Source organism: Zootoca vivipara, chromosome 12 (assembly GCF_963506605.1).
Source record: "Zootoca vivipara chromosome 12, rZooViv1.1, whole genome shotgun sequence".
Taxonomy (NCBI): domain Eukaryota; kingdom Metazoa; phylum Chordata; class Lepidosauria; order Squamata; family Lacertidae; genus Zootoca; species Zootoca vivipara.
This window is the reverse complement of record NC_083287.1, coordinates 15403325-15691682: the sequence shown is the minus strand read 5'-3', so window position 1 is coordinate 15691682 and position 288358 is coordinate 15403325. Positions and strand designations below refer to the sequence as shown.

Here is a 288358-nt window from a genome sequence, read left to right as displayed (position 1 = left end):
CCCCTGCTCCCATATGATGAGATGGGGATTCTAATCCATGTTTCTAGCTTCTAAGGCAGGCACCCCCAAACTCTGCCATCCAGATGCTTTTGAGACTACAACTCCCATCATCCCTAGCTAACAGGACCAGTGGTCAGGGATGATGGGAATTGTAGTCCCAAAACATCTGGAGGGCCACAGTGAGTAGATACTTCCGAACTCCCATAACAAAATCAGCATCATTGACAGTCTGAGAACATACCCTCAACATTTCTCCAATGCATTGCCCCAGCCACACTAGATGGCTTCCAACATACAGTGGTACCTCAGTTTTCAAACGTAATCCATTCCAGAAGACCGTTCCAATTCCGAAACATTCAAAAACAGAAAATTCAGTACGGAAGCTTCAAAATGGAAAACTCAATATGGAAAACCCAATACGGAAGCCGTGTTTCACATTCGACTTCTGAGGCGCGTTTGAAAACTGAAGTATTTACTTCCTGGTTTACGGTGTTCGAAAACCGAAATGTTCGTCAACAGAGACGTTCGAAAACCGAGGTACCACTGTATATAAAAACATAATAAAACATCAAACATTTTAAAGCTTCCCTATACAGGGCTGCCTTCGCATGTCTTCTAAAGGTTGTATAGTTACTTATCTCCTTGGCTCAGGGGTTGCAAAACTCCATACCCTCCAACATTTCTCAGATGAAAATAGGGATGTCCTAAGGAAAAGCAGGACATTCTGAGATCGAATCAGGAACTAGAATGGCTTGTGTAAGTTCTGGAACTGTCCCTGGAAAATACAGGGACTTGGAGGGGCTGTGAGAACCAGGATATCTTTTTGAAAGGTCTAACTGGGTACCAATCAGAATGGCCACTGAATAGTTAGAGGGGAAACTGTTCAAGCAAGGCGATGTGAGTTTATTTTCAGTAAGCCATTAGAATTCCAGTATGCCCGATGTAAAACACCTCTCCTAGGAAGAATAACATTCTTTTCTACCTACGTCAAACAACAAGGAAAAATAACAAGCGAGTTCCTGAACCTTGAATCTCAGGTCATAAAATCCAAAGGAGGAAAAAAGACTTTCACTGAAACCAAAGGAAACAACCCAATTCGACAGTGGAAGCTGTAGTGTGACTACACATGTTTGTGCAATATAGCCATATATGGGAACAGAACATGTAAAAAGCAGGCATTGAAAGTACGGTAATCAAAGGTTGTAAATGTTAGTAAGCCTACTAAATTGCCAAGAAGCAAAGAAGTTGCCTTGGCTTTTAAAGGGACCTTTGACGGTGTGCTGAATCCTTGGATGAGAAAAGGCACTGCTGATCATTCCAGCTTTTACCATTTCATATTTAAGAAGCAGGTCGTCAGAAGGACTGCATTTGCAAAAAGCAAAGTGGTGGTGCAGAACGAGACTTTCAAGCTAATATGTAATGAAACAGCCCCCTGTTCAGGATTCACAGAACTGCAGAGTTGGGAGGGATCCCAAGGGTCATCTAGTCTGCAATGCAGGAATCTCCACTAAAGAAGCCATGGCAGATGGCCACCCAACCTCTGCTTTAAAACCTCCAAGGAAGGAGAGTGAGTCTGGGTCGGTGTCCAACAGCTGTTATTGTCAGAAAGTTCTTCCTGATGTTTAGCCAGAATCACTCTTTTTCATAACTTGAATCCATGGGTTCAGGAGAAAACAAGCTTGCCCCCATCTTCCATGTGACAGCCCTTTAGATACTTGAAAACGGCTCTCAAATCTCCCAGTCTCCTCTTTTCCAAGCAAACCTAATTATAATAATATAATAATAATTTATTATTTATACCCCACCCATCTGGCTGGGTTTCCCCAACCACTCGGGGGGGGGGGGCTCCCAACAGACAGAATATTAAAAACACGATAAAACATCGAACACTGAAAACTTGCCTAAGCAGGGCTGCCTTCAGAGGTCTTCTAAAAGTCAGATAGTTGTTTATTTCCTTGACATCTGATGGGAGGGCGTTCCACCACTACTGAGAAGGCCTTCTGCCTGGTTCCCTGTAACCTCACTTCTCGCAGTGAGGGAACCGCCAGAAGGCCCTCAGAACTGGACCTCAGTGTCCAGGCTGAACATACCCAACTCCCTCAACTGTTCCTCATAGGGCTTGGTTTCCAGACCCTTGATCATCTTGCTCATTCTCTTCTGCACACCTTCCAGCTTCTCAATATCCTCCTTAAATTGTGGTGCCCAGAACTGGACATAGTACTCCAGGTGTGGTCTGACCAAAGCAGAATAGAGCGGGACTATTATTTCCCTTGATCTGGACGCTATACTTCTGTCGATGCAGCCTAGAATAGCATTTGCTTTTTTGCTGCCGCATCAGACTGTTGACTCGTGTTAAGCTTATGTTCAACTAAGACCTCTCCTGGCAATCCATAGCCCATTCTGCCTATGAAGAGTACCCACATTGGTAACACCAAAAATATGCATCACCACAGAAAAGGACAGATTTGCACAACACTTGTGTATGCTGATTGATATGTTGACCGAGGCCGGAGAGACCTCTTTGGAAGTAAACACAGCTGTGTGGAAGGTGTAATTGGGCAGCAATTTACCTTTATCTCAGCATCACAGGCAATGACAGATTGGCAGTGTGGGAGACACTAAGGAGCGGATTGGATCGTGGGGAAACGTTTTGAATGAACTTCGAGAAAGGAATTAATTGGTTGGAGAAGGAAGTGGGGAGCCTGACTTTGAAAGTTTTGCTTATTTGTGCCTGGGACCCTAAGGATGAGAAGAGTCCTGGACTTCTTTGTTAAGGGGGAAAGGGACTTACCAGATGTCCCCTAAATTAAAGGCAATAGACCTGAGGCTTCATAGGAACCATATAGAGCTGTTGCTTCTCTCTTACTACAAATACACAAACAAACAAACAAACATTTTGGGCTTGTTATTTCATCAGGACATATGCATATATGCACATTTAGAAATAATCCCCGTAGTTTAAACAGAAGCACAACTCATCTCACCATATTGGAGAAGACTGTGGTCTGCGGTGGGACCTGCATGCATGTAGGCACACTCCTCTACACTTTATTCCCCCATGCACGCGGGTCCCAACTCCTGCCAACCTAGCAGTTTGAAAGCACACCAGTGCAAGTAGGTAAATAGGTATGGCTGCGGCAGGAAAATAAACAGCATTTCCATGCGCTCTGGTTTCCGTGACTGTGTACCGTTGCGCCAGAAGCAGTTTAGTCCTGCTGGCCACATGACCCGGAAAGCTGTCTGTGGACAAATGCTGCTTCCCTTGGCCTGAAAGCAAGATGAGCGCCGCAACCCCATAGTCGCCTTTGACTGGACTTAACATCCAGGGGTCCTTTACCTTTACTTTTACCTTTACCTTGATTCCCTCATGGATATCTCAGTCGGTTAGAGCGTGGTGCTGATAATGCCAAGGTTGCATGTTTGATCCCTGTATGGGACAGCTGCGTATTTGGGTTGAGCTAGATGATGCTCAGGGTTCCCTTCCAACTCTATGAATCTATGTGTTCTTTGAATACCTGAGCAGGGCTTAGATTCCCCTCTGATTTTCCCCCCCCCCTTTGATACCACCCAATCAAAGATTGGGGGTGGGCTTAATTATCTTTAGCAGCTAAAGTTGCCTATTGCCTTATGTTTGCGCGCCATAGCTGTTCTTGACAGAGGAAGCAGCGCCCACGGGACGGGACCTGTGATTTTTCACATCAATAAAGTGTTCCACACACGCGCCAGCTCTTTGTTTTCACTAGGAGAGGCACACAGTCAGCAGCCTTTTCCGTTCTTTTGTAAGCAGTGCACTTTGTTAAATTGTCTTCTAATCAAATGGGCATTGTTCTTGACTCGTTTTCATTTTTAAAAAAAATTCTGCCAAAGTTTTCCCCAACGGTGCACGGGTCAACTTTAATGTTCCCTTTGTTCTATTCATTGTGGCATCCATATGTCACTCCCCACCCTTCGAGTTCAGCATTCATTTGCTACGGGCTTAGCGCTTAGTTAACTTTGTTCATAATATTCTGACTCTGACTGTGATCAATGCAATATGTTTAGCTCAGGCATTAATTAGTTCTTTTAGTATCTTTCCTGGCTTTTTGTTGTTTTTGCATGTTGTTTTTCTTGTCTTTGAACCTTTTTCGGAGAAGCTGTTGCTTTTGCCTGCAAACCCTTCTCTTCCCACACAGGGCACGGTTGATTACTTTGCTTCTCACAATAGCTTTCAAGGTGTCTTATAGCAGTTTTTCTTGAGTTCCCTTTGGTGTCATTCATTTGATAAACATTTTTAATCTCATCCACCAATGTCTCGCAAACCACCAGGGCTTTAAGTAGCTCATTATTAACTTCCTGGAGGTTCCGGAATATCCTTCCCTGGTGCAAAAAGCAAGGCTGTTAACTTCTGATCAGAAATAATAATAATAAAAAGAACTTACTTGTGGACTAAGATAACTTTTCCACATCATCTATCAAAGCACGCTCTGAAGCCCTATGGGAGATAGGCCTGCAATTCCCTGAACCAGCAGCAAGTGTGAGTTCCCATCTTTACACAATAAATTGAAGGAAGAGTGTGTGGCAAATATGGTGCATGGAGACTGTGAGGCCCAGAAGAACCAGGTTGGTATTATTTTCCTCTCATTTTAAAATATAGACTGGTTAGATTTCCACTCCAACACACTTGGGGAGCACAGAGCCTCTTAAAACTCTGGGGAGTCTAAACCACAAGCTATTTACAGCATCCCCACATGTAAAGGAAGCACAGCAGGGGGAATCAGAGTTCATGGTTAAAGAAAGCGCTACCTCACTTTTGGATTGCGTAAAAGAATACAACACGCAAAAGCCACTTCTCCAGATGTGTGTTCCCTCTTCTGAAGCGCTGGTGTGCTTCTTTTCCTTCTCTCCCTCTAATTATGTAGCGAAAAGTCCAACCCTTATTTAAGCTGTTGTGAATACATCGAGGGAGAGCCAAGATCTTGCCTAAGTTTCTGCCATCTGAAGAAAGAATATTTCAAATGTATGCTAACAAAAGAACAAAGCAGATCAAAAGTATTGGAAGAGAAGGAAGACAGTCAAGAGAGAATTCTGAAAGCATTTAAACCATAACAGGGAGGGGGGGAAATCCCTTTCTTATTCTGTGTCACATTTGAACTTGAAATTTAGTGAATTCAGGGAAGTTTGAGGAGGCAGGGGATGAAATGCCACCCTTTCAAAAAGAAAAAAGCTTTGTAAAGCAAAACGAGAACCTTGAAACTATTGTGGTGCTCTGATCACTTTAACCATGGGAAGGTAACAAGAATTCTTTTCACAGATGTTGGCAATACGAAACAGGCGATAAAACTAAATGTGGAAAATAAACCCCACACAGATGAGTAGGACCCAAATACCTCCTCCAAGAACATGATGTTTTCATTTTTGGTTCTACTCCATAGGAGTGAATTGAAAAGAGCGATGTGCCTTAACTTGTAAAGTGCTTTTACAAATGTGTTTTGCAGAATGCGGACATTTAATTCAAACGGAAAAGCTGGGAGCAGCATTTTGCTAACCACAGAAAGGAAAACAGGGATGCCACAGAAACAGCAAAGTAAAGGAACATATTGCCGACCACATATGTGGTTCCTCACACCCGTTCCTATATCTTCATTCAAAACTGTACACTTATCTTTAAACTCCTCTTTCTTCCTAGTGATTTCCTTCAGCTCATTGATGTTGCAAATGCCAGTGGGTTTTGGCAGAGGTTGCTTTACTGTTTTCCTTGCACTCGTGGCTACTTGGAAAAGTCTTTCCTCTTCTGAGGAGCAGTCTCTGAATCCCACTGCAATATAATGCCACCAAACTTTTCCAAGACACAGCCCAATTGTGTGCCCTTAGCAGCGACCTTTTATGCAAAGCAGTATGTGGCATCAACTCCACAGAACTCTTTCTTAAAAAAAGAAAAAGAAAATATTGAAAGGAAATAGTTAGGAACGCTGGAACCTGCCTCATAGTGAGTCAGAACATTGGCCCATCTAGCTGAGTATTGTCTTCACTGATTGGCAGAAGCTCCTCAGTGTTTCTCAGGGGAGCGGAAGTAGAATAGGAGGACCATAGGAATCTGTCTTGAGCCATGTCATTTAGTTTGGTATTGCCTAAACTACCTGGCAGCAACGCACCAGGGTTTTAGACTGGAGATGAGGGGATTTGAACTTGAAATCGGCATGCAAAAGAGATGCCCTGCCAGGAACTAACAGCCCACCCCCAGGTTGTCTTCTAACAATGAAATATTGTATTTTGAGCATTGCCTGTAAAATTATAATTCCAGTTTCCACCAAACATATTTAGTCTTTCAACAATGTAATGACACACCTACTGGCATGGGGGCGGGGCGGTGGTTCCTAATAAACAAGGAATGAAATCCGATACCTACTTACCTGGGAGCAAGGCCCATTGAAGTGAATGGGTATCCTGAGTAAGCATACTTAGGGTTCCAGACTTAACATGGACACTGGTACCTGAGGCTGCAATAAACCCAGATGCCAACTTTGCTGCCACATACACCCGGACAACACCATTACTGGCCCCAACAACATCAAACATACCATCTCAGGACTATTTAATTGCTCATCTTCTAACATTGTGTATGCCATCAAATGCCAACAGTGCCCTTCAGCTCTCTATATTGGACAAACAGGCCAAACCCTATGCCAAAGGATAAATGGACATAAATCTGACATCAGGAATCACAAGACAGAGAAACCAGTAGGAGAACACTTCAATCTCCCAGGACATTCTATACAAGATCTCAAAGTAGATGTCTTATTACAGAAAAATTTCAGAAACAGACTGGAAAGAGAAGTTGCTGAATTGCAACTCATTACCAAGCTTAAAACCATGGAGAGACCTGGTCTGAATAAAGACATTGGATTCTTATCTCATTATACATGATAAAGCTTTCTTTAGCCATCTCACGCCTTGCTTTTTCCTGCAAGACCAATTGCAGTCGTTAACAGTCGTCAACAGGTTTACCACTCCTATCAGCCAATCACCCACTCCCACCACCCTTCTGACTAATACCCCTCCCCACCCTCTGACTATACATAAGGGTCTGGTGACTTCTGTTTCAGTGTGTCTGAAGAAGTGTGCATGCACACGAAAGCTCATACCTATGACAAACTTAGTTGGTCTTTAAGGTGCTACTGGAAGGATTTTTGTTTTGTTTTGTTTCGACTACGTCAGACCAACACGGCTACCTACCTGTAACTAGGGTTCCACTGTAAGTTAACTGATTGGTTTGTTGTTGTTGTTTAGTCATGTCCGACTCTTCGTGACCCCATGGACCAGAGCATGCCAGGCACTCCTGTCTTCCACTGCCTCCCGCAGTTTGGTCAAACTCATGTTCGTAGCTTCAAGAACACTGTCCAACCATCTCATCCTCTGTCGTCCCCTTCTCCTTGTGCCCTCAATCTTTCCCAACATCAGGGTCTTTTCCAAGGATTCTTCTCTTCTCATGAGGTGGCCAAAGTATTGGAGCCTCAGCCTAAGCTTCAGGATCTGGAGAGATTGGTTATTTTATTTTATTCTCCAAGGGTTAAAATGAATTTTCAGTTTGTACCAATGTAGCCTTTTGCCAAGTTTGATATCAGTTCTTCGGCAACAGTTTCCCCCTGCATGAAAAAATAAAAAAATAGCCAAGGCAATTTTCATTTCTATGATTTCAGGACTTCTTTTAAACAATTCTTTCATAGCATAGGCTTAGTTATCACGTGACATGAGCAGACGGTATGAAGCAAATCCATGTGAAAGGAATGATCTCTTCAACAATTGTCTGTGACAGCTTAAATATATTTCTACCCATCCATCATTATTTCTATTTCTGACGTTCAGGCTTGAATGTTGTTGCAAATGTTTCCAAAGTGGCAGCGTCCGAACACAAGCAGGAGGTATCTTTCCCAGTTGGCAGAACTCCAAGATGTTGAGGAGGACATTTTTGTTTAGAAATAAAACGGGGGGAGGGAGGAAAAAAATAAACTCCATGGGGAACTGAGTGGAAGGAGCAAAACCAACCCAATGAGCAGGGCCGTCTTAAGTATATTTGTCGCCGTGGTGTGACGGATCCCTCCGGCGCCCCCCCACCCCGTTTCCCAGCGCGGCGGGCGGGTGCAGCGTGGCTGCTGCAGGCACAGCTGCGCGGTGCCCCCCTGGTGGCCCAGCGCCCTGCACCACCCAGCCTGGCCGTAGGGCCGGCCCTGCCAATGAGGCAGTGCCGGATTTACGTATAAGCTAAACAAGCTATAGCTTAGGGCCCCACTCTCTTGGGGGGCCCAAAAAAAATTAAAGGAAAAAAACTGGATGTACATTTCCAAAATATAAGATAAAAAAACAAATAAAATAAAACCATACAGCAACAGTGTTTTGTGTTGTGTAGGCTCCTATGTTGTAAGTAATGGGCCCCACCTGCTAGCCTTCTCCCTAAAATACTGTATCACTGGTTTGCTCATTTCTGCTTATAGGGTACCTACATTCTGCATGTGCAAATGGCTTTAGATACCTATTAGGTCCATAAATTACCACATAGCATATATTCAACACAAAAAACGGCGACAATTTGTTGTTGACAAAGGACAGCTGGACATATAAAGGGCCCCATTACCTTAGGGCCTCATCAAACCTAAATTTAGCCCTGCAATGAGGACTGAGCTTTGCTCAGTTTCCATGAAATGCTTAAGGGGGAGCGGTATGGCAGTCAAAACCACGAAGAAATTGAGCTGCATGTCACAGAGAAGCGATTCACGCTGCAACATTTTATTGTAGCTCCCACTTCTTTGAATATTTATAACATCCAGTTCTGGATATGAGATATGAGAGTGATTTCCCTTAAGATCACTACAGTACAAACCAATTGTTGCATATCTTAATGCTGCATCTTAAAACAATGTTCACATTTATGCATATCCTTACTTGTGGAGCTGAGGAAAACAAATGCATCCTTCTAATTATACTTCTTAATATTCCAAGACATCATTACACAAAATCCATGCTCGTAACTTATTGAAATGGAGGGCAGTATAGAGATTCAGCAAATACATTTTCTGTGTTTGAAAATCTAGGATTAAAAACAATAATACAGTCGTACTTTGGATCCCGAAAACTTTGGTACTCGGATGTTTTGGCTCCCGAACACCGCACACCCGGAAGTGACCGTTCCAGTTTGCCAACATTCTTTGGAAGCCGAATGTCCGACGGGGCTTCCATGGCTTCCGGTTGGCTGCAGCCAATCAGAAGCCGCGCTTTGGTTTCCGAACATTTTGGAAGTCAAATGGATTTGACTGGCCTAACCTACCTCACAGGATTGTTGTGAGGATTAAATGAGGAGGGAGAGGACTACATGTGCCATATTGGGTGCCTTGTAGAGAAAGGGTGGGTTACAAATGCAACAAATAAATAAATGGAGCTATTGGAGCGTTTCTGATTTTATTTTATTTTATTTGTATTTGTGGGTGGAGGAGAGGGGGGGGGCTTAAGGGTCTGGGTTTCTTGTTCTTGTTTCTCTCGTGATATTTTGTGTTTTCATGTTGTCTTTTTATGTTGTGAACTGCCCCGAGATCTCCCGATGAAGGGCAATATGCAAATTTAACAAATGAATAAAATAAAAATAATTTGGGCCTCACTTTGAGCGGTGCGGAAGCTTTCCTCGTCTGCATGGAGGGTGTGGGATTACCTTCACAGGCAGAAGACATGGATTTGTATCAGCATATAGGTGACTTCCTGAGGGAACAGAAGAGATCATTTTAGCTCTCTCATTCCCTGTTTGCCCGTGCTTCACTTCGTAGCCTTTGCCCGCCCTTGGATGTGGGCGATTAATTTAATACGGAATCAAGTTGGCTTCGATAAAGAGACCGTTGTTTTTAAGTTACCGCCACAGACAAAAGAAAGCGTCTACGAGGAGCATTTCTTTCAATTTCCAGTGAAGCAACGGTGCTTCAGGAACTGCCGGTGTCAACTTGTTGCAGCCTGATGGTGTCTGAAGCCATTCTTGGCAGGAACCCTTCTTTATATATATGTAAAAAAACCTGTCTAGCTTAGGTGAAAATGTGGCAGCGACGTCTCTGAAGAGGCACCGAAGGGAGCCAACGAGGAAAATGACATGTAAAACTTAAATAGGGGCTGTTCGGGCTTACACACAAAGGCCGCGGGACTGAAGCCGTGCTGGGAAGTGACAAAGGAGAAACCTGAGCTCCCGATATAAATAGAAGATACTGCTGTGGAGTCTGACTTGTTTATTACCTCAGGCCAGAAGAAAGAGCCTTGAAAGAACACACTGCTGTTGTGACAGTATAATTCGATTGAGGTACAGTCCTATAAAAATAACATTTGAAAGTCTGCCTGTCCATCACGCAGGGGGGGAGCTCATGAGGTCCAGCTGTCTCTAATTACTACGGACAGCCCCTGTTTTCTGTTACCTTTTCTGGGTAAAATCACTGCCCCTACTGTGTCGCTCTTTTTTTTTCCCCCTTTGCTTTTTGGCGATGCCTTGTTAACATTGTGTTGTCGTTCTCCAAGGTTCAGCTCCCTCTCCAGGGTCTCTAGAAGTTAAATTACTGTGGGAGGGGTGCTTGTGTGTGTGTGGGGGGGGGGAATGCATCTTGTCTGTAGCGCATCTGCGTGGGAATGCGCGCATGTGGCCACCGGGACACCATGCAGTGTGCAGGCTGCAATTTCACACACAGCGGCTGCCAAGGTTTATTCTGAAGTGCAATAGCCTGTCATTAGGCAATGATATTGTTCTAAGCCTATCTTTAAGCAAAAGAATAAGCACAGTCAGGGCTGGAGGATAGGCTCTTGCAAAGTAAATCAGGAAGCTGGCTTATACCAAGTGAAGCCATTGGCTCAGCTCGCTGAGTATTGTCTACACTGACTGGCAGCAGCTCCAGAGATTCAGACAAGGGACATTTAGCAAATCAATTTGTTCGTTCCGGGTTATTTCTGGGCTGGGTGTGGATGGCTCTTGTGAAAGTTTTCCTTTTGTTAGGTGGCCTTTCTTTCTTTTTTCATTCATTAGTACTTTCAACCAGAAGCTGCTTTTTGAATAATTGCATACATATACGCATGACTTTAACTCGGGAAGAAGTAAATGCAGAAGAGAGAATTGGGGAAATGGGCCAAAGTAACTCTGCATTTTGCTGAAACACCAAGAGATTACTTCCCCAGAGCTCAGATTCTCCACGAAGCCACATGCATGCATCCTTTTAATTAACTTGCAGCTTTCTCCGTTATTAGACGATAACGTAATTTGTTGTGGAGATAATTTTGCCTTCTCAGCAAGGCATGAAGAGGAGCTGCTCCGTCCTCAAAATGGATTCTGCCTCATTGATTGCTTACTGCTTGAATTCTTTCTCAAGGTTATGGACTTTCTATCTGACGCAGAACGTGGGCTCAGCAAACTGGCCCATCTGGGATTATATAGGTCTAGAGGAAAGAAAACCCTTTAATAATAATAATAATAATAATAATAATAATAATAATAATAATAATACCCTCTCCTCACCAATGTCTCAACAAATGAAACTGATTTGTAAAAATGCTAAGAGAGACATTGCACATATCTTTGTAAACCAAGAAAACCCTTTGTGTATATATATGTGTGTGTGTGTGCTCACCCACATGCAATTCTGACTAAGGATGCATTAGAGAAAAAGGGAAAATATGCTGTTTCCAATGTAGGGCTATGTTAAAGTCCTGAGATAACCAGCCTCATATAACTAACATTTGTTGTTGTTGTTGTTTAGTCGTTTCGTCATGTCCGACTCTTTGTGACCCCATGGACCAGAGCATGCCAGGCACTCCTGTCTTCCACTGCCTCCCGCAGTTTGGTCAGACTCATGTTGGTAGCTTTGCAAACCTTGTCCAACCATCTCATCCTTTGTCGTCCCCTTTTCCTTGTGCCCTCAATCTTTCCCAACATCAGGGTCTTTTCCAGGGAGTCTTCTCTTCTCCTGAGGTGGCCAAAGTATTGGAGCCTCAGCTTCAGGATCTGTCCTGATTTCCTTAAGAATGGATTGCTTTGATCTTCTTGCAGTCCATGTGACTCTCAAGAGTCTCCTCCAGCACCATAATTCAAAAGCATCAATTGTTCGGTGATCAGCCTTCTTCATGGTCCAGCTCTCACTTCCATACATCGCTACTGGGGAAAACCATAGCTTTAACTATACGGACCTTTGTCGGCAAGGTGATGTCTCTGCTTTTTAAGATGCTGTCTAGGTTTGTCATTGCTTTTCTCCCAAAAAGCAGGCGTCTTTTAATTTCGCCACTGCTGTCACCATCTGCAGTGATCATGGACAGGGATAACTAATATGCTTAAGTCTAATTAATGCATGAAGGGGTTAAAACCATAGAGTAAACTGTCCGGTCAGGCTTAGCTCACCTTGGGAGGGACTAGGTAATCAAGCCTTCATCTCCCCCCCCCCGCGCCGCCCCCCTGGTCTACCAGAGACGCTTGGGGGTGTTGCTTTCCTCTTCCACCCTTAATCAGGGTGGAATCAACATCTCATGAAATCTCAGGCTTAATCCCAGTTCTCACAAGACATCAGGCAATCAGAGCACAAAGCCTCACTAGTTGTGAGACTCAACAACTTGCTTCCTCTTCCCAATAGCCGAGCCTTCCAAGTGTCCCTATTTTTCAGATTTCCAGAAGCTATCCTAGTTTCTGATTTGATCGTGGAATGTCCCACTTTTCCTTGGAACATCGTTTTTTTCATCAGGGAAATGTTAGAGGTATGGAGTTATGTGACCCCTGAGCCAAGGATATAAGTAATTGTACAACTGTTAAAAGACATTAGATGGCAGCCCTGTATACGGAAGGTTTTTTAAAATATTTAATGTTTTGTTATGTTTTATATATGTTGGAAGTTGCCGTGTTGTTGTTTTTTATGATGATGATGATGATATAGGAAGTCCCTATATTCATCCGAGAAATGTTGGTCAGTATGACAGCTTTTCCTCTCTTACATGGGCTTTGTTATGATGGGCAAATGGGCTTCTTGTCAGGAATCTAACATATGAAGGCATGCCATGAATTGTACACAGACCACAACAGCCTTATCCTGCTCTGGAGGGGAGGACTCAAACCAAGTGATTCAAGTTACAAGAAGGGAGATTCTGACTAAACACCAGGAAAAACTTTCTGGCAGTAAGAGCTGTTGGACAGTGGGACAGACTCCCTCAGGAGGTGGTGGACTCCCCTTCCTTGGAGGTTTTTAAGCAGAGGTTGGCTGGTCATCTGTCATGTATGATCCAGCTGATATTCCTGTATTGGAAGGGACCTCAGGGTCCCTTGCAACTCTACAATTCCATGATTCTATCCTACCACAGAGGCCTTTGGGCAGTTCCCTCACTGCGAGAAGTGAAGCTACAGGGTACCAGGCAGAGGGCCTTCTCGGTAGTGGCAGCCGCTCTGTGGAATGTCCTCCCATCAGATGTCAAGGAGATAAAGAATTAAACAACTTTTAGAAGGTATGGAGGGTATGGAGTTTTGCAACCCCTGGGCCAAGTAACTATACAACCTTCAGAAGACACCTGAAGGCAGCTCTGTACTGACAAGTTTTAAAATGTTTGATGTTATATTATGTTTTTATGTGTTGGAAGCCACCCAGAGTGGCTGGGACAATCCAGCCAGATGGGTGGGGTATAATAATACAGTGGGCGCTGTGGTTAAACCACTGAGCCTAGGGCTTGCTGATCAGAAGGTCGGCGGTTCGAATCCCTGTGACGGGGTGAGCTCCCGTTGCTTGGTCCCAGCTCCTGCCAACCTAGCAGTTCGAAAGTACGTCAAAATGCAAGTAGATAAATAGGAACCGCTACAGCGGGAAGGTAAACGGCGTTTCCATGTGCTGCTCTGGTTTGCCAGAAGTGCCTTTGTCATGCTGGCCATGACCTGGAAGCTATACGCCGGCTCCCTCGGCCAATAATGCGAGATGAGCGTGCAACCCCAGAGTCGGTCACGACTGGACCTAATGGTCAGGGGTCTCTTTACCTCTTTACCTTTTTACCTCGGTTGCCGAACGTAATCTGTCCCGGAAGATCGTCCGACTTCCGAAACATTTGACAACTGAGGCGCAATAGGCGGTCGGCAAAATCCAATGAAAAATTGAGAAATGTGCCTCGGAAGCCGTTCAACTTCCGAGGCACATTTGAAAATGGAAACATTTACTTCTGGGTTGTCGGCATTCGAAAGCCGAAACATTCGACTTCTGAAGCGTTCGACAACTGAGGTACCACTGTAACAATATCAGCAACAACAGCAGCAGCAATAACAGCAGCAGCAGCAACAACAACAACCTCATGCTCTCTCTGGGAGCAGCACACGGAAACGCTGTTTACCTTCCTGCTGTAGCGGTACCTATTTATCTACTTGCACTCTGACGTGCTTTCAAACTGCTAGGTTGGCAGGAGCTGGGACCAAGCAACAGGAGCTCACCCCGTCACAGGGATTCGAACCGCCGACCTTCTGATTGGCAAGCCCTAGGCTCTGTGGTTTAACCCACAGCACCACCCGCGTTCATCCTCTCCTACCCTAGTTCTCTTAAAAAACAGCTAGGCTTGGGGGGGGGGGCTATTTATTTATTTTTCATAACATTTCTCCATCGGTTAGTACACAGCGAGGTTCGTGATGATGAACCCTTGAGTCACTCCCGACTGCGGAAGTTGCCAAGTTTTTTAAAAGCTTTTTACTGGGTCCACCTCATTGTGAGTCAGAGAGGCTCCAACAACAACGGCTGCTGCTCGCTCTATAGCTGTCAGAGATCCCTCACTCTTTGTTGCACTTCCCAGAAGTGCAAGGCTTTGATTTGTCTCTGTGAAAATGATCGCTTCCAATTGCATAATCCCTTAAGCTTTCGAGAATGATTAAGCTGAAACGTTATTGAATTCCTCGGAAAGCTTGCGGATGTTCGTGCTGTCTTGTGCAAGTTTTGTCTCACATCAGCCAATTGTAAGAGTTTTACAAATTTGTTTTGACCTTTCTGTGTAAACTTCCAGAAATTTCTTCTGGCAGAAGGCAGATAATGAAGATCCATTCTTGTGGCTTAATTTGAGGAAGGGCTCTGAAAGGTTGTGCAAGAGCTCTGCAACTCTTTTCAGACACTGGGCAGGGTGAGAGTGAAGCTTACTCACTCGCAGTTTATTGGATGTGTTAGTGTGCATTTCTGTCCTGTTATGGGAACAATACCCAATGTCGTGCTAGTGGACACAATAGAACCCCCTTTCCTCCCCTTCCTACAGCACCCTCCCTCATTCTGCTCCAGAAGGTCCTCCAACTCTTTAGAGCAGATTTCGGGGTGTGGGGTGAGGCTGAGTAAAGAGCAGAAAGGATAAATGCCTGGTGTGCAAGCAGGATGACCCCATTAGTCTCTAGTCTTGTGTAACCAGTAGAGTTGTGCAAACATGTATTTCTGTGTCTGTAGAGTTTTCTTCACTTTGCCCTCACTAAACTCTCGCATACCACTGAAAGTTTCACAGATCTGTTTGCTTTTCGAAACAGCTTCTGCACATGGAGATTTCTTGGTAGTCCTGTTTTTGTTTTCCGTCACAATAAATAAATAAATAAATAAATAAATAAATAAATAAATAAATAAATAAATAAATAGCAGATTATAGCACTGGGCCAGCAAATGTATTCCGTGCCAAGAGTAACAATTGCTGCATCAAGTCTCTAAAAATTGTTCGTAACGTTGACCCGTGTGATGTAATAACTGCGCCTTCTGTCATTGAAAGTCTACGCAGCATTGATCCAGAGTAGATTCCAATGTATAGTTAGCAGAGTAACAACTTAAACATGTAGCAGAATTCCCCCCCCCCAAAAAAATAGATCAGAGGCAATTGTATTTCATCCAGCAGAGCTACACTGCTACTGAAGGCAAATGTGCATAATGGTCACAAATCCAATACATTCAGAATTGGCGCTGTCCATAAGAAATCCAGTTGCAGCAGACATAACTTAAACTTACAATAACTTATAATAAGTCTAAAGCCTTAACACCAGTGCTTTTTTTTTTCTGGGGGGGACGCATACCCCTAAACATTTTGTGAATCTAAGTTTGGCCTCATTGAGGGGCAGTATTTCAATATGAGTAGGAAAATGAGAGTACCCCTAAACATTTTTTAAAGAAATAAATCACTGCTTAACACTAAGCACACTATGTACAGAACACCAGAACGAAAGATAGAATGAAACTCAGGCTCCTTCTGGTCTCTCATTATGGTCAGCATAACCTTGACAGAAAGAGATAACAGAACCAGTTCAAACCAGCTGTACTCAGCTTCCCTGAAGGAATAACCCAAGCATCATGAATCTTCTGCTTGCTTCTTGCACACAGAGAAGCCTTCCAGAACCCTCTTGAATTAAGTAGAATAGGAAAGATCTCTACACATCAGATCAATACTTTCTGTGCTAAGAAATGCAAACTGGCACCTTCTTCCCTTGGGCGCCCCCCCCCATCATTTCTCTGTGTCTAATCGGTCCGTGACACATATGCAGCATAATTGGGGGAGGGGGCAGAACAAGCCCCACACATTCCTACAGGCCCCTTTGTTTATTTGCCAGCCAACACCTGAAGGAGGGTTTCAGCCATGAAGCAAACAAAGGTGACCTTGGACTGGTTGCTATCTCTCAGCCTCACCTACCGGTACTTCACTAGATTACTACGATAATAAAAGGAGCAGTATGCCACCCTAAGTGTCCTGGTGTGATTACAAAACAATAACACCAAAACCTGCATTAAATAACGCCACAATAAATTTGTTACCTGTCTTGAAGAGTCCCTGAGATTCTTAGTTTTGTTTTGTTTTCCATTCTACAGTGCCAGCTACTCGTCCAGAAAGCTGCTGTGCTCAGATTACAAAGAGGATTGCTCCATCATTTTAGGTACTAGAGCAAATGTTTAGGATTGTGATACCAATAGGGTCAATGTGTCCGGATAGAATACTGGGACATGACCTTATATATAGTTCATTTGGACGTGACCTTATATAATCTATAACATATTCTACATTTTACAACACTGGAGAGACCGGCTGGAAAATGAGCTCCAGTCTTAAATGCTATTACGTTTAATTTGCTTAGGTTGAGCAAAAACCGATTCTGCAAACATCCCCTGGTAACTTTGACAAATTGTGCGCTATCTTCGCTGTATTTCGACTGATGACTCAATTTTCCTGCTTCCTCATTGTATTTCACAGCATGACAGGAATGATCATCGTGTTCTCCGGTAAAGGTGACAAGAGCAGAGGAGTTTTAGAAAGGCCCATAATTCTCCACAAATAAAATGTGTTTAATATATCAGTTAATTCCTCCACAGCTGCACATTTTACACCCTGCAAGAACAGTTAGGGTAGGTTATGATGGTCGTATTCTATTTAACAATCTATATCAGTGTCTGCTGCCACTGCTATTTGCCATCTCAATAATATCAGTTTCCTAAAAGAGATTGTGCTTGCAGTCCTGTGTCTACTTCCTTGGGAGCAAGCCAAATTGAACAACGGGGGTTATTTCTAGCTAACAGCATGGTCCTATATAAGATGAGAAGAGCCACCGCCAGACTCAAATTCAACTTCTCACTGTCGATGTTTAATTTTTATCCTAAGGAGAGAAAACAGTTCTGTAGCCAGAATGCATATAACTAGGGTAAACTATTCACCCCGGTATGGCTCCCCTTTATCACATACACAGCCCAACAAGACAAGGACAAAAATCCACCAACAGCATACAAATCAATATGGCTAACCTGACCCAAAACACCCGCCCACCCCACTCACACACGAAACAAAGAACACCACAGCCAACCACAAATGGACAACCATATCCTAGCCCAACCCCAACATCTCTCACCACAAACAAACAGCAGAGAACCTACACAAGCGACGCTGACAATAAACCCCACATATACTAAGCAAAATAGAAGCATCGCCACCCAACCCCCACCCACCTTCCCCCATCTACCTCTTTTTCCCTTTTCTTCCCAATGTCTCAACAAATGAAACTGATTTGTAAAAAAACGTTACGAGAGACATTGCACATATTTTTGTAAATCATGTTGGTGAAAGACGGAACTCCATAGCACCACCTGGTGTCGCAGTGTTATAATGCATATTAAACACTTTTACTTTAGTAATGTAGCTGAGTCCTGAAGCTCTGATCAAGTATACCCAACACCTTGCTCAGTGGCATAGCAAGGCCAGGTGGTACCCGGTGCAGAAAATTTCTTGTCAACCCCCCCCCCCCACACATTGGAATCTAGTTGGACTCCCAAGAGACTGCAATACTATACTCACAGTATAAAAGACTGGCTATGATCAACCCATTGTCAGTGCTAGGAGTTGTTCAGCTTTTTCAAGGGTAGGATTAACCAAAGTTGTTGAGTTTTTTCAGGGAAGGGTTGGGCAAAGTTTGAGCTTTTTTGGGGGGAGGGTTGGCCAAAGTTTGAGCTTTTGGTGGGAGGGTTGGGCAAAGTTGTTGAGCTTTTGGGGTGTTACAGGGTTTGGGTCCTGAGTTTAGGGAGCTTCTGCTCTCCTTCCCTACACCTTCCACTTGTTTGCCCGTCTACTTCCTTCCCATCCTCTGCCTGCCGGCTTGCCTACCTCCTCCAGTGGGGCTGTCAAAACGAAGGGGGAAGACTACCAGCCAAGCTGCGCAGCTCCCACTCTTCCCCTGATGGCTCAGGGTAGGCAGGAGTCACAGGTGGGCGGGCAGCGCGCTGAATGTCACCCCCCTTGGAGATGACACCTGGAGCAGCCCGTCCCCACCTTGCTACGCCCCGACCTAGCTTAGTTTCACTTGGGGTGGGGAGGTTGTCTGGATATCCTGTCCTGGACAGTTATGCGTTGAAAGATCAGTGCCAGCTCACTATAGCTTAATATCATTTAATTACATGCAGCTGCATCATACATTGTAGGAAGGATTATTGTGGCTTTAAAACAAAGACCTGCTCTCCCCAGGAAAATTGGATTCCTGTATTTTTGAGCTAGATTCTTGCTGCTGGGATCCATACTGATATTTCCTTCAAGTCCATCATTATTCAATTTGAAAGACTGATGCTCCTGAAGGGAGTCGAATTGTTAGTTTGAAGAGCAAGGAAGAAAAACACCCTTGCTACCACTATCTAATTATTTTCAAGTCAATGGCAGGGTTGTGCTACCCCAGCAGAGAATGGAAATGCAGTGTTAGAGAGACATGCCGTAACAAACAAGAACCCCTTAATTTTGGCAGAAAGCTAGACTGCTTGTTAAGGAATGTTTCTTTTCCAACAGTTTGAGGTAGATGCAAAACTTTTTGCAAGGCCTTCAGAATGGTAAGAGAAAAGGAAAAGGTTAGAATGAGGCAAACTTCTTCTTCTTTAAAAAAAAATATTTTATTGATTTTATAAAAGGTACAAAAAAGAGTTATACAAAAAGAATACAAAAAGCGAAGAAAAAATAAAGAACAAAAAACAAAGGACAAAGAAAAATATTTCTATAACAATATCATATATAATTCTTATTCTGTCGACTTCCTCCTTCCCCCCCTTCCACGTTTCTATTAATGACTAATATAGCGCTCTCTTCTTCTTAAACCATTTCTTCTTCTAAAATATGTATTATAAAAAATTATTTGGTACATTTTAAACACACATTCCCAATATTTCAAAATATCATTTGGATCTAAAAGTCTTAGTAATTCTGTTGCATTTAAACATAATCCCTTCTTGCTATATCTAGTTGCTTCTACAGCCTCTTTGTACTTCCACTTCCCTCATTGTCCATTTTCAATCTTATATTTCTTCTCCAGATAAATCTTAAATTTCTTCCAGTCTTCTTCCACCGTCTCCTCTCCCCGATCTTGGATTCTCCCAGTCAGTTCAGACAGTTCCATGAAAAAGGCAAACTTCACAGGGAGGGGGGGGGAGGTGCCCTTGTTTGTAGTGTGACACTGGATTTTTTTAAGCGAGGGAAACGCCCATTGAGTTAAAGAAGGAATTTTTCACTGTAGGATGTTCCTTATTCATTTGCGTCCATTTTCCAGAAGGATAAGATATTTGAAAAGGGAAACGGAATAAGCTGTCGTAACAAATAAAACAAGGACTTCCAAAAGCAACAACCTGTAAAACAGGGGTGCTTGAGGAATTTGAACTTTGTGAATCCGAAGAGAACAGAGACTGAGTTTGGATTTGATACCCCGCTTTATCACTACCCGAAGGAGTCTCAAAGCGGCTAACATTCTCCTTTCCCTTCCTCCCCCACAACAAACACTCTGTGAGGTGGGTGGGGCTGAGAGACTTCAGAGAAGTGTGACTAGCCCAAGGTCACCCAGCAGCTGCATGTGGAGGAGCGGAGACGCGAACCCAGTTCCCCAGATTACGAGTCTACCACGCTTAACCACTATACCACACTACACCACACTGGCTCAATCACTGAGGTTGTGATTTTCTATCCATCTAACCTAGGAGGAAGCCCCCTTTGAGTGAGAGATTTTTGATTTGGGGATTTGCTTTTGAGGAGGCAGCTATAGCATTGTGTTGTGTGTTTGATCGATGCATCTGCCTGCAACTGTGCCAAATCTGTAGCTTTTTTATTCTTAAAAAACAAAAGTAAATACTGAGAAATATGCAGAAGAAAACCCAGTAATGTGATTTGGGTGGGTCGGTGGGTAGAGGACAGAGAGAATGGGGAAAATGTAAAACAATATTCTCCCCTCCCACATATTCATTTTCAAACTGAGGGGAAGGACATTAATTTGTGAGCAAAATGTAATTCTTTGAGATAACTATGAAATTGAAATATATTTCCATTTTAATGCAACAAGACAGATTAATCCGTCACTGTAGAGATAAAGATACATTTTCCCTGTTTCATCTCACACATCGATTATTCATCTGTTACCCAAAAGACAATAGCTTTACCCACCAAATATCTTATCTTACTCTGTGGCTATTCAGAAATTCTTTTGGGTGCCTTTTAAATCAGACTAATTGAGGCACAGACCATCCAGCTGTGTCCATGCCAAATGTCTTAATTTGGTGTTATCAATGGGCATGGCATCTCTACCTGCAAAGTACTAAAGTGTTAGTCTAGAAACATACTGAAATACGTGCTTTTAATATGAACCAAGTGTCATTTCCAAGACGATAAGGGATTTATTTGGCTGCTTCCTGGAATTTTCAGACTAACAGAGCTTACATTTTGCTAGGGCTTAGACAAGAATTGGTTCCCAGTGCTAGCAGAGTTTGGCTTGGTCAATTCAAGGTCACAGGTAGCTAAGATGAAAGTGCCTTTGAACATATACACAGTGGGCAGATTCAGAAGTAACGCAAGACCATTTATGAAAATGATGTTAGGAGCCCGAGTTCTCAGGCTTGCAAGTTCCAAGAGGAAAAGATAGCAAACTTTGCCTTCCATTTTTGATTAGCTACAGCATGCTAGGTCATCTGAACTCCCAAAATTGTGGTTAACTTATCTTCAGAACATCTTCAGGACTAGCTAAAGAGGACCCAGTGTTATTAATTGCTGTAGTCTACCTCCCTAAGTAGTAACACTCCTTTTAATCAGTTTTCTTTTAAACAATTGTTAAAACCTATATTTATTGCCTATTTTTAGATTATTATTGTTTTTCTTTTATTGTTTTATGTATTGCATATTTATGTGTGCTGGTCAAGAACCGTAATCAATCAATCAATCAATCAATTGTGGTTAACTTAACAATGGTTTGTTGAAGCAAGCCATCTTGAAATTATGATTTAGGAACTGGCTCGTGTCAAGAAATCATACTTGAGATTAATCACAGTTTAGGGTTTGTATAATGATGAACTGTGGTTAATCTAGAACAACACTCTTTGTGGCAGTGGTGGGAGAGGAAAGGAAGAGGAAAGAGGAAGGAGTATTCAAGCCTGTCTGTGACTTATTTTTGTAATGATAAGCCATAGTTTAGTGTTATGGGCAAAACCTCCCAGAGTTCTTTCTCTTACTACTGGGAGATCATATACCTACCACCACTGACCCTCTTGTGTTTGCTGATCGGAAGGTCAGCAGTTCAAATCCCTGCCACGGGGTGAGCTCCCGTTGCTCTGTCCCAGCTCCTGCCAACCTAGCAGTTCGAAAGCATGCCAGCGCGAGTAGATAAATAGGTACTGCTGCAGTGGGAAGGTGAACAGTGTTTTCATGCCTCCCACAACCAAGCTATGGTCCTTTCCCCAAAGCATTGGTCTCTGCAAATCATTTCCGAGACCAGAGAATAATGACCTTGAGAAATCATCTGTCAGAACTCTGGATGTTGAAGCTAACATTTCAGTCCCACATTTTCAGCTTTCAGATTTTGCTTTCTTGCAACCAGAATGGCATAAATCATTTTGCTTATTAAATGTAATTCATATCTTAGAATGGCCCCATCCCTGCAAGCATAATATACCAAGGGCGGGAAGGATGTTCTGCTGAATAGAGTTTGATATTTCTGCAGACTATTTGCATATATTCACCAGTCCTCATTCCTGTTGTCTAAATTGGAAAGTTGTGCTTTTTGTGTGTGTGTTTCAGTGAGGATCACTGCATATAAGTGAGGATCACTGCATATTCTCCTATTATTGCAATGCAGAGTTTTCTCTTTGTCTTATTTGCATAAGTCAGCAGGGATTCCGTTTCCCATTTCCGAAGAATGATGTGTTTTGCTACCGAGATTGATATCAAAATTCATTCCACATCTCTTAGTTGTGTATTATCCAGAACTGCCAAAACATGAAGGATTAATATGGGCGTGACCCACATGCAACTGCAAGTAATTATTTGGTTACTCATAGCCATGTACAAACCTTTACACACATTTCCCCACATACTGATGACAACTCTGTAGTTATCTATTATGGCATTTGGCCTATGACCCCTTGGGCCTTGTTCAGCAAAACCCACCTGGCCTGGCCAGGCAGATCATTTTGAAGAAGCATGGTTTCCCATAGGAATGCATTGAAATTTAATTCGTGCATTCCTATTTGGGGGGGGGGGGAGTGCAAAAAAAGGTGCCAACTCACCCACCACGGCCGGAAGTTTTTCATATTTTAAGGGGAGGGGGAAGCAGGAGGAGGGCCAGGGAGAGGTTCCCTCCCTCCTTCCCCAGCAGCCGTTCGCACGCCCAACCAGACGGCCGCTCCGGAAGTTTTAAGGCTCTGGGGAAGCAGGAGGAGAGCCAGGGAGAGGCTCCCTCCCTCCCTCCTTCCCCAGCAGCCGGACCCTCACACCCAACCAGACCGACAGCCCGTTCGCGCGCAGGCAGGCAGGCTGTCTGGTTGGCCTCTCCCGTTCGCGTGCAGGCGGCTTAAGGTGAGAGTGAGGGGGGATCCGGCTGCTGCTCGGCCGTCGGCGGCCGTTTCGGTGCGGCGGCGCCAATCGCCATGTCCCTGCAGAAGCCGGGCAGCAGCGGCGGCGGCAGAAGTACGAGGCGGGCAGGCTCCCCGGAGGAGGCTCCTTGCGGCGCCCTGCTTCGTCTTGCAAAGTTTTCTATGGTACGAGTCTGCCAAAAAATGGCAAAACGTTTTCGTCTTGCGATTTTTTCGTGCCGCGAGGCGTTCGTTTGGCGAGGTGCCACTGTAGTTGCTTATCTCCTTGACATCTGAAGGGAGGGCATTCCACAGGGCGGGTGCCACTACCAAGAAGGCCCTCTGCCTGGTTCCCTGTAACCTCACTTCTCGCAGTGAGGGAACCGACAGAAGGCCCTTGGAGCTGGACCTCAGTGTCTGAGTTGGACAATGGGGGTGGAGACGCTCCTTCAGGTATACTGGGGTACATTTGGCATGTTGGGCAGTGGTGGTGGTGGTTTTTCTATTCACCCACCAGTGATTTCAGGGCATGAGCACACACATCCCTACACTGAGGCCTGCTGAGGAGTTGCAACCATGGCAACGGTCTCCCCAGAGGTAGGCCGAGAACCATGGACCTGTATGGTTTCACATAGACAAGGAGGTAGCCAGGAGTCTCAGAAAAAATAAATAAATTGGATAACAATTGCCCTCTTCATGATACCATGGAGGTTCAAGGTTCACAGCAACATGTAACCTGAGCAGGTGGCAATATGTATCTATTTCTAGCTGGTTGTTTAGGCTGGTTCCGAAAAGCAGTGTATCTGTTTACACATCATGCATCTTTTTAATTTGGTTGGCTCATTATTGAGAAAGATTTTAATCAGGGGAGTTAGCGAACTGAGTAATCTGTCATTATTGTGCTTCCCTTTACCCTCCGAGATCATTCCTATGCTGCGCCAGTATATTTAAACTAAATGAGGTTTTAGCATTCAAAAGCACCAGCTTGTAATGATTCATTATTTCTAATATATTCAATTCATACCAGATAATTTCAACGTAAATCCTGTTAACTAGTGTTTCCCCCTGCGGTCCTAATTTTTGCCATTATTCTCCAAAGAACACACAGAATTCCTGTACTGTACAGTATATGCTGCAGGAAATTAAGAACGGTGTCTGGTTTTTTCTTGTTTTTTTTTTTAAAAAGAATTTGTGTTGCCATTTCCTTCTCTTATTATAAATTCATTGATTTAGCCAGGCTAATACCAGGAAATGAGATTATAATGAAGCCCCTTATGTAGATGACACTTGCTAATCATTGATAAGGCAGTATGGATCCCGGACATCATTCACACACACACACACACACCACCGGTCTCTTCACCAAACATAACACAATCACATTTTTATTTTATTTTTTCAGAGTGCAATCAAGACAATGGATCATAGAAAAGGTATGGGGGGGGATGTCTGGGTTAACCAGGGATGAGGAACTTGTAATAATAATAATAATAATAATAATAATAATAATAATAATAATAATAATAATATTTATTTATTTATTTATACCCCGCTCTTCCTGGTTTAAAAACTGGGCTCAGGGCGGCTAACAGCAAATATAAAACATTGATTAAAATGCGACTTAAAAACAGCACAAAACAGCATAAAATACAACATAAAATGCAGCATCAATATAAAAAAAAATTCAGGGATCATTTTTTTAGGGGGGGGGAGATGTTGAAATACAACTCCCACCATCCCTGACTTTTGTGATGTCTGCTGGGGCCTAATGGTGCCCTGTGTGACACCATATTTTGGCGCCTCCCCATCTTCCATTCTACATTAATCTTTGCAGTGCCCCCGAGAAAATTAGTTATTTAGGGTTTTTTGTTTTTTTGCAGGGGGGGATTTTAATATCCTCCAAATTTTAAAGGTAAACTTGAGGTGTATTTTTATATTGCCCTTCTTCTACATATTATGGAATCATACATAAAATTACATAACCAAACATATATCTTGTACATCGTACTGCATTGGAAATACCTCCTTAAATTTATAATATTGCCAACCACACACACACACACACACACACACACACACACACACACACACACACACACAAATATATATGAATATGAGGTTTCTGAAGTGTTTTTGTTTTTTATCAAGTTGCAACCTAGGCTGCTTGGATGTGGGCACTGCAACTTTAGTTGAGGTGGGCAGACCTCTGATATCAGGCTGCAGTCTTATTCTCTTTCCAATGCAGAAATGTTTCAGACATTTTTTATTTTTCTTGTTTTTCTTTCTTCTTTCTTGCTTTCTTTTTTTCCCTCTTTTTCTTTTTAGATTTCAAAGTAATGATGGAAAATTAGCTGGGTGGATACCCGCCTTTACTTTTCCTTACCATCCTGGGGCCTCTGGTGGCAGGGGGGGCTCTGGGGGGGAGAAGTGGGGTGGGGAGAAACTCAGCTATATAATGGACTGCCTTCGACTGTACTCTGTTCACGAGACTCTCTTGTGGCAGCAGGGGGCTCGTGGAGGGGGGAGAGAAGAAGGTAGAATATGTTTTGTATGTCTTTCTTTACTGTATAAAATCAATAAAAATTATTATTATTATTTTAAAAAAGAAATGTTTCAGACAGACTTACAAATGAACACATGCAAAGCTGACACAAACCAGCAATAGAGAGATCTGTCCATCCCTAGCCTAAACACCTCCAGTCCAGATGGACCCACTTCCTGTTAGTTCTCTACTGGCAAAAAAATAAATAAAAAATATTCAAAGAAAAGTAGCACTTCTTTTTGAAATGTCATGACAATTAACCTGGAGTTCAAGACTAATGATATAACCAGGGGAGCTGCTAAATTTCAATAGACACAATCTTGACATTCAGAAACGGAATGGGGCATGACCCACCAAGCTGAACCTACCAAACCATCTCCAAGGCATTGGGCAAGCCTGTTTTTCAGTCCCAATCAGTCAGCAAAGCCAGATGGTCCCCTGGTTGCAGGCAGGCTGCAATACATAGCTGGTGGCCTGTGCCCAGCTGGTGAGGCACAGGTTGTTTTAGCATTTCTAAAATCATAGCAAGGATCATGTTTTTTGGGACACTTGGCATAATAGAGAGAAAGAATATTTATTGGAATATAAATGCAATTTAATATTTATTTATGTATTAAAATGCATTTCTATTCCACCTTTCCTCTGTGGAGCCCAGTATACCTGAAGGAGCATCTCCACCCCCATCGTTCTGCCCAAACACTGAGGTCCAGCGCCGAGGGTCTTCTGGTGGTTCCCTCCCTGTGAGAAGCAAAGCTACAGGGAACCAGGCAGATGGCCTTCTCGGTAGTGGCACCCACCCTGTGGAATGCCCTCCCATCAGATGTCAAAGAGATAAACAACTACCTGACATTTAGAAGACATCTGAAAGCAACCCTATTCAGGGAAGTTTTTAATGTGTAACATTTTGATGTATTTTTAATCTTTGTTGGAAGCCACCCAGAGTGGCTGGGAAAACCCAGCCAGATGGGCGGGGTACAAATAATTATTTGTTGTTGTTGTTGTTGTTGTTGTTGTTGTTGTTGTTATATGACCTGCCTAGGTTCCTCATTTTATCCTTGCAACAACCCTGGCTGGATCTACACTTGCCTGTTTAACATTATTAGAACGATATTAGATATATCGTTCTAAAACGTCACAGGGGAGACTTGTAGATTTCTTACTTTGTTTTGTCCATCAATATGCTGTTTCCCTACTGCTGGTTCCTGTGGTGTCACATTGTAATAACGCATTTGGAATGTTTAAAATGGGACGTAATATGTCCATCTACATTATGAAAACACTCCCTTAACCCTTCCTTAATGTTATAAACCATGGCTGTAGATCCATCGCCCATGAGGTAGGTTTGGCTGAAATATTGTGACTTGCCCAAAGTGAGCTTGAAAGGGATTTGAACCCTGATCTCCCAAGTCCCAACACTCTAACCACTACAGCACATTGGACTGGTTCTGAGGCTCAAACTAACATGCAAGTTGCAAGTCTCTTTCTCCAGTTTTACTTTAAAAAATAACAAATAAAAAAGAGGCTACAGCCAGGAGGAGGAAAAGGTGGAGGAGAGAAAAATGCTCGACACTCTCCTTCTGGCCATTTCTCCAAACAAAACCATCCTTCCCCAAGCTACTTCTCCATCTTTGAAGGAAAATGTAAATGGTCCCCCATAACATCATAGAAAGTCTCAGCAGTGCCTTCGCTACATGCCAACAGCCCCAATCCTTCCACTCCTACTTACAGTCTCCAAGGCTGCTGTTAATTAAAAAAAAGCAAATTGGGAGAAAGACGTCTGTGACAGTGTGTCACATCTAGTTTGTGTCTCCGAGACACAAATACTCTTTGTTAACACAGAGGGTGCCTTTTCTTAAAGAGCCAATCTCCCTCCATGTTTCTCTCTCTCTCTCTCTCTCTCTCTCTCTCTCTCTCTCTCTCTCCCTCCCTCCCTCCCTCCCTCCCTCCCTCCCTCCCTCCCTCTCCCTTACTCCAACATCTTTTGACACAGGTTACTGAAGCCGAGGAAGGAAATGCATGACATTTCCTTGGGCTTTATGTATTGTCTTGATGCTTTGGTACACATAATGAACTAAGAGATTTAACAATGAATGCAGCACTCATCCAAGTCTATCAACCCCATCTCTGATAAGGGTGCTCATTTTTCTTCCTTTGCGGTGTGGCAGTGTGAACGTATAGCTCTGGTAATTATTTGCTTGCTTTCCTTCCACTTCTTTCCAATCTACTTTAGAATCTACTCTAACGGGAGTCTGCTTTGGCTTCTCTGTTGTCTATGTTGTTAACTTCTTCCTCCTCTTCCTCCTGCGATAAAAGGGTCAACATCCTGTGTTTTGAGTTTCATACAATGGTGGCAATGATGTGTGTCCCCTCAGGCTTTTGTTGTAAAATTGTGCAGGAATTTTTTTCTGTACATTCCCATGCAAAAGTAGTGTGGTTATTTCTGCAAACAATAGCTTTTAAAAAAACCAAAAACACCAAGGTTTCAGAGGTTAAGTGGTGTTCAGTGCAGGTCACATCAAATTAGTCTAGGATGACTGTGGCAAATGGTGTCATTGTCTCTCTCTCTTGCTTCATAGTTTTGTCATGAGTTGCCTCTCCATCTTATGTTGGAATGAAGAATATTGTGTTGTTTTTATTATATTGTATTTGAACTCTTGTACCCAGCTCTGGAATCTGTTTGGATGAACGGTGGCTTAGAACTTTTTTAAAAAACAAAGGATTGAATTTAGCTGGGGTGTGTGGGTGTGAGAAAGGTAGATGTGAATCTTCTAAATCACTAGCTACAGAATTCTCACTGCTGACAGAAGACTCTTGACTCTTCCACTATTCAAGTGAAATATTCATGCAGTAGGGAGTCCTCCTTTTCAGTGTGCCTTCTCAAGAGACACTCACACAAGCGCAAACACATATTGAGACAAACACACATACAGTCATAGCAAGATTGCATTTTTGTTGTTGCTTCTTGCTGTTTCTTTTTTTTAAATCATTTTTATTTCATTTTACAAATGTAAATTGATTACAACACCAAATACATATCCATAAAATGAGATTTCTCTGAATCTTGAGACCCCCCCCCCCATCCCTCCCATGGGTCCTATTGTCATCATTTCCCACTGCATATTATTTCACTGTCATAGTTTCATAGTTTTGCCATTTCAGCATAGTCTTACAGCTCAGTTTGCCATTCCTCTCTGGTAGGAACTCTTTCCATCTCTGGGTTAGTAGCATACTTGCTGCTGTTGTCGCATACATAAAGAGTCTTTTCTGTTCCTTTGGAATATCTAATAGAAAGGCTTCTGGTTCTTGTTTTTTTTTTTACAAAAGTTATTTTAAACCAGGGGTCCCGGGGTTATTTTAAACTAAGGCCCGGGGGCCGATTGCGGCCCAATCACCTTCTAAATCCGGCTCGCAGACGGTCCGGGAATCAGCATGTTTTTACATGAGTAGACTGTGTCCTTTTAATTAAAATGCATCTCTGGGTTATTTGTGGGGCCTGCCTGATGTTTTTACAGGAGTAGAATGTGTGCTTTTATTTAAAATGCATCTCTGGGTTATTTGTGGGGCACAGGAATTCGTTCATATTTCTTTTCAAAATTTAGTCCGGCCCCCCACAAGGTCTGAGGGACAGTGGACCGGCTCCCTGCTGAAAAAGTTTGCTGATTCCTGTTTAAACATCTATTTCAGTTCATTATATATCATTTCCCAGAAAGCCTTTATTACCTTACATGACCACCACATAATGATAAAAGCTACCTTCTTTTCAGAGGTGGAGCTAGCTGCTCTGGCACCCGGAGCGGCACACATGCTGTGCACCCGGGGGCGGGGCCATGGGGGCGGGGCAAATATCCCAGGGGGTCGCCGCCCGCAGTGAGCATCCCAGGGGGCGAGGCGCCCAGGGGGGGGCAGAGCGAGCTACCCATGGGGGGGTGAAGTGAGCCACCCATGGCAGTCTACTTCCTGGGCGGTGGGGAGGGAGCTGCGCCGCTTTGCCAGCAGCCTTTCTCCCTTCCCTCTTCCTTTTGATAGCTTGGGGAAGGCTTCCCACCCCAGGAAGTAGCCCGGGAGCAGGGGGCAATGGCGTACCGCCCGCCCATGACTCCCAAGCCTCCCCCGAGCTGGCAAAATGAAGGGGGAAGGGTCACGGCTCAGGGTAGGCTTGGGAGTCATGGGTGGGTGGTGTGCCAAATGTCACCCCTCTCAGTGATGACACCCGGGGCGAACCGCCCCACCGCGCCCCTTCCTCCACCCCTGCTTCTTTTTCTTTACATTTCCAGCAGGTATTTGTATTTGTTTTTATACACTTTTGCAAATTTACTAAGAGTTAAATACATCATTTTTATATAATTTTCTTTCAGTGTACAACATGCCGTACATTTTCAAATCTGTTTTCCATAACCTTTCCCAATCTGAAATCTGAATATTAGGCCCCCAATCCCGGTTGCTTGCTGTTTTTAATCAATGTACATTGGTGTGTGGGGAGGGGGGAGGGATGCCAATGAACTACTGTAGGAAACTTAGCATAAAGTTCAGGGCATATCAAGCACCGTAAGTTAGTCTGGAATCTGTTAACTATAGCAAATATTCTCACAATTAGTAAATGGAGAGATAATGAAACATGTCAGTTGAAAATGTGGATAATTAAAGTCTGTAACATTGGAGGGATGGTTAAAATGGCCAAATATATTCATTTGAAATGTGGTAATTTTTTAAAAAAGATAGAAATTTCTACAAGCACCAGACATGTTTCTTTGATAAACAGGTATTAGAATTCATTTAATGTGGTGTTAAATAAGACAAACAACTATTTAGAATGAGTGTGTTTAAAGAGTGATGTGTAGAAATCTTATGCACTTGATGGCAGTTCAAAGATTAGCACTTTAGATCAGGCATCCCCAAACTTCGGCCCTCCAGATGTTTTAGACTACAATTCCCATCATCCCTGACCACTGGTCCTGTTAGTTGGGGTCATGGGAATTGTAGGCCAAAACAGCTGGAGGGCCGCAGTTTGGGGATGCTTGCTTTAGATCATACATACATAAATATATATTAATTGAGGATTTTAGAAATTGATTTGGTTATAAGGCAGTGCATTTTGTGTAATTGTTGAAAGTCCTTCCAAATGTTCCAGCATGTAAAATACATCAAATGGGTTAAAAAAAATCACTAAAAGTGCTCATATTCAACTGTGATACTGCAAAACAATTCCTGGAACAAGAAGCGCCAATTTTCTTCTTCTTTAATTAGAAGACTAGTTTCTCATGAGCATTCATGCTGACTTAAGAATACCTATTGTTTTTAATTTAAGAAGCTGTTTAATCTTGCACAATGAAAAGATACATACAACGTAGCCTCATATTTATAAAGCCTTGGTTTCTGTCTATTAAAATATCGCTGTTGATCATAGGGAGATAGGAAACAGCCTTACACTAAGCCAGACTCTTGGCCTTATACCAAATCAGACATCTAGCTTAATACTGTTGACTCTAAATGATGCTGATTCTCAGGCAGGAGTCGTTCCCAGGCCTCCTCCTCCTCCTCCTCCTCCTCCTCCTCCTCCTCCTCCTCCTCCTCCTCCTCCTCCTCCTCCTCCTCCTCCTCCAAATGTGTATACTGCCCTTCATCCCTAGAACTCAGGGCGGTTCACAACATAAAAATGCAAGATGAAAACACAAAATACATAATTAAAACAATAACAAAAATCCCGCACAAACCAGTACCCCCTCATAAACTTCTTCAAGTACTAAACACAGACAATGGAAAAATTAAGTATCCTTTCATTTCTCCATTGTCTGTGTTCAGTACTTGAAGAATCTGATTTCTCCTAGACTGACAAACTTGAAGAAAATACAGACCCTCCAAGTGTCCCCATTTTCCAGCGACAGTCCTGGAATTACAGAAGCTGTCTTGGTTTCTCATTTGATCATAGAATGTCCCACTTTTTCTTAGGATGTCCCTATTTTCACCAGAGAAATGTTGGAGGCCATGGAATTATGCAACCCCTGAGCCAAAGAGATAAGTAACTATACAACCTTTAGAAGACATCTGAAGGCAGCCCTGTATAGGGAAGCTTTTAAACATTTAATGTTTTATGATGTATTTATAAATATATTGTAAGCCGCCCAGAGTAGCTGGGGATATTATTTATCCCTGTTTTCACTGGATAAATGTTGCAGGGTGCACAAACATGCCTTGCAATCCATCCCCCCCCCTTGATTGTGTTTGCACATATACCATGCATATAGACCACAAAACATTAGTCCTATTCAGGCATTCATTAAATTGTACCCAGGTAGGGGCCCCAGTTAAATGCCTCCTAATAATAAGGAACTCTGAGTTCAGCTAAACATGGTTACAATCCACTTTCAGAGTTTGCTGCTTGGAGGTGGAGAGGGTAGCACAGACAGTTATGCTTGTATGTATACTTTGAGATCAGTGGGACTCAATCAGGAGTTGCTTTTGCTAGGTTGGAACCTTAGATATGTGGGTGCGAAACCTTTATGCAAGTCTTGGGTGCCTCTTGGTTCCTGAATGCAAGCAGTTGCGAAGGATGGCATGGACGGGGTGGATGGGATTGCTTGGTGTCAGGGGAGCTGCAGAGCGTTGGAGCCACTGTCTGCAGGCGCATAGCAAGGGAGGGGCGAAGGGGGTGGGCCGCCCCTATCTCCACTCTGGCGGGGCAGCGCCCCCAGCCCCTGGCCCGCCCCTGGCCTCCTCCGCCCAAGCAGGAAGAAGCAGAGTGCTCTACGGAGCGGGTTGCTGGGCAGTGGCGGCACCGGGAAACGCGAGCAAGTCTCTCTGGCTTGCTCACAATTTTCCGCCGCCGCTACCTGGCAACCCGCTCCATAGTGCGCTCTGCTTCAGAGGGCGCTGGCTGAGCAGAGCAGCAGCACCAACCCAGATGGACTGCACATGTGTGGACATACGTAGTCCATCCTGGCTCGTGCGTTGTGATGTCAGGACGCATGCGTCAGGACACCCCGCCCCCAGGGGGTGCCGCCCCGGGCAGCTAAGCGGCACCATTCACCACTGACTGTCCGTCCCTCAAAATGCCAGCCATTTTGGCTGATCTCCTAAAAACAACTTTGGTCTCTTAATAAAAGCTCCGCCCCAGGCGCCAGCAGGGGTTGCTATGCTGCTGAATGCATGGGAGTTGAGTGTCAATCAACCATTTTTCTTACCAAGGCAATCTCTCGGTGCACTGGAGACCCACTCAATAAGCCTTGTGAACCCTTAGTAAAGACTGTAAAAATCAATTGTGTTAAAACAAAAGCTTATAGTATTTCCATTAGCGCTGTTGTTTGAACTCGATTAAACACACTTTGCATTATTAGCTGTTTCTTAATCTATCCTGAAGCTGAAACCCACCCAAAGGGTTTAGGGAGGACAAACATGTCACTAGCAACTTCTTTCATGGGATGGGGGAAAGTAACAGTAGTCAAATTACCTTGTAAACAAGGGTGGATTAGAAAGAAGCCTTATCTACATGATAATAGAAATATCCTCTGATCCCCAGACCCCAGAACTCCTGTGGCATCAGCTGAGGCTGAAATTGAGAAATTAAACACAGGGTGCCCACCATGCATGCTAGCATATAAATGAATTACTTGGAAGCCAGTTCACTTGGCTGCCGTTGTAGTTCCACATCATGCCCTTAGGACTGGCTGTAAGTTTCCATTACTTTGCTTCCATTGGCACAATTGCTCTTGAGAGTCCATTTTCAACATATGTTTCTTTCATGCCGTCAAAATCCAGCCCTCGCTGAAGGTCTCTTTGTGGCCGTGGCGGAGATAATTTGTATTTTTTGGAAGGGCACAGCAGGCTGAGTATACAGTCGGAAACAAGTAATAAAAATAATGCTGGACAGAGCAAATAGCAGAGCAAATAAATATTAGGGGGAAGCATCTCGAAAACACAGCGTTTCATAACGTCTCTGGTGCTGCGTGCATTTTACACTGTTGGTGAAATCTCTTTGAATGGTATCATTCATACTCATTTACTGCGGCATGTGGCTGAGAAAGAAACAGTTCAGGTCTTGCTTCAGCCACAAACTCATTAGGTGGCTCTTAGGCAAGACACTATCTCTTGGCTGTAGCTGGTATACCGCAGGGCTGAGGAGCCTAGCATCCTCCAGATGTTCATAGAATCTTAGAGTTGGAAGAGACCTTGAGGATCATCTAGTCCAGCTTCCATCAGCCCCAGCCAGCATGACCCATGGTCAAGGATGATGGGAACTGGAGGACCTCAGTTTCCCTACTCCTGGTATAGTGGTCATCCTCTGCTTGTGATCATATTTGGAGCCTAACAGTCTGAGGCTGGAATAGGGATGTGGGGAAAATTCAACTCAGTTTGATTCTGCCCCCTTTCTCCATCTTCTTTAATTTTAACCGTCATAACAATGAGCATACTCCATAAAGACACGATCCCCTTTAATCAGTGGATTGATAATATGATAACACTCGCAACCTACAAACAGACTGCTACAGACAAAGACTCTGCTTGTTGAAATATGACAATATTTGGAACGAATTTATACAAAATGTAGTAGGCTACATTTGTATTAGGATAATAATATCCAATCTATAAAAGAATGTATGGGTTAGGGTATTTTTGTATATATTCCTATAATGTCCCCCCCCCTTTACACAGTTGTGTGTTTTGTTCCCCCCCCTTTTTGTATCACTTTATTGCTTTAAAACTGAAAACTTTTCTCATATATATAAAGAATGAGCATACTCCACTCAGTTAAACTCAGAATTGGCTCAGTAATTATGAGCTCTCTCAGCGAACATGGAGGGGGAAAGTGTCTGTTCTCTAAAAGTACCTTCATGGCTCAAAATTCTGGTGCATGCCACCATACATGGTACCACAAAATCTGCTTTATCATATTGCACTGTGGGAAATGTAGTTCTCACCCACTACCCATCACGGCAGAGAGATGCTCATATCTTCAGCACACACACACATCCAAACAGATGTTTTGTTTCGTTTCTATATTTAAAAAAATCTTCCTGGAGAACAGCCACTGCACAGAAATAGTATTGCCCCCAAATAGTTTGTTGGCTGATCTCATCATGTAGTTCACAGCAACCAGATTTTGAGAAGGGGCAAAGCAGGGAAGAATGGGGAAACTGTGGCTCTCCAGATGTTGTTGGACTCCAACACCCATCATCCATGACAACTGGTCCTATTGACTGAGGATGCTGGGGGCTGGAGTCAAACAACATCTGGAGGGCCACATGTTCCCAATCCCTGCGGGTGGAGGCTTAACTTTAAATAACTTCTGTGCATATGACTAATAGGGCTTGGGACTCCCGGATCTCTTTTCATCCTGATCTGGAGATTCACTCTTCCCTCTCCTGAGCATTTGCCTTTGAGAGGGAAGCAACATGAGTTGGGAAAAATTGTATTCCAAGCCAAGTAGTTATAAACTTCAGTGACGACATGAATGATTGGGACTTCAGGTGCACAATGGCAGAGGGAGGGAGAAGAGCTGGAGAAGGACAGGTGGATTAAGCTGCAGTACAATTTCCCAATTGAAAGGAAAGGGGAAATCTCTGTATTGCAATCTGGTGACTGTGGTGTGTGATAGAAGATCTAACAGTTCTGACCTTAGTTTTAATCTGTATTTGGTATCCAATTTCCAGAACTGCTGTGAAGATAATATTTTATGACCAATGTTCTCTTTCAGTGCAAATGAATTTTTAAAAACTTGGCAAGCCTTTCCATGGGACTGCACCTGCAAGTCATACAGTTAAGCTACAAAATGCACCATTTGCATCTGCACATCAGTGAAGACACAAAATTGCACCTGAATTATCTGCTTTGTGGGATAATGTACAGCACTTGCTCCTATGATTTGGAGCTGAGAAATTTGGTGGCAGAATCATTTCAAAACTCATTTCTGTATTTGACATAATACGTAGAACTCCAGGGAATTTTAGGGGGGTTGGCCAACATCCCCTTGAAAGAAATAGGACTCACATCATGTCCTAACCATATTTAATTAACTAATGGAGTAAATTCTCATGTGATCCTGGAAGTACTTGAGGTTTCATGCTGAATCGTCCAGTTGTCTACAAGTCGAATAAAAGTAATGCTTGCATTGTGGAACTGATGTTCTTTTAGACTATCTGAGAGTTTCCTTGAACATTTGCAGGCTTTTAGGCAGCGAATTGAACTCAAAGTAGATATTGTCATTTCCCTTCCAATTTTAAAGAAATAAATGCTTTCCACTCCCTTGTGGTTAGAGTCTAACATGGTTTTTATTAAAAACAAACAAACAAATAGCAGGGCATATCAGCCACACAAAAGTAATGTTGACATCATCGCTAAATAGTCCGTGGCCACAAATCCATTTGCCCTTGAACTATGCCGAACAATTAAACTGAATGGTTAGTTCGCTCTATATCATGTACTGTACTGCTTTTGTGCAGTGATTGCAAAACAAAAGAGGAAATGGAACACTTTTTCACTCCAGAGAAATAACCAGTGGGTCATTTTGGAGTCTGCTGAAGCCACTGAGTGTCCACAGATGCTTGGGTGTAAGTGAAGGATATATCACGGACTTAAGTGGGGAAATATTTCTTTGCCAAATGGTTTTGCCAAACGGGGAGGTGCTCACAATAGCACTGGCTTCCCCCTTTTTTGCCAGTGGAAAATAATGTGTCATTTTTTGCTGCATGAAGCAGCTGACCCATGATTCATGATTGTCCTGCTGACTCCCATGGCTCTACACAAATAACCAAGAAAATTCCAACAAGTACCAAAAGTGTTTGCTCCCAGTGCAATACAGACTACAAGGGAGGGAGGGGGGAACACGAGCAGTAGCTTACAAGCTTTCTAAATGTATGGTGAAAATTCAAAGTGTTGGCTAACTGAATGCATTCCAAGGTAGCCAAACCTTAAATTGAAAATTTCTGCTGTTCTCAGCTATCCTGTGCTGTTTAATCAATCCTCCATCCCCCACAAGTTTCATTTAGGGCTATTTATTTAATCCTCCCTGTCATTCAGGAGAGCTGCTGCTTCCTATACTAGCACACACAAAAATACACTGAATTTAGAATTATGCCAGCATTTATACTTCAGTTCAGCACATCTCAGATTCAACCCCTACCCAAAAATGTTGTCCTTTAATTTCTCCCAAATATGGTGACTTTCAAATCCCAAGATTCGTGTTGTATGAGCAAATTTTGTAGACTTGATTCTAATGTAGGGTTTTACTTACCATTTCTCCATGTCCCCCAACAGATGCCTGATACTTTAAACAACTATATGATAGGCAAAGGTTGAACAAGTCAAGTTTCCTTACTACCCTAAGCTTGTGAAGCTGCACCTGGTTGAATTTTTGCACATTATTAGCTGATTAGAGATGGGTAAGGTATTGGATCCTCACTGGACTGACCATTTTGAATTAATCTCTGTCACCTACATCAGTATCAAAGGCCAACCCCATGCCACATGAGCAATACATTCCCTCTTCTTTTTCTCACTTTTCATTAGAGGTGGCAGAAACAGCAGCAGAGGAAAGAAAAGAGGAGGGATGCCACCCCTTTCCCTTCTCTTCTCTCCTCTCCATCACCCTGACATGCAGGTTATAGCGATCTCTGGCAGGCAAGCAGCCTGAAAAGCAGCAACGACTCTCCATCAGTTTTATGCAAGTTTATTTACAAGAAAAAAACACATCCAGAGTACAGCCTCCCACATGCTCTCATTAACAGTAGTTGCTCAGTCTGATTCATCATCCCTCCCCCCAACTGGAAGAACGCCAAAAGCCCGCCTTTCTTCTCCTTCCCTTCCATTGCTCTCTGAGCTTCTCCCGTCTCCTAGTATGGGGACTGAACAGCTGGCCTGTCTTCCCCCCACTCCCAGAAGACACAGCCTCAGATTCTGGCTTATCTGCTAGTTGCCTGGCAATGCTTGAGTCAACTTCCAACTCTTCCTCTCCTTGGGAGCTAACAGCTTCTTCCCTGGGAAGGAGGGGGGGCAGGCTGTCCTCTCTAAACTCTGAAAAACGGCTCTCACCTGCAGTCGGCTCCTTGCTCACTTAGCTTAATTTCTGAGGCTGACTCTTCCGCTGTCCTTGGGGGGGGCATATTCATGACACCAAGTGACAAGATACAGGAGCACAAAAGGAGATGAATTTCTGTTGTTACATTCTACCCAGGTGCTACTACTACTAGTATGAACTAAAAGTAATAAAAGGGAAGGGAGAACTGTGTTTACATTAGTGGGGAGAGCTTTGGCAATGGAGGGGGGTCTGAAAATGGATGCGTGAATGGAGCTATATTCTCTGGCTCAGATTTTAAACAATCTCTGCTTGGAAGTCTTCACTGAGGCAAGTCCACCACCATTCTAGGTGGCTAGCTCCATGGTTGATCTGCTCTGGCTGTCAGGCAGTTTCTTCTAATGTTCAAACAAAAATACCCTTTAGCTTAAGCTCATTAGATCTTGGTCTGCACTCTGTGGCAGCAGAGGGTAAGTCTTTATCATTTCCTATGTATTTGTATCATGCCCCACCCCGTCTTCTCTTCTGCAGGCTACACATACCCATTTCCTTCAACTTAACCCTTACAGAACTGACCATTTTCATTCCCCTCCTCTGAACCCATCCCAATTTATCTATTTCCTTCTTAACACCCTATTAAATTTCCAGTTGTTAAAATGCACTAAAGCAGTGTTTTCAGTAATTTTAAGGGTATCTTTAAATTGGCTTCTTTGATCTGAACAAAATTACTTTCCTAAATTGAGGTTATCTGTGCTTGTTTTTGTAATAATGGCAGTGCAGGTCCCATAAAGGCAATGAACCCCTTCTAGACTCAATAAGCCATACAGGTGGGAGCTTTTTTATGCTGATTAAAATCACATCTTCCAATTTTTATCTACCAATCAAATTTCCCAAGTCTTGTTTGCATTAGAATGGAATTTGAGAGATGCAGCAGGTGGCAGGCAATGCTTTTCACCCTAAGCAGTGAATATAAGAGTCAAACAACTCATCATCCTTGGCTTCATGTGATGATATTTATGCCAGCCACCAAAATGCTTGGTAGCATCTAAGTCTGTATTTTTTTTAGTGAAGTAGCAATGCCAGGTGCTCACATTGCTTCCAAACTCTGGGAACAGGTGTGGTAAATCTCAGGCACAACTGCAGCCTTTTAGGCCTCTATACTAATTTGAAGAGTCTCAAATGCTGAGACTTTGAGGAGTATTGTTTTTGCCCGAACTTGGCACAGTTGGCAATTGTGCAAAAACTTAGAAGCCCGCAGACCCCCAAATTTGAGCTGAAAGTTCTAAGTAAAAATCAGAAGCATACAACACACACAAGCGATTTTATATAGGAATGGATCAGATGAAGAGATAAGCTTCCCCTTTATGTCTGTCTCAGCCATAAGATGGGATGAGTCCCAGGGATTTCTTCCTGGCTCACAGGTCATACTCAGTCATTCTGCTACACCGACTCTTGAGTCAGATTTGATTGAAGTAGACAGAGAAAAGTCTGCAGGTCAAGCATTAAATCTATCTTGGGCAGTGACAGGCCATTTCTAATAAAAGGACCGTACCTGAATAAAAATCATATGATAAGTTTATTTTATAGTAACATTGTTCTTGGAATGGAGAGATCTACTGTGTTGAGGATCAGAGCAGATCCTACAAAATCCCCACTTAATGCACCAGAACAGTTCCACTGGTCCAAGTATTGATTCTTTTCTGTAAAGGAATGCACATTGTTTGCAGAGGGGCAGGTTATATTGGGCATTCATAGAATCATAGAATCATAGAGTTGGAAGAGACCACAAAGGCCATCCAGTCCAACCTCCTGCCAAGCAGGAAACACCATCAAAGCATTCTTGACATATGCCTGTCAAGCCTCTGCTTAAAGACCTCCAAAGAAGGAGACTCCACCACACTCCTTGGTAGCAAATTCCACTGCTGAACAGCTCTTACTGTCAGGAAGTTCTTCCTAATGTTTAGGTGGAATCTTCTTTCTTGTAGTTTGAATCCATTGCTCCGTGTCCGCTTTTCTGGAGCAGCAGAAAACAACCTTTCTCCCTCCTCTATATGACATCCTTTTATATATTTGAACATGGCTATCATATCACCCCTTAACCTTCTCTTCTCCAGGCTAAACATACTCAGCTCCCTAAGCCATTCCTCATTAGGCATCGTTTCCAGGCCTTTAACCATTTTGGTTGCCCTCCTCTGGACACGTTCCAGCTTGCCCCACGTCTACATCAACAATAGATTCAGAATAACCATGCAGTTACAAAAAAAGTAACTGAGAGAGACCTTTAAAAAGAACAAAGGGGGGAAAGCCTGCGCTCATGCGTTTTGTCCACAATTAAAAAAACCAGCTTACAATTCATTAAGGTTTTGCAAAGTAGGACTCATTAATGCATGAGCTTACTTAAACAGGCATCATGCTGTGCAGTGCATAATACTGCCACATCCCCAGAGATAGTCTCAGACATAAGAAAAAAATCAGCATCTTTGTTGTGCCTGATATTTGCATACGGTAGGTTCTCTATAGCTGTGCTCCCCCACCCCACCCCACCCGCCGGCTTATTTACATCCAGCTCCTTTAGTCTAAGGTTGGAAATTGTTTTGACAGTAAAAGAAAAAGAAAACTTTCCAGCTCATTTAATGCGTCATTCCTTGCTTCAGCAGAAGAAAGTGTTTGTTTAAGCTTATTACAGAGAAATCAATTTTTTAAATTTTTTTTTACAAAACCCACAATATGGAACGGGCTGATTTTGAAGTCAAAAATTCACATTGGGGGTGAAGGTTATTTGTACTCACCTAATTTGCAGGGCCCACCAGTTTCAATTTCGGCATCCATTTCAAAAAAAGCTTGCTTCTGGTTCATCAGCGAAGGAGAAAAATCCTGGATCACACTCTGGAAGTTCATACTATCATATGCTCAGGGCCAGTCCTGTCACTGGACAGAATGAGTTGGCCAACTCAAGAAGCTGACCGTAGCTGTCTTGAAAGGGCAGCAAATTGTTAATGTGCTCCCTGCCAGAGAAAGTGAAGGTTGCCCACGGGACTTTCTGCCTCAGGTGCCACAATAATTTGACCAGCCTTGGGCACTGTGTACCACGGAGGGCGGAGGGCACCACTTGCTTCAGGCAGCAAATTGTCTTAGGCCAGCCCTGGAAACTTGTAACCATCTGTGTATAGCCCATTCTTCATGCAACAGGAAGACACAATTCCATGTGCCACACACTTGATAGCTTTCCATCCTCAGCATCTCTAGGTAGGCTTGGAGATGTCCCCTCTCTGAAGCCCTGGCACGCCACTGCCAATTAGTGTGTAAAGGGTAAAGGTAAAGGTACCCCTGATCATTAGGTCCAGTCACGGATGATTCTAGGGTCGCGGAGCTCATTTCACTTTACTGGCCGAGGGAGCCAGCGTTTGTCCGCAGACAGCTTCCGGGTCATGACTAAGCCGCTTCTGGCGAACCAGAGCAGTGCACGGAAACGCCGTTTAGCTTCCTGCCGGAGCGGTATCTATTTATCTACTTGTACTTTGACGTGGTTTCAAACTGCTAGGTGGGCAGGAGCTGGGACCGAACAATGGGAGCTCACCCCGTCGTGGGGATTCGAACCACCGACCTTCCGATTGGCAAGCCTTGGCTCAGTGGTTTAGACCACAGCGCCACCCGCACCAGAGGAACAGTTTCATAAGCCCTTATGATCTCCTGGAGTCCTGGACCTTTTAGTGAAGATCTCATCAAAATAACTCCTCAAAAGTGAATGTGGTTGTTGTTGTTGTTTAGTCGTTTAGTCATATCCGACTCTTTGTGACCCCATGGACCATATTATTAATAATAATAATAATAATAATAATAATAATAATGTGTATGTTTTTAAGCAAGGAAAAGAAAGCAATTGCACAACTAATGCAGCTTATGAATTGAATTTAACATTCATTGAGCCCTGAAGGAGAAATTAGGCTAGGAAAACAACCTAGATGCAAAATAATCTAGAGCAGGCATGTCAAACCTGCGGCCCTCCAGATGTTTTAGCCTACAACTCCCATGATCCCTAGCTAGCAGGACCAGTGGTTGGGGAAGATGGGAATTGTAGTCCAAAACATCTGGAGGGCCGCAGGTTTGACATGCCTGATCTAGAGAAACTGGTGAGCTAAATAGGTTTTTTTAAAAAAAATATGTTCCACTCCGAACATGAATTTGAATAGATTAAGAACGAAATTTGGTGGTGCACTTGGTTGGTGCATTCTCCAACATAATTTGTATGCTGGGGTCCCAACAATTCTCAGCATCCTTAATGAACTACATTTCCCAGGGTTCTTGGGGGGAGGCCACAACTGTCTAAAGGGGCATGATACTGTTTTAAATGTATAGTGTAAATGAGGTCTAACTATCAAGGAGTCCTGAACAGGAATTAGGAATGCCCGTGACCAAATTCTTATGGAAAGAGGGTATTCTCCTAATCTCTTACATGCGTTGCACCATACAATTATCCTCTTTCTGTTTAAATATCATTCACTTCCATTTTGTGTGTGTGGACACATGCAATTGTAGAAGAAGAATATCTTTAAATCATGAGAGTGCATAGCTATGGTTTGTATTCATATAGGAAATGAGCCTCTTGTCTTCTGAATGGAAGAATGCATTGAGAATAAAACTGTGGGCTTCCGGGTTCAGCGCCAGCGTCGATCGGCGGGGTTTCGTCTCGTCTCCGAGACGGCCCGTCTCTGCTAGGAGTGGGGAGGGCAGCGAGAGCAACGCTGCGCCCCTTAGAACCTCGGGAAGGGCGTCCCGAGGGCAATTTGCTCGGCACAGACCCAATCCGGACTCCCCAACTCTTCGGTTAGCTCTAATAAGAGCTACGGAGCGAGGAGGGTAGAAGTCGCGGGGGCCATTTTGAGCGGCAACGTTATTCTAGCAGGGAGAAGCTTCAAGCCGAAGGCGGACAGCGCTGGATTCTTCCGAAAATAAAACGATTGGAAAAGACTGTAAGTAACCTCACGATTTGGATTATAAAACAATTTGGTCTGGGAGAGAGGGGAGAAAAGAGGAAGCCACCCCCCCCCACGGCAACAAAGAGACAGTAAATAGAAACCCGAAGCCATAAACAGAAGATTTGTAATTCAAAAGGATCCCTCAAAGGCATCAAAGAGAATATCCCCTTTGATGCAGGGTGAAAAGGGGAGAGAGACTGTGGTTTATGACTGCCCTGCAGCAATGAGGTAAAGCCTAAGAAAAACCTTTCTTTCCCTCGGGAGCCGGCAGCCCAGGCAATCCAGTGAGTTGATCAGGATTTATAAGTCAATTTTTACTTCACTTTGTATTTCTGGACTTTGTGGAATTTCTTTTTTGGCTTAAGTGCTTGTGAAATGTGAGTTCGAACTTTATTGTTAACAAGACTTGAAGAATGCAGCCAGCTTGTTAAAATGGAGTCGAGAAAATAAACTGTGATCATATTCCACCCCACGTGATAAGTTTTGACCTTGGCAGGACTGAAATATGTCAACAAAAAAGTGTTCCCCTGAGTTCCAGCGGTCTGTTTTGACCTTAATGTGGGAAACAAGAATAGAGTTATGTCAAGAGGAGACACGACGACAGGAGTTACAGCAGAAATTTCAGGAGGTGATGGCGGAATATGATTTTCTAGGAGATGAAGCTTTTGACACTGAAAAAGAGCAATGTGAGAATGACAATGATGGGGAAGGAAAAGATGAAGATGAGGACTGTGATGATTCAACACAAAATGAAACACACCATGAAAAAAATGATGACTCTACTCTACAAAAAGTTGGATGGAGTGCCCTGCCTTTGAGGGGGGCACGATTGGTATTATTGGAACTCCAGAACGCCCACAGGGAAGAAGGAAAAAATATGCAGAGAAGAGAAGAAATTCAGGGGTCCTGTATGGTGACCTGGATGGCAAGAGACTGTAAACAGGGGGTGGGGTGAAGGGAAAGTGATGTTGTGATTATAAGGATGGATTAACAGGTTTATAACTGGTCTGCTGATTTTGGAATTTGCTGGATTGGGGGGGGTGGAGCCGGTAATCGGGGATGTAAGGTTAAATTGAGAATAGTTATAGTTTTAAAAGTGAATGGATTTTGGAAAATGTGAAAATATGGAGGCTTATAGAGGGAGAAAAAAAATTAGGCACGGGAAGAGAAAATGGGAGTTTGAATTTTCAGTGATTTGAATATTAGATGAAAATGTTAACAATTGATTTATAAGTTGTATAAGATACAAAGGTGTATTTTTATAAAGTAAGAAACTGTTGCAGATGATAAAAAAGGGATGAAAACCGGGGAAGGGGGGGAGGGGAAGCCCATAAAATATGGTTTTTCAACTATGAATGCAAGAAAAATTTTTCTGTTTTGTATTGTTTTTTTCTTTTTCTTTTTTTTCTTCGCCCTTTCTTTTTCCCCTTTTTTTTCTATTTCTATTTTTCTCTTTTTTTGGTATAACAATAGATGGTTGGATGGATGTCCTCCTGCGTACTGCCCTGGTTTGCTGGAGCTCCCTGGTGGCAGGGGGGGGCTTTGGGGTCAGGGGAGGGGGAGGAGGACAGAAATCCAAGCATAAAATGGACCATTTCTGACTGTTCACAAACATGGGATACTTCTGTGGCAGGGGAGGACCCATGTGGGTGGGTAGGAAGGAGGTGGAAAAGGGGTTTAAGTATGTACCGTTTTTTTGTTTTTTTGTATTTTGTAAAATTAATAAAAAGTATGTTAAAAAAAAAAAGAGAATAAAACTGTGCTCTAATTTTTAGGAATACGGTACAACAGCATCTGCTTTGTCCTTATTGCTTTCAGTGGACTCTCTTTTAGAAGCAATTAATATCAGATTTTACAACTGACCGAACATCTGCTAAATCAAAGACATTCCATACAATTAACACTTTATTCCAGTGTTGAGTCAAACAGCAGGCTTAATTGAAAGTAAAATACAAAGCAATATATATTTGATGGAAAGCAAAGTTCACCAGTGATTTAATTTTAAAACCCGGTTGTTGTTGTTTTAATTGAATATGCCTATCATTAAACTCTCTTTGAAAAGTATCAGAACGGATGCCCCAAGATTGCCCATCACAGTTTTGATTACTGTACAGTCGTACCTTGGTTTTTGAACAGAATGTGTTCCGGAAGTCTCTTCGACTTCCAAAACGTTCGGAAACCAAGGTGCGGCTTCCGATTGGCTGCAGGAGCGTTCGGCTTCTGAGGCAAAGTTCGCAGACTGGAACACCTACTTCCGGGTTGGTGGCATGAACTAAGCTGTTCGAAGACCAAGGTACGGCTGTATTACGTAATCAATGCTGTTCTTCGGAATGATACTTTCTAGGTTCTTGTGAATCTTAGGATGGGGGTTAAAATTGGCTGTTATAGGCATCCACGGCCAGAACTCTCGATTTGGCGACTGCTGTTCCCCCACCTCAGTCTCTAAAGACACCCTATATGATGATGTAGCATTGCTCCAATAGGAAGTTCTGGAAAAAAATGGTACCCTTTTGCCCCAAAGTCCTCATCAGATGCCAACATATCCAGCGTGAAACGTTGCTCCCGAGAGCTCAGGGAAGGGGGGAAAGGCAGCAGATTTATCTGAGAATTGCACCAGCAGTGAGCTGTGGTGAATTTCAATTAAAACAAAAACAAAAAAACTCCAGCCCAAAGGAGAATCTCTTGCCTGGAAATTTAAGCGTTTCTTTACTTCCTTTCTTGGAATGATATCACTGTCTGTTTTAGCCATTGGGAACCAGATGTGGTTGGAATACAGTTCCCATAAGCGTCATCCCAAGACATTTTGCCGCCAGAGGCAAAAAAGGAAATATGATGCCATACATTCCATGGGTAGAATCCTTTTTGACTGGCGGTGAAGTCATACTTGAAGACAGGGGATGGGATAGCATCTTCTGCTGCAGCTGATGGCAAATAGCTTTGCAGAATCAGGGCATCCAGCTTAGAGAGATTCAGGAGAGATGGTAGGGGGGGTGCCCCCTGACTCACTCTGCCTAACGATTGAACCGACCTTGGCTCCCACCGTCCCTGACCATTGGTGATGTTGATGGATGTTGAAGAGCCACATCTGGAAAGCTACATGTTCCCCATCCCTGGCATATCTGTGGTCAAAGAGAAGGGAGAAATAATGCTGTGCAGATCCTGCCCCCTCCAAAGGCATGGAATGCTAGATACAGTCAACATATGTCCATGTTCCTCCCACTGCTCATAATTTTAAAAAATGCTGACCTAGAAGACCGATCCTTCCCTCAATGGGTGTCCATTTTGAAAAGCTCAGTCTTAATTAGAATAGTTATTTTTAAAAACAAATTAACTTGCAGCATGTGGGCTACAGATTCAGTTTTCTCCCTTCCCCCCTGCAGCCTCTCGTGCTATTCTAGAGGTTCGGCATACCTCTGTAGCCCATTTTTGGGGGGCTCCAAGCAGAGGCTGGTGCCAAGGCCGTACCTTCCAAGTCGCAGGCTGCAGAATCCGGGACCGGCAGCCGCGTGACACCGGAAGTTGCATCAACGCAACTTCCGGTGTCGCTTTGCCCTTCTATGGGCACCAAAAATGGCCGCCGCTGGCTTCAAAAGTCATGTCTACGCATGTCCGGAAGTGCGTAGACGCAACTTCCGGTGTCGCTCTGCCCATCTATGGGCACAAAAAATGGCCACCAACAACACCAAAAGTCGCGTCTATGCACTTCCGGACATGCGTAGACGCAACTTTCGAAGCTGGCGGCGGCCATTTTTGGTGCCCATAGAAGGGCAAATCAGGGGGGGAAATGGCCGCCAGCAGGAGAAAATAACGGAGAAAAACGGGAGACGAAGTGATATGGGGGACCGCCGGGAAAAGGTAAGTAAAAACGGGGGTTTCCTGGGGAAAACGGGGTACTTGGCAGCTATGGCCAAGGCCCAGGAACAGCTTATATAATAAGGAGAATCCCACCCATCTTTTATGCTGGGATCACCATTTTGGTTTTATGCCCCCCACTTGGGAGGGCACAAATCTATTGAAGTCTAATGTCGGTGATTTTGATTCATTAAAGGTTTAAGAACTTGAACGTTGATCTTCTATAAATGTGCTTCAAATTATACCTGACTTTCTAGTGATTGTTTATTACCACTGGGTGGTTAGAAAGTATTTGCGTTGTTTAGCTGGCTATTTCCTGTTTTTTATTTTTATTTTCTACAAACCCTCTTAAAAATAATTCCCCCCACATTTTTCAGATCTAATGGATTTTCATTCCTACCTCTTAAAAATGCTTCCAAGGTCAAATGTTGAAGCAGCATGCAATTTGCTCCATGTAATGGGCTGAAGTGAGGCAGCTGGCTGGTGATGAGCTCATTGTTCATACAGCCCAGCAGAGTGCAAATGGGATATTCCAGATTTTTCACACTTGCAGTGCAAAAACAGCCACAAAACCAGACCTCACTTTCCTTCACCTGCTATCTTCTTCCCTTTTGCAGAATGACTCTCATTTGCCAACCCAGAGAAAATTTGTTCCATTGGCTGCAATCCCAGGAAGGTTATTTGGTACTTCGTTATACACAGCATCTGATTGCATTGATAGGCTTGCAAGTGGATTTTCCATCTAATGTTCACTGCAAGTCCTGAACTATGCCCAGGGATTCTCATGACGATTCCACCATTCCTGGACCCCACAGTCACAGTTATTGGCTGTGTAGACTTAAAGGCATAGCCGGTTGCGCAACCACTTGTATTCTGGGGTGGTGAAGCACAATGCTCTGGAACTCTTCTGATTCTGAAATGTGTTTGTCGGGTCTGTACAATGAGCTGAATCCAAAGAAGTGCAAGCAAAACTCTGCCTGGGCAGTGGGGCTTTCTCATCCCCTTCTGCTTCACTGTGTCCTCTGAAATGCAACTCAAGTTTGGGGGACCCTCCGGAATGGCATGGGATGGGGCAGGGGGGGCGTAATCTGTAGTGCAGAGAACACCAAAGTGGTGCGCATGGATGCCAGTGCGCCCACCAGTACCTCCTATGAATGGACTTGGTAAATACGCCCTCAAAAATCCATGATACATGAGAGATCGTTTGCTCTTTCTGCTGAGTTCCTGTTTGCACCGGCTCAGCCCCTCCTGAACATGCCCCTTTGGATTGTTGGAGATTCATTCCCCGTGTGCAGTCATGGGTTTGTTGTCTATCACATGACTGTATCTGTGTTTTGTTTCCACAGGAATGGGAAATGACGTAGACAGGGTGTTTGTCTTATTGTGTTCCTGAAGTGGGACTGTTGTCCTTTGTTCATTCTCTTTGCTGCCTGATGCTAGAGAGAGAGGAAGCCATGTTGCAGTGCTCCGAGTGTGTTTATATGTAAATAAAGTAGATTAGCCAAATGCTGTGCTACTGAGTTCTGTTACGCAACTGCGCGACCTCTGCGGATCCGTGAAGTGTGCTGATGTCTCCAAGGCATCAGTCGCTGTGATGTTCGGGTTGGAGAAAGCTTGTGAAGCTCCCAAACGATCTACCAGGAGGGAGAGAACATGCCAGCCGGGCATGTGTCTCTGCCAAGGTTCTACTCGTGTGTAGAACATCCTGGAACATGCCCCTTTAGGTATCCCCACATGGTATAATCCTGTATACCAGGATCGAGCATCTTCTGTTCATCCTGTTCTGAACAGGGAAGGTGCAAAGAGTTTTTGTCAGCAAGGGAAGCATTGGCTGACGTAGATGCCCTTTTCCCGTTGATGGGGCGGCTGATGATGAAGCCATACCTGCCAAGTTCCTGCCGGAAAAACAAGGGGTCGGCAGACGGGAAGTAGCGCTGCCGCCATTTTGGAACTGGGCGGAGCATGCTCAGAAGCGACTTTCGATGCTGCTCTGCCCAGTTCCAAAATGGCCGCCACGCCAGAAATCGCTTCTGCACATGTCCAGAGACTCCAGACATGCGCAGAAGGAGCCTCCTCCAGCCGGTAAGTAAACCGGGGGAAAAAAATCCGTTTTTCTAGCTGGGGACGGCTGGAAAAACGGGGGTTTCCCGGGGAATACGGGAGACTTGGCAGCTATGGATGAAGCATGCACACAGCATCTTGTGGTCCTCCCCCCCCCCCGCCCGGCAATCTTTTGGATGTGGCAGACATTTTGCGGTTAAGTACCAATTTTGTTTCGTGCAATGCCCCCACAGCAGCCTTTTTGTGACTGGGGCTCACAACACGTTCTCAAAATTTCAAGTGTGCCCACTGCCCCCTCCCCACCCCCACCCGCAGCCTCCACTGTTGTAGTGGGAGGGAATAATTTGTGGAAATTACAGGGGCATACCCTGCAACATTTCTCTGATGGAAATAGGGACAATAACAACAACAACAACAACAACAACAACAACAACAACAACAACAACAACAACAACAACACCCCGCCCATCTAACTGGGTTGTTGCAACCACTCTGGGTGGCTTCTGACACCCTCCAACATTTCTCTAACAAAAATAGGGACGTCCTAAGGAAAAGCGGGACATTCTGGGATCAAATCAGAAACTAGGGATGGCTTCTGTAAATCTGGAACTGTCCCTGGAAAATAGGGACACTTGGAGTGTCTGCGGAGGGAGCATACCTTGTAAAACAGAGGTGCCTTTCTGCTTGCCTAAGCCCCTGCCATTAAATTAATGAACTATGGCCACAGTGAGACATTCCCAATAGGCCTCTCCTATTACACCTATGTTCAATCAAGAATATTTTTGGTGGAGTTAAATGTTTTAGTTTACGGTAGGTTTTCCTCATCCATTTAAAACACAGAATGATAAATCTGTTTCCGAAACAAGAGAGCAAGCACTTTTAAAAATCCATTATTGTTATGTGGCATGAACTCATGAAAAAAAAAACTTCATACAAGTGCATTAGAGAGGTTGTTGAGCAAATAATTGCTGCTTTGTACAAGTTCAACTAACCCTGGGCTGTCTGTTCTGTTATGATTTTTTTCGGATTTATATTGACGATTAAGGATCATTTAAGAAATCTCCTACTAGGCAAAAGTGTGTCAAAACTGGAAGGGTAGCTCATATTCTGAAGGACGCCTTTATGAGAAAATACCATCTTTCCTTGACAGCTGCTCTGAGCCTTCTGTGATACCGTTCCAAATATTTCAAGTTGTAAATTGGCAGCACCATTTTAACTGCAGAATGGGCCTTTTCTAATCAGCAGCGAGCCTCATCTCCGAGGAATGTCCTTTGGTTAAAATGCTCCATCTTTGTTGGCCTGAAGAATTGCTTTATTACTCTGTGGGCTGACGAAACTCCTTGTGAAACAAAGCTATAGTTTCATTTCTATCGTGCTGCACATGCAAAAAATTGCTGATGCACGATAAAGTATGTAGCCTTTTGCCATTTTGCTAACCCCCGAGGAATGCACTGTAAAAGGGAAGGGAAGAAGTACATTTGTTCAATTACTTTTCAAAAGCGCTTTTTTCAATCACACAAAGCCTCAGTTTTCCAACTTGATGGATGCATTGTTCATGATTTGTATGAGTATCACTGAAGCCTTGACCAGTATTGTTGATGACAACAATTCTACTATTGTTTCCATGTATTCAAAATGCTTTTCAATTGAGGGAGAATGCAGCATATTAAATATAATTTCCCCCACTCCCAGCCTCAATCCTGAATACTGTATTATTTTTTCTCAACTCTCTCTCTCTCTCTCTCTCTCTCTCTCTCTCTCTCTCTCTCTCTCTCTCTCTCTCTTTGCGTGGACAGGCGGAGTCCCCCAAACCGACAGGCGACGCCCCGAGCGGAAAAAATACACGAGCTATGGGATTCAAATTGGCCACAACTTTATTCAAATTCAGAAATTCAGATGTAGGGAGACCTTGGCTTCAGCCATTGGGTGTTATCCTTCCCAGGCCCCAGCCGGGGTTCTGGGAGGCTTCGGGGTCATCCACATGTATGGGGATTGGGGCTGGCTCTGGGGAACAAGCAGAGAGAGCCCACCCCCCTGTTCGCCGCCGCTGGTGGGGGGAAGTGATGACGCCTATTGGCATGGTCAAGGCTTCCCCCCCCAATACCCCGATCTTGTCGCCACAAGGGGGTGAGGTCTCCGCCTCACGCCCCTCCCTCTAGGAAAATCACCAAGTATTCCGCCCAAGGCCTGGCACCGCCAAGTTGTGACGAATTGCTACGGGAAGGGCGAAACCTGCCAATGCAGGGAAATTCCTTTCCGACCCTTCAACAGCGGCCTTGACGTAGCGGCGCCTGAGAACCTGTAGAGAAAAGGTTAACCTGCAAAAGAACATGAATGAAGGGTGTGGAGGGTGGGAGAAGCGCTGGAACCAACTGGTGCTTGGAGGTAAGATTCAAATGCTATTGTCCGAGCTGGCTTGTCCCTCCCCTTACCTGGCCATCCCCTGGCAACACCTCCCCAGGCAGGATTGGATGCCAAACTTGGGTAGGCGGAGACCCCTGGCATCCTACCTGGGAGGGCGGTGCCAGACCTGAACTTCCAGGGAGCGCCCTCTGGGATTAGGGGGCTGCACGCATCCACGCAAAAAACGCCCCCCCCATTGATGTGTGGAGCGGTCATTCTCTCTCTCTCTCCCCCCCCCCCCCACAGAGAGAGAGAGAGAGAGAGAGAGAGAGAGAGAGAGAGCGCACCAGTATAGGAGCAAGGAAGATTTTTTTTTACTCCCCCTCACCTTCCTGGGGCTCATCATGAGCTTAGTGAAAATGAACACAATATCCTGTACACAAATGCTTTATGACTGCATGTAGTTTGAAGCACAGCCAGGTCAGTCATTAAGTGTGAGAGAGACAGCTGCCTTCAGCAGTTGCTTGGCACAGATTACAAATCTGCAGTTAAAAAAATAATAATGCAGCAGCACTGATTTATGTGGAGAAAACACCCCAGCCCTTTCTTAGGACGCAGTGACAGGGTGATATGGGGATTTCTTTTAGTATACAAAATCTTTGCATGCAGTTTGGGGGAAATGCCAATTCTAAAGGGTAGGCTTCATTTTGCTTTCCCCTTAAACAAATTAGCTACACATTAGAATGCAAACTGAACCAAATCTCCCTCCCAATGCTGCTACCTCATCTCAGAGAATTGTAGAGCTCGAAGGGACCCTGGGGATTTGCTAGTCCAACCCCCTGCAATGCAGGAATATGCAGCTGCCCCATATAGGATTCGAACCTGCAACCTTGGCGTCATCAGCACCACGCTCTCCCCAACGGAGCTATCCAAGCTATCCTCATTCTGGGTTAGCTCCTCCGCCTCAAGGAACATCACGGTATCCTAATGATACACAACTGAAGAAAGCATGGAAGCAGGAACACACCACCACCCACAATTATTGCCAGCCTATGTATCATTGGAATGATAGAATTGTATACAGTACGCCGTGATCTCTTCTTAGTCTATGGCCCCTGCCACTGACATCAGTGAGGCATTCCTGGATTGTAGTGTGATGGAAAAGAAAGATATCAGACCTCACAGTACATTTGAATGTCTCACCAACAGCTTAGAGACCAACTAAGTTTGTTCTTGGTATGAGCTTTCGTGTGCATGCACACTTCTTCAGATACACAAAAGCTCATACGAAGAACAAACTTAGTTGGTCTCTAAGGTGCTACTGGACATTTTTTAAAAAAATATTTAATATATATTTCTACTGTGTCAGACCAGCATGGCTACCTACCTGAATCTAGAACCAACAGCTTATTACACGGGCAGCCAACTTGGGAGGCCTCAGATGCTGTTGGAATACAGCTCCCATCAGCTCCAACCAGCACAGCCAAGGGTCAGGGATGGTGGGAGTTGTAGTCAGAACAAAATTGGCTACTCTTGGTTTATGGTTTTGATATTCATTTCGGGGGCAATTCAAGCTTTATGTATCAGATGGCATTGCTCTTTGTCCGAACACGTCATCCCCACGGAATACCCTTACCTATGAAACGAGAGGTTTAGTCTCTGTGAAACAGTGTACGGCGTATATTTCAGGGAACTGTAGCCAATGGCAGCTCTTGGGACACAGCTTTCATGTATGTATATGGGTTGGTTTCAGCGTCTTAGTGTCCGGGACTCCCCCTCTCAGCCCGAAAGCGAGGGATGCCGAGAGTTCCCTCGGAAACCACCGACTGTTTCAGGGCAAAATCGCCTCCTGCCCCTTTGTTTGGGGGTGCAGTTAGCCTGCTGCCACCCCCTTTACGCCTTGCAATTGCTCCGGTATTTAGGGCTCACGGAGCTCTCACGGAGTGTGGCTGATTGCGGCTGCGGCAAAACCGGAAGTCCCCAGACATTATGTGTTCATGCTCATCTGCCACCTAACTTGTGGAGCAGCCCTTACCTGCCAGCCCACGTTTTTTACAGACCACACTTTGAAATAATGCTCAAGCAATACGCACGCACAGTTTGTGTGGAATACTCGTACTCAGCATATGTCATCTGAAAGAGCTGCGATAGGGGGGGGGCGGGCGAAGCATAATATTTTATAAGAAGCACTTGCCCATTTTTTAAAGGAGAAAAACTGCCTCTGCTCTTGCCTTTGATTTTTCTTTTTTAATGCTCATGTAATTGATACAGTCCCTTATGACATGGTATATTTTAATATCACCAGCTGGCAAAAGGATAATGAAGAAATGCAAGTTAACTGTAGACATCAAGACAGAAATGCATGGGTGTTAGAGTCTGGCCAAAACCCAAAGCTGGAGGGAAATGTTGTAGGTATTTTCCCCACCCCACTGAATCACACACACACATTTCCACATAACTATCGAAAGGGGGACTTGGGAGCCATAATCCTCTAAGCCTTAGGACAGGTAGGCAGGAGGCTCTGCCAACTGGACATTTCCCCATCAATGGTGCCAGACTGCTAGCCATCTCATTCACAATGGAAGACTCCTCCGAACAAAAGACAGTGATCAACTCTTAGGAAAGTGTTAATTTCTCTTTGCATTTAGGAATTCACACGTGGGAGGGGTGAGATGAGGACTAGGAGAGGTGTCAAAGGTGCTCAGATTTCTACCTTGAACCCTCCCTTTTTGTGAGGTATTGATTAAGTAGCTGTGATGTAGGAATGATGTATTTTGGGGGTGTTTCTTGGTGATGGGAAAACTGATAAAAGTGGAGGTTCTCTTTTGTTCTGGCTCTCCATCTTGCTTCACCTTGTTGCAGGTGGGGACCTGTCTCGACAGTATTTTTCTTTAGTAAAGACCAAGCCTACTGGCTGCTGTTTTGCTCTGATATTCTTGGCTGGAGTCTTGTTTTGTCCAAGGGAGCCCTCAGATTTCCGTTAACAGAAACAATATGCAGTGTGAGCAAATGTGGCTGGAAAACAGGATTTTTTTTGACTCAAGACTCACAACCAGCATTGTTTCCTTTTGGAAGAGAGATGTTGTGCCCTTCAAAGAAAAGAGGGGGTGTAGGGTTGGTGTGTGTTGTTCTGGAATGTGGGCACCTACTTTGCATGCTTGCTTTGCAAGCATGCTTGAGCCAGGTGTGTATTTATGTGGTCTTATCTGCAGAAGATGTGCCCTGCAGCGGTGTGAGGAGTGGTGAGTTCAGAGAAGCCAGGCAAATGAGCTCCGGGAGAATGCTTCTGGTTATCACAAGCTGCAAGGCATTGTCCCTGTTTGCAGCTGTGCAGAAGCGGGAGCCCACAGAGAGCTGCGTGTCTGAAAGGAGAGGCTTGAGGAAAAGACCAGCGGGAAAGTGGGGAACAGGAAACTATATATGACAAACTAGATATGACACTAAACCAGGGATGGATTAACCATTAAGCAAAATAAGCACATGTTTAGGGCATCAAGGGAAGGAGGGCACCACAGAAATTTTCCACTGCTGGATTTTTAACACTCGTGATCCCAAATTGCTCAGCTGAGCGTTCATTTTTGCAGTTGAAATATATTAAAAAATCACAACGGAACAACTATGCAACAAGGCCAGCTGGACGCCTTATATCCACTACGTTTAGAAGTAGATGTGTTACGTAAGATTAGTTTTGAGGCTCTGATAGAATTGCAGTTAGAAAAAGGATAATTTCCCCCCAAATGTAAGTAAAGTGGAAGTATACAAAAATAAACATTATTTTTCATCTTACTGTAGATTTCGTTTCATTTGGAAAAATAAAATTTCATTTTATGTTTTATTATTGTTTAAATTGTGAATTAAGATATATATGGGCCTCTAAAGGTCTTAATTGCGGGGACCCAGGTGGCGCTGTGGTTAAACCACTGAGCCTAGGGCTTGCTGATCAGAAAGTCGGCGGTTCGAATCCCTGTGACGGGGTGAGCTCCCGTTGCTTGGTCCCAGCTCCTGCCAACCTAGCAGTTCGAAAGCATGTCAAAATGCAAGTAGATAAATAGGAACCGCTACAGCGGGAAGGTAAACGGCGTTTCCATGTGCTGCTCTGGTTTGCCAGAAGCGGCTTTGTCATGCTGGCCACATGACCTGGAAGCTGTACGCTGGCTCCCTCGTACAATAATGCGAGATGAGCGCGCAACCCCAGAGTCTGTCACGACTGGACCTAATGGTCAGGGGTCCCTTTACCTTTTAAAGGTCTTAATTAGGCCCTGTACAGTCATACCTCGGGTTACGGCCGGTTCAGGTTGCGCACCGTGCCAAACCCGGAAGCCCCGGAACGGGTTACTTCCGGGTTTCAGTGCCCGTGCATGCGCAGAAGCGCTAAACCATACTTTGTGCATGCGCAGAAGTGCCAAATCGCGACCCGCGCGTGCGCAGGTGCAGCGCTGCGGGTTGCAAACGTGCCTCCCACACGGATCACATTCGCAACCCAAGCGTCCACTGTACTAAACACACCATTAATAAGCACACCAGGTCCACCACCCCCCTTTTAAAAAAATGATAGAAGGCATGGGGAAAGTGGGGTTTTTTATTTGGAATCCAGCACATGGGGAGGGGAAGAGGAACATTCTCTCCTCAACCACAATCCCTGTGAAAGTTGCCCTCCCCAATATAATGATTAGTCCTTTTTTTTTTGAAGGTAAATAGGAGGGTGTTGTTTTTTTAAGGAAGCTAAATTTTCATTGGGATTGTGTCTGCGGGGAGAAGAGGTAATATTCCCCTTTCTGCACTTTGTAATCCTAATAAAAAATGTTCGCCATGCCTCCTCTCCACACCCCCACCCCCGCCAATGGCAACTATTTATTAAAAATAAACCTGCCATGCTTCTGAGTGATGTCTGGTTCGGTCTTAAGGTAGAATTATTCATGTAAGTATAGAAGCATGTGATAGGCAATTGTAAGTAAAACAACAACAACAAAATATATAGATGGAAAAAATATGAACACACGTATTGTGGGAGTGCAAGTGAGTCCCATTCTCTGTGAAGGGGGCAAAATTTGGGCATCATTCATCAGCAAAATGTATTGGTCTGTCAGCTGCACCATGTTATTGTCTCCATCACATGCTATAGGTACTCATTCTAGGACAAAAAAGTAGAACAGATTTTGCCCTGCCAGGTGCGCATCTGTTCTAGAAATGGGGAAGCTCCCGATGTTATTAGACTCCAATCCTCTTTAACCCTGGCCAGCGTAACTAATGGGCAGGGTTTGCATGTTGTAGTCCAGCAACAGAGGGTATCAGATCCTGCAGTCCTGCTCTGATCTCTTATTGGTGCTAGATAATTCACGCTTTATTGCACGGTATTTCATAATGCGTTTGTTATCTGATAGGATGGAAAGCGGAGGAAACAGAGACATGTGCAGGCAGTGCAAAGTTCTCCCATCCCAAAGTGCTGCTCACCTTTGACTTGATGTAGCCGCGCTGTTATGTGCCTTGAATATTTATGGTTCATTGCAGGACGCAAAATGGCGAACATTAAAATGCACCATTGCCCATGATTTCCTGCAGGCAGTGAAAGAGCGAGCTATATCAACAGCCTTGTTGAAAGGGCAGGGGTGGGGTTTCTTTGGTCAAATGCCTCTTATCCAAACAAAATCATGGAGGTCTGTAGAAACAGCTGTGTGGGGAAGTCGACAGTAGTCAGCATATTTCAGAATTCATGGCAGATTCCCTAGCTGAGAACCCGCAGAAGTGCGGACCTGGGTGCCAATCCTGCCACATTTGTTTAGTTTCCAGTTCTGCTTTTTAATATCTCCAAATGTTTCCTTCAATTGGTTGGGAGGGGGGGGGGAATTGTAGTGAAACAAACATGAAGGGGCTGATTTTAATCCGGGAGTCTGCTTGTGGGAATGTTAAGGATAGGAGGAAAGGGTATATTGAGTAAGTATTATCCTTCCTTTCACTCATGCTAGTGAAGTGATGTAGCAGAGCAGATTTCCCTCAAAATAGCTGGAAGCTAGTTTGCAGATCCATTTGAATCTCTTAGTTAAGATTATTTCCTGGTGTCCCCTTTTGATCCCCCTTAAAAGAATAAAAACACGAGGGTCTTTCTGAGTAAAGTAACAAAAAGTTTACTCACATTTCATTTCACAATTTGATCCCTGGAAGGCAGGCTTTACTTAGTAGTTACACAAAGACTGAGTTCATCTCATATGGGAGGAAGGGTGGAATATAAACGCAACCAATCCATACATTCTTATTATTTTTCAAATTTTTAACCTACCCTTCACCATCAAGTCCCAGGTTGGCTTACCACAATTTAAAATTCAATATTAAGAACAGTTTTGAAAAACAGCCCCAGGAATAGGGTGGACATACATATGTACATACTTAGCAGGAAGTAAATAAAAATTAACTGTATGAGGCATACTTTTGAAAAGTATGCATAGTGTTGTACTGCATTGCATGCCCTCCAACATTTCTCCAATAAAAATAGGGATGTCCTATTCCATTAGTATTACTGTATTTTTTTTAAAGTTTTAAATTTATTGTTTAAAAGCACAATGAATAAAAACACAAATATACATAAGAAGAATACACAAAGTTACAAATTCAGAAAAAAAGAAAAGAAGAAAAGAAGAAAAAAAAGAAAAAAAGCTATAAAGCCTTATCTAAAAAAAACATTCAAACCAAGTCTATCCTCTAGGAAAAAAAAGAAAAGATATGGAATATATACACTCATTACCTTTGTACACAGATACTTCCCATCCCTTTTGTTATACATTTTTATCTATCTTGTCTTTCACAGGTTCTTACTAACAGTATCCTTTTTTCCTTTTCTTATCCATTCCAATCATTTCTAATTTTCTCAAACATCATTCGATATCCATGAGTAGAGAGTTATTTGGATAGTATATTTTAAGATAATTTTTGTACACACTCCACTCTTTTGTAACTTTTTGCACAGGTATGTCTCTTATTGAATCGGTCAGTTTTGCCAGTCTTATATAATTTAACATCTGTATTTGCCAATCTGTTGTTGTGGGTAGCATCTTGCTTTTCCAGCTTTTTGCCACCAAGATTTGTGCTTTCACACAGTATTTTTCCTATACAGAGTTAACTTCTCTGTGTGAGAAGTGTGGGGGGGGGGCAGAACTACAGGTATTGTTCGGCATACTAAAAACTGTGCTAGCACCTGTCTTTCCTGAAAAATAGTGTTTACCCCACAATATTTTGTGCTTTTCTTTTCATCTGCCTTACTGGGGGCAAAACTGTCAGATAGGTACTTTTTTCAGCACATGGCATCTAATTCTTATATGCTGACTGGGAATAAGGTTTAAAGCAGTTAGATTCTCCCCACCCCCACCCCAGCTTAAAAAAAAGAAGTAAATTGGCAATTGGCAAAGGAGTATTCATAAAATAATTTCAAGTTCTGTGTGTGTAGCTAGAGCAGTCTTGAGGAGTTTCTGCAGTAAATTACATTTAAACCTACTGTTTCATCTTAGATGGCCTCAGCAGGGATAACTGAAAATGCAAATTTAAATTGCTGCTAAGCGCTCATAGATTTTCCCTTGCAATCAGGAAGACCCTGGAATAGTTTTCTTTCTCTTTTACTATTTAGAAATTTAAACTTTCTTCCAACTCGTTGAAGTGATTTAAGGCTCTAATGGTTCTTTAAAATTTTCCTCAGAGGAGTCTTTACGAGTTATCAGGTTTTCCTGCTTTTTTTTTTTTTGCTTTGCATTTGCTAAAGAGAGAGGAGGGAGGACACTTGAGCCAACTTTCATTTTAAATATGCACAGTTATGTAGGTTTTTAAAGTGATGGATTCGTTTTCATATTTTAGAAAACAACAAATCTGTAAGGGAGGTTAGGCTGTGTAATAGTGATTGGGCCCAAAGTTACCCAGGCTACAAACCTAAACACACCTAAACTAGGAAGAAGATCCATTCAACATAGCGGGACTTTCTTCTGAGTAAACATGTATAAGATTGCTCTGCCGGTGAGCTTCCTGGCTGAGAATGGATCTGAACGCAGGTCACTTCAACCCTTTTAACGGTTAAGTCACACTCATTCTCTCTTTTTGCAATAATGTTTATTAGTTTTCAATTACAAAAATCCAATGTAATCCTTATTATAACCAGCACTTTTTTCTTTAAAAATGTTTAGGGGTACTCTCATTTTGACTCAAGACAACCACTGGGAAAGGAAATGAAGCCGCCATCAGAGGTAATAACAACGAAACTGACCAATCACCATGTTAGATTCCAACTCCTACTTCACACATTAAACGCTAGCTTCAGTCTGAGACTCAGGAAACACGTGACAGGAAATGAGGCCACCATCGGGGGTAGCAATGGAACTGACAATTCACCCTGTTAATTTTTTAATTTTTTAAAGTTTCTTCTCCTGTTAGTAAAATAAAAAAAATTCCTTCAGTAGCACCTTAAAGACCAACTAAGTTTTTATTTTGGTATGAGCTTTCGTGTGCATGCACACTTCTTCTGTTAGATTCACAAAATGTTTAGGGGTATGCATACCCCTAGAAAAAAGCACTGAGTATAACAATAACAAATTACAACACCAATTCAAATACTAATCAATCAAATAGCCAATTAATAATTTAGGTGGCCCCCCACATGCTAGATTTCACACACTCATTCTCCATATTTCATCCTCCTCCTAAAAACTCTCGTGTTGTATTTTGCTAGCTATCTCTCAGTGGAAGGAGGAGCTCCATCCACTTGCAGCCTATCTCTTCTTTATGGCTTTCTTAATGGCTCTTCCCTTTGTTTTCTGTCATGGTTCTTCTCCCATGCAATCTCCTGAAAGGAAAAAGTGGTCTCACCTGTATTTTAGCACTTAGCTGAATTTGGTGTCTGGCAGCCCCTCTTTCATACTCCAAGCATCACTCATACTCCAGCATCCACTGCATCCAGGCACCCCCAAACTCTGGCACCCAACGACCCATAACAGTATTTAAAATATTGTGGAACCAGTTTTCTGGTCATTCTAGATTCCCTCTGTGATATGTAAATGCCCTTTTCTTTCAAGTAGTTAGATGACATTTCCTTGTATTCTCTCTGCTCATCTTGTAATGCTCAGTTATGCCAAGTCGGGCAGAACTTGGGAGAGAATGGAATTCTGTTCCATGGGAGAGATTGGGGCTTGGACCTGTGGCCAGGTGTGTGTAGTGGGGGGAGTTACATTTGCTACCAGTCCCAACACAGAGCCAGGACATACCTGACTCCCATTCCAGGGAAACGAGGCCTTACATTTCTGCTCCCTAGTGCATGGGTAGGCAAACTAGGGCCCGGGGGCCGCATCATGCCCAATCGTCTTCTAAATCCGGCCTGCAGATGGTCCGGGAATCAGCGTGTTTTTACATGAGTAGAATGTGTCCTTTTATTTAAAATGCATCTCTGGGTTATTTGTGGAGCATAGGAATTTGTTTATTTCCCCCCCAAAAATATAGTCTTGGCCCCCTACAAGGTCTGAGGGACCGTGGGCCGGCCCCCTGCTGAAAAGGTTTGCTGACCCCTGCCCTAGTGCGTAGAGCTAGCATGCTGCAATGATGCCACTCAGCTACAGCCAAGTAAGAACAAAGGAAGATATCGATGGATCAGGCCATTGGCCCAACTAGTCCAGCATCCTGTTCTCACAGTGGCCAATCAGATGCCAATGGGAAGCCTGTGGGTTCTGGGTATTCAGAAGCATTCTTGCATTGTTGGACTAGACCAGTGTTTCCCAACCTTGGGTCTCCACCTGTTTTTGGACTACAGCTCCCACCATCCCTAGCTAGCAAGACCATTGGTCAGGGATGATGGGAATTGTAGTCTGACAAACAGCTGGAGACCCGTAGCTGGGAAACACTGGACTAGATGACCCTCGGGATCCCTTCCAACTGTAGAATTCTGTGATTCACTATGCCTCCGACAGTGGAAGTAGAACATAGCCATCAAGGGCTGGATCTAGACACATCAAAGAAGTGTTTCAGTTAAACACGCTGTAAATTTAAACGGGGAAAACAGGTAGAGAAAAACAGGACTCCACAGCACCATCTGGTGGCACAATGTTATATCGCATATACAACACATATAAATGGCTTTTTCTTTAGGAGCAAGTTATAGTTTTCTCCACCATGAATCTGTGTGGTCCTCTTTTATAAGCCACCATAGTTGGGGGCCCTTACTGCCTCTCGGGGAAGTGAATTCCATAGTTAAACTCTGCACTCTGTGAAGAAATGCTTTCTTTTCTCAGTTCTGAATTCTATTCCAGCATTACATGCCCCCAAGTTCTAGTGCTACAAGAGAGGGAGACAAACTACTCTTTGTCTACTTTCCCCACACTGTGCATAATTTCATACATTTCTGTCATGTTGCTTCCTACCTGACGTTGCTCTAAGTCTAAACTAAAAGAGTAATTTTGAATTCAACAGATTTAATGAGCATTCTCTCCCACTGAAGCCCACGGCATGGAAAAGTGCTTACCTTTTGCTCATTACCCCCAAGGGGGGTCAGGATCATTCTCACCTGCGGTGATTATTGCTAGTGGTAGAAAGAGGAGGGAGAGAAAATGAGAGAATTTTGAGGAGACCAATAATGGACTCCCTAAATGACAAAAAGCCCACATGAAGGGTGAAATTGGAAGGGACGGCAGAGCAGCTGGATAGAACCTACAATGTATTCACTGATGCCATTCTATTTTCATTGTGGAGTGGTGAAAAATAATGGCTGAATTAAGAATTTAATAACAAAACTCTGCAACCATGTATAAGCCAAAGCTGTAATAAAGCTGAAATGGAGAGTTGCCTAAATTTCACAGAAAGTGTGTGTTTTGGAGGCAGGCGTGTTAACATTATATTTTCCCCTATTTTTAAGAACAGCATTAAATCAGCAGTGCCAGGGAGTATGATTTTAGAATGTTTCCTGACTTTTCCATATAAATAATAGGTAAACAGGAACAGATATTCTGTCAGCGTGCTGTAAAGCATCCCAAAAAAGAGCAGAAAAAGACAAGCCTTTTTGGAAGGGGAATAAAACTTTTGAAGTTGCAGGACAGATTTTGGCATAGCACTTATATGGGCCCTTAAAATTGATTGAGTGGACTAGACCAGGCATGTCCAACTCTCAAGAGACTACTATAGCAATCTACTTCCACTATAAAAAAGTGGCAGTGATCTACCCATTGAATTGACCGAAGTTGTTGAGCTTTTTTGGGGGGGGAGGAAAAACATTTGTTGAGCATTTTTTGGGGGGGGGGGAGGTCCAAAGATGTTGAGCTTTTTGGGGGGGATCGATCAGGATCATGAGATCGACCAGCATCGACCAGGGATGCCCCACGATCGACCGGTTGGACAGGCCTGAACAAGACGATCCTTGAGATCCCTTCCTTCCAACTCTACAATTCTATGATTTCATTCTCTGCCCTGCCCTTTCCATAACCCCAAAGGTATTTATTTCTGCAGTGTTACTGCATACATAGTGCAATGTTAGGCTGCTGTCAGCAATGTAAGATACTGCGAAACAGCCTGAACTTTCCTTTTTACATTGGTATGTATTTCAGCCGGTTGGTTGCAAATCCCCCAAGTACCTGCTGGATTCAGCATCTGTGAGTCATTCACAAAACTGGTAAGAGAGAAGTAAAGAAAATGGATACATATTCCAATTACCGCAAGGCACGTCTAATAACAGATATTTCAGGGCCTGCCTTTCTCTCGTTCCTTTTTCCAATATCCTAAAATACAAAACCCATCATAAGCAAGTGGAAGTCAATTTTCAATCTACATCCGAGGCATCGTTTGTCATTAGGGTCTATGAGCGCATGAATATTAATTCCCCACTTTCCAATTCTTTCATATCTTTTTTTAAAAGTGCAATTTCATCTTACATCTCTGAATGATAGAGTTCAATTCATTCACATCCAAATAATACGAAGGCCCAGGCTTAAATTACATCTTTTAGAAAAAAAGGCGGTATTCGGGGTTTTCTATTTTTGCGTTATTCATCTTCATCTGTGTCACTGGTGGTTTTTGCACACAGTAAGGCTGAACTGCTTCTACTCTCTCTCTCTCCTTTCCTTGCATAAAATATTTTACAAAATGCATCTATTGGTTGGACATGCCTAGGGCCCAGCATTGGGGTGCTATTGACCTAACCAGGCTGTACACTTTGTTACTCTTCTCCTTAATGCTGGGACCCCCAACATGGCGCCCTCAGGCACCACCCTTGTCCCCTCCCCTTTCCCATTTGATATTTATTTGTTGTTTGGTAAAGGGATGCAGGTGGCGCTGTGGTCTAAACGACTGAGCCTCTTGGGCTTGCTGATCAGAAGGTCGGCGGTTCGAATCCCCACGACGGGGTGAGCTCCCATTGCTCTGTCCCAACTCCTGCCAACCTAGCAGTTCAAAAGCACGCCAGTGCAAGTAGATAAATAGGTACCACTGTGGTGAGAAGGTAAACGGCGTTTCCATACATGCTCTGGTTTCTGTCACAGTGTTCCGTTGCACAAGAAGCGGTTTAGTCATGCTGGCTGCATGACCCAGAAAGCTGTCTGTGGACAAATGCCGGCTCCCTCGGCCTGAAAGCAAGATGAGTGCCGCAACCCCATAGTTGCCTTTGACTGGACTTAACCGTCCAGGGGTCCTTTACGTTTACCTTTTTACCTACATGGATTTTTTGTGTGGAGCGGAGCTGCCAGCTTTTTCTTCTCCTCCATGTTTCATTTACTTTAGAAGGTGTTTTGCCTAATTTATGAGCACCATTGTTATCTCCTCAGTGAAATGGTTATTTTGTGGTGCCCATGACAGTTTCTTAAATTTTCATATTTGCCCCAGGCTTGTGTGTGTGTGTGTGTGTGTGTGTGTGTGTGTGTGTGTGTGTGTGTTGGCGTGGTAACTTTTGAATTCCTCCCATTTATCCTGGACCCATTTCTTCTGGACTCTTCAGAAACATAACATTTGCCAAGTCTCAGGTATCTGGCCAGCATTTCCCCATAGTCATGATCTTCATTGATGTTGAAGTCAATGATTCTTCAACATCAGCTTCGTTGGACTGGTCATGTTGTGCGGATGCATCTTCCAAAGCAACTACTCTATTCCGAACTTAAAAATGGAAAGCGTAATGCTGGTGGTCAACAAAAGAGGTTTAAAGACTGTCTCAAGGCAAATCTTAAAAAAGTGTAGCATAAACACTGACAACTGGGAAACACTGACCTGCGAGCGCTCCAGTTGGAGAACAGCCTTTACCAAAGGTGTCATAGGCTTTGAAGAAACGATCTCAGGACGCAAGGGAGAAATGTGCTAAGAGGAAAGCACGCTTGGCAAATCCACACCGTGATCAACTCCCATCTGGAAACCAATGTGGAAGGACGTGTGGATCCAGAATTGGCTTCCACAGTCACTTATGGACCCATTGTTAAAACCGTGTTTATGGAAGATAATCTTACTCGGCTACGAGTGATCGCCAAAGAGAAGAAATAGTCATGATCAGTGCAATGAATGCGTTTTAACTTTTCTGAAGTATCCCCTTTCTCCTTCACCTAGCCTTTCAGAACCTTTGTCTCATTGTCAGGCCACCTCCCTGGTTTATTTCTTGCTTCTGAAGCATCTAAAAGCATTTGTACTGGTAGTCTTAATGTTTTTATAATTGCATTCTTCAAATTCCTCCCTGCCCACTTTACTTATTGTCAATATACTGCTTTATCTCTCTCACTCTCTTGCTGTCCTCCTTCTCTTCATTGGGACAAGACCTCTGCTCAAAAAGAAAGTTATTTTGCTGCTTATAGTTCTTTATTTGGGTTGTACCAAATTAAGGAGCAAGACTAACCTGAGGTTTATTCATTTCAGTGAGTCTACTCAGAGGAAAACTTAGTCAGATACAACCCTTTATTTATTATTACTTCTTCCAAAGAGTTCAAGGTGGTGTTGTACATGGTTTTCTTCTTCTCCATTTTATCCTCACAACAACCCTGTGATGTAGTTTAGGCTGAGAGAGAGTGACTGGCCCAAGATCACCCAGTGCACTTCATGACTTGAGTCAGGATTTGAACCCATGTCTCCTGTCCCATGGTTCTAGCCTGACACTAACCACTGTACCACACTGCTCAGTGTTCACCCATGACTGATAGATGTTTACTAAGAACTATTGACACGTTTCTTTATTTCCCCTCCGCTTTTGTCTTATTACATACATTTGCTTTGCCCCTGTTTGTGTTCCCCAAAGCGGATGCTCAACTAGAAGGCGCGCAACCCTCCTGGCTGAGCATCAGCTTTGCAAAGGCTGGCAAACATTTTTTAAAAAATACACAAATACAACTTTGAACCACAGCATACAAACTTAGCATACACACTCACGTCATTTTATTAATGCACCTTAGTAATGTGACAGTTATGGTTCCCCTGCAGTGTTTGTTGTATACTGGGTAAACAGATCGCTGACACAATTGACGCTACTCCAATTATTTACACCAAGGAAAATATGTAAGTGTTCCAAGGATGCCTTTAGAGTCTGACATGTAATGTAAATCCATCTTCAGGCACTTTGGGGGAAAGAAAGAAAAAAACAACAACTCATAATGCCGCTTAGCATATCAGCAGTATCACTGGAAAAGCCCAGCAAGTATTACACATAGCCATGAACTGAACATTAAACAAAAAGCACCTAGCCTTTTAATGCAGGGATTTAGAAAGGTTCTGTGTCTTGAGCCCCCATACTTACTGTCCCCTTGGTCATGAGGTGTGCCCCTCTTTCCTACTTCCTCTTTCAGCTCTATGTGATTTTCAAGGTTCAAATTAATTCTGCTGGATGCAACTTTCACACAGATTCCTTGGGGGAAATGAAGTGTTTTCATGCACACGTTCTCTCTTTCTGTATCTAGGGAGGGTGGCGCTGATCCACTGAGGGGAGACAAAGATGTGACCAGAAGGGGTGACACCTACAGCATTCGTTGAAAAACCCAATGGTGGCCGTGGAATTCAAAGGTTGGCAACTTCTGGGATAGTTGATGATGAAGCCATCATGCCCAAAACTCTCCCCTCAATAACGGAACTGAAGTTGGTGCTGCAGCAAGAACTTTTGTAGACACAACAGAGACATCAGTTTCTTCCAGGCCCAGGTCATCCACCCAGGTCTTGATAATACATGCTAGTTTGATGCCCTGATGTATAATCAAATTGTGGACTATTGAGGTTTTATGGCAGACCAACTGGGCAGCATTATACTTACAACTGCAATGTGTTATGTAAATTTCACTTGGATAGATGGTGATCTGGAATTCTTCCAAGGACTTCAGCTATGAGATGATCTGAACCCTAAATGTCTTTGCTTCAAGTTGATCATTCCCTCCTTCTACTTTCCCTTCCTTCTCCAGTACACTTTCCTTACCTAAACACTGAAATAAATGCCCGGAAACCATTGAAAACTACTTTCCCTACTCGAATGTGTTTTCTATCCTTTATATAACTTGATCCCATAAAGGAAAAGAATTCAGCTAGAAGAACCTCAAGGAAAACTGTGAACTTTGATACCCAGAAGAAGTTCTAAGTATATTTTCTTCCAGCATTGCTAAAATAACCCTTAGTTTCCCACACAGCCATTTCTTCTCCTTTCAGGTGGGGTGGGGGTGGGGGAGGAGAGCGTTATATACAGTGGTACCTCAGTTTACAAACAAAATTGGTTTTGGAAGTCTGTACTTAACCTGAAGCATACTTCACCTGAAGCGAACTTTCCCATTGAAAGTAATGGAAAGTGTATTAATCTGTTCTGGACAGGTCCACGGAGTACTTAAACTAAAAATACTCAAACCAAGGCGTACTTAAACCGAGGTATGACTGTAGTTATAAGTAACTTTGGTTACTGATTTCTGATGACACTGGCAATTTTGCAATAGAAGAAACCAGGTTCAGACTGGCAGGCATTTACTTAGAATTCTTGTTCTAAATTCAGTCAAATTTAGAGCAGTTTTTGTTTTGTTTTTTTGACAACTGGGGATTAGAAACAAGTGCTGCTGGCCACTCACAGAGTTGCTTCCCCAGGTGACTGGTTGTGTTTGGTCTGCAAAAATCTCTTCCAGCTGTTTCTCTTCTTTGCTACACAGGCCTTACTGGTACTCTTTTCGCTTTCTGTTTATTTGAGTTATTTACGTATTTATTTAACAAAACGTACACACCCCTTAGTAGAACTGAAGACCTCTGAGGGTTGTCTAAAACAGGTTGTCTAAAATATTCATTAAAAAAATACAAATTTTTAAAAAGCAAACATTAAAACGAAGTTACATCAAACATTTTAAAAGAAAAAATATTTTTAAAAAACCTTTAAACTTGCTAAAATCATCTGTCAAAATCACATGCCTCGGTCGGCTTGCTGGAACCAAAAGGGTTTTTAGCAGGCTCTAAAACCAAATCAGCATCTGTAGAATAACCAATGGGCAGGGAGTTCCAAAGTATAGGTGCCGCCACTCAAAAGAAACACTTTCTTTCAAGTGTGAAATGACTATTCTGTGGCCCATTCAGAAATGCCAGTTCCCCAGATCTAAGTGACTGAGTGGGCAAAATATTCCAAAAGTGGATCACTTCTTCTGGGCTTAGGAGATCCCAAGCCTTAGCAACAGTGTGATTGTTTTGTACAGATCTGCCAAGTGTTTGATGCCCTGCTCTTTCCTCTTCTGACTTCAGAGGGGAGAGCATGGAAAGAGGAAGTGAGCTACGATCAAGTGGGCCAACTTTTAAAACTGCAGGAAAAGGTACGTTGGGCATTTGGTGGGTTTGTTTGACTTGGAGCTGCTGTTGGGCCCAGACCCAATTCATCTCCCAGCACAAGTTGTTTTGAAGCTCAAGAAGTTATTACTCTCTTGCAGTCTAAAGGAGGCCCAAAGGGAAGAATTATTTAAGTACTGTACTGTGCATTTCTCAAATCAAATGGTCCATGTCCCATTTAAAATGCAATGTGGATTGAGGAGATGTGGGGCAGGGCTGTTGTTGTTTTAAAAACATTCTCTCTCTTTTTTTTTTACAAAGAAGCAAGTACAGCACATCCTTCTTAATACCACCTTCATTTTGTCCTGTAGAACATGTGGCTATATATGGCACAATTTCTATCCTTAGCTCATACAAGCCCTTTTCAGATGCTCATCTTGGGAATCCATGAGCTGAATGAAACACGAGGGAAAAGGTAAACAACCGTGAAGTGCAAATCTTTAAATGTATATGCAGTCTTAAAAGTCCAGTATAAAGTGCAATAATCAAGTCCGATCAATCTTTGAGAATTGTGAGCTTCGGTAGTCTTGTTAAGCTTTTACCCATGAACCTTTGAAAGAGTCCGCCCCCTGAGGAAACCATTCCTGTGAAATAGGGAAGAAGCTAGCCGCCCGTCGGATGAGTTAAGAACGCATGGGAAGAGATAAGAATGCATGATAGCACTTTATTATCGGACTTGATTATTGCACTTTATACTGGACTTTTAAGACTTCGAGCATGAGATTTTGTACACATTTTTGAATCTCCTTGTATATGTGAAGGTTGTTGGTGCATATACATTTAAATATTTGCACTTCACTGTAGTTTACCTTTTCATTCCCTTCCTCCTCTAGGCAGGGCGGGGAGGAGCCAGGAGGAGGGAGGGAGGAGGCGCCACCACCGTGTGAGGGAGAGGGAGGGAGAGGAAAAGAATGTGCACACTGGCAATCCACACGGTGATTCCCGGACTGTCCGCAGGCCAGATCCAGAAGGCAATTGTACCTGATCTGGCCTGCGGCCCTTAGTTTGCCAAGCCATGACCTAACAAGTTGCTGCCCAGAGCACAACATGGTGCTTGGGGCATTCAGCTGGCCCTCAGACCATCTGCTTGGTTCTGACCAATGACTGCTGCCTCTACAAACTTTTCAATTTCTTTTTGTAGAGTTGAGGTTTGGGCAGTGGCGTTGCATGGAGGGTGGCACCGGGGCAGTTGCCCTGGTGCAAAATGGTTAGGGGCACAAAATATCCACACCTGGTGATGCCTCAATACAGCTCCGTTGAAAATGTCGTCACCTTGCAAACCAGGAAGTGACCTCGCCAGACAATGGAACAACTCTTCTTATCTTATCTCTGTGGCTGCAATCTCCTGGGTAATGTAGATGCCATTAGGCAGGTAAATGTGCATACGTACTCAGTCTGTTTCCCTCTCTCCCACCTACCCCTCCATATGGCCCCGGGCACTGGCAACCCATGCTACACCACTGGTTTCGGGTTTTTTGTTGTTGTGAGAGTTGCCTTTGAGGGGGAGATATTGCCTGCTTTTTTTGTCTGTGGTATATGGTATGTGGTATAGGTGTTTTGCTTGTTTGCTTGTTTGCAGGAGTGGGTGGGTTGTGAACATCACCAGTTTCCCTCCGTGTCTCAAATCTTCCATTCTTGGGCAAGGTGATTGAGCGAGTGGTTGCTGAACAACTCCAGGCACGCCTGGAAGAAGCGGACCATTTGGATCCCTTCCAGTCGGGATTCAGGCCTCATCATGGGACTGAAACGGCCCTGGTCGCACTGGTCGATGATCTCCGGCGGGCTAGGGACAAAGGTGAGAGCTGTTTCCTAGTCCTGCTGGATCTCTCAGCAGCTTTTGACACCATCGACTATAACATCCTTCTGGACCGTCTAAAGGGGTTGGGAGCTGGGGGCACTGTCATACAGTGGTTCCGCTCCTTCCTCCTGGGCCGTGTTCAGAAAGTGGTGGGGGGGGATGAGTGTTCAAACCCCTGGGCTCTCACTTGTGGGGTGCCTCAGGGCTCTGTCCTCTCCCCCATGCTTTTTAACATCTACATGCAGCCGCTGGGAGAGATCATCAGGGGGTTTGGGCTGGGTGTTCATCAGTATGCAGAGGATACCCAGCTCTACCTCTCTTTCAAATCAGAACCAGTGAAGGCAGTGAAGGTCCTGTGTGAGTGCCTGGAGGCGGTTGGAGGATGGATGGCGGCTAACAGATTGAGGTTGAATCCTGACAAGACAGAAGTACTGTTCGTGGAGGACAGGAGGCGGGCAGGTGTGGAGGATTCCCTGGTTCTGAATGGGGTAACTGTGCCCCTGAAGGACCAGGTGCGCAGCCTGGGAGTCATTTTGGACTCATAGCTGTCCATGGAGGCGCAGGTCAATTCTGTGTCCAGGGCAGCTGTCTATCAGCTCCATCTGGTATGCAGGCTGAGACCCTACCTGCCTGCAGACTGTCTAGCCAGAGTGGTGCATGCTCTGGTTATCTCCCGCTTAGACTACTGCAATGTGCTCTACGTGGGGCTACCTTTGAAGGTGACTCGGAAACTACAACTAATCCAGAATGCGGCAGCTAGACTGGTGACTGGGAGCGGCCGCCGAGACCACATAACACCGGTCTTGAAAGATCTACATTGGCTCCCAGTACGTTTCCGAGCACAATTCAAAGTGTTGGTGCTGACCTTTAAAGCCCTAAATGGCCTCGGTCCAGTATACCTGAAGGAGCGTCTCCACCTCCATCATTCTGCCCGGACACTGAGGTCCAGCACCGAGGGCCTGCTGGCGGTTCCCTCGTTGCGAGAAGCCAAGTTGCAGGGAACTAGGCAGAGAGTCTTCTCGGTGGTGGCGCCTGCCCTGTGGAACACCCTCCCAACAGATAACAGATGTCAAAGAGGAAAACAACTACCAGACTTTTAGAAGACATCTGAAGGCAGCCCTGTTCAGGGAGGCTTTTAATGTTTAATAGATTCTTGTGTTTTATTTTTCTGTTGGAAGCCGCCCAGAGTGGCTGGGGAAACCCAGCCAGATGAGCGTGGTATTATTATTATTATTATTATTATTATTATTATTATTATTATTATGTGTGAAATTTTGTAGTTCACATGGCTGGTGGTTTCTTACATTTTCAGATGTGCCCCCGGGCCCATAAAAGGTTGGTGACCTCTGGCGGAGACCATAATGAGCCAGATGGAACAATCGTCTGAATCAGTAGGATACAGATTAATATATTCATATAAAGAAAGAGTATTCATATCATCAGACTTGCTGCTGAAGCATATGAATGTAAGTATTTGTTTGCAAATATACAGTGACTGGAGAGGAGGGGATAGCAAAGAGGAGAGGATTATAAGGACGAGAACAAAACCTGCCTTCAGGGCTGTTGTGCCTCAATAGATATGCACTCCTCGTGGAGGTTTGATAAATGACCTTTCCGCTGTTACCGAATCAAAAGGACAGATCAGTTTCCAGATTGAGTGAAGCAGAGTGAATCACATGATCTCTGGTGAGCTTTGGAATGTTTAGCAAATGAAGTCATCGAGACAGCATTAAAAAGAGTTATGTCTCTGTTGCCTAGTTGTGTTTATGGAAAAATGAGATTGGGGGATTGGGTTTTTTTTTTGCTTAAGCACATAGTGTTCTTTGCTACCTAGCTGCGCACGGATTGTTTCAATAAAGTCATCGTTGCTCCTGATGAGCCTACAGAAATGGCATCTGTGGAGGCAAGGCTATCTGTGCCCTGTGATTTCCCAGAGGTTTGGCTGCGCCTTCAATGTGTGACTCTGTGTGCCCTATAAAAAAAGACAAGCGATCTCTGCATTTCATCCAAATTAGTAAACCAAGGAGCACATGAGATATATATCGATGGAGATTATTTGTTGATGATGATGGTAAGAAAGTATATTGTGGCATAACTGTTAAACGTCCATCTAAATATCTATGTAAATTGTACAGCAGCTGAAGAATTTTCCTTTTCTTCAGCCTAGGGAAAGTTCCCACAGATCAAAACTTACCTTTTAATACATTTGTCCTCAGTCATTTCCTAATCCTCAATCCCTGTCAAAACAACCACTTAGTCTGAGCAAAATATCTATGGGTGGGATACTCAACCCAGTTCCCTCCACATGTGGCTGAACAAAACTCCCATAACCCCTGGCCTTTAGGCAACACATTTTTATAGGAGGTACAGTATTTCAAAAGGCTAGCTAGCAATGTGTTCCCTGTCAAAAGACAATTTCACGAGGAAGCATTAAACACAAAGAAACAACCACTCTACTCTAGAAATAATTATGAACACTGGGCATCAGTAGAAAGGCTTGTATATAGGCAGGAGATAACTAATTTACCTTCTGTTTAAGGGATAGGGTCATCAGATTGAAAAGGAGATCTCCTTGTAGAGATCTCCAGAGTTGGTTACTGAGAGTACATGTGTGATTTTGTGTGTGTGTGTGTAAACACACACACACACACACACACACACACACACGTTGGCATGTTTCAATCAAAGTAAATTAATCACAGTTCAATAACAGGTCATATTACAGCTTTCTAAGACAAGAAATGTAAACATTATGAGTTTCTATTCAGTCAGCCAGCCAATTAGATAAAAGCAAGGCCACTCAATAGCCCCACAGATATTGCAGCCTTCCTATCAGCCCAAAGGAGTACATATCACACAAGATAAAGTACCCACAGATTAGCACACCAAGACCTTTGGACTTCAGGCTTGTTCATGTTGGCCTTGGTACAATGGGTGTCAAAATGATTTTTCTTTAGTAACAGCAGCTTAACAAACATTGCCAGTAATCTTGATGATGCCAAAACGCATATGTGATATTGGAGTCTCAATTCACCCGAAGTCATAACTTTGTTCCCTTGAAATCATAGAATCATAAAATCATAGAATTGTAGAGTCGGGAGGCAACATTTGTGTCCAACCCCCTGCAATGCAGGAACCTCAGCTAAAACATCCATGGCAGATGGCCATCCAAGGAAGGAGATTCCACCACCTTCTGAGGGAGACCCATCCCACTTTCGAACAGCTCTTACTGTCAGGTAGTTTTTCCTCATGTTTAGTCAGAATCGCCTTTCTTGTAGCTTGAGTCCTACCCTTCATAGCAGGAGAAAACAAGCTTGTTCCCTCTTCCATGTGACAGCCCTTGAGATATTTGAAGATGGCTATCATGTCTCCTCTTTTCCAGGCTAAACATAGGCAGATCCTTTGAGAGTTCCCCATTTGGCTTGGTTTCCAGACCCTTGATCATCTCGGTTGCTCTCCTCTGCACACGTCAGTGGGACTAAAAAATAAATAAAAAGTCCAAAACATGCTTACTTGAAAATAACTCCCTTTTAGGATGGACATTTGATTGGTTGCTGCCGTGGCTGTCAGCAGCTATTGTGCATGTTATTGGTTGCTGCGTCAATGGGGGTGGTGTTGATTGGACGACGCTGCGGCAATTGTGCGGGCAATAGGCAGCTTCTGCCGGTGAGGGGACAGACGACAGGCGGATTTTGCGGCGTGTGCCGGTGAGCGATTTTCGACACTCCCCCCTAAAAAAACCTCAATTTTGTGCCATCTCCCCCCATTTTCTTAAACTGGAGTCCCCCCAAATAGGGGGGCATCTTATACATGGGGGAGTCTTATACATCAAATATATATCACAAAGTCTATCAGGGATGGGGAACCTGTAGCCCCCAAATGCGACTGCAATTCCCATCATACCTAATCATTGGTCAAGCTGGCTCCGGCTGATGGGAGTTATAGTCCAACCACCTGGAGAACTTTCAGATGCTCCTGAACTCCCATAATTCCAAGCACTGGGACTATGTTGGCTAGGGTGGAGGGGAGTTTTTGTTAACCACCTATGATGGGCCTCCTTATTCATTTCAGGAACTTGCCTTCAGTAACAACTAAACATCCTTTTTGTCATCCCTAGAATATAACAGATTCTAATTTTATTGCTGATCTTGCTGTTGCTGCTGATTTTATTGTGTATAGGGTCACACTGCTAATACGTTTTATTTCTGGCTTTTGGCTCTCTTACCAAAATGGTACGTTATTTTAGTGCACTTAACGTTTTAAAATGTTGTTTGCTGTCTCATTACTTTGTTCACCCATCCCGTGGAACATGAGATGTCCAACAGATAAACAACTATTTGACTTTTAGAAGACATCTGCAGGCAGCTCTGTTCAGGGAACCTTTTAATGGTTGATGTTTTATTGCGTTTTTAATATTTTGTTGGGAGCCACCCAAAGTGGCTGGGGTAACCCAGACAGGTGGGTGGCATCATCCTCATCATCTTTGGGTAACAGACTATAAATATTTAAATACACATAGAATTAAATATCAGTGGAGTTGGGGCATTCATTTGGTGCACAGCAGACAAAACCAAATGCTGCAGGACTCTTAATCCCAATGACTACCAGTCAACATGACCAATGGTTAGGGGTTGTGGGAGTTGAGGTCCAGCAGCAGGTAGAAGGCCACACCAAGGACTAAGTCCCATTAACTCAGTGGGACTTACTTCCGAGTAGTCTATTCATTCATTCATTCATTCATTCATTCAATTTATATCCCATCCTTCCTCCCAAATGAGTCCAGGGTGACCTGTGTAACATCTAATGCAGGGGTGGCCAACTTCCAAGAGACTGCGATCGGCTTACAGAGTTAAAAACTGGCAGTGATCTACCCTGATCTTTGGGGATCAGGTCAAAGTTGTGAGCTTTTTTAGGGAAGGGGAAAGCCCCATTTTTGAGGGGTGCAGAGCAAAAAAAAATGAGCTTTTTTTAGGGGAGCCAAAGTTGTTGAGCTTCTTTGGGGGAGCCATTGATCTACCAGTGATCTACCACAGATGTCCAGTGATCTACTGGTAGATCAGGATCTACCTGTTGGATGTGCCTGATCTAATGCATGTCTACTTAGAAGTCCTACTGAATTCAATGAGACTTATTCTCAGTGAAGCACATATTGGATTGCAACCTGTTGCATGTGCCTTCTTCATGCTAACTCATTTATCCCGTTTAAAGTATTTCTCTCTCTCTCTCTTCTGCATATCACTGACCCGTTGGGGGAAATTGTATGCTTTGTTGGAATCTACTCACAGGGAACAATACCCAGTTTATTAAGCAAAACAAGTGGCTTCCTTTCATCACATTGTGTTCGTAATGTCTTTCATATGAAAAACGGGGATTCAGCATCACCAGGATCACATTCTAAGCTGGGATCTTTGGTGATCACTCGTAGCCGAGTAAGATTGCCTTCCATAAACACTGTTTGAACAATGAGTCCGTAAGTGACTGTGGAGGCCAATTCTGGATCCACACGTCCTTCCACAGTGGGGACATTGGTTTCCAGGTGGGTGTTGATCATGGTGTGGATTTGCCAAGCGTGCCTTCCTCTTAGCATGTTTCTCACTTGCGTCCTGAGTTCGAGTTGTCTTCAAAGCCCATGACACCTTTGGTAAAGGCTGTTCTCCAACTGGAGCGCTTACAGGCCAGTGTTTCCCAGTTGTCAGTATTTATACTACCTTTTTAAAGATTTGCCTTAGCCATCAGCCCTAGAGCGCAGAACCAATGGTGAGAGATGATGGGAATTGTAGTCCACAACATCTAGAGGGCACCACTTTGGCTACCCAGATTCTATTCTGTTCAGGTCAATTTGCAGAAGCAACGGGGTTCCTTCTATTGGTTTTGTTCCTATCGCTTCTATGGTTCCATGGTGTGATGATCTTGAAGGAAGTGTTGCCCAGATTTCTGCTGAACACTATTTGAGACCATGAAAATGGTTCAAAAATGCTGCCATGGCTTGACTGTGCAATTTTATCCAAAAAAGGGGCAGAAGAGGTATCAAGTGATTCCTTATTATGCATAATGTTACATTCGTGCTGAAGCATGGAATTGTGGCTAGAACGTGGGAGCCTTTAGGTTCTTAGCTGGCTATCTGGATATTTATTCTGAAGTCAAGAGGCAACAATCCTATTGATTTTTGTTGGACAGGATGGGATGGAACTAAACGTTTCCAGATGAAATTACATACTTGCAAAAAACCACATGTTGTTTTTTCACATTCTGTGCACGGAGCTCAATTCATCTTCATGTTATTTACCGTAGCTGGTAAATAATAACCCATTTAAAAACTTTATTAAATTACAAATAATGGTAGGAAGGGAACATATACTCAAAACTGCTGAAGGATGGGAGGAAGGAAACTGAAAAATAGGAGGAAGGGTGTGTGGAATGCTTTCCCCACTATTAGCTAACCACATGGGGTGGTGGTGGTGGAATGCAGAGTCAGGTGTCAGGATCCTAAGATCAGATTTTCCTTCTTCAAGGAATGAGGTTAATGTGGATTTTCTCCTGTCCACCAGGTTGGCAATCAAGATAGACTTTCCCCCATGCATGTGCTGCTTCTGCACAATTGGTTCTGCTGGAGGCAGAATAAACCATCAGAGCCGTAGATAGATTTTACAGGAAGGCATGGACCAATCCAGGCAAGATACAGATTCAAGTGAAGCTCTAAACCAGACATGCAGGTTACAGATGTGGTAAATGGAATAACACAAGTTTAGGTTGGGTGGTTGGGTGGAGACCCCAAAACTTCGCTTTGTTTTTTTGTCCGCCTCTATGTTTTCCAAAATGACAATGATGTAATTTACGTGTATGTCGTTGCACAAGGAATTTTGTTCCAAGCATAGAATATAGGGACTTTCATTTGCGAGTCTTTCTAGGTGCTGCATTTTGCCACCTAACACAGCAAACATCTGTTTTCCTAAACATCTGTTTAACTTCAAACGTTGAGAATAATCCCAATGTGTCACATTTTTCAGTCAGTTCAGAGTGTTCATTGTGTTCTTGAATAATATCCTTTTAAAAGATGGGCCGAGTGACCATGATCCTTGCACAATAATAAAACAATCCGCACCCCTGTATTGCTTTGTTAAATTTATATTTTAAGAAACTATGCCCCAATTTTGTTGCGATAGTAATTGTATTTTTGAAAATATATATGTGTGTCATTCAGAATCATGTTCTGGATGTTCATAGACCAACCCTAGCATGAATGAAATCCAATTGATATTGGGCCACTTTCTGCAACTGCCTTCAAGACATCCCAAGTATCTAGGAAACAACATGTAATTGTGCCTTTTTTAAAAAATTCATTTTAAGTTGCATTGGCCTCCGGCAGCAGCACATGGGGTGTGGGGAGACAGGAGCAGCTGTCAATCCAGACCTCTCCAGTACTCTCCACTGCCTTGACCCTCACCACCTCTGTTCCACTATCAAGAGAGTGCCACTACTCCTCTGCTCCTCCTCACGCACCACTGCTGTCGGCCAGCATAATGAATTTGGAGAATAAATATCAAGTAATGGACGTTCCTGTGTATTTACATAGTGACGGTCAGTATGGACCAGAGTTACATAGCGCCCCCATAGGCAGAGTTTAAAGAACTTTGTGTTGATGGCATAAAACAGGGGTCAGCAAACTTTTTTTAGGAGGGGCGGGTCCACTGTTGCCTGACTGTCTTGCAACAGGGAATCGGGCAAGAAACTTGTGGCTTTCCAAATGTTATTGGATAACAGTTCCCACAATCTCTGACTATTAGCTTTGCTGGCTGGGGCAGATGGGTGTTGAAGTCCAGCAACATCTGGCAGGCCACCGGTTCCCCATCCCTGTCTAGCTCCTAATCTTATATGGAACCCTCAGGCCCGCGATACCTCAAGGACCACATCTCCCCATGTGAACCAACCCAGACTCTGTGATCATCACCTGAAGCCCTGATTTGTGTTTCCCCTCCATGAGAGGTCCAGAGGGTGGGAACACAAGAACAGGTCTTTTCTGTGGTGCCTCCCTGCTTGTGGAATGCTCTCTCCAGGGAGGCTCGCATGGCTCCTTCCTTATCTGTCTTTAGGCACCAGGCAAAAATATTCCCCTTCTCTCAGGCCTTGTCAGGGAATACTCTGAAGACGAAGGCTGGGGAATGCAGCAGCAGGCACAACAGCTTAGTTCATAAGAAGAGGAGGAATATTAACCCCCCTATTCTCAGCATTTCCAGAAGCAGAGAGAAAGGCAGAGACAGAAGCTGCACAGTTGAGAGAGGAGCTACCCAGCCTTGAGATAGTAGCCAAGCAACCAGAAAGGAGGGAGCAGCTGGGCAATACATCAGTCGAGAGTGGGGGGAACCACCTTCCTCCCCCCAAACTTGGAGGTCCGAGCGTGTAAAAAAACAAAGGAGATGCAGAGGAGGAGGGACATCTCGTTGGTGTGCTTCCTGCTGTGGAGGTGGGGGGAGGAGTCTGAGCAACTGCTATCCTTGCAGAGAGAAACCGGTCTGTGCTCACAACATGATACTGTAATAAAAAGATTATAAATCTACCAGATGCTTGTTAATTCTTATTGGTGAGCTACCAGAAGGGTACTTGACAAGTCTTTGGCTGATAAAACAATCTATGGCCCTTTATATATTGTGTGTGGGGTGGTATTGTTTTAGTTTGTCAGTTACTATGGTATGTATTTTTGTGTTTTTATATTGTAAACCACCCTGTGATTCTTGGATGAAGGGTGGTATAGACATTTAATAAATACATAAATAAATCTCTCCCCCCCCCACCCTTTGGGGTTATCCAAGGACCGCTAGGACGACTCAGTACAAAATATACGACAACTCTCCCATGGTGAAAGAAGGGAACCTAGAAACTCGACTTGTTCCTGGTCCAACAATTCTCTCCAGAGGACTGTATATTTCTATGAAGAAGCCTGGCCCAATTCACTTTTATATACTGCGACATCTGTATGTTAGATGGTTGTGACTCTGAGGGCGATTATAGACACAATTTGAATCACATTCTGTGCCTCATCCCTATCCAGGCCTAATTCCTGTTATCCATCATGCCTAGTTTAAAATAATGCCTGTTTTTTTGGCACAGAGGAATTGATAGCACTGGAAAGTTGGCAGATATATTTGTTTAAGCAACGTTTCCCAACAGTCTGCTGGCAGGTGTTTTTGGAGGGCTTTGAGCTCAGCTTTTTGGATAGACCGTGTGCCTGCCAATGTACATAGCAACAGAGCAGGAAAGTGTTTTCCTTTACCACAGTTTGTACAGTGCAGAGCTGCAGATACTGTGTTGTCAGGAACTTATTTTGGCAGCCGACTCAACAACTGCAGAGAGATAAAGCACAATATGATGATCTATGATAGGTTATGCTCCTGGCGGTGAACCTATCACACTCTTGTTTGTTGCTTCTAAGAATCAAGCAGATTCTCTTACTTTTTTTTAAAAAAAATCACCAGTTTCCATTGTCTCCGTACAACTGAGCAATAGTTGCAAAAAGCCAATGTCTAAAGCATCCGAAGTGCATAAAACATAATGCACTTTTTGCGCAATAAATATAAATAACCCCATGCTTATGTGGCAGAGGCTGGTTCTTCCATCCTCTGCAGAATCTGCTGGGTTCCCTCTCTGCTTGGTTCACCCAAGATTGAGCAAACAGGGAGATGAAAGGACTAGAGAAACTGCATGGACACCTGGGGAAAATATGGCCTTCAAAGATAAAGCACAGGAAGCAGAAAGAAATATGAGATATACACCATAGCTGCAATGAGTGGGGCTTCAAAGGGAGCCCAAGTGAAACTCTGAAGGGAGGAAGAGAGGAGAGCAGAGAGATGTATGCCATCCTTTAACTGCATGGAGCCCATTTCAAAGTCTGTGCTGTGGTGTTAAAGTATGCCCAAGATATACTTTCTTGGTGGGGATTTTGAAGCAGAAAATGCATCTTATGGCATTGGTGTGGCGCCCCCTGCAGTGCAACACCCAGTGCGACCACACTGGTTGTGCTACCTGAAAACCGCCTCTAGTGGGAGCATATGGGATGGCATTTTGATGTGGGTGACACACTGTGTAGATGCTGGGGGGAAAATATTGCATGCATGCGGAGTACTGCGTCCACTGTAAAACTGCAGTGTGGAAGTGCCCCTTGTGTTCTCATGGGAGTGTCAGGGACTGGGCAGAGGAGGAATGGTGGAGACCGCCTCCCCAGCCTGACCCTTCCAGAGAACAAGGAAACAGTTCAGAATTACAACGGGTTTGAGGGAGATGACAGCTCAGAGGAAGATGAGGGGGAAAGCTGGGAAATAATGGGAGAGGAGGAGGAGGAGGAAGAGGAAGCAGAACTGGAGCAGTTGGCTGACACGTTATCACTAGAAAGCATTCCATACCCACCATCTCCCAGAACCCGGTGAGCGTTAAAAATAGGAGAGCAAAGGGCTCAGAAGCAAAAGGCCCTCAGCGCCAGCTGTAAAAGGGATGACGAATGAGGAAGTGGGAGAGAAGGGGAGGGGAGATTTACTCAGAGCAACGCCATTACTCCAAGAGGCTGCCTTTCTAGGCCTCTCTCTGTGAACATTGAATAAAAAGCAATTGGTAAGAACTTCCTTGTCTTATCTGTTCCTGGCATCCTGCTGTGGGGGTTGGATCCTCTGACGCTCGACAAAGAGCTTACGTTTTACATTACTCCTTTTCAAGTCACTGGAATGATGATGATGATAATGATAATGATAATAATTTTATTGTTTATACGCCACCCATCGGACTGGGTTGACCCAGCCACTCTGGATGGCTTCCAGCACATACAAAAACATAATGTAACATCAAACATTAAAAACGTCCCTACCTTCAGATGTTTCCTAAATGTTATATAATTACTCAACATCTGATGGAAGGGCATTCCACAGAATGGGTGCCACGACCGAGAAGCCCCCCTTGGGTTCCCTGTAGCTTCGCATCTTGCAATGAGGGAACTGCCAGAAGGCCCTCGGAGGTGGATCTCAGTGTCCGGATTGGAAAATGGAGGTGGAGACGCTCCTTCAGGAATACAAGTTTGAGGCCTGAGGCCATTTAGGGCTTTAAAAGTCAACACCAACACTTTGAATTGTGCACCTGATGTTAGAGATTCCTCGATAGGTATGCCCTCCTCAGCGCCACGTCCTCAGCTTCAGGCACTTTAGAGAATGCCGCAGTGTAAAAAGCAGCAATAAGTAAAATGCCGTGAGTTTTTCAACAGTCTTTGTTTTTCAGCGACAATCTCTGGGATCGGAGAGAGCGCACCTCGACCTTAAATGGATCAGATTGATAGTGACAGTTGGAAACGTCGCAGTTCGAACGTTTGCCCAAATCCAATCAGCTAATCATGCTGTTTAAATTAATCGCTGTGTATGTAATTGGTTCCAAATACCAAGAGCAAAGGAAATAAATGAACAACAAAACAATTAAGTGAGAGCAGCAAGAGGCCCTATTGTTCACAGTTGCATCCAGTCCACTCCAACTTCCGTTCAGCCTCTGGCTCCAGCTGGAATGCATTCTGCATGCCTTCCAAAGTCTGTTGCAGAGGAACCAGCTCCCCTTCAATGGGTTGTTGTAAGTCACCACACCATAAGCTCCTTATTTTGAAGCATTGTTTTCATTAGGGAAACGTCCAATGCCACTTCATTCAACAGCACCAAACCCTAGGAGCCCTTCGGAGAAACTTAGGAAATACATACAGTTGAACGCTTTCTTGATCCCACTCATCTCAGCAAGGCTTCACCGTCTCTGACTTCTGCTGGACTGCTCTCTTAGAAGCTTAGGCTGCACATTTCCCAAATTTATGAGTGGCAAGGCCATACCCTCCAACCTTTTTCCAATGAAAATAGGGTTGTCCTATCCATTCTGAAGGAAATTAGCCCTGAGTGCTCACTGGAAGGACAGATCCTGAAGCTGAGGCTCCAATACTTTGGCTACCTCATGAGAAGAGAAGACTCCCTGGAAAAGACCCTGATGTTGGGAAAGATGGAGGGCACAAGGAGAAGGGGACGACAGAGGATGAGGTGGTTGGACAGTGTTCTCGAAGCTACTAACATGAGTTTGACCAAACTATGGGAGGCAGTGGAAGACAGGACTGCCTGGCGTGCTCTGATCCATGGGGTCACGAAGAGTCGGACACGACTGAACGACTAAACAACAATCCTATTCCATAATAATAGTAGTAGTAGTAGTAGTAATTTTATTATTTATACCCCGCCCTTCTGACTGGGTTGCCACAGCCATTCTGGGCGGCTTCCAACATATACAGGATAAAAACGTAAGAAAACTTTAAACTTAAAAAAACTTCCCTATACTGCTTTCAGATGTCTTCTAAAGGTTGTAGAGTTGCTTACCTCCTTGGTCAGGTAATTCCATACCCCCCCCATACATTTCTCTGATGAAAATAAGGACGTCCTGAGGAAAAGCGGGACATTCTGGGATCAAATCAGAAACCGGGACGGCTTCTATGAATCTGGGACTGTCCCTGGAAAATAGGGACACTTGGAGGGTCTGTGGGATGTGTTACCCCTGGACTGAACCTTGAATCTCATAGATGTAATGTTTCCACTCTGCAACGAAGCTATGCTCCATCCCCACACATAAGGTAAAAGCCCCCCTTTCTATACTCACAAGGATCAGTGTGATTTTTTTTACAGTTTGAGAATTACTGAGTGAAAAGGAAGAACTGCTCCAGAGCAGTATAAAATGACCACTAGACAAAATGATCAGAGAAAGGGCTTGGCTGGATTCGCTGCTTACAGTAAATTGGTTTCTATCCCCCTTTAAGGGGCATTTTTGTGTGTGTGCATGACTGAAATGAAATTGCTGAGTCACTTTCAGATTTTTCTCACAACCATGTGCAATTTGCAGGTAGGCGTAGACAAATATTTGCCCCATGTTGTGATTTTAGTCAGTGGCTGTGGGGCCTTTGCCCATAGCTGAAAGGTAATAAGAAGACTTACAGTGGAATGGGCTCCCTCGGGAGGTGGTGGACTCTCCTTCCTTGGAGGCTTTTAAGCAGAGGTTGGATGCCCACCTGTCATGGATACTGAAATGTACTCAGAGTCGAGAGTGAATTTCATGCTCTTTATTCAGCTCATAGTCATCAAGGAGAAGAGGAGAAGAAGAATGGCTCTTTTCCCAAAACCATCTGCTTATATACATTATTTACACAATGGGCCTTGCGTGATTGGCTACTTCAGGGCTACACCTGTGGGCCAATTATATTGTGGATTGACTTCTGCCTGCAGCCTGATTGGCTGCTCCTACAGGCCAATCAGGTAGCAGATTCACTTCTGCCAGCCGCCTGATTGGCTGCTCCAGCAGGCCAATCAGGTTGCGGATTCACTTCCACCTGGAGTTGGATTGGGTAGCTCCCGCTGATTCTGAATCCTATTGTTCTAGGATTCAGCTCAGTACATAACACCCCTCCCCTCTAAGTTCCAGTCCTGCCCGGGAAGTTGCATTCGTAGTCCCCAAGGTCTGCTGGCCGCCTCCGTGTGCGTTGTGGCCTGGGGTGTTCCTTGGTCAGGGGTTCTGGTTCTGGCTCGTGTTCCGAGGCTGCTGGCTGTGCCGGGGCTGTCTGGTCTGGCGCCACTGAACCACTAGGTTGTGGCTCTGGTTCCGGTGTCCTTCCAGCCTCGGGGCGCCCCTCTGTGCCTACTGCTTCTGCTTCCCCTGTCCACCCCTCTCGCTCTACAGGCCTCACTGCCCTGCTGTCCCCTTGGGACCCCTCTGTCCCGCTCTCCTCCCGGGTTCCTCCTGGGAATCGTCGCCGTAGCTGGTCGCAGTGGCGGCGCCAACATTGCCCCCCTTCCGTTAGTACCTCGTACGACACGGGACCGGTCACCTTGGTGACTGTGGCGGGTACCCATGCTGGGCCTGCCCCAAAATTCTTTGCGTACACTGCGTCCTGGGCCACAAATGTCCGGGGGTTCCTGCCTTTCCCCACCACTACCTCATCCTGAGCTCTGTCGGGGTGAAGTCGGTCCAGTCTAGTTGCAAGGCGCCGGCCCATTAGTAGTTCAGCTGGGCTCCGGCCCGTCGTTGTGCTTGGGGTGCTGTGCTGTGCTAGAAGAAATGCGGCAAGGCGGTATTCCCAGTCCCCTTGTGTCATGCGGCGGAGGCTGTCCTTGGTGGTCCGCACCATGCGCTCCGCTTGGCCATTGGTGGCAGGGTGGAATGGTGCTGAGCGGATGTGGCGGATGGCGTTCTGCGCTGTGAAGGTCTGGAACTCCTCTGACGTGAATGCGGTTCCATTGTCCGAGACGAGGGTGTCAGGGAGCCCGTGGGTTGCAAAAAGCTTACGTAGTACCCGGATGGCTGCCACCGTAGAAGTGGACGGTACCAGTGCGACCTCCAGCCATTTGGTGTAGGAATCCACCACTATGAAGAATGTTTTTCCCTGGAAGGGGCCAGCGAAGTCCACGTGCAAGCGTGACCATGGATGTCGGGCGGACTCCCAGGGCTGGACTGGGGCCCTTGGGGGATCCGGGCGGGATTCTTGGCAGGTCTGGCAGTGTTGGACCCAGGCCTCTATCTCTCTGTCAATCCCTGGCCACCACACATAACTCCTGGCAAGGGCCTTCATCCTCACTACCCCTGGGTGTGTCTCGTGTAGGGCTGTGAGGACCCTTTTGCGGAGGGGCTGGGGAACAACAACCCTGCTTCCCCATAACAGGCACCCCTTGTGGGCCGACAGTTCATGTTTGCGGTTTGTGTAGCCAGCGAATTCTGGCCCGGGGCTGCTGCTGGGCCATCCTCGCCACACCCAGTCCAGGACCCGGGAGATGACCCTATCTTTTGTGGAATGGTGCGCAACTTCTTGTGCCTGAATGGGTCGGTCGGGAAGCAGCTCCAGGGTCATAACCTCTTGCGCAGGCGCTGGGTCGGGTCCTGTTTCTGGTAGTGGTAGCCTGCTGAGGGCGTCTGCGTGGCCCATCGCCTTCCCAGGGCGGTGGATTAGTGCATACTGGTAGCCGGCAAGGAAAATTGACCACCTGAGGACACGTGGAGACAACACTTGGGGGGTCTGCTTCTCGGGGGCAAACAGGCCAAGCAACGGCTTGTGGTCAGTCACTATGGTAAAGGGCCGCCCGTACAAGAAATCATGGAATTTTTTTACGCCCTTCACGATTGCCAGACCCTCCTTGTCAATCTGTGAGTAGTTTCGTTCGGCTGCAGCAAGCGTCTGGGAGAAGTATGCCACCGGCACCTCTCTTCCATCCGGGAGTTGGTGTCCCAGGACAGCGCCGATGCCATAGGGAGAGGCGTCGCATGCCAGCACCACTGGCAGCCTCTCGTCGAAGTGTGCCAAGACCGAGTTCGAGACGAGCAAGTCCTTGACTGCCTGGAATGCGGCCCTTTGTCGCTGGCCCCACACCCAAGGGGCCCTTTTATCTAGGAGTCTGTGTAGGGGCTCCGCTACCGCTGCCTTATGGGAAAGGAAGGCATGGTAAAAGTTCAATAGTCCCAAGAATGACTGAAGTTCGGGCTTGCTCTTGGGCGCTGGGGCCTCACAAATGGCCCGTACCTTGTCACCGGTTGGATGGACCCCTTCTGCGTCCACCTTAAATCCCAGAAAGTCCACCTGCGGCACTCCCAGTAAACACTTTTCCCGCTTCACCTTGAGGCCCGCCGTCTGGAAACGGTGCAGGACGGAGCGGAGGCGGTCCTCAAATTCCTCTGGTGTGGGCCCGGCGATCAGTACATCATCGAAGAAGGGGGTGACGCCAGGAATCCCTTTAAGGAGAGAGTCCATTAGATTCTGGAATATGCCTGGTGCCACGCTAACGCCAAATTGCAGCCGCTTTACTCTGAATGCCCCTCTGTGCGTCACAATCGTCTGAGCCTCTGCTGTGGCTTCGTCCACAGGCAACTGTTGATACGCTTGGGCCAAGTCCAGTTTGCCAAAGATTTTTGACCCAGCCAGGGTGGCGAGGACATGGCTGATCACTGGCACTGGGTATGCATGGGCCGTGAGAGCCTTGTTTATGGTGCATTTGTAGTCTGCACAGATGCGGACCGAACCGTTAGGCTTGACGGGTGTGACAATTGGAGTTTCCCAGGGGGCGTTGGGCACCGGCTCCAGCACTCCTTGCTCCACGAGCCGGTCCAATTCCTCGTCTATGCGGGGTTTCAGGGCGAACGGGACCCGACGGGCCTTGTGCCTGATGGGTCGTACAGCGGGGTCTAGCTGTAGGGCAATGGGGGGTCCTGTATATCGTCCCAATGCCCCATCGAAAACCCCTGGAAACTCTTTGCATATGGCGTCCACGTCCACTTGTAAGCTAGTGCGGTTCACCCCGGTAACGGCTAGCCCCAGAGGTCCAAACCATGCCAGTCCCAGTAAGCTAACGTAGGGGCCCTTAACTACCAGCAAGTCCAATTGTTGCTTTCGCCCTCGATATTGCACCCTGAAGGTCCCCACCCCCATTGTAGGGACCTTACGTTTCTGGAAGTCCCGGAGGGTGAATGGGGCCGGCCTTAGTTTGGGACCCCCATTAGGGCACAGTTCCCTTAATGTTCGGGCCGAGATTATGGATAGAGTTGAACCCGTGTCCAGCTCCATGCGGCATGGGGCTCCCTCTATCTGTACCTCTATATAAATTTTCTCTGTGCTGGGATGGGGTAACTGGAATACCTGGTAGTCCGTGATCTCCGTCGAGTTGCCTTGGTGCATGGTGCCGTGTGACCTGGGGCTCCTGGGTCGGTCATCTGATGCTTGTCGACGGGTGAGTCGAGCCCGACACACCCGGGCGATGTGTCCCAATTTTCGGCACTGCCTGCACTCTGCGTTGCGGAATCGACAGGTCCTCCTCTCGTGGTTCTCCCCGCAGCTTGCACAGTTCCCTCCTTCTCGTCGAGGCTGCTGTGGTGTGTGTGCTGCTTGAGTGCGCCGCTGTACTCGGTGTACTTCCTCCCTGTCAGATTCGGATTCGTCGGTGAGGTCTTCGTGGTAGACCCTCGGTTGGGATGGCGGGGCCGGTCGTGCCACTTGCGTTGACCTCTCGGCGGCTTCGGTTGCCAGGGCTTCCTCCAGAGCAATCTGGAACGTGAGGTCTTTTTTTGCGTAGAGGCGTCGTTGCAACATCTCGTCCCTCAGGCCACCGACGAGGCGGTCACGAAGCATGTTCTCCAACTCTGAGAAGTTGCATAGCCGGGCGGCTTGGCGGAGGGAGGTCACAAACCCAGTTATGGTTTCCCCCGGGGCTTGCCGCTTTGCGTAGAAGGCATTTCGGCAAGCTACCACCGAGGGCTGTGGTGAGAAGTGCTCCTTCAGCCGTTCCATTATTGTTTTGTAAGAGACGGTAGCGACATCTCTAGGTGCAAGGAGAGCCCGGGCGATTTCAAACGTCTCCTCTCCACAGACGCTGAAGAATGTCGCCCTCTTCATGGCATCGTTGGTGACTTCTTTCGCTTGCAGGAGGAAGTTGAAACGGGCGCCGTACCCTTCCCAGTCTCCTGATGCTGGTTTGAATGGCGAGAAGCTGCTGTCGGTTGCCATTCTGGGTTCCTTGGGTCCTGGAGCTGAAGCCTGGATGCACGGTGCGATGCAGCGGTGCAGCAGGTGGCGGTGCTGCGGTGCAGTGCGTGGTGGCGGTCAGCTCAGCAGGATCCCACCTTCGTCGCCAGTGAAATGTACTCAGAGTCGAGAGTGAATTTCATGCTCTTTATTCAGCTCATAGTCATCAAGGAGAAGAGGAGAAGAAGAATGGCTCTTTTCCCAAAACCATCTGCTTATATACATTATTTACACAATGGGCCTTGCGTGATTGGCTACTTCAGGGCTACACCTGTGGGCCAATTATATTGTGGATTGACTTCTGCCTGCAGCCTGATTGGCTGCTCCTACAGGCCAATCAGGTAGCAGATTCACTTCTGCCAGCCGCCTGATTGGCTGCTCCAGCAGGCCAATCAGGTTGCGGATTCACTTCCACCTGGAGTTGGATTGGGTAGCTCCCGCTGATTCTGAATCCTATTGTTCTAGGATTCAGCTCAGTACATAACAGATACTTTAGTTGAGATTCCTGCATTGCAGGGGGTTGTACTAGATGACCCTTGGGGTCCCTTCTATCTCTACAATTCTTTGATTCTATGGCTCCATTGCCTGTCCTATTTCCTTGCCTGAGCCACTGGCCCTCAGAGCATTTGTTGTAAGGACAAGCTTAGTCAGTGGCGTTGCAACGGGTGGGGGTGGTGGCACGCCCCGGGTTCCATGTCTGCTGGGGAGACAAGAAGTCACCCCATGGGGGCTCACAGCAGCGCGAGCAGCCATCGCGGAGGCGCAGCTGCATGTGGAGGATCCTCCGTTTGTGGGTGCAGCCATGAGCAGAGGATCCCGGCACATTCCGTACGGTGCTGGGGCAAACTGCACATGTGCTGTGTAGCGACGCTGCACATGTGCTGTATAGCGGTATGTTGGCGGCGGCGCCACTCCGGCGCCGTACAGACAGCGCCGGGATCCTCTGCTCGCTGCTGCAGCCTCTGTTTGCGGCTGTAGTAGTGCTGGAGGGATCCTGGCACCGTCCGTACGGTGCTGGAGCAGCGCCGGTGGCAAGGCGCTATACAGCGCATGTGCGGCGTCGCTATGTACAGCGCATGTGTCCTACATAGCGATGCTGCACATACGCCCTATGTAGCAATGCCTGCCCCTGGTGTCACGACGTCTTCCTTCACCCCTGAGCTTAGTGGTAGTTTCACCAAGTTTCAGGCCAGCTCCCTGAGAACACTGCTCCCCCTTGGTTCCTGCAATCATGATTTCTTTCTTCAGTAAATTGCCTGTTTCACCGAAGCCACAAGTTCCCTCTTTCTACCTGCTGAAATTTCCAGCAAAGTTGTCTGCTGTGAATTCCATTTGGCACCCCCTCGTTTGTACTTCCTGGAGTCCACGCAGGGCCACCAAGGGCAGATTTCGTGAAGTATAAAATCAGTAAGTATGAGACAAGGGGAAAGGGACTGCTGCATTCACTCCACATTTCCTGGAATGAATTTAGCCACCTTCACATCTGGAAGTTAACAAGACACAAGACTTGCATTTCCAGCCATATTGAATTTATATCTCAGAGCTCTGCCTTGGACAAAACACCTACGCCAGATGAAAAACACCTGTGTGGCTTGAAAGCATGCAGAGGCGTTTTAAACTTGTCCAATAATATCCTATCGCATTTAGGTATCAAATTCACCCACTCTGTCTCTCTTCCCTAATTGTAAAAACATCCCCAAAGGGAAGCCATACACTATGCAGTTCAGCCACTCTTACACAACACTGATGCTTTGTTAAAGCCTCTCTTTCCACAAATTGTATTTCCATTCAGCACGGGAAGCCAAAATAGGGATTCATGCTACAGTACTGTACTGTACTATAAGAGCCAAGTACTGGGGGCAGGCTGTGCTCTGCACAACACCCCAGGAGAAAGCATCTGCAGCAAAAGTATGACAACAGAGACCCTCTGCCTTAGGACAGTACAGTACAATAGGGCACAGTTACTGCTCCCCCGCAGCCAAGAAGCCAAGAATATCAGAGCTGGTGCACCTCTTTGAGGTTCTGGACCAACAACCGTACTGCAATTCTATTGTGACTTTTTTTCCCTACAGAACAGAAACTGGGAACAGGACAGGGAGTTTTTGTGGTGTTCCTCTACAGTAGGGGTCAGCAAACTTTTTCAGCAGGGGGCTGGTCCACTGTCCCTCAGACCTTGTGGGGGGGGAGTGGACTGTATTTCTTGGGGGAGGGGGGTGAACGAATTCCGATGCCCCACAAATAACCCAGAGATGCATTTTAAATAAAAGGACACATTCTACTCACGTAAAAACACGCTGATTCCCAGACCGTCTGTGGGCTGGATTGAGAAGGCGGTTGGGTCTTAGTTTGCCAACCCGTGCTCTTCAGTTTCAGGCTCCCTTTCCGTGATATCCTTTGCAACCTGGGCTGACATTGCCTTTAATGAAGATTTGTTTGGGAGAGGATGGTTCTATCCATACGGTATGCTACGGATGTGACCATTCTCTCCGCAACAAATGGGAAGCATTCTTATTCCCCTTCAAGAGTCACGGCTTCTCCACTGTAGTTAATTAAGGTTGCTGAGAGTTGTCAGGGGATCCTTAACAAGCTATAGTTCCTAGGATTCTTTTGGGAGAAGTCATGACTCGTAAAGCAGAACGAGAGTGCTTTAAATGCACAGTGAGAATGTAGTCAACTTTCCTCAACAGAATTATATTTTATAGAGTTATACTTTGTTCGTTAGCCCTTGAATTGATGCAGCACTGCAAGACAGCAATCAATCCCTTCTAAATGTCTGTATGCATGCATGCATGCAGAGGGCCTTCTTGGTAGTGGCACCCAGATGGGCAGGGTATAAAAAATATATTATTATTATTATTATTATTATTATTATTATTATTATTATTATTAAGTGGTGCATGTTCTAGTTATCTCCCGCTTGAACTACTGCAATGTGCTCTACATGGGGCTACATTTGAAGGTGAGCCGGAAACCACAACTCATCCAGAATGTGGCAGTTAGATTGGTGACTGGGAGCGGCCGCCGAGGCCATATAACACCAGTTCCTTCTGGCAGTTCCCTCGCTGCGAGAAGTGAGGTTACAGGGAACCAGGCAGAAGGCCTTATTGGTAGTGGCGCCCGCCCTGTGGAATGTCCTCCCATCAGATGTCAAGGAAATAAACAACTATCTGACTTTTAGAAGACATCTGAAGGCAGCCCAGTTTAGTGAAGTTTTTAATGTTTGATATTTTATTGTGTTTTTAATATTCTGTTGGGAGCTGCCCAGAGTGGCTGGGAAAACCCAGCCAGATGGGTGGGGTATAACGAATACTACATCATCATCATCATCATCTAGATGTGTCAGCTAAATCTATTTGTTGGAAGGCACCTATAGGAATGGGTTGAAAAATGCATGAACATGCAATTGCTCCATTAATGTTAACAATTAATAAACTAACAATTATTTAATTAATATGTTAATTAACAAAAATTCTCTAATCAATTGACAAACACGTAGATGCTCAAGACAGAGTGTTTAGTTACAGTTTTGTAGCTCCTCACCCCACAAAGATTATTTTAAAGCAGATTGATTTTGCCATATTTTATCTGAAAGTTCTTCAGTGTGAGGTCACAAATGACCAAATCTTGGAAAAGAAGGAAGCAGAGCACTGGATGTTGCCCAGGATCCAAAGAACCATGGGACGAGTTCCATAAGCCAATGGAAGCTTTAAACTTAAAAAGAAAACAACAACCCAAAAAACCCCAGCAGGCCCACTCCCTTCTGCTTGGCAAACCACTGTTGAAAATAAGGGGAGTTTAAAAAAAAAGTAGTTTGATATGATGCAGGGATGAATTGCTCCAATGGGGAAAAGTTCCTCTTGCCCTTTAATAGTCTGGTTGGTAAGGAAGCAAGTCCAAGTTACTTATTTGGAGACACAACAGGTATCTCTCTCTGTAGAGGGACACTCTCAAGGTCACATTGATGGTCTTTAATGCAGGGATGAATAAATTGTAGCTGTCTAGATGTTTTTGGACTCTAGCTCCAATCAGCCCTAGGTAACATGGCTGGGATCATCAGGGATGATGGGAGTTGTAGTCAGAAAACAAAGGGGAGGGCCACATCCCATCCCTCTGGTTTCATGATTGAATACATCTCATGGCATACGAGGAGCTCTATTGTTACCCATTAGTATATCCAACACAATAGGAGGGGAAAAAATCCTTTTTCGATTCACAGACCATTACGAAATCCCCACCCTGATTTTAGTCTAAATATCCCATACAGTACCAGGTAGATGTCCCAGAAGCACCCGTGTACATACTGTTGCTGATAAGTTAGTGGTACTTGACTGTTCTTTGTAACAGAATGCCGTTTCTGATTTCTACCCTCTCCTTCTCAAGAGGATGAAGGTTAATTCAGATTGAGGGTGGGGGTGGGGGTGGCTGTTTACAATTTCATGTAATACACAGCAGTCTTGCGAAATGACTCCTGATTTCTGAATAAACGTGCATAGGGTGCCCACCCCCACCCCCGTGATTCAAAATAGGCCTTACACCCAGTTCCGACGCAAGGGAAACGACATGCAGATAAGCCACTAAAAGGACCTTTTCATTTTGAAGTATGTTTTCAGCAGTGCGTGCTAGTTTATCAGCAACGAAATCTCTATCTTGCTGCTTCAGAAAAGGATCTTTGTAGATTGCACATCTTCAACAATGTGAGGCTTGTCTTCGTTCTCTTTTGTTAAAGAAACAAAGAAAAGTGTTGGGATTATAAATTGCAGAAGCAAACGTGAGAAGCTAAACCAATGCATAGGGATATACTGTAAATATGCAGAAAGGACAGTTAATTCTTCAAACATTTGGTTACAGTTGATACACACATACAAAAATAGGACACCATGTAACAAAATATATGTGTAACACCAATAGGGCACAGACAGACAGACAGACAGACAGACAGACAGACAGACAGACAGACAGACATGGGTCTCCCAGTAAAGTCGTTCCCTTTTCAGGTCCAGAAACCTACTTAGCTTTAGCAGGACTATAGCATCAGGGGTTCCCTGACCATTCTTTAGGTCCCAGTTGCCACAAATTAAAATTCAGTTCCAAACTTGTGAACCAAATATAAAATAAAAGTTACAGAAGCTTGTAAAGGAGGTCACGGGGTGGGGTAGGACGCACGAGCACCCCTGTTTTTCAAATCCAGTATGATTTCCCTCAGGCACTCATATCTAACTGCTCAGTTCACTGGTTTAACATACCAGTTATTGTTATAAACAGTGATGCAATGAAATGCCAAAGTTGCACACCCCTTTAGTTGGGATGGGGTGGGTGATGCAATACGTCTGTTGAAAAAAAAGTGCTATTGTTTTATAAGCTACTAGCTGGCCCTGCCACGCGTTGCAGTGGCTAATCCCTGTGACAACCCCCCCCCCCCGTACTGATCCATGACCTATTCTGTTCCTTGCCCCCCCCCCCCGGCTCATCCCTGTGAATCTCCCAACTCCCTCTTCCCTCCCAACCCTTACCCAGGCGAGTCAGTACCTCCATTCGGCCTAGTCTGTAAAGGCCTGTAAAGTCTGTAAAGGCCTACTCTGTAAAGGCTTGTAAATGCCTGTTTTCAGTTGGTTGCTGTGGAATGTTGTGATGTCACCGATTGTCTGCAGCCAATGGAGATGCTGCTTCTCTGTTCTATTTCCCAGCATGCACTTTTATCTGTTTGGTGTGTTCTGAAACACGGGGTTTCGGGTTTTTTTTATGTTGCACAGGTGTGACATCTGTTTTAGCAAACTTTATAAGAACCTCCGGACATTCGCTTGGGATGTTGTGTCAAAATTTGAACGCAATCAGTGAAGCTGTTTCGGAGAAAAGTGGATAATAACCCACATGCCCAGTTTACATATATATATATATATATATATATATATATATATATATATATATATAGCCTTGGCACAGGCTTTAAAGTAATTTAACCTTGAATGTTTCCAAAGACAAACCTTTGGATTTTGTTGAATTGCTTTCCTTCACTACTACGTTCTCTCCTGCATGCCATCTTAGCTAGCACCCCTGGATCCATGCTTCGACAAACAACCATTGTATTAAAAGTGTATCTTTGTATCCCAAGCCATGAAATGAGATCATTAATCCCGGCTACATGAGTCAGGATAGCATCACCACTCTCTGCTTCATTCACCAGCGAGCAAGGGGCAAGATGAGACAACAGCCCTGAGATGTTGGGAGACGTGTAATTAAAGTACAAAGAGAGCTTTACACCAGCATTAAGGAGATATCCTTTCAAATCCATCACTGTAACAGCTCCCATTAATTGAAAAGGGACTAAAGAGAAACTCTCCCATACATCATGTTAGAGCAATATTTTAATGATTACCCATGCCTGGTTTGCTAAAGATACTATTTGCAGCAAGGGCTGCAAGCTACAAAACAGGAATCAATCGTGCTAGGCGGCACACAGATGGCTGTAAAATGCGTAGTCTTACAGTGCAAGGCTCTACAAGTTGGAGGTGACTTGGTCTTTCACCATGGCCACTCATGGGACATTCACGGCCAGAGAGAGCACCTCTGTTTTATCAGGGCTGCTTGTATTGTAGAGAGAGCTGGAGAGCAACAGCTTTAAGCAGGCTGGCTCTGTAGCTAAAAGCTGTCTAGAGAAGTTTCCTAAAGTGGGCGATACAACCCCCTGGGGTTGCTGGAACGATCCAGGGGGCGGTAGTAGCCTCGGGTGCAATTGGGGGGCATTGAATAAAAATAAGGGAGCAGTGGACGCATAAAGAGAGATGCACGTTTTGAAAAACCGTTCGTACATGCTTCATTTGTTGTGTATTGATGCTTACCGACGTGACATGGAGTTAAAGTTGTAGCAGTTATTTTGTTTTTTTGACTTTTCCAATGGGTCAATGGCTCTTCTTTGGGTAACGGTTCACCAGCCCTGCTGTAAAGGCAATCCAAAACTTTTCACTGCTTGTAAGAAGGGGCAGGAGTTGAGAAGGGACCTCACACAACCGATGTTGGTTGGAAACTTACAATGCCTTTATTTACTTATCTATCACAAATAGACAGGTAGTACAGGTAATAGGGGATGCAGGTGGCGCTGTGGGTTAAACCACAGAGCCTAGGGCTTGCCGATTAGAAGGTCGGTGGTTCAAATCCCTGCAATGGGGTGAGCTCCTGTTGCTTGGTCCCGGCTCCTGCCAACCTAGCAGTTTGAAAGAACGTCAAAGTGCAAATAGATAAATAGGTACTGCTACAGCGGGAAGGTAAACGGCGTTTCCGTGTGCTGCTGTGGTTCGCCAGAAGCGGCTTTGTCATGCTGGCCACATGACCTGGAAGCTGTACGCCTGCTCCCTCAGCCAATAATGCGAGATGAGTGCCACAACCCCAGAGTCGGTCACAGCTGGACCAAATGTCAGGGGTCCCTTTACCTTTACCTTACTGCCCATCATCCAAAGATCCCAGGGCAGTTCACAACAGAAAAATACAAAATGAGAATACAAAATACATAATAAAAACAAATGAATGCAAACCAGTAACCAATATTGTATCCATCTATACAGTAACCCTCAAATACAATAGTGGTACCTACAGTGAACAGTACTTCAGGGACCTAGTTGTCTTCTGAATGTCTGGCTTCTGCCAAGTTGTATAAGAACTTTCTGATAACATTCTGTTGTATAATGATGGGTACTTCCTGATGTTGACTGGCCCAGAGATATTTTTAAAGGCAAGCATGTATGTACTATTTTCAGTTGCTGGGTACAAATGACATAAACGAATGAGAAGAAATGCTGGAAATTGTGAGAAATCTCAGTGTACGTTCAGACTGAATTGTAGAACAAAGCGTTGCTTGCATGTTTATTTACATTTTCAACATCTCTTATCAAGGAAGACCCTGGAGCATATCTGTAATGTCAACAAGGCTATGGGCCAGATCACCACCGCAGTGATAAAAAGAAGCTTCATTCAAAGAGCATTGTAGTAAAGTGGTTTGAAATGATTCCCGCCAAGTTGAAATCTAACCAATGAGTATTTCGGTTGGCAATACCTGCTCCTGGTCACCATCAACTCGATCTGGAGTTCCACATGTATCCTAATGCTGCAAAGCAGGAGATTAACTAGAGAAGGCATAGGAAGTTTATACTGTATATACGTGCCAAGGAAGAAATGCAAGGTTAGTTTTAATGAGAATCTCTGGCATTTGCAAACTTCACTTTTCACACTTTAGGGCACATCTCCACACATATGATGACAGTGGGCAGTGTTATGTTCTGCAAACATACGTATAAGAACATCAGCATCCCATTCTCACAGAGACCAACCAGATGCCCATAGGATGCCTGCAAGCATGACCTGAGAGCAATATCACTCTCTCCTACTTGTGATTTCTGGAATCTGGTATTCAGAGGTTTATCAACTCAGACAGTGGAGATAGAAAATGGCTGTCATGGCTGGTAGCCATTTATAGCTTTATCCTCCATGCCTGTGTCTATAAGTACAAACCTACAAAGTGGGTGAAACTCCCAGTCAATCCTGAAAAAAGCAGGATACTTGATCACACAAGGCGCTGCAATTGCCTTCAAGCTTATATGCACCAGTGCATGGTGCAGACATGCATTTTAATGGGTGAAATGTGGGGAGGGTGATTCTGTCACCTTTCTCATGTTCACTGTATACATGAATAGAAATTTAATATTCAGGAATTCTGTTCGACATAAATGAATTATTAAACGAACATGGAGTGTAACAATTTGGTTTCTATACAGAGGAACTGATAATACTCTTGTTAATTATGCGCAACAGATAATCTACGTTAGTTATGTCAAGGAAATAAGCTTAATGCAGGGTACCCTCCTGAAGATTTGAGTTCGGACTGTTATAAAATCTGTTGGCAGGTAACCTTTTGTAAATGCCCTTCCTTGAGGCTAAACATTTTTTGCAGCAAGGAATGAATTCCTAAGAACGAGTCTGAACTAGTGGAAGTGATTACGCAAAGGGCAAAAAAGTGATGTGCCGAAATTCCTAATTGCTATGGTAGTACAATGTATTGATCATGAATACCATTTACAAGTGTTTACCATGTGTATAGTATACTTGCTTTACTTCTATATTTGCAAAACAAAATAAAAAAATCCTTCCAGTAGCACCTTAGAAACCAACTAAGTTTGTCATAGGTATGAGCTTTCGTGTGCATGCACACTTCTTCAGATATACAGTGGTACCTCGGTTTATGAACACAATTGGTTCCGGAAGTCTGTTCATAAACTGAAGCGTTCATAAACTGAAGCGTTCATAAACTGAAGCGAACTTTCCCATTGAAAGTAATGGAAAGTGAATTAATCCATTCCAGACGGGTCCACGGAGTACTCAACCTGAAGTGTACTTAACCCGAAGCATGGGTGTATTTGGTTCCGGAAGTCTGTTCATAAGCTGAAGCGTTCATAAACTGAAGCGAACTTTCCCATTGAAAGTAATGGAAAGTGAATTAATCCATTCCAGATGGGTCTGCGGTGTTCGTAAACCGAAAATTCGTAAAACGAGGTGTTCATAAACCGAGGTTCCACTGTATTTGCATCAATATGCATATTGGATGCCTTCTGTAACACATTTTGCAGGCTTCATTGTATGCATTCTAACCAGGCGTAGTGATTTTTTTGGAACTGAGCATGGTAATTTAAGACAAATAGTGGATAAATAGTAGTTTGGATAATGAATGAGAATCAAGATGAAATGAAGCTGTAAATCCTGGAGACAGGGATTGCTGAAACTTGAGATTATACCACTTTAAATGGTCAGAAAATCACCCCTTTCAAGTGCATTCTCAGAAGGAGTTAATAATTTTTTCTTTGCTACTTCCCCCCTCTGGGTGTAAACAGCTTTCAGGTATGTTTTTTGGTTGATTTTTTTTGGGGGGGCCACTTGTCATATCATCATAATTGGGCCCATGCATGTATCAACCAATTTGTGTGAACCAAAATAGGGTAGTCAGTTTTCTAGAAGCTTGGGGAATACACTATGCGATTTTGCCCCAAATGGGTAATATTGCACACCAATAGACATCATTTGGACTGGCTGAATGGGACCGGTGAAGGGAGAATTGACCTGCTGGCTCCACGCATAAGGCCAGGACAAAACTTGAAAATATTTCCCAAACTACCCCATTGTAGGCTTAGGGGGCTTCCAGAGGGTCACTACTTTTGGGTGGGATTCAAATTGTGCAATTACAGGACTTTCAAATTGCGCAATCATAGTTGATGGGGAGAACTTATGCAACAAACCCTCTTCCCTAAAGATCAGACTTTTTGAAATTAGGAAAAGCGTCAGGCAAATGCAGTGGGAAGTGTGGGATAACACTTGTTTTGACACAACCTCTCCACAAACAAATCAGGATGAAAGCTCAATAACCAAATTGTGTCCTCTCTCAGGCGCCATATTATCAAGCTCCACCCCTGTGATCGAATCTGGCTTGCGGGTTTCCTACAGGCATCCATCTGGTTGGCCACTGTGAGAACAGGATGCTGACCCAGTGTGTGCCCTGAAGTGTGCCCTGAAGTCTATAGCACCCTGCAAAAAAACACCCTTCTTCTTAGCGTTTGCATTGCTGATGTGAGAAGTGCAAACAATAAAAACATGGGCACAGCCAGTGCTTTTCTTGTAGAAAAAAGATGCAATTACTCACCATGAAGTTGTTTCAGTAAGTGCCACACTTTTAACCACAGCTTTTCTTCTAAAAAGAAAAAAGAAAAATAGGTGTCTCAGTCAGGTTGCCAGTTGCGTCACTGGAACACGCCACAACATCATCCCAGTGACCTCAGTGTGCATTTCATTTTCAAATATTATTTCTACTTTTTAGTTAAGCAAGATGGCTCAGTTGGTTAGATTGCTGATGATGCCAGACCCTACAAATGTATCTGTTTTCCAGAGACATTCCCGGATTTGCAGAGTTATCTGACCCCCCTAAGCCTTCTGGGCAGCCCTGTATAGGGAAGTTTATTTTTAATGTTTAATGTTTTGTTATCTTTATATATGTTGTAATCTGCACAGAGTAGCTGGGTGGTTTGATAATGATGGTGATGGTGATGGAATAGGACAGGCATGTCCAACAGGTAGATCGTGATCTACTGGTAGATCACTGGATGTCTGCGGTAGATCACTGGTAAATCATTGGCTCCCCCCAAAGAAGCTGAACAACTGTGGCTCCCCTAAGAAAAGCTCAACATTTTACCTGAAAAAACTCAACAACTTTGACCTTAATCCCCCCCAAAATTGGTCTTCCTCCTTCCTAAAAAAAGTTTGACAACTTTGACATGAACCCCAAAAAGGAGGGTAAATCGCTGTCAGTTTTTTAACTCTGTGAGTAGATCGCAGTGTCTTGGGAGTTGGCCACCCCAGGAATAGGACATCCCTATTTTCATTGAAGAAATGTTGGAGGGTTTGCAATGCCAAGCTTTCAGGCTTGATCCCTATATGGGATAGCTGCAAATTCTTGGACTAGAATTCCGTGGTTCCCAACGTGGGGCACATGCCCCACAGGGGGGCAATTTGATTTTTAAGGGGGCAGTTTGATTTTTAAGGGGGGCATTTCCATAGCGGCCAAGTTCTCCCTTTTTTTTAGGGGAAATTCCCTTATGTTGAATAGGCTTCCTCGCGAGAAAAGGGAAAACTTGGCAGCTATGCAATTCGAGAATGAGTTACTAACAGTGAATGACCTGTTAGGCTTCCTCCACGTGAATAGGAGTTCACTTTTTGAATAATTAGAAATGTCGGGGGTGGGGGTGGGAATCAGGATTTTAGAGATGTTTAGGTGGGGCATGGCAAAAAAAAGAAGAAGTTTGGGAACCACTGGACTAAATGATCCTTACAATTCTAAGTATATTTATTTACTTGCTTTTTTTGGTGGGGGGGGGGTCAGCCCACGCCCACGAATAAAATTCAAAAAATAAAAATTAAAAAGCCTTGGCGCGTGCCACAGAGGGAAGTCCCTTCCTAGGAAACAAGCGGGCGACGTGCGGTGATGCCCAAACGCCTCAATCTGGGCATTACTGCCTTATTTTTCTTTTTTGCATCAGCGTGTGAGAAAAAGAGCACCCTGAGGGCGAGGGAGGTTTGGCCTCAGGCCCTTGATTGACAGGGAGCTCCGAAGCCGAGGGAAGGGAAGGGAGGGAGGGCCGGAGAAGGAGCTGACTGTGAGAGTTAAGAAAGTCCTGCCCAGCTGTTTGCGAACTTTTTAAGATTTCCTGTTTCCTCTGCAGGCAGGGCTGAAGCGGGGAAGGCGGGCGGCGGGTGGGGGTGAGTCACACACGCCCTCCGAGCAAGCAGCCGAGAGCCGCTGCTGCTGCGGCCGCCGCTGCCGCCGCCTCTGCCGGGGCCTCGCTCGCTCGCTCGCTGCCTGCCTGGAGGGAGCCGCCTTCGCCCCGAGAGGAGCCCCTCGCCGCGCCCCGTGCGCCCCTCGCCGCGCCCCGCCGCCGAGCCTCGGCGCTCTCTCCTCCGCCGCCGAGCAGCCCAGCGCCCCGAGGGAGCTTGACAATGAGCTGGGCGCCCAAGCACGTTTTGCTGTGGACTTTCTTGCACTGCGCGGCTTGCCCGCTGGCTCGGGGTACAGGTAAGCCTCGCCGCCTGGTCTCTGGTCTTCCGACGCTCCCCGCCAAGATCTAGCTTGTGCACAAGGCACCAGAAGCCTTTTATTGTTGTTATTTTTTTAAAAAAGGCCAGGTTCATAGCACCACAGAATTGCAAGGGTTCCCCCCCAAGAGTCATCTAGTCCAACCCCCAGCAATGCAGGAATCTTTCCCTTGAACCCACGACCCTGAGGTTGAGAGTCTCGTGCTCTACCGACTGAGCTACGTCCTGTTTCTGGGGTGGGGTGGGTGTGTTGATCTCTTTCCCCCCCTCCTTCCAAAAAAAGTTAAAACTTTTGGAATGTTTTTTCTTGCCTGTTGAAAAGAGTGTTGTTTTGGAGAAAAGCATGCTTCTTCCTCCCCAACTTCTATTCTTGCTTGAGGGGTGGTGCAGAAGTTTTAATCCTGTATCTCTGGATATCTGCCAGGGAGCAGCTGCCTTGTGTCTTGCAGATGCAGCCATAGCTACCACACCTGGCCTAGGATGAGCTGCTTGCAGCTGTGAAGTCGGTGGGTTGGTTTGCTCTTGGCGTGATGGCAGGGCTTTTTGGCAATGCAGAGGAAGGTTTGGGGGTACAAATACCCAGAAATAGGGGAAGTGAGTCATGGGCTGATGTTTTCTGAGTCATAATTCTCCAGAAAATAAAGGATCCGAATTCCAGAACGCCAGTTCCCTTAATTTTGCAACTATAACACAAGTGCGCCAAGAGACATAAGAACTCCCTCTTTACAAACTTAAGGGTAAAGCGGCTGTGTTGCCTGTCACTGGCATGCTTTTAAAAAAATCCTGCACCTTCGTTTTCTCCTTCAGCTGGGATAAAGCTCTTCGGAGTGTAAGCATGTGGTCGTACAGAGTTTGCAGTAGTATGGTGGCAAGTTCATTTTAAAAACCGCTACCCTAAGCATCTGTAGAGGGAAGCAGTGTCTTTCCAAATCACTTGATCAGTGTTTTGCGTCCAGGTTTTAAGTTGTCTCATGACTCCCTGTGTTCTTCATTTTGCTTTCCGCCTTGTTCAAGTATGGAGTTCTTCAGTCATTTAACACGCTTCAGTGCAGACTGTTAAACAGCAGCAGCAGCCACCACCACCACCACCACACAGAGGATTGATGTGCAAGGCCCTTTTAAAGCAAAATCCTTTTCACTGGTTATTATGGGTACCAGCGCTATCAAGTAATGATATAATCAGAGTAGCTAAGCTTCTTGAAAGTTAACACACAGCTTAACTTCTCTCATCACATTGGTGATGGGGCACAGCACAACTTTTTTTTTAAAAAAAAACTTTAGGCCATCCTGGATGCTCTATTTATACGTGGCCTGTTAAGTAGGTAGAAACAAGGTTGTGCTCAAGGCTTTAGGCACATATTTTGGCCCCCTATTCCCAACAGCCTGACCCAGCACAGCCAGTGGTTAGGAATGATGGGAGTTGTAGTGCAGCAACATCTGGAGAGCCAAATGTTCCCCAGCTGTGATCTGTAACTTTTGCCTAGAGCAGCTGCCCAGAAATCTCATGCTCCTTTAAAATGCACTGCCTTCTCTCTCTCTTGGTCTCTTATTCCCGGAACTACCTCAATCCTTACAGATCCTTCCTCAAAACCCCACTTGAAGCCTAAGGATACATAACTATATTCGAGCATATTCATTCCCAATTGCCTTGCACTTGCCTTGCAGTTGTTCTCCTTTAGAATGTAAAGCTATGTGGAATGGGGACTTATGTTAATGCTGGAAAGTGACATGAACATGGATGGTACCATATAAGGTATAATGTCCACTGGCAGATTTCCTAGGGACTACTTCCCTGTGTAGGGAACAACGGAGCCTAAACCACAGAGCCTAGGGCTTGCCGATCAGAAGGTTGGAGGTTCGAATCCCTGCGACGGGGTGAGCTCCCGTTGTTCGGTCCCAGCTCCTGCCCACCTAGCAGTTCGAAAGCATGTCAAAGTGCAAGCAGATAAATAGGTACCGCTCCGGCGGGTAGGTAAACGGCGTTTCCGTGCGCTGCTCTGGTTTTGCCAGAAGCGGCTTAGTCATGCTGGCCACATGACCCGAAGCTGTCTGTGGACAAACGCCGGCTCCTTCAGCCAGTAAAGTGAGATGAGCGCTGCAACCCCAGAATCATTCGCGACTGGACTTAACTGTCAGGGGTCCTTTACCTTTTTATTTACCTGTGTAGTTACTTTAACTTTTGTTTAAAAAAGGCCATTCCATAGTAACATAACAAACAGGGTGATGCTTTTTTATTGTTTGCAAAATTGTGGTTAGTGGGGGAAAAGGAGAGGTAAAAATACAGAGCTGGAAAGGAAACCTGTATACAGTATTAAGGTTATGCATCTTACCATTCAAATAGCTACCTATAGTGATATTAAGCACAAATACGCAGGATGCTTTTTTTTAAAAAAAAAGCTGCTGATTTAAAGTGTTTCAAATACTTAGCTTGCGTAAAATCAGTTTAGCTATGTCACAGTACAGCATTTGTAGCATTTTATGTAAACATCCTGCAAACACTTGAGTATTGTGCAAAGTGTTAGCAAAATCTGTGCATTTGCTGAAAGGTTAGGTCCAGTTGCAGATTATGATAATAATGGAATGTTCCTGTACTGTAATATAAAACTTGTACGATAGAGAAGAACATAGGCATTGCCTGCCTAAGAACTGTAGTCTCAAAACAGCTGGAGGGCTGAGTTTGGGGATGCCTGCTCTAGAGCGACTTTCCTCCAACCTAATGCCCTTGCTGGGTAGGGCTGATGGGAACAGTTATCCAGAACATTTGGAGAGTACCAGCTTGGGGAGGCTGCTCTAGAGCAGGAGCCGAGAGAGCAGTAGCACTTTCTGCATTTTGGCTGGTTTGGGTCGTGACCAGTGTTATCTGAGAGCTAGCACAATCATTAAGAATGGTGACCTTGTATAACAACTTGGCTTTCTCTCTGGGTTTTACTTCTGCTGTGTTATATCTTAGGCTGAAAGAGGATAAAATCCAAACTCTATACAGTACAGGCCCAGAAACTCCTGTTGCTGTGGCCCTGCAAGTAGGATTCGTTGCCATATTCACTGTGCCAAAGGGGCTCTTAGCCAAATATGCATACTTTCCCTGTGATTTCTTCCTTTCACAATTAAATGGCATTGCCTTTACACTATAGCTATGTTCACATGTCCCAGTAAACGACGTTGTCATGTCATCTGGACTGGCAAACTGTGGTTCATGTTAATTTATGACGAGTTTCAAACAAGCCAGCGCCTAACCATGGTTTCTGAAGCTGTGTCCCTTAAACAAACCGTAGCTCCGTGTGAGCCACAGCTCCTGGTTTTGAAGGGTATGGGAAGCTGTGATTGGCTAAAAGCAGATGCAAAAAGCTCCAAAACTCCCCTTGAACACAGGGCAAGAGGGGAGATACGAGCGTACAAGCCCAAGGCTTGTTCCTGCTCAAATCTGTGTGCTGTTCATACTACCATGAATAGTTCGATTATAATTACCTTGGTGTATTCTGAATGACAATGCTTTTATTTTTATTACTTAATCTCTAATGAGCACTCTCAGGTATAAGACCACTGACCTAATTACTCAAAGCCAATTATTTCTTTTTTGAAAAGCACATTTTCCTGTGCACACATAGTACATACGACACAAGGGATATCTGCCAAGTTTATTTCATTATCAATCACTATGATGAAGGCATGCAGCTGTGGAAAACACAGCTTTTTGCAAGTGAAAGGATGCAGTTTGCCAAATATAACTTGCATGATACAGTACTAACATCACACAATATATTTTTTTGGGGGGGGGGGAACCAGACATTGATATTGCCCCCTTCCGTCCTTCTGAATTTATATCCTGCTTTTTAAATTTTGTTTTGTACTGTTGAATTATGCCTGCTTTCAGTAACATACCCTCTGTCTCCCAGGTTGCACTGCTGAGCGGTATGCCCTCCTTGAACCTACTTACTTCTGAGTAGCATGTACTGTATAGCATTGCATTTTGCTTTGGCTGACTTGGAGTGAGTGAGTGAAAAGGGATTCTTTCTTGGGCAGGAGAGTTGGCAGCGCTAGCTTTTTCCTGGCTTGTATCCCTGGGTAACCTCAGTTGGAATAGATAAAAACAAACCACTCCCTGTTAATGGAAGGCTACTGGCAAAAATCTTGTAACATGAAATACCCAAAGTACATCACTTTCTGTACATGAACACCAAATGTATATTTGGTGGTGGAGGAGGAATGGATGCTTGTTGGTGTGCAGAACAGAAGGTTAAGCCCTTAAGGGAAAAACACTCCGTATGTAGTTGGAAGGGGCAGAGAAAGGCAGAGACTGCTGGCTTAGTGTCTCTAGTTAAAAGTTTGCTGAGACTTTGAGTGGGAGCACTTTTGGAGGGGGAGGTTAGTGCTATCTTTGGGGGTTCACGCCTGTTGGGGTTGCCAGAATGTTACCCTGGGCTTCCCACCTTAATAAGGAAGACTCAGAACCAATTTTGTTGTCGTTTAGTCATTTAGTTGTGTCCGACTCTTCGTGACCCCATGGACCAGAGCACGCCAGGCACTCCTGTCTTCCACTGCCTCTCGCAGTTTGGTCAAACTCATGTTCGTAGCTTTGAGAACACTGTCCAACCATCTTGTCCTCTGTCGTCCCCTTCTCCTAGTGCCCTCAATCTTGCCCAACATCAGGGTCTTTTCCAGGGAGTCTTCTCTTCTCATGAGGTGGCCAAAGTATTGGAGCCTCAGCTTCAGGATCTTTCCTTCCATTGAGCACTCAGGGCTGATTTCCTTAAGAATGGATAGGTTTGATCTTCTCGCAGTCCATGGGACTCTCAAGAGTCTCCTCCAGCACCATAATTCAAAAGCATCAATTCTTCGGCGAACAGCCTTCTTTATGGTCCAGCTATCACTTCCATACATCACTACTGGGAAAACCATAGCTTTAACTATACAGACCTTTGTCGGCAAGGTGATGTCTCTGCTTTTTAAGATGCTGTCTAGGTTTGTCATTGCTTTTCTCCCAAGAAGCAGGAGTCTTTTAATTTCGTGACTGCTGTCACCATCTGCAGTGATCAAGGAGCCCAAGAAAGTAAAATCTCTCACTGCCTCCATTTCTTCCCCTTCTATTTGCCAGGAGGTGATGGGACCAGTGGCCATGATCTTGTTTTTTTTGATGTTGAGCTTCAGACCATATTTTGCGCTCTCCTCTTTCACCCTCATTAAAAGGTTCTTTAATTCCTCCTCACTTTCTGCCATCAAGGTTGTGTCATCTGCATATCTGAGGTTGTTGATATTTCTTTCGGCAATCTTAATTCCGCCTTGGGATTCATCTAGTCCAGCCTTTCACAGAACCAAACTACACATTACATTAATGTGCAGCTGCATGAACCTTTTAATTTTTCACTGAATGTGGTTGCTTCTGGGCTCCCAACAGACGTGTCAACTCTAGGGGGCAAATGACCTCTCAATATTTCTTAGCAGGGGGCTTAGTGTTCCAATATTGAGGGAGGTAAGAGGCTGAACTGCCAAGTTTTGTGGCACTGGGCAGGGCCGCCTCCTGACTATACGCCTCCTCCTAATGATGCATGTGTGACATCACAGGTGTGCGACAAGTGTCACATGGACGGCGGGTTGATGGCCACACAGTCTTTGGCTCAAGGTGGCCTCTGGCTCACAGTGAATATCAGTGGTGGGAGGGGTAGTTCAGCCTCCCTACCTGCCATGGTCTCAGTGAAAAATGCTGTCCACCCTGCTGTGTTTTGACTCAAGTAATAGCCAGTGGGGAACTTTCTCTTGCAGGGGCAGTTTTCATTAGGACAATGGCATGGTAAGAAAAGATTAACTCCCACTGCCCCATCCTTCAATGCATGATCCCGAATCTTACTTGACTCCAAGTGGCTGTTATTTACAGTGTTTGTAAAAAAGTGACCATGTATCTGTGAATTTAAGTTGTTGTTGTTGTTTAGTCGTTTAGTTGTGTCCGACTCTTCGTGACCCCATGGACTATAGCACGCCAGGCACTCCTGTCTTCCACTGCCTCCCGCAGTTTGGTCAAACTCATGTTCGTAGCTTCAAGAACACTGTCCAACCATCTTGTCCTCTGTCGTCCCCTTCTCCTAGTGCCCTCAATCTTGCCCAACATCAGGATCTTTTCCAGGGAGTCTTCTCTTCTCATGAGGTGGCCAAAGTATTGGAGCCTCAGCTTCAGGATCTGTCCTTCCAGGGAGCACTCAGGGCTGATTTCCTTCAGAATGGAGAGGTTTGATCTTCTTGCAGTCCATGGGACTCTGAAGAGTCTCCTCCAGCACCATAATTCAAAAGCATCAATTCTTCGGCGATCAGCCTTCTTTATGGTCCAGCTCTCACTTCCATACATCACTACTGGGAAAACCATAGCTTTAACTATACGGACCTTTGTAGGCAAGGTGATGTGTCTGCTTTTTAAGATGTTGTCTAGGTTTGTCATTGCTTTTCTCCCAAGAAGCAGGCGTCTTTTAATTTCGTGACTGCTGTCACCATCTGCAGTGATGAAGGAGCCCAAGAAAGTAAAATCTCTCACTGCCTCCATTTCTTCCCCTTCTATTTGCCATTTAAGTATTTAATGTCTATTGTAGCTCGGCCTCCAGGAAGCGTGCTGAAGGCCTGCTCTGCTTAGTTGTGATCAAATCTTGAAACTGTACACTACAGCAATTGTTAAGAGTTCTGCTATGACTAGTTGGTAAAAGATGAAGGAGCCTGATAGATTCTTCCCCCTCTGAAGGCATATGGCAGACAGCCTTTCACAAATAAATGAAACCTCTAAATTTGAAGAAAGAAAATAAAAAAGGTGGGTGGCAAACAGGCATTAGACCAGGCATGTCAAACCTGCGGCCCTCCAGATGTTTTGGACTACAATTCCCATCTTCCCCAACCACTGGTCCTGCTAGCTAGGGATCATGGGAGTTGTAGGCCAAAACATCTGGAGGGCCGCAGGTTTGACATGCCTGCATTAGACGTTTCTGCAGACTTTTAGTATCTCCATTCCTGCTGCTTTTTCTTTCTTTCTTTTTCAGGGGAAAGCTCTGCCTCTCATTTAGAAAGGGGATGTCCTAAAAAAGACATGTTGTCACTTTCTGAAAATCAGATGTCTTTAATGTCTGTGCCTCAAATTGCTGTAATTGTAAACTGAAACAGCTGAACATTTGGGAAATTCTTAGAAGAACAAAAAAATAATAATCTTCAGTTCCTCCATTTTGTCTAGTCATGAAAATATGTGTTAGGTAGCCAGAGTTTTCTGTTTTTGAGGGGTTGCTCTTTTAGTTGCAACTCTAGTGATTTCTTACCTTCTCACATGATGCAGCTCCTAATTAGCAAGAGGTAGCTAATTAAACAGGGCTGGAGACGGAATCTTCTCGTTATAGTATTGCACATGCCAGTGAAATTGTTCAACTCTGATTACAAGCCTCTGAGCTACTTGTGAGCGGAATAGTTACCAGAAGGAACACATGTCTGTATTTTTAAATGATCAACAAATTGTAATTGGCAGGCAGAATGGTCTGAAGACATGTATTTACAACCAGGACCCCAAATATAGCACCTGTGTGCACCAAGTTACCCTAAGACACCCCCCCCCCCAAAGCTAAGACCCTCTACCAGCTTTTAAATTTTAATTTTAAAAATGGATATTTTATTTGTGTCGTCCCCTGCCACTTTGGTTGGCAAGTTTGCATTTTTTTATAGGGGGAGGATAGCCGGCATTTTTGTCTGTGTTTTATTTTGTGTGTAGGTATTTCACCTGTTTTGTTGAATTCTGAGCACTGTCAATATTTCCCCCTCTGTGAAATGGGTACTTTGTGTCGGCCATAACAGTTTCTTGTGACCCTTTTTCTTTGCAGCATATGGTTTAGACAGGCGCTCACCATTGTTTGTTGTGGTATTCCATAAGCCAACAACCCTGTTAGTGTAAATGAGGAAGAGGTTTTTTTCAAAGAGCACAAAGTCTTCAGAAGGCAAGATTGCATATGTCAACTAATTAAGGCAATATGTGACACACACAAAATGCCAGTTGTTAACTCCCCAAGTATTACATTTTATTCTCAAGATTACATTAGTTTGTTGAACATGTATTAAATATGCATTAAAGCACATATCAAGATGAAGTTCTGTGCACTTTATTATTGCTGCACTTATAATAGCTTTAATATTCCGTGATTTTTTCTTTAAAAAAAAACCTTTCGTGTGAATTTGTACGGCTGTTTTATCTATTCCTGTTAGCCACCCTAGGCTCCAAGTTGTAGCCAGTGGGTGGGAAAGGAATGTTTTGTGTAGATAAATAAAATAAACATGCTACGTATATGAATTACTAATATTTACCTGACCGCATTTAATGAGCTACCTAGTGAGCTATGAATCAAGTCTATATCAATAAATACCAGCCAGGACTATTAATCCATAGCAGCCATTTCTACTTCTAATGATAGCGAGAAGTGTGACAATTTTGGGGCGTCTTTGGTAGCCAGCCAAATATTGGATGGGCAAGATCCTGCATATTCCTGACCTCATGCTGCACCTCTAGAACTCGGTGAATCCCTTGCTCCTTTTCCAGCTCCAGGCTCCTTGCTCCTTTTCCAGCTCCTTGCTCCTTTTTCAGCTCCAGGCCTTCCCAGATTTTCCCTCAACCCTGGAGTAGGGGAAGGGAGCAGGGATTATTCCCGTAGTCTTGCTGTTTTCTCAGGATACTTTGGAGCAAGTTGCAATCCAAGCACTTTGGAGCGTGAAAATAGCAAGCCTTAGCCCCCTTCTTGAGCTTTGAGCTGAAAAGGGGATCGCTCCTAGAATCATAGAGTTGGAAGGGACCCAAGAACCATCTGGAAACTAATATGCTGCTGGTTTCAAACCCACAACCTTGGCGTTATCAGTACTTCACTCTGAGTTATCAAGTTGGTATTCCTGTGGTTTTGAACGTAAGAATAGCCTGCTGAATCAGGCCAATGGAACATCTATTCCAGCATCCTGTTTTCACAGTGGCCAACCAAATACCTTTGGGAAGCTAGGGAGCAGAACATGAGCACTTTGCCCTCCTGTAGTTTCCAGCAACTGGTATTTCAAACCATCTGTGGAGGTAGAGTCCAGCCGTCATGGCTAGTAGCCATTGATAGACGCCTCCTCCATGATTTTGTCTAATCCTCTTCTAAAGCCATCCAAGTTGGTGGTCATTACTGCCTCTTGAGGAGGCAAGTTCCGTAGCTGGACTATTCAATGCATGAAGAGGTCTTTTCTTTTATCGGTCCTGCATCTTCCAACATTCAGCTTCATTGCTGTGCTTCTACAGACCTCCGACCACCTCAGGACTAGCACTGCTACTGAGAGACGACCCATACACTTTTTACAGCTCCAAGCTCAGGAGGGCAGCTGTGGCTTGTGCTGCCCAGGTCCCACTTTTGAGATACAGTACCTCAAAATGCATCCTAAACGCTTTTAACCTGTACAGATTCCGCCATGCACAGTTGAAGCCAGCCGGTTGAAATTCTGTAAATTAAATGCGGCCATTTCTGGCATGGAAAGAGCTATTAAGCTCCCTGTCTTGCTTACCAACCAAGGACAAATCAGTGTACCTGCTCTGCAAGGGAGGGAGGGAAGGAAGGAAGGAAGGAAGGAAGGAAGGAAGGAAGGAAGGAAGGAAGGAGAAGAAGAAGAAGAAGAAGAAGAAGAAGAAGAAGAGTAGTTTGGATTTGATATCCCGCTTTATCACTACCCAAAGGAGTCTCAAAGCGGCTAACATTCTCCTTTCCCTTCCTCTCCCACAACAAACACTCTTTGAGGTGGGTGGGGCTGAGAGACTTCAAAGAAGTGTGACTAGCCCAAGGTCACCCAGCAGCTGTATGTGGAGGTGCGGAGACGCGAACCCGGTTCATCAGATTATGAGTCTACCGCTCTTAAACCAGTACACCACACTGGCTCTCACACGGGGTGTGTGTGTGGGATGTGAGTCAGTTTTTGATATTACCCAGGCACATTTTGTGACTGGCGCGAGCCCAATTGCAACCACGTGGAGATCTCTGAATGCCAGGTTGGCAACTGGGGAAAGCAAAATGTCCCTTAGAGAAGGATCTGCAATATTTTCCTTGAAGCTAGAATTAGTTTTATTCTGGATTTTTTCATTTGGTGTTTTAATGTGTTGCAAACTGCTTTGAGATTTGTTCTTTAAAATATAAAGTGGTATAGAAATAATAATAATAATAATAATAATAATAATAATAATAATAATAATATATCCCATGGGGTGGGGAAAAAAGGTGCCTAGACATTGCATTGTGGCGACCGTAGCCCAGGTTTGAGGTGCCATTTGGTGATTAGATAATACAGTGGTACCTTGGTTCTCAAACGCCTTGGAACCCAAACACTGCAAACCCGGAAGTAAGCGTTCCAGTTTGGGAACTTTTTTCGGAAGCTGTTATACCTGATAACAAACTATTCGGTATACGAACTCCGCAAAACTAGAAGTGCCATGCTTCGGTTTTGAGTGTTACGCTGAGGTCTGTCAGTTTTTGCTATTTATTTTGCGTTTTTCTTTTTGCGGCCTTTTTGTTTTGTTTTTGTGGCTATGTGGAACTCAGTTCAGCTACTGATTTACTGAATGATTGTGTGACTGCAGTACATTGTTTATTGCTTTCATTTTATGAACCAGTGGTCTCAAATTCATGTTAAATTTGCTGTTTTAGGGGTTGTTTTTAAAAGTCTGGAACGGATTAATCCATTTTGCATTACTTTCTATGGGAAAGTGCGCTTTGGTTATGGAATGGACTTCCGGAACAGATTAAGTTTGAGAACCAAGGTACCACTGTATATCTGAGTTTCTAACACTGGTTTGAGTATATGCAGTTTGTGTATCCATGCCATCCCCAGATCGTAACCCCCACATAAGATGTGAATGGAGCAGAGCATGACTGTAGAGATGAGATCCTGTTCCCTCCCAAGCTCCAGTGTTGAAGGAAAGGATGGGGGCTCATCCTGCTCATCCCAGAAAGTGATGCAACACTTCCTTTAGGGCATGTGGACAGTGGAATTACAGGTCCCGTTATGCAAACATTGGGAATTAATCCAATTCCTTCTCAGTGTCCCTTGCAAACTCTCTTGGATTTCTTTGGTCACCCTTGGAGAGGAGCACCCTTGGAGAGAAATCAGCAGTTCTCTTTCCTAGTGAGAATCCGGAGCTTTCCACCTTGAAACTTCCCCCCAACACTTCACTTAATTAAATTTAAAATATAAACAGAAAGGACTTGCAAAATTTAAGAAGAAAAGCTGAGCTTCCTGTATTGAGTAATGCCTTGGTTTATGCCAAAAGCAGGCATTCCACAGGAAGGCGGACATTTTTTAAATTTCTCAGATGCAAAACTTTATAGCCCACAAACATCTGAAATATCCGTTTGGAGGGCTTGTTAGCAGCCGAGCTTAACTGTTTGTTATTCTACTGAGCAGAGTTTAAAATCCGAGCTGCAATTTCAACTGAGGCTTGTTTGTAAAAGTTGGCACTATGTGCTTAGCCATTTTTAGAGTTGTATTAGGACATTTCTATTTAACCCCAGACTCTAGTGTAGTAACATAAGAGGAGTGTGCTGGATCAGGCCAGTGGCCCATCTAGGCCAGCATCCTGTTTTTGCAGGACCTGAGCACGAGAGCACAGTCCCTTCCTGTGGTTTGTGATATGCAGAAACAGAATGTCTCTGACAGGGAAGGAGTTTAGTATAGAATAGGCATATGAGGCCTCAGGTTCTTGGGCACAGAAGCAGTGTTTGAAATTAGCCAGGCGCCAGGCGCATTTTGCACCTGGCTTTTGACCACTTGCGACCAAGTGAAGATGCTTGGGTGCCAGGATATTGTTTGTCATAACTATCTGGGGTCGTTGGATCTGGGCTGTTTTCACACACTAGTACCCCATCCTGTAGAATTCTATCAGTTATATTTTATCTGCAGAATGAATTTCTGGAACTGACATGTTTTTTCCCCTGTGCAGCCTGAGCAGGAACAGTCACCATTAAGAAAAAGAGACCGGAATAGGCCAGTATATATGTGGACTGTCCCTGGCTAGATCAAGTGACTTTGCTTCTTTAAGTTCTCAAAGTTCTTAACTTAGCTCAAGGCTGTCACCTGAACTAGCCTGATGCTTAACTGAGAATCAATCAGAGTCAAGTCCTCCATTTGAAAAATAAGACTTTACCCCCAAATGTCAACTAGGCATTCCATTTTGGCAACGGTAACCTTGGTTTAAGGAGCCATTTGCCACCCAGGTTATACAGTCACATCTCAGTTTAAGTACGCTTCGGTTTGAGTACTTTCAGTTTAAGTACTCTGCGGACCGGTCTGGAATGGATTAATCCACTTCCCATTACTTTCAATGGGAAAGTTTGCTTCAGGTTAAGTACGCTTCAGGTTAAGTACGGACTTCCGGAACCAATTACACTCATACTTCGGGTTAAGTACGCTTCAGGTTGAGTACTCCGTGGACCCGTCTGGAATGGATTAATCCACTTTCCATTACTTTCAATGGGAAAGTTCGCTTCAGGTTAAGTACGCTTCAGTTTAAGTACTCCGCGGTCCGTCTGGAACGGATTAATCCACTTTCCATTACTTTCAATGGGAAAGTTCGCTTCAGGTTAAGTACGTTTCAGGTTAAGTACAGACTTCCAGAACCAATTGTGTACTTAAACCGAGGTACCACTGTATATCTGAGTTTCTAACACTGCACATAAGTGCATGGGTTTAAGGTGTGTGTATGTATATACACATTCACGTGTGTACCCACAAACACATACATATAGGGAAAGTGTGTGGTCTAGTTGCAAGGAACTTTACAGTGACTGTAAATTGATCAATACAATCCGTGCTAGGTTCCAGTCTAGACCAGCCTTTGCCAACTCAGTGCACCCCAGATGTGCTGGACTAGAGCTCCCGACAGCCCCAGTCAGCATGACTGCTGGCTGGCGCTGATGGGAGTTGTAGTCCAAAACATCTGGTGGGCAAAGGCTGGTCCACAGAATTCTGTTGTTCCAGTTCAACCCTCTTCTTTTCATACCTTTACTTGACAGCTGTAGTTATTGATACCGGCTTCCAGGAAGCGTTACCAGTTCTCTCGCTAGAGCAATTGCCTGCTATGCTGACACCAGCCAGGAGACAGACATCTGTGGTGTTCCAGTTTTATGCTACTGACAGATGCATGTCTGATAAAGCAAAACTGTTGCTCAACAAGCCACATTAAAAATGAAATAAAACTCAGCCATGCAGCACTATAAAGCATGGGGATTATATTAGTGAGGGCTGCAGGAAGCCACTGCATTTCTTCACATGTGGAAGGAATGAGAGGAAGATGGTATTAGCCCTATTGTGCTTTTAATTTAGCTTGAAAGGCTTGGGGTAAGCTGACAGCACTTTCTGAATGTCCAGAATGTTTTCACTTAAAAAAAATAACTCTACAGATGAGCAATACCGTTCTTAGGCTCAACCAGAATGCCATGAAAGTGTTTCAGGCTTTCATGTTCCCCAGAACGGCTCGTTAGGCAAGATGCCGGAAAACTAGAGATGTTACTTTTATTTGTAGTGCAGTAAAATAACTACTGCTTTAGTTACTGAACCAAAATGTGGCTTTGTGTTTCAAATTGAATTGAAGAAATGCCCACATTATGTGGTGGTTTATAAAATTATTCATAGACTTCTTTTGGGGGGCAAAGTCCACCCACAGCAGCCTACCCCTCATAAGCAAACAGCAGAATTTTAAAAGAAAAACACGACAATTTAAATAGCACTGTTTTGTTTTATCATTGTTTAATAGATGTTCACCCTCTTTTAAGGATCTTAGTTCATAAGGAATCCCTTTATGGTGCCAGTGGTAGGGAAATGGAAGCAAAATACATTTAATAGCACAAACATCAGTGACTTGCTGTTGTGAGTTGGGTTTTCACAGGCAGTAGGTGGGAGAGAAATCTAAAACCAGGGACAGAAACGTAACTTAGAACTTCTGGAGCAAATGAAAATTCTGTATTTTAGGCTGGAGGGCTGCAGCTAATGTATGCTTCTTAATTGTATATCCTAATGACACCCCCCCCCCCCAAAAAAAAAGGCCAGGCTAGATTTGGAAGAGCTTGGGGATGCAGTTTTTCTGCAATGGATGAATAGATGGCAGTAATATTTTAAAGTATATTATGAGTGTGCACAATGCTTTGTGTGGAAGTAGCCTAGATTTAATTATCAGCACTGGAAACATCTGCAGGCATGTAGTTACAGAATAAATAAAATACCACCCTTCTTTGAGAAGAGCTGCAAAATGGAGTAAACTAATGGCGCCTCGTTGGCATGATTCTAAACATCTGGCACCCAAGTTTTCTGAATACTGCTCAGGCTTTCAGCAGCAGCTGTTGTGGTTTAGATAATGCCATGTGGATATTGTTAGAGCCAGCAAGGCCAATGGCAAGGAATGATGGGAGTTGTAGTCTAACATCATCTGAAAAGCAGCTGGTTGGTGATGGCTGCTTTACAGCATAATGAGAATCAGGTGATGTTATTGCCCAGGATGCAGTGTTAGAAACTCAGATATATAAGCTAGGCACCAAATGGCTCCTTAAACCAAGGTTACTGTCACCAAAAATTGAATGTCTAGTTGCCATTTTGGGGGTAAGACTGCTCTAAAGTCTTACTTTTCAAATGATGGACTGTGATTGATTCTCAGTTAAGCATCTGGCTAGTTCAGATGACAACCTTGAGCTCGGTTAAGAGCTTTGAGAACTTAAAGAAGAAAAGTCACTTGATCCAGGGACAGTCCTATTCCGACCTCTTTTTCTCAATGGTGACTGCTTCTGCTCAGGCTGCACAGAAAAAGCATGTTGGTTCCAGAAATTCATTCTGATTGTGCAGATAAAATATAACTGATAGAATTCTACAGGATGGGGTATTAGTGTGTGAAAGCAGTCCAGGTCCAGTGATCCCTAGGCATGCACCTCCAGATGGTGGAGATGTCGGGCATGCTCACTTGGTTGCAAGTGGCCAGTAGTCAGGTGCGAAATGCGCCTGGCTCCTGGCTAATTTCAAACACTGTCCAGATGTCAAAGTATTTGCTGTACGAAACACTGGATTTATCTTCTGTGAAATAAGTCTAGGCTATTGTTGATCTTCTGTTTTAGGGTTGCTTTAAATACTAAATCTGGGGGGTTTTTGCCTTAAAAAAGAAGAAGCTGCTGTGCTAACGGGTAATCCACATAGCCACTGTACACAGTGAGCCGCTTCAAATGTATACATATGCTGACGCCCTGCTGTTGGTCACCCAGCTATCATCACATGTAGAGTTAAGCTTTGTGCTTGTCTCCAGAGTAGGAGTTTTTGAACGTTTGTCAGACGGTATCAAATCTTGATTCTGTGCATAGTGCTAGCTGCCCGGGATTGGATAGTTCTAGGCAAGGAGCTGACATATAGAATGGCATTTGAGATGATCACGATATACCCATTGATTGTCTGAATTTTCTCTTTACACAGTTGAATCACAGTGCAATGAATTGGAGACTAGTTTCCACCAGGGAATAACACTCATCTATATATATCTATATATCCCTATGCCACATGGGTGGCGCTGTGGTCTAAACCACAGAGCCTAGGGCTTGCTGATCGGAAGGTTGGCTGTTCAAATCCCCGCGACGGGGTCAGCTCCCTTTGTTCGGTCCCAGCTCCTGCCAACCCAAATGAGATTTTGATGTGTATTAATTACTCTTTTTGTTTTGTTTTGTTTTTGTTTTTTGTACTTTCTGTGTTTTTGCTATCACTTTTTGTAATATTAGAAAACCAATAAAAATATTCAAAGTGCAAGTAGATAAATAGGTACCGCTCTGGTAGGAAGGTAAACGGCGTTTCCGTGCACTGCTCTGGTTTCGCCAGAAACGGCTTAGTCATGCTGGCCACATGACCCAGAAAAACTGTCTGCGGACAAATGCCAGCTCCCTCGGCCAGTAAAGCGAGATGAGCGCCACAACCCCAGAGTTGTTTGTTACTGGACTTAACTGTCATGGTCCTTTACCTTTACCTTTTTATATATCCATATCCATATCCATATCCATATCCATACACACACACACACACACACACACACACACACACACACACAAGTTGATTGACAGTTGCCCATTATTACGGATGAAGTTGAGGCTTGCTCTCTGTGCTTTCCATCTGTTTGACAACGAGGTACTGTATTGCAATTGGTGTTGATTCAAGTTTTGGCAGATTGCTCAGAGGGCTGGCTTTTAAACAATAGGAAAAGGAAATTTATGACGTGACCAATGAGGCATAAAATAGGTTTGCTGGTAACCAAACATATGGTAGATAAAATGCTGCTTTCACTCCCCCCCGTCAATGATATTGGGCATACTGTAGCATCATATTTAGAATTCTCTCAGGGACACTCAAAGCTTCGAAATAAGTATTTTTGTGCAACATTCTGCTAAGAGTAATTTAAGTCATTTTAAAAGTTAGCTTATATAAGTTCTGTTCTGTTTTTTGCCTATATAGACTTTCATTTATTTCAGATGGCAACATTTATCAAGGAAGCAAATCCTAAGGGCTTTAAAAATCTTTTTATTTTTGCCTCACATCAGGAAGTGTATGACAAATATCGCATTCATGGCTTTTGAAATCCCCAAAATATTCCGATCTGTTCTTGTCCCAAAGTATTGAGTTGTTATTTTTTACTAATAAGATAATGGTACATATTTTTCCCTCCGTGTAAACTGACAAGAGAAAATATCTATGTTTTATAATGAAAGTCTATACTCCAAATATTATTTTTTAATGCTCGGAAACAATTCTCTTATGTGGGGTGGGGAAGCATATTTAACTAGCAGACCTATATAGAAAAACATTAAAATGTGCGGACTTCAGAGTGGCTTTATGGTATTTATGAATCACGCTTTGTCGAACAGAGCATGGGGAGATGTATGTCAAAGGATAAACAATAAAATAACACCAATCAATGAAAATAAAATATTCATAAAGTCACACTAATGGAAAAAACACCATCCATCCCTTGCTTTTTTGGGGGGGGGGGCAAACATATCAAACTGAAAAGGTGTGGTTAAGAAAGTGTCTTTAACTGAGGTTCAAATCCCAACAATGAAGGGAGCAAGCACAAAAAGGAAGGTTATTCCACCAAGCAGGATTGAGCCATTTAGTATTGGAGGAGGCAGATACTTGGGTCTTGTGCCGCTAAGGGCTTTATAATATAAACTGTTACCAACACCTTGGGTCCAGTAGCTTACAGGTAGCCATTGCAGTGCAAATATACCTGCAAAACACTTCAAAACACTGGAGGTCTCAGGGCAGTTCACAGAAAATATCACAATATATAAAATCAAAATAAGAACAATAACCCAATAACCATAGCTGCCAAGTTTTCCCTTTTCTCGCGAAGAAGCCTATTCAGCATAAGGGAATTTCCCTTTAAAAAGGGAGAACTTGGCAGCTATGCCCAATAACCCCCCCCCCCCAAGAGCCATATTTTCAAAGGGTATAGGATGTCTGTCAGGTCAACCAAAGGCCTGGTTAATAAGGAACGTTTTTGCCTGGTGCCTAAAGGTGTATAATGAAGGTGCCAGGCGAACTTCCCTGGGGAGAGCATTCCACAGACGGGGAGCCGCTGCAGAGAAGGCCCATTCTTGTGTTGCCACCCTCCGGACCTCTCGAGGAGGAGGCACACAAAGAAGGGCCTCAGAAGATGATCTCAGCGTCCAGGGTAGGTTCATATGGAAAGAGGCGGTCCTTTAGGTTTGCGGTCCTGAGCTGTTTATTTATTTGCATTCAGCTAATATGGTATATCCTGCCAGCAGGTGTCCTGTGCAAGGTCTCCCACCTGTGCAATGGGCCTTTCCCCCTCTCCTCCCTTCCCAGCTCCCATCATTCCACTAGCCAATATATGCAGTAGTCAGGAAGGATGGCAGCTGTAGTCCAGCAACATCTGGAGCAGGCACCCCCAAACTGCGGCCCTCCAGATGTTTTGGCCTACAACTGCCATGATCCCTAGCTAACAGGACCAGTGGTTGGGGAAGATGGGAATTGTAGTCCAAAACATCTGGAGGGCCAAAGTTTGGGGATGCCTGATCTGGAGTGACAAATATACCCCTTTCCTGATTTAACAGGGTTAAGTAATTTGCCTGATATTTTTTTTAACAGATAGTTGCAGTAGCTCTTTTTATACATACAACACAAATTTCTCATGAGACTGCAGTGAAAAAAAGTCCAACCACTCTCTCTTTTTGTTGTTGCTCAGAACTGTAAATCACATGTGCTATGAACTTGAATGAATGTTTTTAGAAAGAAAAACACCCTCACAGGAAATGAGGCTTAAACCCATATAGTTGACATGATGTTTGCTACAAAAGGCAGGAAATTCAGCGTTAAGGCCCACCTTCAGTTGGTGTGAGTGAAACATCATTTCTTTTCATTTTCCTTTCCATTTAGTTTTGTGTCCTATCCTAAGCCTTACTTAAGGCTAATCTCTGTGTGTATTTGAGCGAAATATACACATGAAGTGTTTTGCAGTGTAGATTTGTACATACTGTATGTGGGCCTTGTTGTTTGTTGTGCATTTTGTATAGGGGTCCTCGTTGTGTTTTGTATTGTAACTGGCAATGTGCCTTTGCACTAGCCTGGCTCCTTTAAAAACGGTGCAGGGTTCATTATTTATACATTTTGGCCAGACCTCTCTGATTGCATCACCGTTGGCACCTGCATTGTTGTAGCATATTTGGCTCTTTGGGATGTTATAGTGAGAGCCAAATCTTTTATGTTACGGTATGCTATTGATTTTAAAATGAAAGTCTTACAGCTCTAGAGACTCTTGGTGTATGAAGTGCTTTTCTGGTTTTCTTTATTTTCACAGTTATTCTCTCAAATATCAGATCAACATAAGCCTGATTTCAAAGTGTTTACAATTAAACCTTTTTTTAACAAAACCCACAGTAATCATATTCAGTAAGCATCATTGCTACAGCAGGGCTTTTACCTTTGTCTTTTCTTAAATAAGGAGGGACCCAGGTGGCACTGTGGGTTAAACCACAGAGTCTAGGGCTTGCTGATCAGAAGGTCGGCGGTTCGAATCACCATGATGGGGTGAGCTCCTGTTGCTCGGTCCCTGCTCCTGCCCACCTAGCAGTTCGAAAGCACGTCAAAATGCAAGTAGATAAATAGGGACCGCTACAGCGGGAAGGTAAACGGCGTTTCCGTGCGCTGCTCTGTTCGGCCAGAAGCAGCTTTGTCATGCTGGCCACATGACCCGGAAGCTGTCTGCGGAGAAACGCCGGCTCCCTCGGCTTATAGAGCAAGATGAGCGCCGCAACCACAGAGTTGGACACGACTGGACCTGATGGTGAGGGGCCCCTTTACCTTTACCTTTTCTTAAATAAAAGATACCCAGTCATCAATGGAAGATGCTTCTGGCTCTTTAATCTTACCACAACACATCTTTGGAGCAAAGGCAGTTTTGCTTGCTTGTTTTACTTGCATGTTTCCATTCCATCTTTTCTAAACTTGCAAGAACAAATCCGTCAAATCAATAAATGAACTCACCACCATAGATATGATGAGCCTTCCTATTTGTGGTGATAAAATATAATTACCACCTTCCACAATCAAAATCTGCTTCATTATATCTTTGCTTATGCCCACTATAAAATGCCAATCCAAAAAGTAATCCATAATATTGCATACTAAGGAGCTGATGACTCTGAAGCAGTTAGGTTTGCAAGGCAATGCCTTCAACAATAAAGGGATAATCACAGACAAGCTCCCCCCTCCCCAACCACCACCACTGGGGAAAACTTACACTGCCTCTCATTTTCATTTACAACTCTTAGCAGGACTTCTCCAGTTGATCTTGTTGGGTGGGGGGCAGTTTTAGTATGCTGCTGATAGCTGAGATAAATCAACCTTGTCAATAACTTCATAAAAGTGATGAGTCTTTAAAAACAGATAGCCCTTGGGACTGCGAGAGGAGAGAGAAGCGCTCCATCCCTCTTGGGTTGACCTACTGAATTTTAGTGCTGCAGTTTCCTTCCTCCGCAATCCGAGCCTCTTGCGTTTGCCCATCAGAAGGTCGGCAGTTCGAATCCCTGTGATGGGGTGAGCTCCCGTTGCTCGGTCCCAGCTCCTGCCAACCTAGCAGTTCGAAAGCATGCCAGTGCAAGTGGATAAATAGGTACCACTGTGGTGGGAAGGTAAACGGAGTTTCCATGTGCTATGGCTTCCTTCACAGTGTCCCATTGTGCCAGAAGCGGTTTAGTCAAGCTGGCCACACGACCCGGAAAGCTGTCTGTGGACAAACGCCAGCTCCCTCGGCCTGAAAGCGAGATGAGCGCCGCAACCCCATAGTCGCCTGGACTTAACCATCCAGACGCCAGGGGCCTTTTACCTTTACAGTTCATAAAGAGGGACAGAGATCTTGTCTCTCCTTGGCCAGCCTGCTTACTCACCTGCACATAATTCCTTGTCACCTGTGGCTACCAGGCTTGTGCTTGAATATGGAGCTGAGATTACCTAACAAATATTGGACAGATTCACCATCATTCATCATCATTTTTAATTTGTATACCATCTTTCTATCTTACAATACTCAAGGCCAGGCATCCCCAAACTTCGGCCCTCCAAATGTTTTGGACTACAGTTCCCATCTTCCCTGACCACTGGTCCTGTTAGCTAGGGATCATGGGAGTTGTAGGCCAAAACACCTGGAGGGCCGCAGTTTGGGGGTGCCTGCTCAAGGCGGTTTACGAGCTGAAGAAACAAAAATTGGACATCTTATAACAATCTAATGCAATACAAAAATCCTATATAATAAAGTGCAAGTGTCTCTGCGTCCAGATTCCCTGTGTCCCTGTGTCCGTGCTACTGCGCATGTGCCCTACGGACACAGGGATTGGATGCAGAGACTGCACGCACACACACGCGCTCTCTCCCCACCCCCCACCTACCATTTCCCTGCGGCCGCCAACCGCTGCTCCCAGCCGGACTGAGCGTTGGCGGCGGGGAGAGCACGCGTGTGTGCGTCCAGCAAGGACAGGTCCCGGGGTTCGGAGAAGCGCTGTGCAAGTCCTTCTCCGAACCCGGGATGTCTCCTTCCTGTTGGCGGCTGGGGGAGAGGAAGGAAGAGAAAGGGCTGCTTTCTCCTCCTTCGTTCCTGTCCCCCTGCCGCCGACAACAAGAACAGGTCCCGGGGTTCGGAGAAGCGCTGCGCAAGCGCTTTCCCGAACCCTGGGATGTTCTAGCGCCCGTTTACTCAACGGGCTGAATTACACTAGTGTGATAATAAAACATAACTTTAAAATAAGCAACCTACATAAAAAAGTAACATTCAACAATCATTAGAATAGTACTCTAAATAATAATAATAATATAATATAATATCGGCATATAGATTCAGTTAACCTTTCCTCTTATTAGGATTTAGGTTGAGAAATGTGTGCTTGCAAACATCCCATTGCAAAAGAGAGCAGTGTAAACATCCAGAATATGTACCGTATGCAGTATCCAAGGAGCTCTTCTGTGTTGCTTGTTTGTGTTCAGAAGTTCACAGACAAAGGAGGCTGGTGGCCAGTTTCCAAAGAGATGATTCACTTTCCCTCTGGGAATTGTGATAAAATGGATGACTCTTTTTTGTGGTTGCTTGGAGGGTGTCTCTCTCTCTCTCTCTCTCTCTACACACACACACACACACACACACACACACACACACACACCGTCCCGCTTCTGCAAAAGACTATGCACCCTCTCCAGTAAAAACAGACAAAATTCTTGCCCTCAAATTCTTGAAGAATGCTAACTCTCAATTTGTACTATATTTAGCTAATTACTACTTCATAGTACAGTACCACCTTATTATGTGCGCCCATTTCCGCTGAATCCAGATAGCAGTCTTGTCACTAGATGTTGTTGTTGAATCTGTAAAAGTGTGACAACTTCTGATACAAGTGACAAACCAAAAATTGCAAATCGAAAGGCTTTTCTGACAATCCTGTTTTCCTCCATGGGCTTGTTGTTGCAATGATTTAAGGACACATGCAAAACCTTTGCATCAGAATTGAAAGTCCACATGAATTATCCAGGAAAAGGAACAGTAAGCAAGTTCTGGCATGGCTCTAGATTAATCTTGATTACTGTATGGAGTTTCTGGGAAAACATTTTTTGCCTATGTATACTTCCACTGAAATAATTCCAAGAATTCTGCCTTGGATTCAAGATTTCAAAGCAAGAACTAGACATTACCTTGGCAGATGCTTTTGCTTCCAAGCCTGTGTTTGTTGGGGTAATAATATGTTTGCTGAGGAGGCATTTGTAACGTTTCTAAGGTGAAGGGGTGCCCACTCTGCGAGGCCAGTTCGCCTGCCAAAGGCCTAGTTGCTTCCTGTTTTGGATTCTGGATGGGGGGGGGGAATGGAGAAAGGTGTTGTCAGGAAAGAATCTTCGGGGAGAGGGAAGGTTCGATCACCTCCCTCCCATCCACAAATCCTCTTCGCATCCACAAATCCTCTTCGATAAAACCAGGTTTGGTAATCCTCAAATTGCCTCATGATCTGTGGCTTTAACCTCCAGGTGACCTTTTTGTACTTGGTCATTCTGAAGAATTTATTCATGCTGAAGTATGTGAGGTCATAACGACTTAAGCATAAGAGAAAAATATTTCCCCCCAGTAGCTAGTGACTTTTTTTAAATAAAAAAAAATACTCCTTCATTATGCAATCATTTTGCTGGAAGGTGCTGTGAAATTTTAATATTGCACCATAATGGAAAACCTGCCATATCTCATGCCCTTCAACATTTAGGGACATCCTATTCAATAAACAACAACAACAACAACAACAACAACAACAACAACAACAACAACAACAACAACAACATTTATACCCCACCCTTCTGACTGGGTTGCCGCAGCCACTCTGAGCAGCTTCCATCCAACATAAATAAAAACATAATAAAACATTAAATGTTAAAAAAAACCTCCCTAAACAGGGCTGCCTTCAGATATCTTCTAAAGGTTGTATAGTTTTTATCTCTTTGGCTTAGGGGTCAGATAGCTCCATACCCTCTAACATTTCTCCAGTAAAAATAGGGACATCCTAAGGAAAAGCGGGACATTCTGGGATCAAACCAGAAGCTTCTGTAAATCTGGGACTGTCCCTGCAAAATAGGACACTTGGAGGGTCTGATTTGCTCTATGAGTCTCCATCAAATCTATGCACTTGCATGATGGCTGTTTGCTCACAATAGCAGTGCTTGGAACTTTTTGAACTCCTACATGGGGTGAACACAGACCTGGCTTCTGTGGTGTAGTGGAAGTGGTTTATACTCGCACTCACTGTCCTCAAAGCAAATCCTTCAGAATGCAGCCAATGTTCTACCATTTTTGGGAAGGCTGGTCTGTCTTCCATCTTCTTCCCCTCTGTGTGAAGTCGATGGGCATGTGGAAACACTGTTGGACAACCATCTTCATGAGAAGTTTTGTGGATTAATTACACACACACACACACACACACACACACACACACACACACACGGGAGTGGCAGGGTGAAGTAACTGTTGCCCTAGGAAGGCTGACTGTGCAAGGATGGAAATGACCTAACCTCTGTAGGATCGACATTTGACCTGTTCTTAACTGCCAGCTTCCCCACCATAGAAGCCAACTCCTAGGGCTAATGTCCCCTTGCCTCCCTCCCCCACCAATAAAATATTTGAGGGGTCCAGGTTCCTCCAAAGTTGATGGGCAATGCCATTCACATTGTGTCTTGAAATTGATGATGTGGGGCATGGCTTACCTCCCCCCCCATATTTTATTCAAGCTGGCACCTCTGTTCCCCATAATATGTGTGCATGTGCTTCATGTTGGTATAGCAGTAAACAAGAATGGAGTCTTTTGAGTAGCGCCAGAAACTGTTTAGTCCTGCTGGCCACATGACCCGGAAAGCCCTCTGTGGACAAACGCCGGCTCCCTCGGCCTGAAAGTGAGATGAGCGCCACAACCCCATAGCCGCCTTTGACTGGACTTAACCGTCCAGGGGTCCTTTACCTTTTACATTTTACTGTGCATAAGAAACGAAAGCAATGCGTTCCCATTTGCTTTTCTGCACTTGCTGATACAGACCTTCAACTGATTATGTCGTCGGGAAGGAGGAGTCACATAAAAGGAGGGAGGAGTCACATAAAATTCAACTTCGACTGGCAGGGAAGAAAAGTTCTGGTGTGCTATGCAAACACATTTTGAATGAGCAATGACAGTATCTTCGGTGGCAAGGTTAAGTATCATAATTTTAATTTGACAAATCCGAGCTCGCGTGATTAAGAAACAAAAGAACTTGCCGTTTTCCCAAGAGGTCTCGGTCTGTAGCAAGAAATACAGGACGAGCGTCGAGCGTCTATGCGGACAGTAGCTGGCTGTGTCAGATGTGAAGTGTGGGATCAGCTCTGAACCCAAAAACATTTATGCTGCAGTAAATTGCCATACTTTTCCATGTATAAGACTATGATTATTTCTTTAAAAAGTGGGGGTCGTCTTATACATGGGACGTTTGATTGGTTGGTGCCGAGGCTGTCAGTGGTTACTGTGCGTGTTATTGGTTGCTGCGGCAATGAGTGGTGTTGATTGGCTGATGCTCCGGCAGTTGGACAGGCGATGATTGGCAGCTTCTGCCGGCGAAGGGTCAGACGGGAGGCGGAGTTTGCGACGCATGTGGGTGAGCGATTTTTGGCAATCCTCCGTAAGAAAAGCTCAACAATTCTGGGCAATCCTCCGCAAAAAACACTCAACAACTCTGTGCCATCTCCCCCCATTTTCTTAAATTTTGAGTCCCCCAAAATAGGGGGCATCCTATAGATGGAAAAGTACGGTAGTTTGTTTATAACAGGCAACTGTTTCTACCTGTAATGCTGTGCTTCTGAGAATAGCAGGTGAGTTAAGATCTATTTCTTTGAGCTTTAGAGTGACACGTAGCTCATGCAATTCTTTTTGTCTGGATAAACCAAAACAAAAGAGCCTGGGCAATAGAAGATTGCAGAAGGTCCTCAAGTGCCATGTTATCAGCCAATCATATTGTTCAGGAAGCCTCAGTTGTATATGCGTGTTAGCATTTGATAACCTTCTGATAAGAAATAATAATAATAATAATAATAATAATAAATAATAATAATAATAATAATAATAATAATAATAATTTATACCCCGCCCATCTGGCTAGGTTTCCCCAGCCACTCTAATTAGTGATCAATAACATTCAAAAGTGTGTTTGGAGAGGTGGAGGTGGGTTAGATAAGTGCTGATGGTTGTAACCTGCCTTCCAAACAGGTAGAGTTGGGAAGCAAGCAGGCCTATGATGATCGATGCTTGCTTTTACTTCCCGCTTGCAATACTTTAAGGAATTGCTCATGATAAAGATCAGTTTCGTGATGTATCCCTTTGCTCTGAAAACAGCGTTAAATTGCTTGTTTCTCTGTTGATCAAATTTGGAACGCCTTCTCCCCCACTCCCTCCCTTCATACCCGTGTTTATAGATACCTGCAATGAAGGATTACATTTCATGAATCTGATAAAATGGACTTTTGTACGCTAAAGGTTATAGATTTTTTAGATGTATGGTCCAAGGCCGCCTTGCCATGGAAAGCTTTGCAGCTTATTTTAGTTTTTGTTTAGTACTGTATTCTATTCTATTCTTTAAAAAAGTTTTGCCTGAGGTATGTTGATTAAAGGTTATGCCATAATAAAATGGTTAGCCTTCAAGGTGCCGCAAGACAGTATGTGGTTTTGACTTGCAGAAGGGTGATTTATTCCCGGTGACATAAGATTGATATTGTGAAGAATTATTTCATTTCTAAGGATTGTATTCAAATGTATTATACTCAAAAAGACCCACTGAAATTAATGGACCTAAACGTCAGTGGATCTGCGCTGTGTAGGATTAATGTTGGATATTGCCCTAAAAGTCTGACCCATGTTTGTAGATCTCTGGGTGGCATAAGAAGAGCATTTGCAATGTTATCAAGCATAAATAAATGGCTCAGGACGGCAAACCTCAAGGACCATCTCTTTCCATATGAACCTACCTGGACCCTGAAATTGCCTTCTGAGGCCCTCCTTCATATGCCTCCTCGGTCAGGAGGGTGGCAACATGAGAACAGGGCCTTCTCTGCAGTGGCTCACCGTCTGTGGAATGCTCTCCAGGTGAACCAAGACGTTCACCTGGCGCCTTCATTATACACCTTTAGGCACCAAGCAAAAACGTTCCTTTTTAACTAGGCCTTTGGCTGACCTAATCAACATCCTATGCCCTTTAAAATGTGTCTCTTTTTTGGGTGTGTGTGTGCGTGTTATTGGATTGTTGTTTTTATTTTGATTTTATATCTTGTGATCTTTTGTTTGTGAACTGCCCTGGGTATAGGGCGGTATATAAATTCAATATATGAATGAATGTGAATAGCTATGCTCAGTTATCACCATTTTAGGTTGAAAAAGCTACCCCCTTTACTTCAGTAAACCTTTGCTTCTGCACATAGTGTATATGTAGGAACAAAGTAAATGTTTGGAACAAATGTAAATTTGTCATGTTAAATAAAGCATTTTTTTCTTGTCCGCAGCTGAAGATCATTTATCCAAAATGCTTGATGGCAAAATCAAAATCCCAGCACTTTGCAAGTTTTGTGACGTGATACCAACCAACTGTATGAATGAAGGCCATTGCATGAGTGGCTGTAACCTCACTTCTATATGTGAGGATAAGAATGAAGTTTGTGCTGCCGTCTGGTAAGTTCACTCTAGCTACAAACAAGCATGTGCATTTGGTTTACAATTTTCTTAACCCGCAGAAGTATAAATTAAATGTTGTTCAAAACTTGCGAAGTCAGGTATTCAATTCCATGTTTCCGCCATTCAAATAGGGTTGTATCTTTATTTTTTTGTTAAGTGGCTGTAATATATGCGCTTGTAATTTTGATACTTGGACAAAAAGTATAGAGACTGATGGCAACTAATCATTATTTTGGTTCTCAGTAAAGCATTCTATGTGTATAGCCTTAGCCCATGATTCTTCATTCCAAAATAAGAATGTGCAAGGTTGGTACTGATATACTTGCATTCTAGTACTAACAGAAATGCTACACTTGCCAAGCTTTTGATTTTCCTTGTCTCAAAAGAGATTGCGGTATCTTGTTGGCCACTGTGAAAACAGGATTCTGGGTTAGATGGGATCCAGCAAGCTCTTCTTATAGTCTTATGAATTATTCTTGCTTTGAGAGTATCAGAATTCCCTGGAATGTAGTGGTGACTCTTGATTTCAGGCACACATCTTAATGGAGTTGTGAAATCTGTCAAAACTGCAATCTGATGTTTCTAACCTGGATAGGTCATGGAATCAAATCACAAGATGTTCCTTAATAGTAAACTTTAGATGCATAGATAAAAGTGATGACATTACTTTGCTGTTTGTGTCTAGTAGGGACGCAGGTGGCGCTATGGTCTAAACCACTGAGCCTCTTGGGCTTGCCGATCAGCAGATCAGAATCCCTGTGATGGAGTGAGCTCCTGCTGCCCTGTCCTAGCTTCTGCCAACCTAGCGGTTCAAAAGCACACCAGTGCGAATAGATAAATAGGTACTGCTGCAGTTGGAAGATAAATGGTGTTTCCATGCGCTCTGGTTTCCATCACAGTGTTCCGTGCGCCAGAAGTGGTTTAGTCCTGCTGGCCACATGACCCAAAAAGCTGCCTGTGGACAAATGCTGGCTCCCTCGGCCTGAAAGCGAGATGAGCGCCGCAACCCCATAGTCGCCTTTGACTGGACTTCACCGTCCAGGGGTCCTTTACCTTTTTACCTTTGTGTCTAGTCAAAGAAGATGTCATGTACGCGTGCAAAATCTGCACAAACTAAAATACATACTGGCAACGTCTATATTATACTAATATAAAAGATCAGCAGCATGATAATTTTACAATTGGATGCAAGATTAAAAATGAGCACTGTACCTATCACCGTTTTAGCGATGAAGTGTCATTCTTCAAAGGTGCCAGATCCTTCTTTATATTTAAATCCCTTTCTAAAATATATACGGTAATTCTGTCCTTGATAACGTGCTATAGTATGTCAGCATTGGAAATATCGGAACAAAGTTACACATCCAGCTGTGCAAAATTATATATAAAACACAAGCTGCCTGAAAACCCGCCTTCACACAAGCCAAAGGAAAGAACAAACTGCAGTGTACCAATTTATTTTGATTTATTGGGCGTTTGGGTGTGTGTGTGTGTGTGTGTGTGTGTGCACAAGCTCATGCAAGTTCAAATTTTGCTGGATCTGATTTTTACCCTGCCTAGCAACTTTGTAAGGAGAACAGACAGTTCCAGTGCATGGCTGCTGGTAAACAAAAAGAGGGGCTTGGAGAAGTGTTAGCTGTCAGTGCTGTGACTTGCAACAAGAGACCCATCACAGCATTACAGCACCCAACCATTCTGGATTCTAGCCAGGGCCGGATTTAGGTTTGATAAGGCCCTAAGCTCCTGAAGGTAATGGGGCCCTTTATGTGTCCAGCTGTCCTTTGTCAAGAACAAATTGCCACTGTTTTTTGTGTTGAATATATGCTGTATGGTCATTTATGGACCTAATAGGTATCTAAAGCCATTTGCACGTGCAGAATGTAGGCACCCTATACAGTGGTACCTCGGTTTATGAACACAATTGGTTCCGGAAGTCTGTTCATAAACTGAAGCGTTCATAAACTGAAGCGAACTTTCCCATTGAAAGTAATGGAAAGTGGATTAATCCGTTCCAGACGGGTCCGCGGAGTACTCAACCTGAAGCGTACTTAACCTGAAGCATGGGTGTAATTGGTTCCAGAAGTCTGTTCATAAACTGAAGCGAACTTTCCCATTGAAAGTAATGGAAAGTGAATTAATCCGTTCCAGATGGGTCCGCGGCGTTCGTAAACCGAAAATTTGTAAACCGAGGTGTTCAAAAACCGAGGTTCCACTGTATATAGAAATGAGCAAACCAGTGATGTTTTAGGGAGCAGGCTAGCAGGTGGGGCCCATTACTTACATCATAGGAGCCTGCACAACACAAAACAATGTTGCTGTATGTAGGTTTTATTTTATTTGTTTTTTATCTTATATTTTGGAATAATAATAATAAAAAATTATTATTTATACCCCACCCATCTGGCTGGGTTTCCCCAGCCACTCTGGGCGGCTTCCAACCGAATATTAAAAACAGTACAGCATCAAACATTAAAAACTTCTCTAAACAGGGGGGGCCCCAAGAGAGTGGGGCCCTTATTTAGCTTATATGTAAAACCAGCACTGTGAGGAAAGACAGATTGGGAAGTTACCTGAAAACCAACCTTCCTGACTTCCCACGAAGAATACAGCTAACCACTTGATGTCGCCTTTGCCATGCGCTGTAGCTGGCAGAAGCCCCAAAGGGGAAAACCCTAGCCACTGCTGTAGTGTTCGCCTTTGCATAGGAAGTAGGGAGGAAGGGGTGCAGCTTTCGAAATGGTTTTGCCTCTTCCAGAGCCTGTTCATCCTATTCGGAAGAAAGGTTTGGTCCTAGGGTATGGCACTGTTGGAGGAGTGCCAGACTTCCTCCTACTGGAAGTTTAAACACACAGATGCAGAGGCAGAGACATCAGTTGCTATAAATAAACTAGGTTAGTTTATTCTTCCTGAAGAATAAGAGAAGGATGAAACAATGATCATCTATATCTTGCAAACACCTATATCGGGGGATGCCAGAGAATTCTAGCGGAAATGGGAGAGGAAATTGTCAATGCTCGCTCAATGGTCTCATCTCTGCAAGAGAAATCAGTTAAATGAATATGATCGGTATTTGTTACTGCTGTTTTCTGTCTATGAACAGTACATAATTGACAACACACACCCCGGTGTTTCCTTTGCATTGGCATGACTGGTTTAGAATAACATACCGATGATTAAAGGATGTGAATTCTACCACAGTGGACAGCAAGATGGGGGAGAATACTGGATTTGCTGGAAGCTGAACTGCAGCAAAACGGAACCAGGGATGTCTTCCTACATCCTTGCATGAATCCCATGATATCACAAAATCTCACATTTCCGTTGTACTAGTGGCTGGTTTCATGTGGAGCAACTTTGCAACAATGTGTGCAGACCCAGGGACTGGCAACTCTGAAATTTCTGTATTCCTATTGGGCAGTTGGCTGTCTTAAAAATCAGCTGCAAGTTATGTTGAACTAAGGTCCTGTTGCTAGTTGGTCAGCTTCATATGTCAGGCTGACGTTGGGGACATCTGAGATGTACACCCTAGGGATTTTTGCATCTCTAGGTTATATCTGCCATGATCCATCATGTTGGACTAGACATGTGCTTGCAAAAGGCTCACTAGAACACCTGTCTGAGATTGCAAGAGAGAGAGAGGGCAAACATCACGTAGACCATGATACATGGCATTTATCTTAGTGGAATACAAGTTGTACAAGTTTGAGTTATGCGACGAACAGGTGGAATGCAGGGCATGTTTGTTTTCATTGTTTTTATTCTTCCTTGTGCCTCACCTTTCATCCGAATTGGTTCCCAAGACAACTTACAGACACAAAACTCCATGCTGACGAATCTTGGAAAGAAGTAAGTTCACTCGGGTGAAGGATAGCACTGTCACTCTGGAAAGATGCGTTTCAAACCATTTGCCCCCAAGCAGCGGCACCAAAACTAACCCAGCATAAGTTACGGAGAAGTTGTAGCTGCGATATTTTCAAAGTTTATATGAGACTTGACAACTGGCTAGCTTTACCTTGAATGCCAGCCCCTCTACCTTCAGTTTCATGTTGCCATTGTTTTAATTATTTCTGCTGCTGCTGCTGCTGTTTTAAAAAACCCATTCTTTTACAGGAGGAAGAATGATGAAAACATAACCTTGGAAACAATATGCCACAATCCTGCACAAAAGCTGCATGGGCACATTTTGAGTGACTACAATTCAGATAAATGTATAATGAAAGAGATGAAGGGAGATGGTGGTTTGCTGTTCATGTGCTCCTGCAAAGAGGAAGAATGCAACAACGAACTTATTTTCTCAGGTAAGCGTTTTTGTTTGTTTGTTTGTTTGTTTGTGTGTAAAGGTTTTGTTTTGAATATGCATTGCTCTTTTAATTTGCTTTCCTCCACTTACCCCCTTCCTGTTACGCTGTCGGGTGTGGCGTGCGGGTGGGGGGTTGTTTTTTTTAGGATATCCTCTTATAATAGAATTTCCTGTTATGAAACATCCTAACCTTTGTCACAGTAGAAAAGGCCAGAGGTGTTCCAGTAGGAATCAAAAATTGAGGAGCTGTTTTGTCACTTTGTCTGCCGTGTTAGTGTCACACATGCATGCTGCGTGATGTGGGCACGACATGCTTGCGCAGCACGCCGTGCGACGTGTTGCACTCCGTGTGGCTTGTGTACATGACATGCGCCAGCCTCCTCAAGTGTGCTTTGTAGCCGTGTGAGTCCCTGACGTCACATCCGGTGTGGGTCTGGTGGGAATGACTTGCATAGAACGGCCTCATAGGCCAAATTAGGAGCCCCCTTGGGCCATATTTGGCCCACAGGCTGCAGAATATAGGGAACGAAGGAGAGAGACGTCGATTCCAAGCCAAAATGGCTTATAATTTTATTGTTCTATTATATTTGTAAACCACTTTGAGGGTGTGTTTTCTTAAACAACCCAGCGGTATATAGATTCCGTGAAATGAATAAAGCCAAGGCAATTTGCCTGCTCAGTAAGGGTGAATCATAACGCTATAAATAGATTAGGAGAGAGTACGAAGCGGAGGACCAGGGAGGAATTGTGTGGTAAGCAAAAACTTATCTCAAGTCAAGATCGATGCAGTTTTTTTGGTCATCCTCTTTTTATTATTAGGAAAGCTGATATATTCTTGCAGAACCTCTGAACAGCACAAAAACCACAACAGAGGATTGCCAGGCTTATGTGGTGTTTTATAAGTTTACTCCTTCACGTTTTGTAAACCCCTATCTTTACACAGCTGGTAAAGACACTTGATGAGAGTACCTGAGGGAGGCTTAGGCTTTGATCTTGTCTGCAAAAAAAAATTAAACTTGCATTTTTTTATCTTGTCTGCCTTATTTAATGAAGTGCATTATCTCTGTGCTGGCAGGGCAGTCAGGTAGATAATGTGCTAGTGTTGTTGTTGTTTAGTCGTTTAGTCGTGTCCGACTCTTCGTGACCCCATGGACCATAGCACGCCAGGCACTCCTGTCTTCCACTGCCTCCCGCAGTTTGGTCAAACTCATGTTGGTAGCTTCGAGAATACTGTCCAACCATCTTGTCCTCTGACGTCCCCTTCTCCTAGTGCCCTCAATCTTTCCCAACATCAGGGTCTTTTCCAAGGATTCTTCTCTTCTCATGAGGTGGCCAAAGTATGTGCTAGTAGCCGACTTTAATGATTTCTTTCATGTCTTTGCTTTCCCATCTCTGTAGAAGAAAACTACTTGGAAGGTACTTTATAGAAATGTATGAGAATTAAACAGGAATTTTGCAAGCACCTTTGCATGGGTTTGTTGGCCTTCTTCATGGTGGCACTGCATTAGTGGTGGTGAGACACAGAGGACTTCTGATTAGAGCCATAGAATTGTAGAGTTGGAAGGGACCACGAGGGTCATCTAGTCCAACCCCTCACAATTCGGGAATCTTTCGCCCAGCGTGGGGCTCGAACCCATGACCCTGAGATTAAGAGCCTTGTGCTCTACCATCTGAGCTATGCAGCCTGAAATGCAGTATTAAACCTAGCTAACTGAAGTAGGTGTAACTCTGCTGTATGTTGGTGCTTTTTAGTAGTTTTTATGATGTTGGGTTGTATTTAAATGTAGCGCTACACAGATTGTTCTGCTGTGCAAGGAGAATTCCATGCGCAGACAGAACAATCTCTCCATCCGCTGCCCCTGTGTACTCCCTAAATATGTTCTAGGTCTCTCCCCAATCCTCCAGAATGGATTTGGAGATGGCACAGGCACAAGGTAGGACTAATACAGGCAAAGGCAAACTCGGCCCTCCAGATGTTTTGGGACTACAACTCCCACCATCCCTAGCTAACAGGACCAGTGGTTAGAGATGATGGGAATTGTAGTTTCAAAACATCTGGAGGGCCGAGTTTGCCTTTGCCTGCACTAATATTTGTCATAACCCCAAAATGGAGTTCAATGCTCCCCATTGGCTTTAATGATGAAGTGAGTGGTGATTTTATTTCACTTGTAACTTGTGTTATTTTTGCACATTGCTTTAAGCATTTTGAGAAGGGGTGGGGGTGGGGAGAAGCAATTAAATTCTAAATGGATAAGCTCTCAAGTGGACACACACAGGCAGTACTTTGACAAGTCAAACAGCACCTCTTCACTGATGGTGCCCCAAATGTAATGCACATTTTTCTTAACTTCATTAGCACGGGTGGGATCAGTGCACTCCTATTTTCTCCCAAATGGATTGGGAATTGTACAACTCATGCATCCCTGCAGTAAGCCTCAGTTGTTTTTGCTTTCTCCGTGGGTTAAGCTTGTTACTGAAATTTGTGGCATGCTCTCTACATCTGTTTATTGTGTATTCTATGTGTAGAGCATATCAGAGGCTCACACTTTCCTTTCATATGTGGAGCAGAGACTGATAGCTTCTAATGTGTAACAAATTATGAAACACATAGTCCGGCTGTGCTTATTGCTGTGAGTCATCTCTGTTTCACTTGACTAATAGTAATTTTAATCATATGTCAGTGCTATGGGATCTGCATTCCAAAGCCAAACAACACACCCTTGTAGATTTTGGCTGGCTTCTTGCAGATTAGTCAGATTGTACTTGTTTTCTGCTTAAACTACACAAACCGGGTACAGTCGGCTTGTTGGAGTTATTTCCTGTCTTGGTGCTTGCAAAATTTGCCCCAGAAATACGCCAAAAAGCTGTGTTCTCATTTCTAGTAAGGCTGTTGTGTTTTGCAAAATTCCCCTGGAGTAGTTGCTGTTGCTCTGAAAAGGGATACCATACATTGCTTCCTGGAAAGACTTTAGTCAATCATCTATACAGTGGTAACCTCTACTTACGAATAACTCTACTTACGAATGTTTCTACTTATGAATGGAGCTCCGTCCGCCATCTTGGATGTAGTTTAGATAGGATTTTTTCTACTTACGAATTTTTAGATAGGGTTGCTTCGACTTAATAATTTTTTCTCCCAATGCATTCCTATGGGATTTGACTTACAATTTTTTTCTACTTACGAATGTGTGTTCGGAACGCATTAAATTTGTAAGTAGAGGTACCACTGTATTATTAAAAGACTGATACTCTACAAAAGAAGAAGAAGAAGAAGAGGAGGAGGAGGAGTTTGGATTTGATATCCCGCTTTATCACTACCCGAAGGAGTCTCAAAGCGGCTAACAATCTCCTTTCCCCTCCTCCCCCACAACAGACACCCTGTGAGGTGGGTGGGGCTGAGAGACTTCAGAGAAGTGTGACTAGCCCAAGGTCACCCAGCAGCTGCATGTGGAGGAGTGGAGACTCGAACCCGGTTCCCCAGATTACAAGTCTTAACCACTACACCACACTGGCTCTCAAACGCTCAATCCTGCAACTTTTTTCTACACAAACCCACAAGGAGAGAACCAACCAATGTGTTTAGAGTGCAGTCACTAGCTCAACAGGTGTTAACTGAGCAGGAAAAGTGTTGGCTTTACATTGAATTGGGACGGAGGGGTGGGTTTGAGTGTGCTTAGGTTTGATAGTCATCTAGAAATGACCCGAGATGAATTAGAATTGACCATCCTTTCCAGCAAACCAGGGCAGCCTTCATCCTGGATATGTAATGCTCAGGGAGAAATGGCAGTATTCTGTAGTTTTGCTTGCAGTTCCAGGAGATCTTCCATACCAGGGCTGGGCAATATATTGTCCATTGCTGGTTTGAAGTCCATTTTGTGATATCGCTTTCATAATTTTTGACATGGCAATATATCACAAATCATGATGTGTGTGTGTGTGTGTGTGTGTGTGTGTGTGTGTGTGTGTGTGTATGCGGGTGTGCGCATGCACTATGCAGAAATCACAATGTGGGGAAAACTGTGAAGCCAGCCAATGCCTCTCCATGCCTCCATCCTTATTTCAGACATCGTGATAAATTGCAGTGTTTAGCTGGGTGATACATCACAAGGTTGAAGACCAGATACCGCCCAGCCATATTCCATATCACCTACGGTACTTCTGCGTGTTAATGCTCTGGTTCTCTTTCTCCCTTTTCTCTCTCCTCCCAGCAAAAAAAGGCAAACCTGTTTCTTATTGCCCCCAAACTAATATACCTTATTCTGCTCTCCAGCTCTTGCCTCGAGACGTTTTGAGCTTTGGTGCTGCCTTCAACGGCTGGTGTTTGGGATGTTATAGGGAACTTTCCTCTAGGAAGTATTCAAGAGCGCCTCTCCAGATGTAGCCCAGGGTGTTTGTGCCTCCAGAGCAGAGCTTGGCTACTTAAGAGCATGCTCAGATGAAATCCCAAACTTCCTTTTGCAGCACTCGCACTCCCTCCATAAGACATACTGGCACATTGTCATCCCGCTTTCATTGTTGTGGATTAGTGTTCCTCTTAAATGGAAACAGCCCCTTTGGGTTGCTCGCCTGGTTAGCCATGGCAGGAAGACAAACGATTTTTACAGTATCAGACATGCGGTTTCCTGTCTGTGTTTAACTCTGAGCAGAACATTGTGGCCAGCTGGTCCTCTGCTCCTCCAGACAACTGGATAATAGCCTGTAATAATTTTGTCTTTTGGACTGTCATCCAGATGTACCCTTCATGTGGCTCTTGTCTTGTGCATGTGTGCTCTTGCTGCTATAGTGGGGCGTGCATTTCCCTGCATAGACTCTCTGCTGTATTTAATTCAGATAAGATTGGGCCATGCGTTTTGTCTATAGCCGAGGTAGGGGTCCCATCCCAGATATTGGATTGCAACATCCATTATCCCTGACCATGCTGGCTGGGTCTGACGGGAGCTAGATTTAAACAACTACTGGTTTGTCAATACCAGCAAAGTGAGTTGCCCTCATGTGAATGTTCTTTGAAAGCGCTTTGTTTGGTTGGGGATTTTGCCCCCAGCTTCCCCCCTCCCCCAACTGTTTGTGTGTATGTGTATATATGTGTGTACAGTGGTACCTTTGTTCTTGAACTTAATCCGTTCCAGGAGTCCATTTGACTCCCAAAACCATTCGAAAACCAAGGTGCGGTTTCCAATTGGCTGTAGGAGTGTCCGTCCTGCAGCCAATCAGAAGCCGCGCTGGACGTTTGGCTTCTGAAAAATGTTTGCAAACCGAAACACTTGCTTCCGGGTTTGTGGCGTTCGGGAGCCGATTTGTTCGACAACTTAAGCCATTCGAGAACCAAGGTACCACTGTATTTTTTTCTTAAAAGCGTACTATCAGCTTGAAATGCCAAACAGTTAAAGATATGGCCAGCATGACAAAACCGCTTCTGGCGAACCAGAGCAGCACACAGAAACGCTGTTTACCTTCCCGCTGTAGTGGTACCTATTTATCTACTTGCACTTTGACGTGCTTTCGAACTGCTAGGTTGGCAGGAGCTGGGACCAGCAACTGGAGCTCACCCTGTCGCGGGGATTCGAACCGCTGACCTTCTGATCGGCAAGCCCTAGGCTCTGTGGTTTAACCCACAGCACCACCCGCGTCCCTGAAGCACTTGCTTATGTCTAAATAAGCAGAAAGGTGTGTTTGTTTGTTGTGTAGAGACATAAAATCGTGAGTGCAGAAAGAGATTCTGATTTCTCAAAGATGCTAGCAACAGGTGAGTTACAAAGGAACTGCCATCCTTAATCTTGTGGAAGTTGAGATTTCTAACCCTCGTCTCTCTAAAGGCACATTTCTCCATGTTTAAATATCATTGTCGGTAATCGTTATTGAGAGCACCCAAGGAACTTGACATTGAAAATATTTGCAATGGGTAGAATTAAATCTAAAGACTGCATGTCCCGTAGATTTTTATTTTTAAACTGACACCTTTTGGGTGGGTGGGGAAACGGGAACTCGGCATGTGCTGTAGCAAAATGGATGTGATTCATTTTGATAATGGCAACTTTTAACCACACTCTGTGAGTCAGTGAGATGCTCTTTTAAGCATGCACAATCCCATGTTGTTAAATGTTGTACTGAGATGTGGAGTGGTGGTGGGGACTTGCATGGGGAAACAGATTTGAGACTGAGTGGTATCTGTTGGTTTAGGTTTATGGGCTTTCTTTGCCAAACCAAATTGTGTCAGTCTGGCAGACGACCTGAACAAACTGGAACTTGGAGTGCGGTGGTATTACAGTGGAAAACCTTGTCTTCAAAAGCAAAGTATAATGCCAATGTGCTTTTAGTAGCTCTTTATATAACTCTTTTCAAGGAAATGTCCCGATTTTGGAAGGAAAGGCTAAGAGAGAACATTTCTTTCCAAAATGGGGATGGGGAGCAGCAAAAAAGTAGAAATTAGGTGTGAATTCTATGTGGCATGCCGAACAGCAGACATATGCCCCCCACCCCAAGAAGTTTTAAGTTGCTCCAAATCTCCATATTCCTTTTAACTTCTGCCCATGCCTTGATATAATTGTCTTGGTAAAGGTTTATGTTTTTAGTAGTTAGCGATATTCCCAAGTATTTTATTTTATGACAAATTTTAAGATTTGCTATCTTTTCGATTTCTTCTTTCTCTGCCGGAGAAAGGTTTTTTGCCATAAGTTTGGTTTTACTTATATTCAGTTTGAATCCTGCTACCTTTCCATAATTATTGATTATTTCCAAGGTTTTTACTAGACCCTCTTTAGGGTTTTCGGTTGTAATAATAAGATCATCCGGAAACGCACGTAGTTTATATGTATTATTTCCCAGTGTTATGCCCTTAATATTCTTTTCATCTCTAATTTTCTTATTTAAAACTTCCATTACTAAAATAAATATAAGCAGACAGCCCTGTCTTGTCCCTTTGTTGATTTCACATCCTTCTGTTATGTTCCCATTTATTATGATTTTTGCCTCCTGTTTTGTATAAATAGCCTGAATTCCATTACAGAATGAGTCTCTGATCTCCGTATGCCACAGAATGGTTATCATGAATCTCCAAGAAATATTGTCGAATGCTTTCTCTGCATCAACCGCCATTGAGATAGATGGTTTATCAATTCACAATTCCAGATATTCCAGGACATTTATAATATTTCTAATGTTACTCTGCATTAGCCAGCCAGGGAGAAAGCCAGCCTGTATTACAATTTGGAGGATTTTTTTCAATCTTTCGGCTAAGATATAAGCGTTTATAACCATTGTTCAACATTTATAATCGTTGACGCTCTTTTTTTTGTCGCTCCAACCCCACCCCCTGTGTGTCCAGCCACTATCTTGAATTAAAGAACAAGTATTGCATAATTTTCCAGGAGGAATTTGTAAATCTCGTGTTTATTTATTATTATCATTATTATAGATGGGTTTCTTTAAAAAAAACCACGCCTCTGCTGCAAATATATATACCATAGTTGCATTCCTGCATAACCAAAGCCTAAAAAAAAACCAAGTCTCTTTAAAACTTAACCAGTTCACAATGAATGGGGGGCTACTCCTCTGGCTGCATTCACATGGCCTCTTGTGGTTTATCCATAGTTGGTGTGCACTGCTGAGTCACTGACTTCTGTTTCACCCCTTTCCTGTTGCAAGCAGTGGTTTACCGTTGCATTACAAATGTGGGCAGCATGTCAAAAAGCGTGTTGGGGACTAGTTCTCTAGCCTCCTTAGCTTATTTCTTAGTTTTCTGTATATTTCTGGCAGGGTGAGGTGCTGAGTATTCAGACATGTGATTTTCCATCATCTCTCTGAATTGCTTCACTCTTGAGAAGGGCCTACCTTCTCATGTGACTTTTCTGAACACGTAGCTTAGTTTGAAGTCTTAACCTGTCAGGAGCGTTGCTTGGAAACTGACTTTACAGGCACCTCAGCTGAGCCGGAGAAATTACTTTTTTTAAAACAGTGTGTTGGATTGTCATGCAAATTGCCTACATGCTAAACATAATTTGCCCAAATGTTCGTCATTTGTAGTTTTCGGGCAATTTGGCTAAACAAATCATTGCCGGTGTATTGATTTACTGTAATGCTGCAGAATACGGTTTGTTCTCAGAGCGACATGATCTCCCCTCCCCCCACCCATTTATGGCATTATGTATGCTTCAGAAACAACCAAGGTGAACTACTAAGGCTTTTAGATGCTCGAAAAGAGTATGGAAAGGTAAAAAGCAGGGGAAACATTTCACAAGCAAGGGGCAATAGGAAAGGAATTTAAATAATTTCCTGTGTACCAACTTAGCACTGCAGCTTGCTTATGAGGCCACCCTTGGATTTCAGTTTAACCTTGCCATGTAAGTGTTAATGAGTGGAGAGGATTGGATTATCCAGAGCATATAAATGCATTCATGCGCCTATGCATTCACAATAATTCTAGACTGAATAATGCCCCAAATAGCAGAGAGGTATATGATATTTGATTGGGACGTGGGTGGCGCTGTGGTCTAAACCCCTGAGCCTAGGGCTTGCTGATCAGAAGGTCGGCGGTTCAAATCCCCGCGTCGGGGTGAGCTCCCGTTGCTCAATCCCAGCTCCTGCCCACCTAGCAGTTTGAAGCATGTCAAAGTGCAAGTAGATAAATAGGTACCGATCCGGCAGGAAGGTAAACGGCGTTTCCTTGCGCTGCTCTGGTTCATCAGAAGCGGCTTAGTCGTGCTGGCCACATGAGTCATGACCCGGAAGCTGTACCCCGGCTCCCTCGGCCAGTAAAGCGAGATGAGCGCCGCAACCCCAGAGTTGTCCGCGACTGGACTTAATGGTCAGGGGTCCCTTTACCTATATGATGTTTGAGAAAGGTGGTGTCCTGGCGAACCAGACAGTGACAAATGAGGGGGTACAATAAATTGGTGGTGTGAATACCATATTTTCCCATGTATAACACGCTGCCGTGTATAAGACGACCTCTATTTGGGGGGGCTCCAAATTAAGGAAATGGGGGGATTGCCCAGAGTTGTTGCACTTTTTTGGGGGGGGATTGCTGGCAATCACTCACCCTCCTGACTGCCGCTGCCAACCACACGCCTCAATGAAGCCAGCAGGTCACCTGCCCACTCACCGCCAGCAGCTGCCAATTGCCCGCCCAATTACCACCGCAGCAGCCAATTGCCAGCAGGTCACCTGCCCAATCACCGGTTACAATGTCCTGCTCGTGGCTGCCACCGGCTGCCACCAATCGCCCATCCCCCCTCTGCACTATCCATGTGTAAGACGACCCCCAATTTTTACCATTTTTAAATGATGAAAAAAACCACTGTCTTATACACAGAAAAATACGGTGTTTGTTAGATTTTGGAAGGTGGGCTGAGTTATCAACGGTAACTTCCTGTGCACCATTAGGATTGATGGTCACTAAATCATAATTGAGAACAGGACTATGAATGGTTGCTAGTCATTATGGCTGCATCCTACAAGATGCCACCCACTTCCAAGGGATACAGGATACATCCAACATTGGCAGTTTCTGCTGGAAAACAGGCCATGGCTCCTTGGAACGTGGGTGGCACTTGCCTTTACACCTCCCAAAGTAAATATTGTTATTTTTTTTTGCTCTGAATTGTATCATCAGTTTTAATTCAAATAAAAAAAGTGTGCCTCAGCTGTTGAGAACTTGGGAAACTGTGCTCTTGATTATTTTTAAGGATGGATCATAAGTGCAGTGTAATTTCCTTTAGAGCTGGAATTTACAATATTCATTCACTAACGTCATTCCAGGAAGTACCACGTTAAACCTCAAGCGTTAAAAGGGTTGCAGCCTGTTACTTGTACGAGTCTGCTCATTTGGGGTTTTGTTTTTGGTGTGTGTGTGTGTGTTTTATATAGTTCTCAGTTCTGTTTATAAGGCTTTGCGCCAATGGCCTTAAAACATCCTCAACAGTATGTAACTGTAGGTCAAACTGATCTTTACCACAATCGGAAGGGACCCTGCTAGCCATATGGTCGCCTGTAGATCGCCAAGTTTGGAAACACCTCACAAATGGGCCTTTTCAGCTGCAATGCTGAAATACTCTCCCAAAAGAAATTCAGGAAGCTCTATCTGATGCTCCAAATGTCTTCTAAAAACCCAGTTGCTCTCCTAGGCCTGTTTGGATGATTGAGGGTGCTCTCCTGCTTAGGTGCCATTTGAATTTATGGAATTGTAGCAAAGCATTTATTGTATTCTGATCTTTATTTGTACTATTTTATTTGTCTGCATTGTATTCTGATTTTTTAAAGTTTCTACAAATGGTACGGATTGGGGGACTCTACCAAAAATGTTACAGTGGTGTATACATTTTCTTAATAAATTATCAAATGCATGCCCCATAAGAAGGACTTGGGTGGATCAGGTCTAGTGTACCTCTGTGTTTTGTTTTTCATTTTTCAAAATACTGAAATGGGAGAGTGGGAAGAGGAATCTCATTTATGAGGATAACTCTCATCCTCCGGAAAAGTGAGCTTTGCCAACCTTGGTACTGAATTCTATAAAATGAAATAATCTTTCCCTGGCTGACACATGTGATAGAAATTGCACTGCTTAGACAAAAGTCTTTAACCCTGCAGAGTTGTCACAGAAAAGATTTCAATAATTGCAGGTGGATCTAAGGTGTAACTAAAACTGGCAAAACAGTAATTTTGGGAACTTACGCAGGATCAAACCAGAGGTGAATATAATAATGGAGGTTAATGTGTATCATCTGGGGAAATGTAGCCAGTCTAGAGTGATCGCTTTGTTCCAGAAAATTATTAGTGAACAGTAACAGATAACGCTAAACGTATACAAGTTGAAGGATACTAGTTATACAAGTTAGAGGATACATTTTATATCTATCGTCTTGTTCCTTAATAATTTATCAGCACTCAACAAAGCAGCCTTGGATACTTTAATATTAACCTGTTGCAGTTTTAACATCTGCTTACAACTGGTTTATACTCTGCCACGATAGGTCCATCTGTTATAATAGTCCATGAGTGTTATTACCAGAGTACCAGTGTGATTCACTAGCCCCAAGATTCCCTGCCTCTACGCTAAAACCCCTACGCTAAAACCCACAAAAACCCCGGAAGCAAGAGAATCAGTAGTGCGATGCGGACACCGAGGCTACAGTTTCTAAATATACTTGCCTAGTCAGCTTTTCAAACACATTCCAGTTTGCAGCACATTGAGAGTCGGAACAGACAAGTGTGATGGCTGTCTTTGTACACACCTGAATTCAAAGCAAGGAAGTCCAACAGAACTATTTTTGTTCCATCGTTTTCTTTTCCTTCTCGCCTGATGTTCAGTTACACCCATCTAAAGCTCTCGAAAAAGAGTATTTTGTTATTTAAACAAAAGTACATGAATTTGAGTGGCTTGGGCTTTAATTCTGGACACTGTTTCATTTGCATAGGCATACTTAATGTGATTAAGAATGACTTGCATTACTGTTACAGCTTTGCATATTGGAGGGTGGGGAGATGAGAGAGATTTTACCACCACCACTTTTTTGGAGGAAAGCTTCCTTTGCTCCTGGACTGTGTTGGAGGGTCAAGGGCAATTGCTATATGAAAGTGGAAGATCACAGACAGGAGATTACATAAGGAACAATGTTGGAAGCAGTGTGTGATAATGACAAAAACCCATGTCTCCCGGCACCCTGCCATCACGTTTGACCAGGAGGCCCTGTTTCATGAAAGTGGAATTCACCTTTCGGACATGGGCATTGATTTTTGGCTGGCCAATATCGTAGAGGGCATTAAGTGTTGGTTGCAGGTATGAGGGTTTTGGTGGTGAGCCTTTGGCTCGATTGGCGGTTAGGCATTGGGTAAGCCTTATTATGGGAGGGAAGGTTGTTCCTCTGACTGCCCCTCCACGTGAAGGGTATCCCGTTAAAGAGATCCGGGGGTGTGGTTGCTGTCCGAAGCCTGGGCGTGGGCTAGGGTCATGCCACGACCCCAACAGTGACCCTGGGGGTGCTCAATTTATGTACATCATAGGGCTCCCCCTTCTGGTGGTTGACCCTTAAGAGACTTCCTGTAGCCGGACAGGAGTCAGGATATAGGCTTGCTTCACCTAATTGCCTAAGCTCACATCTGTAACCAATAAAGTGGTGGCCTTATTTATCCCATTAACCCAATATACTTGTGTTTGTGTATTTATTTGGGGGGGGGGGAGCTAGGGGGTCTGGGGCCTCACCACGCAAGCAGGACCTGAGCCCCCATTTGGGATTCCCAGCAACTGGTATCTAGAAACAATGGCTTTGATCCAGATTCCGTCATACTTCCTTAGACTCTGAGCTTATCCACACTTCTGCTTGTCCTGTTCTTTAAAAACATAGGTCCAAGCCGTTTCCGCTTGTCCCATGCTTGATAGATAGATAGATAGATAGATAGATAGATAGATAGTTTATTACGGCCATAGGTCCATATTCAATACCAATATACATTGTACAACAAAGCAAATATGACAAAATAAAATTAATAAAATTAAAATACATATCTAAAATCATAAATTTCTAAATTCCGTTGAAATAAGAGCAATACAGCACTTAAAATATCAGATTATCACTATAAATCAGTATTATTTAAGCGAGATCAATAATCATAAAGTAATCCATTTTTCCTCTTATAAGCTAAGACTGTACTCAGAAACCTGGCAACAAAAAGGGACCTACTCGGATCAGAATCTTGCAGTAAATGTGTTAACTGTGTTTCCAAGGAGTCACCCATGCTTTCTAGGCTCTGGTCTGGGCAGTTTTGCCGCCACTGCTTTCCCCCAGAAAACTCGCTCTTTAGTACTAAATTGGAACAAATAGCTATTGGCAGAAAATCTGATTTCTGTTTCTTCCTATTCAGTACTAAACCATGGGTTTTCTTGGGGGAAAGTGGCGAGGTGAAGAGAAGTATGAATGAGCCTTAACTCAAGTCCCTTTGATTTCAATGAGTCTGTGTATGCACCTGTTGAATTCAGTGAAGCTAATAATAATAATAATAATAATAATAATAATAATAATAATATTTGTTTGTTTGTTTGTTTGTTTGTTTGTTTATACCCCGCCCATCTGGCTGGGTTTCCCCAGCCACTCTTAAGTCCCATATATGTGGATTTAGGATTGCGGCCAAAGTCTGGATCTAACTCCATATCCTAAATTACGGCTAGGGAGTCTTTTCCAGCCTAAAGGCCAGATCTAGTACTAACCCACCCTCTGTGGGCCATTTTTGACAGATGATTCTGATTTCAACCTACCTGTGGTTTTTCGGTAAAAGCCAGCAGCTGAGACTTGTATCCAGGGTAAGCCTCTCTTCTTGCTGCCTTTTAAAGAGCATGCGGGGCTCATCACTGAGCATAGCACTAGGGTTCTTAATGCTAAAAACAAAGATGAGAGATCTTTGATCTCGACAATTAGTGCTTAGATCGAAGATACCAGGTTCCTGTGCCTGGCGTCAGATAATTGACAGGTGGTGTCAGGGCCCGATTTAGGTTTGATGAGGCCCTAAGCTACTGAAGGTAATGAGTCCCTTTATATGTCCAGCTGTCCTTTGTCAACAACAAATTGTCACTGTTTTTTGTGTGTTTAATATATGCTATATCAGGCACCCCCAAACTTCAGCCCTCCAGTTGTTTTGGACTACAATTCCCATCATCCCTGACCACTGGTCCTGTTAGCTAGGGATCATGGGAATTGTAGGCCAAAACATCTGGAGGGCTGCAGTTTGGGGATGCCTGTGCTATATGGTCATTTATGGACCTAATAGGTATTTAAAGCCATTTGCACATAACAAAATATGTATTTTATCAATACATAAGTTGTTGAACTTATCTTATATTTTGGAAATGTACTTCCATTTTTTTTCCTTTGGGGGGGGCAAGAGAGTGGGGCCATTTGGGGCAAGCACTGGGTGCTGTGGCTTGCCCCAAATGGCCTTGCAAGCCAAAGTCAGATGCCTGGTTAGACCCAGGGCCGAGAGCTTTCCCTCCTGTGTCCTAAATCAAGGTTTTGAGCCCTGGAAGACCTGCTCCCTGCCTTGCAAGCCTTTTCCCACCTGGCCTAAGAGGGAGGGGTCCTGACTGACTCCAGCTACAAAAGCTGAGGCTGCTGAACAGACTATTGGGTTTTCTTTAGGGACTTTGTTGCTGTTTGTGGTATTAAATTTGTGTATCTTTGTTTTAGACCTTGTTGTGATCCATGTGGAAAAGGTTTGATTTGGTTGTGTACTTTTCAGTGTTCCATTTTTTTAATGACTACTTTTGTTATGTTTGCATCTTTGTGTATTTTTTTTCACGTTGAAAGCCACGTTGAGCATGGTTTTAACCATCGAAAGGCATCATACAAATAAAATTATGCTTGTATGTATGTAAGCCAATAACTTCCTTTCAAAAAAGGCCATCGCCAAGGCAATGCATCATTAACCAAGTAGCCCTAAAGATCTTCAAAGCAGGGCAGGTGTGATGTTATTCCGTTGTTCAAGAAAACTGCTTAGTTGCTTCAAACACAAACTACTGTAGTTTTCTCTCTCTCTCTGCTTGCTCCTTCCTGTCCCTTTCCCACTGCTAGTCCTCACTTCCTGCATGATATCTTTCCTCTCTTAAAGTGACAGACACTCACAGGAGCTATTTAGAGATGAATCTGGGCTTTGCTTGTTTTGTGACTCGCTGCTGAAAATGATGCATCCATAGCAAATTTTTGGTGTACTATTCTGTGCCAAGGAGCAGGGTCAGCCATCATGGGGCAATGGGAGTACCCAGAGCTGGGCAACAACTGCCCCTTCTCTCTCACAATCCCAATGTGATGTCCAGAATTCAGCCTAGAGGACAAAACAGTTCCTGGGCTACGTGCAACAAGCTAAGGGTGTATTGCGGTGCACCTGCTGCTTGGCAAATGCCATGAAAGTGGTTCATAAAAGCCAGCAGCTGCCATGCTGAAATCCTGTGAAGCCCAGTTGAGATCACTGAAGCTTTCCATCTGAGACCCCATTTAAAGTGGATGGATATTTTCGCTAGGCCACTAAATGTTGAGTAGTCATACATTTTGGGTGACATTAAATAGGCCAGGAACCACCCCCACCCCCCAGTAAGTGTCCATGCTGAACCCATCATCCCAGGGACTGCAAATCTTTCTTTAATTTCAGACAATTCCAGCAGGAGGGGGAAGTGTTAAACACCGCCTTTCCTTTTTTTGCCATTCTCCAAGCAGTTTTTCTTGTACAAAAAAAGGGGGTGTGCCAGGCTGTGGTTTGTTTGTTTTTTTACATGTAACATGTAGTTCAGCCCTAGTTTGAATCTTCATTAATTTTCTTTCACTTCCTTAACTCATGTCATCTTGTGGGAAACTGCTGACCTGTTGTTGTTTTCTTTAAAAAAGCTTTTAAAAAGTGAGTGGATTTGTTTCAGCATCTCCTCTCATGACTTGATACCATTTTATTTGGGGAAAAAAAGTTTAATATTTTAATAGAATGAAATTGGCGAATGCCTCCGCGGTATTCCCCCAAGCATTTGGGCTCCCCCCACCCTCAAAATAGTTGAAATTTCTACTGTGAACTGAATTGCTAGATAGAAAACGCAAGTGTGTGATGACACAAGCCGCTCATTCCACTGTGGTTGAAAGTTCCATTGTGCCTCTTACTCAGACTAGACTTTCAGCTGTTGAGAGTTTTCACACACACACACACACACACACACACACACACACACACACACACACACCATAATCTCAAAGTATACATCTTGCTTTGCTAAACTAACTTGGTCACAAGAATAATGATGACACATCCTTTAGTCTAGACTAAACTTCTTAAAGCTTTTTTTATTATTTTTTAAAGGGGCTTACGAAACAAAGCCTTTCTGTGACAGCTTCCTCTTTTTCTAGATACTGTCACATACCAACAGCGACAAGGAATTGCAATCTCTGTACAGGTTCTGGCTAGAATCACTTTTCACCGGGCTTGCTGCAGTCAGAAATTGGTCCAGACCCCCCCCCCCATTCTGCATATATGTTAGTGTAAGCCCACCAAATTTGCAAGTAAGCAAGAATTGCCCTCCACTTTGTTTCGCCCAAATCTATTTTTACCCAGGAGAAAAAGTAACAGTTCAGCATTGCCTGAACTGGTGTTTTTTTTTGGGGGGGGGGTTTGCCACCGTATGTACAAAGGAGTCCGTTCGGTATGTATTTAGTGGGATTTGAGTGGCACAGTTGAATGATGCTTGAGAAACAGAAGTTTGGTGTTTGTAGAATGGCGAAGTTTTTGCAGATTCTGGTTGTAGGTTGAAGTGAACTACAGTATTAACATGAATTCACCTTACAGTAAAATGCCTCCATTGCCATAGCAGCTTCAGCAATATTATTTATCTCATTCTACCAGATATCACTGAAATACCAGAGGAAGACGTGAACAATGTGATTTCCAAAGTTGCGCTGATAAGCCTCGTCCCGCTGCTGGTGATTGCCAAAGCCGTGATCCTTATATTTTACTGCTACCGTATCCAGAGGAGGAGGAAGCTTAACAACGCATGGGAGAAGAACGTGAAGTCCAGGAAGCATAAAGACTGCAGCGATGTTTGCGCCATCATGATGGACGACGATTGCTCTGACATCAGCTCTACTTGCGCCAATAACATCAACCACAATACCGAGCTCCTGCCCATTGAGCTGGACACCCTCGTGGGGAAAGGGCGCTTCGCTGAAGTCTACAAGGCTAAACTGAAACAAAACACATCGGAGCAGTTTGAAACCGTGGCGGTCAAGATCTTCTCCTACGAAGAGTACGTCTCCTGGAAGACAGAGAAAGACATCTTCTCCGACATAAACCTGAAGCACGAAAATATCTTGCAGTTCCTCACAGCCGAGGAGCGCAAGACGGATGTAGGCAAACAGTACTGGCTGATCACTGCCTTCCACTCGAGGGGGAATTTGCAGGAGTACCTTATAAAGCACATCATTAGCTGGGAGGACCTCTGGAAACTGGGCGGGTCTTTGGCCCGAGGGATCGCCCATCTTCACAGCGATCACACACCTTGCGGCCGACCCAAGACGCCCATTGTCCACAGAGACCTCAAGAGCTCCAATATCCTGGTGAAGAACGATTTGACCTGCTGCCTCTGTGACTTTGGGCTATCACTGCGGCTGGATCCCACCCTCTCCGTAGATGACCTGGCTAACAGTGGGCAGGTGAGCCGTACGACAGGGCAGAGGGGGGAAGCAAGGAAGGAGCCAAAGCTGGAAGATTTAAAACAGGGCTTGGCAAAATGTCCACTGAAGTCGTACCTTGGTTTTCAAACGCCTTGGGAGTCTAATGTTTTGGCTCCCGAACGATTAGAAACTCGAAGTGATTGTTCCGGTTTTCAAACGTTATTTGGAACCTGAACGTCCGATGAGACTTCTGCGGTTTCCGATTGGCTTCAGGAGCTTCCTGCAGCCAATCAGAAGCTGCAATTTGGTTCCTGAACGTTTTGGAAGTCGAACGGACTTCCAAGGTACCACTGTACTGTGATGGCTTGAATGTGTTTGGAGGGCAGGGTTTGGACAATTAGTCATTGCAGGGGACGCACATCCTTCTCCCCTGCATAGATTCATAGAGTTGGAAGGAACCCCAGGGGCCATCTAGTCCAACCCCCTGCAGTGCATGATCTTTGTCAGCAAAGTCTCAGTTTTCAGGATGCAGGGATAGGTTTTGCCCCGTACCCTAATAGTGCCCACAAAATGTGACTCTCTACTCTTCTTTTCCATTCATGAATGGCTGTCAACTACTTGTGCTTACAAGACGTTGAAATACCATTGGGGGTAGTGGTGAAACCTTGCGATCTCAGATTCTCCTGTCTGCTTTGCACTGCCTCTTCATGTGCACAGTTACAACCTGGATTTTGTAGTTGCAATGGAATGTTCGAAACTTGCTGCTGCCATTTTTTAAAAGAAAATAATAATATTTTTTAATAATAATAAAAAGACAAGCACAGAAAGCTCAACGTGCACAGTCAAACAGGTTACTCCACCAAAAATAATTTTGTAACCATTTTGTGAATGCTGACAGGTTGGCACAGCAAGGTACATGGCTCCCGAAGTCCTGGAATCCAGAATGAACTTGGATAACGTCGAGTCCTTCAAACAAACTGACGTATATTCCATGGCTTTGGTTCTGTGGGAAATGACATCTCGCTGCAACAGTGTCGGAGGTATGTTTCATGTGATCCCTTGTGGAGTTGTATTTTTATGTTTTTACATGCTGCTTAGCTCTAAAGGTTGTAGGAATCCTCCCCACCCCAAAAAATACTGTTAATTTATTTAACATGGGCCCTTCCCTTTTCTTTCAAGAAAGCTGGAGTAGTAGCGTGTGATTTACACAGGTGATCTGTCATCCTGGGCTAGTTATGTATCATCATTCCAAACCATTTCTAGAACCACTGAGCACCACTTCCTAAAACCTAAATGTTTTTAGGAAGCACTGAAAAGAGTATCAGTAGGCAGGGATTCCAAAGTGTTGCTTTTTGTTTTATGTTTAAAAAAAGATTTCTTAAAACTGCTGAACAAGTAAGCCGCCCAGCCAGATGAGTGGGGTATAAGTATAACAATAACAATGATTATCATCATTACAGTCATACCTTGGTTTTCGAACAGCCTAGTTCTTGAACGTTTTGGCTCCCAAACGACCGAAACCCGGAAGTGAGTGTTCCGGTTTGCAAACGTTCTTTGGAAGCCGAACATCTGATGGAGCTTCTTGCAGCCAATCAGAACCCACAATTTGGTTTCCGAACGTTTTGGAAGTCAAACGGACTTCCAGAACAGGTTCATTTCGACTTCCAAGGTATGGCTGTATTGTTATTTTATTTTATTTTATTTTAATCATCATGTGTCATCTGTAACACTGCCAGTTTCCTGGAGTGAAGTAGTCAAGTAGGCATATATGGAATCAGACTGTTTCACAAGTCAACTGGTTCCAAGCTGCTGAGGGCTTTATATGCTGTTAGTAGCCCTCTGAACTTGGCCCAGTTGCAAATCAGTAACCCGTACAGGTCTCTGAGCACAGGTGTTCCATGCTGGCAGGGCTGGGAGGAAGGTATGTTTTTAAATTCTTCAGATTGTGACACACTTTTAGGTCTTCCAAAGGTCGTTTCTGAGTTTCTGGTTTGACCTTTGCCGCTGCTGCTGCTTTGTGTTTTGTTTTTTTTGAAAAAAATGTTTCATGAGGAAACAGAAAAGCTGGTAAGATACTTTTCATCATCATTATTATTGCTTTCCTTCCTTAGCGTTTTGGCTTACATCATTCCACAGAATGTTCCTTTTAAAGCATGGATGTTTGTTGAGGAAAACTCTTTCATCCTTGCTGGTGCCTGATGACTGTTTGAGGACTCTGGAATAATGCCTAGGGAAAGACAAGCACTCTCCCAGCAGCGCTCCACTCAGGAAGTCACAGAGCTGCCTGAAATTAAAATAATCAGGCTTTTGCCAGGAAAGATTGGGGGGGGACTGGGGACTGTGCTACTTTATCTAAGCCCCTTATAAATTTCCCTCCTAAAAAAAGAGGGAAAAAAGTTTCTAAAAAACAGGAAAAAAAGGATTCATTGCAGATGATAAGACATCACGTTGCAGCAAACGAGAGTGCAAAACCTGGGCCAAACAGGGGAGTGCTGGAAAATTAATAATCACGGAATTGCACATTACTGATAAAATAACCTTGCCAGCCAGCCAAAATAAGCTATTATGATGATCGATATTATACCCATATGAGAAATAAAACTAGGGCAGCTTTGCTAAATGAGATAAAGCAGTGTGGATTTCCCCCAAAAGGTGCAAAGTGCAGCCGTTCTCTGCAATCTTATGTATTTATTTTTATTACATGTCTAGCTCACCCTTCCTCCCAGAGATGCTCAGAGCAGCAAACACTCAAAGAAGTTAAAATAAAGCAATTAAAAATGTAATGGAAATGCCTGGGTAGGAAAGAATGTGTTTTAAATTTCTTCTGTGCTGTAATGATGAAGGGAGGCAAGCACACTTCACCAGGGAAGGCATTTCACAAACAGGGAGCTACCACTAAGAAGGCACCGTCATTGGCCCATGCCTGTTGGGCAACAGCCACCCAGAGACACCGCCAGCAGGGCTTCCCTTGCCAATCACAAGACCTGAGATGGATGCTATGGAGAGTCATGCTCTTTTTAGGTACAGTGGTCCCTCGACTTACGAATTTAATCCATTTCGAATGCACATTCGTAGGTCGAAAAGATTGTAAGTCGAAAAAAGCGGTTTCCCATAGGAATGCATTGGAAACGAAAAAATTCGTAGGTCGAGTAAACCGCATCTAAAATTCGTAAGTCGAGAAAACCCCATCTAAACCGCAACGGTTTTCCTTTCGGATGTCGAAAAAAACATAAGCGTGTGGCCTTTTTAAAAAATTCGTAACTCAAAATTTCGTAAGTTGAGTACTTCGTAAGTCAAGGAACCACTGTACTTGGGTCCCAAGCGATATAGGGCTCTCTATTCTAGTACCAACACCTTAATTGTAATGGTAGAATAGTAACAATTTAAAATTATAACAACTGTAAACATACAAACTGTGAAACATTATGCACCTACAGTAAGACAGGAAAGTATGCAGGTATAAATAGACTGACAGTTCACTTTTTTGATGGGATATATGTATGGAACAGTTCATGTGGCAGAATCTCAGGAAACGTATTTCTTCTAGGCTATAATGTTTGTAGAAGATGTCTTTCCCTAGAAGGATAGCATAGTTAGTCTCTTGCAGCAAAAGTAATGAAGTGCCTTGTGGCTCCTTTTGTGGCACGTTTATTATGGCATAAACTTTCGAGATTATAGTCCACTTCCTTTGAAGCATGAGTGTTATCCTTGTGTTACAGGAATGCGTACGCATGGCTTGAGGAAACCGGTGGGAGGGAGGGGGAATGTTAACAATGAGGTCAGAGGGAAACAAAATGCCAAAAGCTATATACAGTCACAAGTACCTAATTATCTGCGGTAATTCACAAAACAGTTGTTAACGCAGGTATCCTGGCATTGATAAGCCAATGATTACACATAATGTGTTAAAAATCCTTTGCCTTGCTTCAGTCCACAAGAGACTTCATCAAACCCCTTGTATTGTCACTTAAGCATGTTGCGGTTTCCCTTTGAAATTCCTTTGCCCCAGGAAGGCAATGCTAAAGTCACTTACAGAGACTGTGCTTACCCATGACACTAAGCCAGAGTTTCTTATTGGTTACAGATCATGGCTATGAACAGTGTTCAAACCTCCCCTTGTTCTAGGCGCATTTTGCGACAGGGAATTTCATTAGCGTGAGCAGTTTCTGAGCCCAAGGTTTCAGATTAAAACTGCAGAGTGGAAGGAAAGGAGGACCTTTTTCTGCCTCCCTACTTCCAGCTACTCTTTGAAGACTGGAGAAGAGACCCGCTTAAGAAAAAAGAACATAATAGCTTAGTTGCAGTTCATTCATTTTCAGCTTTGCATTCATGTTATAAAAAAAAGCGCGCCTAGACATTCCATTGTTGTGCCCATAACCTAGGTTTAAGGTGCCATTTAGCTCCCAGCTTTCATATTTAAGTTTCTAACACTGTTAAGGAAGAGAGACAACTTAACCAAGATCTGTTGCTCAGACAACATGCAAAGCCAGTCTTGGCTTTAGTTACAGGTTCGAGTTAAAAAGACTAGGGGGGAGCAAAGTATGTGTTAGCCCTTCTCCAGGAGCATTAACATGGTCCTGGTAAGCCATCGTTTGGCTTCTTGTGATGTGCGAACCAAGCCAATAGCTTCTTGTGAGGTTGTAGTGTTTCCCCATGCGATTTGGAATACAGTGGTACCTCTAGTTGCATTCACCTCCGGTTATGTATCCTTCGGGATACGTATATGGCAGGCACCCCCAAACTTCGGCCCTCCAGATGTTTTGGACTACATTCCCCATCATCCCTGACCACTGGTCCTGTTAGCTAGGGATCATGGGAGTTGTAGGCCAAAACATCTGGAGGGCCGCAGTTTGGGGATGCCTGGTATATGGCAAACCCAGGGTAACATGGCAAACCCATGCCGCACGCATGCGCAGAAGCAGCACCTCTGGTTGCAAATTCCTTGGGATGCGACCAGAGCTCTGGAACGGATCCTGTTCACAACCAGAGGTACCACTGTATTGCTATTTCTGATGCCAGATTTGGACCCATGTATGTATTCTTGCATAGAGACGGCCTTCCTTGTCCTGTGTAGAATGCAAAAGGGCATTGTTGCCATATGATAGCATATATCACACTGAGAAGAGGAGCAGGTGACTGAAGCCCAGATGTTGCAGATTAAATATTTAGGCCCTGTAATAATAATAATAAAAAGGTATAGTGTTGCTGTAGTAGACATGGGAACAGAGTTGCCATCTGAATCTGCCACAGGGGGCTGGGCCCTGTGTCCAAACCTCTGTTATGGGGGGCCTGTTGTTGCTAGTGAGTAGTTGTGTTAGGGTTTGGAGTTATTGTTGTTTTGGGGCAGGGGGTGATCTATAAGAAGGAACAAGCCCTACCATTTAAGGCCAGTGAGAGAGGGAAGCATCATTGTCCAATGTGGGCTGTAGATCATTGATGGTTGGAGTGGTTTCAGCTGGGAGCTATAAATGGCAGCAAGAAGCGTTCTATCGTTTTCTTTTCTACTTCTGTTCTTTAGTAGATTATTCCTCAGTACTATTCTGCCCTTTGTTCTGCTATGGCACTTTGTTGGGTTGATATTGTAGCCTGAGGAGTGTCTGACATAAATTCTTAAGACTGGGTTCTGTCTTAAATTCTCCAAGCTGTGAGCCTCTGTTTTGAATTCCAAAGTTGTAAGTCTCAACAGATAGAAGTGCAATTCTGGGCTGCATCAATAGGAGTATAGCATCTAGATCTAGGGAAGTAATAGTACCACTGTATTCTGCTCTGGTCAGACCTCACCTGGAGTACTGTGTCCAGTTCTGGGCACCACAGTTCAAGAAGGATACTGACAAGCTGGAACGTGTCCAGAAGAGGGCAACCAAAATGGTCAAAGGCCTGGAAACGATGCCTTATGAGGTACGGCTTAGAGAGCTGGGTATGTTTAGCCTGGAGAAGAGAAGGTTAAGGGGTGATATGATAGCCATGTTCAAATATATGAAAGGATGTCATATGGAGAAGGGAGAAAGATTGTTTTCTGCTGCTCCAGAGAAGCGGACACGGAGCAATGGATTCAAACTTCAAGAAAGAAGATTCCACCTAAACATTAGGAAGAACTTCCTGACAGTAAGAGCTGTTTGGCAGTGGAATTTGCTACCAAGGAGTGTGGTGGAGTCTCCTTCTTTGGAGGTCTTTAAGCAGAGGCTTGACAGGCATATGTCAAGAGTGCTTTATGATTCTAAGTGTGTTTCAAGGATTGACTTATAGGCAATGGATTTTGTGGTGTGTTCTGGGTAGAAGCTGGAAGCACATAAATATACATTGTGGTCAGATGGCTTCCTGTTGTGTCCAGGAAGCGAACCTTTTGCATGGACTGGTCTAGGCTCAGGCTTATGGTGGGATGAAAGTTATTGAAGTCCCGGTGGAACTGCTCAAGTGTCTCTTGTCCACAAATTCAGGTTATAACAATGCCATCTATGTATCTCAGACCTAGGAGGCTTGTTAGGGACAGAAGCTAAGAAAGTGTTGCAAGTCAGCCATGAATGTGTTGGCGTCTGCGGAGCCACGTGACTGCCCATGGCTGTGCCATTAATTTGAAGATGCATGTTCTCCCCCAAGCTGATTGTTGGTGAGTACAGAGGTCGGTATCTAGATGGGCTGAAGCTCCACATCTAGCAGTAATATCCCTCATAGATTGTAGCCCATCTTTGTGTGGGATGTTGGTATAAAGGGCCTCAAATATCCGTGGTAGCTAGTATGGTGTTTTCTTGAAGATTGTCCATGAATTGGTAGTTTCCTCAGAAAATCAATGTTTGTGTATTTTGAGCAGTGGATAGAAGATCATAGAATTGAAAGAGACCCCAAGGGTCATCTAGTTCAACCCCTTGCAATGCAGGAATCTCAACTAAAGCATCCATGACAGATGGCCATCCAACCTCTGCTTAAAAGCTTCCAAGGAAGGAGAGTCCACAACCTCCCAAGGGTTGTCGAACAGCTCTTAGCATCAGAAAGTTCTTCTTGATGTTTAGTTGGAATCTCCTTTCTTGTAACTTGAAGCCATTGGTTCAAGTCCTACCCTCCAGAGCAGGGGAAAACAAGTGTGTTCCTTCTTTCATGTGACAACCCTTGAGATACTTGAAGATGATTATCATATCTCCTCTCAGTTTCTTCTTTTCCAGGCTAAACATACTACCCAGCTCCTTCAACCGCTCCTCATAAGGCTTGGTTTCCAGATCCTTTATCATCTTGGTTGCCCTCCTCTGCACAGCTTGTAAACATCCTTCTTAAATTGTGGTGCCCAGAACTGGACGCAGTATTCCAAGTGTGGCCTCATAATACAGGTGTAATCCCAATAGCATCTTGGACTCCAAATATGTTCACCCAGTTGAGCCATTCATCCTCCACTGGCCTCCATTTTGTCACCGCAACCATGAAGCTTGCTAACCCAGGACACTTGACACTTTCCCCTGCAATGACTCAAACCCTTGCACCTGGCCTATCCCTATCCCCTTACCCTGCAAATCCGTAAACTGACCCTTGGGAGTGTTCATAAAAGGCGGCGGGAGGTGGGTTTTTGTGGGAGAAGAAAGAAAAAGCAACAAGATTAGCAATGTGTTTGGTTAGTGAAGCAGTATCACTTTTTAGATGGTGCTTTAAACCCCATGCAGCAAAGGGGATCTGTATTTGGGCAGGGAATGAAATTGTGAAATGGTGCAGGTACGGTACATTCCTTTGCAAAGCCTGGGAGGCGAAGTGAAGATTTGCCGAATACAGGTTTTTGGAGTATCCCAACGAGTGTTGACTTTAAACAGAAAACACACATGGAGTTTAATCTGTATGCTGACGCTATAAATAGCAGTGTCGCTGAAGGTGAAGAATCAGCCTAAGAAGAAGGGCGCTCTGTTACTTGTTGGAGTAAATGCTGAGGAGCTGCTGTGTGGGAAACACGGGTATAGTTTACTTGATGTTTTCCCAGCGTATAATTTAGAAGTCATATTTAGAAACTCGGCAACTCTGCTTTGGGGAAAGTTCGAACTGCTCCACTACCCTTTTAGCTTGGCATTTCAGTCAGCACAACAGCTGTGTACCAGATGTTACGCTTTGTGAGAAATATAATTTCCATCCAAGCATTTTGCCCTTGCAGCCGACATGGATACTGTGAGAAAGAAAGGTACGGGGAGAGCTAAGTGATCTGACAGGCCCTCATAAGAGCTGCTTATTTTCAAGTCCTTTGTTGCCAGCATATGACATCAGCCAGAATCAGCAAGGTTACCAGGGAATAATCTGGAAAATACCTTTCAAAATGGCCTCTGTTCCTTGAGCTGCTCTAAGTAATATTGCACTGCCTGAAAGATTTGCTGGCTTGACTGAAACAATGCTTTTGGTTGAAGCGTAAAATGTACAGGAAAATGGTATACAGCTGATTACGGCAAAGAGCTCTGGAGTTTTGGGGCTCAATATTTTTGAAAAGCACTAGTTCTGCACTTCATTTTAAAAGCTTCTGGTGTTGGAGCATAAATCTGTGGTCAGTTTGTTATTGCCTGTATGAAACATTGGGTCAGATTTCTGTATTGCCTGTATTGTCTACCATAGCTTGAGATACGTGTGCTTTTAATCAGGAATACGCACAGCAAACCTTTGTGGAAACGACAAAAGAAGAAAAAGCCAATGTATGTAAATTTTAGTTTCGACACTTAATTAAAATTACCAGTTAGATATGCCTTGTTGACTTCTGAATAGGAGTTACACAGAAGTAGCAACCATATGCAAGGGGTTGTTGTTGTTGTTTTAACAAAGTTATTAGCTTCCTCCCTTTTGTCAGAAGTAAGCTTGGCACTTTTAAAAATGCCCTTTATTGTGCTTCGAGTCACACTTGCTTCCTTAGGCTGGCTCCAGGAAATATGGTTTGTGTCTGTTTTTTGTCTGCGCTTCAGTTTTGTCCCTCATCCTTTCATGTCAAAAATAGATAGCGGAGAATTATCTCGCCCAGCCTGCCTGATATGCATGTAGGCTATCAGTGCTCAGCAGCAAATTGTGTGTTCGGTGATTGTACGGTGTCCATTGGAATAGAACCCAATCTATACTTTCTCACGCAAAGGTGCAGAAATCACAGGTGCAAGTTCTGACAGAAGCCACAGTGGGACAATCGCTTTGTCTGAGGGCCCCTAAGTATTTTACTTCAGTTTACTGGTCGACCAGAGAGGATTTAGCTGTGGTGCTTACAGAAAGCAACCCTGAAAACAAAGCAGACCTAAAATAGGTTTCTAATCTAACCAGGCTATCAGTGTGGCCATGTTTTGTGGGGTGTTTTCATGTGCTACATTAGTCGTGCTTAATGCTACTGATATCTGTTTTGTCATATTTGCTGTAGCTTTAGCTAAGGAAGGGCTGTGGCTCAGTTGTGGAGGCAAAGACTTTGCATGCAGATAGCACTTTATTCCATCTTCTTCATGTCTCCTTACCTGTTCATGTCCACGTTTTTGTGTGACGCAAAAGCCACTTCTGGAAATCTAGTGGAATCTTACCGGGAGCTTTCGCTCATTTCCATATTAGCGTCTCCATAAAACATCCCCATTTGCAACATTGCCAGCTCGGGAAATTGCAGGTGTTTCGTGTTGACAAAATTTGAAGCGGTATATCGGAATACAGTTGTTTCCCACCATTTAAAATTTAGCTCAACCTGTAATACGTTGATTTAAAAACAAAACGAAACAACCCACAGTTCTGTAACACAAGAAGGTACTTGAAATGGGGGTTATAGAAGTGTTAGCAACCAGTAAAACCACCAACACAATAATGTTAGTTACTTTGAATGCAGGGCTAGTAGGACTTTGCTAGTACTGTACAAATTACTTCAGGGTTGCAGCCTTGGTTGTCATTACAGTGGTACCTCCGTTTACGACCTCAATTGGTTCCGGGGAGCCAGTCACTCCCCAAGCAGGTCGTAAACGGAGCGCCTCTTCTGCGCGTGCATGAAGCACCGATAAGAGCGCTTCTGCACATGCGCGAGCTGCGCAGATCGCTTCTGCACATCCGCGTGCCGCAGAACCCGGATGTAAGCATTTCCAGGTCCGCGGTGGTCGCAAACCAATCTATCGCAAACCGCAGTGATTGTAAACCGAGGTATGACTGTACAGCTTAGCCACATTTCTTAGTAGTATTGTTTTCCCAACTCCCCCCAGTGCTTACTCGGGGGGCATGCGGTGGGGTGGGGGAAGCAGCAGGAAAGACCAATCTCTTGGATCCAGTGCAAGAGATTCATTGCGAGTAAATTCTACATACATTACAAAGAAAGCACAACAATTCCTACATTGTATGGAAATCAACTGTAATTGCTTCTCTTTGAGTGGTTAACGTAGTTTTTAAATAAAAGTAGATCTGATGGTAGCACTTTCCCACTTAAAGTACACAGCACCCTGAATAACAAAATTAAAACATGCCTGTTATCTCTTTGTCCTCAATCTGTTCCACAGCTGTGGGACCCCTGCTTCTTGGCAAAATCTCAAAAAAAGATACCCAGCTTTAGCATTTACCTGAAGTACTGCTAGACCTCCAATTTTGGGCTGGGCCTCAGTTATAGATAGTCAGGATCCTGTGAGTTTTGCCTTGGCTCGTTTGGTTTTCCGATTTTAGTTTTATTTGTTGTTTCTAATTGCCACAATCAGTTCTCATCTCCCAGCAAACAGAAACAAGACTTGATCCCTGGTTGCTTACCTGTCCTGGATGTTCCTTGCTGAAATATTGATTGACAGAACCTTTGGCTAGTCAGACTCAGTTTCGAACTGGAGGTGAAGCCCCTCAGGTCCATCATTATCTCTTAGGTAGATATTACTAAAAGGCAGCTAGGCAGATCTTGGAAGTGAAGGAAATAGGACTAGAGGAAATAGAGAGCTACATTCCTGTGTTCCTGTGGTGTTGGGCAGACGGCAAAGTGTAAGAAGCCGGCAGATTCCACTTATGTCAAGGAGAACAAAACTTGGCTCCACCAGAATCTTGGCCTTCAAGCCTAAATGTCGTTGTCTGTTTCCTTTCCTTCTCTTGACAGAGGTGAAAGACTACGAGCCGCCGTTTGGTTCTAAAGTGCGGGAGCATCCTTGTGTGGAAAGCATGAAAGATAACGTGTTGAGGGACAGGGGACGGCCAGAGATTCCTAGCTCATGGCTCAACCATCAGGTAAGAGAGCGGGTCCTTCTTGCCTGGCATATTGGCCTGTATTGGCTGTATCTCCTGGTGATATCTCCTCCTCCCCCTTTGCATTTCCTCATTGAGCTTTACTGTCAAGGTAAGACTTAACTATATTAGAATGCAGGGTGTATTTAGGCAACCTGTGACCCCCAGGGGTAATCCGGTCAGTCTAGTGACTGGGTATGTCAAAATTACACTGTGAATTGATCTTTGGTATTTGCTTATTGTCCCTTAAGACTCTTGGTACTTTTTGCAAAGCTTCAAAACCCCACAGGACTTTTTTGCATCTGCTGTAGCAGCAATTCCATATGCATCTTCTTCCTCCACAGTTGCCTTTTTGTGTATGCGCCCATTATTCATTAAACCAAATTCTGAAATAGATTTTGCAGAGCGTTCCTCCTCCTGAATGAAATTTGCTGCGCTACTGATTTCAAGTTAATGCTTTCAATATTTAGCTTAGCTTTAATGTCCTTAATTTGAAAATTACCAAGAAAATTAATATTTCCAATATCGGTTGTGCTGTTGACATTGGTCAACATCAACCATTAAATTATGCAGTTAACGCAGAATGTTGTGAAGCTTTTTCTTCTTTTTTTTAAAGAAACCACATGAAAGGAGGATGTTAGATTTCATTCTAACCCGGTTCTAATGTTGCTTATCACATCACCAAGGCGAGAACCATTCTCTTTCTTGGTTTGTGCTACATCTTCCCTTCCGTTGAAATAAAAGGCCAGATAGCGTTGCCGTTCCTGTTAATGAATTAATATGCCTGAGCCGGAGGCAAGCAACTATACAAGTGCTCTTGTCATTAAGGCCAGCAGTACATCCAGTCTTAACGAGGCTGGGATTAACCCTTTGATTAGAGGATAGGGCCCCAACAGTGGGATTCTCATTCTGGAATAATTGTGGTATTAACAATGGTTTAAGTAGCATGAGTGGAAGGAAGCTCACATTTTTAAATGTGTTCACTGTTTTCGCTGCGCATTTCAGGGCATCCAGAAGGTTTGCGAGACGCTTGTCGAGTGTTGGGACCACGACCCCGAGGCCCGGCTCACTGCGCAGTGCGTAGCTGAGCGGTTCAACGATTTCGAGTACCAGGACACGCTCTCCGGAAGAAGCAGTTCGGAAGAAAAGATCCCCGAAGAGAGCTCTGTGAACAGTGCCAAGTAACAGCCTGCTACAAGACAAAACTTCCATGAAACCAAAGAGAGAGAGAGAAAGAGAGAGGCTGCTTTTGTGTTCCATGTGCACAAGAGTGGAACAGGAAGAGGCGATTCGTCTCGGATGCACTTCCTGTGTCACTGAGGTTCCCGCCCCTCCCTCCATCCAGCAGCTCCAGAGAGGGGCAAAGTGGCGTCCTTCGCCGTGTCATAGGAGGAACGGCGCCGTTGCTTCCTGAGAAAACATGAGACTGTACAAAATGCCAAGAATGTTTGCACTTTATCGACGCCTGTAGATGACTATCAAAGAGAAACTTTATGTATGTATGTATGTAGATAGAGAGAGAGAGAGGTATGTATAAGAACACACACACACACACACACACACTCAGCAAATCTCTGCAAAGAGTCTTCCAGGAAACTAAGTATAGATAGGAAAATCCTACCAGGAATCGTATGCAGGACGCCTGCTGTGATGCTGGCAGAAAAAGTGCCTTTTTCATCCCACCGGAGCCTTAAAAACGATAGCTGCATGCCTTTTATATTTCTGCAGTTGAGGGGCACGGGAAAAGGTTTGTACCATATTAGTGCCTCTTTTAACATGTAACTATGCAATGGTTGTTCAGCTGGTTCTTGTATGTTTATAATGCGTTGATTCAGTGGATCCTACTGGTCTGATTCTCCTCCCCCCACCCTTCTCCTTGAATTTGGAAAGTTGTCCCCACCCACTCAACTTCCATGCCTGCACAAAAGACCATTAATTCCTCTGCCCGTCCCTTTCTTTGAACTTTGCCATTCACGTTAGCAGCCTGCTTGGGGGAGAGAGGGCAGGTTCCCCAGCCCCGCTCTCTGAAATCAGGCAGGGCCCAATTATAATCGAAACAGATGTTTTGCATTTGCCGTGCATTCTGACATAAAGTAGACTTCTCCCCTCCTTCCTTTTCTGGGATTGGTAACATCATGTCTCGTTTCTTGAGCCCTTAAGTTCACATTTGATTTCGTGCCCGGCGCAAAAGGAGGCACAGCACGTGGGCGCCTTTTCCCCGAGTGCCTGGGTGTCTGCGATGCCGTGGAAAAAGATTTGCCATGCTCTGGAGACGTGCAGCGCATTCGGACCTCCTTAACTCGCCATTGTGAGCAACCCCCTGCCTGTAGCCATCCAGAACTCTGGCAAATAAGAGCACATTCCTAAGCTGATCCCCACAGGCACGACTTACATTCTTTTAGTCTTCCAAAATATTTAGCTTTGGAGCTGGCCTCGCGAGGAATTTTTAAATGACGGAATTTTGACCGTCAGTATTTTCATACGAGATCATCAGAGCTGCTCAAATTGTGTGGCTCGTCGTGGTTTTGAGGCCCTTTGTAGTTGGCCTCAGGCACCTTCTGTGCCTTGATGCTGTTTTCTAACAGGAATTTGCTCCGGAAACAAAAGGTGTATTTCAAGTGCAATGCTTTTACCATACAGGTCACACATACATTTTTTTTCTCTTTCTCTCTAGGAACTTTGTGTATCCAATAATAGGGAAATGGGGGGGGGGGAGAGAGAAGTATATTCACATAGGAATTATAAATTTATGGGGGGAAATATTTATTTTTAAAAGCTTTTTGCAACTGCTTTTATATTAATTTTTAAAGAAATATTTAAGCATTAAGTGGGGCAGGAGCTCAATAATTAAAACGGAGTCGAGGTTTAATAGCAACAGGCTATGTACTTAACTGTGGAGCTACTGGAAAGACGGGTTTATACTGGGATCGTGTTCCTAAGCAGATGTGGGGTCGAGTGACCTCTAGTGGGGTTTCCCAGGGCAGCGTCTGGAAAACTGCTACGCTAGGAAAGGAAAAGCAGGAGCTTTGCCCCACAAACTGGAAAGTTAGGGTGCCACCTGCATTACAGATCTAAACCACTAGTTTCAGAAATGGCATAACTTTCAGGCCTTCCTCCATAACCACAGCTCTGGGTTGGAGTAAGTTCCCAGAGTTCCTGAACTGATCATTGTGAAAGCTTACTTTAATATGGTTTCAGAAGAAGGTTAGGCAAACACATGAGATAAAAGGCTATGAATTAGCCTACTAGTCCTCATGGCTGTAGGCTAGTTCCCAGGTTCAGAGGCAAGTTTGTCCCGGAACGTCACTTGCTGAGACAAGGCTCAAACTGATTCAGTACTGGTTTAAATTTGCAGCGTAGACTTGCCCCTGGGTCTCCGCTGTGTGCGTTGTGTCTGGTATTTCTCATGCAGCGGCAAACACTAAGAGAGCGTCCAGTAGCTCCTGGCAACTCTTTTAACTTTCTTTTGTACTATTTTTACATGTAAAGGGATTCCCCCCCCCCCCCCCGCCCATTCTTCCACGGAACGCTTTCACTGTATGAAAATAGGAATGTGAACATATATAACCTTGTTTATTCGAGCGTCTCGAGCACTTACTGTATTTTTGTATAAATAAAACGTTTTAGATTAAATGAGGTTATGGTTTTGTTTTAAAAGGCCCTTGTCCGTAAAGAAACTTTTAAAAAAAACTTGTAAGTTTGTTTTCAGAGGGGGAGTGATCATCAGGTGGACTGGGTTATCAGATTTCTCTCTAGCAGTTCACATGAAGAGACTAGCATCCTTTTTCTGTGTTCTGTTCCGGAATCATTTCATACCCATGCTCTGCACATTACAGCCTCTGTGATTAAGAGGTTTGGCTGGGTTAATCATCGGCAAGGATTGCTGAAGTTCTAAATAACTTGCACAGCTTTTTAAAATAATAATAATAATAAAGCACTATGCCAGGGATGTCCAACAGGTCGATCGCGATCTACTGGCCGATCTGCGAGGTTTGGAGGTTTCTCCATTGTTGGAGAACGGAAGACGGAGTTTACAAGCCGAGGCTGTTTCCCCCCCAGCGATCCTTTGGTGAGTTGCTGTTTCTCTTTGCCCCCCCCCCAAATAGTACAAAAATGTTGCACCCCCTCCCTCCAAAAGCTAAGCAACTTATGCCTCCCTAAAAATGTGGCTTTTCCCCTCCCTAAAAAAAAAGTTCAACAACTTTGACCTGAACCCCAATAAAACAGAGATAGATCACTGCCAGTCTTTAATTCTGGGAGTAGATCGCAGTCTCTTGGAAGTTGGCCACCCCTGCACTATGTGGTCTCGACACAGTAATTGTGTGTCAGGTTCTGATCTCCCCCCCCCCATTTGTAAAATGGGAATTTTAGGTATACATTATGCATGGGGTCATTATCGGGATGAATAATTTACACATACAAGCCCCTCAGTCCTTTCATTTGGAAACCGTGGTGTCAAGAGTCTCTGCTTCAGAGTCTGGTTTCAAACAATTCGCTGGGTCCCCTGTACAGGGGAAGGTCGTGTAAGGTCAATAACTTTTGATGACTACCCTTTTTTTTAAAAAAAAAATATATTTTTATTAATTTTCCAATTAAAACCAATTATATCACATTCATTATTTCAAATTATACACATATATATATCAATCAAACCGAATGTTATGCCAAATCGTCTAAAAATTTTTTTATTTGGGTTCCCATGCTTCAAGAAATTGGGGATTCCTCGCAACCGTCCACTGCCGTCTTTTTTCTAAAGTTCAAATCGTCCTCCAAGTTCATAATAATCCAGATCTTCCCCTTACAGTCACATAGATGTTTTCCACTTTCAACCGATTGTTTCCCAGCTGCTGAGATAAATATCAAACAAGGTTTCACAAATGTTCTTTCTCCTGTGTGGGTTAATCAGTCCAGCCTCCCCATAAATCTTCTTAGTCTGGAGCTCCCTGTTGCGTCGAAGCAGCGCCATCTTAAAAAGCTCAAATCACTTTCGTTTTCTCTCATAGCCATGAAGATTAACGATCTTTATAAAATTTACAGCTTTTCCAGGCAGAGGACCCAAACATCAAACCATAAACTCTTGGTAAATTAATGGATCTCCTTGCCCTATAGCTGAACTTAGCTTCAGGTCGCTGCTCCAATTCAAAGTGCGTCACAGCTCATAAATCCTCCGAATGCGTCTAGGACTCCTTCCGTCCGACTAGGGGGGGGGGGCTTTTCTCATCGGCAACTCCACATCTTTAAAAAATATGCTCAGTAACAACAGTTTATAAAGTTCAACTCACACAGTCTTTTGCTTCTCTTTCACTCCAAACAAGCCAGGACATCGCGTCTGGGAAAGTACGAAGTAACTCATATGAAGAAAAATAAAAAAAAACTCAATTCCCTTATCGCTCCGTCCCCATCAATCCTTCTTCCAGATGATATCAGCCTTTGACTCCTCTCCCTCAGCAGCATAAATTTCTCAGCAGTAAACAGCGCTTCTTCCCCTCCTTCTGAAGTATGTCCATAGTTTTAAGCCTAATTATCTTCTTTAACCATGGAAATCCCCGCCATGCAGATTAGCGTCCGGGAGTCCTGGCCCTCGTAAGTGCTTTTCAGCCCAAGCTCCCCCCACTCCATAAACAGTCGGAGTGGGTCTGGGGGCATCGCGGGCCAGTGGCCCCTCTCCGTAACCCCCGGAGAGGGTAGGGGGTTGCCATTTACTCCCCTAGCAACCGCCAAATTCCTTACGAAGGTCAGAGGGATGGAAAACAGGTCCGCCATTCCTGCCGGCGGAAACCGGAACCTCAACTTTTGATGACTACCCTGATGACTTCTGACGTGTTCTCATTTTAGGTATGGTGCTTTTTCGGTGCGGGGGGGGGGCAGAAAAGATTTCAAGGGCAAACTCAGCCAGGAGACGGTTTGTATGAAAGCTGAATGAAAGAAGTTAATAACACTACACACAGATAGAATTGCATTATGTACCATTTTGTTCTTCTGGATTATATAGATAACACATTTAGGAAAATCTAACCAATGGGGCTGCCTGATTGGTGAAAGTGTATTACAGCATCCCATTTTAGGAATATCAAAGAGAGAGAAAAAATACTAAAGGCTTCAACTGGTTTCAACTCTTTTAGATATATTCTTGAATGAAAGATTGAAAGAATTGATTGCAATTGCACAGAGCACATGGGTACTATTTCTTTTCTTTTTGTGTCTTAAACTATGTTTTGACTCCGACAGCTTGTCAAAACTACGAGCTAAGAAGGGTTTGAGAAGACATGTTTTTGTGGAAAGCTCACCAGTTATGATTTCGTAGTGCTGTTGCAAAACTACAGGGTTTGGGGGGAGGGAGTGGAAATGCTTTCAGACTCCTCCTCGGTTGTAGTGAAGTTGTGCTGCCGATTTCTGTTGTGCCCAAGTTATTTGGGACTTGGATCATAGCACAGTACAGATGTTGAAGGACTTGTGTGTAATGTCAAGGAGGGGTAGACCACACTGCTGTGCTTGCGGAAACTACCAAGGAGATGTTAAATCAGTTCCACACTTGGGAAGTGAAAGAAAAGCAGTTTTGTTTCTCTCTGTCTCTCTCTCTCTCTCTCTCTCTCTCAAAAGCACATCTGTTTTGCTGTTCTCCATAAACCACATTTGCTTCATTACATTCGTGTTGTCGTAGTGTAGTGTGTAGTGCTGCTGCTTGCCATGGCAGCAGAGGTCTTCTCTAGGGCTGCAATATGGGCATTGGTGAACCCATCCCAAGCCCCAAAGAAATGCTAATACGAATGATTTAGCACCGGGTTCCCCACGAACGTGCGGTGCGCCAAGGGCGAGAGGCGGCCCCCTTCCGGTCGTGCTGCCCTCCTCGGGCGGACGGCTCTCCGCACCGGGCCGCCGCGCGTGAGGCAGGCGGCCCGGCTATCCGAGGCTCCGCGGCGCTGCGGTATCGTTACGTTTAGGGGGGATTCTGACTTAGAGGCGTTCAGTCATAATCCCACAGATGGTAGCTTCGCCCCATTGGCTCCTCAGCCAAGCACATACACCAAAGGTCTGAACCTGCGGTTCCTCTCGTACTGAGCAGGATTACGATCGCAACAACACATCAACAGTAGGGTAAAACTAACCTGTCTCACGACGGTCTAGCACATTCATTGTGTTGGTTTCAGCATCGGGGGGTAACTGATACGGCTTTATTTGCGTCAATTTTTCATGGATTCCAAAGGAACCCCTGTTCCACACAGAGGGCATTTAAAAGAGTCTCTCTTGGCTTATTTTGTTAGATCTTGTTGGATGGCTGTAGCTCAGTGGTAGAGCATCTGTTTGCACGCAGGTTGAATCCCTGGCATGTCCAGGTAGGCCTGAGGGACTCGTGCCTGAAATCCTTCTGAGTTAAATGGAGCAGTGGCCTGGGATAGTATAAAGGGATTTCCTGTGTCCCTGCTTGTGTTCTGCTGCTTATTTTTGAATGATTTCATTCTTGATTGGTTTATGCCTTGAGGCAGAAAAAAAACGAATGAGAGTGTTGGTAGGAAGGCATGAACTTGCGGTAAACGTGCATCTTAAAAAATAATAAAAAAGTAAGAGTTGGTGAAAGGCTCTACTGCAACCTGTAGAAATGGATTTAGAAAGGTGTAAAAGCTGAATGGTCATAAGGATATTCATAAAAAGAAAGAGGGGGTGGAGGAGTTTTCATTTCATTTTATTTTAAAAAGCCCAGCCACATTAAATCCATTCACACATTTTAACATCACTGCTGGTTTTCCATACGGGGGAAAGAAGGGAGATTTCATTCCAGCCCCCAAATAACCCCCAGAGGGACATCTGTGGAGAACTGTAAAGCATACCTGCCAAGTTGCTGTCGGAGAAATAAGGGACCGGGTGGAAGTAGCAGACCGGAAGTAGCGCTGTCGCCATTTTGGAACTGGGCAGAGCAGCATCAAAAGTCGTTTCTGAGCATGCTCCGCCCAGTTCCAAAATGGCCACCGCGCCAGAATAAACCGGGGGGAAACAAAAAAAAAATCCGTTTTTTCAGCTAGGAACAGCTGGAAAAACGGGGATTTCCCAGGGAATACGGGAGACTTGGCAGCTATGCTGTAAAGGTTGCCGATGGCCAAAGCATCTCTTGGGAGAGTCCCTTTAAACTAGTAAGATATGCAAGACATACCTATCGTAGGCTATACCAAATATATATTCAGATCATGTTTGGATTTGCTTATTCTTTTCGCTGCTCAGTCATCAGACAGTAATCCTCCCTATAAGAAGTGTGTGGATATATATAGGCTAACATGAAAAATGCACAATGATTTTCAAAGGCACATATCGGGTGTTAGACTCATTACAATGGATTACTGTCAGACTCTTTTGACATCACAAGGTAAACAAGTGTTGTCACAATGAATGAAGGCATGTTAAGACGAGGCTTGGGGAATAAACCTGCAAGCTCTTTTGGCCTTGAAAAGAAAGTAGAGCAATATCTCCAACACATTTTCCAATCAACTCGGTTGCATGCTGTTGTCATCCTATAGATGTATTCCATACCTTTTTTTTTTTTTTGCTGGCAGCCTTTAATTAGCGTGTCAATCACAACGGCAGTTTAAGAATCCCCCCCCCCCGATAGAATAAAGCAAGGTTCAATAGCATAAAGTCATGGGAAATGGCAAACTACTTTTAATGTGATGGAAAACTTTCCTCCTTGCCATTAAGAATCTGCCCTCCAACAGGTCAAACTATTTGCCCATCTAATTATACTCAGACTGGCAGTGGATCTCCAGATATCTTGGGCAGAGATCTTTCACATTGCCTGATCCTTTCGACTGGAAATGTATTGCACCTGATATTTATGTGTGCAAAACATACTTTATATTGGAAGTTTGACAGCAAGAATCATTCAGTTTGTAACTTAAGGGTCAACTCTGTTATTGGTCAGGCAGCTAGCCAAGAGGAGGAGGAGGAAGGGAGGTGTTGCTTAGCAACCAGTGAAGGTGGCATGATCTTTAGTGAAGAGAAGCCTCAATTTTCCAGGGAAAGGGGCAAGGCTGGTGTATTTGGACAAATAGGGTACTACCCTGCAAACCTCAGTTTGCCCTCTGCTCCTTTTCTACTTAAAAACCCGCTCCTCAGTCTTGGTGTAGCCATTGCAAAACTCAGCAGGGAGAATGGGGGCAAAACTAGCATTCATTAGCTCTGGCGCCACCTAGTGTTTACCTCCCTGCTTTCCACTCCAGCACTTTTATGTTGGGCGACTTTTGAAGATTTGCTGGTTGCTGGTAGATGTTTGTAGTTTCTTTTATTGCTTTATTTTTTAGATTTAGGGGTTAGTTTGACAGCCTTTTGATGACTAGTTTCCTATTGGAGCTCTTTATATTGGATCCTTTTGAAAGCTGGCTCTGATAAGACAGAGTTATGTGTTTTAATAAAACAATAAATAGATTGAGCCGGTTCCATTTCTTTTCTGAACATGATTCTCAGTAAACTAATTATTGTGTTAATTATGGGAATGGATTTTATAATCACAGCAGCTCCTGCAGCAATCATAGCGTGGGCTGCAGAGCCGCAAACTTCACTAGTAATTATTTTGCAGGAGCGCATTAAAGGCAATGCTGAACAAATCTGCATACATTAGTAATTCCATCTCCCGCCCCATGTTTCTCGTATGACTTCTGTTTCAATGACTATGTTAATTGACAGCCGGAAGTAATGGAGAAGAAATTGCATGCACTCACTCTTTAAGCTGCATGTACTTCCATTTAAATTGGCAGTGTTTATTTATCTTTTTGTTGTTTTCGAATTGGCAGCAGAATTAAGCATTCTATGCTATGTTCATTTCCCATAGGTGCACGTTACCCGCAGCAAGACTTTGGTCTAGATGCCGCTGGGCACCAAATGCATCTCCCAGGTACCGAAGGGCAGCTTGACGCCTCTTGCTTGAGCTTCAGGTGAGCATAGCGAGGTTATTCCACTTACGGAAGCATCGCCTCTAGAGAACTAGCTTATGCTGATTCGTAGGGCCTGCCCACCCATGAGGCAAGGCAAGGTGACTGCCTCAGGCGGCAGGATCCACAGGGGTAGCAGATTCAGTATTCCTCCTCTACATTGGCCTCTTTGTGAATAGGTGCTGCTGGTCTTCTCCCACATCGATAGTCACTTACTCCTTGCCTGGCAATGCCATTTTGTGGTTCGCCTCAAGTGCCAAAATGTCTTGATTCATCCCTGCTGATCTGTCCCTTCTACAAGTGCTTTGTTGAATGGAGGCCAGAGGCTATTAACTTTCCATTTGCTGAGTTTTCCCATCTCTTAACTCCTCTTCCGTATCGCTCATTTACAGCGAGAACAAAACGCAGAGGAAACAACTTATACTTTCCTGATGTCCTGTCACCCACTGTTAATTTGGTCCTGCATAAACGTAGCAAATTAATAGTGCCCCTGACCAGGTTCTGCACTCACCAAAGGTTTAAAGAAATGCCAAAGCACTTGCAAGAAGCAGGGGGAAGAAATGAAGTCTCGTTCTCAGGTGAGAAAAACTTTTTGAGAACTGGGGGAGGGGGGCAGATATTGGCACAGGGCAGGAAGAAGAGCAGCGGGGAACTGGGTATAGTCTTCATCTCTCAGCCTGAGCAATGTTGTTGCTGAGAAAATCAGGAAAATTGGGTGCCATAGCCACTTCCACCTGCTCTTGTATTTACTGCAAAATGGCTCAGTGAGATTAAGCAACAAAAGCTTTGATTGAGACTGGGCAGAGGGACGGGGAGCATCGATTGTAATAGACACCGTATTACTTCTGAATTATCGTTCCATGATCATCTCTTTACCTGCACTCAGCTACATTAATCTCTTTTAGGTTAAGTGATAAAAGCAAACTAACTGAGGACACAACTACAGTATGTTTCTGAGGTGCTGGCTATTACAGAAATGGGATAAAATAGCAGCTGCTAACATTTCCTTATTATAATGAGCACTGCCATTGTTTATTAAATTCGGAATCCCCTTAACTTTTTCTTCCACACAAGATGCTACGCTGAGACTTTAAAGGTGTGAACCTAGCAGCCAACTAATATGGGCTGATGGGTCTTCGGGCCTCCCAGTAAAATATTTGAGGGGGCCGGGCCCCAAAGTTGATGGGCATTGCCATTCAAATGGTGTGCTTGCACCGTGTCATGTGGTCGATTATGCAGGGTGGGGCTTACCTGCCCCGCCCCCCACATTTTACCGGTATTAAAGTTGCCAGCCCTTGGTGTGAATATGCAATGTTAAGAGAGGAATCATCCACTATGCTCTGCAGTGTTGCTGGGGAACCTGTGTTGTTGGACTCGCCCTCCCATCTTCCTTAGCCTGTGGCCATGGTGGCTAAATTTGATGGGAGTTGGAGTCCAACAAGGCCACAGATTTTAAGTTACTTCCTCCACGGAAATCAGTTTCGTGGTTTTTAATTTTCTTGCTGCAGAGCAAAATTGCTGTATTTTTCCATTTCATCTTAATAGTATTCCTGCTTAATTATTTTCAAGTAACAAAATTAGTGCAGCGGGTAATTTAACATTTGAAGAAAAAGGATCTAATTTTGTACGCCATGGCTTAATTTAATTTTTTTTTAAAAAAAAGAAACTTATTTTCCCCACGTTACACAATGCGTTTGCCAACCAGAACAGCTTCAAGTTCATCCAACCTGCAATTAGCATGTTTAATCACGACATAGTGAATTTGTGTGCAATTACATTATTTGTACAATCACAATGTTTCAGCATGTAGTAATAACATTTTTGCGTAGGATAGTGGCCAACCTGCAGGTGTAAATAAATAGGAGAGTGGATACTTTCCAGGCACTTGATAATCAGTCTGGATTTGCTGACAAAATTAAGGAATAAGATTATTTCAGATCCACAGCGATAAGTAAGAAGGGAAAAGAATTTGGCCAGCTGGAGCAGTTGCAACAACACATTCTGTGCTAATTCAGAAATAAAAATTGGATGTAGCATAAGCTTATTATCCAAGCTGCCAGTGAGAGACCAAAGCAGTTTGGTTTCTCAGTCGTTCTAATGGTTTTTTAAACTCCTGCTCATGGCAGAATCCTCTACGGGTGGCGCTGTGGGTTAAACCACAGAGCCTAGGGCTTGCCAATCAGAAGGTTGGCGGTTCGAATCCCTGCGAAGGGGTGAGCTCCCGTTGCTCTGTCCCAGCTCCTACGTACCTAGCAGTTTGAAAAAACACCAGTGCAAGTAGATAAATAGGTACCACTGCAGTGGGAAGGTAAACAGTGTTTCCGTGCACTCTGGGCTTCTGCCACAGTGTCCCGTTGCTCCAGAAGTGGTTTAGTCATGCTGGCCACATGACCTGGAAAGCTGTCTGTGGACAAACGCCAGCTCCCTTGGCCTGAAAGCGAGATGAGCGTTGCAACCCCATAGTCGCCTTTGACTGGGCTTAACTGTCCAGGGGTCCCTTTACCTTTTTACCTACACATCATTTCCTTGTTTATAGGACTACATGTTGGTGGGTTAAAGTCTGGCAACAGAAAGGGCAGCAAAAGCAAGCATAGCAATTTCTTGGAAGCACGCGAGATCTGAACTGTGAGTATATAGAGCATCCATTCCTGTCCCTAAGGCATAGCTGCCAAGTTATCCCTTTTTAAAAGGGATTTTCCCTTATGCTGAATAGGCTTCCTCGCGAGAAAAGGGAAAACTTGGCAGCTATGCCCTAAGGACTGTTCCAGACATTTAAATGGAGGTACAACCGAGGGATGAAGAAAGCACTCTCTCCCCTGCAGTGAATGACGGAAAGCTAGCTGGCAAAGGGACTGAGCAGAATTTGTTGATATGTTATATTTCTACCCAGGGCCATCTTAACCTTATTGAGTGCAGGGATTCCTCAGGTGCCCCCTACCCCACCCCCACCATCCAGGGAGCCCTGGCTGCCGCACCGATGGGAGGGGGCTGGAGGGGGTGTTTGTTCAGAGCCTCTTCCTCCTTTGCCGCCGCTGGATCCAAGCAGGCGGGCGCTCCCTCCAGGCTCCCACAGCCCTATAGAGAGGCTGGATTTGGCTCCCTCGCCTCGACAGAGGGTTAGCTGGTGAGGCAAGGAGCAGGGCGAGCGGGAGGGCAGCCAGGCTGTCTGGTGGGATGGGCGCAGCGCGGCTGTCTGGCGGGCATTGCGCCACCCAGCCTTGCCTTAGGCCCACCTTTCCTGCAAGGAGCTCAAGGTGGAAAACATCGTCTCCTGTCTCCCCGTTTTATCCTCCCAACAACTCAGTCAGCTTCCTGTCTGAGTGGGGACTACAAAACAAGACAACAAGACAGCTTCTGAGTAGGTAAGTGAGAACAGCGGGCTCACCACCAGCACCCCAGGGCAGTATATATAAATTGATTTAATAATTAAATGGTAAGAAGGGGTCCATCAGAAGAAAACTTCCCCTGGGGCTTACTCAGGCCTAAAACTAGTCCTGGGAAGCTGAGAATACGTGAGGTCCCTCTTTAACAAGCATTCAAGTTCCATTTTTAAAAAGTAGTAGTAGAAGAAATAAATAGTCTGGATTGGTTTTTAAGAGTTATCAATGCCTTTTTATTCAAACATTCAACTAAGAACACATATATTTTGCACATTAGACTTAAATGTGCTGCTACAAAAAGCACTTCTAGGCAATTTGTTTTGCACTATATGTATCATCACATAGATCTCACAGAAGCAGGTAAAATACGGATCTCTAATAAATTAATCATTACACCATGCCTGCAAATATAGAAAAACTTCTACATACAGCACTAATGGAAGAACAAGACCATGAATTACAAAACAATTTGTTAAAAGACACTGTAATAAACAAATTTAATAGAATGGATTAAACCTAGTGTGGGTCTGTTCAGCTTCACAAAAGTATTTACTGTAAAATTATGTCTGAATATTATGGACAAATTTCTGCTTATTACACACCTATATACTATTTTTTAGTGTAATCCCCCCATTTATACTCTGCTCAAGTGAAATTTGATAGTTTTTACATCTTTAGAAACACCAGTGGATGAATCAATACAGTAATCCTTACCTTAAATAGCCACACAGCATAAAAAAATACAACTCTAGGAGATATATACACACACATACACATGTGGAATTTCTTTAACTTCAATAGGCCTCTAAAATGACCTTGCTGATGTTTTAGCAATAAAATTTAATACAAACTGTCTTAGAAACTGTGTACAATCCCTCCACCCCAAGATAAAAAGAGAAAAGGATGATATGTGAATTACAATAGGATGGATTCAGACTAAATCACACTCGATGAACTTAGATCCCATTGAAATCATCACCCACTTTCCCCTTGATTTCAATGGTACCTAAGTAGAATTAACTTAGACTTGCCCCAGGGACCCAGTATTTTGTATATAACATTTTGGATGCTTCCAGGAAAAAATGGTGGATTAATGAGTGCACAACACTTAATTTACTAGTTAGTAAGAAAAAACAACTCCTCTTGCATAAGTAGAGTCCACCAATCCTGAATGTCTAATCTTCACAATGCATATAAAGCTACTTTTTAAACTTAATACCCACTGATCTAAACCTGGCCTTACTACAGCGATGGCTTAACTCCATTCACTTTAACTAATTTATAACAATATATGTTAGTAGTTAATGGGGCCCATTTTTAGCATTCAGTTATCAGCCAATGACATATCAACGTTGGACACAAAATGTCTAGTTTTGAAAAGCACCGGCTCTTTATTACAATCAAGGCTACAAAGAATTAACTACCACTTCTCCAGGTGTTCCTGGCAGTGGCTTCAGCCAGCTGGGCATTTTATCTATGGGATTACATGGTCTAATACCATCATGTCGCAAACATCCTTACAGTACAATCCTAGACACGTCTACTCAAAGGTCAGTCCCATAGAGTTCAAGGAGGCTTACTCCCAGAAAGCTGGGTATGGCGGTGACTAACCTTTGGCCTTCCAGATATTGTTGGACTCCATCTCTCACCAGCCCCCGGTCAGCATGGCCGATGGTCGTAGATTATGGGAGTTGTATTCCAGCAACATTTTGGAAGGCCGCAGGTTGGGCGACAATGCTGTAAACTGCACAACTAAGGAAAGCCTAGCGCAGTGAAGCATCAATTACAAGTCTTTGCCTAGTGAGTCAATCTCATCAAGCAGGAAGTCCATGTCCTCTCGGCTCACCTGGGGGCTGATAATGACCTGGCGGAAAAAGTTGACTTTGCCACGATGCGGCTGGTACCCCAACATCATGCTGCCTTTCTTCATCAATCTCTCTTTAATGATGGGCGCAACCTGAGGGAAAGAAGGAAGTCATATATTAAGGGTGACACTTTGCAAAGGGACTCAAGTTGGCAAGGAAGGGTCGAAATCCTTTAAAAGAAAATGAAATAAAAAGGGAGAATTATTTATTGAATTTATATACCGCCCCTACACCTGGAGGTCTCGGGGTGGTTCACCGGGAAGATTCCATATATATGTATAAAACCTTACATATGCTTGGTTTGATAAGAACCTGCAAGTTTGTACCGGCCTCCTTAAAATCTTGGGCTCTGCTTGCTTGCTCCACCAAATCTCTCCCTTCCACATTGCTTCTGCATATGGAATTCCGTCCCACAAACACATGCTGGCTGGCTGGCGAACCCAGAAACTGACCTCCCTCCCACACGCAGGGAGATGTGCACACTATGGTTTAGATAAAAGGAGGGGACTGCAACAAAGCAGCTAAAATTAACATTATAAAACAAGTTACAGGTAGGTAGCTGTGTTGGTCTGAGTCAAAGCAAAATAAAAAAATTCCTTCAGTAGCACCTTAAAGACCAACTAAGTTTTTTATTTTGGTATGAGCTTTCGTGTGCATGCACACTTCTTCAGATACACTTGAAACAGATGTATATACAGGGGGTGGGGGAATGGGTGATGGGCTGATGGGAGTGGTAAACCAGCAGTCGTTAACAGCCATCTACAGGTTTACCACTCCCACCAGCCCATCACCCATTCCCACCACCCACCCACCCACCCTCTGTATATACATAAGGGACTGACTTCTGTTTCAAGTGTATCTGAAGAAGTGTGCATGCACACGAAAGCTCATACCAAAATAAAAACTTAGTTGGTCTTTAAGGTGCTACTGAAGGAATTTTTTATTATAAAACAAGCGCAATAAAATATACATGGCACCCCTTTATGGATGGTAGCAGACATGTTCAAAAGCAAGAGGTGCTCACTGTTTAATACCCAACCCATTACGTTAGAAAACTCAAAATAGTTCACTGTGGATCTGCATTGTCACTGGCAGAAAATGACAATTTTGCAGTGAGCGGCTAGAACAGGCATCCCCAAACTGCGGCCCTCCAGATGTGTTGGCCTACAACTCCCATGATCCCTAGCTAGCAGGACCAGTGGTTGGGGAAGATGGGAATTGTAGTCCAAAACATCTGGAGGGCCGAAGTTTGGGGATGCCTGGCACCTTATTGGCACCAAGGTGAAGAACAAGTCTAGTGGCCACCAAGGAAGGATGGCAGTGTAAAATGTTTGAATATGCTGAAGTGGCTGAGTCTGACAAACGGTAAGAGAAAACGAAGATAAGGAATATAAGGAGGAAGGGATAATATTTATTGAATATTTTAAGAATATTTTAAGTATAGACAAATACATAGCGTAGCAGGTCTCAAGTAAATCCACCAGAGTTGAAATATATAAGAGTATTTACAGTAATAGATAACTGGATGATTAAAAAGATGTGGATTACATGGAGTAGCAGAAAAGCAAAGGAATAGGGGAAAGTGTGGAAGGGAAGTTATAAGGTATATGTATACATGCTGTATTTGGTACGAAGTTGCAAGTGGGGGAGGAGAGGGAGTAAAATATGCTCTGTTCCTGTTTTTGAAAATGCAAATAAAAATAGAATAAAAATTTTTCTGGTGCACCGCTTATTTTGTTATTACCTTTGTTTTTCTCAGTCAAAAGAATACACGCAAGCTATTCAGTTAGTTAATGTATCAAGAAAGAAATGTTGGATTAAAATGTATCACTTGAAAATGAGAAATACAAGGGTTAGATTCTGCTCCCTGATACAATCTTCAAAACAAGCAATGCTGCTTTAGACTGATGTGTGTCAATGAAAAAGAACAACTGGCCTTACAAGAAGTGTAGTTTTGGGAGTGGGGCATCGTATCCAATGGAATGTGACATTTCATAGTGGAGTCACCAATTTGGGCAGGTCTCTGCAATACACTGACTATAATGCCTGTTGGAGCACCGAACGACCCAAGGCTGCCTCAGCTGAGGACAGCTGGCCCAATTTGTAATGTCTGGTAAAGGTGGAAGATGACGACCAAGTGGCTGCCCTACAAATGTCCAACATGCGCCAGAACGTGATATGGATGGGGTAACTCAGGGCTCCCCAAACTAAGGCCCGGGGGCCGGATGCGGCCCAATCGCCTTCTAAATCCGGCCCAGGAATCAACATGTTTTTCATGAGTAGAATGTGTCCTTTTATTTAAAATGCATCTCTGGGTTATTTGTGGTGCCTGCCTGGTGTTTTTACATAAGTAGAATGTGTCCTTTTATTTAAAATGCATCTCTGGGTTATTTGTGGGGCGTATGAATTCGTTCATATTTTTTTTTCAAAATATAGTCCGGCCCCCCCACAAGGTCTGAGGGACAGTGGACCGGCCCCCTGCTGAAAAAGTTTGCTGACCCCTGGGGTAACTTAAGGGAATCGTAAAGCCATGAAAATATAGGCCTTAATCCACCTCACTAAGGTTGCTTTCGAAACTTTAACCCCTATGGTAGATGGGTGAAATGATACAAATAATTTCACCACTAAAACAGCAAAGAGGTACACATATAAACACACAGCCTCTGATTTTCACCAAATAAACACTCAACTCCTTTTGCCACACTGGACCGGGAGGAGGTTTATAGAAATTTAGCCTTGAAAGTCTCCAACTGCCACACCGTGGACCGGGAGTGGGGGGGAAACAGAAGCTAGACACACACTCCCCTTGTCACAACTACCAACCAGGAAGATAAGGACGAGAGCAGGCACTCCCTTACTGCCAAAGCGAACTGGGAGACACTCAGTCAGGGCTCAATTTCAAAGGCAAATAGAAGCAGGCAGGCAGGGACGTTGCCCATGTTAAAACAGCAAACCAGCCGAGGAGGTAGCCAAGTCAGAGCAAGAGAATGCAAACGCCACATCAGCAGGCACACAATTAGCACACACACCAAAACGAAAGAAAGAAAGACAGTTGTGACCCCAGAAAAATGGTGGCAGCCTCTGAGGGATAGAAAAGGAGCACGCCAACAGAAGGCCGGTGCTCCTGAAGGCGGAAACGGCCATTGGCACTGTGGCGAGGGCACCAGTTCTGGAAAATTTATGCAGGTAAGTAAACAACTAAGGAATAAAAGAAGGGTGGCAAATAAGCAGAATGACCAAACGTAAAGAGCAAATGAAAGAGTTTGGTTTTTTTGTGGAAAAAAACACAACGCGTGGACAAAGAACTGTAAAACTAAAATGACAGAAAGGGAAATCTAAAGAAAAAAAGGAGGGTTCAGAAACTAGTAAAAAACTTAGGTGAGTGAGGAGAGCTGGGAGGAACATACTGTCTGCGTCTAGATAGGAGGAAGAACTGAGGGTTTAGCCCACTTCCCACAAGTCTTTGTTCCTGTCTAGTGTCTCGCGACATGGTGAACACCCATTCCATTGGATACGACGCCCCACAAACTAAAACTAGTATATAACTCAACCTTTCCCTTGTTCTTCACCAGGTTTACACAAACACACACAACCCAAGTTCACTTTACGAAGGCGACAAGCTGGTGGTAAATTATTCTGATACACTTTCCCTCATCGTGGCACAACTTTCAGATATAAATATTTCTGATAAGGAGGAAGGATTTCATGGAAGGAGAGGACACAGCACCTTCCATTTTGCAAATTAAGTCCAAAATAACACGTAGCACCATCCTACACATGTTCAGGTTTACTCGGAGGATACTGAGTTCATTGGGAACACGTCCAAGTGAGTGTGCTTTTAGGATTGCAGCTTCAGCATGTGAGCTCAGGCACGCTTACTTGAAAGTGTGTGCCATTCAAATAGGCGTTCAGAAAGAGAGTGTTGTTCATAACATAGGTGTTCCACAAATAATCATAGCACAGAAATTCACCCAAGAGTAGCCACATCTAGGTCTTCCCAAACTATGCTAGAAAACAAATACTTATTTGGAAAATAAATACTTGCCATATAACCTTCAAAAATACAGCCTCTTTTCAACCTGCTTTGGGCTCCTTCCTTGAAATTAGCAAATATACTGCCTGCTTTGATTTTGAAACTCATTTGCTGAACCTCAAAAAGGCAGTGTTAGAAGCTGCTGATCGATCGATACGATAAATATGATGATGCCTACCTTTAGTTAATAGCATTATTTCTCCTGCAACAAGATGCACTTCACTTGATAAAGCCCAGGCAATTAATTTTAATATAAATGTCAGAAAATTACTCAATATATTTCCCAACCTATCATATTGTACACACATCCCTCGCTATTTTAATATCTAATGTGTAAGAGAATGTTGGCTTGAAATCAATGTTAGATTCAAAAGATGGCATGTTTTCACCTGAATCTGCCTCTGCTCATTTCGATTTGCTTTTGCGCCAAGTCCTGCTTTTTTATTATAGGTGAACCCACTCTCTGGATATTAATTCACATCACAACATGACACAAGCACGAATCAATGAACACAAAATACAGAATGTGATACACGGCCTGAATTTTCATTTCATTTTCAAAAGAAAGAAAAAATACGAGAAAGAAAAAAAGAAAGAGAGAAAGCAGATATTGTTAATAAGACGTGTGTTGCAAAAGATCTAGGGATAGATTAGGAAAATGTATGGACAGGTGAAAATGATAATGAGAATTGTTGATACCTAATGGAATTCCTTTTGTCCCCTTAACCAGCCTTGTAGAAAAATTCACTAGACTCGGGGGAAAAAAATTTCCTACCATTTTTCTGTGCAGCCAGATGTGTCACTGGGCTGTTTGAACTGGTAAGCTACATCTCTAAAAGGAGTAAGAATAGCTATAACGTTCTCTCTTCAGATGATGAATGTAACTTAACCTTGTTTTTGTGTTTTATCCTAGACATGTTTGTAATAGTGCTGCTCAGTTCATAATCTCAATAGCTTGCTTTCTTCTTAAAAGATGTTCATATACAGAAGAATGGGGATTTGCATAAAGCAATGTTGTTGCACAACCTAAATACTACAGTACTTTAAATAAAGCCCATGTAAAAAACTGAAGTGGCTTGCCTAAGTTTCTTCCCCATGTCCTTGTTTTGAAATTTATAGGAACTTGGCCAAGCGAGGGTGGACCTAGGTCCAGGAACAGTAATTTATTCTTGACCTATTTTGAGCAGAAGCTTAAATTAATTTGAACTTGGGGACATTTCGCTGGCCTCCATGCCAAATCAGTCTAGTGCTTGAGGACAACCCTGTGGCATAGTGAAATTCTCAGGGGTAACAGTGGTAGATAAGTGCTCATCTTGTAGGATGTGCTTGGGAACTTTGCAAAGTGAAAAGATGAAAATGTTTGGGAGATTGCCAATACTTCCTTGCTCTTATGATTTTTATTTTAAAAAAGTATTATTTGGCTTTCCTCAGTCTTATCATTTGTGTATCAAAAATATATAGCATAATAAATGTGGAAAAACATCTACAACATGTGTTTCATTATTAGTGATCAATGTATGAGCTCTTTGTTTATGAATTGGTTTAAACAATTAGGAATAAGATGAAAAGGGGGGAGTGGCAGGTAGGGTGGGGTGTTTATGCTTCTATTATTCTACTCAGTATGTGTGAGGGGTTGTGTCAGCGTTCCTTGTATGAGTTGTCTTACTATTCACACGTTGTATGCATTGGATTTCTGTATTTTGATGTTTTGTTGGAAGCCGCCCAGAGTGGCTGGGGGAGCCCAGCCAGATGGGCGGGGTATAAATAATAAATTATTATTATTATTATTATTATTATTATTATTATTATTATTAGGTTTTCTCTCTCAATATATATCACTAATGTGATTAAAAAATTGTAGGCTCTGTAACACGATTTTTAAACATTGTGTTTAAGAGCTTACAAGTTCTGGAGTCTGCCACTAAAACACCTACGTCTCCTACCCAGGCTTCCTCAACCTTGGCCCTCCAGATGCTTTTGGCCTACAACTAAATTTAATTGAAATAAAGGGCAGTATTGTTTCAGAAAAAGCTGCAGCCCCCAGAAGACATTAGAGAATCAGGTGCAAAATACCAAATAATAGGTCTTGATTTCAGTGCTAGGAACTCATCACAACCGCAAAACAGGCCATCGTTTCACGGTGTTAAAAACTGCACCCTTCATTTACTGGCGTTAAAAAAAAATTATCAGTGAAATGTCACAAATACTTGGCTTGTTTATAGCTTTGTATTGTGAAATTGGTTGCAGATGAATGCAAAGGCTCCCCCCCCCATCTCCAGCGGTAATTAAAACCAAACCCAGGTCATTTGTCAGCTGTCACCCCGACTGGGATAAACGAAATACCAAATGTTGGCACTCCCAATTGCAGCTTTGGTCCTTTTGCCAAAGCAGTCTGCAAAAACCCAAACATGTTTTTCTTTTGTCTAGAATTTGTTCTGGGCCCACATCCCTAAACCACTAATAAATTATTGCTGTGCATGAGAGCACCAGAGTTTCCCTTGCACTGCATCACCGTACAACAAAATGGAGAGATAAAGGCATTTGTCAAAATAATTGTAACGGCTTCCACATTCCTCAGAGCTACTGGATGTTATGAAGAGGAAGAAATAGATGCCTCCGTATTTGCCCTATCCGTTTCATTTATTGGGTTTCCCCCCGGCTTAGACATGTTTTGTCATAATTCCAAAGATGGCAGGTTCACCTCATTGACTTCACCACCAGGCACATAAGCCAGATGACTAGTCTAGTGCCATTGGTCTCTGTCTGCTACGATATGGAGAATTGTGGCCATGAAACATTGTGACCTGAAAGCAGACTTGAGAAAGACTGTGATTAGATAAACAGAAACTATGTAGGAAACCCAGGTTGTGAAATGCTAGGGCTGGAATCCAAAGCGATATTGCATAGGAGCGCCCGTCCTGCTGTATTCTCCTGCGGTGCCCAAAAGCAGCTAACAAAAGTCATGAGACTCTCTAGGACTTGGGAAAGGAAATTAGCAAAGCCCCATTAGGTGCACTGATGAGTTTCAATGTGTTCTGTATATATGGAATAAGATCAAGTAGCCCAGTGCTTTCTGGGAGCAGAAGACCGTCCTAGCTTGACTATTACAGAAACCAGGGACTAAATTCACATGTGCTCTATTGCTGAGCTATGGATCCTTCCCAGTCCTCAAGGCTTAACCGACAACATGGAACTAATGGTTTTAAAACAACTTGTTTAAACAATTTTTAAGAAGTTATGAAGCTTTCCCCTCATTTGTCATGCATTCCGGGGCGGGGACCCATGAAAAGCCATGAAGATGTAATGAACATTGTGCGGGGCTTGGCTACAGAAGGTTCAAATCCTGGTGGCGCCTCTGTTCTATTTATGTGCTTCCAGTTCTTTCTGAAGAAAGCTCTGGAAAGCACATGTGGAAGTAGCTTGTTGCTTGCTATTTATCTATTTGATTTGTATACCGCTGTTCATCCGTAGATCTCAGCATAAAGATACAAGATTAAAAACACAAAATACGTAATGAAAACCAGAAGAAAATAATAAATAATGATAAATAAAATAATAAGAAGATGATCTCGTTGGTGTTCCACAGCATAAAAACACAAAACACAGAATAAAAATCGAGCAAACCAGTAACACCCCTCGCACAACCACATTTAGAAGGCTATATAATTTCTCTTCCAGGTAAATAAAGCTGGGAGACAAGCCTGCTTCTAGCATTCTTTTAGTCATGCTATTAAGATCCCGAGGAGGAGGAAGGGGAGAAGAGAGATCTTGCTATTCTGCTGGCATGGCCCTCTTGTTCAGCCTCCATGAGATGTACAACTCTCTCTCTCTCTCTCTCATGAGGGACCCTGTGTGTTTTAGAACCATGGTTCTCCAGGCTTACAAAGGGAGCCTGCAAAGTAGAGAAGGCTCCTTGCTGTACACAGATGGCGTCCAACTGATGGAGAATGACAGAGGCAATTGGGGACGAGTGTGCTTGCTCCCTTCTCCTACATGCAGAAAAGAAGGTATGTAGTAGGTAATAGCTACTGGCCAACATCTCATTCAGCGTGAAGGAGGAGCTTGAATACAAGCTCTAACCTCTATCTACTTCTTCCACACACTGGTTTTCATGCCACAATCACTCTTCCTATAATACGAGTAGCATTTAGCATTTAACGGGATTTATACACCACTTATTTATATACCACTGGTCCCATCACCTCCTGGCAAATAGAAGGGGAAGAAATGGAGGCAGTGAGAGATTTTACTTTCCTGGGCTCCTTGATCACTGCAGATGGCGACAGCAGTCACGAAATTAAGAGACGCCTGCTTCTTGAGAGAAAAGCAATGACAAACCTAGACAACATCTTAAAAAGCAGACATCACCTTGCCAACAAAGGTCCGTATAGTTAAAGCTATGGTTTTCCCAGTTGTGATGTATGGAAGTGAGAGCTGGACCATAAAGAAGGCTGATCGCTGAAGAATTGATGCTTTTGAATTATGGTGCTGGAGGAGACTCTTGAGAGTCCCATGGACTGCAAGAAGATCAAACCTATCCATTCTGAAGGAAATCAGCCCTGTGTGCTCACTGGAAGGACAGATCGTGAAGCTGAGGCTCCAATACTTTGGCCACCTCATGAGAAGAGAAGACTCCCTGGAAAAGTCCCTGATGTTGGGCAAGATTGAGGGCACAAGGAGAAGGGGACGACAGAGGACGAGATGGTTGGACAGTGTTGTTGAAGCCACCAACATGAGTCTGACCAAACTGCGGGAGGCAGTGGAAGACAGGAGTGCCTGGTGTGCTATGGTCCATGGGGTCACGAAGAGTCGGACACGACTAAACGACTAAACAACAACAACAACAAATATACCACTTAGTCACTCTTACTCATAACGTCTAAGCAGTTTACATAAAAATAAACATTAAAAAACACTGATAAAAAAATCTGCAGGTGAAACTCGGAAAATTAGAATATCGTCGAAAAGTGCATTTATTTCAGTAATGCAACTTATTATTTTTTATTTTTCTTTTAATTTTTACAAATGCTTTCTTTTGGAAATTCCACAGTAATAAAACAAATAGTTACAATAATACAAAAATAAACATCGTTATTATATTTCATTAATTACATTCAATTTATAATTGACCCGCCTAATGACAAATAATTACAATTACAACAAATAAAGGCTTGACATATCTTGCTTTGCATGTCATGCATCTATCTCATATATTGGTTTCACCTTTTAAATTGCATTAGTGAAATAAATGCACTTTTCAACGATATTCTAATTTTCCGAGTTTCACTTGTAATGTCAAAAGCAAGTTAACATTAATCTAAAGCCAAGTAAAACCAGATTTTTCTTTTTAAATGTACCTAATAAAATAAAATTGCTTGTTAAAATTGTATTACCCTAATGGGGTAAAATTAAACAAAGTATTTAACAATGTAGCAAAGCTGCCTGCCTGATATCACTCCTTGCAAAAAGAAAGTACGAAGGTCACCAAGAGCACGGAAAATTAAAACTAAAGGTGGTCTATTAATTAGCAGAAGTGATCCTTATCATTGTAGTGATGGTCAGATCAAAAGTACAAGAGCTATGGTGTTAAAATCTATATCAATATCTATCTATAGTTATTTGTTTACACACAACCAGCTCATTTACTTAATACTCATCTATAAAGCATGTCATTAAAATATTGTTCAGAGAAAAGTCTCCAACCTCCTGCAAAGTGATTCCCCCCCAAGAGTAAATAAATTGCAGCAAGTTATCTCAAAAGAATATTTTAAAGATCTTTTCGTAGTTTGTGTGCACTGGGATGAGTTTTGTTTTTGTTGCTCTCTTCCTCTAAGGCACGGGTGTCAAACACAAGGCCCGGGGGCCTAATCCGGCCCGCCAGACCTCGTCATGTGGCCCGCGTAGCCGCCGCCGACAATAACCGCTGACAGTAGTTCTGGAGCCTGCGATTGGCCAAGGGTCAAAACCGGGGGCGGGGCTGCAGGCGGAGGCCGGGGCGGTGGAGCCGCGCTGATTGCCTTGGCCAGGGAATTTCAATTTCGAATGAGGCTGAGGGAGGCGGTGGCACAGTGGCCAGACGGGGAAGTGAGATGCAGGAGGAGGAGGAGGAAGCCCGCCGAGGAGGTAGGAAAGCCCTACAGGCGCTGCCGGCAAAGTTGGTGCCGGGACGGAGCAGCGCTGGATTTTTTTTTTGCAGGCTTTGCTGTTGTCTCCGAGAACGAGTGAGGCGGCACTGGGGAGCCGCCGCCCGCCGCTTCCCTTCCTCTACTCGGCTGCATCCGGGAGGTGGGCGAGCAAGCGGGCGAAAGGGACGCGGAGTGAGCCTGAGGGGGAAGTAGGCGAAGCGCAACAGTCGCTCTCTTAATGGAGCCGGGTTTCTCTTCCCTCTTCCCCCGTTTTCTCCTCATAGACACTCGGGAGGGTGCCTGGCTTTTGCTCTGCCCCCCACCCCCGAGCCGCCCTTTGGCTTCTCAGTTCCGGTGGAGCTGCTCCCTGGGGGGCGGCCGGGAGGGAGGCGGCGACGACGGCATGGGTTCCTGCTCTTCCCGCTCTGTCGCCGCCACCTCTCAGCACCTCGTGATGTAGGGCTCCAGATGGAGTCGTCTCGCGGTTTGAGTAGGTGGGAGGGGAATTTTTTTGGGGGGGGAGGTTTTCAAGCCTCCTCTGCCTGCAGTCCCGGTAGGGAGAGGCGGCGGCGAAGACGAAAACAGCGTGGGTGGGGGGAAGAGCAGCTCTGAGGCGAAGATGCACGTCCGCTGGGGCTGCCGCCGCCTTCCTCCTCGGGAAATCCGCTGCCCTCCCTCAGCGCGAGGGGAAGGGACTCTGGCGCTGAGGAGGGAGGATGCAAAAGCAAAGCAGGGAGTTGGTGCTGCACCGCATGTTCCTGCCCCTCTCCAAAGCATGGGGTGGGTTACAGCGTGTGGCATCCTGCCTAGCGGGGTTTGGGTGTGCGCAGGGCGGGAGAGGGAAGCCCTCTTTCCATCTGCAGGTTTTTAATCCCAGCAGTGGCTTTCTCCTTCCTGCCGAAGGTTTAGTTGAGCCCCCCCCGGAAGCCGTCGATCCCCACCTTTTGTTCAAATTTCCCTCGTTTACATCCCCTCCCACACACGCGCCACGACGCAGGAATGTGATCCGCGTGGGGGCGGGAATGAGCTTACATTATTACAAAAAACAGTAATAATTGAATGCAGTGACAATAATTTATGATAATAAAGAGTGGACACATAGTCCTACAGACACAACCGGCCCTTTGAGGGTGACCAAACTGCTGATGCGGCCCCCGATGAATTTGAGTTTGACACCCCTGCTCTAAGGGAACAAAAAAAAATCACAGTACAAATGTACGCTCAGTGGGAAAAGATGCATTATTTGATAATTGGCTATTAAAAGGAGAGAGAGAGAGAGAGAGTTGCACAGTACTGTAGAAAAATAAATGTCTTGTGAGAGATTTGGAACAGTTCCCTATTATTCACACTGAATATTACCATTATCTGAGCTAGCATGTGTAGCATCCTCCAGATTTGCATTGCAGTAGGGATTAAAGAGTTATAATGATAGTTTTGCCTCTGTTTTAGGTAGATCTAAAGGGAAGCATTAACATTTAAGCAAGCCCAAACTCTTGTATATGGTTTAGCATGAAATCATTGCAATGACCTTCAGATAAACTCCAAGGAAAGTAAAAGAACCAGCAAAATATACAGTGCTGCGTGGCCATACAACCTCATTAAAAAGAATCGGGGGGAACCTCCATTTCAAAAATCTATCATCCATGTTCTTTATTTCTATGCCTTTCTCGGGGTTGTTTAAAATCGGTCTTTCACATCTCTGCATATTGAGCCAAGCAGATATCATTGCAAGCAACGTGCATGTGGCAGTCATGTGTGGACCAAGGCTGTGCTGAAAATTTATCTTGCCTTACCATTCTCTATCAATTTATGAGAAAAGAACATCTGAAATATCATGAAAGAGAGGATAACATTTTGCAGAAAGTTCATTGGTGAGGTGTACAGTGGAACCTCGGTTTATGAACACCTCGGTTTATGAATTTTCGGTTTATGAACGCCGCGGACCCATCTGGAACAGATTAATTCATTTTCCATTACTTTCAATGGGAAAGTTCAATTCAGTTTATGAACGCTTCAGTTTATGAACAGACCTCCGGAACCAATTGTGTTCATAAACCGAGGTACCACTGTATTGCTTATTTCACTTTCAAGGTGGCCAGGGGGTGTTTTTGAATGTCCTTCCTTTCATTCTCCAAAGCATCTTTCCAAAGGTCTACATTATGCAGCCTCCCTAGGTTTCTGGAAAACTTCATTACATCCTCACTTGGGCTTTCCTGTAAGCGTGGGAAGGTGGGGAGGCTGCCTAATGTTTTCCAAACAGTGGTAAACTGTTGGGTGTTTTTATATTTTTTTAAAAACATATTATTTACCATCACCTCCTGGCAATTAGAAGGGGAAGAAATGGAGGCAGTGAGAGACTTTACTTTCTTGGGCTCCATGATCACTGCAGATGGTGACAGCAGTCACGAAATTAAAAGACACCTGCTTCTTGGGAGAAAAGCAATGACAAACCTAGACAGCATCTTAAAAAGCAGAGACATCGCCTTGCCGACAAAGGTCCGTATAGTTAAAGCTATGGTTTTCCCAGTAGTGATGTATGGAAGTAAGAGCTGGACCATAAAGAAAGCTAATCGATGAAGAATTGATGCTTTTGAATTATGGTGCTGGAGGAGACTCTGGAGATCAAATCTATCCATTCTGAAAGAAATCAGCCCTGCTCACTGGAAGGACAGATCGTGAAGCTGAGGCTCCAATACTTTGGCCACCTCATAAGAAGAGTCCCTGGAAAAGACCCTGATGTTGGGAAAGATGGAGGGCACTAGGAGAAGGGGACGGCAGAGGACAAGATGGTTGGACAGTGTTCTTGAAGCTACCAACATGAGTTTGACCAAACTCTGGGAGGCAGTGGAAGACAGGAGTGCCTGGTCCATGGGGTCACGAAGAGTCAGACATGACTAAACAACAAATTATATTTGTATACTGCTAGCACATTTGCAAAGCAAAGCTGGGTCTGGTATGTTTTCAAATTGGATGGGAGACCACATGTTAAGATTCCTGCAGTGCAAGGGGTTGGACGATGATCACAGCATAAAAATACATAATGAGAACACAAAATACGTAATAAAAACAAGAACAAACCAGTAGCTCCCACTTCCACAAACACATTGAAAACAACATAGAATGTTAATCAGCCAAAGGCCCGGTTAAAGAGAAATGTCTTCGCCTGGCACCTAAAGATATATAATGAAGGCGCCAGGTGAGCCTCCCTGGGGAGAGCATTCCACAAATGGGGAGCCACCACAGAAGAGGCCCTGTTTTTGTGTTGCCCCATACCTCTCATGGAGGATGCACACAAAGAAAGGCCTCAGATGATGATCACAGGGTCTGTGTCGGTTCATATGAGGAGAGGTTGGGGGGTGGCGGTCCGTCAAGTACTGTATTGTGTTCCTGAGCCATTTAAGGCTTTATAGGTCAGAAACAGCACTTTGGATTGGGCCGGAAAACCAACTGGCAGCCAGCGTAGTTGGACCAGGATCAGTGCAACATGCTCAAACTGTCTTGCCCCGGTAAGCCATCTGACATGCTGTAAATTCAGGTTTTCTAATCCTAGTTTTTCCATCAAAAAAACTAGGCTACAAGTGCGTTTATAATTTTTTTAGGCATTTATAAAAAAAATTGAGTGCTGGTGTACTATTATTTTCTGAAATCCTCATCATTTTATTCAGCTCTGTGTAAAATTTTAAAGAGATCTGATCATTGGTTATGGAGGGGGGGGGAATGTACACAAGGGTATCTTGTGCCGAGGGTCTCAAGAGCAGGCATCCCCAAAGTTCGGCCCTCCAGATGTTTTGGACTACAATTCCCATCTTCCCCGACTACTGGTCCTGTTAGCTAGGGATCATGGGAGTTGTAGGCCAAAACATCTGGAGGGCCGCAGTTTGGGGATGCCTGCTCAAGAGGGACAGACAACATAGATTTAATGAAACTTCGAAGTGCTATAAAATTAAAACCGTGTGAGATAGAGGGGGAAAATTTAAGGGGGTTTCTTTCAACCATAAGAGAAGGGTGTGCACCAAATTCCATCAACATCCGAGACAGAGGTGGCATGACCTCGTTGAAATGACATGGAATGCCCTGCTTTTAAACAGATTGGTTAGCCATCTCTCAGGGTTTATTTACCTGTGATTTCTACATTGCAGCAGGGAACAGCGACTAGATGATTCTTTCAACTAGATGATTCCTTTCCAACTCTGCAATTCTACGATTCTGTGGTATGTTGGCAGCTTAAGATCCCAAATAGTTTTTAACACAGGTATTTCTCACAATATTCCTTTTTTAAATGATCCCAGGAGCATTCACATTTTTTAAAAGAGAGGTTATGTATGCATATGGGATAGTCTCATGTCAGTTTCCATAATTCTTGCTGCAATGTATTTTTAGGATTAGCCCTGGAAAAGCTGTGTAGATCATCACATTGTAACTTCCCCCACTTTTCCCCAATAAAATCTTCCTGAGAATACCAAACGTTAAGTTAGAATCAGTTCTAAATTAAGAGAAAATTACCATATCCGATGTCCACAGAAGATTTCTGCTATTTCTTTCTTTGCTAAAAGGCAAAAGCTGTTCACCAGTTGGAATTCTAATTCTCTTTATAGCTATATTGCCAATAAACAATTTTATTAAATGCAGTTATATGGCTCTCATTAAATATTTTACAACTGCTCCAATAAAAACTTTGAAATTAATGCTTGCCCTAAAAAACAAAAGAGTAGTAACCTTTGTTATGTGAGAACATCCAATCCAAATATTATAATTAAAAATGAATAGCAATAAGGCTTCACCATTGATTCATTACTGATTAATATTTTAAGCAGAGTTAAGAGTTCACCTTACAGCACATTAATTCAGAAATTTTAAATCTAGAGTCTCTTCACTTTTTTCAGAAAGCCCAGGGGAATCACGAATAACAGTGGAAATAGTTTGCAGGGGCTTTAGATATCTGCTAATGTAAAAGGACATCATCACCATTATTATTATTGTTGTTGTTAGTATTATTATTATTACTGTTGTTGTTGTTGTTGTTGTTGTTGCATTTTACAAATTACTGTACTTTGAAAACAAATGATGGGAGGAGGGGACAGTGATGACAATATAGATCCTGAATTTTTTGTTTGGAATATGGTTATTATTTATGGTCCATAAAATAAAGTGATGATTTAAAAAAAAATGTTTTAACCACTGCATACCCTTCTTCAGTCAGGAATGTTTTGTTGGCGTATTCACAATCAGAAACAAATTATGTTGTAATAATTTGTGGTGGTGGATGCACCATGAAGAATTTTTGGCCTTTCAGCCTTATCGTAACCACAACCAATGCTTTAAAAAGTGAGCACAGCAAAATTAATAAAATGCTGTGAGTTTTATTCTGAGCCTATTTTCAAACAGTGTTTTCCAGCTGTGCGTTTAGTGGTTTCCACATGTCACACTTTAATATGTTGCTTCATATAAAAGTCTCAAAACCGGTGGAGAGCCAGCTTAGAAGGTAGGAGGAGAAGTCAAGAAACACAGAGAAATTACAACTGAGCTGAAATGTTGCGCAAGCTATTTCCACTACAGTCATACCTCGGTTTAAGTACGCTTCGGTTTGAGTACTTTCAGTTTAAGTACTCCGCGGACCCGTCTGGAACAGATTAATCCACTTTCCATTACTTTCAATGGGAAAGTTCGCTTCAGGTTAAGTACGCTTCAGCTTAAGTACAGACTTCCGGAACCAATTGTGTACTTAAACCGAGGTACCACTGTATTACAGTGGAAGGTCCCCCAAAACATGGTGATTTAGGGGTGTGCAGAGCACAGCTAGTTCAGAATCCCATGCCAGTCTGTTTTCTGGAGAGGAGTGCAAGCTATCTACAGCGAATTAAAGAACAAATTAGTGACCATAATAATATCGGTTGCTGGTATCGCATGAAATCAAGGTTTAGAATTATAGTCATGAGCCTCAGGCTCGCCTTGCATGCAGAGAACATAAGTTCTGGTCCAGGGATGAGTCTCCCTTGATGGGAAACATTGGTTTGCAGGCAAATTATTGCACACATAAGTTTGGATGAAACAGCAAACTATGGTTTGCTCCTAAACTAGTATTGGGAACTCTTTAATTACCACATATGAGGTGGTGGAAGGAAGGGAAATGGAGATGAAGGCCATGTCTTAGTGTCACACCTGAGTAGGGTCATTATTAATAAGGTTTCTTTATGCTGATTCCTCCCCGCCAATTTAGTAATCTCGCTTGAAAAACCTACCTTTTGAAGGAAGGACTAGGGTGCTTCTGTTTGTAATCAGTAAGAAGACTCCTAATCTTCTCAATGATTTTTCAAACATGGAGAAAGTAAAGTAGGTGGGGAGCTGAACTGCACAAACACTTACAGAGTCCTCTATATGAATTTTCAGGTGCCAGTTTAAGAGAAGGTCAGACATAAGATTTATTGACCTCATATTCTAGAGGCCAATATTTATTCAAAGAGCTATAAATCTCGCTGTTTTGGCTCTCTAACAGATGTTAATCCTCCTATTATTCAATCCATTCTATTAGTGTTAATTAAATTCAGTACACTTGTGAGTCATGTGTCAATATTCATTACCACAACGCAAGTCGCAATTACCGTAGTCCTGATGATTAAATCTAATAATATTCAATATATCAAAATGTTAAAGTGTTGTTGCTGTTTTTTTAAATGCCATCACTTGTATTTCTGAAACTAACTGTATTTATACTTTGTGGGTTTAGCTTTTCCTTATATCCGCCCCGGCCTGAGAAGAATATAGCATTGACATGACAAACGGAGATGCGGAAAGTTAAGAATGTAGGCATCTATAACCACACGTTGAGAATTAGAATGATGTTGAAAATAAAATAATGAGAAAACACTTCGGTCTCTGGACCTAAAACCAAATGATTCCTTTCTTTTGAGATGATGTGGTTACAATACGGTCTCCTGCTCCCAAAGACTCCAGGATACATAGTGAACAGTTGTCACAAGCAAGCACAATTTCTTACATCTTATTATATACACTTTCAGTTTTACATTGCTGCATTATTACTTTTATGGAAATACCTGGGAATCAGAAGCGTTATTCTTTTACACCATCAGATGCATTCCAAACTGAATTAGGATGATGGCATATTAATCTTCTCTACTGCTCAGCAGTCTGGGTGCATTCCCTGGTGGCAGCAAACATCGCCAATGTACAAGTAGCAGCTAGCTTTGCCCTAAATTATTTTAGTTCACTTTCACACCTAGAATGAACGTTAGGCTCACTCTTTCTTTCTTTTTTTAAGCTAGCTGTTCATAACGTTCTGACAGTTTTGTGTAATTCTGATGCAGAAAGGCATGCCTTAATATAGCAGCTATATTATCACTAGGATTTTGACAAGGGTGAAATGAATGACATGGCAGAGAGAGGTAACAGCAAAGAAAGGTGTTTAATTCTGCTTGTTCTTCCATGTTTCAGAAATTCAGAAACCTAAATGGTATTGATTGGGCTTTAATGGCTTACAAAAGCCTCTCTGGGGACATTACGTTGGACCCCTTCCGCCATCTATAATAATGCAGCCCAAGAGTCTGCCCAGTAAATGGGAATTTGGGATGTAGAATAAGTTTGTCAAAGCTTCAGATGAGGAATTGAAATTCCTTGCCTGGCTCTCGAGTTTGGAGCTGCCCTGGCCATTCATTACGGCTTCCATTCCAGTGGCCTCTCATGCCACAGTCTTCTTGTGACTTTATTGTGTGTCTTTTAGCAAACTGGTGGTTGTATTTAGCATGCTCACTTCCATTTCGGGTGCCACAGCTGTACATACAGGTGCAGAATCATGTCGTCAGTGGCCCACAGTATTTTGAGACAAAAGTATTGTGACCTCCCTTGCTATTTTGGACAATACAAGTGGTTCAGTGGTAAAGTGAAATTGCTTTGGCTTTCCTGGGCACAAATGATTGGGGAGAACAGTATGAGCCAAGTTCTCTTATGACAAGGGCTCTTCACTGAGACTCCCAAGGCGAACAGTGCTGGAGTGACGTATTCTCCTTCTGAAGACAATATGGGAACAAAATACTGCCCGGACACCGAGGTCCAGCGCCGAGGGCCTCCTGGCAGTTTCCTCACTGCGAGAAGCAAAGTTGCAAGGAACCCAGCAGAGGGCCTTCTCAGTAGTGGCACCCGCCCCGTGGAATGCCCTCCCATCAGATGCCAAGGAAATAAACAACTGACTTTTAGAAGACATCTGAAGGCAGCCCTGTTTAGGGAAGCTTTTAATATTTAATGTTTTAATGTATTTTTAATATTTTGCTGGAAGCCGCCCAGAGTGGCTGGGGAAACCCAGCCAGATGGGTGGGGCATAAATAAATAAATTCAAAGGCGGGTGCGAATGCACCCAGAATCAAGGGGCAAAATGCTCTTCCGATAGCACAGTGGTACTCTACTGCACGGAACGCATCAGTCAAGGACGTTTTGAGATCCCCATTGTCAAGATTAGTAAAGGTAAAGGGACCCCTGACCATTAGGTCCAGTCGTGACCGACTCTGGGGTTGTGGCACTCATCTCACATTATTGGCCGAGGGAGCCGGCGTGCAGCTTCCGGGTCATGTGGCCAGCATGACAAAGCCGCTTATGGCGAACCAGAGCAGCACACAGAAACACCGTTTACCTTCCCACCAGAGTGGTACCTATTTATCTACTTGCGCTTTGAGGTGCTTTCAAACTGCTAGGTTGGCAGGAGCTGGGACCAAGCAACGGGAGCTCACCCCGTCGTGGGGATTCGAACCGCCGACCTTCTGATCGGCAAGCCCTAGGCTCTGTGGTTTAACCCACAGCGCCACCCGCATCCCTGTCCAGATAATTGCATAAGATTATTCCATTACTCCTGTTGCAGTTGTGCCCTGCCACCATATTAATTGCTGGTTAAAAGTTGCCACCCTCTGCCCTACTGAGCTGTGAAGACCTGCTGGGCTGGTGTTTCCAAGTATATAAAAACTTGTTGTTGTTTTTTTATGACCTACAGTCAATACGACATAAATAGCTACATTGTGAAACTGCTCCATTTCATTTTCTCATCTTTTCCAGCAGGAAATTTTTTTTTAATATATATTTTCTGTAACAGTTGCAGTGACTGATACTACTACTACTACTTAAACATTTGTTTAGCTCCGGCAGCTTTCGAAGTGCTGGAATCAACATTCTGTAACTGTGAAGAGTTCCTGTGAAGTATTACCATATAAAGTTTACGAGTCAGTCAGACAGATTTTTATTGTTTGGCCAGTACAATGTGCCTCACCAAAAAGAGAGAGAGAAAACTCCACAACAACAAACAAGATAACCCAAATGTAGTACAGTGGTACCTCTACTTACAAATAACTCTACTTACGAATTTTTCTACTTACAAATGGAGCTCCGTCCGCCATCTTGGATGCGGTTTAGATAGGATTTTTTCTACTTACGAATTTTTAGATAGGGTTGCTTCGACTTATGATTTTTTTTCTCCCAATGCATTCCTATGGGATTCGACTTACAAATGTGTGTTCGGAACACATTAAATTCGTAAGTAGAGGTACCACTGTAAGTTAAAATATATCACAAAATTCCCAGAATTGTTTAGATTAAAAAAATGCACCTTGGCAAATCGGCACAGTTTCTGGCCAAAAAAGGTAGCCCATAATTGTCTTACTGCTAATGTATATTATTACCCAATTGGTAACAAGTAAACCCCAGCCGGCAACCATCTAATTTTGAAGTCGTCTGACTGATGAAATGAGCAGAGGAATCTATTGCTAGGTGAGTTGTATAAAGGACCACTTTTGGTTATCCGTTTTAACACAGATTGAGGAAAGGCCGTAGCTCAGTGGTGGACATCTGCTTTGCATGCAGAAGGTGTCTGGTTCAATGCTTGAACCCAGGGAAGGATGCCTGCCTAAAAGCAGGGGCCGGACTAGATGACCCTCGTGGTTCCTTCCAACTCTACACTTCTATGAAAAAGCAGCTCTTCCTATGTTTTCTACAACAGTTCCTTCCCAGCAAGCCTACAACTAAGCAAGGTAGGTTAGTCAAAGACAGGGCAAATCCCTTTTCACATATGTAGTATAATTCAGGAGTTCTGAAAGCTAAGGAGGTATTTACATAATAAATATCTTTATGTATCTGAGAATCACGGTTCCCCGAGGCTGTGCATCTCCCCATAGCCCAGGCTGCCAGTACAATAACTATTAAACTTTTCTGCCTAGGTTTCGCTGCTTCCAAATATCCTTGGTTCCAGGTTTTGCCAAGAGAAAGAGAGAGAACCTTGTAAAAGGAGATAAGCCAACCAAGAGTTGCTCTCTTAACTGCCTTGGGAACCACTCATAGTTTCCAAGATACAGTTTGGCCTTGCTGCTATAGATCAATTCTTCTGTTACAAGAATAACAATCTAATTTTATTCCGCAGTTATGGGTCACTTTATTATGGCCAGCTGATAACGATAGGGAGAGAAATGGCTTCCTTTATACCGCAAAATAAACACCACAATAATTGCTTAACAATAGCATGTAACGATTTAACAGTTCAGCATCCCTCCAAACCTTCCCTTCCTAGCTTAATCTCCAAAAGGATTGCGGAAAAAAGATTAATCTTTCTGGAAGTGGAAAGAAAAAGTTTGAATGCTTGGCAAAGGAGGCAGTCGATACGTTTTCATTTTCTGCTGTGTGACTGAGGGAAAAGAGGAGGGGGATATCATTTGTGTTGCTTTTGATCTCCATCTAGCGAGCGAATTAAGAAACTGCGCGCATGGCTGGGATAATTTCACAATGGACCTGTCGTCTCTACAATAGGATTGGGGTCACTTTTCAGCACATCCAGTGGACTCCCTTGAAAGACTGGGTGTTTTAAATGTTAAAACCAGTATCTTCAAGTATCAGATGTCCAAGATATTTTGGGTAACAGAAGACAAAATCACAGGAACACAATTTAGCAAAAGTAAAAGCAATTATTGATAGAGACACATATGAGGCAGCAGAAGAATACAATGGACTTCAAACAACACAAGCCAAGGCCACCAAATGAACACAAGCCATTATGTAAATAACATTATAGTTCTTCAGATATGCAAGACTTGCACCTCTTTTCCAAATACCAATTGGAGACTATTCATGGGTGACAGCTATTAACCCCTTATTCAATAAATTATATATTCTAGCTCTTTCTTCCTTTCAGGAAAACATCACTCCTGTAATTCTTGCTAAGATTCTTTGACATGCTCCTGGCCATTTCAGTGCAACCAAAGGGGTTGTTACTCCAAACACTGTGGTCCAAAAATGAGTAAGCTTTCATTCATAGAAGAGAGGTGATTTTTTTTTAAAGCTGAGTATGTCAGCTCTTGTGTTTGATAACATTCTTTTTCATGCAAAAAACAACAACCCTGCTGCAAAAGCTGGCTGGTCAGGTGTGATGGAGAGATCAATAGGCAAACTATGTGTCTGTATGGGGAAGGAGAAGGCAACTAGCTCTCTATGGCTTCACATGGCTTTTCCCCCAAGTCAGGCAGTAAAAAGTCTATGCTGGCTAATGTTATTTCCACCATTTGAAAACAGATGCATTTGTAAAGAAATGCCCAGTTAGAAATGGGTACGCTGCATCCCAGTACATCCTCAAAGTTTGCCTATATTATCCTTTTAATGGAAAAAACTTAAGTTCTTGAGGGTCTCTCTTCAGGATCTGCCCTTGCTTAAGTACATGAAGTCATCCTTACAAGGGCTTTTTTCCTTAAAAAAATGTTTAGGGGTACTCTCAGATTGACTCAAGAAAACCACCATTTTATCGGGGAAAATAAATACAGTAGTTGCACAAAAGTACAAAGATTCACAAAATGTTTAGCGGTATGCGTACGTCTGCGGCCCCCCGCTCCGCCCCCCAAAAGCACTGCATCCTACCCAAGAATATTGGCCCTATACAATTGCTGTGTGGAAATACATCTACAAACCTTAATACATAAATAGGAGAAAACTTCAGTGACCACTACTGTGAAGGCATCTTCAAATAAAAATTCTGTTTAACAGGCAGAGAGGCAAATATCAGATCATGGACACCCTCTCCTGTTTAATTTTACAAAACCTAACGTTTTCTAAAATCTAACGTTTTCTAAAATCTTCTTACCTTATCATGCACCCTAACAGTGAATGGGGCGGGGATACCTTCAATCAGCACTTTTTTCTGTAAGAAATGCCTACCCACAAAGTCCTCCTTTGTATCTCTGCATGAGTCACTGTTCTGGATATGTCTTCTGCTTTGAAGGAAGGGGGGGGGGACCCGGAGACTACCTCTCTGCAATGGCGAGCAGGCTCCCTTAAATCCAAGAAATTCTGTTACATCACTAATTGGGAGTGAGTGAATAATCCAGCCACTCTGATACAAAGACAACAGAATTAGCCCTCTTTGGGAGAGTGTGGTAGGAAGAACGCAATGCCAGATTAACAATGAATGTAAATATGCACTGGGCAGCCTCCTTTGGGGCTTACAGAAGACTTTAGGGACTTATTTTTTTTCCCCTGTAGCCCACTAATGTGTTCTCACGGGATACAGGTGGCACTGTGGGTTAAACCACAGAGCCTAGGGCTTGCCGATCAGAAGGTCGGCAGTTCGAATCCCCATGATGGGGTGAGCTCCTGTTGCTTGGTCCCTGCTCCTGCCCACCTAGCAGTTTGAAAGCACATCAAAGTGCAAGTAGATAAATAGGTACTGCTCCAGCAGGAAGGTAAACAGCATTTCCGTGTGCTGCTCTGGTTCGCCAGAAGCGGCTTAGCCATGCTGGCCACATGACCCGGAAGCTGTATGCCGGCTCCCTTGGCCAGTAAAGCGAGGTGAGCACCGCAACCCCAGAGTCATCCATGATTGGACCTAATAGTCAGGGGTCCCTTTACCTTTACCTAATTTGTTCTCACACATTTGGTGAAATTAGGCCCTAACTGATGTCTTCTGATCCTCTTTTAACAACTTCATCCTGCTGGCCCCCATCTTGTAAATGCTATACTTGTACTTGTACTCAAATATAGTCAGATCAAATTTACTAATGTCCTGGGCAATCTTTCATGCAAAATGAGAAGTTTATGATACACCTACTGAATTTATACCTGCTAACAACCAATATTTGTAGGCACTTTTCTCAGCTTCAATAAGTAGTAGACCTTTCCTATTTTACCAAAGCCATCCATTAAAAAACGTATTCTTACATAGGGATTTGTGTCCTATTACTTTACTCCTAAGCACCCTTACTAGTTAGCAAATCTAACTGAACACAGTCTCTCCCTCTCTCTCTCTCTCTAAAAGATATGAATTAAAGACTCAGAATGCTCCAAAAATATATAACCCAGTACATAAAGTATCATATAACAAGCTGTAAATTATTCTCTGGTAGTAGCTTAGCTCCCCCCAAAACCCAGATCATCCTATAAATGCATCAGAGGGGAAATATGCTGATGTTTTAAAATATATATTAAAAACTGGAGCAGACTTTTCTTTTAGATTAAGATTCGCATGATTGCACCAAGAAGAGATTAACAACACAGCCCTGCTCACTAATTAGAAGTTTAAATACATTTCTGTTGTACTGGTGCCCCCTGGTGGCCTATTCTTTCACTGCTGGTTAAGACTGGTTTGATAAATGACACGTGTGTGTGTGTGTGTGTGTGTGTGTGTGTGTGTGTGTGTGTGTGTTAAAAGATGGGGTAATTTGGATAAAAATAAAAATAAAAGGTTTTTGGCATATTTCCTGTAACAGTTCAGTTCATCCTCATTTAAAGCTGATGGAATTAAGAAGATAATTATGTGATGAGGAAAGTAAAAGGAAGAAAGGGGGTGGGGAACTGAGAAAGGCTTTCTTCCTTCAGAGACATGCTGGGATATAAACAGTGATACCTTGGTTCTCAAACTTAATCTGTTCCAGAAGTCCGTTCGAAAACCAAAGCGTTCCCAAAACCAAGGCACACCTTCCCATAGAAAGTAATGCAAAACAGATTACTCTGTTCCAGACTTTTAAGAACAACTCCCTAAAATAGCAAATTTAACACGAATTTTACTATCTAACAAGGCCATTGATCCATAAAATGTAAGCAATAAACAATGTACTGCAGTCACACAATCAATCAGTAGCTGAACTGGGTTCCACACAGCCACAAAAACAAAGAGCCGCAAAAACAAAAATGCAAAATAAATTGCAAAAACAGACAGACCTTAGTGTAACCCTCAAAACGGAGCACGTTGAAAAATGTTCGCAAACCAGAACACTTACTTCCGGGGTTGCAGTGTTTGGGTTCCAAGTTGTTTGAGTACTGAGACGTTTGAGAACCAAGGTACCACTATATTGCTTTTTTGCCAGCAATGGATACTATGCGCCTTGCAATTTCTTTTTTAATTTTTGTAAAACCTGAGCTGCAACTGCTTTAGGCTCTGATGAAGTGGAAGAATTCTGAAACACACCGACTGGATTACAGTGATTGCTATCTGTTGGTGCAAAAGCCACTTGCCTCTGGTTTTATTTTCCCTGGCATTTTGGTAAAAGTACAGCAGTGATTCCATGCTTCATACATATATGGCTGACTGGCAATGAAGGGTTGTTGTAGCCAATGCTAGTCCTATTCACAGCAGACCCATTGAAATGGATGGACCTAAATTAGTCATAGTCATTAAATTCAGAGGGTCAACTTTGAATAGGACTAGCATTGGATACAAGGTGACCTGCAAGAGACGCGCCATTTTGGCTTAGAATAAACATTATGATTAAGGATTTAAGAATTCCTTCCTTGATATTGCTACAGCAGAGAATGAGAAGTCTCTTGCAGAAGGTTGAAGCAAAATCCTTAGCATGAAAGGTTTAAGGAGGGTGAAAATACTGTCCTCATATTTTTGTGAAACAGTTTGCTGCAAAGAATGAACTCTGTCAACAAATCACTGCAGTTGAGAGATGGTCATGTATTGATGGTTGCAGAATTGTGGATTGCTCTTAACGCTTTCATCACTGAAGTAAGAAATCCGTCCCTTGAAAAGGAACCATTTTCTCTAACAGAATATATAGTCAATCCCAATGAAGTCTCAAGTGAGAAATGTTTAAGGAAAAAGAAAACATTCTGATGGTGCTGAGGAGAACAAAACAGATTGAAAAGTTAAACAAAAGTTTGTGATGACTTCGTTGTAGAACTGGGGGTGGGTGGGGAAAAAGATCCTACAAAATCAGCTTTGGATTTATTCCAGGTGCTTTTGGTAAAGAACACTGAAAAGGCAAAGAAAGATGACAGCATCCAAAAATTACTGAATATGTACTCAGAGGACATTGATTCTGTTGTTTTTAAAGATGAATTGTGACACTTCTTGCATTTTATCAACCATATAGGCCAGGGGTTGGCAAGGTTTACCGGCCATGGGCCAGATCACTCCCACGGAGATCGTCCGTGGGCCAGACTGGCACAGCACGATGCTGGAAATTGCATCTGTGCATGTCCACGGTGCCGAAGATTGCTTCTGCGCATGCCCAGATGCTGAAAATCGTGCCTGTGTAGAAGCGATTTCCGACGTCTTGACATGCGCAGACACGGTTTCCGGTGCTGCTCAGCAAGTCCCCGCAGCACGCAGGGGACTCGCAGAGTGGGCGGCTCAGTTCGGGAGCAGCTCGTGGGCCAGTAAAACGGTCTTCGTGGGCCGCAACCCGCCCATGGGCTGCACGTTGCCGACCCCTGGTATAGGCTTTATATCTCCCATGGCACTTTACAAGCTCGTTATTGGTGGTTTGAGTGCCAAATTTCCAAATGTAGGGACAATTTATATGTTTTTTAACATTACCCACATCAAACACAACTGGTGAAAGGCTAAAAAAATTACTTACTTTCTACTGCATCTCGAGCATTTAACAAGTTCAACAAACTTAGCAATCAAAAGTTTTCTACTGCATGATTTAAATTATGACAAGCTAATCACTGATTTTGTGCAAATGTCAAAGATAAGATGTAAATATTTTAGGGATGCACAGGAATATTTGACCCAAATCTTTGATTTTCATTCATTTTGTTCCTTTATATAAATTTTCAGATAAGTGTTTTCTTTTTACCTCTCTATAGGAGTGGGTCATTAATTAGAACCTCCCCCCCAAAGCTATTTAATATATTGTACTAGTGGAAAAAAGACAACCAATGTTATTAACTAATTCTTAGCTCTGTCAAAGGTTTGGACATAGTCATGTCTATTTAGATGAGCACAGGGTCCTTAGGACTGTAAATCTGCCACTGCAGTTGGTGGTGTAAAAATATTTTCCTTAGGCTTAAAGAAGAAATATCAATGATTACTAAGAATGCTCATTTCTATGTCATAACACATAGTGCTTATGGTTAGGAAATGGCTGGAATTCATTACAGTGGTACCTTGGTTCTCAAACGCCTTGGTTCTCCAAATCCGAAAACCTGGAAGTGTGTGTTCCGGTTTTCAAATGTTTTTCAGAAGCCGAACATCCGATGCGGCTGTCGGCTATTGTTTCCAGTGCACCTGCACCAATCAGAAGTTGTGCCTTGGTTTTTGAATGCTTTGGTTTTGGAATGGACTTCTGGAACAGATTAAGTTTGAGAACCAAGGTACCACTGTAACAAGAATTAAGGTCGGAATGCAAGATGCTCTTAAGTAACAATAATGAACTGGCTCTTAACAATGAACGCTTAATTTTACATGTTAATGGTAATGCTGCTCCGACAGACTGAGCAAATAACAGCAGCTTCCCCCCGCAAACACACAACCTTCCCCTTCCCTTCTAACTTGGTCTTCTCCAGCCTGGTTCCCCCCCAGATGTTCTGGACTACAACTTGTGTCTTTGCTGACAATTGGCCATGGTGGCTGGGGCTGATGGGGGGGCTCTGTTTAGGGAGCCATTTTTGATGAGTGACAGCCATCTTTCCTATGCCTGATGTCAAATACATATACTGTACCAGGTACAAGAAAATGCAGCTGCTGCAAAGGAAGAAACAGGCGTGTACATTTGTAGGCTTTTAAATTTTGTGCCTTTTCCTGTCAACCGGCAGGAAATGGTAACTTTTGCCCACAAAGCATTTTTTTTGGGGGGGGGGTTCTGCAAAGGAATAATCAGGAATACACTTTGAGTGTGCTCCTGGGTCTTCCTTACTAGCCACGACTTGATTTCAATAATAATTATATTATATATCCCTGCCCCTGGGTGTTTCTGTAGTCAGCATACAAGGGACTCCTTGTGTGGGTGGATGATGGAAGCCAAATTTACCATCCTCACACAAAAGTGTCCCAAACGCACAGGAAAGCATTTTATTTTCTAGAACGTCAGTGAATGCTTTTCTTTTCTTTCTGATGGGGCAAAGTAGAGAAGTCTCCTTAGGGACATTATTGGGGAGGAGACAAAAACTGCCCCCTACTCGTTGATAACCAAGCTGGTCTCCGTCAGCAGAATCCCAACCTGTTCCTTGGTAAAAGTACGACAGAACACTTGAAAACATCTTTTATCATATACAGGTAGAGCAATATAGGAATGAACTCTCATGGCATGTACCTAGATCTGTACAGTGGTACCTCCAGTTACGAACTTAATTCGCTCTGGTGGTCTGTTTGTAACCCCAAACTGTTCTTAACATGAAGCACGCTTTCACTAATGGTGCCTCCTACTGCTGCCGCAACTTCCACTCACATCCCGGGGCAAAGTTCGCAACCGGGAGCATCTACTTCCGGGTTAGCGGAGCTCGTAAGCCGAAGCATTCATAAGGAGGGCGGTACGTAACACAAAGTTCCACTGTACTGAAATAACTCAAAACACAGTATATTTCACAAAACACTGGTCTTCAGGCCAAAGACAGGAACAGGTCACACACACTAATTGCAATTTATAAGGGGCTGAGTCACTTCTACAATCCATCGCTATTGTGCAGGATTTGTCTTCGTAAAGTGTATGAAAGAACATATTTCAAACTGATAACATTTCACAGATGAAGGAAAGTAATGTTTGAATTTCAGCCCCAGACCCACAAATGCATGACACAGAGCAAAACACCATCTTTATAGGTCACAAACTACCCTTCCTGTTGGGTTTAATTGCGTAATTCTTGTAAGTGAGAAGAAGCTAAAATTCCACCAGGGGGCATGTACAGTACTAGCAAAAGCAGCTCAAGGTTTATCCCACTATCTACAAAGCTACAGAAGTTTCAATGCAACAGTAGTTTTCATCATAAGGTTAGCGAAAATTATTGTCATATCTGCAAACTGCTAGCCGTTTAAAACATTGGGTTTCCATCTGCCAGGTTATAATTTTGCACAGACAGAAATGCTTTCCTTGTTTCTTACACCTGCATAATCATGCTTATTCAACGCACCCTGTCTAGCAAAGGGATTCATGATCGCAGTCATCTAATTGCTCACAGCTAATTGCAAGTGACATAAGCTCTTAAGGACAAATACTGATTACATCTAGGCTTTATCATAGTCACCATATTTATTTCATAAGGTAAACCAACATATATAAAAGACACGCTGAGCCCAAGTGTATGAATCAGTGCTTTAAGCACTTAACATCTTTTAAGGGAACCGGACCATCTACTGGGATTAGACACTCATAAAATTATTGGTGCCTTTTAAATCAACCTGAGACAGCCAGTTTAAGTTAAATGTGAAGCTCCAAATTGTACAGATTTGCTCTGTATGATGTCAAGAGGGAGACAGGGAATAGGCTCATCCATTTTGGCCTCAGGGTGGCCAAAAAAAAAAAAAAACAGGCAGTCAAATCCAGTTGGTTCTCCCCACTTGGACAAAGAAGCTAAGACATGAATTGAGGAGTACAGATAAAATCCACAAACAGCAACAGGGACCACTTCTTTCCATGTGAAAAGAACAATGAAAAGCAATGCATTCCATCATTTTAAGAAAACTTTACAACAGGTAAATAGATTAAATCTGAAGTCCTAATCCCATTTACCTAGGTGCATGTCTTACTGAATTCAATAGGATTTGCTTCTGAGTAGAAATGGCTAGGATTGGAGTATTAGTGTATAAAGGCTGCCTGTAAACAACACTTCAGAAACAAGAAAAGCGGAGAAGCGTCTGTATACATCAATTAATATGTAAATAATGTATACTGCAAAGCCATTTATGTATCAATTTACGCATAATGTGTTCATGATAAAAGGTAACCTTAATTGTACATACCTACATTCAAAAGCCTTCTATGCTGCAACAGGGGTTGAACAGGCAGCCTGAAGGAAACTCACTTACTAATCCATTCTCAATGGATTCCTTTTACATCTCTAGTCCTTCAAGATGAAGTTGTGATATCCACTCCCACCTGTGCTAGCCAGCCTGACCAACGGTCAGGGATAATGAGAGATTAATCCAGCCACAGCAGAATCTAATATCCAGTAATATAGGACCAGAATGAACTACACATGTGCTCTGCTGTTGAATTGCAGCTACATTTGGCTTTATATTTGGCTTATAGCCACTTTGGCTTTATATTCCAAGTGATTATACAGCAAATATTAAAGATAGCAGGAGGAGGGGTGGCTGAAACGAGGCACAGTAAGCAGTACAAGCTATTCCGTATCCTGCTTATTGCAGATTTTTCTTCTTCAATTAACTTGATGTTCAACACCTTTTATCAAAAGAACCAGTTGCTAAATGTCCCTCCCCCCTTTCCTCAAGCTCAGGCATTTCCCATCATTAATAAAGGTTACGAAAACAAACAAACACCTTTGCTATGAATTCTACCCCATTCTGATTTCTAATTCCATTTACAGGCCGTACCACCTAGCCATGCTTACTAATAAGTCAAGTCCTATTGAATTTAATGGGGCTTACTTACAGTTGGGATTTCAGACTTAAGCTTCCCCCGCAACCCTCTTGTATTATCCATGGATAATGCAGAGCAAGTTCCAAGGACAATGTTAAATGTCTAAAACAGGTAATGAATGCTCTGTCTAGACAATGGATGCAGGCACAGTTGTTCATCTTCGCTCAGGTCTGCCATCTGTTAGCAGCTTTGATAGCAAGCGGAAGGCTTGTATAATGTCTGCATCTATTATATTAATTAGCCTTGTCTAAACTGAGATCGCTGCAAACTTTAGAATCCTGCAGGTACCTATCTAGGTTCAAAATAACACTCTGAAGGTGAACCAGGCTTGTGAGCCCGTGGCAAAAGCAGGTTTCACTTTTATTCCAATGCGTATCAGGAACATGAATCCTCAACCCAGTGTACAGAACTGTGATTGCCAACTTCTTCCCTCCTGATAGGGCTCCTGTGCCTTTAAGAGCTAGAGGACAAGCAGAAATCCAACAGATAAAGTTGTTATCAACACACTGCATACTGGGGAAAGCACCACCTGCTGAATTTCTGTTTGCCACACAACTGGCGCTTTTTTCAGTTCCGGCCCCTCTCAGGTGGGCGCCATTGCCATTATAAGAGAACAAGGGAGGCGTTCATGGAGAGTTCTGGCACCTCTTTCTCTAGAAAACTAGCGCTGCACACAACTGTTTAAAGCGCAATATCCAAGTCAGAAATCCTAGGAACAAAATATGGTACTCACATGATTGAGCTTCTCCCAGAACTCCTGGCCTTTTTCCATGTTTCTCAGACTAGGTGGAATGTACCAGAAGCAAATATTTGCATACTCCGGCTAAAGGAGAGAAACAGTTTGAAGTTTTCAAGTTGCATAGGAAGAAAGTTGGCAAATCTACTCATTTTGTACATCTACGAGAGTCAATATAGGAAGAGGGTAAATCCCACCTCATCCATGACCTTAATAACGGGCCTGCCCTGCCAATCTCATTAAATGTAATTAACTGCCAACCTCATTTAATATTTCTTTATAGCAACACAAAGGTTGACCTTTTACTTATTCCAGGTCTTTCATTCACCCGTAATTGCAGCGTGGGATTCCATTCTTTCAAGTAATATGTGTGTATACGTGTATGTACTAAAAAAAACCAAAAAACCCACCCACACAAGAATTAAGAATGAAATTCCCCTCTCTGGCTGGAACGAGACACATCAAAGAAGCCTTTCAGTTTAAAGCGTTGTAGATTTAAACAGGGAAAACAGGTAGAGAAAAAGGGGACTCCGTGTTGCCATCTGGTGGCACAACGTTATATTGCACATACAACGCATATAAATCGCTTTTTCTTCACCAGTCTAGCTGAGTCCTCTATCAACATTTTTGCTGAAAATATTTTGTAAAGGAACAATGGGAGCTGCAGCACATTTCCTCCTGCACATAGTTTTTTTCTGAACACTTCCGATTAATAAAAGTTGGCGGGGGCGGAGGGGGGGGGAGAGAGAGACCATAATGGGCGAGGGAGGGAAGTATCTACAGCGCATTGTCATTTCCCCCCTGTGTGAACACTACCTCAATTACAGTTCTAATCTTCCTCCCAAGTGAGTAGAAACTCCCAGCTGTGCTAAATTCTTTCATGAAAGGGCACTGGTTCTTTTCATAATATCATTTTCTGCCTTCCTTCAAAGAATGTATTAAATACGGTTTAATCATCAAGGAGAATACAGTTGTCAGCAGGAAGAGATCAGCAAGAATGCCACCTGCTGCTATGAAATGAGATGAAGTTAAAGCTTTTCCTCTAGCATGAACTGGGCCCAGGTATGCTATGCATAGACGTGCTCTTGCTGAATACTGAATTTAGTTTTCAGGGAGAAAAAGGGAGAGCCCTATAACCTATTTTGCTGGGCACAGAGAAGCCGTTGGGTCATTTGGACTCAGACTTCCTGCCATACTAAGTAAAGCTTGTTCCGTATGGAGCAAGCAATCTGGGCCTATTCATTCAAGAAGAATTCACACTGTCAGTCTATGTTGTTAAAGTTTTATTTTGTTTGCTTAGTTCTCGGACAGCAGCTCAGTTAGCTGTAGAGCTTACATTCTAAAGGTGTGCTCTCTCGGAAGCAATCAGGCTGATGATATGAAATATAAATTCAATAAATAACAACAACAACAACAAATACTGCCTGCATCAACTAGCTTTGCACCACCAGTTGTATATACACAATATTTGTATAGCACTTGGCACAAACCTCCAACAGCAGTTGGAATCCTTCTCTCTTCTTAATTTCATCCACTAGGTATCTGCAATTAAACATAAAGATATACATGAATACACTAACTTTTGAGTTTTAAGATCCTGTCAACTGCCTACATTTATGAATATGAGATGCATTGTTAAATATGTGGTTGGTGTAAATTGCTAAGCCTGATCCTTAGCTACAAAATTTACCATGCCTTGCTCAATGTATACACTCATATCTAAAGAATATACATTTGCTTTGGGCTGAAAGACACGGAAATAATTCTCCAATTCTACTCACCATACCAACACAAAACTGGTCCAGGAATTACAGAGAATTTATTTGCCTGAAATGACTACTGTATGCTTGGTGGGGTTTGCAAATGGAATTATCGGTGGGCCCTGCTTATTGATCCTTCGCGATGGAACTCAAAATGATGCAATGGTGACTGAACATTTCTGCAGAATAACTTAATATTAATTTCCTAGGTACCCAAAGTCTACAGTCATGAGGAGGTGTATTTTATTTAAGGAGAAAGAAGGGAAAGGATGCAGGGAGTATTCTATCACATTCTTCTACTAGAAGTAAAAATGCTCCTGGCATTCAGTGTTGCAACAAATGACTGCAAAGGCGCTCCAGTGATGGACAAGCACCTGACAATTTCCCTTTTATTATTAACAAGATGTTCATTTGGTTAACGTTTAATATATTAAAACAACCTATTTACATACCTGCCAAGTTCCTGCTAGGAAAATAAGGGACCGGACCGGAAGTAGCAGACCGGAAGTAGTGCTGCCACCATTTTGGAACTGGGCGGAGCATGCGCAGAAGCGACTTTTGATGCTGCTCTCCCCAGTTCCAAAATGGCCACCACGCTGCAGCCATTTTGGAACTGGGCAAAGCAGCATCAAAAGTCGCTTCTGAACATGCTCCGCCCAGTTCCAAAATGGCCGCCGTGCCAGAAAACGTTTCTCTGCATGTCCAGAGACTCCAGACATGCAGAAGGAGCCTCCCCCAGCTGGTAAGTAAACCGGGGAAAAACAAAAAAATCCGTTTTTCCAGCTGGGAACAGCTGGGGAAACGGGGGTTTCCCGGGGAATACAGGAGACTTGGCAGCTATGCCTATTTATTCACAAGACCTATATTCCATTTTCTGCTGCTTTGTGTCTCACCCCACCCAAAATTGCTCATCCCAAACTGCTACCTATTACCTGCACATACCCCAACGGATATCAACCTGAGGAGAAGAGCTAAAAGAGAACTACAACATGGTGCCACCCTATTATATAGGGATATATAGATAGATACCGTAGATAACTATTTTATCATAATTTATTGTTTCGTGTAACCCAAGAAGCAAAGTATGTTAAAAATGGATGGCCCCAGTATGTGGTCTGTTCTTCACATCATGGCAGAAACAGTATTTTGTTTTTTGTTTAAATCAAAATACAGCCCCACATTAGCCAAAGAACGAGAATAACAAAGCAAAAACCGAAATTCCTATGATGGCTACATTCAGAGCATTTCCAGGGAGATGCATGGTGGGGGAAGAACAATCTCTTCTAACAAGAATTAATCGTATCAGCCAACTGTTCCTGAACGGTTGTGTTGGTATTCTAGCTAGCTAAGGCTTAATAGTAGGAATATTGCTTAGTAACAAGCCTAACAGACACTACAGTATGTCTATATAGGGCCTCTGACTCAGCCTCCCCCCTTCCGCCCCCGCTTCTTTGATGTAACTCTTAACACCTAAGTAGATTTACTGCCTGTAGGACCAAGAATAGCCTGGCTGGGTATTCCGTCCCACTGCCCAGTTCTGTATCTCCCTCCTGCGCTAGGCAATACCGCCTTGATTCCTCTCTCCAAACTTATGCTACCCTTCTTTTCACCTTCCCCAATTCCCTTTCTCTTACCACACCACTTAACCACCTTTTGCTGTGCCAGCAGCAACCCACAATGGGGCCTACGTTTGCCATAGAAAGATGGGGGGCTTATGAAATATAATTTTTAAAAAATCATAATTGGTTGGTCACGATAAATTTGATGAATAATCAGAGGGGAAGCAAGCAGGAGGCAGAGTCAACATTAAGTCCATGCAAAACTGGAGTCCAATAAACTCTATAACCATTGTTGTTTTTTTATGGGGAGGGGACTAGCACACGTCCCATTTCTGTTCTATTGTATTTTTGCAGTATGATATTATATATATATATATATATATATATATATATATATATATATATTCATTATATTATTCCTGTTCTCTGACTAGTGACTTAGTTCTGCACTAAGGCTGTGCAGAAACACAGTATGAAAAAGGAGCCACTGCAGTTTCCCCTGGGGGACTTCTTCCTGCCATCAAAATGAATGGCAGAAATACTTAGCAGTGATTCAGTTGCTCATCCCGTCATTTGCCTTGCCCTTTCTCCATGCTGCAAGCAGGGAGTCTGGTTGTTGTTGGTTTTTTAACTACTGCATGTACGTTATTTGACTAAATGTGAATTTTGAACTACTTTCAATTTGTGGAGGACAGAAGAAATATTCAGTGGAATAATGTACGTGTTATTGCTTTTGTTGGCATCTCTGGCCTTCGGGGGGTGAAGTCAAACTGCTGCGTTAGCAGCACTGAAGTGATGTTCCACGGTGTGCAAGCTTGTGTGATATGCATGGAGGTCCTGGGTTGCCCAGATGACAAGACCCTCCCTCTCAGCCTCCCTGATGTGGTCCAAAGGAAAGCAGAGCAAGATGTACGCGTAGAGCTTCAAATATTTAAAGAAACAGACAGCCTGCCTTCCCTGCAGGGAGGTGGGTTTATGAGATCACACGTCCCAACCTATCAGCAATGAGCACAGCCATTTTCCACAGTAAACATACAGAAATCATTTCCCCTGAGCTTGATCAAAGGCTGCACAGAACCAGGTGAGCGGACTTCCACAATAGCCTTTCCCTTTACTGTCCTTTGGTGGCCTGGCTTTCACAGCATACCCTCAAGCACAAGAAGCAAAGGATGAAGTCTGAAGAAAATATGTAAAATGAAATGCAAACTAGTTTAGAATTGTTCTGCACTTTCAGAATCATCCATATATACGGCAGTAAGGAGATTTTTATCAAGACTGCCCAGGGAGTCAATGAAAGGAACACTCTACAGAGTGTTGATGTCAGAGCATGGGGAGTTGACAAGATGTTTATTGTTAACAAGACTTGCGCATGTGACTTCTTCTTCTTCAACGCATATCCATGCAACCAAGATTGCCATGGGGAACTGTTGCCACTAGCACCAACACTGTCTAAATGAATGCACTGTAACAAAAACGATAATTTCAACTCATGCTTATCATTGCATTAGTATCATTACAACCTCCAATTGCCTGGAATGTTCTTTTTCATTCCTTCTCAAAACACACTGCACAGAAGGTTGCTATTATTCACATTGTGCAGACCAAAAAAGAAGAAGAAGGCAGGGCAAGCACACAACCAAGGAGTGCCACAAGCAGCGAGGCAAACATAGCTTTGGAACATATTGCTCTAAGCTCAAATTAACAAGAAGGTTTCTGCAGCACTGCTACAAAGCTCACAAAAAGTCTCCTTAGGGATCGGCTGAGCCCTCTGTTGCACTTATCTTAAATGCTAAGGTCTTGTAAGGAAAATGGCTCAACACAAGTCTCGGGTCTTCCATCTAAAAAGAAGCTATGGAGCCCCATACTGCCCAGAAAGCAGGAAAAATGCTAATAAATGGTGAAGGTGCATTGATGGTGCAAGACACAAACCACACTGCAGCACGTGTTTTTTTTTTAAATTAAAAAAACCTTTGCAGTTCAGTCTGGCAATGGAAAAAAAATTATTGACCTCAAAATATAAGGTCAGTAGGCTAGCTCCAGAATGAAGACAAGTCTATATTCAGGGACCTTGAAATATTATCTCTGCAGCATCAGAGTGAAGCTTACTGTAACATATCCGGAAACATGCAGTACAGTTGGTCATGTAGCTAACCAACCTGGCTTATTGCCCAGAGAAACTGATGTTTCAGCTGTAAAGACTTGGTGCCTAATGCTCCAGAGCTAGCTCCTATGCTGAATATCGCTGCTGGGTCATTATCAGATGAAGGCAATCTTCTTCTTTGGAAAACAATGCCACATTCGCTTAGATACACCACTGGCTAAATGCTAACCATCAAAGGGAAGTATTGATCTCAACAGGATCATTAATCTGTATATTCTTAGCAAAGTGAACTTGGGGAGAGTGACCCTGATGAGCAATTCTTTTGCTGGTAGGGGGAATCAACCAACAGACTCTGAATATACACAGGATAATAGGATGTGCCTCAAATGGTTTGTTCAGCAGGCTTCAAGGACATCTATCCAGCAAAACCACAACGGCTTTGTTTTTCAGAGTATTTGCCTCTATAGAACTTCATCTCTGACAGAAGAGTTCATGGTAACATTCTAGCTGAGTCTTTTCTGCAGCTGTAATCCTGGAGGAAGGAAACCAGGGTATTCCCAGGTGAAATCAGAAACCACAGGATTGCTTCTGTAATTCTGTGAATGTCCCGGGGAAATACATTTTGGCACCTGAGGCGAACCACAACTTGACACACACACACCCAGGACTAGTTTAGTGTGATGGAGGTGATGGTACAAATCCAGACTTCTAAACACAACTCTGACACTCACCACCCTGTAGCCCCCACACAATGAAGTACTAAAAAAATCTAGGCATAGTGCGCCCTCTGAAACTTTCAAGAGGTTACATATGAATCATGGTTTATAAGACTAATATTATAATAACTGAACATGTGTCAATTTGCTTCAGGACCTCTCATTTTCCCAGCTATACTTTCACATTAGGTAAAGGTAAAGGGGCCCCTGACCATCAGGTCCAGTCGTGTCCGACTCTGGAGTTGCGGCGCTCATCTCGCTCTATAGGCCGAGGGAGCCGGCGATTGTCCACAGACAGCTTCCAGGTCATGTGGCCAGCATGACAAAGCTGCTTCTGGCGAACCAGAGCAGCGCACGGAAATGCCGTTTACCTTCCTGCCGGAGCGGTCCCTATTTATCTACTTGCACTTTGATGTGCTTTCGAACTGCTAGGTGGGCAGGAGCTGGGACCGAACAACAGGAGCTCACCCTGTTGCAGGGATTCGAACTGCCGACCTTCTGATCAGCAAGCCCTAGACTCTGTGGTTTAACCCACAGCGCCACCTGGGTCCCTTCACATTAGGTAGGCTTGCCATATTTCAAAAAGGAAAACACCAAAATGGTTGACCTTTTTTAAGGAAAACGCCCAAAAAATCCACAACTGACGCCTGCAAGAAGGCAGAGGAGGCGAGGCAGCATGGCAGCACCCACTGCCCGCCCCACCCTCACCATTTACCCTTTCTGTGTAATAATGCTGCTGCCATAACTGCTGCCATAACTCGTTCCCCCAAAGCCCAATACCCACCCTGGATGGGTATTGCTGCCCTCTGGCCATTGCTGCCCTGCTCTCTCTGCGGCTCCCCTTCAAATCCGCTCTCCTTTCCCGCCGCTGCCTGCAAGGACCCTGCGAAGCCTCCTGCAACCATAGAGTCGCCTCAGGCTGAGAGGGGGGGGTGGGGGAGAGCCTATTCTGCTAGGGCTAGAGGCCGCCCAGCCTCCCTGGATCACAGAGCTCAAGGAGAGTGAAAGCAATGCTCTCGCTTCGTTTCTGGAATCACACACACACACACACACACAAGCCCACGCTGCCTCCCATTTACCTGCAGGAGGCGGTGGGAACCGTCAGGCAGGAGTGCTCACACCTTGTTGGCTAGGCGGGCAGGCAGGCTCGGAGATGTAAACAGTGGGTCCAGGGCCCTGGGAAAGGCATGCTAGGTGCTGGCGCTGCAAGAGGCCGCCGTACTCAGGACACTGTGCTGCCGCCACATGCTAAAGTGGTTCCCCGACGGAGGGGCTGCGCAGTGCCAAGTGAGGGAGGCAGCAGCCAATGCCAACAGCAGTGGTGCCATGGGGGGCTTGAGCCCTCACCGTGCACTCCACGGAAAAAACCTGGAAAAAGATTCCCCCCAGACACCATTTTAGGTATCCAATTTCTGTACATGTCCAGAATTTTCCGGACGTACGGCAAGCTTTCATTACGGCACTTAGTAAAAATACATGTTAAGCTTAACAGATGGATCTTATCACAACAACTAATCTTTTCCTTAACTTGACATGGTTTTATACACGTGGTGTCAAAACCTTCAGAATTGAAAGGCAGTACCTGGCTAACGCAAGGGCTCTGTTTACTCTCTCCTCCAGGCCAGTTGTGCCCAGGGCCTTCCAGGTCATCCAGAACTTGAACGCATCTGCTCTTCTGCTGCACTGGATCGATTTGTCACCTGTGTCATAGCTGACGTCATAGAACTTGTCTTGCTGGAACAGGTAGGACGCGTTGGCAGAGTAGCATCGCTTAAGCAAGTCCTGTTATAAGAGGCAACATGAGATGAAGCAGCATGAGTCTTCCCTTTACAGTATTCACGACAGGTAATTAAAAATGCTGGAATGCAATAATGCAGCTGATGCTTCCTTTTTGTGTGGAGCACGAACCCTTTAAGTTCTGGCTTTGCTGTGGGAGCTACAGTTTCAAAATAGAAGCCATGGTTACCAAGATACCATCAAAGTGATGAGCTCAGCAATGCCAACTCTTTTGGAAAAAGGAGGAAGGTTTAAAGGAAATGAATTTGGGTAGTTGGTGGCTAACTTATCTCCATCTGTATTAGGAACTGAATTTCACTCCATAAATTAGTAGGACCTTGACTTTATTCACAAAACAGACCTGCCGTAATTTAAATTTAACGTAAGGCAATGGGCGCAATTCTATAATTACTCGGCGCATTCAATCCCTACAAACCTTGTGCTTGAACTGCACTATCCAATTCTGCATCTGTCCTATAGCTGGGAATAACTGCTGTAAACTCTTTCCAGAAACTGACTCAACAATAGCCAAGGAGCTCCAGGAATCTGTATTTAAAACACAGACACACAACATCTCAGGCCAGGATCATTTTATGTTTGTCCCCCCCCCCCCCACTGTAATCCTATCCTCACTTACTTGAGAGCAGGCCCCATTGAACTCAGCAGGGCTTATTTCTGAGTAGACATATACAGTGGACGCTCGGGTTGCGAACGTTTGCAACCCGCAGCGTTTGCAACCCGCAGCGCCGCACTTGCGCATGCACAGGTCGCAATTCGGCACTTCTGCGCATGCACAAAGCGTGATCAAGCACTTCTACACATGCACCAAAACCTGGAAGTAACCCGTTCGGGTATATCCGGATTCGCGCAGTGCGCAACCCGAAAAGACACAACCTGAAGCATCTATAACCCAAGCTATGACTGTATAGGATTGCACTGTTAAGTAAATTGCTGCTGAATCTTGTTCTAGGCTACATGAGGTTTCTTTCACAATCCTCAGTGGTTTATGGGCTTCAGAGACAAATGCACGGCCACATGCTCAAAGGTTTTCCACATTAGCACCTGCACCGCTGGGCAGTGAAATGTTTCTTTATTACCATGTGCAGCCTCTAAATGTTATCATATAACTCTCTCACTCCGCACCATAAAGATACACTCAAGTAGAGCATCAACTCTGATCTCTCTCTAAAATTCTATAGTGCTTCACATTTAAAACCAGGCGGCAGGGAGACGATTTTTATTACACAACGATTCCAGCTTTAAAATGGAATTATTTCACTCAGTGATTCATTGGCTTTTTACTCCCCAAATTAATTCCATAGAAAATGCCATTGCAAAACATCTGAGTGGTGAAGAGCACCGGAATCTTAAACTGCAATGAATGTGCCTTGAAAATGAATTTCAGGAACACCACCTGCAAAGAGAATGCAGGAGGAATGGGAAACACAGGACTAAAAGTACCGTAAGAAACTGAAATGTAAAGGTGAGGTGTCTCAATAAACAGTCAATATAAAGCCTCTGGATAGCAGATACTTTCTATGCAATTTTTATTGGTTTCAGAAGGTCTGTGTGGTGGGGAGGGAAAGGTAAGAGGTGGAAACATATTAAGTATCCTCAGGCACTTTCAGGCGAATAGCAATTCCAGAGACTCACACGCAGGGCTTTGTGACCTTGTGGTACACGGTATGAACCACTTTTGAGGGGAACCTGGGTCACTCACTCCAGCTGGGAGAGCTGGGAGAGGGCATGGATGGGGAACATCTGCCTCCACAGAGTGGAAAGAGTTGGGTTTAAGGCCAGCTTGACACTCGGCAGGGTGGGCTAGCCCATGGCTTAGGAGCGTAAGAAGCTTTTGGGATTTTCCTACACATGGTCTAATTCCCCTGATGCAGTTCAGAAAGTTTAATAAGTTCTTAAGTGCTGAAGTTATAAAGCAGGCATTCCCAAAGTGCGGCCCTCCAGATGTTTTGGCCTACAACTCCTATGATACCTAGCTAACAGGACCAGTTGTCGGGGAAGATGGGAATTGTAGTCCAAAACATCTGGAGGGCCGAAGTTTGGGGATGCCTGTTATAAAGGGCTGTCACATGGAAGATGGAGCAAGCTTGATTTCTCCTGCACCGGAGGGTAGGACCCAAACCAATGGATTCAAGTTACAAGAAAGGAGATTCCGACTAAACATCAGAAAGAACTTTCTGACAGTAAGATCTGTTTGACCAGGCTTCCTCAAACTCGTCCCTCCAGATGTTTTGAGGCTACAATTCCCATCATCCCTGACCACTGGTCCTGCTAGCTAGGGGCCATGGGAGTTGTAGGCCAAAAACATCTGGAGGGCCAAGTTTGAGGAAGCCTGTGTTTGACAGTGGTACGGACTTCCTCAGCAGCTGGTGGACTCTCCTTCCTTGAAGGTTTCTAAGCAGAAGTTGGATGACTATCTGTCAGGGATGATTAGTTGAGATTGCTGCATTGCAAGGGGTTGGACTAGATCAGGCACCCCCAAACTATGGCCCTCCAGATGTTTTGGCCTACAACTCCCATGATCCCTAGCTAACAGAACCAGTGGTTGGGGAAGATGGGAATTGTAGTCTAAAGCACCTGGAGGGCTGAAGTTTGGGGATGCCTGGACTAGATGATCGTCAGGGTCTATTGCAACAATTCTACAATTGTGTGAAAGTGGCTCTAATTTATCCCACAATCGGTGTCTTTGCCTCTTTATTGCTCATCTCCTAACGCAAAACATATGAGTAGTGATGAGCACTGGAATAGTAAACCACAATGAGTGTGTCCTGAAAATGAATTTCAAGGACAGCAAAATCATCCAATATAGGTATGTAAAGAGCAAGCTGAAGGAATGAGAAACACAGGGCTAAAAATAAGCTACTCAGATTAAAAGGTGAGATGTCTCAATTGCTATGCATTTTTTATTGGTTTCAGAAGTTTTCTTAGAATTCTGACAGTCTAACCTTTGGTATTTTCTCTCATGGTTGCACAGATTGTTGGAAACTGAGAGGCCAGAAGAAGAAAAAGAAAGGCCCTCCCACCCCCACCCTCAAATTATAACATTTTATAAACCTAGGATTTCTAAGACTACGTCTTGAACTCAACCATTAGGTTTAGGAATCTACAGATACCGTGTTTCTCATATTATAAGTCATGTCTTATAATCTTTTTTTCTCAAGAAAATAAGCCTATGGCTTATTTTCGGGGGGTGTCTTATTATTTTTTTAAAAAATTACAGTATGGTACCTCCCCTGTCCGGCGCCCGGAACTGGCTGCTGCTGCGCTGCTGGGCGCGTTGTCGGTGCTTCAGCAGGGCACGCTGCTGGGTCCCACCGGGTCGGGGCTTCACGCGGCGCGCGCTGAGGCTCTTGCTGGATCCCGGCTCGGAGCAGCGCGCGCTGCGGCTCTTGCTGCGTCCCGCCGCCGGGTTGGGGCTTGGAGCAGTGCCAGCGCCAAGCGCCAACCCAGCGGCGGGACCGGCGGGACCTGCAGCGTGCGCGACAGGAAGAGGAGGGACCGGCGAGTGGCAGCCGCGGCGGCCAATGAAGGCTCGGCCGGGTGTTTTTTGTCATTGTAGCTGCGTCCCGCTGCGTCCCTCCTCTTCCTGTCGCGGCTCGGCGCCCGGAACTGGCTGCTGCTGCACGCGTTGTCGGCGCTTCAGCAGGGCACGCTGCTGGGTCCCACCAGGTCGGGGCTCCACGCGGCGCGCGCTGAGGCTCTTGCCAGGTCTCGCCACCGGGTCGGGGCTCAGAGCAGTGCGCGCTGCGGCTCTTGCTGCGTCCCGCCGCCGGGTCGGGGCTTGGAGCAGCACGCACTGCGGCTCTTGCCAGTCCCGCCGCCGGGTCAGCGCTTGGCGCGGTGCATGCTGCTGGACATTTTGGAGGGGCAGCAGCAGCCGGTTCTAGGCGCTGACAGGCATCTTCCTCTTCCATGGCGCCATCCAGACCCGCTCCCACCACTACGGCTTATTTTTGGGGTATGTCTTATATTTCTTCAACTCAGGAAAATCCTGCCATGGCTTATTTTGTAGGGATGACTTAAAATATGAGAAACACGGTAACATTCTAATAACTGTTGTGGACTGGTACGAAAACCTTTTCAGAAGAGAACCTCAACTGAGATATCAGCAGAGGAATCACTTTTGTGAACAGAAAATGTACAAAAAAACATCGATGAGACCTCCGGGTATAGGGCGGTATATAAATTCAATAAATAATAATAATTCCAGGTAGCTTCTGACAGATGTTTACTATGGGCCAGATTCAAATCTCACATCTTAGCCACTAAACTACACCAGCTCTGAATATCTGATTTTTGTGTTGATAATTTGATTAATCAAGGCTAGCCAACATAGTATCTTCCAGGTCACTGGCTGGGGTTGATAGGCATTGGAGTTCAGCAGAATCTGGACAGTACCCTAGACTACCTGTCGAGGTCTTAGGAATGTAATATATTCCCAGCGTGGTCTTCGCAGCTGGGTATATAAGAAGAGCCTGCTGGATCAGGACAATGACCCTTGGATCCTGTTATCACAATGGCTGACCTTTTTTCCAGCAGCTGGCATGGGGACACAGCACGGTCATCATAGCTAGAAGCCATTGATAGCAGTATCCTCACAGAATATGTCAAATCCTCTTTTAAAACCACCCAGGTTGGTGGCCATAACTGCCTCTTGTGGGAGTGAATGCTGTAGTTTAACTATGCACTGTGTAAAGAAGTAGCTCCTTTTACCTCCCTGAGTTTCCCAACATTTAGCTTCACTGCACGTCCATGAGTTCTAGTCTTGCGAGAGGGTGAAAAACTGTTCTCAAGGCAAATCTTAAAAAATGTAGTATAAACACCAACAATTGGAAAATACTTGCCTGCGAGTGCTCCAATTGGAGAACAGCCTTTACCAAAGGTGTCATGGGCTTTGAAGACACTCAAACTCAGGACGCAAGGGAGAAACGTGCTAAGAGGAAGGCACGCTTGGAATATCTACACCGTGATCAACTCCTGCCCGGCAACCAATGTCCCCAATGTGAAAGGATGTGTGAATCCAGAATTGGCCTCCACAGTCACTTACGGACTCATTGTTAAAACCGTGTTTATGGAAGACAATCTTATTTGGGTATGAGTGATTGCCAAAGAAGAAGATCACTCAGGGAGCCACTGGTAGACACCCCATGTTTCCCAAGTTGCTAAGTTCTGACCGCGGAGTCACAAAACTGGGCACATGAAAAAAGTGAGAAATGATACAGAGAAGAGCTTGAGAGAGTAAAAGGATGAGGGGAAGCAAAGTCTCCACATCAATCAGGTACGAATTCACCAAGGAACACCCAATGTTTTGACTATGAAATCCTGCACACATATGGAAGTATGGAAATACTAGAAGCACACAGGTCAGAATGGCAAGTTGTGGGAGAAGGATGCAGATTGATAACTGGGCAAGAGGTGCTGAGCAAGAAGTCACTGGAAGCATGTACTGTAGTCAGAAGGTGCTGGGGAGAAACAGAAGAGCTAGAAAAGAGAATTAAAGCCAGTAATGGGGGCGATTTCAATTCTGATTCAGCTCTGTCCAATGTTGCTTTTGGAAATATAATTGGCCTGCAAGCCAGTGTTCAGGTTAAAGATATCCTGCCCAATTTCCCAGCAGAGCGTGAAGGCTATAGAACCGCATACCAATTCATAATGATATTGCCGAATATCATCTCACAACGGAGCACACAATCCACTTTAAAATTGAATATAGAAGATGTCCACTGTGAACAGACAGAAAATAAGTTTAGCATTTGATGCCACTTTTCTGAACCTCTTCTTGCCTGTCTGCTGTTGGAAAGGGTTTACAAGGACTCTGACATTATGCCTAATGAAAGTGTCTGTATTTCTGTAAGTGAATGTACAGCCTTTAATCTGCATTACACTATAGCGCAGATAACTCTGTCAAGCTTATAATAAAACAGAGGGGGGAATATGTCAAGGCAAAACCTAAAACATATGCATACCAGACACAAGCTATTCAGCATCATGTACAGAACGCAAGTCCTGGATTGAAAAGGAGCCAATTTTCTCATCTTACGTCCATCTATGGGTACTGACAGGTTGGAGTAGAGGCTTCGTCTCTGTGTATCTCTCTTTTCAATATTCATCTACTAAAACATTTACAGTATACCCAGCATTTCCTTACCAAAGAAGCAGAGTGAATTAAAACAATCACTTAAGCATTTCTAAAACAATTCACAACAATAATAATAACTCTGAGCAGCTATAAAGCACTAAAACAGCACACAATATTAAAAGTACAAATAGCTTTTAATATTATTATTATTTTTAGCCAGACAGCTTCTGACAATTAAAGCTACTTCAGGAAGAGAGCAGCCATTTATAGTCCTAAAAGGTAAAGTTTTAACAATCCTTTAGGGAGGCCACTGGAGAGAGAAGAATGGATGTCAATCGGTCTTGTTCTAAATTTATCATCACTGAGGGAGAAGGTTTAAAAGATGCAAAACACCCATACACAATTTAACAAAAGAGCCCGCCCACCCCCTTTTCTAATCCAGCATCCCGATTCTACAGTGGCCGATCAGTTGCCTTTGTTGACCCAAACACGGCACATGATAGCAATATCCCTCTCCGACAGTTGTTGCACAGAAAGTGGCGTTCAGAGGTACCCTTCCCATCCTGGAGGCAGCATGTAGCCATTGTGACCAGAAGCCATGGATAACCTTAACTTCCACGGGTTTGTCTTCTTAGCCCTTTTTAAAATCCATCTATCCACCTATCTCTGCGGGTGGCACTGTGGGTTAAACCACTGCTTGCCGATCAGAAGGTCGGCGGTTCGAATCCCCACGACGGGGTGAGCTCCCGTTGCCCGGTCCCAGCTCCTGCCCACCTACTAGCAGTTCGAAAGCACGTCAAAGTGCAAGTAGATAAATAGGTACCACTCCAAGCGGGAAGGTAAGCGCTTCTGGTTCGCCAGAAGCGGCTTTGCCATGCTGGCCACATGACCTGGAAGCTGTACACCGGCTCCCTCGGCCAATAATGCGAGATGAGTGCCGCAACCCCAGAGTTGGTCACGACTGGACCTAATGGTCAGGGGTCCCTTTACCTTTTTATCCACCTATTACTACATCACATGGAAGCAAATTCCATCAGTTTAACTATGTGCTTGAATGTCAGGGACTGGACTGAAGGGGACGAGATGGAGGAGGAATGGTGGAGATCGCCGCCCCCCTTCTCCTGAAGCTTCCAGAGAAGAGGAAGGTAGCATTGAATTACAGCAGTGGTTTGAGGAAAGCCATAGCTCAGAGACAGGTGAACAGAAGTGTTGGGAGAAAGGAGGGGGGAGATAGCGCCAGTTGAGGCAGAGCAGCCAGCTGACACATTATCACTGGAGAGTATTTCTGAATCCCCCCTTCTCCCAGAACCCGCCATTTGTTGAGAGTGCAAGAGCAAAAGACTCAGAGACAAATAGCCCCTGGCTGCCACCGTAAGGGGAAGTGCTGTTGCTAGGAAGGGAGGGGGGAGGAGCTCAGTTGGAGCAACGCCATTAACGGGAGACAGACTGCCGTCCTTCGTTTCTTGCAGTGATGATTGAATAAACTCATTAAGTAAGAACTCTTCTTTGTTTTTCTATGCTTCTTGCTGCCACCGGGGGAGGGATAGAATTCCCCGAAGCCTGGCATTGAACAAGATAGATAGATCAATGGAAGTCTCTAGGAGAGTATTATCTATCTATCTATCTATCTATCTATCTATCTATCTATCTATCTATCTATCTATTGAAATATAGTAATATTTATATACCACTGTATCAGAAAAAAAATCACAGCCATTTACAGCAGTATGAAAACATAAAAACCGGTCGATAAAATAATAAAAAGTTAACAGCAGAAAGAAATTAAAAACAAACACCAACTGACCATTGTGGGGGTGTACTCTTAATTGCCTGGCAGAACAGGAAAGTTTTCAGTAGGAACTTAATATCCATGTGCAGTATGACATCTCACAAATGGGTGGCTTGCAGAACTCCACGAGCACCACAATTCTAAGCAATTTGTGTGACAACCTCCCTGATCAGGTGATTTTAACCAGGGTTGTCATAAGAGGGAAGAAATCTCTGCTGATTAAGCAAGGATTTTAGACCTTGATGCATCTAAGTTTGCATTATTTGAAAAATAGTTCTAAAGAAAAAACAAGACACATTCTCTATTTTCAGATGATGTGGCATGTATCACAGCAGGTAGCATCTTGGAAGAAGAACTTCTCTCTTCTCTCACACCCGGGAAGCAATGCCTCTCTTTATCTACACTTTTTAGAGCTGACAGGTAGGCCTTTTCATCTACAGGGTTATATATATACATACACACACACACACACACACACAGACAGACAGAAATAGTAGTATTACGAGATTTGCTATCGGGTTAATTGAGGACCCTTTCTTCAGTCAATCAAAATGTTTTCAAACAATTCACCTAACCAATTAACTGACTAAACATTGCAGCCCACCCCAACAAACTGACAAATAATTATGCATGGAAATGAAGAATGAGCTGCACTTCGCCAGCAAGAAGCAACTCATGTTCCTCATGAAGACGAAGGGGTGCAGTGGAGTTATTAACCATGGAATCCTGGACATGTCACCTGGAAGTTAAGTCCTTGTGTATTCAATGGGTCTTACGTTTGTGGGTTGCAGTATGAGGAGATGAGCTTGGAGCCACCAAGTCTTTTGGCTCAAATCTCACTTCAGCCATGAGCTCACGGTGGCCTCAGGGAAGTCCTAACCCCTTAGCCTTAAACCCAAAAGGAAATAAACGAAGAAATTTAAACATTGACTCAGGAAATAGGGCCTGCAGATTGAATGGCAAAAAGAAGGAAAAGATCAGCGAATATATCATCATGATCAGGCATGTCCAAAGTCTGTTTTGGGGGTCTAATATCCGGCCCGCTGGCAGTTGGTTTAATCCAGCCCCTGTGGCAGTTTACTTCCTGAGATAAAACCCTAAAAAAAAACTCAACAACTTCAATTCTAAAAAATAGGTCAATAACTCTGGTTGGCCCTTTGGTCGGCCCTCACGGCCCTTCACTTCATCAAATCTGGCCCTCTTTGAAAAAAGTTTGGACACCACTGACTTAGATAATTATCTCAAAACTGCAGGAATTCAACATGTGTGTACTTTCAACCACTTCCAAGTATGGAAACAGGCATCTTCTCAAAATACTGTAAACCTTAAAGTTCCTTCCTTCCTTCCTTCGCAAGTGTCTTGGTTGTAAGCATCCTTGGATGAAGTATGAATAATCAGGGGTAGACGTATGAACCCAGCCTTACAGTGGCCATGGATATGCAGCATGAAGGCCCCACATACCTTCTTGTTTTGATTCCATGGCTATTGCTGCCCACCTGCCATCACTCCCTGCATCCCACCCCCCCGGCCTCAACACTGCAAAAAACTAAATTAGCAGTCCTTTGAGAAACTGTGTCTTGGAATACAAATTATGCAACATGGGAATTGGAAAGGTTTCTCGGTTTGCAAACGTTATTCTCCAGTGGTGGAACTCGACCTTTCAAAGTCGTGGAGCAGACTTCCTGATGCGATTTCTGTCACCCTTGTCAGTTAAGCTTGAGCCATATTGTGCTTCGATACAAAACCACGGTTTCTTTTTCCATGTAATGCTTTTTGTTCTTTTGTATCTGTCCACCAATGCATGTCCACCAATGCATCTGCCTGTTGTTGTTGTTTAGTCATGTCCAACTCTTCATGACCCCATGGACCAGAGCACGCCAGACACTCCTGTCTTGCACTGCCTCCTGCAGTTGGTCAGACTCATGTTGGTAGCTTTGAGAACACTGTCCAACCATCTCGTCCTCTGTCGTCCCCTTCTCCTTGTGCCCTCCATCTTGCCCAACATCAGGGTCTTTTCCAGGGAGTCTTCTCTTCTCATGAGGTGGCCAAAGTATTGGAGCCTCAGCTTCAGGATCTGTCCTTCCAGTGAGCACTCAGGGCTGATTTCCTTCAGAATGGATAGGTTTGATCTTCTTCTTGAAGGGGCTTGAATAACTCGAAGAAGCTATGAGCTATGCCATGCAGGGCCACCCAAGATGGACAGGTCATAGTGGAGAGTTTTGACTAAACGTGATCCACCTGGAGCAGGAACTGGCTAGCCATTCCAGTATCCCTGCCAAGAAAACTCCATGGACAAAGACACATCTGCCTAGCCACTGGTATATGGGTATACAGACACAGAGGTAGGATGTAAACGAAACAGGGGCTCTCAACGCTCCTTACGATGCTGATGAACAATTCATGTACATTATGAACTGTGTGCATGAAACATCTTCCCCTGCCGAAGTGAATACTCATGCACTATTTTTATATGTACATTCTGCTCTATGCCAGCACAGATCTACTGGATCCAAAATAATTACCAACTAATCATATGAACAAATAACCTGGTCGCTGAATTTACAGAAATCTGGAACCTTTATATATTTGATGAACCAGGGTGGATAAAAAATCAATGATTTTTTAAAAAATAGAAAAATAAAATAAATCAGATTTTTTTAAAAAAAAATTAAATCAGATTTTTAAAATAAAATGCTTTTGGAGGAAAAATCTTTCTAAAGATAGTTTTCTATTTAAGTTACATTACAGTCCAAAGGCTATTATAAGGATTTGTTTTAAGTTTTTCATGTGTGCTAAAACTCAGTCTAAGTTTTATTTAAAAAACCTATTTTTTTAATTGTTTAACCACATCAGTTAACAAACATATGCTATACTGTTATTGTTTTAGTTAAAGAAATTGTTTAAATTGTTATTAAGGAAATGATTATTTTTCTCCTTCCATTAAAGTACAGTGGTACCTCGGGTTATAGATGCTTCAGGTTACAGACCCGCTAACCCAGAAATAGTACCTCGGGTTAATAACTTTGCTTCAGGGTAAGAACAGAAATCACACGATGGCGGCGTGGCGGCAGCAGGAGGCCCCATTAGCTAAAGTGGTACCTCAGTTTCAGGTTAAGAACGGGCCTCCAGAACGAATTAAGTTCTTAACCCGAGGTACCACTGTACAGAAGAAACGTTGTCCAAATATAAACAGTTAACTTACTAAACCTCACAATAATTTCCTAACTTTCTGTCAATGTATTTCTAATAGTACAGTGGTACCTCGGTTTAAGTACACAATTGGTTCCGGAAGTCTGTACTTAACCTGAAGCGTACTTAACCTGAAGCGAACTTTCCCATTGAAAGTAATGGAAAGTGGATTAATCCGTTCCAGATGGGTCCACGGAGTACTTAAACTGAAAGTACTCAAACCGAAGCGTACTTAAACCGAGGTATGACTGTATAACCAAATCAGTAATTTTTGATATAACTGTAAAAACTGCTCTGAAAATTTATTATTCCAAAAATGAAACCTTCATCTGGATTATGAGTCTTTATGTAAAAAGAAGAAGATTTAAATCAAGTCTTACTGACTAGTGATTTAAATCGTGATTTAAATCGATTTGTTTTAAATCAAATCCACCCTGTGATGAACAATGTTGTGATTTGGAGATGCAGTCAAACATTAACTTTTGGTATATATTTTTAAATGACATTACAGTAATACCTCGGGTTACGAACGTGATCCGTTCCGGATCGCAGTTCGTAACCCGAGTAGTTCGTAAACCGAACGCGATGGGCGCCGCCATTTTGCGCATGCGCAAAGCGCGATTTTTGTGATTTTCGCGCTTTGTGCATGCGCAGATCGCGCGAACGCGCGCGCGCTGCTTCTGCACACGCGCACGGGGCGAAAACACTTCCGGGTTTGTGCAGTTCGTAACCCAAACTGTTCGCAAACCGAGGTGGTCGTAACCCGAGGTACGACTGTATATCTATTATATCATGTTTTTCAGTACAGTGAACATTTTATTTTTTTAAGGAATCTCAAACATATAAAGGTTGCATGCCAGCCTACTTGGTTACGATTATCCTAGCTAAACAGGCAGACACTTAAATGCAAGCTTGGGATTGTTTAGGGAAAGGTCTATTTTAACAGGACAGCGTGGGAGACATTGTGCTCTTCCCCAGCACTTCCTGTCAACTAAAAGGACACCCAGCAATTGCTTTGATTGATCTCTGCTTTTACAATAGATTTACTAATCTCTGCATTTCACTGCCTCTGCAGCCCAAGCACTTTCACATTTCAATCAATTTAAAAACGCTTTCACCTTCCCCCAACTTTTTTTTTTTTTTTGGTAATTCAATGACATAACACCAGTCTTGAAAGATCTACATTGACTCCCAGTACGTTTCCGAGCACAGTTCAAAGTGTTGGTGCTGACCTTTAAAGCCCTAAATGGCCTCGGTCCAGTATACCTGAAGGAGCGTCTCCACCCCCATTGTTCTACCTGGACACTGAAGTCCAGTACCGAGGGCCTTCTGACGGTTCCCTCGTTGCGAGAAGCCAAGTTACAGGGAACCAGGCAGGGGGCCTTCTCGGTAGTGGTGCCCGCCCTGTGGAACGCCCTCCCATCAGATGTCAAAGAGAAAAACAGCTACCAGATATCTGAAGGCAGCCCTGTTTAGGGAGGCTTTTCATGTTTAATAGATTATTTTATTTCATTTTTCTGTTGGAAGCTGCCCAGAGTGGCTGGGGAAACCCAGCCAGATGGGCGGGGTATAAATAAATAAAAATTATTATTATTATTATTATTATTATTATTATTATTATTATTATTCCATACGCCTTCCCATATTTTCCTAAGACCTATTCATTTAAGTCATTATTTTGCCCACTAATGCATTTATTTTAACTTCTAAACACTTCCTAATCCCGTTGATTCAGAAAAGAAGGGGAGGGGAAATATCAAATAGAAGGATAAAACGTTAACTGTATCTATAGTTGTAGATCCCAATATAAATTTCTTAAATTTGATCCGGATCCAAACCTATTTAAAGTCATGCAATCTACAGTGGTACCTCTGGTTAAGAACTTGATTTCTTCTGGAGGTCCGTTCTTAACCTGAAACTGTTCTTAACCTGAGGCACCACTTTAGCTAATGGGGCCTCCCACCGCCGCTGCACCGCTGCGTGATTTCTGTTCTCATCCTGAAGCAAAGTTCTTAACCCGAGGTACTATTTCTGGGTTAGCGGAGTCTGTTACCTGAAGCGTCTGTAACCCGAAGCACCTGTAACCCGAGGTACCACTGTATTGCTACTTGAAATGGGCATGTGCACCCTCCTAAATTAGCTAATCAGAGCTGCTAATTTTAAAAAATACTGGCAGATAAGTAGAAGTTTGGGCATCATTCACATGCAGAAATCACGTATTTCCCGCCACGCCTCATCAGCACCTCATGTACTGTTGCATGTTATGCTTTTGTATTGGAAAACCTAAGTTAATTTCTCTATTTTCTCAATGCAGCACTTCAGTTGCATTTGGGAAATTAAAAAAAGAAGACTTACGGAACTGTCTTTCACCAGAAGGGCACAACACTGGATCCCTGCCATTAGCATCTTATGAGGATTCCACGCCACCGAATGGGCCCTATGAAAGTGATAAATGGACAAATGAAAGTGATGAATGGACAAAAGCCAACAATTACTTTGCAATTGCAGTGTGATTGCATAAGATAAAGTAGACTTTTTCTTCATTGTTTTTTCCAGGTTTCCAATCACCATCCTAATAGTGTGCATGGCCCAATCTATCCAAAACGAAGTGTGAGTGTCTGTGGTTTCAATGGTCTCCCTGAAGTCAATGGGACTTCAAAAATGCTTGCGTTTGGCTTTAATTATCCCCTCTCCAAATTAAACGTCATCTACCTGTGGATGCCTTGTAGAAGTCTGCGGTGCTTCCTTGATAGCAAAGCTGAGCCTCCCCACGATGCCTGTGGAGATATTTATTAAAAGTTATAAAGTGTTAGTTCAGCACTTATTATTCTCATTATAGGGTTTTAAAAGTTTAGACGGCAGGGACGGTACTGACCATACCTGCCAAGTCCCGGACTGCAGAATTCGGGACCGACAGCCGCGTGACACCGGAAGTTGCGTGTCGCTTTGCCCATCTATGGGCACCAAAAATGGCCAGCGCCGGCCTCAAAAGTCACATCTACGCATGTCCGGAAGTGCGTAGATGCAACTTCTGGTGTCGCTCTGCCTATCTATGGGCACCGAAAATGGCTGCCGCCAACACCGGAAGTCGCGTCTACGCACTTCCAGACATGCGTAGACGCGACTTTCGAAGCCGGCGCCGGCCATTTTTGGTGCCCATAGATGGGCAAATCAGGAAAAAAAAATGCCCGCCGGCAGGAAAATATAAGGGAGAATAACAGGAGACGAAGAGATACGGGGGACCGCCGGGAAACGGTTTGTAAAAACGGGGGTTTCCCGGGGAAAACGGGGTACTTGGCAGCTATGGTACTGACTGGATTCTCTTGATTGGGCCACTCATTTCAAAGAATCCAAAAGAAGATATATACTGGCTTGAATAAGACCTTGCTTACACAAACACACAATGTCACTGTTAAGTATCTTCTCTGAGCTATATACGGGCATTGCATGGATCAAACAGTTTGTTCAAAATTCTTCAGAAATATTTTACTATTGTTCTGCCAGCAGAATAAGTTACGGAACATTGAACAGCTGAATAAATCCAAAGGTGTTTATTTACGAGTAATCATGGAAACTAACCATAACTAGTGGGAATCTTCAAAATGAATTCTGGAAGATTTATATTCCCATCTCTTTACCTGCTGCATACATTCAAGCAGAGTGAAATCCAGCAATTATTCTAACTAACTTGATATTACATAGCCTCCAACATTCTTTCAATGAAAATGGGCAGCTGCCAACTTCTGTAAAAACAGAACGAAACAGTAAACATTTTAAAACTTCCCTATACAAGGAAGTTATCTATCTATCTATCTATCTATCTATCTATCTATCTATCTCTTTGGCTCAGGGGTTGCATAACCCCATACCCTCCAACATGAAAATAGGGACGTCCTAAGGAAAAGCGGGACATTCTGGGATCAAATCAGAAACTGGGACAGTTTTTTCCAGGACTGTCCCTGGAAAATAGGGACACTTGGAGGTTCTTAAATTATTGTCAGTTTAAGGAATAATTGCGATGCTGGACTGCTTTAGGAGGAAGGGAAGAATAAAAATTTAATAAATAAATTTAATATATGATAAATTAACCAGGCGACACTGCAAGTTCCACACACAGCCACTACTGGAACTGCTATGCCATGATGGAATATGCTCTGAAGTTGTGGAATATTCATAAGCATTCTAGTTGCACAGGGAGAATTCAGAACACGTGGAAGGTGGAAAGGCCATTTCAGCAGAAAAGAGTGTTTCATGGGATTTAGGAACAAGAGTTCAGACACATATAGGATCATTCTGTATATAGCCTTGGGTCATAAATAACAGCCTATATTTGGTGATCTGAATCTGTTCCCAAGCCACTACAAATTTAGCACATTTTATATATAGCTTTTTCTCAGGAGGCCTGAACAGAAGAGAGTGATAAATTACAGCAGACATGCCCTTGATAGGCTCTGCATCCATCCCTCTGGGATCAGCTCATACTGTACCTGGAAGACATTTTTACACATCCTTAAACACACAAAGAGACTACTTGGGCCAATTCTGTAGAGAAATCTTCCCACCACAATTATGAATGGTGCCTCTTCTTCCCAAGGGAATCAAATAACATCCCTACGACAGCTACATCAGCCGATGACATGATGACATGAAACGTAATACTAGGGAAGCAATTTATTTTTAGCTTCTCCAAATGATTTACTCTGAAGAAATAAAGAGCCTTATCAAAGGCATTATTGCCAAGCAATCAACAGCTCACTGATTCCGAAAGAAGGCACTTTTAACAACAAAAAGATTTGCATATTTCCAATAACCCACCTGCAAGAAGATCAAGAAAATAGCAAAAACTCTCAAATACAGGGTTTTTTTTTGGGGGGGGGGGCGAAGCTTACGAAACTTTCATGTTATGTTGATCCTCCTTAGCTGTGTTTGCAAAAACTGCTTTACTGAAAGCCTACGTTATTACAACTTAGATAATTTGAAAATTATTCAGTCATTCACCATGAAGGGATATTTCTGCAAGTCATACAGTTTTGGAATGTTTAGATGTTAAGCAAACAGAACTGTGCTGGAATTCCCATAGCGAAACTTACTGGAAGAATAAGAAATAATGAAATAATGATAACAAACTTATATACAGTGGTGCCTCGCTAGACGAATTTAATTCGTTCCACGGGTCTTTTCTTATAACGAAAAATTCATCTAGCGAATCCCATAGGAATGCATTGAATTTTTTCTGAATTTTTTTTTTGCCCATAGGAACGCATTAATTGAATTTCAATGCATTCCTATGGGAAACCGCGATTCGCTTGACGAATTTTTCATAAAACGAATTCGTCTAGCGAGGCAACCTCCGCTCGAAAAATCCTTTCATTAAGCAGAAATTTCGTTAAGCAGGGCATTCGTTAAGCGAGGCACCACTGTATATAAGTTTGGAAATGGAAATGGTTTATTGAATATTTACAGATAAATTGTAAACAGATAAAAACACTGGCAGGATTCTTGTAATAACCAGCAGCTATATAAGAGTATGTATATATATAAAGAAGATAAATAAATGAGTAAGTTAATTTGGATATGCAGAAGATATTAAAAGTAAATTTAAGGAACCTCAGAGAGGGAAGTAAGTCAAGTTTTAAAATGTCAAAACGAATGTAAAATTTGTGAAATATATGTATCTGAAAAGTATAAATATTTTTATTTTTAAAAGGAATCCCCATAGAGAAATAATGTATTGCTAAAGGACAGTGCCACTGGCACAGAAATGGAAAATTAGTTGTCATTCTAGATATTTAGGATACATAACTCAACATTCACTAAACAATAGGATAATAACCCCCTAAATACCATCATCCTGGACCCAGGAGACCAATGGCTCAGCCAACCAGACTAATATTTTCTGACTGTCTCATGATGTTTCAGGAGTTTGAACAGACATGGGGAATTGCTCCCACTGGGAGATTGCAAGCAGTCTTCAGGCTTCAGAGCTCTCCCCTAATCCTCTCATAGTGCCAGGAAGGGGAACACAGTGCCTGGAAGAAGTCCCCCCCCCGAAGAAGTCCCTCCCCTTCTTCCACTAAGGAGCCTATGAAAGAACCACGGGCACCTTGGAGGAATAATAAAACAAAAGCTTATGTTATGTCGATGCCAACACAACCTTTGAGGAAAAGTCCAAGTCTACAATTAACAACACCCTGAAGATTCCGGGCCCCACAGAGTTTAGACTGGCCTCGACCAGAGCCAGGGCCTTTTCAGCCATGGCCCCGGCCTGGTGGAACGCTCTCTCACAAGAGACCAGGGCCCTTTAGAGATTTGACATCCTTCCTCATTGCCTGCAAGATGGAGCTGTTCCACCAGGCCTTTGGTCAGGGTTTATGGATTTACGCATGGATTTATGCATTAAATAAAATGTAGTTTGGTTTTTTAGAACAGCATTAGTTGAGTTTGCAAAACCAGCTGCACTTCCCCCCCCCCAGCATGCGTGAGAACGGCTCTGTGGTTAAAAAGATGGATGAATAAAGTGAAACAAAGAACACATGTTAATAAAACCAACTTACATCAACATGCAGCCAAAGGTCATGTTTCTCGCAGATGTCGGCAATTTCATCCAGAGGATCAAATGCTCCCAGAACTGTAGTGCCAGCTGTAGCACTGACAAAAAATGGTGCTGAACCCTGTGGAATGATCCAAAACAAAAGATTGTTTGCACTGTTCAAATTCTCCAGTGAGGGTGACACGCTAAATACAATAAGGTCTGGGAATCTAGGGCAAGACTAACAATGTCTACATTTTACATTCTCAGCAACAAAGTGGTCTTTAAAAGTATTCTATCTGAAACACTGAAAAACCTAGGTTACTTAAGTGCCAGAATGTCAAACATCGACTGTCAATGATCAATGCTCTCTCGCGGTATTATATACAAGTAGTCTGGTCCCAAAATCTTTACACATATGTCCCTGGAAGCAAACTGATTATCTCTCTTTCTCTAAATTCAGGTTGGAAAGATTTCCATTATGGCAGGGCTAACTTAAGACATTTGCGGTACCTGAAGTGGAAAATCCAAATTGCAGCATAAGCAATAGTACACCCTCCCAAGCAGTGGAAACATAACCAAATAAACAATGGACAATTTCCTGCCTTTTAGATGCTACAAAAGAACACCGCCCCCAGAAAAAAACCCTGATGGTGCTGCCAGGTTCTGCTTCGTGGCAAAGGCAAGTCCAGCCCTGCACAAGACTAGTGTGCAATATTTAAGATATTCCAACCAATTGGTTGGGTCAACTTTAAAGGAGAAGTGGGTTCTTCTGTAAGGGACAAGTTGTGCCTGGCATTACCGTATTTTTCGCTCCATAAGAGGCACTTTTTTCCTCCTAAAAAGTAAGAGGAAATGTCTGTGCGTCTTATGGAGTGAATGTGTGGTCCCTGGAGCCGGATTGCCCAGGGGCGAAAAGCAGATCGTGCTCTTGTTTTTTTTTAGAAAGAGCTAAAGGCTAACAAGAGGGAGAGTGTTGAAAGGACCCGCTCAGCAGCTGATTGCAAGAGATCAGGAAGGGAGATAAGGGAGCTAGCTCCCTTCCCGGCCTCGCTCAGGCCTCTTGCCCAGGCCTCAATTGTTGTCTGCAGAGGGAGGCTGCTTGTTTCCCCAGTGACATGTGACTGGCTGATTAGATTATCTGTCTGGAAACTGTAGAAATGGGTCCCTTTCCTTTCCTAGAGAAGCTGCAGAACTGCGAGTTGAACCACCTAAAAAAAGGATTTCCCCCCTTTGCAAGGTAAGCTCAACAACTTTGAGCTGATCCTCAAAAATGGAACTTTCCCCCTTTGCAAAAAAGATGCACAACTGTGAGCTGATCCTCAAAAAAATGGAGCTTTCCCCCTTTGCAAAGAAGCTTCCTCACATATTTAATTGGGGTGGGGGGCAAAGGCACCTAGGCCTTCAGGAGATGGCTGCTATGCCTAAGAGAATTCAAGAAAGCAAAATATTTTTCTTCTTGTTTTCCTACTCTAAAAAAACTAGGTGCGTCCTATGGTCAGGTGCGTCCTATGGAGTGAAAAATACGGCAAATGCCTTCCTGAATTTAATGTGAATCAAAACCAGCAGCTGAGGCATGTGGGGGTGAGTACCCAAACCTTCCCTCCACTGCTATGTTCCTAATAAACCTGCCCCTCCCCAGATTGCAACTTGCTTCAGGGGGGGGGAGTGATTTTCAGCAAGCTCACAGCATGGGAGACAAGGGTCGATTGCTTTTAAATATAAAAATAATAAACCGTCCCCTTCCTGTGTGCCATGATCCTGATCTGGATCAGAAAACCAAGGGGTGCATTTGTGTTTGTGGGAGGCAACCCACTCCATAGCGTACTCTGCTTCTTCCTGCTCGGGCGGAGGAGGCCAGCTGCCCCTGCCAGACTGGAGCTAGAGGCGGCCCGCCCCCTTTGCCCCTCCCTTGCTATGCGCCTGTGTCAGAGATCATAACGTGAGCAGATGACAGCATAACTAGGTAGGGTGCTGCTGCTACCACATCGCCATAGCCATGCTTTTCTATTGCATAGCTATCTTTCTCCCTTCCCTGTTACTTTCTTCTGAACTATGAGTAAGGAGAGTCCCTGGTATTAAATGCTAATAACAACATTCAGTTGATGATAGTACTAATTAGCTGAGCTAGGAGGCTACCCACGCAAGGAAGAGATTCCTCACCTCTCAGGGGATCTTACCTGCATTACATAATTAGTGCTTATTTTCCCTGCCATCAACAATCTGAATCTGCCGCCAAATGTGAATAGAAGGTCTACAAAAGGATAGGATGTATGAGCGGCAATTTCCCTCGCAGTAGCAGGAGACAATGTGCACGAGAAGTCAGGCCCAGAGAGGCAGGACACACCAAAAGCACAAATTCCACCAGGTATGGAACCACCATAGACTGAAGTTATTGGGATGAGTAGACTGCAGTGATTGGATGTGTGGCAACTTCACATTCAAACCCCTTCAGAACTACAGTTATGAATGAGCCCTGACCCAATAACATATCAATCACAAAGGGTGGGATCTTGAGGGAGGGAAAGCCCTGCTACTAGGTAGGATTTGTAGACAGGTAGCTACATCCTATGGTCCACACAAGGAATATGTAGCAGGGCTATGAAGTAGCCCCTTTTGACCATTGCGTGCCATAACCCAACTCTCTCCAAACTTCAGGAGTAGCAGCAGACAAAACGCTAGGTGCTGCAGTTGGAAAGCAAAAATCAGATAATACTGATGTGCATAAACTCGTTGGGTCTCCGTCTCAACATTGGCATCATTATCACGCAAGTCTTCATCAATCTGCTGGAAAAGACTTCCCACCCTAAGTATTAAACTTACAACAGGAAGTAGGATTTCTGTTATTTGTTTCTGAAGGTATGAGTCTCAATTGCCCTATTGCACTAAAACTAAAATTTCAAAGTGCACACTATGGCCTGGTTTGCACAACACAGTAAGCCGAACTATGGTTTACAGGGACCGTGCAAACCATGGTTTAGTGTGTCACCTGAACCTAGTCTCATTTTAAGCTCTCTCATCACTAACCATGAGCTGTAGCAAGGTTTCTTCAGGTGACAATGCTAAGCCAGGCGTGGGGAACCTTTGGCTGCCCAGATGTGGGGAACCTTTGGCTGCCCAGATGTGGAACTCCAAATCTCATCTTCCCTGGCAATTGGCCATGCTTGCTAGAGATATAGTTCAACAACATCTGGAAAGTCAAAGATTGCAGTAAGCCACATTTTTTGCTTACCTCTGCGTTGTGCAGGAGCAAAAACAAAGAAGCTGCAAACTTTTATCTGGGAGCCTGCATCTTTCTGCAGTCCCAAAAAGTCATAGTTTCATTTACTGTACTGTGCAAACCAGGCCACTATATGCAGCTGTTTGTGAACAGGAGTGGGTGGAGCCTTATATTGCGTTTATACATATGCTGAAGCTATGGAGTTAACAACATACCCATCTGCAGTACTTAGGATCTTTATTTTAAATTCTTCTCACTGCAATAATATCTTAAGAAACACTATCTCCTGAAAAGCCAAACACAAAAAACCCCACTAAGTAACATTTTCCTCCCAAAGCAACAGCTGTAAGTTTTCATTACACTGATTAAAGTGATTTTCAGGGTACGAACTTAAAACGCTGAACAAAAAAAAAATCCCAAAATATTTTCTCCTGCAGCCAATGGAATAGCCTCATAAATACCACTAAACTGGATTCTTTTGGCTTTGATGAGACTTTAAATGGGTTTTTAGCTTAACATTGAGGGGGAAAGGAGGAGTACTTTTCAGAAAATGTCTTTTCACTTTGCCATGCGACTCTGGAGCTAGCTGAAATGATTGCCAAACGCATTTTCAATGGGAATTTTTTTTAATGCTTCAATGATATTGACATGCATTCAGGTAGAAGGAAGGGAAGCAGAGCCATCCCGTGCATTAAACAGGCTCCCCCCCCTTTCCTTCTTTCTCTCCACACTTCATTCTGGATAATTTTAATGTGAATTTAAAACCATAATCTTCCATGAATGTCAGGCTAAAATAAAATCATACTTGCTGCAGTCCAATGATTTCTTCTGGGGAAAGGTAGCTTCACCAGCAGCTTTATTCAAACAGACAGAAGGATTCGTAGAGAAAATGACACATTGACTTTGAAAAGCACCTAGACGTTTCAACTGGTGCAGAGTACAATGGCCCCATTATTAACAGGGGCTAGTCACCACAGCCAGCATCTAGTGCAGGCATCCCCAAACTGCGGCCCTCCAGATGTTTTGGCCTACAACTCCCATGATCCCTAGCTAACAGGACCAGTGGTCAGGGATGATGGGAATTGTAGTCCAAAACATCTGGAGGGCCGACGTTTGGGGATGCCTGATCTAGTGGATGTTTTCACAGATTGAACAGTTTGCTTCTGGACCCAAACCAATGTGCTCATGCCATACCCTCCAACATTTCTCTGATTAAAATAGGGATGTTCTGTTCCATAATGATAATTTTACTATTTTAAACCCGCCCGCCCCCATCTTCCTGGGTTGCCCCAGCCACTCTGGGCAGCTTCCAACATACATAAAAACATTATAAAACTTTAAACATAAAAAACACCTTCCCTATACAGTGGTACCTTGGTTTAAGAACAGCTTAGTTTATGAACAACTTGGATTAAGAACGCTGCAAACCCGGAAGTAGGTGTTTTGGTTTTTGAACTTTGCCTTGGGAGCAGAACATGTTGAGTGTGTTCCATTTGTAAATTGAGTCCCCCGCTGCTATGGGAAAGCACGCCTTGGTTTAAGAACGCTTTGGTTTAAGAACGGACTTCTAAAACGGATTAAATTCATAAGCCAAGGTACCACTGTACAGGATTGCCTTCAGACAGCTCAGAGGTTGGATAACTCCATACCTGCCAACATTTCTCCAGTGAAAATAGGAACATCCTAAAGAAAAGCAGGACATTCTCCAAATCAGGGGCGTCCCTGGAAAACAGGGACACTTGGAAGGTCTCTCTTGCTCACCACTAAAGCTAAGTGGCTGACCAGGATCAGGGTATCAAAAAACCCAACTTATTCCAGAGGGATCTTTCTACCAATTCAGGTCCTCTTCAGAAATCCTCCCCTGGGTGTTCCTTGTCTTCAAAAGTTTGGAGGTGACTCAAGAAGGCCTTTTCAGTGGTGACACCTAAATTCACTTGGCACCACCACTGTTGTCCTTTAGGTGCCTGTCAAAGTCTATCCTATTCTCAGATGCTTTTAATGCTGCTGGAGTCTCAGCTATTTATATTTTCTCTGCTCGCTTCAATGGCTCCTCCAAATTGCTTCTTACCTGTTCTATTTATTGCGGCTTATTATAGTATTTTGTTTTTTACTGCAAGCTGCCTTGAGACTCTTTTGGGAAAGGAGGGGCTAAACATACCTTAAAGAAAAGAAAAGAAAATGCTGTTCCTCCATTGAAGTGAATGAGAAGGCAGGGAGTTCTGTGTGCGCATTGCAACAAATGAAGAACTCTGGAACAGTGTAAGGTAGCAACCCTAACCAATCACAACACTGACAGAATATTCCATCATGAAGATACACACAACATAGTTCTTTTCTACCCAATCCCACAACAAAAAATGGTAATGACACTACAACCTTTTTGGGGTGGGGAAGGGTTAGATAGATATTACAACCATCAAGGCCAATCAATATGAAAACGATAAGGATCAAAATAAAACTATTTCAAGCTGCAGTTTGCTTCTTTTACTATTTTAACGCCTCTATTTCTGCCAGACCACGATTGTGTGCATCATACTAATTTTGTTTTTACTGTTTTGCGACTTTAAAAAGGATTATCTGGCACATAAAAGTTCCTGAGAAAAAAAATCCCTCACAAAACAGGAAAACCTGTTGAACAAATTATATACCATAACAATTTTTGTTTACATGAGGCAAGGTCCCCATAACTGGACCATGTATCCATCTTGCATTTTCTCTAATGTTTGAAGAGGAAGTTGGTTACATTCAGGTACCTGCCCTTGATACTATATGAGCTGAGGAACCGAAAGTATGTTTCCCATGTCTTTGCATCTATGGATCTCCTTTCAAACATTATGAATCTGTTCTGTGACTACCCTATGAAAACACAGGCACCAATCTTTTTTCTGTAATCTGTGAAGCACTGCACAGAAAGCAGGAAAGATATGAGGCCTCCCACACCAAACATTGTTATCAAACGGCATTCAGCAGAGACACTTGCAAACATGAAATGAGATAAGAGAGCATTTCAAATGCTTATAGTCTTCATTTCAAGGAAATGAAACCATATTAAGCACAGATAGACGCATCCGTAAGGATGTTTTTAAAAGAAGAGTGCAGGACAAGAAGCTATAGCCAAGTACTGTTTTCACTGCAAGACAGTTTAAAATCAAAGGAGATTTTATCATCAATAATCCACTTAACAATGATGAGAATGCTGTTTGCTTGTCAATAGTTGTTTTGCCCAAAAAGAGCAGCTGATCTTTTATTCATGAACAGATTTATTTTAATTCTATGCCACATCTTTCCTATCTGCTCAAACTGAATGAAATGTCTGATAAAATGCCATAGCCATTAAGCATATACTGTATCCTGAAGATACTACTGGCCTACTAAAGCTGGGATGTTCCTTAATTTTGAGCACAACTATAGATGCAATCTATAGAAGCACAATGAGAATAGCTCAGGTTTGCAGTTCAAGAGTTATTCTTTTATGCCATTTTGTGAGTTCTAGCATTATTATTTTTAAAGTGATGAACAAAAATACCTGGGGATTACATTGCCCATTCACGACTTACCGCGCAATCTGTAGCAAAGCAGACTGGACCTAAAACATTTGTAACACAGGAAACTACCCTGCTTTAACTTTCATTCATGTTCATTCACACTTTTTCCATTCTAACAAAACCACCAAAAATTGAATTTATGATTTTTGTTGTTGTTAGGACCATCACGGCCTTTCAACCACCACGAAAAAAGAAATATATGCATAGCATACAAAATATACACCATTACAATGTAGCATCACCCTATTTGTACACACACACACACACACACACACACACACACACACACAAGCCGAGACAAATAAGCTTCTAAAATTAATTTCCGACCAGATCTTTACAGGCCATCATATTATCCTTAATGCACCTTCTTCTCAATTTTTGAGCAGCAGCTGCAGCTGCAAATCTCATGACGTTGTGTTGCAAGATTCACATGGATGATCCGACAAAAGAGGCTGAGGAGGAGAGCCAGGACAGGCCACAATTTATCCCCCTGGGAGCGGGCTAGGGCGGCACTCATTGGCCGGCTGGGCCCACCCCACCCCCAGGAAGCACCTGTCCGAAACCAGCCAGCATTGGTCAATCGCCGGCTGGCAGCCATCCAGCCCAGCCATTCGCCAGATCACTACCGTGGCCCGCAGTCCGGGCGCAACACTGCCCCCCATTGGAGCAGATTGGCATACACAAATGCACATAGGTATGCCTTTCACAGGGCACAACATACTCTCTCTTGCTCTCTCACTCTCTCTCCCCCTCTCACCTCTTTCCTTGCCCGCTGGACTTGTTTCTCCAGTTCCTCAGGTATCATCTTACCTCTATGGGACACAGATTTAAAACTTTTCAGTTATGTAATAGGTTACTCGCTTTCAGCACTACTTCAGCATTTTAAAAGGATCATCAGACAGCTTCAGTCGCCTTACCTTTCATCACTTTTGACGAAGTAAACATTTTGTGTGCCGATCCCCAAGAATGATGCTGCCTTCTTCACGGAATAATGACACTGAGTAAGGGTAAAAATCAAACAATTAACAGCAGGCATGTTGGCCAAATAAGTTTCCTGAGGCACACCCATTGCCGATTTTGGGCAAAAAGCAAGGCTTCACAAAACCAACGACAGCCACAGAATTGCAAAATAGGCGAGCATTATCCTCCCCTCTCAAAGCAGGGAAGGGGGGGATTCTGAGCTTTTTGAACCTTAAATTTAGTTAAGCACTGGATGTATACCTCTGGTTTTGTGCCTCAAAGTTATTGCTCTACTGACTGAGCTATCCGGAAAAGTATATGAGAGCTTATTTATTTTAGTAGAATAATAATAAAAATAGGAGGGGAATAAGAAACTGAAGCAAATTGTTATGTTATTTAAGGGTTAAATTAATATATTTGCCAACCACCCTGAAAACGCCTTAAATTGTTCCTTCGCATGCAGCAAGTGAAACCAGGTGGTTAATTAATTCAGTTTTCTTCAATAGAGTTCACACAAATGCAGTTAAGGAGGAACATAATTATGAAAAATATTGCACTTTAATGTGCGGGTATGAATATATTAAAGGTATTCAATCCTGTCACACTTTTTCTGCTGAGATGGATCGCCCCACCTTTTTGACAAGGCTCCCCCCCCCCCAATTTTTAACTAAATGCACAGAAGATACCATCAGCTACCACCAGCCAATCTTTTCTAACATGGCACATTCACAAAGGCTTTAGAATCCATTCACTCAGTGTGTTGTGTGAATAATAACATACATAGGTAGATAATTAATCTTCTGTTACATTGAATTACATCAATAATGAAATACGTGTGCAAGGCTGCAATGTGGCACTCACTAGAGATTTGGGCTCTTAAGCAGCAAGGTTTCATTCGAATTGCGAGTGATTCTCACAAAACAGCTCCTTATTAGTAAGCTATGAGTCACCTATTAAGCTCAATCAAAGGGAGTGTGACATTGAATTACTAGAAAATGTCAAACCTCTCCGGGCTCAGAAAATAATAGATCAGCAAAATCTCCAAAGTGGGCAGGGGGATGGGGGGGGGGACAAAGGCAGCACAATGAATCATAGCTCTTGTTATGAACAGTATATAAGTAAGAGAAGATCACTATGAAGGGCCCACGATAATTTGGTCCTACTTTGTTCTAATTTCAGTTAGCTAAAACAAACAGCGGAGTTCTCAGAGTACAGAAATAATGGAGAACTGTGGTTGGTCCAAAAGCGGAAGCTTTCAAGAGAGGGAGGGCATGCAACTTTTGGCTCATGTAGCCACATTCCTACAACAACCAACCATGGCTTGTCGTTACATCCACAACTGGTCAAAGTACCCCCAAATTTACTCCCATGATTTACTGAGCAGACCAAAGTAGACAGTTAACAGAAGTGTTTCAATGAATTATTCAGTCTGGCATTTTTCTTACGTTTTGATCTGATGAAACTACCTGTACATATGAGGTGGGAAAAGGTGGTTCTTTTACTGAATGAAAATGTCTCAGGCATCAGTTGGGTAGCTGACAGCAGCCCATACCTGTTCCTGGGACAAAATGCCCCCCAGAATGATGCATTGCAATGCCATAGTGTTTTGTTGTTGCCAAGGGCATCCTTGATGGCAAAAGGTGGCTGCCCCCATAATATAGCTTTATTCGTCCCAGGAACAAAAACAAACCCTTGGCCACCTCTTACTTGAAAGGTAAAGGATTCAACCTTCTGCCCACCCACAAATTCTTAGAATGCACCCTCCCTGCAAAAAGACATTGAATATCCCAGACACACTTCTACAGAGGATAAATGGTCCCACAAAAGTGGGGGGGAAATTTCATCCAGTTTTTAAATTGTTTTGCCATGGGGGGGGGGGGAATGCAGATGACTGCAAATTGCTGTTAAAATACAATCACCAAAAAACACAACACTCCATTTACATCAGCTTGAAATAAAAACTCTAAACAATGCATTTCAATTTGTTCCTGGACTGGATTGTTCCCTCTTGATCAAACCATTAAGAACAATGGGGGGGGAGGGGGTTTGGTCACTTTTAGGGAGATGTGATTTGTCATTATCAGTTGAGTAGCGTGTAATAATCAAGAAAAGAAAGCCCCTTGAAGTGCAAAACAGATGTTTTTGTTGTGCCGTTGTTATTTTTTATTTTAACTGAGAAATGAGCATGGAACCGTTCTGCTTTAATTTAAAAAAGTATCTCTCTCCTCCGACACTGGAGCGGTGGGTGGAAATAAATGAATGTTTCTTCACTTAACTCTCCCAAGGTAGGAAAGCTATCTCCCAGGGAGAGGAATACAGCAAAGAAAAGAAAGATTGCAGATAAGCCGACATTTGCACACACACACACACACACACACACACACACCCCATGTAAATAATGTCTATCAATAGGCTTCTATGGTGTAAGTAATGGGCCCCACCTGCTACATAAAGGGCCACATTATCTTCAGCAGCTTAGGGCCTCATCAAACCTAAATCTGGCCCACCGACACAATCCATATCAATCCTGCCGTTGCTTATGAAATGCTGCGTTTCCATGCATTCCTCCCTCAACTAACTTTCGATCCGAATTGAGAAAAAGAAGAATCGAGCTGTGTTTTAACCGGGTATTGTGTACGCAGCCTCACAGATTCAGGAGCGGACAGAACCAGTTAGTTCAAACCTGGATCCTAGACAAGCATTGATTCTCTATGCTAGTGGTAAGCCTTTTTCTGCTTGCTATAACAAATACCAGCGGGACACGGGTGGCGCTGTGGTCTAAACCACTGAGCCTCTTGGGCTTGCCGATCAGAAGGTCGGTGGTTTGATTCCCCGCGACAGGGTGAGCTCCCGTTGCTTTGTCCCAGCTCCTGCCAACCTAGCAGTTCGAAAGCATGCCAGTGCAAGTAGATAAATAAGTACTGCTCCGGCGGGAAGGTAAACGACATTTCCATGCGCTGCTCGGTGATGAGGCCATGTGTTACTGAAGGTAATGGGCCATTTCTATGTCCAGCTGTCCTTTGTCAACAACAAATTGTCGCTGTTTTTTGTGTTGGTTATATGCTATATGGTCATGTATGGACCTAATAGGTATCTAAAGCCATTTGCACATGTTGCCATGCAACTAGTCCATGCAGAACGTAGGCACCCTATATATAGAAATGAGCAAACCAGTGATGTTTTAGGGAGCAGGTTAGCAGGCGGGGCCCAATACTTACATCATAGGAGCCTACACAACACAAAACACTGTTGCTGTATGTAGGTTTTATTTTATTTGTTTTTTATCTTATATTTTGGAAATGTACATCCAGTTCTTTTTTTTCCTTTTAATTTTTTTTGGGGCCCCAAGAGAGTAGGGCCCTAAGCTATAGCTTGTTTTGCTTATACAGTGGTGCCTCGCTTAACGAATGCCCTGCTTAACGAAATTTCCGCTTAACGAAAGGTTTTTTCTAGCGGAGGTTGCCTCGCTAGACGAATTCATTTTATGAAAAATTCGTCTAGCGAATCGCGGTTTCCCATAGGAATGCATTGAAATTCAATTAATGTGTTCCTATGGGCGAAAAAAAATTCAATACATTCCTATGGGATTCGCTAGACGAATTTTTCGTTATAAGAAAAGACCCGTGGAACGAATTAAATTTGTCTAGCGAGCCACCACTGTACGTAAATCCAGCACTGAATCTGCCCTCCAGCATAATGTAACATTTGAATAATTACAAAGGAGGAAGGTTGGTTACCTCTTCTGACGTAAATACCACCAGTCGAGGCATCCCTGAAAGGCCCCTTTCCTTTATGTCAGGGCAGTACCTGTATCTTGCTAAGTTCATCGCGTACATATTAGAAACAGAGCCACCTTTAAAAAAGGAAAAGGAAAAGATTCATGCAACACTCATACTCATTATGAGTACATACATCATTCGCATTTCCAATTTATAAGCATTGAGGTGCCCATTGTTTTAGCGTGGACATTTGCCATGTCAGCAAAGGGTTACAGTGGTGCCTCGCTTCACGAATGCCCTGCTTAATGAAATTTCCGCTTAACGAAAGGTTTTTTTCTAGTGGAGGCTGCCTCGCTAGACAAATTCGTTTTACGAAAAATTCGTCTAGCGAATCGCGGTTTCCCATAGGAATGCATTGAAATTCAATTAATGCGTTCCTATGGACAAAAAAAAAAATTCAATGCATTCCTATGGGATTCGCTAGACGAATTTTTCGTTATAAGAAAAGACCCGTGGAATGAATTAAATTCGTCTAGCGAGGCACCAATGTACCAGCAAAAATTAGCCACATCAAGGTACAACTTTCTGAATATTTAACAGGATTTATATAGCACATAATTATTATTTTTTAAAAAAACCTCTAAGCTGCTCACATGAAACCATATGAAATATGCATTTAAATTATCAATAAAATCAGGTGTTAAAACAAGCCGAACTAATTTTTGTAAGGTAAATAAAACCTGAAGTTTTTAAAATATATTCACAGTATATACATTTAAAGGATAAAAGCTTTTAACAGTGCGTGTAAAAAAAACATTTAAAAGCATTTTAAAATTAAAATAACTATATCTGGCCTTTTGGTTACCTTGAGGTTCCAATGGTAACATTGTTGAAAATGCTTTCGAGGATATGGGTGAATAATAATAATAATAATAATAATAATAATAATTATTTATTATTTGTACCCCACCCATCTGACTGGGTTGTCCCAGCCACTCTGGGCAGCTTCTAGCATATACAAAAACTTCCCTACACAGTGCTGCTTTCAAATGTCTTCTAAAGGTTGTATAATTGCTTATCTCCTTGCCATCTGATAGGAGGGCATTCCACAGGGTGGGCACCACTACTGAGAAGGCCCTGTAACCTCACTTGCCTGGTTCCCTGTAACCTCACTTCTCGCAGTGAGGATCATATTTGGAAGATCATTTGCACATTGGTAGCACATTTGAACCTCACAGTACACATAAATGGTACAGATCTGGCTTTATATTTCGCTGCTGTTCACACAGTGGGAGGAACCACCGAGAACCATGTAACATAAACTGCTTCTATCCCTCTGTAAAAACCAGGTTGCCCAAGCAGGGGAATGTACTTGCCTAAAGCAAGGCAACTCCTGTATGGACATTGCCTTAGAACCATTCATGATTTACTCCAATACACTAAGAACCACTCGTCTTTACTGCAATACACAGCACTGGCAAAAGCAGTAAAATATGTATAACTTTAAATTGATTGATTGCATGCAAGAAGAAAAGTGTGTGGGGGGGGGGGGGGTACCTTCTTACCTGGATTAAATATACCGTCACCTTCTTTCCACCCAATGAATTCAATCATTTTCTTCAGGACTGCTTCTTCCACTAACAAAAACACTGGGGACACTTCATAGGTATATCTGAATATATATAAACGTGACATAAAAGGCAACTGTCTGAACAATGCTTTGACAAGATGTGTTGAAGAAAATTGAATGAAAAGGTAAAGAGCATGAATAGCTGAACAAAGAAGAATACGAGTTAAATGATGGACCCCTTCCTTGAGTGTAGTCAGTATCCCAGGGTACCATGGACAACAGCAGTCAAGCCCACGTGAGGTTTTATAGTGGACTACAGACAATAAGGATGGCAACAGGGCAAAAAAAATCATATGATGTGAACTGAGACAGGAAGCTCTTGAGTCTGTCAGCCTTTTTAAGCTTCAAGTCTCCCCAGGTAATTTTTAGGATATCTAGAATTAAGTGGCTTACCACAAGGCCATCAACTGAAGGGTGCTCCGAATTTCAGTTTTGCCAGCTAAAGATCTGGCAAGTCCGGAAAACAAAATATGGCATACCTTTAATATTGTACAATGCACCATTACACTGGCCATGACATTCCACAGTTCTTGGTCATGTGACACCCCCTGCCTCCAAGCTAATACTGCAGCTCAATTCTTCATCTGCCCTTACTTTCTATGGTTTTGAACATGTATTTGTGGTGGGCTCAGGGATATACAAGGGGACGCGGGTGGCGCTGTGGTCTAAACCACAGAGCCTAGGGCTTGCCAATCGGAAGGTTGGCGGTTTGAATCCCCGCGACGGGGTGAGCTCCCGTTGCTTGGTCCCAGCTCCTGCCCACCTAGCACTTCGAAAGCACGTCAAGTGCAAGTAGATAAATAGGTACCGCTACAGCGGGAAGGTAAACGGCATTTCCGTGTGCTGCTCTGGTTCGCCAGAAGCGGCTTTGTCATGCTGGCCCCATGACCTGGGAGCTGTCCGCGACTGGACCTAATGGTCAGGGGTACCTTTACCTTTACAGGGATATACACAAAGGTGGTATACTTGTACTTGACCAGTTTTGTCAGATAGATACCAAAAACGTAGGTAATATATTTTGTGGCTAATGAATTTCTTTTGTTGTTTCCTTTGCGTCACCAAGAGGAAGGTACACAGTAAAAGTGAGCTTTAATAACCTCCTGCATAGGAGATGCTCTTGAGGGAGAAAGCTAATCACATCCATTTGTGACAGGACTTCAGTTCCCCTATGACAGAGGTGGGGAACTGGATCACTGTTCCTACTCTAGGCCACTTTAACAAGTGGGTGGGTGTCAATCACAGGACATCATTGTGACATCAGGTGACAACTTCAAAGGGGTTGATCTGATTGGTGCTGACAGTGAGCCCTGCTTTGCCCATTTGGATAAATGAAAAGCATGAAAACCAAAAGGGGGTAAAGTGTGCACCTTAACTAACCAGTACAAAAAAGCTCACCAGTACAAAAGAGCTCACCTCTCCAAACATCATGCAAAGACATAAGCAAGTATGTTTATATTAAAGTCTATTGCCTCTTGAATGGCCTCAAAGAGTCAGGTACCCCCCCCTTTTTTTTAAAAAAAATGAGGAAATCCAGAATAAAAGGCAAGCTACTATTTCATTTGCAATACTGATTCAAATACATAACCCCCAAAGCAGGACAAAACTTTCTCCTTTATGTTCCCACTAATGGTGGGAGAGTGAAATTGTGTCTTCCCACTTCAGCTACCCAGGCACCCTGGTCCTGCCAGACAACCACACACAAGGAGGGACATGGCAAATACCTGAAAAATCCAATATGCAAAGGTTCAAATCATGCAGTCAATGGGTTGGATCGAGACTAAATTAGTCAGCTCTTAGTCCCACTGAAATCTATAGAATGTGGTAGTCATAGCTAACATTATGTCTCAGTGATTTCGATCGGGACAAGAGCATGACTTTGTCTGAATTCAACCTACTATCTGGATTGTATGAAGGAACTTGATTGCAATTTCCAGTTCTGTGTGCCTTGTTCAGGTGTTCCATCCATATTTGGATGTTCAGCAGAAAAGGAAACTTCTAGTGGATGGTTGGGAAAGTTGCTGGCAGAGAGAGAATACCAGGAAGAGAGAATACCAGGAAGAAAGAATAATTTGATCTGACAATATATATATATATGTGTGTGTGTGTGTGTGTGTGTGTGTGTGTGTGTGTGTGTGTGTATATATACATACACACACATATATATACATACACACACACAGAGAGAGAGAGAGAGAGAGAGAGAGAATGAGAATAGAATGCCTCTGACTATCATGGCTATTTCCAACCAAGGCATACTCAAGAGTAGAACCACTGAAATTTATTAACTTACATCCATTGATTTCAATGGAATTGAGTATGACTTGGCTCTGGGTATCACCCATTGATTTCAATGGCACTACTCCGAGTATGACTTGGTTGGGTATCACCCACAGCCTTTCATCCTAGCAGTACGAAAGCATGCCAGTGCAAGTAGATAGATAGGTACCACTGTAGCTGGAAGGTAAATGGTGTTTCCGTGCACTCTGCCTTCCATCACAGTGTTCCACTGTGCCAGAAGTGGTTTGGTCATGCTGGCCACATGACCCGGAAAGTTGTCTGTGGACAAACGCTGGCTCCCTCGGCCTGAAAGGGAGATGAGTGCTGCACCTCATAGTCGCCTTTGACAGGATTTAACCATCCATAGCCTTTACCATCAGAGGCAGCATAATACCAATTGTTTGGGAACATGAAAAAGACACTGGTATTCCTCGTGAGCTTAGGGTTGGATCCTATGCAAACAGAGTGTTGGACTAGTGTTTGGCCTGATCTAACATGGGTCTTCCAACATTCTTAAGCCAAGAGTTTCCTCTACATCTTTACTTGAGTGTCTATACTGAATTTACAATATGACAAAATAAGCTTTAACTCATCCGACATCTGAAAAACACACCCCTATCATCAGTGCTGTTAATGCACATGGAAATCTGCAGGAAATAAGAAATAGTTACACTGAAACAGCATGGCAGATGCAGATCAATTAAAAACAAAATGCACTTACACACTCGGGTTTAATGCTTCAGTAATGAAACGCGCTGCTAAAGAGTAATAATCAATACCAGCGTACAACTGATTAAAAAATCTTGGGTGATCTGTAAATTAAAAGGACATAAATCTGGTTAGTGTAAGTGGTGCATGAAGACCAATGCACAATCCCTCCTCTCAGTTTCAGCTGGAGATGATGCTCAACCCTTCCTGATAGCTATCAAGGGCAGAGGATGTTCATATCACTTGCATGAAAAGGGAGGATTTTAAAGTATCTGTGTATCACTTGCAGCCTCTTCTGAACAGATAGAAGCTCCGCGCTGGCTGTTAATCCTTTCCCCCTGCTCCAGGCTTTTTCCTTTGCCTGAGAGATGGACTGTCAGGGAGGGGCAAAGGTAGAGATTTGAGCCAGGCCTCTTCAAGGCACACCTGCTTATTGATACACCTGTGTCCCCTTAGGATTGGCTCTGATCTATTGAAACGCCTCCCCAAATGAAATAATAACCCCAACTCTGCTTCTAACTACAGAAGTAGAGAGATCTCTAAATTGAAACTGGGTGGCATAAAGACAAAAATATAGTTTCTTAAAGTTTAAGTATTTGGGGGGGGTTCCCTCCATTTTGTCGCTAAGAAGGTAAACCTCTCCACACCTAATTGCAGGGGTCCTGGAAAAATGGAGCATTTGAAATTTCTATTATCTGCCCTCACTTTCTATATACAATGAGGACAAGTTTACCCAATAGGAATAGTGGATATATAGAGCACATAGGGATTAAAAATCTAGCATGGAAAATTATGGAGACTTAGTGAAGACCTTCCCCTTTTAACGAACCTTTGAAAGAGTGGTCTTCCCTAGCCTGCATCTGTACTAGAATTGTTTTTACATGTTTTAATTGTTTCATCACTTGAGAGGAAGGGCGGGATATAAATTTTAATATCTTGTTGTTGTTGTTGTTGTTGTTGTTGTTGCTGCTGCTGCTGCTGCTGCTGCTGCTTTATCATTGACGTTTATGCTCTTTACAGCCAGGGTATTTTTTTCTTAACGTAGGCAGCATATTTTTTTTGCAAATAAATATATTATTACACTGCCCATAATTTAGAGTGGGGGACTTCTCCAAAAGTTTCAGAAAGATCCCCCCTCCCTTATCTATACTTTTTAACTTATGCTGTCCCCTTTAAAAGACACACAAGAGGCTCTGTTAAAAGACGAATAATTAAAAGCGTATCAGTTTGTTATCTTACATGGGAATAGTTCCAAGCTGCACAAGCAATAGGTAAACAGCATCAATAATGAAAAAGAGCATATTAAAGCTATCTAGCATTCTGTGATAAAAAGTTAGAATTAGATCCATCATATGGTATGTAGAACATTAATGTACACTTGGTAATTTTAACTCTGAAGGTTTCGTAAGTATTGATTAGCTACAACCAGTGTGGTTTTTTCTCTCTAGAAAAATAGGTGCTAGTACACACCATGAAGTTGTTACAGTAAGTGCCACACTTGATAACAACAACAAAAAGAGGTGCCGGTTCTGCGTACCCCTGAGTACACCCTGAAATAAAGCACTGGCTAGAAGTCCTAGAATACCTGTTCCCTGAATTGCAGGCCTTTTTCCACCTGGCTTGGAAGATGGGGCTTGGATTGACTCCAGCTACAAAATCAATCAGTACTTGATTCTCTTGCTAATTATGCTGTTTTAAATGTGCATTTTATATTCCTTTAGTAATGTTTCCTTTGGAAATGCTTAAGATGTTTTTTTGTTATCTTTGCTGCACCATATGTGCATTCTGTAGTTGACCTCCTTTGTAATGTTTTATTTTGAAATCTTTAAGATAATATTTTAGTTTCCATTTAGTTATGTTGCTTTGAATGTATACTTTATATTTGGCTTTATTCAGTAATGTTCAATTCTGGATAGTTTTATTTGATGTTTTAATGTAGGTTGTAAACCACCTTGAGATTCCCCCCCCCTTTAAATATATAAAGCGATATAGAAATGAAATTAATAATAATAGCAATAGATTAACATTTGCTGTGGGCTCTGTCTGCACATTTATTTTCCTCCCACACCCCTACATAATAAAAGCTTAAGAAGAAGCCGTGAAATATTTCTTCATAAAATTGGGTTTAAACTTAATTATACCATGATTTGCATTTTCATTTTACAGGAATGTTGACCAATATACTCCTTACCAATAAGTCTTGACATCTTGAGAAAAAAAAATATCCTCAGTCTGTGATGCAAACTAAAACTTATAACGTGAACCAGGGCCATCATGTTCTGATTTTTTCTGCCACAACAGCTGACAGCCAATGGCCTATTGGCAGGGAAACTCATTTCATGATGTTCCCAATTCTACAGTGAGTGTAGCATCACATTAAGGCAAGACATAGAAAACTCACCCACACATGTCAGTTTTCAGAAACCGCCCCAGAGTGACAGTAAAATAAACTCTTACAGACTTAGGTTCCTGGCTACATAAACCACAGTTTATGGAGTCAAGAACAAATACTTGGGCCATGCTCTTTTTCCTGCTTGCCATTTACACACCAACTTCAGCATTAGGATGTTGCTTTGTTTAAATCAGAAAGCTCTGGTTTAATGTTGGTTAACCAACCAGAATATTAAGCCACAGGGATGAGCATCAAGAGGCGATGGAGAAGGGCACAGCCCTCATGCTCAATCACAGCTTCATCAACCATGGCTTACGAAGCTGGTGTCGTACATCCGAAATGGGCCTTATGGGTCTGTCTGGTTTGACATAGCAGAAAATGAAGAATCTGTCAAACTGTCACCTTGTTTGTCAGACAGCAAAAGCAAGAACAGCCTGACGTTCCAAAAAACCTATTTCAAAGAGCATCATAGTATTTAATGGAATAAAAACAGTAGGTAATAGGCATAGGATCCGTACTGGTTTTGACACTGAAACGTATAATATCCTGGCAAAACTGCAGGAGTCTCTGATGGGTCTCCCCGGTGTCTTTCAATTCCAAATCAAGGAGCGTTTTCAGCTTTTCTGGAGGATGCCACTCACACACCTAATTTGGGGGAAAATATCGGGTTAGTGGAAAGAAACTTGCCAAGGGCACAGCATTCATATAATATCTCCCTCCACCGACCCTCAGTTAAATACACAAATGCAAGTAACTGAAAATAAGTCTTTAAAGAAGAACTGTGCCAATTTTTAATCACATACGGTCGTACCTTGGAAGACCAATGGAATCCGTTCCGGAAGTCCATTCGACTTCCAAAACGTTCGGAAACCAAAGCGCGGCTTCTGATTGGCTGCAGGAAGCTCCTGCAGCCAATGGGAAGCCGCAGAAGCCCCGTCGGACGTTCGGCTTCCAAAAATAGTTCGCAAACCGGAACAGTCACTTCCGGGTTTGCGGCGTTCAAGAGCCAAAACGTTCGAGAACTACGCTGTTCAAAAACCAAGGTACGACTGTACTAGGGAAAAACTGGCTTCTCGTTTAGGATAATGGCATGTGAGGGACAAGGAAAGTGACAGTTTATTGCGAATTATGTACTGAAAAGTATTGCATTTGAGATCACTACCTTTTCTGTTACATCTGCTGCTTTCTTTATCACTTCCTCCATTATGATCTTGGTGGCCTCTTCCACGAATTTCTCTCCTGCTTTTGCATCTGCCACTGGGCCGTTTAAAATCACGCCGTCCACTAAGATTGCGTTCTTCTTCCTCTGCAGTGCTTCCCGCTGGTTATTCATTTTAGCTGTAAATTAGTAAGATAAAATGGAGGAAGAAAAAAACAGTTGACAATTGCATCATGCATTGAATTAAACTATATATAAGGCTGTCACAATTATAATTGCAAAATGGCGGGCAAAGCTGTGCGAGAAAGATGACAGCCTTATAAGTATTTCCTGTCCTTTTTTATATACCGTATTTTTCAGTGTATTGGACACCCCCATGTATAGGACACCCATTTTGGGGGACTCCAAATTAAGAAAATGGGGGGAAATTGCCCTGACTTGTTGAATTTTTTTAGGGGGGGGATTGCCCAGACAGCCTCACATGTCTAACAGGCCGCATATCAGCTGTTCCCTCGCTGGCAATCGCTGAGCTTGGGGGGGGGGCAGAGTTGAGCTTTTTTTCGGGGGAGTGGTGAAGCTTTTTCCCCAAGTACTTTTAGCACTTTTCACCTTTCCCATGGAGCCTCTGTACAGTATTCTGCTTGCCTCCTCCCACTCTGCCCACCCTACAGCGGGGAGGAAGGCTGTAGGCAGTCCGTGTTTGCCATGTGGTGTCTTCGCATGGCTCCATTTGTGCGCAGGCGGCGCAACGTTACACAGGAGGGGCGCGGCGATTGAAGTAATATCCCCCTTCTGCGCCTTTAACATCGGCGAAACATCACGCCTTGCACTCCTCCTGTGTGATGTTGCACTGCCCACACATAAATGGAGCCACGCAAAGATGCTGTGCAGAAAAAATGGATCACATGCAGCCTCCCCCTATGCAGCCTCTGCCTATAGGGCGGGCACAGTGAGAGGAGGCAAGCAGACTGAGAATGCCCCACGGGAAAGGCGCTGCCTCTCCAGTTGGCCGCAGCGATCGAAGGTATCTCTCCCCCCTGTGCCTTTCCCTAGAAAAATGGGTAAAAACCTCGTCTTATAGACGGAAAAATACGGTGTGTATGTATGTGTGTGTGTGTGTGTGTGTGTGTGTGTGTGTGTATATATATATATATATATATATATATATATATGATAAGTGTGGGTTTTTAAAAAACTAGAGGACCGTCCCTGCTTGACTGGTGCTTAGCCTAACATTAGGGCTGTGATACGTCCAGATTTTCCCAGACATTGCCGGGACTATTACCATGATGGTACTCTAAATCTAAGCTTATGAATTATTGACTATACAGAACAGCTCACAAAGAAGGCCTAAATCAGCTTTCACACAAATCAGCATGATCCGTAATACTGGCATATCAGGTTGAAGTTAAATGTATTATTTCTCACATTATTCAAAATTGTTTAAAACTACTATTGAGTTGTGTGGAGCATTGTGATCAATAAAATGTGTGTCTTACTCATGTGAACGTCCAATTACCGTAGTGCATACATGCAGAGAGAGAGAGAGAGAGAGAGAGAGAGAGAGAGAGAGAGAGAGAGAGAGAGAGAGAGACTGACTGATTGTGCACTGTGAAATAAAAAAATTAAGAAAGAGTACTGTCTGGTGTTTCACAATAAAAATAGAGCAATAACTCACAAGAAGGGGATGGGAGCTTGGTGCTAGACAAACTGTCCCTCCATACAGAAGACCAAACTTCACTCACTCAGTCAGACGGTGTCAGGGGGACGCCCTACAGAGAGCCGCCCCCTGTCATCCTGACAAGCTCCTCATCCAGCGTCAGCATGAGCAGAGAGTCAGGAGAAAGGAATGAGGAAGTGAGCAGGGAGGAGAGAGGGCTCTGTCGGGTATCGGAGCCCCAGCGCCGCCGCTATGAGAGAGGGCCAGGGAAGGAGGAGTCTGGAGAGATGTCGGACACAGGGCCTCCAGAAAGGAGACCGTTCCCTCCGACGCCCGAACTGAGGCGCGTGCCCACCCGTAGGGCCAGGGGGCGGTGCTTTGGGGTGCCCAGGCTTTTATGCTGGGCGAGAACCCGGAAGAAGCCATTGCGGGGATCTGACACGGACTAGGCAGTCATGTTTGCTGATATCTTTGCACTGTAAATAATATGCACAATAAAGCTCTGAAAGACAAGACGCAGTGGAGTGTCTTTACTTAAGAGTAGCCGCAGACACCTATGACAGATGGGTACATGAATTGCAAACTGATGCAAGAGAGGCTCAGCAAACAGTAACAGATCAGTAATTTGATCAGCACACCCTGGCCTCTGCCATCAGCCAGGGGACCAATAGTCACTGGGCAGCTGTACTCCCTGCCTCCCAGTGAGAGCATCATGGCAAGCAGGAGACCAACCTGGTCCCATCCATCAGCCAAAAAGTTGGCTCCTCCCTGTCTGTCTGAAAGGACACTAGGTTCCAGGGGACTCTGCGCCTGGCAGAAGGAAGTGGAAATGGCAAGAGACGATGCCACCAGTTGACAGACTACCAATCAAGGAAAATCAGGCTGGCCCAAACTGGGCATAAGTGCTTTTAGCTGAGCACTTTGTTCTGGCTTTAAAGAGCTGGTTTCCTACCTCTACCTGTTACTCCCCTTTCCTTGTGTGTCTTGTCATTTTTTTAGTTTGTAAGCCTGGTGGCAGAATTCTCTCTCTTTCTCTCTCTCCCTCTCTCTCTCTTTATTGATACCAGCTGCTCTGTGAAGCAGCAATTGTCTGCAAAGAGGGGTAAAAAATAGTAAGTAAATAATTGAATGCAGTGGTATTAAAACTATGCATATTTAGAGCATCAACATCTCTTAAAATATCACGATCCTTCATTACTTATTCATGGTAACTGCCAAGAGAAACAGACAGCGCTTCAGAATAGATCTCCTGTTGTACCAATTAAATTTTAAAGACGAACCGCAATGATTTTAAGCTGAATGCCCTACAAGGAATATCGGTTTGTTGCCATCATGCCATGCATTGTGTTTAAAAGCTTATATCATAATTTATGAATGGCAGGGAATTCACTTCTCATGCTGATTTTGTATAGTCGCCACTCTGTGAATTCACACTATTAAAATACTGGTCAGTCTCAAGATGAAACAAATACATTTCTCCGCCGTAAATCTATTTTGTGTATTTGCCGAGCTACAAAAAGAAAGTTTTGTCAACAGCAGTGTGGCTTCCAGCATGCAGCGCTCTGAAGTTTTCTAACGTGGTCAGAAATTTGCAATGCAGAAAAGTTAGATTCCATTTGCACAGAAATAGCACATGGAATACTTCTTTTTCCGGATTACATCGTTTTGCTGGTGAGAAATTATGTGTCTGAATTGTTGTTGGCGTCTGTCTCGAGAGACAATGGAGTGTGCCTCCAGGGGTAAAGTCAAACTACTGTGTTGGCAGCACAGAAGGGACCTCCCTGGGGGATAAGCCTGGGCAGGGTGCTTGCCCAGATGACAAGACCCAGCTTTGCTGATGTGGTCCAAAGGAAAAGCAGAGCAAGACTTTTGGCACCAGCTTGCTGCAGGAGCTACCAGAAGGAGGCGTACAGGGCACCATCCAACCATTTTAGGGACTCTTCTCCCCAGGATATCCCTGCAAGGCTGCAGAGGCTTGGAATCAATTTTTCTTCTCCCAGATAGGCCACCTTCCCAGGTTGACAAGCCCCCTCTAAATGTGTCTGAATGCCAGGGGCATAGTGTCTGGGGTGGCGGCGGCAGGGGGGGGGACATGGTCCCAGGCACACAATTTTTGTGGGGGCATGAGCCAGGCACCTCCACAAAGGTGACCCCAGCCCAGCCCAGTGCTCCTCCCCACCTGCCAAGGGCTGCATCAGCCAGGTGGGCTCCCTCCTACATGGGTGGGCAGGCGGCTCAGTGCAGCCCCGCTTTGCTCTGGTGGGGGTGGAGCTGCTCCAGCAGCATCACAGTCCCAGGAAACCATGGCTAGGTTAACCCTGGCATGCATATTCAGATACAAACCCAATTTAGTCCGAATTACCAGTATAGGGTTGTTGTTGTTGTTGTTGTTGTTGTTGTTGTTGTTGTTGTTGTTGATGATGATCAGATAAAAATGGGATAATCTGGGAGGGGGCATTTTGGTTAAGAATGTTATGTGGCTGCTGCGCAAAACTAATATGTGCATGATCAGCAGCGATACCACAATAAACTGCAGTGCAGAAGTGTACACATTTAAAAAAACAAGAATGTATAAAATTGCAAGCAACAGTAGGTTGTTTCGCCTCTTACATAATACGTCATAAAAGTCCTAAGAATAAATACTAGGTAATCTTCATGCATCCACTGTATAATGGAATTTCAATAAAATTGCAAGCTCTTGATGCTAGAGAACAAATTATGATACAAGAGCAGCTAACAAAAGGTTGAAAACAATTGCTTTATTTAGCTGGTGGAACAGGATTTTAGAGACTTCCAAAACATGTAACGCAATACTAAACATTTTTACTAAGAAGTAACCAACTAAAATGGGACGTGGGTGGCGCTGTGGTCTAAACCACAGAGCCTAGGGCTTGCCAATCGGAAGGTCGGTGGTTCAAATCCCCGCGACGGGGTGAGCTCCCGTTGCTGAATCTCTGCTCCTACCAACCTAGCAGTTCGAAACCACATCAAGGTAAACGGCGTTTCCATGTGCTGCTCTGGTTGACCAGAAACGGCTTTGTCATGCTGGCCACATGACCTGGAAGCTGTACGCTGGCTCCCCCAGCCAATAAAACGAGATGAGCACCACAACCCCAGAGGTGTCTGCGACTGGACCTAATGGTCAGGGGTATCTTTACCTTTACCTTTAACCAACTAACATTTCAGAGAGTACCCCCCACCCGAAAGAATACATGGAACTGCAGCCTTATAGCACAATTCTATGCATGTTTACTCTGAAGGAAGTCCAACTGTGTTCAATGGGGTATACTCTTGAGATGTGTGCAAATCATATTTTTTATTTATTTAAAATATTTAAAGCACATTTCCACTGCTGAGCTTACAAGCCTATACAAATCAGATAACACACACATCAAAACAAGTCAATCCTAACAAACAGTAGCAGCTAAAAATGTAAGCTCTTGGTTACCTTTCAAATAAATCCATTTCAACTTTATTAACATCATGAGCAGCCATAATATAGCAAGAAGCCATAATACTGTACTATGATCCAAGAACCTGTTTTCTCAATCCCTGTGACATGTTTCCCCGACCTCAATCTACAAACTTCAGATTTATATGACATCATTGCTTGCACAAGCAAATTATGCAACAGGTCAATGCTTGCAGAAGTATGCACAAGTGAAAAAATTTTTTGGTATCACTGCTTTGGGGAGTCAATTTCTCAAACTGAGCTTCTGGAGCTCTGGAAATTTCTCAGGAGTTCTTCAATAAGAAATTAAATAGAGTGGTACCTTGGTACTCAAACGCCTTGGTACTCAAACAACTTGGAACCCAAACACTGCAAACCCGGAAGAACATGTTCCGATTTGCTAACTTTTTTCAGAAGCCAAACGTGCTCCGTTTTGAGTGTTACACTTCCAATTTGAGTTCCACTCTTCCGTTCTGAGTGTTATGCTGAGGTCTGTCTGTTTTTGCTATTTATTTTGCATTTTTGTTTTTGTGGCTCTTTTTTGTGACTGTGTGGAACCCAGGTCAGCTACTGATTGATTGATTGATTGATTGATTGATTGATTGTGTGACTGCAGTACATTGTTTACTGCTTTCATTTTATGGATCAATGGTCTTGTTAGAAAGTAAAATTCATGTTTAAGTACTGTGTTTTAGGAGTTGTTTTTAATAGTCTGGAATGGATTGATCTGTTTGGCATTACTTTCTATGGGGAAGTGCGCCTTGGTATTGGAACGGACTTCCGGAACGGATTACGTTTGAGAACCAAGGTACCACTGTAATGGCAGTGCTTCTCCCTCAAGGCAGCCTGCCTTGCAGTGTTCAGCATTGGAGAGAGATTTTGCTACATTCAATGCATTCTGAGTTCACACAGGGCTGCAATGTGGCCTAAGAATCCTGGCCAGCGACCCTCCCGAACAGAATAATCTCACTCAAAGTCATGATGGTTGCATGCATCTTGCAATTTTGGGGCTACTCAAGCATGCAAGCTAAAACATTCTCCAGGACTTTTGTAATGGGGAAGAATTTTGTGGCAGATGCACTGAAATTCTTTGGCAGCCAAACCAATATGGGAAGAGTTCCCTGAAAGCAGAAAAGTGTGGGAGATAATACAAGGGGAACTGCCAGAGGCAAGCAGAAATCGTAAGCAAAGCAGAGAATCAACTACTCTAGTTGTTTTAATATTCTCAGTTATTTGAGATATAATTCAAAAAATTAAAAACTGAACCGTGACTTCTGACATTTTAATGGCCAAATATATCACAGGAAGTTGACATATACCAAGGCACATATCTCTTTCCCAGCAACAGCCAGGGTGCTGTTATCTGGCTGCCACCCACAGGATAATTAATCATTCAGGAATAAAGCTTTTCTTCAGGAGAGGCCCGGAAGCCATTTGTTGCCGATCCCTGCTTTGGATTACTTTTAAATGAACTGCTGTAGTTTTCCATACTTTAGTGCTTGGTGTTCCACACATACCACTGACTTTTACCAAGACACAAATCCTACACACACACACACACACACACACACACACACACACACACACACACACACAGAGGGGTGTGTGAATTAGCTTGAATTACTTAAAGCAGAAGAGAGAGAAAAATCTGGCACATAAAATACAGCTTGTCTAATAAGCATGAAAAATTGAGTTAATATGCAACAACGATCCCAATGCATTAATGTGATAGCAATTTCGGAAGCTTAATTGACAAGATAGTTTAATGAAGTATAGGATGTTAATTTGTCATTCGTCGTAAGTTTTCCTTAATACCATCCCGCTAACATTGACTAGAAAAATGTGAAATGGAGGATTTCCCCCCATTATACACATTCTTGATCCCCCACACACATCCATGTCTTTGTCCACTGTTCAGCTGGTACAGTCATACCTTGGAAGTCGAATGGTATCAGTTACGGAAGTCCTTTCGACTTCCAAAACGTTCGGAAACCAAAGCCCAGCTTCTGATTGGCTGCGGGAAACTCCTGCAGCCAATCAGAAGCCGCGGAAGCCCCGTTGGACATTCGAGTTCCAAAGAACGTTTGCAAACCGGAACACTCACTTTCAGGTTTGCTGTGTTCGGGAGCCAAAACGTTCAACTCGCAAAGCATTCAGGATAAAAGGTATGACTGTACTAACAGATGGCAACCATTAGCTATACTTCTTAGGTATACCTAAGTATACCTTAGGTAAGACCCATGTATAGCGAAGCCATGACAAGCTCACGCTTGTAGGCAATATGGCTCTGCTCAGAAAAGACTCACCAAAATTAACGCAAGTTAGTCCATTTGTTTCAATGGACCTACTCTTGCATATGGCTAGCACTGGACACAACAACCCTGTTCTGTTGTCTTGACGTGCATTAAAAAAGCAAGAGATCTAGCAAGCCCTGGTGGGCCAGGTTCAGTTTTGCAGATCGCAGTTCTGTAGCCCTGTGGCTAGAACCATGACTCCCTGCACGCAACTCCTGTTTCTGGAAATGCCACCTAATATCCTTGACTCTGGGTTCTCTAGTTCTCTGTAACTAAACCTATGGTAAAGTTCATGGCTCAAACTGGTTGGAGCACTCAATGATTTGTTCATGGCAGCAACTATTCGATGGAGGGAAGCCGTTCACTCTTGCCGTTCACTCACAGCCAAGTGGGGCCTGTTTTAAGACTTCCTGGAAATGGCAGCTAGTTCAAGATGCTGGTACAGCCTGATAACTAGAAATAAACATTGAGGCCATACCTCACCAGTGCTTATAAAGCTACATTCCTTGTTTCAGGGCACAAGGAGAGGAGCTGGTGCTGCTTTTTAAAGTTCTGCCCTATATGCCATGGAACCAGTTATGCTGAAAGGATGATTTGCCTTTATGTCAGCCTGCCTGTCTGTTAAGATAATTTTTGAGGTCCAACTCCAGGTGCCCCCCAACATCTGAAGCAAGGCGGCAGGTGATGGCAGTGGTGGCCCACCTGTAGAATGCTCTCCTTTGGCACGTACTTTGCCATATTTCTTTTCCCAGACCATCAAATACTTTTACTCATCCTGGTACTGGTGTTGTGCTGCTTCTGTTCATTATGTAAAGTTCTTTTTGTGGTTTTTTTTAAGTGTTCTGTTTTATTTACTGTGTTGTAAGCAGCTCACCTCTCCATCATTACTCAACAGAAGCGATTATGTGGCAAATTTTATACACCTGTACAGTTGATCTAGTCCAAAGATAAACCCATAGTAAAATCCAGTAAGTTCCTTCAATGACTTATCCTTCACTGGGAGAAGTGGAGTTACAAGGAACCAGGCAGAGGGCCTTCTCAGTGGTGGCACCCGCCCTGTGTAACACCCTCCTATCAGATGTCAAAGAGATAAACAATTACACAACTTTTTGAAGACATCTAAAGGCAACCCTGTACCGGGAAGTTTTTAATGTTTGATGTCAAGTTGTGTTTTTATACTACGCTGGAACTCACCTATAGTGTCTTGGGCAACGCAGTCAAATGGGTGGGATATAAATAAAATAATAACAACTGTTGTTGTTGTTGTTGTTGTTGTTGTTGTTGTTGTTAGGGACCAGAGCAACATTTGTGGGATGGGTGTTGGTTTTTTAAAGCTCTCTGAATTTCTCTGGAGGGTTATGCCCATTGATTTGCCCTTTTAGGAACAATAAATCTCTTTCCAAATTACACTTGCCTCTCTCCAAGAAGACACAGACTATGTCCCTGTTATGTCTGCATCTATATTTAGCTTATATAGAAAAGGTCACTTATACCGTACAGACTGACCCATACTTGGAGCTCACACTTCAGGGCAAGCGTGAGCTTTCTGTGACAAAAGGCCCCTTGTCAGAGTCACTGGGCATTAAAGCATTTGTATTGAAATTAAATATGGGCACTACTTAAGTAAGCACGGGGCCTGGTTATCTTGCAGCACTGAGTTTCCAAAAACAGTAACTTTCAGAACAGAAGTTGTTACCCGATGCAACTTGTTAACCCAAAGAGAAATGCTTTGCACTGTTGGAAACTCTGCAAAAAGAACAGAGATAAAGTGGTAAGTGTCTTATTCATTTAATTGGGGGCTGGAGAAGGCTGGCATACCAAAGAGTCAAATGCAACTGTCCCCAAGGATTCCCCCTAGCTGACCTTGCTATGCACCCACCTCAAAAGCATTTGCTAGCCTGGAATGAGTCTCTGGGATAAATTGATCTTGCTCGCTGGTGGGACAATGGAGAGATGTGTGGGCAAGTATAGAAACCGCTGGCTCTGGGGCACAGTGTACTATACAAAGGTAAGAATCACATCCATTGTTCACTGGGATGAAAACCCTCCTTCCCCCGCCAAGTTTCCCATTCCTATGGTAAATGGCACTTCTTACATTTTTATCTCACTCGTCTGGAGCAGGGTTGATGTTAGAAGTTTTCCTCTACTTATCCTCCCAACAGCCCTGCGAGGTAGGCTAGACTGAAAGAGAGGCTAGCCAAAAGCCAATGAGAACCATAATGGAGCAGGGGTCCAAGTACAGTCTCCTTGGTAATCACAATGCTAGTAGTGTTCAAATTTCCATTTTCCCTACACAGCATGTTTCTTAACACCTCCAAGAAATGGAGGGTAGTCTTTGCTATCCCCTCACCACTGCAGGAAAAAAAAGAGAACCTTCAACCGAACCACACTATAAAGACTTGATTTAATTGCAAAGGTATGGAAAGGAGATTCTGCTCCCTCAAAATTAGACTGGCAGAATAAAATGTTAGAATATGCAGAGATAGCAAGATTGACAGCAAGATTATGAGACCACACAGATCAAATACTTAATAGAGAGTAGAATATTTACAGACAATAATCTAAATTCTTTGGTAGGCCTGGATTGATTTCTGCATGAAAAAAGAGAACTTTACAAAATTAGCACAACCAGATAACCTAGGAGAGATAAAGTTAAGTGTGCAGTTGTACCAGTAATGTAAATTAGGAATCACAACGGGGGCGGGGGCGAGATTGGAAGTCATGTTGGAATTCGAGATGTGAATTCAGTCTTTTCTTTTTTTGTAATGAGTATTGATCTTGGATTGCTTTTTGTTGATCTTTGCATATTGTTTTGTTTTGTTTTTAAAACCAATACTGTAAAGCATTTTTAAAAAAAGAAAGAAAGAAAAAGATGATTTCAACTGAACCCAACCTAAAATTCAACATTTTCCATTACAAACTATTCAGCCTAACTCTTCTGGCAGTGCACACTTTCAACACACAGCATCCACATCTTCCAGTATTTTAGACTGCAAACCTATCCAAATATACTTATTGGGGAGTGAGCCCCATCGAATGCAAATTAAGTTTGCTTCCAAATAACCCTGCATAGAATTACTCTGCCTCTCAACCTTTTATGAAGTTTAAGTGCTTTCTTAGGTATCACACAAGCACAGTTTTAAGTTATTTTCTACCTTTTCAGCTTGATGTACCGAATAAATTAGCCATCAATGTCATTGTGTCCATAGCTATTTGAGTCATGTACGATCATCGTGGTTAGATTATTTAAACAGTCCTACCACTAAAACAGCTGGGAAGAATGCTCCAGTACAGGAAACAGATTTAATATACATCGTAAGAAAATAGATACAATATATGGATTACAGCATGGGTAGGCAACCTAAGGCCCATGGGCCACAAGCGGCCCACGGGGGTCGTTTAACCGGCCCATGAGCCACCCCCGAACCAAGCCACCCGCTTGGCGAGTCCCCGCATGATGTGCTAAACCGGCACAGCACAGTGCGGGGACTCGCTTCCACGGGGCCGGAAATCACATCTGCGCAGACACAGACGCCGGAAATCGCATCTGCGCAGATGCCGGAAATTGTGTCTGCGCAGACGCCGGAAATCGCGGGCACGCGCGTGCGATCCAACCCACAGAGGGATATCCACTGGAGTGAACCGGCTCAAGCAAGGTAAACCTTGCCGACCCCAGGATTACAGGGTACAAGAGTTTCATTGTTCATTTAGATTGAATCACTGCTTAGATCTAAGGTATGGAATAACTCACTAACTCCATGTGTGTGTGTGTGGGGGGGGGGGAATAGCAACACTTCAACTGGTGCCAAGGGACCATTCCAAACTGTGTGTGCCTGCCTGAGGGATGGTCATCAATATGTCTAGTTTTTGTTCAGAAAAAAGAAAAGAAAAAAAGCCATGTTGGCTATAAATTATTTTAAGCAGCTCAGTCCTGTGTGTCTGTCTCAGAGAGCACTCTTAAAACCATGGTCATTTCCCCATAGTTTTAAACCAAACCTTCTCCAATTGCAAATCTTCAGGATCCAAATCAACGAATTTAAGTTACTGTACAATCTAATGAGGAGCCAGGCTGGAGGGTACCTTTGTGTTTCCTTCTAATTCTCTTTTTGCTGCACCAGCCTGAAGGTAGCGCAGCGGAGGGAGCCAGATCGGGCTTTTTCACCAAGAAATCGGCAGCCTTTGGATCCAATGAATCAATAACTGGCCCTGCTCCTCCACAAGACGCTTAACACTCCATTTGGGGAACCTTGTGTCAGTTACTGCAACCACCCACATTTTCGGCAGAGTTCACTATCAGCAGAGGGACCCACCTCTTGGGCCCCTAACTCCTTCCAGGAGCAGTTAGGACTGCACTGTTAGCCATGATTAACTTAAGTCCATTGATTTTATTGGTCTGTCCATAGTAAGACTTAATTGAACTCGGTATTTTCAAGCAGTGGGACCCCCTCCCCACTCTTTTATTGAGTATTCATCTCAGTTTGTTTGAAGGGAGAGTCACAAGTTTTATCCCACCCTTCCCAGTGCATTTCCATTTCCACAGCATACTCCTTTATCAGAAAAAGTCTGATCTTTTGGGGGAAATGATTTTTTTTTTTTGCAAGACTCCCCAGTGACTTGTGCAATCTTAATGTGCCAGAAAGTAAAAGAATCCCACACATCGGAAAAATGAATCTCCTCACATACGGCTTTTTATCTGGGCGAAATCTAGTCAGTTGAAAGAAGCAGAATAAGAACCTTGGACACAAGCATGGACTAAACGAAACTTAATTTTGTAAGATTATTACTTTGCATTCATATTTTTCTATCAAAGAAAGCTGACCTCAGCAGGAACATTAAACAGATCTATCTGGGCCAATTCATTCTTCATTGGCACACAGAACTGTAATATATTAAAGGGGCATGCTGTGCCAGGCAATAATATGATTTCATTTACTTGTTATATGCTTAACAAACATTAAAAGCAAAGCTAAACTGATGTTTTAACTACATCAAGTCATTTGTGTTCAAACAACACTCTTGCGTGTACAGTAAGAGATGCCAAGATAGTAACTTTTCCCGCTGTACAGTACGTAAAACAGATAAGTTTTTGTCCATGGAAAAAAACCCCCCAAAACTCCAAAATGGGTTATTTATTTTGTAAACATAAAGGATGGCACCTTGGCAACAACAGGAAGCACTCATGCAAGAGATTTGCCATGAAACTGGACATGTGATATTCAAGGGAGGGGCCACAGCTCAACAGTACAGTTGTACCTTGGTTCTCGAATGCTGTGGTACTCTTCCATTTTGGCTCCCGAACGCCAAAAACCCGGAAGCAAGTGTTCCTGTTTTCTAATGTTTTTCAGAAGCCAAATGTCTGACGTAGCATCCGCTTGAGTGCAGGAAGCTCCTACAGCCAATTGGAAGCCGCGCTTTGGTTTCTGAATATTTCAGAAGCCAATCGTACTTCCGGAACGGATTACATTCCAGAACCAAGGTATGACTGACAAGGCTGGGGATGCTCTACGTTTGGAATTTCCCAGAATGCAGGTATCAAAAATAGTGTCCAGGCAGAAATCACCAAAATGACCACGAAAATCCAGATGCTTGGCAAACCATGAAGTGTAGATTATGGCGAAAACTTCATTTTTTAAAGATATTTTGCAAAAAAAAATATCCAACCAACTCAACCTACAACTTTGCCCCCCCCAAAAAAGCTCAACATATTTTGTGACTGGATCTTCCCTTTCTGAAATATGGCAACCCTAAACAAGGCACACGCTTTGAGTTCAATCCCTGGAAATGCCATGCAGGGTAGGAAAGATTGTAATCTGGAGAGCTACTGCCATAGTGGCCTGGTTTGCACACCACATTGAGCCACACCAGGGCTCAGAACAAACTTCCAGGCTCCTGAAGAGGAGGAACACACCCGCCCCATACATGTAAATCATTTTGTCTTCCCACAAAGAATCCTGGGAACTGTTTACCAAAATTAAAGGTAGTAAACGAAAACGTTCACTCTAGGCAATACCTGGATAAGTCATTTGTCTTTCTCTGTTTTTCACTATCTCTAAACTTTTGAAAGCTTAATCTTCATATGTGTGCAGTATGAGCAATACAATCTTACGTTGAATTAGGTGCTCCAAGTCAATGGAAACCGATGGCCTTGGGCACACCCAACTCTACGTAAGACTGCAGCCTACACCTGCAAGTGTGTTCACCTCTTCTAATACATTCCCTCAAACAGGTTTCATCCTCACGCTACAAGTTAACTTTTGGGCCAATCCTACCCACAGCCAAGCAAAGCTGCTAAGAACTAAATGGAGCTCCCCATTTCTCCAATGGATCAAAGACCTGACTACACTTGCCACCTATGAGCAGGTTGCTTAACAGATGGGCAAGTATGCTTTATTGCATGGACAAGTATAATGGAATTTGGAACTCATTTTTACAAAATAGAATAGGTTAAAGATGTAATCAATTGTTATAGCAATATACTATACCCTATTCTCTCCATTTTCCCTGCCCCCTCTTTAAAAAAACTTGTTTATGTATTTAAATAATAATAAGAAAGAAAGAACTGGGTGGAGCTACCTGGCAGCTAAAATCAAGCAAGCCCCACAAGATTTTAAAGGGGCTTACACTCAAGTCGATTGTGACTAGGATCTCTGCTCAACTCTTGAGGATGCCAGTGTGGTTAAATGCAAGAACGATTTACATGGCCTTAAAACATTGGCAGTCCATATAGGTTCCGTGTAAAATGACACCATAAACTTAATGTTGCGGTATTTTCTTTGCTGCGACTGTATTGTATATTTTTCTAAATAATAATAATAATAATAATAATAATGCAAGAACTTTGGATCTGCCAGGTTACAACCAGGTTGCCAATTACATTCTGATACAAGCACTGGAGTTGGTTTTTTTTTATATAAAAAACAAAACAAAACCATCTCCTCTGGGGTGTTTCACTAAGAACTGCATTTCTGTGCCCATAGCAATGTGAATTCGTTTTATTGAACTATATTATCATCATCGCTGCTGATAATTATTATTTAAAAAGGACACGCCCACTTGCTAAAAACTGGGTGAAAGTGGGCAAAGTTTTGGGTTGCTGGGTTCTCCACCCCCACCCACCCCTTTGAGGGTGTGCGTTTGTTTATGTTAAGTGGGTGGCGTTGTGTTTAGGTTTCCCCTCCCAAGTGCCCTTGCAAAGCGAGAAGTTAATGGTGGCGACTGATAAGCGTAGGAACTCCATTAGTCACTTGCTGTTGGGGAGAGATACCTGTCCCCCCCCCCGCACGCATGCCTGACTCCCACACACGCACACTCCCCCTCCCGCCCGCCTGGAGGAGTTCTCGGGAAAAGTCTGCCCCGTTTCACCTCAAGCTCCCCATTTGCTCGCGCGCCACCGAGGATGCTGCTGCTGCCCAGGGAGGCGCAGCCAGAGAGTCGGGTTGCCGGGGAGAAGAAACACCAAAAGCGACACACACACATACACACACAGCAACCAGAACAAAGAAGCGTCCCTGGGCCGGTGCAGTTCTGCCAGCCGCCAAAAGGCACCGTCCGCCTCAGGAGCGCCCCTCACGGGTACGCACAAACGCGACCCCAGCGCGCGCGCGAGGGCGGCGGGAGCGCAGGACTTCGCTCCTCCTGCATCCCTCAAAAGGAGGGTTTTTAAACCGCCACATTACGAGAAATAAAGCCTCGGGGCCAGTTTGCTTCTTTACCCTCCTCCTCCTCCATCATCATCATCCCTCCTTCGCCGCCGGCGTTGCCGTTCATTGGGCGCCGCAGCCACTCCTTTTGGTCAAGGAAAGAGAGGCAGGGAGACGCGGCGGGGGTGGCCGCGCTGTCGCCGGGGCTCCGCGCTGTAGCCTAGCCGCCGAAGCCGCGACGCAAATGGCTGCAGGTGGAATTATAGCCGGGCTCCTCTTCGCGCCGTGCCCGCCCCGCCGCCGCTGCGCTCGGCTCCGCCCTCAGGCGCTCGGCTGGACTCCTGGTGCCGCCGCCGCCGCCGGATTGCAGCGCGAGGCCGGCTATAAATACCTCACACGAAGGCGCGGAGCCGGAGACCCTCCTGCCTGCTGCCTGGCCGGCCGTGGGGGTTGAGCTGAGGGGACGCTCGCGAACGAGGCTGGCAGAATTAAGGGGGAGCCACGAGAGATATAGATAGAAATTTGACCCGTCCCCAGAGGCAGGAACTAGCCCTCTCAATAAATACATTTTTACCCCCTCTTCCGTGTCTCACGTGCAAATACAGAAAAAGGGACAGTTGCATGGAGAGAGCCAGCTGTCCCCCTCACGACAAATTGGGGGGACTATTCCCCCCAAAAAAAACATTATTGCAAGAAAACTACAGGGGGGGGAAACCCCTGAAGTGGCTGAAATTTGGAGACATAAGGAAAGTGCATTATGCAGGTGACACTATCCTAAGGACTTAGGTCTTCTGTATAAAGTCTACAATGTGCCCAGGGTGGATTCTAACAGGGTTTTGTTAAGAAATTTTCTCCCTGCAGCATGACCCCTGTGACTAGAAATGGAGGCTGTGCGCACATTATCATTTACTCCAGCTCCAGTGCGCTCCCACTCCTGGTGTTGGAACCATGTGCACATGATGTTAGCCACAATCCATATCTACCTGTTGGAAACATATACCTGAAACCACCTTCTATTCAATTTGAAGATGTAAGTCACATTCACTTTGTAAGTCACATTCACTTTGCCCTCCCACCAGAGGTCAAAGAGAACAACAATTACCAGACCTTTAGAAGGCATCTTAAGGCAGCCCTGTTTAGGGAAGCTTTTAATGCAGGCATCCCCAAACTGCAGCCCTCCAGATGTTTTGGCCTACAACTCTCATGATCCCTAGCTAATAGGGCCAATGGTCAGAGATGATGGGAATTGTAGTCCAAAACATCTGGAGGGCCGAAGTTTGGGGATGCCTGTTTTAATGTTTGATGCATTTCTGTATTTTAATGTTTTTTGGAAGCCGCCCAGAGTGGCTGGGGGAACCCGGCCAGATGGGCGGAGTATAAATATTAAATTATTATTATTATTATTATTATTATTATTATTATTAAGGTGGGGTGTATACATTTCAGACAGCTGGTACACATGCACAAATGACAACCGGGGCCAGCCCCCGAAAAATGAATAAGGTGAGGAGACCACCTCAGGCAGCAGGATCCACAGGGGCAGCAGATCCTGATGTAGATCTTTACCCCCCCCCTTTGTTAGCTGGTGTAAATCTTCACTCCTCCCTTCCTTCCTTGCAGGGAGGGAATGCCATTTTGTGGTTTGCCTCAGGTGCCAAAATATATTGGACCAGCCTTGATGACAACACACATGTAGATGATAATTTCACAAATAAGGAAGGCGAGGGTTGCAGGTGCAGGGAAACCAACAGGTAGCATGCTTTGCATGAATACACCGCTGCCCTTCTCTGGTGTGTACAGCAATGTGCAAATGCAAATTGAAACAGAGCTGGGGGGGGGAGGGGACACAACCTGATTGCTTCTGAAGCTGCTAATACATACATAGCCTCAGTGATGACAAGTTCTGCCGTGCAGCTCGGTCGGTGGGATGGGGTGAACTTGAATCCTAAAAGATGAATTGCTCTCATTTATATTTTAGAGGCGGGGGGCCTAAAATGCTGAAATAGTAACTTGCCCAGAGTCGCCCAATCTCGCCATGTGGGTAAGCATGGTTAATATCTTAACACTCAAGGAAATGTGATGAGGAGATGTACCCCACTTGTCACTTTTGAGTGGATAAGGACGTAGAGACTAAATAAGTGTGACTGATCCGCCAACCAGTATTTCCCCCCTCAAGGCTGGGTGCACACAAGCAGATAAATTAGGTGGAAGAATGCTGAGATGGCAGAATGGACTATTACTCTTCAGGCTGCAGTTGTAGGATAACCCCTAATACTCCCCCATGTTTGTTTGCTTTAAATCCCTGCAAACAGAAAAAAATTAACACCAGGGAGAAAGGTTCTAGGCCAGCCCTTCACTTACTGGCTCCCAGTACGTTTCCGAGCACAATTCAAAGTGTTGGTGCTGACCTTTAAAGCCCTAAATGGCCTTGGTCCAGTATACCTGAAGGAGCGTCTCCACCTCCATCATTCTGCCCGGACACTGAGGTCCAGCACCGAGGGCCTTCTGGCGGTTCCCTCGTTGCGAGAAGCCAAGTTGCAGGGAACTAGGCAGAGGGCCTTCTCGGTGGTGGCGCCTACCCTGTGGAACGCCCTCCCAACAGATGTCAAAAAGGAAAACAACTACCAGACTTTTAGAAGACATCTGAAGGCAGCCCTGTCCAGGGAAGCCTTTAATGTTTAGTAGATTATTGTGTTTTATTCTTCTGTTGGAAGCCGCCCAGAGTGGCTGGGGAGACCCGGCCAGATGGGCGGGGTATAAATAATAAAATTATTATTATTATTATTATATTACACTGTACTGTGCTGGCTGTTTGTTTTGATGGAGTTAATGCAGGGCTAGACTGCAGCTCCCACCCACCCCCTGCAAATTGGCCCTAGTGGCATGGACTGATGGGAAATGGAGTCCAATCACATGTGGCGGACTACAGGTTCCTTACCCCTGACATGGGGTGGGGTGGGGGTGGGGGGTTGGCATTAATGTGATATTTCACCTGCAAAATATAGTGGTTCAGACCATCCTAGCACAGCATGCTACTCCTTTAAGGCTCTGCATGTGTGTTGACTTTTGCCACTGCAAGCAAAAAATATTGCAAGTCCAGATCTTATAATAACAATGGCTCAATCAAATATAAAGTAAGGTTTAAATCACTAATCTCATTTTATGGCTCGGAAACTGAGATTGAACTGGAATGACTCACCCAAGATACTATTTTCCTTCCATAACAATGGCAGAGCTGCAGTCTCCTACACGCACACTTACACATGAGCAAGTCCCACTGAATTCAGCGAGACTTAGATCTGTGTAGAGATACATAAGATTTCACCGTTGGGCACTCTGTGACCAAACAGCAATTGTTCACAGACATTTGCTGCCACCCTCCACCCGCCCCCCATCCCGCCCACTGATCCACCACGAGCTCTTCAAACAAATATTCTGGAGGGGGCAGTTTGCATTCCACCCTTTTGTGAGTGGGCATTGAAGAAACAAGTGCAGCATTCTTTTCAAGGATGTTTGTAGAATTTGCAGCTAAATTAGTAGGTAACAACAGTCTCAAAGCAACTTAAATGAGGGCCTGTGGAAATAGAAGAAGAAGAAGAAGAAATCCAAGAGTGTGATTGCAGCTGAGTGACTGAAAACACACACAAAGCAAAAGTCCTCCATCACCAGGGAAGAAAGCTTGCCTTTAAATTAATCCCAGATGAGACATTCTACCTCCCTCTGAGCTAGCTGGTAACTGCCTCAGGAAAATGCACGCACCACCATCCTTCAGCATAACTGATGCTGTTTTCCCTCTTAAACCAGCTTAAAAAAACCACATTGCAGATTATAGATATTGCTCTTTTCTTATCAGAGAAAGGGGTTGAGGATTTTACGGCTTTGGGAGGCAAGCACACTGATCTAGGCTAGAAAGTTCTTTTGTCAACAGTTTCTTACCCCAAAGTGCTTAGTTCTTCCCTGCTGACTGATTCACCAAATACTTTAGAAAAATGCCTTCCTCTTTAATTTTACTGACTCCTCAGTCAACTCATTTCACTAATAATATGTAACAAAAGACCTCTGAGTTGCTTTTATGTGTGTATAATATAAATGCTTGCTTGCCACATTTTAAACACGCTGGACATAACAATGAATCCATGGTTTGTTGTTACATACGCAAGTCATGGCAAGCCTTTGAAACATGTTCTCCCCACCCCCACCCCCTCTTCTTCCCACCTCCTTTCCATGTGAGGCCAGGAAATTAGAAGATTCTCTGTTGTTGTTTTGCAAACAAATAGGAGAGAGGCTGTTGACAAGCTACAGTTTCATATATACGGATAAAATGTAAAACTGCAAATGAAAGCAGTCAATATACAGCGGTACCTCGGAAGCCGAACGGAATCCCTTGTTCTCTTAGGATGGCAATGGCGCCCACTTGAGAGGTGCCAGAGCTGAGCTCCTGTGAGCTCCGGAGGGGAAAGAAAAGCCCTGGGCCGAACTGTTTAATGTCACAAAGGAAATCTGGTTCTCTTCCTCACTCTTCTAATCCTTTCTCATCAACAGAACACAGCCTTCGAATCTACACAACTTTCTTTTGTCCCTTCCCTATCTGAACAACTCAATCTCCCCACCTACCTAGCCTATGAAGGATGAATTCCATTCTTTCCTTAGGCATTGGGGGAGATGTTTCCCCATCCTTCGTCTGCCTCCTTAGTTCCCTAGCGCTCAGCCTCCTTCACTGATCATATATTGCCTCCTGTCCCTATTCTGTGTTGAGATTTATCTTCATTGTCTCTTCCACTCCCTACTCCCCAAGATGTCTCCCCAGATCATGGCACGCAGGCCTAGCACTCCTGCAGTATATCACCCCGTTTGCACTTCGATCCTGCGTGAGAGGTTTTCTCCCAGCCAAGCCGACGATGCACTTCCCTCATAATGGTTTGCCATCAACATTTCTGTATCCCCTTCAGTAGTAAGAGTGTTCTGAACACTCTAGCTGTTATTTCTGGGGGGGGGCAGTGCAGAAGAGGGGACAGAGAGAAGGAATAATGGGCGGCAGCTGGGTCCTAAACAAACGATGATAATGCTAGTGAATACCTGTTGGTAAAATGTTAGGGAATTACAGTGCCAAAGCATTCGGAGATTACTATATTTTTCTAGCAGGGGATGAAGATAACCGGGCGTGGGTGTTGATGGTGTTTTGGAGGTAGAAGACACTTTATGAAAACATTCTTTTATAATGGTAGCTTGGGACTGGAATAAAAGAAATGGAATTTAAAACAAAGAGTATGTTTAGTGCGAGCAGCGCTATTGTATTATTTTATAGCAGAGTGAGGTAAATACTGAGAGACTTCAGCAAAGTGTTTATAGACAAGAGAGAAGGGAAAGTTGCCATAGTGGCCTGTAAACAGGAGAAAGGGCTATTTAGGACAGATGGGTTACAGGATGAAGTCTTTAGTTCTTTCTAAGCAATTAGCCACATTTTGCCCCTCATTTTATTTTCTCACATGCTAGTATTGAGTCCCTAGCATTTACTCCCAGGCAGTTGCTACCTTTCTGGAGTACTGGTAATTAAAAACAGACAGCCTCCACCATGTGGAAGTATAGTAAGGAAATAAACAACCCAAATCAATCTGGCTACCTAATTCATCTTCTGCTATTCAAGTTGTTTCCAAAGACTTCATAATTCTTGTGTGTGACGCCTTTTATATAGTATTATATTCCATCAGCAGGGGTTCTTACTTTTTATTGTTTTAAATTAATATTGCTAAACATTTTCGACTGCTTTACAAAATAAGTTGAGCGTGAAAGAACTAATAATCATATTCCAAGCTAGATGACCCTAAGGGCAAATGGGACATTTCCTTCTGGGGTGGCCTGTCCTATTTTCGCTGCCTGAGGTGAAATGAGAAATCGGGTCCTCCCTTAAAGAGGGGATGTGTTGAGGTGAGACCTGGCAACCAAACCCTGTGTTGTGGGTGGGTATGATTGGATAGCCACAACACCCAATTGGTACGTCCCTTGATCCAGGGTTTAATCAGGCCAATAGGACGCAGGCTAAATGGATCAAGGGACCTATATATACCTATGCACATGACCAAAAGCTTCCTCTTTCAGCACTTGCATCAGAACAACAGCATCGTGTCCGCTGCAAGCCGAGAGAGAGAGAGAGATCTACGATTCCGCTTCGTGAACTGTTTCGATTATTCCCCTTTCTTTCCCCGATTTCTCCTTTAGCCGTTTATTCCTGATTAATACCCCTCCTTACCTTACCTTGCCTTTCCCTTCCCCCCCGAGGGGCTTTTGCCTCATGGGATTTCGGCCCCTTGAGCTTCGGAGCTTGCCACTGCCTTCAATTGCCGGATGGTTTCGTGCAGCGGCTCGCTCTTTCCCCCGGCTGTGGCTGCAGCGTTGGGGCTTGAAATTGTTGAAGCCGATTTCTTTAAACTACAGAGAGTCCCCTCTCCGAGCAACTGCCTTTGATTTTTGTTCAGGGGTCTGTGGGGAATTTTACAAGGCCGGAAACCTTTCCACCCCGGTACTATCATGACCGCCATTTTATACCTCCTCCTTGTGGGGACGTTGCCATCAGCGTTTTGGTGGGAGCCCCATCTTAATATGCCAGGAGCGCCATCTTGTGAAGGGTATTCCGTTAAAGGAATCCAGGGACTCAATGGTTTGGGCAACCCTGTGAGTGGGTTGTGCCCATGCCTGAGTCCAGGGGGACATCCATAGCTGTCAAGTTTCCCGTTTTCCGTGGGAAACCCCCGGATTTAAATCCGTTTCCCGCTGGTCTCCCGAATTGAAAAATATCCCGTAAATCCTCTGGATTTGCAGCTCCTGCTGGCACCGGCGGCCATGTTCTGGCTCCCGGCTGGCTGCTCGCTCACTTGGCTTCGGAAATCGCCTCTGTGCATGTGCCGAAGCAACTTCTGGTGCCCAGACATGCCGACGGCCATGTCCCAGCTCCTGGCTCACTCACTTAGCTTCAGAAATTGCCTCTGCGCAAGCCCGAACATGCCTGAGCATGCGCGGAAGCGATTTCTAGTGCCCAGACATGCGGACACAGGCAGCCCAGCACCGGAAGTTGCTTCTACGCATGTCTGGACATGCACAGAACCGATTTCTGGTGCCGCTCTGCCCATATCTAGGCACCGGAAATTGGGCAGGTCCGGCACCGGATGTGGCTTCTGCGCATGTCTGGAAATGCGCAGAAGCGACTTTCGGTGCCACGCCACTGCTGATCCCTTATTTTCCCTTATTTTCCTATCCGGAAGTTGACACCTATGGACATCTGGCTGGTGGACTGGCTTAACCCCACCTTCCACTGTGCTGGGTGTTTACCCAAGGCTGACCTATACTGATGCCCTGGGTCAGCGCTACCTGCAACGGTGCAGGGAGCTAGTCGAACCGGACACTATGCAACCACTCACTTGCTGTAATCAATAAAGTTGAGGCCTAAATTCTGCCAAAAACCAAACCAAAATTTGAGTCTTGTCTGAATTTATTTAAGGGGGGAGGTTTAAAGGTCTTAACACGCAAAAGGCCGCCCCCGCTGAAGACTCACTTACTAGGTTTGATGGCTTCCAGCTAAATTGTGCGAAAGTTCTTTGGTTGGCATCTCATCACTTTCCCACTTTGGGGCTACAAGTATCCTGGCCGCCGTTGTAGCATACATGAAATTTTTCTTCTTCTCTTTCGGCAGACCTTGGCCTGTAATGGCAAGACAAATTGATGGACTACGCCGAAATGGCCAAATTGACTGAGATACTAAGAGATAAAGACAATAGGGACTTTAAAAAAAGAATGTGAACCATTTATGATGTATTTACAGAAATACTGTAAAGAAATGAACTCACTAGCAGGGTTTGACACTTTCAATTACAAAACAGAAAAGAGAAAGGACTCAATTTAGAGAATACATTATTAAGGTATAACTAAAAAGAAGGGGAAACACTATGTAACAAACCAGAAGAGGAAGTTGAGGGAAGTCGTAGGGGGGAGGGGGTAATTGGGTCTGTGCGTATATTTGAGATGATAAGATTGTGATGAAGATAAAAATGTAAAAATCAATTTTTAAAGGAAATCGTGCGGAAGCTCCTCAAGATCTCCTTGGAAGCTACTGCGGCTACAGCCACACAACCCCAGAAGTGGGAGGGGTGGCAGGTGGCATGGAGCCCCTACCCTAAGGAATTCTACCACCCAAGGTAGCGGCACACTATTAACTCCATCCATGCCTTCCACTCCCCAGCGGGACCCAGGAATAATAGCTGTATTTTGCTGCTGGTGCTGCTGCTGTCATTGCCAAGGCTAAATTTTGTACATTCTGAACATTAGTTTTATATCTGTAAAAGGGAAATAATAATTATCTCCCCATTTTGTTCTATGAAAGACTGGAAGGCTATAAATACCTTTCATTTTATTTATTTAGAAACTGTATAGAAGGTCCCTTTATTCCCCCCTCCCCCCGAAAAAAAGGATTTCAGGGCAGTATGCTTAAGAATTTAAAATCTGCAAAGTAATTTTGAAACAATACAAAAGATTATGCAACCGTATGGTAAAAACGAGAGGAATAAAGCCAGTTATTTAGCTGAAAATACAATAATTTAAAATGCCTGGAGGTGTTTTTTGTTTTTGTTTTTTTTAAAGGTTTAACCTGGTGCCTGAAAGAGCATCTCCACTCCCATCATTCAGCCTGGACACTGAGCTCCAGCTCTGAGGGCGTTCTGGCAGTTCCCTTACCGTGAGAAGTGAGGTTACAGGGAACCAGGCAGAGGGCCTTCTCAGTAGTGGTGCCTTGTGGCGATTAGCCCAGAGCCAGGTCCCACACAAGTAAGGGTTAGATTTTGTGGCAGTCTGAACCAAAAGGGGCGGGCTCAGCCACGGTATAAAAACCCCTCCCTGTGGGCAGTATGGGGGGAGTGTTTCAGAGTTATTGGAGAGGAGAGTTGGTCGCGGATAGTCTGAGCTAAGAGTCAGGAGTGAGAGCTGGGTCTGGGAGTCTGAGGTGTAGCATTGGTGTTAGTTAGCAGACAGGATAACCAGTTATTTTGAGACTTGTTGTTATTATTAATTAGTTGGTTTTAGAGGTATTAGGCCAGTAACATCTAGCGGTAATAGGCCGGTATAGGTCATCCATTATAAGTTTATTGAACACCGTTTAATATCAGAAACCACAAGCCTTTGTACACAATAAAGCAACATTTTCCTCGTCTGTGGTAACTAAAACAAGCAGGTACCAGTTAGCAGTCTGGTGGGTTGCAGCTGGGGGTACCATTGGTCATTGGTGCAGTACTCATAGACCGTGAAACATCCGGGGGTGCTGCACAGGTCTCAGGGCCGGCTCTAGGTAGACCCCCGGTGGCGCGGTATGCCAGGGCGCTGGGCCAGTACACCATGCTACACCCTGCGAGGGCAGGGGCGCCGGAGCGATCTCCGCCCCTCAGCGCCAGGGCGGCCGACCTGCTCGAGACTGCCCGGACAGGTTTGCAGGGACCGTGACAGTGCCCACCCTGTGGCACGCCCTCCCATCAGATGTCAAGGAAATAAACAACTATGGTACCTGACTTTTAGAAGACATCTGAAGGCAGCCCTGTTTAGGGAAGTTTTTAATGTTTGATGTTTTGTCGTGTTTTTAATATTCTGTTGGGAGCTGCTCAGAGTGGCTGGGGAAACCAGATGAGTGGGGTATTATTATTATTATTATTATTATTAACACAACATTAGTGTAATGCGTAACTTCCTTGGGAGGGTGTTCTATAGATCAGGTTCCACCCCAGAGAAGAGCTTATTTTGTGCACGTACAATGCAATTTTCCAATAGAGAAAGCATAGAGCAGGCATCCCCAAATTGCGGCTCTCCAGATGTTTTGGCCTACAACTCCCATGATCCCTAGCTAACAGGACCAGTGGTCGGGGAAGATGGGAATTGTAGTCCAAAACATCTGGAGGGAAGATTGATGTGGAATGGCACAGTCTTTCAGCTATGTGGGGCCCAAACCATTTATGGCTTTAAAGCACCTTGAACTGGGCTAGGCAGTGTATAGGCAGCCAACGTTGGTCCTTCGGAACTGACGTAACAGGCTCCATCTAGAGAAGCCAGGTCAGAATCCTTGCAGCCAGATACTACATCAATTGTTAAGAAACTCGAGTGCTTTTCTGCAAATGAATTTAGAATAAATCTTCCCTGTGAGCACATATTAAAATAGGGTTAAAGCCCTGGAATTAAGGACCAATTAAGAACATTAAGGAACAAATGGAGTGTTGTTGCGGACTTTTAAAATTACTATTACAAAACCCAAGTCAAGACAATCGTGTAGTTTTGTCTCATTATGCTAAGCTGGCTGGATTTCACTTTGGCTGGAAAAGCTTAAGGAGGAGCCATAGGAGGTGGTTGGTAGCACAAAGCAGAATTAAAGAGATACAGCCCCATGAGTGCTGCTAGACAGAAGCTGATAGTTTATTCTATAATGCAATATTACACTAGTAAATAAGCACCTATTTAAAATATTTATGTATAGCTTGCTTAACTTGTGCATTAATGGATTGAGTTACTGCTGCTGCTTTAGCTGTGATCCTGCATAATGAGATCAGCTATGCAACAGAGACTTAACAGGGGTTGACTCTGAGAAGTAATACCTTACTGCTGGGAAACAAACAGCACTGCCCAGCTGAATTATGTTGCTGCTATGTAAAATAACGCTGGCAAAATAATAAACACTCCGGCTGCACTTGGCAATTTATTTCCAAGGCGGTAGCTGCGCTAGTCTGTTGTACTAAAAGCAACAAGGAGTCCTGTAGTACTTTTAAAAGCAGGCACTGGCAACCTTTTTTGGGCGGGGGGAGGGGGCTGGTGGGATTCGGGGGAAATGCCATGGGCACCAGTTGAAAAATGACTCCCATGCAGGTGTGGCGTGACACAAAATAGCTGGTTTACCTAAAATGTCAGAAAATAAGACATGGGCCCACCCAGTGCTATTTTTCTAGAAAAAAGAGGTGCTGGAACTCACAATGAACACCTCCCTCGTTCTCTTATAATGCCAATTGCGCCCACCTGAGAGGTGCCAGTGAGTTCCGGCTAGAAAAAAAGCCCTGGAAACAGTGTTATTAGAAAAATTAACAAATAAGATGAGGATTGGACGTAGGGTATAATATTTGTTTTGACAGCCATTATATTTCTTTTTCTTTTTACATGTTTTAAATTTTGATAGATTAATTTAAAAAAGAAAAGGAAGGAAGGAAGGAATTTTTTGTACATCTTCTCAAAACACATGTGAGGGTGTTTAATGCACTCGGTGAAATGTGGGCACGTTTACTGAGACCTTTCACAGGTACCACAGGAGGTCCCAGCAGAAACATTGGTACTCACAGATATTGCATGGGCAACCCCTGTTTAAAGAGGAGCAAATTTATTATGGCACAAGCTTGCTGTTAGTCTTTAATGTGCCACAAGACCCTTTATTGTTTTCACAAATGATGTGTAATAAGATTGTTCATCCTTTTTGTGGAGATTATCTGAGCAGATAGGGAAAGTGTCATGTGTGGAACGATCCTAGGATTCCTACTATTAAGGCACCTTGCTAACAATCACTTTTTATATCTGGCCTTAATACCTTATTTTGTCACGTCTCAGATGCATTTGCCTGCTGTAATTTTCTCCCATCAAGTCGTCCTGTACGAAGTTCACAGACGAAAGCAAGTAACTGAGAAAGAGGACGAGACAGAGAGCCAAGGATAGGAGTATCTTCTCGTGCCAAGAGAAGCTGTGTTGTTATGACAATGAAGGTCAACTAAAGGGGAAGGTAGCTCACGGTGCACCGTAAACTGAATAAATGGTTATCAAGTTCCTTTGGCACCTTTGGTTCCTCTTATTTACTTCTGCCGTTGAATGTGAAAGAGCGCGTCTCTGTCGGAAAAGTACCAGGAAGCTGTCGGAAAAGTACCAGGAAGCTTGTGCCTCAAGAAGAGCGGAGATCACATATACTGATCTGAATGCCAAGAGTTAACTTGATGAGAACTGTGTTTGCAATTGCCTATTCGAGCATGGGATGTGGGTATATGGTTGCTCCAGGTACATTTATCATGGTGTGCGTATAAACACCTGGCAAGCTGGTCACGTGTCACACGCAAGGAGAAATTTACCATATCTGATTCCCTGGACTTCTGTTGGCCATAGATGTCTGCTTTAAAAAATTCCATTAGCAGGCGAGTAGAACAATGGCAACAGCCAACTTACCAGTTTATGGTATGCTGGTACATGGCTGTATTTTCCCAGTTAATGCATGCAACTTAAGCAGATGTGCGGTCAATGCAAAATTCAGTGCATTTCAAAGCAGCAATCTGGGTTTGCAGATTGGGAGTGGTCTGTGGGATGCAGTGGAAGTGCTTCCTCCTGAGGGCACATTTTAAAATTATCCAGATTTGTCTGCCACACCTATATATGGCCCAATCCTAAAAACCCATTCATAAGCAAGATGTCTTATTTTTCAATACACTCCGTTTGGAAAAGAAACTGTTTATCTTAGCAGCTTCATTTCACAGGCTTGGGACAGGTTAACAGTATATTACAAACAGAGCGCTATATAAATTAAGGTGATGGTGATGGTCTAGAGAAGTGCCTTGTCGAGCCCAGGCTGTTTGGGCTGTTCAACAGAACTTCCCTTCTCTCTCTGGCCATTGCATGCCCCCTAAATTTGTTCTGAGGGTTTGCCCAACCCTCCAGAGCATATTGTTCCGTGGGGAGGAGATGTCCCATTACACAAGCCACCATTCTTGCATTAGCAGAAGCACTTCTTTGGATATGGCATTTTATTATTATTATTATTATTATTATTATTATTATTATTATTATTAACAACAACAACAACAACAACAACAACAACAACAACATTAAACCACTCATACCCTTAATTATCAAAAGCCAGTCCAAATAAAATGTCTTACCCTGTTTCCAAACTATGCTTGGGTTGTAAGTGAGGTGATAGCTGCAGCCAAAGTATATTTTGCTCATCTGTTGATCACCCCTTTACAACATAAGAAAATCAGCCTAATTTTGATGGCAAATGACAAAACAGTAATAAAAAAGCAAGCAAATTTACAGGTACAGCACTTCCAATACTCCAAGTAAATGCTCTCATCTCCTAACAAAAGCTCCATTAACTTCAATGGAAGATGGCAATGCCATGTAGACATTCCGTTAGAATAATCCCCATTCTCTACTTAGATGAATGGGCACATTTGCATTTGCAAGAGCTGGATATAATCACTTGAGCTCACATGAGACTCGCGATGGGGGTGTTTGTACTTGGGTACGTTGTAGAAAATAATCATATTTTGAGTGAGTAGGTTGCCACAGTGATAAAATAAAAACAAGTAGCAGTAGAAAAGCTGGTTAATTATTCCATTGTGTAAATGCAAAATGCATTATTTAGATAAATGACAATTCTTTAACCTACAGAAGCTGATCAAAAACAACACATTATTTATTTGGATCTGCAGGAGAGAAAAAAAAGACCAAGAATACATTTTTATGCCCTTTTTAGAAATACATAATGGAAGGTTTCATTCATGAGAGTTAGAGGTGTTATTTATGCAAATAATAATCAGGCTCTGCTGTGACAGCTCTGTTCCAACGAAGGTTATAGAGACTTCTGCAGTCACAATTCTCTAGGGGGTAAACTGTTGTAATACATTAGGGGAAAACAGGTGTGCCTAAAATCTTCCATTCACGATCTAATGTATATTTTAGCACTAGGAATGAGAGTCCGAGAAGTTTATTTGCTTTCTGCATCAGGGCATCAGTTTGTTTTCACATTATTGTTGTAGCTAGTCCAGGGATTGCGTGTTGAGGTCCCCAAGCCACCCTCAAATAAAACACAATTCACACAGAAATTTTGTTTAAGGTTTTTGGCATAATTTTTTGGCCACGACTTTATTGATTACAGAATGTGAGTGGTTGCTTAGACATTGGTTTGTGATTATCTGTTCCCACCTAAAGGTAGGAACAGAACTGACATCCGCAAGCCTGCGAAAGTCAGTAAGGGGAAACATTTTGGGGAGAGAATAGAGCTGGGCGCCAGCCTCTCACCTCTCCCCAAATGGTCCCAGGGGCTCTTGCATGGCCCTAGCTCCTTGACAGGGGTTCGGACAAGAGCATGGCAAGCCCCTGGATTCCTTTAATGGAATACCCTTGCAGCAGCAGCATTGGAGGGGCAGGCACAGCCAACCATACACCCTCCACCAACCAAATTTAACCAATGCCTAACCGCAACCTTACAAGTTGTGACGATTTTGCTACGCAGTAGGTAAAAAACCAAATGGCACCGGCCAATCAGCCAAATGGAAAACTTCCTACCAGGCCCCTGCCCCAAAGCATGACAGGCATAGCAAGGTCAACGCGAACAGCCCTAAATATAGGGAGGGTGGGTGGGTGATCCGATGTGTGCAGCAAAAAGAGGCACGAAGGGAATAAATAGCCCCTTGGCCATCAATCATAAATTGCAACATCAAATTCTCCCCAACGACCAAGAGGTGCCCAATAAGACTCGTGGCCATCCAAACTAACCCGCCCAGCAACGGAGGGATGTCTTGTTTGCCCCCACCGCAACACGTGCTCTCCATGAAGGAGAACACGCTTTCTTGAACTGCCTTAGTGAGACTCCATAAGTTAAAACAGTAAGTGTCCAAACTTCAATAACACACAGCTGAGATATGTTTCTCAGGCCGTGTCCTCCTGAGCCGAGAGAGGCAAGCAGGCCAAAAGGAACAGAGTTATGTTGTGTCATCACACTAAGCTCTCAATAACTCTCCTATACTATGAAACCAGGTGGAGAGGTGTTACACGTACTTAGCAATACATGGTTGATAGACAGTTCTTGACTTGATGGTCACAAGTTGACCAGGCCTGCTTTAAGGTCATGGCTAAAGAAGAGGAGCTTCAGTAGAAGCAACAGAATTTCCTACAGTGACTTGTCACGTTGCTACAATTTGGGGTGAACACACAGAAGTAGATACATTGAGCAAGCCTCACAGTGAAGAGCACATTCAGGAGAATCTCTATTTTCTTTTCCCAACTTCTATATCTGCCTAAAGAGCACTATTTCACACAGGGAGAACTATTGTGCTTAAAAAAAGAGAGAACCCTCTTAATCTAAACTTATGGTGGATTTGATGAAGCCTGCTCTGGATTGCAAGATTGGTTTGTATTTCTGCATTGTTGCTGTTTAAACTATGGTGCTCTTAATTGTGTTTTATTGTCTTAAATGTCATGTCATTTTGCATACATACATACATACATACATAGAAATGTACATACAATCATAGAATTATAGAATACATACAATAATAGAATTGTAGAGTTGGACATCCAACCCCTTGCAACGCAGGAATCTAAACTAAAGCATCCATGGCAGATGGCCTTCCCATCTCTGCATAAAAATCTTCAAGCTAGACTTCCGAGGGAGACTATTCCTCTATCCAACAGCTCTTACCATCAACTCTTACCATTCTTCCTGATGTTTAGTCAGAATCTCCTTTCTTGTAACTTGAATCCATTGGTTCAGGTCCTAGCCTCAGGAGCAGGAGATAACCAGCCTGTTCCATCTTCCGTATGATAGCCCTTTAGATATTTGAATATTTGTTATCATATATATACATACATGGGGACCCAGGTGGCGCTGTGGGCTAAACCACTGAGCCTAGGGCTTGCTGATCAGAAGGTCAGCGGTTCGAATCCGTGACGGGGTGAGCTCCTGTTGCTCGATCCCAGCTCCTGCCAACCTAGCAGTTCAAAAGCATGTCAAAAATGCAAGTAGATAAATAGGAACCGCTACAGCGGGAAGGTAAACGGCGTTTCCGTGCGCTGCTCTGGTTCGCCAGAAGCAGCTTTGTCATGCTGGCCACATGACCTGGAAGCTATACGCCGGCTCCCTCGGCCAGTAATGTGAGATGAGCGCGCAACCCCAGAAACGGTCACGACTGGACCTAATGGTCAGGGGTCCCTTTACCTTTACCTTTTTATATACATACATAATTGTATTTGTATGCTGCCTTTCCATAGTTAAAACCATGCTCTACATGGCTTACAACATGATTTATTTATTTTTTAACGTAATTACAGCCATAACAAAAGTAGTCATCAAATATATATATATGCGCATGCAGTTTATAAATGCTGGAAGTCAGTGGCGGAGCTTTATCCTCTGCCACCGGGGGCAGAGAGCAGGCGCGCTGCCCCATGGATGTGGCTCACGTTCTGGGGGCGGGGCGGGCGTTTTGGGGGCGGGATGCACCGTGCGCAGGGGTGGGATGCATGTTTTGGGGGCAGGACGCACCACGCGCAGGGGCGGGACGTGCCACACGCAGGGGCGGGTTGCGTGTTTTGGGGGCGCCCCCCCACCGCTCCTATCTTCCTACACCCCTGCTGGAAGTAAAAAATAAAATAAATGTATCACATCTTTATTCCAACCTTTTCAACTTTTTAAAAAATACAACCACCACCCACGTAACACCACCTTTCCGCAGAAATTAGACAGCTGATAATAGCCACTTGCATGCTAACAATTAAGACTTGAAAGTTGCAGTTCAAAGTACAGCATCTTTCAGATGAATTATGCAGATTCTTTCTGATAACGTGTAATGGGAATAGGAGGGCTAGGGCAGAAAGTAGTATAGTATTCAAAAGAATGTGCTTTTCCATAGATCAAGAAGTAGAAGTGACTTCAGTTCTGCAATCTCTTTGTTTCGCTCCAGGGGGGCCTTGCGATTCAGAGTTTAAAGAATTCTACTGCTTTGTTACTCTTTGGGACACTGTGGATTGAATAAGTATAGAGCGAAAGGCACAATCATTCATCACCAACTGAACGAGGCTTATTTACAAGGAGGTAAAACTGATAACTATGTCCACAGGTCAGAGAATCAGTGTAGGCAGAATAAACACAATTACTCTGCACAATAAATGAGGAAGGAAAGTGCTGATTACTTAAAATCAGAGCTTGCCAGGGATGCAATAAACATTCAGAGTAACACGGTTGCTGGCATCGTTCTGTAAAGCAAACTCAATTGGACGGAAGATATTGAATGTGTGTTAAAATAACTTAAAATGTGTGGGAAATGTATTAATACGTGTAATGGAACAATCCAGTTCTCAGCCAAGGATTACGGGAATGTGACAGGTCTGCGTTTAAGTGCCCTTGCGCTGGAACATTGCCAAGAATGCCAAATTAGACTTGATGTCGGAGATAAATGGGTGCCTGAAAACCACTAGGGATGGAGTGATTTGGATCAGGACTATTAGCCCAAAAGAGCAAAGCACAATACCACCCCTGGCCAGGTCAAAGTGCATAATACTTACCTTAGGACAAGTGCTAGGGTTGCCAGACTCAATAGAGGACAGGACTTCTGTGCCTTTAATTGCCCTGCTCTCTTTCTGAGTCTGGAAACCTTAAAGAGAAACCAGCAGAGCCTTTGCTTGGAAATTAAACAAAGGGTCTGATGGTTTCTCTTTAAGGTTTCCAGACTCAAAAGAGAGCAGGGCAATTAAAGGCACAGAAGTCCTGTCCTCTATTGAGTCTGGCAACCCTATATAAGACAGGCAGGTCTCTCCAAAACTTGAGTCAGATAGAACTACCGTAGGAAAGGTGAAGGCAGGGGAAGGAAGGAAGGAGGGGGAAAAATAGATTATCAGACTTTTCTCATGCTTCTAGGAATGAACACCTCCTAGAATGAATTTCTGATCCTATTGTTTTAACTGTTTTTTATTGGTTTTCATTGTTACAGTTTGCTTTGTTGTATATTTTAATTAAGGATGTATTAAGGACTCGGGAGTTAGTCCATTTTAGTTATGTAGGTATTGATTTTATAGTTGCAAAGCACTTAGAAGCCATTTTGGCATACAAGCGGCGTATTATTTATTATTATTTATTAAATTCCTATACTGTCCTTCATCAGAGGATCACAGGGTGGTTTGCAACATAAAAACACGAAAATACACAAGATGGTAGCAAACAAAACAATAACCTTCCACCACCACACACACAGTTTAAAAGGCTTTGTTTAATTAGGCAAAGGCCTGGGAGAAGAGGAATGTATTGCCTGGCACCTAAATATATGCAATGAAGGTGCCAGGGGAGCCTCCCTGGGGAGAACATTCCACAAGTGGGGAGCCACCACAGAAAAGGCCATTTCTTGTGTTGCCATCCTTCAAACCTCTTGCGGAGGAGGCACACAAGGAAGGGCCTCAAAGGATGATCGCAGGGTCTGGTTCAGATTCTGTGGAACAACAGATGTATATGGCCTGAGCAACCTCTTCGCTTACTGCTTGAACCTAGAGCTGGAACCTGCCCTAAACAAACAGATTTCAAGAATATAAGAGTCCATCAGAACCAAGAACAGACCTTCCAAATAGCTGTTTGGAAATTTCCAGTCCCCTCATTGCAATTAGCCCTCAAGGGTAACAGCTCATGATAACTGCTATGCTCATTAATGATGTAGGAATTGAAAGTATCTCATTCCCACAGGTCCTTGGTATGAAAACAGAATGCCGTTTACCGCACAGGATCAGGCTCCAAAACATTCCATATGGAAGTCTAACTGTATGAGGAATAATTCACCAACTGTATGAGGAATAATTCGCCAGCAGACTCTAGCCATGTGCTGAGTTTACCATTACCATGTCCATAGTTACCTACAATTGCGGGAGCACTGTAATGCCGAGTTAAGAACATTTCAAAACATTAAGTGGTTATCTGTTTTCACCCTCCAGAGAAGAGTATTAAATAGACTCCAATGAAGGAGGAAGTTTAGTGGCAGAAATGTATCCTCATATAAGCAACCTGACACAGAATAGTAATTAAAAAAATAATACTCACAATTTCGTTCCTCCAAGGGATTTTCCAAAGTAATATTCTAATTATTATGGCAGCAAGAAAAGCCTAATGCTAATTAGGTTTATAAGAGAAGCTACCAAACTTTATCATTATGATCTTCCTTTTTAGTTTGTGTGTGTGTTTCATTTAACTTGAAGGCTATTGCTGAAGTCAGAAATGTTAAGGGACTTATATCAACCTCTCCAACATGGATTAAGCATTTCTGAAAGCCATAGGTAGTAAAAGATTTCACTTAATAAGCTACATAGGACATGATTGGAAGCGAAAACAGTGTTGGATTTGTTTCTTGCTGGGAGCCAGTTTTGGTTATATAGAACTGGTGTGCTGTCTCTCGGGCTCAATTCAGACACCAATTAACTTAAATGGGAAGGTATGTAGCTATGTCTATTCAGAAGTAAGCCTCGTCAGTTCAGCAGGATTTACTCCCAGGTGTGTGTCCATAGGATTGCAACCCAAATTGTACTTTGAGTCAAAATCTCAGTCCTCCATTTAGGAGCATAGGAAGTTGACATACAGTACTGATTCAGACCAGTGGAGATCTGAGAACACTTTCAGGGCACATTTTGCCTCTCCCCGTAACCACTCAGCCCAATTTTTGAACCAAAATGTATTTACAGATTTACATAGCTGCATTTATTCTAGGAGTCCCATTTCACATGTTGAGGGAAGGTAATAGGTAAAGGTACAGGCACCCCTGACCGTTAGGTCCAGTCGCAGACGACTCTGGGGTTGCGGCGCTCATCTTGCTCTATAGGCCATGGGAGCCGGTGTTTGTCCGCAGACAGCTTCTGGGTCATGTGGTCAGCATGACTAAGCCACTTCTGGCGAACCAGAGCAGCGCACAGAAACACCATTTACCTTCCCACTGGAGCGGTACCTATTTATCTACTTGCACTTTGACATGCTTTCGAACTGCTAGGTGGGCAGGAGCTGGGACCGAGCGACGGGAACTCACCCCATCGCAGGGATTCGAACTGCCAATCTTCTGATCGGCAAGCCCTAAGCTCTGTGGTTTAGATCACAGCGGCTACCCGTGTCCCTCTGAGGGAAGGTAATAGTATTCTGCATATATATATATATATATATATATATATATATATATATATATAATCTGAATTAAGGGAATTATAGTATGTACTATGTCCCTGATTTCCCAAAAGCCAGCTCAAATATAAAGGGCTTACATGTTTGCAATGCTTCCAAAGCAAGGGGCAACAGGAATGTGCTGAAGGGCACATCTAGAGAGCAGCTGTTCACAAACCTGATTAGATGCTGTCAATAACCTAACCACTGAGCATGGGACCAGCCCTATCATTAGGCAGTAGATGCTGGGGTACAGCAGGGGGCTGGTCTTCCTGTACCCTTCTGTTGGAGAACAAAGTTCTGTGTCCTAGATGGTCTGTCTTCAGGGCCGGTCCACCCATGAGGCAAGGTGAGGTGGCCACCTCAGGTGGCAGGACCCACAGGGGTGGCCGATCTCGATGTAAATCTTTATACCCTCAATACTAGCCTTCCGCCTCTGAGAGTGGTGGAGAACACTATCCTGTTGCCAGTGCTGAAACGAGATTCAATTGCCAGTCCAGCCTGATGCCGAAATGACTGGGGGTTCCATCTTGTCCTTCAACCCGGGCAGCAAAATGTCTTGCCATGCAGAATGGCTGCTGTGTGGTGGTGGGGACAGTTGGGTGACAGCATGGGTTGAAGCCCCGACATGTAGGTCCATTAAGAAAATAAGTTATCTGATGGTTTTTTTCTAGCCCATTGCTTTCTTACGCCTAACAGGCACCAAACCAATTTCCACAGGAGCATTGTAATTAGCGAAAAAGCAACAATGCATGATATCAGAGCAAGATGGATGAGCCAGTTTGGGAAAGGATCGTTACTCGAGTTTTCCAAAACCAGCTATTTCAAAAGTGGTGAGTTGGAGCTCTTCCCGGGTTTGGGTGGGAAGGAGATCAGCATTTCCACTGTTTTACTAGGGTGCTGGAAGCTGGGAATAAGGATAAAGAAACGCTAAGTGCCAAGTGGTTTCATTCGTAGGCTTGGAATTGGAAACAAAGAGTCTCCATCCTGAACATACCAAAGAAAAAAAGAAAAAGAACCCCCCCCCCCCAGAAAACCACACACACATTGATGTTTTAAATTCTGAGAAACACTGCAATAAATGAAATGGGCATCAGGTCAAAGACAGCCCCAACATTGTGATGCCTGGGACACAGAGCACAAACAAAACTCCTGACTGTGGTGGCAATAACAAATGGGCCATTTGCTGCCCTTTAATGGTCCTCTAGCATATGCCACCAGATTCATCAGCTTCAAGACAAACACATCCCTCTCAGGTGATGGTTGTTTGCAATAGGGACTGTCACCAAACTGTACTCGGGCTCCTTCTCTTACATACAGTACCATTAACAGGATCTGTTCAGAGGTTGCCCAGTTGCTTTGGCTGAAACAGGTGCAAAAACCGGGGCAAGCGGTGCCTGTTTTAATAGACCCAATGCCCTTGACAACCACCCTTTGCCACTCTTGGTTGTGCTTCCATCAAGCATGACCTGGATTGTGGTTCATATTGATAAAATGTGTGTGAGAGAGGGGGGGGGAGGGAGAGGGAGGGAGAGGGTGAATCTACACTCATGGTTTTTAAAGGTTAAGGAAGGATTAAGGCAGGCATAGGCAAACTCGGCCCCCCAGATGTTTTGGGACTACAACTCCCACCATCCCTGACCACTGGTCCTGTTAGCTAGGTATGATGGGAGTTGTAGTCCCAAAACATCTGGAGGGCCGAGTTTGCTTATGCGTGGATTAAGGTATGGTTTTGATATTGTTGATAGACACATGACGTCCTACTTTTTTCGTTCATAATGCATTATTACCTTGTCTTTTTAATCACTTAATTTTTAATCATTTTATGATGCTTTATCGGTGAAACACTGCTCATATGTCCCTATGTAGCGTTGTACCTTTTTTTTTTTTTACTGCATTCAAACTCCAACTCCCTTCCAATGGTATTTGAGGGGCAGATAACAAAGAAGAGGGAGGGAGGAAGAATTAAAATGTGACACCAGAAGGGAGAACAAAGCAACCAGCAGCAGCGGAAAAAAAACGTGTTTTGGAAAATGGTGTGGCCGGGTATTACATTTGATTTGGGGGGGGGGCAAGGTAAAAAATGTTTTAACTAACAAGTATGCCCTGTGACATTTTAGAACGACGTCTCTAATATCGTTCTAAGAGGGGGAAATAACGTGAAACAGGTCTGTGTAGATCCAGCCCTGGATTGTCGTTCATAATAATACAATGTGTGTAAGACGGGTTCTCCATTACAGAGAGCACGATTTGCGGTGGGGGCTGAAAACCACGCCTATGGCAAAGGTGGGGGCATGAGTGGCCACCGTTTGATTGGTTAAGGGCTGTTGTTGGGCAAATTGGTATGTATCATTTTGTGAATCAAACCTTGGGGTGTATTTAAGCTTAACGTTGGTTTTTTCTGGACCCTTCTCTTTGGCTGCGTTTCTGATCCCCACCCTCCCTCCCTGTTTTTTTGTTTTTTTTTTAGGCCTCTGTGTTGACATTGCTATGACTTTTCTTGGTCGCCTGTATTCAGGGGCCGGTAGGAATTTTTCCCATCTGGCTGATTGGCTGGTGCCATTTGGGTTTTCGCCTACTGCATAGCAAATAGTCACAACTTGTAAGGTTGGCGGTTAGGCATTGGTTATGATGTTTGTATTAAGGGTCTTAAAGATTAGTTGGCCCCAAGTTTATGCCTGAGTGGTGGGGAAATCCTGGTCAGGTATACAGTGGCTCTATGCTGTGTCCGTAACCCCTAGGTAGGGGCCAGGACGGCATATTGAAGCCTCTGGGAGCCTGAAGGGAGAGGGGAGAGTTCTGTACACCCGGTCCCCGTCTCTCCCTGTGGGGATTTCCCCGTGTTGACAAGGCAAGTTTATCTTATTGTGGTGGGGAAATCCTGGTCAGGTATACAGTGGCTCTATGCTGTGTCCGTAACCCCGAGGTAGGGGCCAGGACGGCATATTGAAGCCTCTGGGAGCCTGAAGGGAGAGGGGAGAGTTCTGTACACCCGGTCCCCGTCTCTCCCTGTGGGGATTTCCCCGTGTTGACAAGGCAAGTTTATCTTATTATCAGTTCTGTCCTTAGGTGACAGTTGGGAACCAATGCCTACGCAACCACTCACACATTGTTTTGGATTTTAATAAAGTTGTGGCCAAATTCATGCCAAAAACCATTAAACTTAATTCTGTGTACATTGTGATTTATTTAGGGGTGGTTTGGGGACCTCCACACGCAAGGGACTAACATGGACCCAGGTGGCACTGTGGTTAAACCACTGAGCCTAGGGCTTGCTGATCAGAAGGTCGGTGATTCGAATCCCTGTGACGGGGTGA

At 43.7% G+C, this 288358-nt stretch overlaps 2 protein-coding genes across 3 annotated transcripts; one reads left to right on the top strand and one right to left on the bottom strand.

The window, feature by feature from the left end:
• Positions 1-99361: 99361 nt before the first annotated feature.
• TGFBR2 (transforming growth factor beta receptor 2) lies at positions 99362-162715 on the top strand. Its single transcript, XM_035130371.2, has 7 exons — positions 99362-99744; positions 126343-126508; positions 130622-130809; positions 147168-147973; positions 148833-148974; positions 158958-159085; positions 160088-162715. Exons 1-7 carry the CDS (start codon positions 99669-99671, stop codon positions 160265-160267), a joined length of 1686 nt encoding a protein of 561 aa, XP_034986262.1. The 5' UTR covers positions 99362-99668; the 3' UTR covers positions 160268-162715.
• Positions 162716-172588: 9873 nt separating this feature from the next.
• GADL1 (glutamate decarboxylase like 1) lies at positions 172589-265322 on the bottom strand. Of its 2 annotated transcripts, none has more exons than XM_035130372.2 (15): positions 265169-265322; positions 250055-250230; positions 249411-249537; positions 246514-246604; positions 243451-243557; positions 241904-242019; positions 238124-238203; positions 237964-238018; positions 230467-230583; positions 226625-226689; positions 226268-226349; positions 212644-212843; positions 206416-206467; positions 204923-205012; positions 172589-174333 (listed from the first exon to the last, which is right to left on the bottom strand). In XM_035130372.2, the coding sequence occupies exons 1-15, from the start codon at positions 265221-265223 to the stop codon at positions 174160-174162; spliced, it is 1587 nt and encodes a 528-aa protein (XP_034986263.1). In that variant the 5' UTR covers positions 265224-265322; the 3' UTR covers positions 172589-174159. The 2 variants fall into 2 exon arrangements, with proteins under 2 accessions (XP_034986263.1, XP_034986264.1); XM_035130373.2 differs by lacking the exon at positions 265169-265322 and adding an exon at positions 254074-254128.
• Positions 265323-288358: the final 23036 nt, after the last annotated feature.

Excerpts from the sequence above, each read along its gene's own strand:
- TGFBR2 (XM_035130371.2), top strand. The coding sequence starts at position 99,669 with ATGAGCTGGGCGCCCAAGCACGTTTTGCTGTGGACTTTCTTGCACTGC. Across the intron at positions 99,745-126,342 it reads CCCGCTGGCTCGGGGTACAG|CTGAAGATCATTTATCCAAA; the intron begins GTAAGCCTCGCC and ends TCTTGTCCGCAG. Across the intron at positions 147,974-148,832 it reads ACCTGGCTAACAGTGGGCAG|GTTGGCACAGCAAGGTACAT; the intron begins GTGAGCCGTACG and ends GAATGCTGACAG.
- GADL1 (XM_035130372.2), bottom strand. The coding sequence starts at position 265,223 with ATGAACGGCAACGCCGGCGGCGAAGGAGGGATGATGATGATGGAGGAG. Across the intron at positions 249,538-250,054 it reads CAGCAGATGTAACAGAAAAG|GTGTGTGAGTGGCATCCTCC; the intron begins GTAGTGATCTCA and ends CCCCCAAATTAG. Across the intron at positions 230,584-237,963 it reads TCCAGCGGGCAAGGAAAGAG|GGTTCAGCACCATTTTTTGT; the intron begins GTGAGAGGGGGA and ends ATCATTCCACAG.